This window comes from Leptodactylus fuscus, chromosome 7 (assembly GCF_031893055.1).
Source record: "Leptodactylus fuscus isolate aLepFus1 chromosome 7, aLepFus1.hap2, whole genome shotgun sequence".
Classification (NCBI taxonomy): domain Eukaryota; kingdom Metazoa; phylum Chordata; class Amphibia; order Anura; family Leptodactylidae; genus Leptodactylus; species Leptodactylus fuscus.
Window position 1 is genome coordinate 26,014,764 of NC_134271.1, and position 269,633 is coordinate 26,284,396.

The window sequence follows — 269,633 nt, forward strand, 5'->3', positions numbered from 1 at the left end:
ACACCAGCAACAAATGTGTGCACCTCATAGCCTACAATATCTGAGCATGCATGATGAGCACCTACGTAACATATTACGTAATGAAATCCTGACCTCTGAGCATAGGGAGCAGCGTCTCTTATCATATACAATATGGTTACACTCTGTACCCCATGTACTTTGCCCAGTGTACCGTACATTCCCCACATTTTCGGCTTCCTCTCATTAATCCCCCACTGATCGCAGTGATACTTTAACTCTGCTGGACTCTGACTCTATATAATCCAGGACCTTGAGTCACAAATACCTGTGTTGGCTGTGACTTGCCGGAGCTTTGCAAGTGCTCAAGTGAACTGAATGGGCTGTAGAACAAATCTAGAGAGGTTCTTCAATTGATCTTGATTTAATACGTCCCTCTCCTACTCCTAGGAATCTGTCGCCTTGTGGAGGCTCCGTGATTTTCTTTGGACTTCTGATTGAACATTTCAAGTAAGATTTTTTATTGTCATTGAAGCCGAGGATAAAGATTTCCTTTTGTTCTGTTCTCACCATTGTGCACGAGAACTTTCAGCGAAGTATGGCAGATAGTGTTGTACTCTGATCCACTTACCATTCTATATTTTATAGATCTGTCCTATAGCTTGTCCATCCAATGTGTAGAATTAGAAGGAAATTCCCACTATTGGCTACATCAAATGCAAACATCAAATCCAATCTATATTTATATTTAATTTTGCTTTATCTTATTTTTTAAGTTTTTTCCACTGTATATGATGTAAAATCTATTGCTACTGGATACGATCTATAACCTTAGTATGGTCGCAATGCGGTTTGGCTCCATAGGGCACCAGCATATCTAAATGAACACATTGAAATGAATGCAGGTGCCATAACATACGTGATAGGTAGATGTGTGAATAGGGCCTTAAAGGGGTTTTCCTATGAACATAACCAATTAATATTGAAACCAATAAACACATCATGGCTGGGTTTCTGACAAGTGCTGGACTAGTCATATCAAGACAACAGATGGTTAGAGAAAATCTTTACAAAAATTTTGGCAACATTTTTAATAATTTATATTTGCAAACATGTTTAAAATCTGCCTAAAAAGCTGAATATGGTTATGTTCTTGGAAAGACCCCTTTAAACCTTGACAAGTATAGGTGCATCCTCAGGAGGTGTTTCCTGCAAGTTTTTCTAAATCCAGCTGTGGATCATAATGGTAGAGAATGTTTAAGGGATTTGATGATGATACGTTTTCTCTTTTTGTCAAACCATTCATTGTCTTGGCTCGAATTGGGCCAAAGCTATACTGCAACTTTTTTACGCCATCATATTCCACAGCCCTTTACAGGCATTGTCCCATATATAGGGCTCACAATCTACATTCCCTATCAGTATGTCTTTGGAGTGTGGGAGGAAACCCACGCAAACACAGGCAGAATGTACAAACTCCTTGCAGATGTTGCCCTTGGCAGGATTCGATTCCAGGACTCCAGCGCAGCAAGGCTTCAGTGCGAAACACGGAGCCACCATCCTCAGCAACTAGCTTTTTCACCAATGTCATGTTCGCTGAGCCCGCTATATTTCATACGTATACATTTTTTGTGCTGTAGCTCAATATTTAGTCAATCAGCAGCGCTACAAAGTTGCAGTCTAGTCCTGGCAATAGCGTGCAATTGAAAAGATCAACAACAAAAAGGTCGTAAAGATAAAATGCACAGATAATATACAGCCAATATCAGGCAATGTTTACCATATTTGTTCTGTTAGTGAGAGAAAACACTATTTGGTCCTATTGATCTGTGCCTGCCCTGACTATAGTGGCATGTGTATTCCCACAATGGTAACCACAGCAAGGTTGAACGTGTCCAATATTTACATAGGTTAAGGCATGTGATGTGGGGCACACACTCCTGCTCATGTCCCCTATAACCCCACACAATCCTACCCAGTATTCCCATACAGTACCGCTGTCCTAATCTGTGTATTATAGTAATGAAGCCTCCTTAGTGCCCCCATACAGTATAATGCCCCCTTAGTGCCCGCACACACAACAATTTCATAAAAGTTCCACCACACTGTAGGATGCCATTTAGTGGCCATTCTAAAATTCTATGGATTGCACACCCTAAATTGAAAACGTCCTCATGGTGGGTCCGATTTATCAGGATGGGAAATTTTTAATGTCACTTTTCTGACTTATACAAAAAAAATTCTTTGTGACAAAGTTATGAAAATGTTTCCTACTGGATTATCAGTTTGCTGCAATTCTTTAGGGAAAGGGCGTTAGAATTTAGTAAGATTTTATTGGGGGGGTGCATTTCCTAAGCCAAGTTACCAGTGCAATTTTGCTAATTTTTTTACTAAAATTGTAAGAAATAAATTAGGCTTAAACCTATGCACCATGTATACTATGCCCACGGTGCTAGGTAGGTTTGAAAAAAGCGCAATAGTTGCAAAACACTACGCAAAAAAGTGGGAAAAACCACAGCAGCAACACATCACAGTTCTTCCCATAGCACTTTAGAGTAAAGTACGCAGAGGTTTCCCCTGCAGACTCTCTGTTATAATTATATTATCGGGAAACCGCCAGCATTTCCGTAGGTATAATTACCATGATGCGATTTCAAAGCCAAGAAGGTTTTGGAAATTGCGGCGTGTCGCTAGAATCCCATCCATTTTGCACTGACTGTAAAATGTTGAGATTTTTCCCAAACTTAAAAATGCCACAGAGTCATAATACATTTGGTGCAATGACCACAATTCAGGTGCAAATGGTCTCCATTATTTCAATCTTCTGCCATAGAATTAAAGAAATCCCAAATTTGAGGAAGTTCAAGGGAACCTGCCATGTTATAATGAACTCCTATCTGTGAGCAGTATGTTATAGAGCAGGAGGAGCTGAGCAGATCAACATATATATATATATATATATATATACTGTATATACTGTGTGTATATATATATATATATATATATATATATATATATATATATATATATATATATTTATTTTTATTTTTTTTTCAATATAACTTGTAATTTTATGCAAGGTGTTATGATGTGTTCAAGAGTCTTAAAGGAAACTTATCGTCATCAAAATGCAAGCGGTATCTTATAGAGCAGGAGGAGCTGAGCAGATTGATATATAGTTTTGTGAATAAAGTCCAGTGGGCGGTCCAGTGCACAGTTATACTGGGAAGGGTATTACTAGGACCGCCCACTGGACTCTTAAACATAGAATAAGTCAGCATTTCCCTGAATGGTTTGGTAAGAAAAGGTGTAGTAGAACTTGTAATGTAGACATCAATCTGCTCAGCTCCTCCTGCTCTATAACATGCCATCTTCACATCAGACACCATTTTCCAAGTCACAAGTTCCCTTTAAATGATTTCTATAAGAAAGAAGAAATTTTTTTTAAAGCAAAATAATTCTAGAGCCGCATCACTTCCTTAATAATGATATGTACTCTTCTAGGAACCAGAGAAAGCGAATCCGAAGCGATCCGTAAATTTGGATATTTCCATTAAAATCTAAAGGAAAGAGGAGAATTGTTAATGAACCGGCAGTAATTATCTGAGGTTTTCAATACCGAAAGACTAAAGAACATAATTCCGATCAAGAACAGGGGATTGTATTCTAATCCTGTCTAAGAATGCCTTTGGAAGGGTTGGCATGAGCCGTTGACAAAACCGAATACAGAACTCAGAAATTTCTTGTGGAATTGTTTTATGTCATGTTGTGGAAAAGTTTTTATTGAATCTAAATTTCCAAAGCAAAATAACTTATCTACTTTAAGAACTCGATCTGCTTCCATATTTGGCTGGTGAATGTGCATAGGAAGGTCAAGTTGAGTCATCCATCATGGGGTTTGCTGATCTGTTGGAGAGGACTGGAGGAATGGGGAAGTTTCAGGTCACGCATGTTATGTTGCTGTGTATTCCAATATTACTGATGGCAAGTCATAACCTTCTACAGAACTTCACAGCTGCAATCCCAAACCACTGGTGCAAAATAAATGATACAGGGAACAGCAGTGAGGAGGGCTGGGTGAGCTTGCTCAGCCCATTGGATGAAAAAGGGAATCCAGAGTCATGTCTTGAATTTGTTGAAATACAATGGAGACCAGTAGATTCCAATATGTCCTCCCATAATAGTTCTGATGCAGAGACGAGATCCTGTACAATGGGTTGGGAATATGATAGAGAAGATTTCACTTCTACCATCATCACTGAGGTAAGTCTGTACGTAATATAATAGGTAAAAAATATGCAAATCTATTCTCCAGGACGTAATTAGGAGAACAGTGCCTCTGTATGCTGCCTTCTAGGGACAGCCCCCTTAACATCATGCATGAGTCAGTTAATAAGCCTACTGACATGATGCGGGGTTTATTGCCAAATTAGTATTTCTATTCCAAAAGGAACAGATACCCAGCTATGGACAGCGCTGTTTCGGTCTTTTGGACCTCCTCAGCATAGCGCAGGGATACTAATTTGGCAGAGTGAGAGACTATAAACCAGGGTCAGGGGATAATCATACATATTAGGGAGAGTGTGTGCCTACATAGTTGTATGGAGACTTACAAGTCATTCCTGCTCCGCTAGGGATTCTGGAACAGTGCCTCTGTATGCTGCCCTCTAATGTGTATGATTATCCCCTGACCCTCGTCTATAGTCTCTCACTCTGCCAAACTAGTATCCCTGCGCTATGCTGAGGAGGTCCAAAAGACCGAAACAGCGCTATCCATAGCTGGGAATCTGTTCCTTTTGGAATAGAAATACTAATTTGGCAATAAACCCTGCATCATGTCAGTAGGCTTATTAACTGAGTCATGCATGATGTTAAGGGGGCTGTCCCTAGAGGGCAGCATACACAGGCACTGTTCTCCTAATTACATCCTGGAGAATAGATTTGCATACTTTTTACCCAGAATCCCTAGCGGAGCAGGAATGACTTGTAAGTCTCCGTACACCTATGTAGGCACACACTCTCCCTAATGTATATGATTATCCCCTGACCCCGTATTATAATACTAAATGTGATCAAAACACTGCACAATGCCAAAAACCATGGTTCTGCTAGTCTTCTGGTTGGGCTTCGAAATATCAATTCAATCTACTAGCTATTTGGAAGAAAATAAAGAAGACAAAATATTTTTGACACTTGAGGCCCCCTTTTAGGTCTTTATGATGAAGGTATTCCTGCGATGTGGGGATAGGAAACGACAACATGGGTGACGTTAATGCAGAAATATCATTTAACGTTAATGGAACAACCGGGCGTAACTACCGGGGTAGCAGCAGGAAGGGCTGCCACAGGGGCCTGGGACACTACAGAACCCGGCGGCAGCTGCTACTGCTACAGATTTTTTTTTTCTCAATAGGCCGTTACCGGCTGGAGTAACTACAGCCAGTAATGGGCCCTATTTACTTACCGATCCTGGATCCGGCTGCCGGTACTTCCTCTTCTGCAGAGGCGGCCATGAGTAGGAGCTGGGATTGGTAAGTGAGGTCGCGGGTCCACGAATCCCACAAATACCACTATCATTATACCCAGGGATCTTTTCAGACCCCAAAGTATAATGATGAGAGGGCCAGGAGAGGTAAGGGAACATAAAAAACACTGTTACCTACCTCTCCTGGACACCGGAAGGCTTTAGGCCTACTTGGTGATGTCACAGATGTCACGTGAGCCGGGCTTGGAGGGAAGGGGGGCCATGTTAAATGTTTGCCATGGGGCCCCGCCATTCCTAGTTACGCCACTGCCTTTAATATTAATATATCAGAGTTTTCAGGGTTGACTTTACTGTGATGTAATAACAACCATTGATATAGGGATCCCCCACAAACCTTGTGTAAAGCTGGCCATATAATTTAGATGACATCCAACATCTATGCCTTACGTGCTCGGTAAACATATTGAATGGAGAAGAGGGAGAAAGTCGCAGATCTCTGGTGGAGTTTTATCTCCCATGAGATCAAAAAGATTGGCATGTGGACACCCGACAGCCCAATTCTTCTGTCCCCCAGCATCTGCCATTGGGTGAAACTCTGGGCACTCCTATATATGTTAGAAGTTTGGCCAGTCCCACCAAAATCAGCATGTTTGCCTGACATTAATCTAATGTCTATAGCCAGCTTTATACGTACAGGGATACAGGAAGATAAGATTTTGGGTGCTGTTTGCAGATATTCAATCAAAGGAGACAATGGTACATGGAAGATAGTAGAAAGGTTTACTCCATAGAGTCATAGTAGCAAAGTTTAACATTACAGTTAATGATAAGTCGACACGTGAATGGATTTCCCAGACTAAACAATTGATGACCTATGCTTAGGATAGGTCATCAATTAAAAGTCGGCAGGAGTCACCTGACCAATGGCCATTCGGCTATTTGATGGGGTGTCAGTCTCTTCACTACATACATTTGCGGTATCGCAACTCAGCCCATTCACTTGAAAAGGATCAGGCCACGTAACCAATGACAGTGACATCACGTGGCCTGTGAAGCAGAAGTGGTGTTCAAGTAGCACCATCCCACGTCAAACAGCACCGGGGTTCTTGGTGTTGTACTCTAAGGAAAAGCCATCAATTAAAAAGTCCTGAAAAACGCCATTAAACTTGACTTTTTCAATGGCTTTTGCTGTGAGTTCACACTGTAGAGTGTTATCAGATTCAAGATAAAAGAGTGCTACATCTGTAGTTTCCTTCTATTATCTTATCTCATCTTCCAAGAAGTTGGAATAAATGACTTCGGCTAAAGATCATATCTACAGAATGCAATGCACCAGATGCACTCATGAGTCCATTGCTGTTCTTAAACAAAATTATAGATGTGCAAAGCAGAAAAAGAGCCATATTCAGCATATCAGTGCGGCAGGGTTATGATTTGTTAACCAAGGAAAAAAAATCCCGTTTTCCGACTCCCAAGACTCCTTGTTCTGTAGGTTGGAAGAATCCTTTGCTGTACACACTCTATGGTATGATAAAGTGGCCAAGATGGCTACTGCTCTCTGACGTAACTATAGGGCTGGTTGTAGCTGTGACTGGGCCCAGAACCCTACAGTCCAGTTAACATATAGTTTTCTCTTATAGTGGGATTTGGTATGTGGACAGAAGACCAGAAGACAACTGGCTCAGTCACTATATATGGCTGGTGTCCTTGTAGGAGCCATCATCCTCGGAGGACTGTCAGACAAGTAAGAAATACTCCCAGGATCGGATTCTTTACCATTTACACCTATTATACGTACATATTGTATTGTCATGTTCCCAAGTAACTGTAATAATATAACAATTCCAAATATTCCTAGGTATGGACGAAGAGCATTGCTGATCTGGTCCTACTTACAGATGGCTGTCAGTGGAATCTGTACGGCCTTTTCCCCAAATTATCTCTCCTATTGTGTGTTCCGGTTCCTTGGGGGAATGGCTCTGTCTGGAATAGGACTCAACACTACGGCACTAAGTACGTAAAGTTAGTTTGTAAGAATATAGAAGAAAATGATAATGTACATAGGTAGTTCTTGAATCAACAACTGTCCTATATAGGACTAGAATAAGAGTATATGGTTGTGAATGTGTTAGGACACATTGGGCATGGACGGGATAAACCTTCTCGGAGCCCATAGCCGGGTCTTTAATCTGGCCATTAATATCTACCTTATCAGATGTACCTACCTCTCCTCAGTCTCCGCAAGGTGTGGATGGGATTCGCTAAAATCCCATCCACCATGATGTGACTGTAAAACGCAGCATTTTTTTCCGTGTAGGACCCCGACCTTAATATGGTTTATTATTGTCTGCTAAAATGTGACAGTAAATGCAATTCACATGAATTTTATGAACAAGGATTCTGGTGGCCAAGAGAAAACACTGCAGTGACCGACCCCATCAATGTCACCATGTTTCTGGGACATTGCAAAGAAACAACCAACAAGATGCAAACGTCTAGTGCAGTTTCCCTGAAGCAGTCCTGGATACTAGCACTGGAAATCTGCAGCTTCAAGTGACTATTTCCGAGAACTCAGACTCTTGATGCACACAGATAAAGTGAAATAATAGGAAAATGATCCATTTAACCAATTTACTGCATCTGGCACCCAAGAGAAATTAAGTAGTGACTGAGGAGTCTGCACAGGCTTAGTGTTAAATAGATGGCCATTTTCTGTTTCCTACATGATGACTTTAGATATAAGAGAGTCAAATAATACTGCTAAAAAATGCAAGAAATAAGAGAGGAAAGCATGACCTGTCCTATAAAGAAACGCGCTACGCTACATCCCGGCCTGCAGACTTTCTCTATCTAATATGTTTAAGAATCGACTGCTTCTATAAATTCACAGTTCTTGGGTTTCCAGGATTATTAATGGATGACCTATTTTTAAGATAGGTCATCCATTGAGGATCAGCAAGGATACAACCGCCGGAACCCTCGCCATGCGACTGTATGAATAGACCATAGTACTCAGGTGAGTGCTGTGGCCTCTTCACACAGTGTTATACATTTGTATCGTGGCTGTGCTTGGTATCGCAGCTCAGTCCATTCACTGTTCGGAAAAACAGACAGTTCTTACTGGAGATACAGTCCTGTGATGGTTAATCCACACACAAGGGTCTTAACAAAGAAAAGGCAAGGGAAGAAGGTTCATAAATGGCAACGAGCGTGTGCAGAAAGCTGTGTGCTGTCACATAAAGCTGTGTGCATATGGTTATACAAACTAGACAGCAGAGGAGGAAGAAGGTTTATGAATGGCAATGAGAGTGTGCAGAAAGCTGTGTGCTGTCACATAAAACTGTGTGCATATGATTATACAAATTAATAGAGGAGGAAGAAGAGAGGAGGAGAGCTGAGCTGGAGCTGTGCAGGTGAATTGAAAGCTGAGAAGAGATCACATACTAGTGCTAGGAAACATCCCAGTCTGTATAAGTTGTAAATGTACAAGAATTGATATTATAGACACTTATGTCATCTGTGTACTGTAGCATTACATCAGAATATAGAGAACAAACATGTTGCGATATGTTAACCTAGTAATTATCTTGTGTCATGTTATTACTTTATCTTAGCTGATATTTTGTTATTTTATAGCTTGCTTTATCAGTACACTATTGTTAATGACACCTACACCTCTTATACTACACAGCTATTCTTCATGCTCGATCATGTTGGCACGCCTTATGCTTGGCATCGTAATAATATAATGTAACACTAGTTTTACTAAAGCTTCTACTTCTAGGGAGCTGAGAGCATAGGTCCGATTAATAATAAAAATATCACAATAAATTCATAATGGAGCAACACGGTGGCTCAGTGGTTAGCACTGCAGCCTTGCAGTCCTGGGCTCGAATCCTGCCAAGGACAACATCTCCAAGGAGTTTGTATGTTCTCCCCACCTTTGCGTGGATCTCCTTCCATACTCCGAAGACATACTGATAGGTAAAAAATGTACATTGGGAACCCCATATGGGGCTCACAATCTGTATTTAAAATAAATAAATTCATAATACATAGTTAATATACCCGGCCTGGCCTTCCGATTCTTACACCCCTCTAGGTGCTTCCATTCATTTCTATGGGAGCGTGCTGTTCGGAACCGCTGATCCGAACAGTGTTCGCTCATCTCTAATGGTGTGCATAAAGTTGTCTAAGAAGATGGCGACTGCTACAGAAGTGAAGGGATACAGGGAATCGGGAACTGCAGAGAATTAGTAAGACTGAGGGCACCAGATATTTTAACTATTCATCGTATATTTACTGTGAAATTTCTATTGTGAAGTGGAAGGTTGTTAGAAGCCAGCTCAGAACACAAAAGGAGCGAATACATGATTTATAGCATCGATCCTTTTTTTATTGACCCAGTGGTTCAATGTTAATAATGTAACTGTATAAGCAACAGGAAAGTTAGAATTTCACCAACCTTGTGCCTGCAGCTATAGCTTTGTAGCCAATCCATATGATCAAGCATTCTGACATAGAAATGATTATTATTATCATCAATTTCAGGTCATTTCTAGTTTTATAATACAGGATGATTATAAAAGAACGACGCAAAATTGTAGCCTCAAACTCCTAACCGAAAGAATATAACACAAATATATTTATATATAAGTCACACTATCTATCCAAGGTTTATCTATACGCTCCACATGTTCAATCTGATTTCCATTGGTGACACAACAGATGTCTAGGCGGTCGTCCAGCTCTGTCGGGACACAAGCCAACACGTCCTCGGATATGGATTCCACTATATCAGTGATGTGTTGTCTCAGGTCGGTCAGATTTGTTTGGGGGCTTATACATTGCGCTCTTGATGTAGCCTCACAGGAAGAAGTTGTAGGGTGTTAGGTCTTACAATAATGGAGGTCATCGCACCATTGGTGACTCAGTGTTTCCCGCATTGTCTACCCAACGTTCCAAATGGGAATATGGAGGTCACCCTCTTGCTGATAGGCTAATTTGTAGTGTATAGATAATACATGGATATAAAGTTGATGATATACTCTCTCAGGACTACCAGGGCTATCATTTTACACTATTCTTTTTGAATCCTCCTGTATATCCGGCTCTCATGTTGCCAGTAAGAGAAAAATGAAGCTACAATATTTCCAAATATAGTTGAGTATATACAGAATGTATGACATGGAGGACAGAGAAGAGAGTAGTTGAGGCTTGGAACGAAACTCCAACAGATGTGGTTGGGAAATTTATGGTAAATTAATGTGGACATGCCTGGGATAAACACAAGTCTATCCTAAGATAAAATTTGGTCTCGAGAAGACTATCCTAAGATAAAATTTGGTCTCGAGAAGACTATCCTAAAATAAAATTTGGTCTCGAGAAGACTATCCTAAAATAAAATTTGGTCTCGAGAAGACTATCCTAAGATAAAATTTGGTCTCGAGAAGACTATCCTAAGATAAAATTTGGCCTCAAGAAGACTATCCTCAGATAAAATTTGGTCTCGAGAAGACTATCCTAAGATAAAATGGCAGACTAGATAAGACTATCCTAAGATAAAATGTGATCTCGATAAGACTATGCTAAGATAAAATGGCAGACTAGATGGGTCATGGGGTCTTTTTCTCTTGTCATTCATCTCTGTTTCTACATTAGTACTTTTAAAGGGGTTTCTAAGATGAATGGCCTATCCTTAGGATTGAAGTCTATGGGATAGTGCCGTAGAACCTACACTCCTTCTTCTCCTACGGTTTGTACGTTGAGTAGGCACTGCCTTGGTACCGGTGATCCCACACCAGGGACCCCATATGTCCTATTCTATGGATACGCCATCAATCTTACAAACCATATAACCCATTTAGCAGGCATCAAATTTGTCAGCAGCCAGTTGATACATTTGGCTAATGCTGGTCACACAGTTCATATATCTTCCATGTGTTCATCTTGGTCAAGTGTACATGTGTTCTGAATGGGAGAGAAGAAAACCGCTCCCACACAGCTATGGCGGCTGCTAATATTCCTGAGGACACAGAATTGGGCATGTTGAAATCCAACTGTCCAATTCTTCTTTCCCTAGACATCTGTTACTGGGGACAGTCAGCAGGACCCCATTCACATTAGATGGTCAGTAAAGGAGTGGGTTTGTCTGACTTTAATCTCATTTATCTATACACCTTTAGGCTAAATCGAACCCTCGGTATAACTCCAAAGCCCTGTCCACTTATTCCCAAACTTTCACAAATAAAACTGTTGATAATACTTGTGTAACCTTTAGTTTTTTTGTGTAATTTACATCTTGGTTGTAATGTTTTGTTTTATCAGTCGTAGAATGGGTTCCAACCAAGGTTCGCACCATCACTGGCACTTTGGCAGGATATTCATACACTGTTGGGCAGCTTGTCTTGGCAGGTTTAGCATATGGAATACGAGATTGGCGATGGCTACAACTCTGCGTCTCACTTCCATTTTTGATATTCTTTCTTTATTCCTGGTGAGTAGATCGTGTACGAAGTAGGTGATAAGGATAGTTGTATATTCTATATTACCATGTTCCGAAAATGAGAGTCTTCAAATAAAAGAGTAAGATAGTATGTGGCTGGGAGGCAGGAATGACGAGTATCATAGGTTATTATTGGAGTCCATCAGGCGGTTTAAACCAGCCTACACACAAACCAACTCAGTCATGTGAATGCTGGGTACGGCTAGGTTCACACTTGCACCTAAACGGCAGGGGGACCCAAGCGATGGAGAGTCCATCCACTAAAACAGCGGCTACCTGTGGACACCCGCTGGACTCCATAGACTATAATACTGAAGCCGGTGGAGAGGAAAGTCCTCTGTGCAGACGTGAACCTAGCCTAAAGCTGCTTATCCAGCGCCTTAGCCTTAAAGGGATTAAAGCCTTAAAGTAACCCATTACTGTATGTCCTTCATGACTGTGGCTAAAAAAACTGCAGCAAAATCGCTGCATTTCCGCAATGTGTGGCCTTAGCCTAAAGGGGTCTCTCATCTCAGGATTTCCCTTCCCCTCCTGTCTCCTCTCACTTTCACTTCCTGGTTTTCAGCTCAGTCCAGCTCCAAGTTCCTGCTTGTTGTAAAGGGCGCAGTTATTTTTGGATTTACATAGACAGATAACAGAATATACCTAAGAAACTTATTTAACCCTTATCAGGGCTCAAACATGGAAAGCAATATGCAGAGAGAGGGAAGGAAGAGAATATGTACGCCATAGGGTAGGGACTGAACCTCAATCTGACCTTGGAACAGGTATGTGACCTAGGCCACCGGCTGTGAATACCAAGGAGAGAAATTTAGCTGTATCTAAAGTAATGTATTAGGTACAATGTTTCATTTAACTTAAGGCCTGGTTCACATCTGCATCAGTAATGTGTTCAGGGAGTCCGCATGGGTACCCCCTCCAAAAGGACTACCGAACGCATTGGCAAGCGGTCTGCAGTGAAAGCTCATCGATCCTATACACTATAATGGGGTCCGTGTGCTTTCCGCACAGTGTCCGCACGAGCCCTGCGAACAGGAAAGTAGATTGTGAAGTACTTTTCTGTCCACATGTTCCGTGGAAAGCACACGGACTCCATTATAGTCTATGGGGTCCGTGTGCTTTCATTGCAAACCTCTTGCCAATGCATTCGGTAATCCGTTTGGGGGGTCTTCATGCGGACTCCCCGAACAGATTAAACGAGGTCTAAGCTACAAGTCTGAATATGATCCTTGAGATCGGAATACCCCTTTAAATAAATCTTTGACAAGTGTTTTTTTTACATTTTTAACTAAGTGGCCAACCCCTTTAAGTAAGTCATCATAGAGAAAATCACTAGACTCCCGAATAAGAGAGAGGGGTAGAAAACAGAGGGAGTAGAATATTAGGGTTATCTACACCCCTAATACAATATGTATGTTTTTGAGGGAAATAGATGTCAATATTAATACGTAAATTGTTTTATCAGCATCGGGTTGCCTTTAACGTTTCGTTATTTGCATGAGCCAAATTCCGTGCAGTAGCGAAAAAAAATCATCATGACCATTGAAGCCAGCGAAAAACATTAAAAAAAAAACCTGCTAATCATTTTAAGTAAAAAGGATAGATGTGGCAATAGGCGGAATTGTTATCCGAAATTTACGCAAACACATCACTTTCTAGAGGCTTTGTGCCGCCTAAGAGAAAGAGCTCACGCAAATGAGGCCTTCTCTACAAAGGGCCCAGCTGGATTCTGCTCTGCTTGCTCTTTGCACATCAAAGGAAATCTGTTCCAATGAATGTGCATTGTTTCTCTTCAGGCAAAACGAAAACCTTGATGTGAAATGTTATCACCTTAACGTGTTTTATCGCCAACGTACAGATAATGCAGAAAGAAACGCCGGATGCAAAAAGACATAAATGTCACTGTCTATTTGATGATTAAACAGTAATATAGTCCAATACAATCTCCCATAATACGAGTGTTTACTGGTTTATGCATATATTACTCAATGCGGGCTACGTTCATTACATCGAACATCCTTCATTACTATCTAATATCTCATCTGGGCTGTGCATTAGCCGTTCTGGGTAAAGCAAAAGTTAGACTTTTTTGTGCCACTGGGCCTGTTCGGACCCCAACAAAAAAAAGCAATTGTAACCAGTGGTGTAACTAAAGTCTTGCAATCTTTTGTTAAGGGCCCCCTGCCTCATCTCTACAGTGAATTCTTGATAGTGATGGTTATGGGTACTAAGGAGTTTAATCCACCTTAGTGTGGTTAGGGGAATCTGTGGGTCTCCTTGGATAATGGGCCAGATGGAAGCTGCAATCTCATTACTGATGCCAGTGCTTATGGGCCCCCCTAAGGCTCTGGGGCCCTGGAGTGACTGCACCCTCTGCACCCCCTCAAGTTACGCACATGATTGCAACCTCTGTACCTCCTAAAGTCAAGCCCCCGAGCAACAAGGAAGCAAGAATTATTCCTGTCTACGTACTAGCTAACTGTGTCTATACTACATCCTTGTGCAATAGAAGGGAAGGAATATTACAATATACTGCAATACTGTAGTTATGTAGTATATTGTATGAATGATCATCTCCCCTAGCATTCAAGTTCTTTAGGTGGTTTAAAAATAGAAATTAAAAAATACAAAAAAAAAAAACATTTTAAAAATAAAAAACTAAGATATTCAAAAATTCCACCACTTTCTCTCCATTGCCTATAAAAAGAAACAAAAATTGCGGGAGATTTGTCGAGCCAGAAAATTAACGTAGAGGGATGCTATTGTGGCGCACATTTGGGGCAAGGCCATATTTTGCCCCAAATGTTTGCCACAACCCCCTTTCTGTGCATGGCTCACCACTTGTAAGTGCGAATATAAGTAGAGTGGTGAAGGAGCAGTGACATTTGTATATACATGGTAATGTAGGATGGAAGGGACCACCAGAGTAGAATTGATGTATTGGTGGGTGTTTTAAATGGCACCATTATTTTTATTTTTTTTTATACCATTCTTACACATCTTCTTAAATCTTGGACAGCCTTTTTAAGAATCGTTCCCACTTAACTCCAGGCCTGTGTTGTTTTGTTGTAATGTATATGTGTTCAGACTTGGTGGACCTTTCACCCACCTCCACCATCTCCATCTCTTTGCCCCCGTTAAATAGATGCCAATCCACTGATTCTGATGCAGTTGGATTTTTTTTTTTTCCATAGCCCTTACTGTTCCTGAGCAATTGGTTCTCTTAATTTCAGCACCCAATATGGTCTCTACTGTCCGGTGGGTGGTCCTGGTCTGAAGAGAGTCTCAGACCACCCAATTATCAGTAGAGAGACTACTTGGTATATTGGGTGTTGAAAATAACTGTTTTGTAGGGTTAACTGTAGGGTTAGAGAAATAATTGGATATTCTACATCGGGATCAATGGAGTGGCACCCATTGAAGGATGCCAAGAGCTGGAATTAGTGGAGGTGGCGAAAGGTCTTCCTTAAACTTCGATACAGGTCACTCTAGGTCCAACATTCTTCGCTGAATTATTTCATAGTATATCTCCATTCAAGATAATTCAATGGGAATTGTTCAAATCTATATGTTACTTAAGAACCTTTCCTACATGGAAACTTCAGCTAGTCTTCTGGCGAGAGAAGAAGGAATTCGGCTCTGGGCCCGCTCACACCATGATCACATTTGTTCTTAGGTTCTCTTTTGTTTCTCTCATCCCTCCACATATAAACCACAGTCAAGGCCCGAGAACAAAGTAAAACCCTGAAAATGATGTTGAAACAAAGGGTGTGATACTGTAGAAACAATATGTGCATCATTACTTTTGATGGACACCATGGTTGATCTTCTCGTTCGTAGGTGGTTCCCAGAATCTGCCAGGTGGCTTGTTCTCTCAGGTAGACCATCAAAGGCTGTTAGTGAAATGAAGAGAGTAGCCAAGTTCAATGGGAAGTTGGAGGAGGCCGACAAGATAACACTAGAGGTTTGTGACAAATTCTTCTACGCATATCGCACTTCTATAGTCACCTGCTGCTCCATTATACTTAGATTGACAGTCAGTGAGTTACTTATCCAGGATGTACTTGAAGAAAATTTCCTCTTTGTTATTAAATTTGTTTTTTTTTTTGCTTTCTGACACTTTTAACTTTTAAATTCATCGCCATTATCCTTCATAGTATTCTATGTGGGTGACCAGGTCACTGACCTAGAGACTCCATACTATATCGTGTATGGCCTTTGTTCTCACTGAGGTGGCCAACTAGCCATATCACCCCATAACTGTAGGCTGCTCCGAACATGGTCTGAAAAGCCCAATAATATATCTTATGTATAGGCGCTGTCACCTTGAGCTTTTTTATGGTTTAGTTTATCTGTTCAGCTATTCCAAAGATATAAGCCTTGTTAGTGTTGATACAAGTTACGTTATACTAGCCAAGTGAGCAGTAGGAATGTGGTTCCCCTGGGGGATGTGGTCTCTGTGTTACTCTATCAGTCAGTGTTTCTTCCGCTTGGCTACTAGACACTAGTTTGCATAAACACTAACAGGACTAATATCTTTGGAATAGCTGAACAGATTTGAAAAGAACAAAGTATAAAAATGCTAAGGGTGATAGAAGGTAATAAGGGCAAAGGACCAGTAAGTCCAACCTACAATCCTAGATGCATTTGTCTTATTAGTATAAGCGTGAGGTTCTGTTCTGTATTACAGATCTTACAGATGTGATCTAGAGCATTGTTATATCTACTAATAGTCTTATTCATTCTCACAATAGTCGCTGAAGGCTGACATGACAAAAGAGGTAGCTTGCGGCAACTCTACCTATACAGTTTTCGATTTGGTTCGAACAAGCACAGTGCGGAGAATTTCTTTTGCTGTGAGCTTTGTATGGTAAGTAGACATTACCCGGGGTCTGTATCATGATGAACGACTGTGGAAATTCTACTTTACTTATCAATCGTGAGTGCTGACTAAAATGAAGTGACATTCTAATATTGTTAGAAATTCCTTTAAAAATAAAGTTTTATATTTTGGAAAATTTGGGGAGTTTTTTTTAACTTGTACAAAGAACTACAAACAGGTCACAGAGCATACCTAGAAGAGTCTTCCATAGAAATCAATAGGGTCTACTCCAGACCATTGTGTCGTAAACCCATGGCCTATCACGTATCAGTAGAAGGAAGTAATATTGGCTTCGGACATACATATATTATATTATTGTTGGCCAAACCCACCTATTTCAGCAGGAATAGCCAACCATCTGGCCAAGTGTATGAGATCCTACCAACTCTCCCACTACGACAGATGTCGGGAACGAGAATAATCGGGCTGTTTTATTTCAGCATGCTTCATCCTCTTGTTCCCGGGAAGATAAGTCACTGACAGAGTAGTCTGGAGGCAGCTTACCCCCCATTGAATATACAAAAACCATGCACATGATGTGTATGGGGAAGGTCAGGAGAGAACTTGTGATGGTGCACTTTGTAGGCAAAACCGTGGTGGATACATATGGAAACCCTTGTCTTTGGAACAAGAGAATTTGTCCCATTCTTGCCCATCATTGACCAAAAAGAAGAAGCTCAGATTTGTCAATAACAGTTTTTGGACCTTTGAGAAAGAAGTACAGATGGGTGAACTGACTGTACCACGTTGGGTTTGACCCGAATATTCCAAGGTGTTTGCTATTTTACAAGACCAGACAAATGAAGATTTGTCCCTGGCAAACTATAATGGTAACCACATTTTACCCTGGGGTCTCTACAGACATCAAAGTATAATAGGTGGAGGTCCATGGGAAGTGATAAAATAATACAATATTCATGCTCACCTTCCCTTACCTCTTTTGAACCTACTTGCAACTTCAGGCACTCTCCTAGTGATGCCATGTGCCTTGGGTCACTGCTGAGGCTTGTGATTGGACATGGGAACACCGAGCGTCATGACATCATGAGCCTAGACATACCCATGTTAGTATTACTGCTCAATTCAAGGCCTCAGCAGACGCACCACCTCCCTGAGGAGGTGGATAAAGTGCGACAGACAACGCAGGGAGGCCCAAAAGAGATAATAGAGGATGAGTATGAATGTTTTAGTATTTTTGTTACACCTCCCCTGAGCCTTCAGCTATTATACTCTGAGGTCTGTAGAGGCTCCTGAATATAATAGTCACTTTTCACTTTGACATAACGCGGCTGTGTTTACCTAGAGAGCTAGAGAGTTAGAAATTGGATAGATAGGTTCCTGGGAACCCTAAGAGTATTCTACACTATGTTTTATAGATACAGTAGGTTCCTAGGAGTCCTGACAGTGTTCTACACTATGTTTTATAGCTAGGGTTCCTAGGAGCCCTGACAGTGTTATACACTATGTTTTATAGATAGGTTCCTAGAAGTCCTGACAGTGTTCTACACTATGTTTTATAGCTAGGTTCCTGGGAGCCCTAAGAGTATTCTACACTATGTTTTATAGCTAGGGTTCCTAGGAGTCCCAGCAGTGTTCTACACTATGTTTTATAGATAGGTTCGTGGGAACCCTCAGAGTATTCTACACTATGTTTTATAGATAGGTTCCTAGGAGCCCTGACAGTGTTATACACTATGTTTTATAGATAGGTTACTAGGAGCCCTGACAGTGTTATACACTGTTTTATAGCTAGGTTCCTAGGAGCCCTGACAGTGTGCTACACTATGTTTTATAGATAGGTACCTAGGAGTCCTGATAGTGTTCTACACTATGTTTTAAACCATTTTAAGGTGTGGTTCATACCAAACTTGTTCGACCTCAAACAAATCTTGAACCTGAACCACAGAGAGTGTTAAAATTTTTCTAAAAAAACCACAAAAACCTTCAATCCCTTTAATACAGTTTATACAGTATAATACAACATTATCTTTTCTTGATGTTCTGCTTTTATCCAGGTTCTCCACAAGTTTTGCCTATTATGGTTTGGCTATGGACCTTCAAAAATTTGGAGTCAGCATATATCTCATTCAAGTCATCTTTGGAGCTGTAGATTTTCCAGCCAAACTAATTTCCACCACAGCCATGATCTACATTGGGCGAAGAGTCACCCAGTTCTTTTCCCTTGTCCTTGGTGGTCTGGCAATAATAGCAAACATTTTTGTACCAAATGGTAAGAAAACCACAAAACTCTCTCCTCAGAACTAATCTCTCTATATTGCTAGAACTGTTCAATGACACTGAATAGGGTGATCTACATTTTTGGGAACATTCCTTTAAAGAACGATTGTGGATGAAAGAGCGTTCACCTGTCTACTGCTTTTCAGTTGATGATGGTCTGTCATTGGTGGGCTTAAAAGATTGCTGCTAAATTTTACCAAATGAGCATTTTCTATGGTTAAAATCATTCATTTTCATCAACTTCAGTCTGATGTGTATGGACACCTCTAATGATGATATCTTTTCAGAGCTTCAGGTAGTGAGGACCAGCTTGGCAGTGTTTGGAAAGGGATGTCTGGCCGCATCATTTAGTTGTGTTTTTCTTTACACCACAGAATTGTATCCTACAGTGATCAGGTAGGTGTTTACTATCTATCCTACTCTATCTATCTATCTATCTATCTATCTATCTATCTATCTACCTATCTATCAATCTATCGCATGTCTACATCACAAATTGTACTTCTCCACTAGGGAGTGTTGCAGCTACATCTGCAATCATAAAATGTACAGGACCAGTCACTTATACAGTATCACACTATTGTAGACTATGGATTATTCTTCCTTCCAATGCACCTTGTCTGAAACTAATGTAACAGATTATTGGTTTCTATAAGGGCTCGTTCACATCTGCACCCAGGACTCCGTTCTGCAGGTTTCCGTTTCCTGCACAAAACAGGCCAGGAGACAGAAACCTGCCGGCATCTTTCAAACCCATTCATTTGAATGGGTTTGAAAAGTGTCCGGCCGTGAGCGCCGGTGAGCGTTTTATACTCTCCGCGCTCCGCGGCGAAACCATTTTTTTTTTAACCGGACACAGAGTCGGACATGCAGTACTCTGTGTCCGGTTTTAAAAAAAGGTTTCGCCGCGGAGAGCTCAAAACGCTCACCGGCGCTCATGGCCGGATTCAGCATTACAGGTTTCCATCTTCTGCCGGCAGAAGACGGAAACCTAATATGGAGTGCCGAACGCTAGTGTGAACCCAGCGCAACATGTTTTAGTGACTCAGTACGATTGTGGAACTATTTTTTTTATTTATTCAAGGACTGCAAACCTGGTACTACTGTTACTACAGATACATTCACTTTTAATAATAATGTAAAAAAAATATATAAAATGCTAATAATCCTACTAATATTATAAATGTGAAAGTTTGTGTTTGGATGTATAAGTTTGTAGACCAAGTTTGTAGACTAGGGGGTTCTCACTTGCAATCATTTTATTGTAAGTCCCATAGACTGCAATAGAAGTGTATTGCTTTCTATGGGAGATTCTGTACATTAGTATTGAGGCTGGTCATAGACCAGCCATAATAGTAATATGACTATGACTTTGTTCCTGTGGTCTGGTATCAGACCGGTAGGGACCAGCCCCAGGGGATATTTTCACACTTTGGGGTGTGTGGATGGGGCATGGGCATTAGATCTGGGCCTCTGCTGTATGTTACAGTGGAGACCTTGTTGTTCTGCAGCAGAGCGGCCACCATCATTTTTACAGACCCAGCACCCGCTGTAGTAGCACAACATATACCAGAATGGGTTTGCTCAGACCCCCCTTTCTCTCAGCCTAGGGCCCGCACATTGTCTCTCTCCTGCTGCTGCAGGAAGCCAGTGGCGGCAGGAGTGAGACGATGCTGCGATCCTGCTCCTCCACACCCCCATCCCCCAGCCAAAACCGTCCACATTTGGACTATAAGACGGACCCCCATTTTCTTCCCAAATTCGGGGGGGAAAAAGTGTGTGTTATAGTTCTGAAAATACGGTATGTGCGGTGCACTAATGTAACCATCGGACTGTATATGTCCAGATACTGGGTGCTTTAAATAGGAAAAACTTGAATGGCACTCAATAGACCCTATTGACTATAATGGGGTCCCTGGGGTTTTCCTCACGTTGTCCTGGATTTTAATTCAAAGGGGTTTTCCATGACCATAACCATATTTAAACATTTTAGAGAAAAAAAATTGCAAGAGATCTCAATATTATACATTAATCTATGAAAAATGACAAAAATGAGCACAAGGCTCTTAGTATGCGCCCACTAACTGCTTCACGGCATGATAACCTGTCCACCATATGGAAATCATTGCTGGGCTTCTGACAAGTCCCAGACCATAGAAAGTTCCTGCATTGATGTTCGTATCATGTTCATGTCACCACTCAGATATTTAGAGAAAATTTTTGAAACTCAGCAAAATTTTTAATAATTTGCATTTCCAAAAATGTTCCATTTTTAATTCTCTACAAAATTAAAATATGGCGATGTTCATGGGACATCCCTTTAAAGGCATCCTGTTTCTGTAGGTGCTCATGTGTATGGATAGTTACACTCAATGGACGTCCTCACATGCTAGTTTCCATACACAGGGTAAATACAGATTTCGGAAAGTTGCTTTAGATATTACCGTGTAATTATATAGAATTATAAGTGATATAGTTATGTAAGTAATCAAAGCAACATCTTCATCAAAATCAGATCGACTTCATTCTCAGGGCCTTGTGATTGAAGAGCTTTGCGTTCCTTGCAGAGACACATCCTTAACCCCTAAGACACCAGTTCTTGTTCACCTCTGTGTCGGAGTTTCCATTTGGAGTCTGATTAAAATCACAGATGACAAGGTCTTATAAGCTAATTTTTTTCAAACAGCGGTGTCCGGGAGAAAACGGACACGTGATGTACCCAATTATAGTCAAAGGGGTCCCCTGTACGTCATATAGGGATCTGTCTTTATGATATATATATATATATATATATATATATATATATATATAATATATATATATAAGGTGTGTCCAAACTTTTGGTCTGTACTATATATATATATATATATATATATATATATATATATATATATATATAGTACAGACCAAAAGTTTGGACACACCTTCTCATTCAAAGAGTTTTCTGTATTTTCATGACTATGAAAATTGTAGATTCACACTGAAGGCATCAAAACTATGAAGTAACACATGTGGAATTATAGACTTAACAAAAAGTGTGGCATTCTGTTGATGAGCTTCAAGAGGTAGTCACCGGAAATGGTTTTCACTTCACAGGTGTGCCCTGTCAGGTGTAATAAGTGGGATTTCTTGCCTTACAAATGGGGTTGGGACCATCAGTTGTGCAGAAGTCAGGTGGATACACAGCCGATAGTCCTACTGAATAGACTGTTAGAATTTGTATTATGGCAAGAAAAAAGCAGCTAAGTAAAGAAAAACGAGTGGCCATCATTACTTTAAGAAATGATGGTCATTCAGTCCGAAAAATTGGGAAAACTTTGAAAATGTCCCCAAGTGCAGTTGCAAAACCATCAAGCGCTACAAAGAAACTGGCTCACATGAGGACTTCCCCAGGAAAGGAAGACCAAGAGTCACCTCTGCTGCGGAGGATAAGTTCATCCAAGTCACCAGCCTCAGAAATTGCAGGTTAACAGCAGCTCAGATTAGAGATCAGGTCAATGCCACGTACAGTTCTAGCAGCAGACACATCTCTACAACTGTTAAGAGGAGACTTTGTGCAGCCTCAGGCCTTCATGGTAAAATAGCTGCTAGAAAACCACTGCTAAGGACAGGCAACAAGCAGAAGAGACTTGTTTGGGCTAAAGAATACAAGGAATGGACATTAGACCAGTGGAAATCTGTGCTTTGGTCTGATAAATCCAAATTTGAGATCTTTGGTTCCAACCACCGTGTCTTTGTGCGACGCAGAAAAGGTGAACAGATGGACTCTATATGCCTGGTTCCCACCGTGAAGCATGGAGGAGGAGGTGTAATGGTATGGAGGTGCTTTGCTGGTGACACTGTTGGGGATTTATTCAAAATTGAAGGCATACTGAACCAGTATGGCTACCACAGCATCTTGCATCGGCATGCTATTCCATCCAGTTTGCATTTAGTAGGACCATCATTTATTTTTCAACAGGACAATGACCCCAAACACTTCCAGGCTGTGTAAGGGCTATTTGACCAAGAAGGAGAGAGATGGGGTGCTACGCCAGATGACCTGGCCTCCACAGTCACCAGACCTGAACCCAATCCAGATGGTTTGGGGTGAGCTGGACTTAGAGTGAAGGAAAAAGGGCCAACAAGTGCTAAGCATCTCGGAGAACTCCTTCAAGACTGTTGGAAGACCATTTCCAGTGACTACCTCTTGAAGCTCATCAAGAGAATGCCAAGAGTGTGCAAAGCAGTAATCAAAGCAAAAGGTGGCTACTTTGAAGAACCGAGAATATAAAACAGATTATCAGTTGTTTCACACTATAATTCCACATGTGTTACTTCATAGTTTAAATGTCTTCAGTGTGAATCTACAATTGTCATAGACATGAAAATACAGAAAACTCTTTGAATGAGAAGGTGTGTCCAAACTTTTGGTCTGTACTGTATATACAGATAGATAGATAGATAGATAGATAGATAGATAGATAGATAGATAGATAGATAGGTAGCATTGCCTAGGAAATATATGTGTTTATACTATACATATATGATCTGTATACATATAGATTATATGTACCCAAAGAGTAGACAATATAAGATACTATAGTTTCTCGCAGTTGATTTCAAGTTGATGGCACAAAATAATTACAATAATAAAACAATATATAATCTAATAAACCAATAGTTTTTGTAAATATATGGGATTGTCACTAGGACATACATTAAGAATTCCTCCCCCATACGGTACAGTAACAGCGGTCTAAATTAAAAAGACATTCAGACTGCTATACAAAGTATAGTCCTGCATAAATCTACATAAAAGCAAACTAAACAGAATCCGATCTAAATGGAAACCTCATTACATTTACATAGGGAATACATCTAGTTTCTTAAAGGTTTAATCGTATGTTCCATGTAAGGGTGTAACTAGAAGTGCTGGGCCCAAAGCCAACATTTTGTATGGGACCCACCCCCATAGAATAACATAGAGCTTAAAGATAGTTTACAAGATTACAAGTTGTCTAAAAAAAAAAAATTACAAATAACGAGTGAATAGTCTGGTCGATAAAAAATGAATGTGTATGAAGATATATACTTACTAAGTCATATTTAATAAAAAAAAAAAAAAAAAAGCACAACCAATCGTAATACTGTACAATGTCCACATATATGGTTATAAGTCTCCTTATAGAAAAATCAATAAATCAGCCAGGCAACAAGCAAGACAACGAAAGAAGCCGTATCTTGACAGTGTACAGCTTTCGGCCAATCAACGCTGGTTCTGCAGCAGGGTCTTCTTTGCTAGTCGGGAGAGTTGGCAGCTTGCGTTATGCGGGAGCTGACTTTTTCTCATAGGAATGCATTGATCAGCGTTGATTGGCCGAATGCTATACAGTGTACAGCATTCGGCCAATCAACGCTGGTTCTGCCAGAGGCTCATCTGTGAGGAGGCGGAGTCTAAGATCGGACCACAGCAGTCTCCATTGTGGTCCGATCTTAGACTCCACCTCATCACAGACGAGCCTCTGGCAGAACCAGCGTTGATTGGCCGAATGCTGTACACTGTATAGCATTCAGCCAATCAATGCTGGTTCTAAATCGAATCTTTACTGTGAATAGGAGTATTATTTGAATGAGTACGAGTATTTCGAATACTGAGTATTTCGAATAGTATTCTATCGAATACCTACTTGATTGAATACTACTCGCTCATCTCTAATAATGATGTATCCAAGTCTAACATGACTTTTAACATGTAAAGTTTTACAGAGAATTAGAGGAGAAAACTGCTAAAACTGCAGAAGTCAAGAAGTCTAAATATATCGAATTATGCAAAGGTGGTTGAAAGTTATGTATGCTAAACACAAAGAAAATATAACAAAATATTAATATCTGAAAATAATAATCTGAATAACTGACACATATATTACCCCTCTTCTTACATATGTCCATAGCTTATTGCTTTTTCATAATTATAGATACAGATTTCTCTTAAAAGTGACTTAGGTCTGGTTCACATCTGCGTTCGGTATTTCGTTTGGGGAGTCTGCCTAGGGACCCCCAAATGGAAACCTACACATGGTTAGCTAAGAAACCATAGACTATAATGGGGTTCATGTGGTTTCCGCGTGATGTCCGCACGAATCATACAGAGACAAGTGCTGCTTGCCTCATAATTCGTGTGGATACCGTGCGGAAAACACATGGACCCCATTATAGTCTATGGGGTCCATGTGGTTTCTCAGCTAACCGCTTTTTAATGCGTCTAGATTTCCATTCGGGGGTGCCTTAGCGGACTCCCCTAATGGAATACCAAACGCAGATGTGAACCAGGCCTGAGAACATACACATGATAATTCACCCATGAAAAGAGGGAACAGGTGCAGCATTCCTCTATAGGACTGTCTGGACGGTACAGGCATAGCAGAAGCCAAGGCTTAGTATTATCATGACTTACAGGGTTAATAATAACCTAGAGATACAGTATATGTATAAATGCAGCAAATACATTAGGAAACATTTGCATGGATTTTTTTTAGAAAGTCGCCACTCACTACATATATTATAGGATCCGTTCTGCTATTCTACCACTGAGCGCACATGAACCATGTGTTTATAAGTCAGCAGACCTCCAGCAACTGCATCCCTAGTGTTGGCAATCTCTACCCCGGGGGTTCCCCAGACATCTGTGCAGTAACAGCTAGCCCTGTGACAGTCCCACAGCCCCTGTATTCTAGGTTTTATGAAATAATGCTTTATATTAGATGATATTTTTGATGCTATCATCAGTATGATGAATTAAATAGATACATGTATATATAATATAATTTGTATCGCTATCAGCAAGGCAGCACTCCGAAATGATAAGTGTATATAGTGTAGTTTAACAAGTATGATTGTGTTTTTTTGTTTTTTTTTCACCTGTATGAACCTCCTGGAAAAAAATCTGTAATTCCTGGACAACCCCTTTAATTATATAATTGGCACTTTGGTATAGTGATTATAATTAGCAATGCTATATATATCTTGTTTATGTACCACTGAATTGCTTGAGAGCGACTTATATACTGTGTATGGACGGAAAACATCACTTTGGGTTAATAGTACCCACAATTTTTTTTTACTTATCTTTTTGAAGTGATGCCTCGTTCCTATAGACAGATGTATAGGGAAAGCTTCCTATTAGGGTTGAGCTGATATTGACTTTTCAGGATCGATTTTAAAATCCGATTTCCGATCATTTTTCATTCGAACCCGATCTTGATCCCAATTCCGATCCCAATGCAAGTCAATGGGATTTTTTTAATTAATCGGAGATCGGATTTTAAAAGCAATCCTATTCACTATACAGCATGGAATCTCAATTGAACGCTTTAATTGTTAGAATCCACGCTGTGTAGTGAATCTCTAAGTAGCCAGAGGATTTTTTTTTAATCCTCTGGATACTTAGTCCCCCCTGGTGTCCACTTACCTCCAGAGATGGCTGCTCCGCTGCTTCTCCTTCTTCACCTCACTGCCGCTCCACGCTGCTCTTCTCGCCTCACTGCCCCCTGCCTCCCAGGTTAGGAGAGTGTGGGCGGGTACTGGGAGGGGAGACGTTGTGTCTCCCCACCCTGTACCCGCCCACACTCTCCTAAGCCACAAGCCCTGCCTTCCTAGCTCTTTAAACACTAACCTGGGAGGTGGGGCAGTGAGGCGAGAAGAGCAGCATGGCGCGGCAGCGAGGCGAAGCAGAATACCGGAGCAGCCATCTCTGGAGGTAAGTAGCTACTAGAGATGTCATGTTAGTTTAGTCTCCCATTAGAATGAATGGAGGCAACCGGCGCGCAGGGGGTTAAGGCTGTGTGCCGGCTGCTTCCATTCATTCCTATGGAACCGCAGCGGAGCCTTCACACTGAGTATACACTATATACTTAGTGTGAAGGCTAAGCAAAGCATTGTGGGAAATACTAACGATCTCGATCCAACCTAAAAAGATCGTGTTTGGAATTCCGATCGCGATCGTGAAATTTTCTCGATCGCCGATCGGAATCCGATTTTTTTCCGAACACGATCGCTCAACCCTACTCCCTATAGATAAGAACCAAAGTCAGTGATGGATTTAACATAAGGGAAATGTCTAAGTGCATATTTTCCATTCCTTTTCAAGCCTCTCCTGACTTTGGGTCAAAAAACCGAAGCAAAATCTGCAACAAAAAACGCTGCATTTCCGAAATGTAGAGCCTTAGCCTAAATCTAAAGGGAAAACATGAGCATTTCTGCAGATAAAATGACCAAGTGCTGCAAACCGACTGCACTAACCACTGAGCCACTGTGTCAGTAACATAGATAAGATCGGGATGGGGGGGGGGGGGGTTAAAATTCAGATTGGGATAGGTTCACATCTGACCGGCTCCCTTTAATACATAAGGATGTTAGGATCAGTGAGAAGCGTAAAATCACTTCTTCCATCCTTCATTGAGTCCTGATATTAGATAACCGAGAAATATAAACATGTCCTATGGCTTAGAGCCAGGTAGAAACAGATTTTGTAGCACAGTACTGAGTTTGACCAAACTGTCCGGTTCTTTCTCCATATAAGGGTTATAAATGGCTCTCCTGTTCAGATGTCTTCTGGTAGAAATTAGATTTGGATCAGGAATGTTTTGTATTTCGCTCAGATCTGGACGTATTGTGAGCATTATGCCGTCCTGTTGTGACACGCATGCAGTTACTTACAAGTCATTCAGATTGTATTTTAAGATGAAGGTTCCCAAGAAGAACATAATACATGGTGTGTGACTCTAATGTCTTCTTCTATTTCCAGACAGAGCGGTCTTGGTTTGGGTAGCACCATGGCGCGTTTAGGTGGCATTGTGGCTCCTCTGGTGAAAATGTTAGGGGAATTTTATCCTTTCTTGCCTCTGCTCATATATGGAGGTTCTCCAATATTATCCGGGCTACTTGTCTACTTTTTGCCTGAGACGGTCAATAAACCCCTGCCTGACACCATAGAAGAGGTCGAAATTGGGTAAGTTACATAATGCAACTCTATCGGTTTTAGCATTTCAGATAATAAGGTAGAAACAAAGCAAGGACTTCTCTGTTCACATGGAGAAATTTGGAACTGATTTTGAAGCAGATTCCACCTCCAAAATTTGACCTTATTTTGTGTCCCATATTTGCAATGCTTTGAAAAGCATCATTCTTCTTGATCTTTCCATGGATTCCATTCCTGCAAGGATTTAGCCACAGGGTCAATGGAGTGAGGCTCAGGCAGATTAGACCCATTGTGTCTGATATTAATCAGTGCGTACATTCATGGGTAGGGCTAAAAAGTGGAGAATAATCTGAGGTATGAATGGACCCTTAGGTCAGTTTGAAGATCCCTCATGAGCCTCACCACCACTACTTATCCTTAGAATAGGTCAACAATATTAGATTAGGTACCCAGCACCCTCACCGATCAGCAGTGTGAAGAGGCCATAGTGTTCACTGCTTACTAAGCTTTTTCAGTGTATAGACGTGCTTGGTCCCATTCACTAAACTGAGCTACAAACGGGCCATGTGACCAGTGATTGCGATGTTAGATGTCTGGTGACGCAAAGGCGGTAATAAACTGAGCACTGTTGTGGTATCGAACAGCTTATTTGGAAGGATACCTGGTGTTGGATACCCCCAATCTAATATTGAAGACCTATCCCTTGGATAGGACATCAATATCGAATTCCCAAAAAACCTTTTAACTAACTATTGTACTATATTCTGTCTATATATCAGCAATTCTGTATATTATAGTGAGCTAAAGCCTAAATGATCAATAAATAATAGATCCTTTCATTTTTGTTCAAAAGGAATAAAAAGACACCAGAAAAAGAACAGAAGAAAGAAATCGTACCTCTACAGTCAGTAACCACAAACCCTGTACGCATGGCCTTGTAGCATTGGTGGGGCCAGTGAAGAATGACAAAAAGATCACTAATGTTGCCAAAATTTTTTCCTTGGCATACCTATGGGTGCTTCTGAGACATGCTCATTAAAGGATGCCATGGAGAGCCAGAGAGAGTACTCACTAAGAAGGGACTGGGCCTCCTTAAAACACCAAAATGTGCCAAGGCTTCCATACTGGTGGTACAGTGCCAATGCAGCATTGGCCAAATGACCTGTCCAAGTAAATGAAAACATCGACCAACTCCAGTATATTTTTTTTCTGATCCTAAGTACAATACCATCCTGTATTTATCAATCAAGTAAGAAGGCTACATCTCCTAGGAAAATAAATCGTGATTTACTAAGATTAAAAAAAGAGACAAGTCCAAAACCCATGAACATAATAACATACATGGATCTAGATTGTGACCAGGATGGACTATAGATCAATTAATAGTTTAATATGGCAGCTGCTAATGCCTCTCTCTCAACCCTGGACACATGGAAGCTGAACTGAGCATGCATGTGTATAATGTGACTGCATAGGATAAGCTTATGGTAAAATTTACTAAACTAAATACACTAGTGAAGTATGTCACATACTTTTTAAATATTATTTTATTTATTTATTCAAATAATTTGGGATGACTCTTTTTTTTCAAGGTCCTTGGGAAGGTCCATGGTTATTGGCTCCTCCCAGCCTACCAATAGCAGGGGGTAACAATCAATTTACATGGTCGGGGTCTGCTGATACCCAGCTCTTCTCAGTACCCCTGGTTTGTTGGCTACCTGAGTAATAGTGAAAGGGTTACAGTGTTAGCCATAGCCTTACTAATGGAAAGCTAGCTTCTTCCTTACCATCTTGATGTTCTGCTTGTGTCCAATGTCTGTGAGGCTGCCACTACTAGTACTATTTGCTTGAGAATTTTGCCCCAATCAATCAATGACTTGATCATACATACAAGTCATACATAATCCTGACACCAAAGTCATGCCAACTAAGCCCAAGTGCCAGATTTGGAGCAAATTAAGCCAAAAATGGAGCAAATACATGATAAAAGTGTCTAACAGCACTAAAGCATCTAAAATGTTGCATATAACTACAGTTTCCTGATAAAGTGGCAAATATATTCCAAATGGCAGGAGGGAGAAGATGAATATGCTCATACATGTGAGGTCTCAGTGGGACCAGCTGATCATGTAATGCATATGAGATGTTTGACCGCCATTAGTATGGAATATGTCAGGAGGAAAACAGGATCAGGTATGTTGTATTTCAACATGTCCGATCCTTTATTTTCAGGGGAGATAAGCTGCGAGAGGTGCATGGCATCTGCTTATTCCAGTCTCCCAATTAAAAACACTTGCTTGTTTGGTCAAACTGAGCTTGCATATACATGGGGAGTTTGTTAGTAATAGCTGTAAGCCATAAAACCTTACAGTCAATAGTTGCTAAAAGTATATGGCCAGTTTTTGTGCTAGGCTCGCGATAAGCAACAAAAAATTGTAAATGCGGTAGGCCTGTACTAAAACGTTGGTTCAGTCTATTTCAGATATTCAGATTTGTGCTGAGAACTATCCATGTATCTCAGAACAATAACCACATTATATTCACAGTCTTATAGTATGTAAAAAGAGGTTGTGGTTGTAGATATGATTTTATAATGTGCACTGGGGCAGGTAAACTAATGAAAATATACCAGAATTCTGGTGTAATTTGTGCAATTGGCATATATACACCTCATTTTCTATGCGTTTTAGACCCTTTCTAATAGTTTCTGCACCTTGTCTGATGGGTGTTGAGAAGAAGGGGCCTAATATGCAAAACTCTGCATGATACAATAGGCCAAAATTGTGAACGTTTGCTCAAAAATAAACCTAAGCCGACTAATAAGTGGTGTAAAGTTAGACTAATGTTTGTTCTCGTAGACTAGACATAGACTAGTCTAAACGGATGGCGGATTGTCAAACAGTGTTAGAGACTTAGGAAAATCTCGTGCAGTGTACGACAGTGTAGTCCCGGGATGGCTAACCTGTTGAGCACCAAAAATTCCTTTTGCGTGCCAAAATTTTTTTTTTTTTTTTTTTAAAAACCCTATCTTAACTCGGGTGATGTGTCTTTTTATGGCCTCTTCACGGTATCTGATCCATTTTTACGGCCCACACACAGTATATAAACCCTTTTTATGGCCCCCATACAATATATGACCCCCTTTCTTACCCTCCCACATAGCATTTGCTTCCTTATTTATGGCCCCCATACAGTTTATGACTCCCCTCCCACACAGTATATAAACCCCTTTTGTATACCTCCCACACCATATGCTACCCTCTTCCCCCCATCGCCCCAACACAGAGTAGAGGCCATTCATTTTTACTCACCTGTCTACGCTCCAGACCTGCACTGTTGCCTCCAAGTTGTGCTGTAGCCAATGCTGAAGAACACCGGGACGTAGCGTCCCAGCATTCTTCAGTATTGTGACGTAAGGATAGCGCCACCTATTGGATCGTCTCACAGAAGGTGCACCCCTTTAGCTGCCACCAAAATGGCGCATGTCATTGTTTCGCCATCACTGGTCTAGTCTAACTTGTACTGTCTAGTTACTCAGCATTAGTTTATTTGCCCCTGTATGTTTTGGATGCCGATAGAATAATAACAACTATATACGTAGAACAGCAGAATATAATCTTGTAAGATACAACTCCACTTCTGCTTTTTTTTAATTTTTTTTTTAGTTCACTTGAAAACAGATGTACGTATAATGTAACTAATAGAATAAGTGAATAAATAAATGATCTGGAATATTCGAGTGTGGTTTTTGTCAAAAGGTTCTTAAAAGGGCAGTCCTGTGTACATGGTCAATGTGAAATGAAATAACTGTATCTTCCATTGTCATTATATTACCTATATGATAATGTCACTGGTTTTGTGTATTGGAAGAGGACCGGTCACCAGGTCTCAAAAGCCAAATGACATACACGATCCTCCAAATCCATTCAGCTATTCCAAATTTGACACTAGTTAAGTGGGCGTTAAGACTGTGGTGGCTCTCAGGCAGGGTGTAACGAACATGGTTGCAGGGAGTGCAACCGGGCTCAGCAAGGAACGGGGCCCACGGCCAGCTGGAGATGGCTGGAGCCCTGTACAACTATGGGGAAAGCCCTGTCGGGGAAAACCTGGCTCCCCGATTACTATACTAGCCCAGGGGAGGTGAATAAATAGTTATACTCACCTCTCCTGGGCTCAGTGTCCTCTCCGGCTTTCATTCCATTGTGATTAGGCCCCAGCGGTCACATGGGGCGCAGCAACGTAATGACGTCAGTGCGCCCCCATGTGGCCACTGAGGACCAATTACAGACCTCTGCAGGGATGTTGTGAAGATGGCTGAAGATGTTGAAGACAGCCGGAGCCAGGATGCTAGGAAAGGTGAGGCAAGGTCAGTATTAGTGTTTGTTATTTTTATTCACCTTCCCTGGGCCTCCGATTATTATACTCTGGGATCTGAGGAGCAGAGGGGGGCTGTTGGGAGCATATAATACTGGGGGGGGGCACTGCTGGGCTTATAATACTGTGGTGTAGGGGAGCAGGGGTGAACTTACCTTTTTTGCCGACAGAAAGCCGCCTTCCCCCCCGGGAGGAGGGGGCGGAGCGGAGGGGACAGGGCGGAGGGGAGTGGGGCGAAGTGGAGGGGGCGGGGCGAAGGGGGCGGGGAGGAGTGGCGTTAGCAGGCAGGGAGAAGACCTGCTCTCTGCCTGAGCGTGAGGGGAGGCCCCTGGAGCAGCGCTGCGTCCAAAGGGCCTCCCCAATCCACCGCTCGCTTCCCGTGTCGGGCTACCGAGATGGTGACACTAAGCCAGTCCAGGACAGTTTGTCCTGGACTGGCTTAGATAAGCAAAAATATCATATCATCACAAGGTGGGCCCCTGGTGGAGAACAACCATTACCAACATCTATACTGCCGGACCCCCCTCATCAATGCACCAGCCCTGAGGGGTGCGGAGGCCCTGGTGTAGACAATTATAGTCACCGTGACAAGCTAAAACCACTAAGGACCACTACTCCCATCCTCGCCTCATTCCCTACTGGCTTGCTTCATATCAGGTTATTGGTCACATATTTTGTGAGAAGAGTTGGGATTTAATGTGTAATAATTGTAATACAGAAACAAATTAACACATTAAATGTAATACAGGATAGCATGGCCGAGGTCATTTTATCAATCAGTAATGCATTCGCCCCTGATAGGGACCAGTGGAAATTTACTGGAATGATAACAAGTTTTCTTCTATTCTCTTACTATGTTATATTCCACTTATCTTACCAATAGACCATATCGAGGATGGAATTCATAACTGATACATAAACCGCTTCAGTTCTGCATGTTCCAGTACCATTCAAGCAACATACCCTAGTCCGCAGGCTACAGATGACACAAGGGCAATTCTCCAAAATGTTTGTATCTGCAACATTACACTTTGCTACTATCGGCACACCTAATATAATCCAAGGTGAATACTATGTCATGGAGTCCTAGTATATTGGTTACGTACTCGCATCACACTAAAACCAAGCAGATGGCACATTAAAGGGCAAAGTTAGAATCACTGTCATAATCATCATGGATCTGGTTACTAAATAACCTGGATATTTACTAAACTGGCAATGAATCCAGACTTCATTGAGCAAAGAACATGAACATGTGGGGCCATGACCAATGTTTCCAAACCTGGTTGAGTTCAATGGGTTATAACACATTAACAACTTGGATAGGTGATGTGTCTGATTGTTGGGGGCTGACTGATGGGACAATCATGAGAACCCACCGAGCAAAGGTTGTTGGGCTGAAAAAGATAGTATAGACCTAAGGGGTCCAGTGGTGGGATTACGAAAAGATAAAATAATCTTTTAACAGTCCCACCATGGGGATATTCAGTGTGTTATAGCAGCATGGATAATTCAGTAATATATTACAAGAAAGAACACATACAAGCTCATAGCAGATAGAAAAGATAATAGGAGAAGAAAAAGAAAGACTTCAGGATCATTTAGTTCTCTGTGCAGAGTGATCTCCACTTTGCCTGATGTTGATTATTCAGCCTGACTGCGGTTGGGTGGAAGGAAATTGCTTTGATGACAATTCCCCAGTAGCTGCTGGAAACCCTGGAGAAAGGAGCACAAGAGACAGTGAGCCCTAAGCTGAAGCTCCCCACTGTCCCTTCCTCTTGCCGGTCCTATCATAGGTAAAAGGTGCCAACTTGGAGACGATCCCTTCCTATATACGTGAAACACAAAACGCAGACAAGACAAACAACAACAAAGGGAGGTCAGCTAGCCGAGGGTCCAGTAACAGTCGAGCAACGCAAGTGTCAAAATCGAAATCCAAAAGAATAGTCAATAGGGAAAGCCAGAGGTCAAGAATCAGAATACAAGTAATAACAGCAAGAGAAAACCAGCAAGCACGAGGCAATAACAGGCACCAGTGTGAATGTGAGCCAAGACTAAATAGGGGAGGATGAACCCGCCCTGGACCTGACAGGAAGACAGGCTGTCAATCACAGGGCAAGACCAAATTTAACTACTTCATGGACAGAGGCAGACAAGGGCAGAAGACGGGTGTGGTGCAAATTCAATTAAAGAACTAGAGCTGTGTTCACACAGTGCAACCAAAAACTCGAAGCAAGGTACTAAACTGTACATGCCTCCTGCACCGCCACATGCGAGCAGAGGGTGGCGCAGTGACCTGAACAGGCAGAGATGTTACAAAGGATCTCCGCTAACGCTCATACCCAACAATCGGGCACATCTATACTATATATAGTACATTTATGAAACTAAAATATTTAGAATACAAGAGCACCAAGTTCAATGCAGTACAAAATACTGCCAATGATGCCCAAATCATACCACTATTCAATGCCCTACTCGTAACTACAAAAAGTAATAAAATTACTATATACTGTAGTGATCACATAAAACTACCATACTAAAATAAGACTAAGTTCACACAGTGGAATTATTGCAGTTGGATACACTTTAAAAATTCCACCTCCCATTGAAATGAATTTCCACCCACACCACCCATCAAAGTGAGTGGGAATAGGAAATAGGAAATCTTTCTACCATGAAACTCCTGGTGTATGTGAGCCATCGGTTTCTCTGTCCAGCACTTGTCGGTCTCTATCTCCCAGTTTGGGGGGTCTGCCGACTCGGGCACATTCTGACAATTACCGTTCCCGTTCCACTTCGTAATCACATAGACCACTGTCGATTTTGGGCAATTCAGTTCGCCTGCTATGTCCCTTAAGGAACGACCATTTTAGTGGTACCCCACAATTACCCCTTTCTCGAAATCGCCACAACTCTGCACTTCGTGGCACCTTGCATGTGACTAATACCAATGCTGTTTCCAATATAACAGCGGAAGGCGCAACGTACATCACGACCGCAGATATCTTCATTTGAATGGGTGTCCAAATACTTATTGGTAGACAGTGTATGAGATGGATAGTAGAGCCCAGGAAGGTTAACAAAAACACCCCCACAGCAATTTTCTCTAATTTTTTACATCGTGAAAATTACGATTTACGATACGATTTGATAAATGGGGCATCGGAGATGAATAAGACTTGCAAGACATCTCATTATATTGTCCATTATATTTACTTTTATACATTGTGAGCTTAGGTTACTTTCCATGAACCCATATGTCCATATGTCCATTCCTCCTCAGTCCTCAGTTTCTCAGGTTTGGTGGTGACGCTATTTGCCTATAAAAGTTACATCTTATTTAAAAATAAAATAGTGCCCTGGGCAAAAAATCCTAGTCAAAGCCCGATAAAGTTATCAATCCTAATGCCAGCCGGCCAGCTCTACCATCACACTTTGGTGCACCCTGGCATTGTGATAGATGATTCTAGACTCAGTTGCTGTCTGCGCATTTGTCGCATAGTTTTACTTTTACATACTAAAGGTGTTTAAAAAGTATTTTAAAGGAACAACATAGGGGTAAATACAAGTCATGCTCTATGTTTGTCAATTTTCATGGATCCCTCCGTTCACTGTGATGTAGGCGAAATCTGTGAAAGTGGTCGCCCCTCTTTGTAAAATGGCCATGAAATATTGATGTTTTTCATGGCTGTTTTGCACCATGGGTGTGTGAATGTAGACTTATACTAAAGACAGAAAAAGACACAAAAATGCAAAACATATTCCCCTTCATTGCTTCCTTTCCATTGGTCTTTGATGATATTATGTTTTTTTCTATGGATTGGCCACTAGTGGCTGCTATTGTACAGTTGCACTTTTAATCCTCACCACTAGTGGCTGCTGTTTTACACTGCTGCAATTGTGTTGCACTTTTATTCCTCACCACTAGAGGCTGCTTGTTTGCCCTTTAACATGCCCTTAACAAAGATAGCCAATGTTGTATTTTATGGAAACAATCTTGCTTCCTGACATTGTGGTTAATCCCTTACCTCCCTGCCTTTTTTCACTGTAGAATTTCTACAATGCAACAGGATTGTGCGGAAAATTTTGCAGACTGACAAACAGTGAGGACACTTATATTTCTGGTTTCGTTTTAGCATCCATTTATACGTTTATCGATCCCTTAACACAGCTTTTTCCTTTGCATTTCAGCGCGGAATTCAGTATATAATTGTCCTGTAACGTATATAAGCTCTATAGGCCCTACAACTTAACTCCACTGCATTTCCCACCAGTCCTCTGACAATGTTGGCCTCTGTGCAGGGTTATAGCCAGAGCATTTGCTTCCATGCCCTGGACCATGAGGGGGCCCTAAAGGACCATCTGCTGCATACAATATACCACTATGCTAAATGGCACAAGTTCGGTAGAGACCCCATTACAGATTGTATATCTGTTCCCAGAAGATTCAAGTTACGCCTCTGTCTCTGCATCGGTGCCCGGCTATACAGAAGCCATCATTCCACCTTCTCCAATGTGACATAAACAAGTCACTTCATTAGCGGTGATGAATAATTACTCTTACCATTGGTACAGAATCATTGGAATAAATAATAGATTGCGCTATGTACTATGTATCATTTCCCACACGAGACCTGCAGGATGAAGTCTGGCTGATTACTAATTATGTCCTGAGAAGTCAATGAGGATGTTTATCAGCTAATTAATAAAGTAGAAGTCGCTGAAATCCATCATTAAAAGGCTACAAAATGACTTTACAGGAAGAAGAGAGATGTAATCCCATTGGTTCAACTGTCCTTATGTCTGAACCAAAGTGTACGGTGACTTTGTCTCTGCAGTTTGTGAGATTTTCTGGTCTTGTGCTGTCCACGGCCGATTCAGTTCTCACGTTGGTGAAAAACGGATGACTTTTTTTCGTGACATTTCTTGTACTAATCCATTGTCTGTGTATACACGAAAAACGGAGACCTCACGGATGGATTCCATGTATAGTTGGTGAAAATGCACAGACCATAGACTGTAATGGAGCTTTGTGGTCTACAAAATGGACCATAATGGACCAAAATGGAGCATGTCTATGTTGCTTTTATGTGGAATAGACATCTATATGCACCCATTAAAACAAATGGTTCTGCATGCAGTCCACTAAGTCTATGGGCATTACACGTCCTCAAAATATGGACGTCTGAATAAGGCCCAGCGCCGCACCTCCCATGAGGCGACTTGAAGCGACCGCTTCAGGCGGCGCTATGCCAGGGCCCCAGGGAGGGCGGCATTTTTGCTTACCTAAGCCAGCCCAGGACAAGCTGTCCTGGACTGGCTTAGCACCAAGCGGCGGATTGGGGAGGCCACTGAAGCAGCGCTGCTCCAGCGGCCTCCTCTCACGCTCAGGCAGCGAGCATGTCCTCTCCCGCAGCTAAGACCCGCCCCTTTGCTTCGTCCCACCCCCTTCGCGCTCCACCACGCCCCCTCCGCTCCACCCACTCCGCCCCCTCCTCCGGGGGAGGGGGTTTTCTGTCGTTCGCCTCGGGCGGCCCTGATAAGGCCCGAACGCTCTATCAATCAAATAACCTCCCTCCCATGACCGTGGTGTCTCGTCTCTTAACCCCTTACTGATCAGCCTATGTTGGCCTTTTTTTGGTTTTTCACACACCTACTACCAGGGGCAAAAATCTTTTTGATTTTCCATCAATGCAACTCTTGTTTGTTGCAAGACCATTTTGGGGAATACATAGCTTATTGATGAATCCACTGTCTACCAATAAGTATATGGACACTCATGCAAATGAAGATATCTGCGGTCGTGATGGACGTCACGCCTTCCACCGTTAAATAGGAAACAGCATTGGCATTAGTCACATGCAAGATCCCGCGAGGTGCAGAGTTGTCCGATTTCGAGAAAGGGGTAATTGTGGGGCACCACAGAAATGGTCGATTCTTAAGGGACATAGCAAGCGAACTGAATTACTTAAAATTGACAGTGGCCTATGTGATTACACAGTGGAAGGTGAATGTCGGAATGTGCCCCGAGTCGGCAGACCCCCAAAACTGGGAGATAGAGAGCGACGAGTGCTGGCCAGAGAAACCGCGCCCAACCGATGGCTCACATACACCAGGAGTATCACCAGGCATCTGGGAGTATTGTGTCCATCAATACCATCTGTAAGGAAGCATCTGCTGGGGTCTACCAACTATTGGATAGTAATAAATGTTGTTTCTTATTCTACCAGAGGTGTCCAAATACTTATTGGTAGACAGTGTATTTATCATCTATTACTGGGAGGGAACACAACAGCAACTTTCCAACACATTAGTATTGCAGTGCATTGTATTAATGTCAGAATATGGCGACACGATTTTTAATCTGCAAAGTTTTAGATTTTTTTAAGGGGTTAAAAGCATAAGAAAAACTAATATAAATTTGGTATAATAATAATAATAATAATAATAATAATAAAAAAGCCTATAAGAAACTCACACAAACACAGTTTTTCTCTAATTCCACCCCGTTCTGATTTTTTTCCAGCTTCCCACTACATAGTATGGAATATTAAATGGTACCATAGCGAAATACAGTTTGACCTGCAAAAAGAAAGCTCTCCTATGGCTCTGTGAATGGTAAAAAATAAAAAGATATATGGTATCTATATTATCTATAATTTGCAAAATATTTTGGGTGGAGAGAAATATTTTTTTTATTTTCTCTAACAACTTTTTTTTTAATAAAACATTATTTATCGTTTTTACATTATTATTATTATTATTATTATTATTTTATGATTATTTATATATTACATTGTACTAGTTATGTAGTGCAATGTATTATGTTGTTAGTGTAAAACCGATAACCTTTGGCAGTCCTTTACCAACATAGGTTTTGCCGTCACGTAAACCACTTTTGCGCCATAACTAACGATAAATATGGCACGTATGATGGCTCCACCCTCATTATGCTCCAGGTCACTCCCACTTTAGGGAAACTGTCAAGGCTGGAACAAAAACACATTCAACTCGTTGTTGATCGGAAAATTGGAAAAGCTAATGTATAACTAAATGAGCCATAATATTGTGTGAAGGAAAGTGACTTGTACGAACTGAGCAGGAGGCATTCACCTTGATAGGAACATTATACTATATGGGTAGTGGGCAGCCAGATGGTTTGGGATTTTATAGTGTGTTTTATGCTGTGTATCCTGTTTGATGGAAATAAAAACCGTGAATGATAATTAAACCTAAAATGTTGTTGGTGACTGAGTTTGATTTCCTGAGGTCGCCTACAAATCCTATTAAAAAAATGAAAATATCCCTATATACCTGCAAGCTGATATGCTGCACACCAGACCTGAGGCATAAATCCTAGAGTACAAGCTGCCTGTTCTAGCCCTATAGCCCTAGATCGTGGTCCAAATATATATATATATATATATATATATATATATATATATATATATTTCTTTGCAATTGTAAGGGCAGCCCTGGTGTAAGCTTGTCATTCCAATGAGGCTCTTCTAGTCATATATCCTCAGTGGTGTACAGTACAGCTTCTGCTGTATCCTCAGTGAAAGGAGTATGTAATTTGTTTATTAACGAATTAGAAATTATTAGAGATGAGCGAGTAGTAGTATTCAATCAAATACTACGGTATTCGAAATACTCGTACTCGATCGAGTAGCACTCGCTATTCGAATGTAAAAGTTCGTTGCAGAACCAGCATTGATTGGCCGAATGCTATACAGTCGGCCAATCAACGCTGGTTCTTCTTCTACCTTTAGAAGTCCTCTCCGTGCAGCTTCCCCGCGGCGTCTTCCGGCTCTTCATTCACTCTGCCGAGCCGACTGCGCATGTCTGCTTGTAGTGCGGGCATGCGCAGTCGGCTCTGCCCAGGCCTGATGCCTGGCAGAGTGTATGAAGAGCCAGAAGACTCCACGGGGACACTGCAAGGAGAAAGCTGCTTGTAGGATCCAGCCCGACCCTCACTCGTGGACTTGGTAAGTATAATTAGATCGAACGTTGCCTACCCCTGAAACGAGCATTTTTCCCCCATAGACTATAATAGGGTTTGATTCAATTTGAGTAGTCGAATATTGAGGGGCTACTCGAAACGTATATCGAATCTCGAACATTTTACAGTTCGCTCATCTCTAGAAATTATGTATGTTATCTCAGAGAGAACGCCCAACATTTATAACAAAAAAGGAGACATCCTGACAAAGACTAAGCAGTGAAGAGATGGGAAAAAGTAATCAGATAAAGAAAACTCTGCAGACATTCTACGGAAAACAAACGCAATGTATTTCTGCCGTGGTTTTTGTTTCGCTATGTGGGGCCTTTGGGAGCATTCACACAATGTTACGCTCCGCTCATTCTGAACGTAAAATTTGTTCAGAATGAGCACGTAAGAAGCAGCTCCCATTTATTTGAATGGGTGCCAGCATACACGCATATTACATTGAAAGCAATAGGGAAAAAAGCCTCCCATTGATTTTAATGGGTAGTGCGCATATGCCGGCACCCATTCAAATAAATGGGAGCTGCTTCTTACGTGCTCATTCTGAACGAATTTTACGTTCAGAATGAGCGGAGCGTAACATTGTGTGAACGCTTTAGTCTTAACTTGTTTAGTATTACCCACTGACTTTAGACATCAGGCGATGCAGGGTAACACTTTTGGTATCACTGTAGTTAATTCTCCTGCCATCTAGCAGAAACTGGTCAGGTCTCCGGCTGTCAAAGTAAAGTGTCATCACACTTCATTCACATAGTGGGAGATATCAAAGCACATACACACAAATAAGAAAAAAATACTAAAAAACTTAAGACAAAAATGCCCCCATCAAAGCAAACTGTGGTATGACTAACCCACCCTTCCAAGACTATACAAATAATATATCATAACATCTTTATTATATTAGAGTACCCATTGTAATATACTATTTCAGTGTCCACTTGTCAATTTAAAAAATAATATATATTTTTTGAACTTTTGGTACAATTTACCCTCAATAAAACTAAGGGGGCATTCACATGGAGTAAAGTGGCGCTGATTCTGGCATGATAACTCGTGGCAGAGTCAGGTTCTTCTACACAGTCGTTTGAATAAGACCTAAGGTTAGGTTCAGACAGAGTTTTTTGGTCAGAATTTTGAGGCCGTATCCACCTCAAAATCCTGACAAAAAAGACCGCTCCCATTGAAATCAATGGGAGCCGCTCAGGAGTTTTTTCCGGGAGCCGTTTCTTCTGGCTCCTGGAAAAAAGAAGCGAGATGCTCATTCTCCAGGCAGAGTCGCGTCGCGATTCAGCCTGAAGACACTCCCTCCTCCGGACCAGGCCCATTCATTTGGCCTAATCCAAAGCAGAATGCGCAGCTGGATGCCGATGCAGTGCACCGGCTTTTAGACGCGGCTACCCGGCTTTTGGACCGGAACCTGAGGCGGCCTCCGCTTCAGGTTCCGGTCCAAAACCCCCCCGTGTAAACTTAACCTAATAATTTGTCCTCTGGAGCTGATCTTACTTCTGCTGTCCTTCATATTAGTCCACACACTGGTTACATCTGTGTTCGGAGGTCCCATTAGGGCTTTTTAGGTTTTTTTTGATGGGATGAAGGGTTCAGTCTACACTTGGACTTCACAGACTTTATTGAAGTCAAATGAGCTCCATCTATGTCCTCTTGGATCTATCCGATAATGTATGTGAATAGTAGCTTAAAATGTCAACTTGTGGGCAAGCAGGAAAATGCTACACAGATTATTAACAGATATTAACAGACAAGCAACATGGTGTTAATGGTGAACTTTGAGTCACAAAGAACTTTCCGACAAAAAAATTCTATGCACATACTGTGGTGTCCATAGGTTTCTATGGGGCAGAATTTTTTTCTGGAAAGTTTCTGGCTACTTTTTTATTTTAATTCACATTTTTATTAGAACTTTTTGGTTGTTTTAGCAGATAGTAGAACAAATATTACATCACATACGGAATGTGTACCTAGAACAGGGGTCAGTAAGGATAAAGTGTATTGGGGTGAAAGGTTTTTGACTGTATAGGAATTCAAAAAGATTCCAATGGGGTAAGTTCACATGGAGTTTTTTGGTCAGGTCGTATCCGCCTGAAAATCCTGAAAATCCCATTGAAATCAATGGGAGCCGGTCAGTTCTTTTTTTCCGGGAGCCAGTTTGTTCCGGCTCCTGGAATAAGAAGCGAGGTGCTCATTCTTCAAGCCATTTCGCCTCGCGATTTGACCTGAAGACACTCCCTCCTCCCAACTAGGTCCATTCATTGGGCCTAATCTGGAGCCGAGTTAGCAACTGGATGCCGGTGCAGTGCACCCGCATTCAGTCGTGGCTTCCCGTTTTTTGGCCGCCTCAGGTTCCGGAACAAAAAAACCCCTGTGAACTTACCCTTATTAGGTCTGGGATTTCGTACACCAGTTCTAATAAAGGTCCCATCAGGCACAAAGTCCGACTGATTTATTAAGGGGTTCCAGCCATGTGCCAGAATAGTGGACTATGCTAGTTAGGAACTGGATTAGATTTCCCACGTAACCGGTTTGCATTATAATAAAAATGTCGGGCTAAAGCGCCCTTACCCCATCCTGCCCGACTCTGACCTCATATGTAGAAAGTGGTGCGTTAGGTGCAGGAATGTGGCCTGGATAAGGATTATGGTGGAACAAAACTGTGACCCAATGTGTCAGGATTTCATCATGGTTTCCACCACCAGTTATGGCAATATCCACAGGTCACATCAAATTTGGGGCAAAATCTAAAACCTGGAAATAAACTTTTGATAAGTCACCAAGCTAAAGTTTTTCGAGCTATGGATCTTTCTAGTTAAAAATGAAAAAATATTCTTATTATACAGTAGAATTTTATTTTTCATTTGCAACATTTTATTGCCTTGAATATAATTAACATCAATCTAAAGTACAAAAACATATTTGGGTTTGATGTTCTGCTAAATTACCAAAAAAATTGAAAAAAAAAAGTATTTTGTCAAGATAGGAAAATTGGAGTCAAAGGGTCAAACACGGTAATTACATGCAACTGCAGTGCGAGGCGTCGTACGGTTTTCATGACACTGGAATTTTTGAGTAAGTGGGTGACATTAGTGTAGCTATTTTTAATGTAACTTATGTTTTAAACATGACGTTATAAATAAAGATGTTATTTCCTTATTTATATTCCAAATCTATGTTGGCGTCTTTTTGTGATGGTGCGGATGAGCGTCTCGTATCTCTTAATGAAGCGAACATATCAGCACAGCAAGGTATGCGGCCACACAGCGTATTAGAATACGGCCTGACTAATCAGATGGATGACTCATTTATTGAAAATAAACAGTCGTACGCATTAGCATATTTCCTCATGGGAAGCATTCTTGATTCATTAAAGGGGAATCATATCCTAGGAATACATTAAATTTAATTATCATTTTAAATTGTATTTATTCCGCAGTCGTTTTGATGTACAAATTTCATCCACAAATTTGCAAACCTATATTTATGAGTTGCTGTGCCAAGCAGGGATTGCCATTTTCATTTGAGACTGGTAATATAGTACTGGAAGTCCAATAATAATAGGTATTAGAAAAACTTTTTTTTTTCCCCAAGATTTTTACTGAAACGATTTTGAATTTTTTTTTTTTTTTTTTGCAGTCACATTGAACATAGTCTCTAATCTGTAGGCAGCATACCAGTACTACAGAGCAGGAGGAGATGAGCAGATTGATACATGGCTTTGTGGGAAAAGTTCTGATATGACTTGGGATTTAATGCAGGACTAGACTTTAAGAAATGTGGACTCCTTTGTGTGAAATCCTATACTTCTTTATTCTTTCCCTTGTTTGTCTTGAGAGCTGAGATCTATACAATGTTTCCCACTGGATTACAGGTGCATGGCTCTGGTATATGCAGGGAAGCTAAGGCTTGGGGCTAATTTCATTTAAATCTAGGGCACTATGAGGCTGAGTTCACACTGGGTTTTTTGGTCAGGATTTTGACGCAGACGTCAAAATCCACAACATAAAAAACACCTCCCAATGAAATCAATGGGAGCCGACATGCCCTTTCTTCAGGCGGATTCTGCGGACGCCTGAAGACACTCCATCCCGACTAGGCCCATTCATTTGGGCCTAATCCTGAGCGGAGTGTCGCGACTGGATGCCAGTGCACTCCAGAATGAAATTTCGGACCAAAAACCCCGTCTGAACTCAGCCTAAAAGTCAGAACACACAATTTCTATTTTAAGGGTAGCATATTTAGCTTATGTCTTCCCTTAACCTCACTGATTTAGGTCCGGTGTAGCCCAGGAGAGATTCCCTGGATCACTGAATACCGTTGGCGTGGCGTTAGTCCAGTAACCTTGGGCTAGGTGGTCTGGGGGTTTCCCTTATTTAGAGGGTGCACACACATCTTTGGGACCACTCAGTGTTGGTTTACTGACATATCTGTAATGTCAGGGAGGTAGGGATTAGCGAGAGTGGAAGTTCTTGATAGACATCTGTCCTCTCCAGCTCCTTAGTCCCTATCCCCTGTTACTGGACATATGGAACAACTACATATGTGATATGCTTTAAGTATTTCCAGGGTTGAAGTCCTTTATTGAGTGTGACACATTGTGACCTCTCTTATTTTTGTTTTTATATAGTGGATATTGTTAATGGTTACACAATAAAAGTGGAGTCAGTGAAAGTCAGAACAGTGGTTCTGGTGTCATGTGGAGCTGGCTTCTTAAGCCTCCTTGACGAGGAGACTCTCTGCAGCTGAGTCGCTGCCGGAACATCCCCAAAGTGTGGACTGGACTGGAGGGGGGTGGAATGACAGGTCCCACTACCAATCCTACCTGTCATAACTAATAAATACAGCCCAGTACTGAGGATTTACCAAAATGCTCAGCAGACGAAAGTTGTCTGCTGAGAACAAACATTCCTGGAGTTTTCTCATCTCACCCACCTGAGTAGTCTGGGTGAGATGTACACCCCCTCCATTACCAGACCAGCCATCGGCTTACAATATATACATACATATATATATATATATGTATATATATATATAGATATGTATGTATATATATATATATATATATATCCATCATATATATTCACCTTTGTAACAACGGAAGATAAAGTCTTGCATGGACGACCATCATGTCCGTTTACATTAGTGTCAATTTGAACGGACTCTATGACAGTTTAATGTCCGTTGCTGTTGTTCTATGGCAGAAGACAGCAACAGACATTACCAACGGTAGCGTGGACACCATGCTTGTTTTTTGGTTGTATTAAAATCCTTAATAAAAATTGACAATAATATTGGAATATGAATTTTAAAGTTTGGAATAATTTGGGAGTCTTATGTGGATTAAATGGGTTTTCCTTAGAAAATGAATATCATCTGAGATCTCTGTTGAGACAATCTCCTCCCAGTATCATTAAAGGGATTCTACCATTTAAAGCTTTTTTTCTAGTTGACACATCAGAATAGCCTTAAGAAAGGCTATTCTTCTCCTACCTTTAGATGTCTTCTTAGCCACGATGTTCGGTTAAAAATCCATTTTCCGTCGGTATGCAAATGAGAGAGGCCATTGCTGACGAAGATGGAGGCAGTACTGGAGAGAGTTCTCTCGTAGCACTGGGGGCGGGCCCCAGTGCTCAAACAGCACAGGGGGCGTCCCCAATGCTGCAAAACAACCCTCCATCTTCGTCAGCAATGGCCTCTTCATCTTCTTCTTCCAGCGCTGGGGTCACACTTGTACGCCTGCATAGTCGGCTCTGCCAAGAGCCAAGTGCACATGCCGGCAGCCATTTCTTTTGTGGCCGCTTACGCGAGCATGCACAGTATGCTCCTGTAGTTCTATGGAGTAGAATCCCTTTAAAATATAATAAGAATATTTTGAAAAATGTTGATTTTGGCAACCCCAAAAAGCTTTATCCAAAGCCTATAAACTACGCTCTATCAAAACTGGAGTGTCCCTAAAACTATAATTCCTTCCAATTGTGCATTGTACAAGATGGTGGCAGATTAATGGCCCACGTATTATACTCATATTTACTGAACTATTTGTGAAGTTAAATTTGAGAACAACACAGCGTTCACACCTCTGCATTTCAGAAATTATTAGGAAATTGCTTTGATATGATGGACCGTTCTAATTATTCTACACATGGCGGTGGAGATACTAAAATTCCCAGCGGCTTCCCTGCCGATCTGTCAGCAATCTACATCCAATTTTATTGCAGTTCGTATTCCATGAAATCTACAAATGATATTACAAGTAATTGTGTACTATTAATTTACAATTTACGAGCCTTGCTTTTATTCCCAGTGATAATGGCTCTTTTCAACATGTTTTTCCTAAAGTGTGAAAAATCTAGAACCTAAGTTAATAGGTTATTTGTATGTTTTGTAACTTGCCCTATAATAGTCATTAAGCATTGCCCTTTATCTCAATTTCTGAGGAATTTTTGGTCTTTTCTCCCCAAGTTAATGCTTCTATATACCAGTAAAAGTTTAACACACAGTTAGTCGGTATTAATCTTTCCGCCTACTTAGTACAATGTCCCGCGCTCTTATATAGGACTGCAGCCCAGTCTCTCCATGCGCCATCCCCTGACTTTGTACATGGTCATGTTATCTCCATCAAAACTTCAATGTTCCTAGTCATTTATTCGGAAATTGAGAACTACGTGACCAACCATGGCGTTTCAAGAGATCTTAGAGAGAATTGGTGGCATGGGACGATATCAGATAATCCATGTCATTCTGTTGTCCCTGCCGGTGTTCATGTTGGCTAGCCACAATCTCATGCAGAACTTTACTGCTGCCATACCAAAGCATCGATGTAAGCTCAATGAATCCTGGGAAGAAGGTAATTTCACTGGGTTTTGGTTACATGCTCATATTCCGGTGGCATCTAATGGAAAATTCTCCAGCTGCTTAAGATATACAAACCCCCAACTCAGTTTACTAAATTATAGTTCTACGAGCAATACCAGTGACTTCCAGACTGAGATCTGCACTGATGGCTACATGTACGATGACACCGAATATTCTTCAACTATTATAAACCAGGTAAGAAAAATTTTTGTGAATTCTCTATATCGATTCCGTTGTCTACTTTATCTTGAAAGAATTCTTACTAGTAAATTGCTCTTTGAACTGTTTAGTGAACCATAAGCAGGGACAGAACCTTACCCTCTCATGGGCCCCTTACTTAGCAATAAGGCGAGGGGTACTCAATAGGGAGAAGGAAACAAGACCCCTCCAATAGTCTGACCTCTCGTGAGAACAAAGGAAACTGAAGAGGATGCTTAATATTTCCATCCACCAACAACTACCATAAGGGGGAGAACCTAACACCCATTCATTGTCAGACTGACCCACCAGTACCAGAGGAGCCTCCATTACACTGACTGCCGGTTGGAGTCGGGAAGGAATTTTTTCCCCTGAAATGGGGCAATTGGCATAATTCTCAATGGGTTTTTTGCCTTCCTTTGGATCAACACTGTAGGGGACTGTAGATTTATAGGTTGGACTTGATGGACTGATGTCTTCATCCAACCTAAACTACTATGTAACTATGAACCTAGGCTCTAACATGTTGATGGTTCAGCAGGAGGCCCACAAATTTGAAGAGTACTATGGTCTATTTCTTAGGGCTTGTTGAACTGTCTCAATCATTTTGCCTGGTATGGCCAAGAAACCAGACAAAGAGTCCAACAGTATACCCAATTGATAGAGACATCTGTGCAGATGTTGAGTAACTCTTAAGTATTGCACCATGATATGCAATTCTATCTGAATAGCATGATGCTCAAATGGTAAAAATAAAAGCAGCTAGCTATGGAACTTTCTGGATGTTAACATTTCCCAGACTGTAGAAGAATTATGATAACAGGTCAAAGAAACAAATTAATTATTACACACATATATGCAAGGTTGGTGGAGGACCCTTGTTAAAACAATAAGAGGGGCCCTTTGGAATAACTAGATCAAAAACAGGCTATAGATAAAAACTACAAATAATGCAGCTAAAATTTATTAAATGTTACAAATTATAGCATCGTCACAATAAAAGTCTTTAAAAAACTGCAAAAAATATACACATACTGTAACACAACAATAGGTAATCCACATAATAACACCATGTAGTGCACGGGACAATGTCAGTATAACGCACATATAACAAAACTATAATGCCTAAATAGTAATGTAATACCATATCCTAATAAAACGTCTATACAACGTCTACATACATAATTGACATTGCTATCCAATACCCAGAAAACAATGTCTCTCGGTACTTTACTGAGCACTGTCTAATAGATTCCAGATGTCCCCCTTTCTCCCAGTCTCCATGTGGCATGAAATAGTCCTTTTGTTGCTAAAAAGTTGTATATGTGGCACTAAACATGTAATGTATGTATTCATTATATGTCATGACAATTCTGATTGGCAGCGATGCTAAAAAGCCATTATTCCCATTGGATGGAATGGAGTTTTGAATTGTAAGGCCTATAACAATAGACAAATTTCTGTGAATCCATTCAGGCCTGTGTCTGTTGTCTTGTTCGGCCCGCATTTCCCTTTCCTCCAAACTTAAGAACTGGAAGGTTACAGACAATGAGGTGAAATCCATACTTTGGAGTCCATAAGCAATTCTACCACAATAAAATTCAGGCAATTTTCAGAGACTTGTAATTTCTGTAATCGTGATGGGGTAGAGAACTCTAAATGGCAGAGGTGACAGGATATTTGCCCTTCTTTTTCCTCTCTATATTATTGCCCTGCATGTAGGTCTGGAAGGAAAGAATATGGAATTGTATTTGAAATAAAATCTAGAATGTGCCATGTCTTCTTCTTATCATGTCTGACAGTGTGTAAGATAAGAACTGAAGGGCATTTCCAATTGTACAGACTATATGACTCAAGGCATACAAGAAGATTTTGTTTTCTCCAAATTTAGTTTTTACGTATCCCAGAGCAGGAGCAGAAGTGGACCCCATCCTATGCTCTAATAGGATATATGGACAGACAGTGTGTTTTTGATATAGGGTATGCCCACTACTAGGATATATGGGTAAATTTGTGTGGTTTATCTTAAATATGTTAAAGTTGGTTCTGTAGTATCTAACTTGTTAGCAAAAAAAAATAAATTGAAAGTTATGAGGTTATTTCATAGAGCTGGAAGCAATGTTTGATGCCATTACATCTTTTTTTGTTTTCGCGCAGTGGGATTTGGTCTGTAATCAGAGGCGATTGAGGCAGCTCGCTCAATCCATCTACATGGCAGGAGTGCTAGTTGGATCAGTTATATTTGGCGGCCTATCAGACAAGTAAGATTTACGTTAATAAAAAGCAAGACTTAGACTTCCAATGACAAGTATCTTCCACTATGTATTTTCTGATTACTTTTCTAATGCGAAAGATTTTACACCGAAGAAATTTTAATGAAAAAAAAAACAAAATTACATTCTTAAATTATAGAAACAGAATTTTTTTTTCTTATTTTTGTTATTCGGTAGAACTATACTTCCACCTTCGGATGATTGTAAGACAGGAGAGGCCGCGTCGTTGGCGCTGGAGCCGTTCTCAACATTAGGATAATTTATTCATAAAGTGCCTACATAATCCTGAGAACTATCAGAAATAGAAACAAAGCTAAACAACGGATAGTTTAGGAAAAGTGTGTCTAATAATCAGCAGCGCAAAAAGTTGTGAAAGAAAATAAGGAAATGTAAATTTTATACCAAAAACTTTTCAATATATGTCACAAAATGTGAATATTCGGTGAGAAAATCTGTGTTGTTTAGTAGAGATGAGCAAACAGTAAAGTGTTCGAGGTTCGATATTCGTTTCGAGTAGCCCCTCAATATTCGACTACTTGAATCGAATATCGAACCCTATTATAGTCTATGGGGGAAAATGCTCGTTTCAGGGGTAGGCAACGTTCGATCAAATTACACTTACCAAGTCCATGAGTGAGGTTCGGGCTGGATCCCCCGAGAAGTCTTCTCCTTGCAGCGTCCCCGCAGCGTCTTCCGGCTCTTCATTCACTCTGCTAGGCATCGGGCCTGGGCAGAGCCTACTGCGCATGCCCACACTACAAGAAAATGGCCGCTTACAGTTAAAGCGGCCATTTTCTTGTAGCACGGGCTTGCGCAGTCGGCTCTGCCCAGGCCTGGTAGAGTGAATTCAAAGCCAGAAGACGCCGCGGGGACGCTGCGCGGAGAAGACTTCTAAAGATAGGAGAAGAACCAGCGTTGATTGGCCGACTGTATAGCATTCGGCCAATCAACGCTGGTTCCGCATCGAATTTTTCCATTCGAATAGCGAGTGGTACTCGATCGAGTATGAGTATTTTGAATACTGTAGTATTCGATGGAATACCTACTCGATCGAATACTACTCGCTCATCTCTAATATGGATATGAAGTAGGTTATCAAATTATACTTACCAAGTCCACGAGTGAGGGTCGGGCTGGATCCTCCGAGAAGTCTTCTCCGTGCAGCGTCCCCGTGGCATCTTCCGGCTCTGAATTCACTCTGCCAGGCATTGGGCCTGGGTAGAGCCGACTGCGCATGCCCGCACTACAAGCGGACATGCGCAGTCGGCTCTGCCTAGGCCTGATGCCTGGCAGAGTGAATGAAGAGCCGGAAGACACTGCGGGGAAGCTGCACGGAGAAGACTTCTAAAGGTAGGAGAAGAACCAGCGTTGATTGGCCGACTGTATAGCATTCTGCCAATCAATGCTGGTTCTGCATCGAACTTTTACATTCAAACAGCGAGTGCTACTCGATCGAGTACGAGTATTTCGAATACCGTAGTATTTGATCAAATACCTACTCGATCGAGTACTACTTGCTCATCTCTATTGTTTAGCAGAAAGGGGAGTATTTCACCCCAAAGGGGGTATGGTCAAACCAAAAAGGGAATGGTCATATCCAAAAGAGCTACAAAATTTAGCTAATGTAGTCAGGCGATCTGCGTCGCTTTACAATAGCCAATTATCAAAAACAACCATTCTTAGAAACGGAAATTCACAATAGTTGGCCAGTTTTTGGGACAGTATAAGGCTAAGTTTACACGGGGTATTTTGGACCAGAATCGGACACAGAGGCTGCCTCAGGTTCTGGTCAAAAATACGGGTAGCTGCGACTGGATGCCAGTGCAGTGCATCAACATCCAGTCGTGCACCCCACTCCAGATTAGGCTCAAATGAATGGGCCTAGTCGGGAGGAGGGAGTGTCTTCAAGGCTGAGTTCACACGGATATTTTGGTCAGAATTTTGAGGCCGGATCCGCCTCAAAATCCTAACCAAAAAGACGAAATCAATGGGAGTCAGTCAGTTCTTTTTTTCTGGGAACTGTTTCTTCCGACTCCCGGAAAAAAGAAGCAACATGCTCATTCTTCAGGCAGATTTGAACCGGAACCTGAGGCGGCCTCCGCGTCAAATTCCGGTCCAAAATATCCCATGTGAACTCAGCCAAAGAATAAGGCCCCATGCAGCAAAAAAGCGGGAATACCATTCTATACCACCATTATAATTCTGAATGTGGACTATGTATATAACTGGTAGTCTAAGAAACATATCTATATGACCATAAATCAGAATATAATCACCAAAATGCAGCTATTCTGAAATATTATCCCTATTTATTATTCAAGGTTTGGGCGCCGACCGTTGAATATTTGGTCCAACCTTCAGATGTGTATAGCTGGAATATGCGCAGCTTTTGCTCCTAACTACATTGTGTACTGTGTCTTTCGTTTCCTGACTGGGGCGGCTCTCTCTGGGATTGTTCTCAATTCCTACTCCTTAAGCAAGTATAAAATCCAATAATCCAAGACTCAATGAATAAGAAAATGAGGAAATGAATAATGAAATCAGTTATGAATCGCTCAATGAAAGAATGAAAGAAGTGACTGCTTAAGTATTATATGGCAATATAAAGCAGATATACCTAGTAGATACAGGTGGGTTCACCCTTACCTTAGATAGAATTTAGAAGGACTCCAATTTTTCTTTCAACTAAGTCAGTGCAATATCCCAAGAGACTAGCCAAACCTTTACAGGATGTAATCCACAACCCAACCACAGAGTGGCTGCACATAGACAGACATCTTGTGATACAACATCAAAAAAACATGTTTTTTGAAAAGCTGGTCATCTTGCACCACATCTTAGGATGTGTTGAGTCAAGGGAAAAGGTAAGAATGGATCTATATATAGATGTCGAGACATACCTTGGGGGAAGATACATGACCACAGCCAGAAGCATAACTTGGGTCCCAATGCAAAATCTCTAATGGGGTCCCTATCTACTTTATTCCATTTACAATAGTAGTATATTTTAACTGCTGCCAACCCAAGCTATGATGATCCAAGATGATCCAACATTGTGATTATAATCCCATGTGGATCCCTCCATGACATAAATGCTATGGTAAAGTACTGCCCTGGATGGTTTCTGCTTGTAGAGTCTGTGATTCCAATGATGACATTATATGAGGACACTGCCGATAATTCCATGATATAATATCTAGAGCTTCATGGTGAAGGAATTGCAGGATATTAAATGCCTTCTATACTTATTATCTGCTTTGTCTATAGTCGTGGAATGGATTCCCACTGAAACGCGGGCTTTCACCGTTACAGCCACCGGGTATTGTTACACAATAGGCCAGCTGGTACTGGTGCTCCTGGCGTATCTCATACAAGAATGGCGTATGTTGCAGTTGGCTGCATCCCTTCCCTTCTTCATCTACTTTGTATATTCATGGTATTGTACACGTTTTTTTTACTTTAGATTTCAATATTATTACCATGACACTCCAACAAAGGTTGTCAGCTTTTCTGGTCTCTAAATGGTAAATACAGTGTTGTGCAAAAGTTGTAGGCAGTCAAGGAAGCATGCTGCAAAGTAAGAATGCCTTCAGCGGTAGTAGTGTTAAGAGTTTAATTTTGCCCCATCACTATTAGGCTTGACCACTCTATGCCTTCCATCAGTTACACTTGCAGGCTAAGGCCCTACGTTGCAGCTTTTTGTGTGGCAGATTTTGTTGCGATTTTTTGAGCCAAAGCCAGGAGTGGATTGAGCAGAAGGTAGAAGCATAAGAACGATATATGCTGTATATCTCCTAATCCTCTTGTGGCCATTCTTGGCTTTGGCTCAAAAAAAACGCAGCAAAATCTGCAACTAAAAAAGCTTTATTTCCGCAACGTAGGGCCTTAGCTGCAGATAGTTTTTGGAAACTCAGCAGGAAGGTTGTTCCAAACATCTTGGAGAACTGAGCATTGTTCTTCTGTGGGTGTTGGCTTGCTTCAATCCTTCTGTATTTTAGGCTGAGGCCCCACATTGTGGAAACGCAGCTTTTTTTGTTGCAGATTTTGCTGCGGATTTTTGAGCTAAACTCAGGAGTGGATTTAACAGAAAAGAAATGCCTAAGAGCTTCCTTTATATTTTCCATTCCTTTCCAATCCACTCCTAGCTTTGGCTCAAAAAACCGCAGCAAAATCTATCCGCGATGTCGAACTTCAGCTTTAAGCAAAATTCGGAGTGATCCTCATACCATACATGCTATATAGTAACTTTTCAATGCGCTACAGTAGATATAATTGATATTCTCATGGTTTGTCGACCACAGGTGGCTCCCTGAGTCCAGTCGCTGGCTTGTCCTTAGCGGGAAATATGAACAAGCCATCAAAGACCTGAAGAAAGTCGCCAGAATTAATGGGAAGGTGGAGGAGGGTGAAAAACTTTCACAGGAGGTAACTTATACACAGTGGCCTTGTGGAGGTCAATCCAAAGAAGAAAATGGCAACTTTTTTTGGTTCTTCTCTATTACCCAAAAGGGGCATGGGGGTACTAATAAAGGACCTTAATTATGAAGATACCTAATTATTACCTCCATATGTCCCACATATCAATAACTCTTATGTGAGGCACACAGGGGGTTAATGTGAGGGACATGATGGGGTTAACTGCTATTACTATGAGGCACATGGAGTTACTAAGCTGTAATGCACATGACCAGACTTTATCTGCAATGGTGGATCCCCCCCGGCTTATACTCGAGTCAATAAGTTTTCCCAGTTTTCTGTGGTAAAATTAGGGGCCTCGGCTTATATTTGGGTCGGCTTAGGCTTATACTCGAGTATATACAGTATATAAAAAAGTTCAAAAGAAAAGGTTGAAGATTGAACAAAGTCGAAGGTTGTGCTGCCATTCCAAAGGAAAGAAGAAGCAGTTGCAGCTTTCTGCAGGCAAATCTGCCAAAATGGGCCCCTTCCAATTGAAGACCAATTTGGATATCCATAAAATTCAGATTTTTTTTTTCTGCATTGCTTCATTACATTGGCCAAAAAGATGTGTTTCTGCTCCTATTAAATGCATTTTAGACCTGACAGATTCCCTTTAGGAATAACCCTACTTTTCCCCTGGACTTTGCTTTCCTGGAGGACAACCTGTCAGAACCTTTTATTCTTATATGGTGCGGCTTGTTTTATGGAAGTTTTTTAGAATTTATCAGTAAAGTGGTCAAGGAAACTTTATTTAAAAAAATAAATAAAAATAAATGCCCTTGGAAATGAGATATTGAGTTCACTTGTTTGACTATTTTTTTTGTTTTTTAATAAAGAAGTCATATAAAAGTAGCTCGATCCAATAATGCTGCTTTAGATTTAAAAATACACCTTAAGGCGGCAAGTTTTCTCCCATTTTTTATTGCACTGTATATACCGAAAATTAATTCTGTTCTCAGAAAGCTTAAATCCGATTTTGAGGCCTTGATGGTAGAAATAACTTCATATATTTTATTTACTTTTCTTATTTTATATTTTATATATATACATATTTTTGTTTTGTTTTTTACTCTATCCTAACCTATAACGTATCCTAACCTTTTTACTCTATCCTATCCTATCAACCTCCTTCATGTCCATATCCATACTTGAAGGGCATGTTGTAAAATAATATGTGATTGGTTTGTTACTTCATTGACTCTCTCATTGCCCCTTCATTGACTCTCGTTGACCCTCCATTGACTCTCTTGTTGACCCTTCATTGATTCTCATTGACTCTCTCATTGACTCTCGCTGACTCTCTCATTGACTCTCTCTTCCTTCTAGACAATTAAATATGATATGAAAAGAGAAATAAATGCTTCTCGTGGAAGTAATTATTCAGCATTGGATCTGATAAAGACGCCCGTGGTGCGTCGGATCACTTTATGTATATGTTGTACTTGGTAAGTCTGAAGATTAATTGAATCAATCTAACTAACAATATTGTAATAGAAATTGCTGTTCCGATCATTCACAGTTTTATACATAACCTGTCATACACATGATAAAAGTTGGCCAAAATAAGTAATTTTTGGCCACTTTGGCCGATGATTGGATGATTGGATAAAATAAAAGTTTGCAATGGCCAATAGCTGACAGCAGATTTCTGTCTGCCAAGAAACTGACCCATTGTGTTTTCAATTTTTGGCCAAAAATATAAGAGGACGACATGATCGGTCACATTTAGTGGGTCATTTGCTAATTTGGGCAGGCTTTTTTTTATGGTCGACAGCTGGCCCCTAGATGATCACTTATGGCACCCATTCAGTTCACAATATGGGGCCGGAAGTAGAAAGCTCCATCTTCTGTATAGCGGCCTGGCAACTTCAGAGCAGCTCAGCCCTCATGGACAGCGAAGGTGCCCAGCCACTTTACAGTGGACGGACCTTTCTGCTTCTGTCTCCATATTGTTTACAGGCTCTGAACAGAGGATCGGCTCTGGGGCCCCTACTGATCATATATTTATGGCCTATCCTGAAAAAGAAAAGCCTGGACAACCCCTTTTTGGTGGCATCATTCATACAAATGATTCCACCATTGACTGATTTGCAGTCTCAGAGCCAATTTTAAGCTCATATGTAGGGCCAGCTTTAGGACCCTTCAATATTTTATATATCATGGTCTTTTTGTTTGCTTTCACCTTCAGGTTCTCCACCAGCTTTGCCTACTATGGTCTTGCCATGGACCTTCAGAAGTTTGGGTTGAGCATCTATATTGTTCAGATTATCTTTGGATCGGTTGATATTCCCGCCAAGTTTTTTTCCTATTTTGTGATGACCTACCTAGGACGTCGTGTCTTGCAGGCTGCAAGTTTGATTCTAGCTGGGATTGCAATTTTAGTGAATATCTTTATTCCTGAAGGTAATCCACTAATCATACTTCTTCTGTTTGTTACATTACCTATAGACAGGACAGTGTCACATCTATACACCATGATCGTAACCTGGAGTGGAGATTAGAGATGAGCGAACACTGTTCGGATCAGCCGTTCCGAACAGCACGCTCCCATAGATATGAATGGAAGCACCTGGCACGTACACTTTGCCGGCGGCCGGTCGCCGTGCCAGGCGCTTCCATTCATTTCTATGGGAGTGTGCTGTTCGGAACGGCTGATCCGAACAGTGTTCGCTCATCTCTAGTGGAGATCATAATGGTTTCTTTCAAGGACTACCATTGTATAGACATTTTCTAATATTCTGTGTGATATTGAGTGGTTGCATTTGTTAATAAAACTTTTTATCTTCACCAAGCATGAAACATATCAGGTGAGTCTTAGGTACTGGGCAAGTATAGCAAGCAAAATTATGGTCTACAACAGTGGTCCCCAATCTTTTTTGCACCAGGGACTAGAGTCAAGCAAGATCATTTTTCCATTGCCCAGCGGGATGGGGGTGGGGCATGAGCGGGCTTTGGTCATATGGGGCGAGGTTATAGGCGGGCTCCACCGTGTGGACAGGAAGATGCTTTGCGGGGCAGGATAGCATGACATGAGCATCTGAGTGGACGTGGCGAATCGCTAGACACCGAGGAAGGATACTTCACGCTATGCTGTATATATAGTGGGATACAGTATGTTATGATCAATTTGTACATTACATGGTATGGGACTCAGAATTACTTTTAACATTTTTAAATTTATTTTTTTTAGAGTCTCAAACTGTGCGAACAGCGATAACTGTTCTTGGGAAGGGATGTCTGGCAGCGTCTTTCAACTGCGTGTATCTATATACAGGTGAATTGTACCCAACTGTGATCAGGTGAGAAACCAGTCAAAGAAAGAAAGAGAATTCGAGAGATCTATAGATTCAATTTGATGACCAATCACCTATCACTTTTATTACAGGCAGTCTGGTATGGGAGTAGGCACCATGATGGCTCGGCTTGGGGGAATAGTTGCTCCACTTATTCAGATGACGGCCGAGTATTATCTCCACTTACCGCTTATTATTTATAGTCTTTGTCCTATACTTTCTGGTGTTGCTGCATGTTTTCTTCCAGAGACACTCGGTGTGCCCCTACCTGAGACCATACAAGAAGTAGAGAGGTTGGTATTATTGTATTATAGTTCTCTATCTTATCCTATAAAGATTTCCTTATTGTCATATTATTGTCATATTATCTTGGTTGATAACTTACCCCATGTACGTTAGCAGGAAGAGCCATATAGAAGTGTCTAATATATTTGAAGATTATTGATTCTGATAACCGACCCACAAAATAGGTCATCAATATCTACTCAGTTGACACCCAGACCCCATGCTGGTCAGCTGTTTCAACTGTCCAGAAGCCTTATATGAGGTATACAGCTGGAATTAGCTCTGTTCCTATACAAGTGAATGGGAACAGGGCTGCATTTCAAGAAGCCACCACTACAGTGTATCGAACTCCATACACTGTATACAACATCTAGCTCTGTACACTGTATACATCTAGCTCTGTACACTGTATACAACAGTCAGTTCTGTACACTGTATACAACATCCAGCTCTGTACACTGTATACAACATTTAGCTCTGTACACTGTATACAACATCCAGCTCTGTACACTGTATACAACATCTAGCTCTGTACACTGTATACAGTATCTAGCTCTGTACACTATATACAACATTCAGCTCTGTACAATGTATACAACATCCAACTCTGTACACTGTATACAACATCTAGCTCTGCACACTATACACAACATCCAGCTCTGTACACTCTATACAACATTCAGCTCTGTACACTGTATACAACATCTAGCTCTGCACACTATACACAATATCCAGCTCTGTACACTGTATACAACATCCAGCTCTGTACACTGTATTCAACAACCAGCTCTGTACACTGTATACAACATCCAGCTCTGTACACTGTAGCAGCGGTGTCTGTAACTGCAGTTTCATTTCAGTTTACTTGAATAGGAGCAGAGTTACATCTGGCTGTATACCTAGCATGTGGCATCCAGGGGCCGAAACACCTGATCGGGACAGGATTCAGGTGTCAGACCCTAACCGCTCTGATACTGATGGCCTTAGATAGATTCAAGCGAGACCATTTTTCCAGGACCCAGCGGGATGGGGGTGGGGCATGGGCTGGTTTTGGTCATATGGGGATAACATGTTCAAGAGCTAACTCTGCAAGTGTGTACAGGTACATTCTTGCAGAGTTAACTGCAGACCACCAGGATGTGTGCGGTCAGCGAGCAGTTAAACTTGCATTATGTTAAACCCCTGCTGCAGAAAGTCAGGGGAGAGAAGAAAGTCAGAGCTGTAGAAACATCTTTGTCTTATCTCTCAAGACAAAGCTCTTTACATAGATTTTCATGTAAGAAAGAGCTGTACACATAGCCGTGATTCCTCTCTGTATCTTCTCTCTGAACTTAACCAGATTGTTTCCTAAGGAGGATAAATATTTTATGTGATAACACTTTTAGCTTAATGTTAGTATACAATCCCTTTAAGGCATTGGCAATGTTCTCTGAGCTATCAGTAAATGAGACAGTTTGGGCAGATGTATCCAAACCTCATATACTGGCCCCAGTCTTATACAGGCAGCAAGATAACTCCTACTGGCAATGCCAGTGTTTCCATGAATGGAACCAGAGTATTGCCATAAAGCGAAGCCCAACAAGCATGTGGCACTCTGGATACGAGTAGTCTGGGTGCTTAAAGGGATTCTACCATTAAAGCAACTTTTTTTCTAATTACCACGTCAGAATAGCCTTAAGAAAGGCTACTCGTCTCCTACCTTTAGATGTGGTCTCCGTCGCGCCGTTCCTTAGAAATACCGGTACTTACCGGTATGCTAATGAGGTCTCGGCAGCAATGGGGGCATCCTTCTTCTTCATCTGCCTCCTCCCCTTGTCTGTCATCTTCTTTCTTTGTCATGTCTGACGCTTGCGCAGTTGGCTCTGAGACTCTGTTAGAGCCGACTGCGCATGCTCAGTAAGGTCTGTACAGCCCTCAGACGCCTGGATGAGTTCACTCGCGCCTCAGAGGGCTGTACAGACCTTACTGAGCATGCGCAGTCGGCTCTAACAGGGTCTCGCTGTCAGAGCCGACTGCGCAGGCGACAGACATGACGCAGAAAGAAGACGACAGACAAGGGGAGGAGGCAGATGAAGAAGAAGGACGCCCCCATGGCTGCTGAGACCTCATTAGCATACCGGTAGAGATGAGCGAGTACTGTTCGGATCAGCCGATCCGAACAACACGCACGCATTGAAATGAATGGACGTTGCCGGCACACGAGGGGTTAAAAGCGGCCGGCGTCAAAGCGGAAGTACCAGGTGCATCCATTTATTTCAATGCGTGCGTGCTGTTCGGATCGGCTGATCCGAACAGTACTCGCTCATTTCTACATACCGATAAGTACCGGTATTTCTACGGAACGGCGCGATGGAGACCACATCTAAAGCTAGGAGACAAATAGCCTTTCTTAAGGCTATTCCGACGTGGTAATTAGAAAAAAAAGTTGCTTTAATGGTAGAATCCCTTTAAGGTAGGATCCCAACCGTTCCCAACTCCAAAGAATCTCCTTGCAGTGCTGAAGTTTATCTACCATCTTCTTTTGCTACTGAACACCCTTGACTGTCCGCCCAGAATCGAGGAGCTTTTCCTCTTTTTGGACAAAGACACAAAGAAGTACAAGCACAAATATCTAATCTAATAGCAGTTCACTATAGAAGATTTACTAGAAAATGTAATACGTCTTCCCAGAAATACGGCTCTGCCCATTGTGACAAATCCCTTGGTATTCCCATGCCATGCTTTATAAATGCAATAGTCTTGTGACGGTTTTCTAAGCCTTGCCCTGGCGACTACGGGCTAACATTTTATTATTTTACAGCCCTTCACATACGAAGAACGTTTCCAAGTACAAGGAAGAGATATCTTTAAAAGATGGAATTTAATCCCATGAAACCAAGTCTCAATATTGTTGAATTTCCATCAATTCCACAATTCCAAAAACAGTGGCATGAGAAACTGGGAATGTAATCCAGAGGTCTGTCCATTGTGGTCATTGTCATACCCTGAACCGAATCCTGCACCATCGCATTACCACGAGTCCGGTTATCAAACACTTTTTATTGCCGTAAAATGATTTTACATTTTCAGAAATAAACTTTACACTCTTTTTAACTTGTTGTTTCTTCACTTACTGTTAGGACTAAATTGTGTAGCTGCACGTATGATGTTATCTATAGGATTGATGGTAGACCACCAAAAATATGGCACTTATCACAAAAAGCCAGGAAACTAGATAATTGCCAAGGTCCAAGTGGTCTCCTACATCAAAAATGTCCCAACGGAAAACGTGGGCTCGTGATCTTGGATCTTAAAGATGTGTTCCTGGCTTCAAAAGTCTACAGCAGTGGTGGCCAAAGAGTGGACTATGATCTACAGGAGGACCTGAGAATGAGACGGGTATAGCTGAAGATGTCGAATGGAGGGGCAGGGGGCTTATACAACTTATGATATTCCAGGGGGTTCCAAGAAGCTGGAAGAGACGAGTAGCAAATATCATTGTTAAGCCATCAGGTGTTTTTTTGCGCCAACACAAAGATGGGAAAACCTTCTGCTCATGGTTTGTGTGTCAGTGTGCCCATTTCTAGTGGAAGGCTCTTTGACGTATCACATGACCACCTCTTATAGCTGATGTGGACCTCATACACTTTCTCATAATAGGAAGGAATAACATTGTCATGTACAAAGTAGACATGGCTGTAGAGCAAGTGAAGTTAGTGCAGCACCCCAGAGCAATGCTGCTATATGTTCAGGGTTTGTGCCATGTACCCCATGGTTGTCTTGTCTGTGTGTGTGTTTATGGTGAAGCACAATATGTCCACCATTGTACTGTACATATGCACTTATCTTTGCAACTTTCGCTGTTTGTATGATGCATACTACCTCATGACCAATCACAGGCAGCAGGGCGGGGCTTAAGGAAAGGGTATATAGTCTCTAGCAGCCATAGCAAAGTTAGTCCAGCGGTTAGTAGTCGAGTCCAGTGGTTAGTAGACCAGTCCAGTGGTACAGAAGTATAGAATTTCAGATCTAGTTGCCCCATTTCAGCACCAGACCCCTTGCTGAGTAAGACAGGAGGAGAACTCATCCTGGAAGCCAAAGATAAAAGCCATCTTATTCCAAGGTACAACCGGAGCAATAAGTTAGTGAGAGAACTTTGGTTGTTCCCGAGAGACATTGTTGTCCGTGCCTTTAGGAGCTACAGAGGAACCTTGGAGGATCAGGACCCAAAGCCCCTTACAGTCCCCTATCTGTTAAGTTAGGGAGTGGTAGAGAGGAGGAGAGGAGCAGAGTACGTTAAGTACGGCAGTGTCTATATTACCGTGGCTAAACTCTTTAAGTCTTGGACTTTGTGTACTGAACTGTATCCTGTAACCATCTTGCAAAGCCGCTGGAGCATCTGTTGGCGTTGTTCAATAAAAGTTATTTGGTTTACCCCTACAACTGCTGGACTCCTGAGTCGTTGCCTGCATCACCATCAATGCCTCCTGAACTACATCCACACGGCTCAGTATTGAGAGGTCCCCCCTACTACAAGGAGTGCCCCGGGGAGAGACAAGAACTTCAGGTACCCGTTTACTGCACAACCTTGTGGAGGGTTTGGAGTGTGTGAGTAGAGCGCCAGGCCTATCAGGCGGCACAGCCCTTGTCATCGTATTCCACACGCTCTGACCCCCCTCCACCGAGTTGCTGCATTAGCAGGTGTCACTATGATGGAGACTGGGCCGCTCAGCCATATACAAAAATATCATGAGAAAACTTTGGTGCAGCCCAGTTTGCATGCTTCTTCTCACATGGTCCTATGGTACTATAGGCATCAGACCTTATTCATCTTCATTTTGTTGGTCAACATTTTTTGTGCCATATTATTGGAGCACATAAAACATATGTGACCAGCTATCACTAGGTTCACACTATCATTGCACTCTCCATTGCTTAGGTCTGCTGGGAGACCCCAACGATGGAGAGCCGGACTGCTAAAATATGGACATCGGCAGACCCCAATGACTAAAAGTGCAGGACTTGTCTCTCCACCAGTTTTCAGCTGTTCTTGCGATGGAGTCTCCAGCCGAGACTTTGGCCCAGATGTGAACCCAGCCTTACACTAGATCAGACCTGGCACTCAACGTGCAGGAAATTTGGTAAAGGGAGAAATGGGTATGATGTGACTTATTATACTTCATCTGTTTCGCTCGTTTAAGGGAATTTACCACCACCAAAACCTCTTGCTGTTGTAGAGGCAGTTAACGGCAGACAAAAAATTTACACATTTCCCAATTTGGTCAAATTAGTAATAAAATAACTTTAAAAATCTCGCTGCTGAGGGCCTTCAAAACCTGTCTGCAAGTGTACATAGAAGAATTGATGGAACGTAAAGTGCGGTCACATACTATATATTCATGGATTCATGGGATTTAGTTATCTCTTTGGTTCATTCACTTCATTCACACAGTGGAAGACATAGTTGGTCATGGAGTGTGTGATCCTGGGAGTGACTTGAGATCTACTGAAACTATGAATATAACCAAGTATGGCAGTGGTTGTAGAGAGTGGGAGAACTTTATCCCCATCCAAATAGTATGACAGCCAATATAGTTGGAAATATACAGCCGTAATGGGAAATGGCCATTGTAACCTGTAGCCGAAACCTGTCTCTAAAGTTTTGTCACTGTTTTCTTGAGCTGACCCCTCTCTCAGGAGAAGTCAGTAGTAATGACTTTGTTTACATGTGTCGGGGTTTTTAGAGATGGGTGACCTTCACAAGATTCGTTTCGGTGATTATTTCTTGGTTCAGCCCCCTGTTTGGAATCAGGATGAACTTGTTTGTCGCAAACTAAACATGCTATTATTATACAATGGAGTATCTTTAGACCCAAGTCTACAATAGGTGGAGGCTCAGGGGAGGTGCGAAAACATAATAAACACTTATAGTCACCTTGCCTCACCCAGGGGTGAACCTTCCCCTCTCGCCGCCCGAGGCGAACTACAGAAAGCCCCCCTGGGAGGAGGGGGCGTGGCCGAGTGGAGGTGGCGTGGCCGAGCGGAGGGGCGGAGCTTAGCGCCGTTCGCAGGCAGAGAGCAGGCACGGAGATGACCTGCGCTATGCCTGAGCATGAGGGGAGGCTGCTGGAGCAGCGCTGCTCCAGTGGCCTCCCCAAACCACCGCTCAGTGCTAAGCCAGTCCAGGACAGCTTGTCCTGGACTGGCTTAGGGAAGCAAAAATGCCGCCCTCCCTGAGGCCTCACCTCTCCTGTGCTTCCTCGTGTCCGGCAATCCCTCTGGGTCCTCTTGTGGCCTCCTGTCTGATGTTACACACCCCAGAAGACCATTGAGGCCTGGAATTGGGACTCCGCACTCACATGGGATATGCCAGCGCCATGTGGCTTTGATACGTTATTATGTTTCACCATCTCTCTGTGCCTCCACTTACTATACTCCGGGGTCTGAAAACAGCCCAAGGTAAAATAGTGGTTTGTGGATAATAAACCACAAAAGTTTCGGGTTTGCGTTGAACCAGAAACTTTGGGAAAATTTAGGTTGAATCCAGTTCATTCATCTCTAGTGGTATTGGTGCCTTCTACTTAACTTTCATGGTAGAAGTCAGACATTACAACAGATCTGCTACATATGAATATACATTAATAGAGCAACCAATACAAACCGCCATATAGTGCACAGGTCACGATTTCCTTTTGAATAAACTATTTACAGAAATTCCCTGAGCATTATACAGATATTTAACTTCTCCATCTTATTGTATGTTTTCAATGTTGTAAGTGTCTTGAGTCATCAGAATGTAAGGAGGTTATCGGTGGTGTCTGCCAACTAGAAGTAAGCAAATGCTGATCTTATATGGTTTAGGTAAGAGTATAATAAACAGAATATTCTGTTCTAATTGTTTTACACTTTGTACGGAACCAAACGTCACCGGCCTTACCCTTGCTATTTTGGATTTTTCAGTGGATGAGCCCTTTAAAATCCAGAAGAAAGTGGGAGAAAAGTTAAATTAGAATGAAAATCAAGAAGTAGAACATGACAGGCGCAGACTTTCGACTCTTTGGTGCTGAGTCACAGTGAGTCCTTAGATAGGAAGATAGGAAAGGGAAGTGCTGAGCGTGAAACCAAAACGGCATCTCGTACCTCTCATGTCATTATATACAGTAGCCTCTCCACACCCCTACCCAAATCATTACATACAGTAGCCTGCCATCACTCCTACCCAAATCATTACATACAGTAGCCTCTCCACACCCCTACCCAAATTATTACATACCGTAGCTGCTCCGCACCCCTACCCAAATCATAAACATACAGTAGCCTGCCATCACTCCTACCCAAATCATTACATGCAATAGCCTGCCATCACCCCTACGAAATCATAAACATACAGTAGCCTCTCCGCACCCCTAAGCAAATCATTACATACAGTAGCCTCTCCACACCCCTACCCAAATCATTACATACAGTAGCCTCTCTGCACCAATACCCATATCATTACACACAGTAGCCTCTCCGCACCCCTACCCAAATCATTACCTACAGTAGCCTCTCCGCACCCCTACCCAAATCATTACACACAGTAGCCTCTCTGCACCCCTACCCAAATCATTACCTACAGTAGCCTCTCTGCACCCCTACCCAAATCATTACCTACAGTAGCCTCTCTGCACCCCTACCCAAATCATTACCTACAGTAGCCTCTCCGCACCCCTACCGAAATCATTACACACAGTAGCCTCTCCGCACCCCTACCCAAATCATTACCTACAGTAGCCTCTCTGCACCCCTACCCAAATCATTACCTACAGTAGCCTCTCCGCACCCCTACCAAAATCATTACACACAGTAGCCTCTCCGCACCCCTACCCAAATCATTACATACAGTAGCCTCTCTGCACCCCTACCCAAATCATTGCACACAGTAGCCTCTCCGCACCCCTACCCCAAGCATTATATAAGCATGTACTCTATTTTGATCGGAAGCTATATAATTCACATATTTGTTGAAATTGTCTTTATATCATACCTAATATCACCCTAGCCCATCCGTCATAGAGAAGAGGCCCAGGGGAGGAAAGTAAAAATAACAAAGACTTATACACACCTCTCCTATTCTTGCAGATTTGGACGTTCCTCTGCATCCTCTACAAGCCTCTTCCAACAAGGTGAGTATAACTATTTGTTATTTTACTCACCTCCCCTGGGACTCCACTTATTATACTGTAGAGTATGAGAAGATTTGGTGAATCTTAGGCCCATGATGGCACATCTCATCTCCTGGGGCGAGGATGTCTCAGTCCATCAGATTCACTATTACTGATAGCTGGCATGGTGTAACATCCTTGCCCATTCAGACTTCTGCACTATCCTCTGGCCACATTTTTTGGCGCAGGAGGCGTGTCCAATTATCATCTCCTGCTCAGGGGCCTCTCGTTGTAATCTGTTTTAGTACAGCTGGGACTTGTGACATTATATCAGTCCAGCCAGTACTCTAAGTTCCCTCTGGTCTGTGAAGAGTTAATCTTAGTTGCTCTATGGCTGACATCTTACCTTCCCATCACATCTGGGGAGGATTCCGGGTTTCCCACATATATCCCATTAATCCACACGTGGGTGCTTGCTTTTGGCTCCATAAGAGTGTGCTAGAATATTACTTTCTCTCTGATATTCTGTACTTTGACCTTGCTTTGACCTCTTGACTATTCTTCCGGATTTCGATTTTGTACTTAGTTGTTTATCTGCTTCCGACCCCTTGGCTAGTTTGACCTTTCATTCTTGTTGTTTGTCTTGTCTGCATTCTGTGTTTCACTTGTCATAGGAAGGGACTGTCGTCCAGTTGTCCACTGCCGCTAGGATAGTCATGGCAAGCAGGTAGGGACATGGGGGGGGGGCCTACTATCAGGGCTCACTGTCTCCATCTTTCCCCCTCCTCCCAGCTTCTGGGGACTTACTTAACTGGCAATTCCCTAACACATGGGTAGAGTTCCAAAAAACCTCCTGAAGTATAAGACCCTCTTGATAATTCTGGAGCATCTAGTGCCTGTTAAGGAACGGATTAAGACTAGTATAAGAAACCTTATAAATGTCTTAATAAATTTCCCCCAATAGCTATATTTATATCATGTGGACCAATTTTCCAACTTTTTTATAGGATGTTATTTGATTTTTTGACTCCTTTTCCTTAGGCTTCTGTGTTATATCTCATCCGCTCCTCACACAACCGTCTCCAAGATTTCTCCCATGCATCCCCCATACTCTGGAACTCCTTACCAAGACACATAAGACTGACCCCCACAATCACAGGCTTCAAGAAGGCCCTGAAGACTCACCTATTCAGGAAGGCCTACAACCTCCAATAACACTATCACCGCACTGCCATCTGTACAGTCTCCCCCTCATCTTCTGTCTCTATCCCCCTTCCCTCATTGTGCCAGTCGGTCATTGCTAGTATTATATCCACCTGTATATTTTGTGTATTGTTGTGGGCACCGGACCATTTTAGGAGGATGCCAGGGACTGCGATGGTGGGGGTGTTTTAATTATTGTTTTTCCCTTCCCCTTCCTTTTCTAGGCATATACATGTTTCTCTTCCTCTTATATTTCTCCTCGTCATTAAATTATCTTTTACTTCTAACCTTTGCTCTTCTTCTTCCTTTCTTTGGGCTTAGCCTGCCTGTTCTCTTCCATCTCTCCTTTACCTATCCCCCCCTCAGTTTTCGGGGCGGGGCTCCTATTGGTATGCCCCGTCCTACTATATTGCAGCGCAGCCTACTGGACTTCCTTTCCGGCTGCCTGTACAACCGCAAGAGCTCCCCACCCTCCCTCCCCTTGGTTGGTTTATATAAAACAAAAACAAAAAAAACAAAAAAAAACAGTGTGGATTTGAGGGATGTGCTCTGAAGGGCGAGAATTTATAAAAAAAAAAAAAAAAAAAGGGAATAAGAGAGATAATTGGTGTTTTACGTGGTTGTGCTATGTGTTCGTTGTGTTTGTTGTCGTTGAGAATCTTCTTTTCTTGGTTTCGTTTTACTTCCTGGGCGATGCCCTGATTTCGTTGTGTTGTTTTGCGTGTTTTAATTTTGGTTTCTTTTTTAGTTAATCCCAGGGTTTTGTTGCAAAGTCACAGCTGGCGTGCGGTTTTCCAGAGGAAATAGTCGGTCGGACGGGAAGTGGGAGTGGCCTCCCTGAAGTGAAGGGGCCGGGCGTCCGCCTTTCCGTCCCACGTTGGTTAATTTTGTTATGGTTATGCAAATACAAGTTCAAAGGTTAACCGGAAATAAATGCTGTGGCCGACCTCCAGCCCAACAAAGGTTTATCTGTTGTCACGTGTCATTATTTTATGGGGTTTTATCCAATATGGAAGGGGACGGTATTTGGTTGTATACATCCTCGCAGTCTATGTAACCCCCAAATGTAAAGCACCATGGGATTAATGGCTCTATATAAACAAACAATAATAATAATCTATCCTCCAGGCTTTCCCCTCCATAGCCATAGCTTTACGAAATCTCTCCTCGGCCTCATTCAGACCGTAATAGTGACTTTCCTCTTTATATGCAGAGCATTACATGGCCTTCTCCTTTCCCCCATTCACAGTATTACATAGCCTTTCCTCTTTACATGCAGAGCCTTGCATGACCTCTCCTCACCCACATTCAGAGCACTGCAGAGCCTTTCCACTTCACACGCTGCAGAGCATTACACAACCCCATTTCTTCCTTATGCGGATTACACAGCCGTTCCACTTCGCATGCAGAGCATTACAATACGTTCCATTTTACACATCTTTAACTTCTTTCTTTATGGAAACAATTGCATAGCCCGTATATATTTACACATGCAGAGCATTGCGGAGATTTATAATTCATAGACCCATACCTGCAAATTACGTATCCTGCTACTATACAGTATATTATATGGGTTTTATGTTATTGTTTCAACCTTTCTTCCTGCCGTATGCGACAAAATACAATACCAGGGAAAAAATATATTGTATTATAATCACTAGGCACAATTCGCACAATGGTTTGTGACTTCGGGGCTACTGAGTAAAGTCAAGTACATGGAACAAATACACCACAGGACCACTAAGGCTGGAGCAGTATCGAGCCCAACATTCAATTCAAGTGATATTACAGAATTAACACTGATTATAAATATAGGCTGAATATATAGCAGGGTCCAGATTGTAATACGGTACCAAGGGTCAATGCCTCGGCCTTACCACACAGTTAGGGGTCACCTCGTAGATAGAAATTTCCTTCCGAGCAGTTCAGAAAATTACTATGTTATTACATTACGTTTGTCTTTTTTTTTTTTTATTAAAATTTTTTTACCGTTCAGCTTTAAAACCTTGCCTGATTTCTAATACATTGCAAGCTGCAGGATGCCACTTACTAGCAAATCTATTAGTTTAGCTGTTTCCTCGTCCAATTTCTCGTCTCCAAAACAACCTGCCAAGCTGACAACTTTGTCTAAAAAAATACTAAAAAAAAATGAGTAATTATAAAAAAAATATGAGGCCAGATTCACATCTGCACCAGACTCTTCATTGAAGACTCCACCGCAGAAACTGCAGAAAATTGGCAGAGAGAAGAGTCCCGCACAATTTAGACAGTCTAATACTAGGTTCACATCTGCTTTGGGGTTTCTGTTTTTCAGGTCCGCTTGTGGATCCAAAATATGGAAACCCAGTATGCTTAAAAAGCAGAGACTAAAATGAGGTCCCCTGGGTTTCCGCTCAGTTTTAGGCTGAAAAATGAATTTTTAGGGACAATACACATGGAGGAAAATGGCGCTTTGTTTGGCGCTGAATTTTCAGCACTGAAAAAAAGTCTCCCATTGATTTCAGTAGGTTTTGCTAGCTTTTTTTTCCCACTAGCGGAATTTTCCGCTAGCTAGTATGACTGGTACTCAATAACCAGTATTAGTATGACTTGTACCCAATGGCCAGTACTAGTATGACCAGTACCAGATAACCAGTACTAGTATGACCAGTAGCAGATGACCAGTACTAGTATGACCTGTACCAAATCACCAGTACTAGTATGACCAGTACCAGATGACCAGTACTAGTATGACCAGTACCAGATGACCAGTACTAGTATGACCAGTACCTGATGACCAGTACTAGTATGACGAGTACCAGATGATCAGTACTAGTATGACCAGTACCAGATGACCAGTACTAATATGACCAGTACCAGATGACCAGTACTAGATGACCAGTATTAGTATGACCAGTACCAGATGACCAGTACTAGTATGACCAGTACCTTATGACCAGTACTAGTATGACGATTACTAGTATGACCAGTACCAGATGATCAGTACTAGTATGACCAGTACCAGATGACCAGTACTAATATGACCAGTACCAGATGACCAGTACTAGATGACCAGTACTAGTATGACCAGTACCAAATCACCAGTACTAGTATGACCAGTACCAGACGACTAGTACTAGTATGACCAGGACCAGATGACCAGTACTAGCATGACCAGCACCAGATAACCAGTACTAGTATGACCAGTACCAAATGATCAGTACTTGTATGACTGGTACCCAATGACCAGTACTATAATGACAGTACCATATGACCAGTATTAGTATGACCAGTATCAGATCACCAGTAATAGCATGAATAATACCAGATCACCATTTGTAGTATGACCAGTACCAGATCACCAGTACTAGATGACCAGTATCCGATGACTAGTACAGATGACATACTGAATTTTGTCATGGGTAGTTATCCTGGAAAAGTCAGGATTTTTCTCTTCGCATTATTTGAGCAGAAATTTACAGTCTATGGGGTCAGCGGGTTTCTGTGGTTAACTGCTTTTTAAGCCGAGTGGGTTTCTGTTTTTCAGGTCCCCAAGCGGAGCCGAAGAATGGAAACCCTATCACAGATGTGAACCTAGAGTAAGTCTAAAATGTAGGTGACAGAAAATTCCTGAATTAGCACGCTGCCCTCTGGGAATATGAGGAGTAAAATAAGTGACACTGCCGCCCAATTCATGGTTTTTACACATTACTCATTCTCCTTGGTAAGATAAGTCGCCATGAAACATCCGGAAACACCCGGAAGGTATTAAAACAAAAATAGTACATTTCATGCATCTGTCTCTCATATAATCTTATAATCTGTTATAATCCAGGTCAAGACCCTCTTTCATGAGAGAGCAGAAACCAGAAGGAGGACTTTGTTGACATGTAGAGTGTCCTCCACTGCCCGTGTTTACTGTGAGTGGACGCCAGGAAGACTGGTCAAGCCCTACACCCAATTTCTAAGTGATAGCTCCCCTTGATGCCCATTTATTGACAGAAACTGGGAACCATTATATTTACGGTACTTCACCAAGTTCTATTGATCACTATCATCGCTATTGTTCACCACGCCTTGTACATACTGTAGTACAGTAATCCTTTAATAATGTACGACTGCCATTAGTTCACTTAGTTACTATGTACAACTGAGACCATAAGCCTGTAAACAAGCCGCTGACACCATGTGAGTTACAGCACCTTGGGGCCGATGACATCCATGCTGTTTGTTTCCTGGTAAATATGATTTTTAATCTGATAGCGGGAGCCCGTCCCATCTGTGCACTTACATATGGGTTATATACTAACTAGGTAATAACCATTAGAATATTAGTTTTCATTGCTTTACTTGACACTTACAGCCATAAGATATACAAAGCGCACTCTCTTTAAATTCTCCGGATAATATCAAAAATTCAGTTCCTTAGAAGATCCTAAATACATCCTCAGATAAGCGATAACGCCGTATCATTATTTATTTAAGTCTTTTACAACTATGTAACTACTGTATATAACAAAAAGTAGGGCAGTATGCACAAGCAGTGTGTGAGAAATGAAGAACCCCTTTAACTGTTTCATAGGAAAGTAAGTAGCAGCCAGGTGAGAGAAAAAAATAAGCAGATGGTACCATATCTAGAAAAGACTTTCCCTAGTTTGCTGATCTGGAGCATCCAAGCATGTATCAAAGAGGAAAGATATCAGCAATGATCTTAGAGAAGCAATTGTTGCTGCCCATCGATCATGGTCTTTGCCAAACAATTTGAAGTCCACCTTTCTACAGTGAGAAAGATTATTCAGAAATAGAAAATATTCAAGACCAATGACAGTCTTCCCAGGAGCGCATGTCCGAACAAATTCACTCCAAAGACAGATTGTGCTCAGAGAAATTGCGCAAATACCAAGAGCTACATCTCAGGCTCTACAGTACATGACAGTACAATAAGAGGAAGACTGAACAGGTAGGGCTTGTTTGGAAGGGTTGCCAGGAGAAAGGCTCTTCTTTCTAAAAAGAATGTGGCAGCGCGACTTAAAGGGATTGTCCAGTTACAGACCAATATTGAAAGACAAATGTTATTGATTGTGTGATGAGAAGATGTACAACTGTCCAATTTCCAATTTGTATCAATTCTTCACGGTTTTCTAGATATCTGCTTGCCGTCATTCTTTGTTTACTTCCAGCAGATAAAAATCAGTCCATGGTCATATGATAGGCAGTCCATGGTCATGTGATGAGTACACAGGTCACATGACCATGGACTGTATGTCACATGACTATGGAATGAGTTTTATCCACTAGGAGTAAAGAATGAATGACAGCAAGCAGAGATCTAGAATTTTGAGGAATTTTCTCAGGACTTTATTTCACATCTACGTCCGAGCCTCCATCGCAGAACACGCCTAAATTCACCAGATGAAAAAAAAAAAAGCCCTGCAGGACTTTTTCGGCCCCCTCTTTCAGTTAAAAAGAACAGACATCCAACAGACCCCATTATAATAAAAGGGTTCCATTGGTCTCCATTCGTGTCTGTGACTGTAGTGTTCTATTTGTCCATTGTTCTGGTCCTCTCACAGACCAGACCATTGGACACCCAGTGCTAATGCGAGTCCAGCATCAAAAGTCCCTTGACCATAAGCAAATCACATACTGTCCTCCTGTTAAGACTCCAGAATTAAATGGTGGTATATAGTATCTGGCACAGCAGCGCCCCTTCAAAGGAATAGGTTGTTTGCAGGGGCATATCTTCAGGTGCTGCACCTGGACCCAGGGGTGTTGGGGGGGCTCTTAAGGGGTCTCTTTCCAATAAGAGGAGACTAGTACTATAAACAAAGATTATTGATGGGGGTGGCCTTGTTCACATTTTACATTGGGAGCTTCATGTTACACTACTAGTTGCCTGGACAAGACCAGGGGAGAAATTTGAAGGGGTGCAGAGGGTGCAGTCACACTGGGGCCCAGGAGCCTTAGGGGGGCCATAAGCACTGGCATCAGTATTACGATTGCAGCTTCCATCTGGCCCATAAACCAAGGAGACTCACAGATTACCCGAACCGCACTAAGGTGGATTAAACTCCTTAGCCCCTATAACCATCACTATCAAGAATTCGCTGTAGGGACGAGGTAGGGGGCCCCAGACAAAAGATTGCATCGGGGCCCACAAGACTAGTTATGCCACTTGAAAAGACACATCTGCAAGAGCAAAAGACGCTCCTTGTAAAAGACGTCCAACGTATGAGGATCTCGAAAAGTCTCTAATAAGATATATGAGAAGAAGTTTCCTAAACTAGTCAACTCTTTCACCATAGTCTACACCCATTGAGTGGTCACATATAGGGATATAGAGAAATGAATGTGGCTGAGATATATGGCCGCTATCCTGCAGATACCTTGTAAATAAATCATAAGAGCTATTTACAAGCCAATTGTCTTCTGCTCTACAGGAGGGATTCTTTACCTTTACATGCACTTTCTACTGTCTTAAAATTTTAATAATATCAGAACTTACAGGTTCTCCGTAAAGTAACCTTACTAGTTAACCCACACAGCATAGATAAAGGATCTTACTGCGGTGCTTTCTCAGATCTGGAGCGCTCTTATGTTTCTTCTTCTTAGAATATCCTTATTCAGCTGCAGGGCAGAATACGGAAGGCACCTTACTGTATAGTTCCCAATAGGAAAAACAATACTAAATTCCAAATAATATAGCAATATGGCAACAGCGCCATTGAAATATAATGGGGAAAATTTATGAAGACTGGCATTGCTTGTGCCCCGTAGCCGGCAGAGGGTGCACGTTATTTATGAAAAGGCACCGGGGCCCAGGAGCCTTAGGGGGGCCCATAAGCACTGGCAACAGTATTGAGACTGGCCTATAAACCAAGGAGACCCACAGATTATCCTAACCACACTAAGGTGGATTAACAATCCCGTAACTATCACTATCAAGAATTCGGTGCAGGGATGAGGTAGGGGGCCCCGGACAAAAGATTGCACCGGGGCCCACAAGACTTTAGTTACGCCACTGGATACAGACGCATTTTTCCTTTGTCTTTAGATCCTCTTTGCCAATTGTAATGTACAATGGCCATATCATCCATAGTGATCATTTCCAGCTAAAAATGTTCCCCAAATTACAAATCTATCCTCATTACGTGAGTACGGACATATTGGATCATCTACTAAAAATGAGGAGTCTATCCAATAAATCTCAAAGTGAATTATCATCAAATACATGTCATGGCTACATGAGTGTGATAAATGGCTTTGCTAAAACATGTCCAATAAAGGCTAAGTGCCTACATAGCAGAAAAATCACTATAGAAATAGCATGAAAATCCTCCATAATTTATAGGCCTACAGGCAATATCCATGCCGGCAATCCACTGTGGATTTTTTTCCTCAACATGGATGGGATTTTCTTTTGTACTGATAATAATGACCTCCTCTTGTATTGCTCAAATTCATCCAAATTTTCCAAATTTTGAAAATTAAAACATTTTCTGCCGTTTTATGTCTACAGCTCCTATGCAGACCTATGTAAAACTATGTGTGGACTGAGACCCGGTTCACATCTGTGTTGGGGTTTCCGTCCAGGGAGTCCGCTTGGGGACCCCCCGAATGGAAACCTATAAAAGCGGTAACCTGGGAAACATGTGGACCCCATAGACTATAATGGGGTCCATGTGGTTTCTGCTCAGATTCCGCACGAAATCAACCAGCACTTTTCTCTCCACATGATTTGTGTGGAAACCGAGCAGAAACCACAGGGACCCCATTATAGTCTATGGGGTCCAGGGCCGGATTTACCAATAGGCTAACTAGGCTTCAGCCTAGGGCCTCAAGATCAAGAGGGGCCTACATTCAAATTGTTAGCAAAATTAAAATTACACTATTCTAAAAACAGTGAACACTAAAACACAGCCAAAAACAAGGAGTGGCCCCTGCACACAGTATTATCCCCCATAGTGGCCCCTGCACACAGTATTATCCCCCATAGTGGCCCCTGCACACAGTATTATCCCCCATAGTGGCCCCTGCACACAGTATTATGTCCCATAGTGACCCTTGCACACAGTATTATGTCCCATAGTGGCCCCTGCACACAGTATTATGTCCCATAGTGGCCCCTGCACACAGTATTATGCCCCATAGTGGCCCCAGTACAGTATTATGTCCCATAGTGGCCCCTGCACACAGTATTATCCCCCATAGTGGCCCCTGCACACAGTATTATCCCCCATAGTGGCCCCTGCACACAGTATTATCCCCCATAGTGGCCCCTGCACACAGTATTATCCCCCATAGTGGCCCCTGCACACAGTATTATCCCCCATAGTGGCCCCTGCACACAGTATTATGTCCCATAGTGACCCTTGCACACAGTATTATGTCCCATAGTGGCCCCTGCACACAGTATTATGCCCCATAGTGGCCCCTGCACACAGTATTATGCCCCATAGTGGCCCCAGTACAGTATTATGTCCCATAGTGGCCCCTGCACACAGTATTATCCCCCATAGTGGCCCCTGCACACAGTATTATCCCCCATAGTGGCCCCTGCACACAGTATTATGTCCCATAGTGACCCTTGCACACAGTATTATGTCCCATAGTGGCCCCTGCACACAGTATTATCCCCCATAGTGGCCCCTGCACACAGTATTATGTCCCATAGTGGCCCCTGCACACAGTATTATGCCCCATAGTGGCCCCTGCACACAGTATTATGTCCCATAGTGGCCCCTTCACACAGTATTATGCCCCATAGTGGCCCCTGCACACAGTATTATGCTCCACTGTGGACACCCATAACAATTATTATACTTGGGTTCTTTTCAGACCCCAGAGTATAATAATCGGAGACCCGAGGGGGAATAAAAACATAAAAAAGTGCTATTATTTACCTGTCTCCCAGCTCCTACGCTGTCGGCCTCTGCCGTCGGCATTCTTCAATGACGTCGGACGTCACATGACCAGGGACGCAGGCGCAGTACATTTGGTATATAGGTTTTATCAATCTTTACTCATTTAATTTCTGTCGGTGGATCTGTTATTACTATTTACCTTGTCGATCGTTCTTTTAATAAAGTTTCACTGGTTTTGTATTAGAGCATGCACAATAGACTACAACGGTGGCCATGTTTTTGTAGTAGTAAAGATCTCTAGTGATAGAACGGTCCGGGTATGCTCAGTAGCATTTTTGTCGGCCATTTTATTTGGAGGCTTTCTGGCATTGGCAATACAACTATAGAAATGAAATAATGGTGACTGCACCTGTGGTAAGTTCTCTATGAATGACTGAGCTATAGAAAGTCCTTGTGTCCATCAGTGTCCCCGCATAGATATCACAGGAATGATGGATTGTATTATCTCTCATGTCATGTACAAACTTAAAAATGGGAGGTGAAAGGGCCTCAGAAGTGGCAGAGCCGAGGGCGTCTCTTCATCTAAATCCGGCCCTGGCAGCAGCACATCGCGGTTCTTCCCTCAGCGCTTTCAACAGAAATTTCACTGAGTTTTCCTCTGCAGACTTTCAGTTACAATTATTTCTGTGGGGAAACCGCCTGCATTTCCGTTGGTATAATTCACATGCTGCGATTTCCAAAACCGCGACGTGTCTGTACTCCGGTTTTTACCGCAAAGTGGGCATGGGGTTTGCTAGAATCCCACCCACTTTGCACTTACTGCAAAACGCCGCGATTCCAGGCAAATCGCAGCGTTTTCGTCCCATGGGGCCTCAGCCTAAAGGTTGACAACAATGGACCTCATTGACTATACTATATTGTATATAAATTGTCTCTTAACCACTTCAGTACCGGGCCAATTTGTGCTCCAGGACCAGACACATTTTGGGGTTTTTTGTATGTGCGGTTTTGAGGTCTGTAACATTTTTCTCGTATGTCTCAGTCAACTAATTTTTGCGTCTTTTTTTCGGGGACACATAGGGCTTTATTTTTATGTTGTTTTTATTTTCAAATGTGTTTTAATTTTTTTTTATATGCAGGAAAATATAAACAAAATAGGAGGGAAATTGTGTCTGGTTTTCAATTTATTTATTTTTTTATTTAATAACACAAAGTGTCACTGAAAAACTTTATAATATAATTTTTATTTTGTATGGTGTCGTCGGGGGTGGGGCTATAACCTTTAATAACAGCGTTTTATTAGCGTATTATTAATTTTTTTAAATTTTATTTACTTTTTTTTTAACTTTTTTATTATATTTTTTATTTTTTTTCAGATTGTGTCCCCATAAGGTCATAAGAGATCTTTGGGGACATCTGATCACTTTTTTTTTTGTACTGGAGACTGATTTTTCCTATAACTGGGGCTGCTACATTTAACCTCAGATACAGGAGGAATCCAGCCTCCTGCACGCTGTATACACAGTATGCAGAGCTAATCTAGGTCCTCTACGACCCAGCAGCTCTTGCAAGACGCTGCTCCCGGCGGTGACTCCCGGGTCAGAGGGCAGCTGAATTATGGCAGCGTCCATAGCTGTGTATACAGTGCTTATTGAGCGCTGTATACACAGCGATCGAGATAGCAGGGGAGGTAATAAATCTTCCCTGTCATCTCTCTGGGAGCTCCAGCTGAAGTTACAGCCGGCTCCCAGCTTCAGTAGCTGCACGATCTCTGTGCAGCTACTGTGTTCTGACTGGACGTACAGGTACGTCCTGTCAGAACTAGGCAACCACTATCCGGACGTATAAAGTCTATGGGCGGTCCGGAAGTGGTTAAGCTATTTTTTATGGAATTTCAGACAGACTGTGCAGACACTGATGCAGATCAGAACATAGTCTACTACAACATTGCACAATTTTGTTCTTGCAGTGGGGCAACATGGTGGCTCAGTGGTTAGCATTGCAGCGCTGGAGTCCTGGGTTCGAATCCCGCCAGGAATAACATCTGCAAGGAGTTTGTATGTTCTCCCCGTGTTTGTGTGAATTTCCTTCCATTTTACAAAGAGATACTGATAGGAAAAGTGTACTTTGTGATCCCTGTATGGGGCTCACAATCTACCATATATACTCAAGTATAAGTCGAATTTTTCAGCACAGTATTTGTGCTGAAAAAGCTCCCCTCGGCTTATACTCAACTCCATCAGAAATTTTTTTTTTTTTTTTTTTTTTTTTTTTTGGGGGGGGGGGTCTATGACCAGCCGCAATAGTAATGTATAGAATCTCCCATAAAATAGTGAAAAAAAAGAAGCTTTAATAAAATATAATAAAAAAATAAAGCAAATAAAAGTTGTAAATCCCTCCTTTCCCTAGAATACATATAAAAGTAGAAAATGACTGTGAAACACATACACATTAGGTCTCCCTGTGTCTGACAGTGCCTGGTCTACTGAATATAGGGGATCTGCAGTGCTCCTGTTCCGTCGGGAAGGGGTTAATAGGAGCACTGCAGATCCCCTATATACAGCCAGGCTGAATTCCACGAGGGGGGAAAAAAACAGTCCTCAAGCTCAGGGAAAGGGCAGACAGACAACCAAAACACCCCCTCCCCTTCTCCAGCATCTACTGCACCCAAAAACTCTGACCATTTTAATTTTTGAAATTTTCCAGTAGCTGCTGCATTTCCTCCCCTCGGCTTATACTCGAGTCAGTAAGTTTTCCCAGTTTTTTTTATTATTATTTTGTTTACTTTTTTTTTTTTCGTTTTATTAGCATATTATTAATTTTTTTTATTATTTTATTTACTTTTCTTTGTTTTGTTTTCCCAGTTTTTTGTGGTAAAATTAGGGGCCTCGGCTTATATTCGGGTCGGCTTATACTCGAGTATATACGGTACATAAAAAAAAAATAATTCTTGCAGATATTTTGTACCCTTCACCCTGTTCACATCCTGCAATCTATAACTTGTTGCCTATGAATAACTGCAACGCTTAGGGTACATTCACACATGGCAGATTTGTTGCATTGGGTTTTCCTATTCATGGCATTGGGTTGACAAAAATTCATCGGCTGCTGAATAACACCCCCATAATGTAATGGATTTTTAAGAGTAATTCTGCAAACCTATTGTAAAATGGAACCCTATATATAGAGAGAAAGAAGAAAAAAAATAAAAATAAAAATATATATATATATATATATATATGAAATAGAAGGAGAAGTATATGGTGATTGTATTGTCCTATAATATGACCTGGTCCTAAATATTCAGTAACATACGTGACAAAGCTTCTCTATCACGGCCAGACCTCTAGGAAACGCTACAATAACGAGTGCAACTTTTCTGCTCTGAAGCCTGCAGTTCTTCTTTGCTCCACAGGAGGGCGGATCAGTCTATGGCTCGTGTGTTGTGTGAGTCTTGGAAAGTCGCTGTCACTGTATATAGGGCATGCAGCAGGAGCACATCACGATCCTATATATCCAGGAACACGGAGCAGACGGCTATAGATGCACAGCCATACCCTGCTCTAGAGCTATTCTAGAGGCAGAGCCTTACCCTGCTCTAGAGCTATTGGAATACCTGCAGCAATGGGATTATAACTCTGGAGAACTCTGCTCCATACTGCTGAAGGTGAGTGCTGCTAACCTTTACCTTCAGGACAGCCCTGATGTCTTTGCTGCCACTTAGATTTCTCCATAGTCTGACTATTGACACTTGTTATCCAGGACCTATTAGAGTAGGGGGATTATATATCCTGTATCTAATAGCCTTGTCCTTTCCCATAACCCGTACAAGGCTGCAGACATAGCAGAGAGGTGTTAGTATCTAGTTATCATATGTCGGATCGTGCTAAGTCACTAAATAACTTCGTATATTGTATCTAGATCAGATTCGTAAATAGTGTAAGACCCCCCCCCAAAAAAAAAAAAAAAAAAAAATTGGTACCTTAATGTAAACCCTATAAAGGGAGATATATAATACATATATATAATGACATTTTCACTGACCACTATAACATGATCATCTTAGAACAAAATATGTGGTGCTAAAGAAAAAATGGCGTACGCGTCCAAATTGACTTTTCATAGTATTTGGCGTGAGTTTCGTAACCGGCGCCATATTGTGTTGCGTACGGCACCAACAAAAGGGGCAGCTTTATGGGTTCGCATGAGAAATGGTATTGGGCATAATGTGAGGGTATAACGGTAGGGGGGCAGGTGGGGCGTCAAGGGGTTAAGGCAGAAAACGGAATCTTTGCCTCTAGGAAAGTAAATCCTGCTGTAGATACGACTTGGTGTATTTGAGATCTTGTTGCCCGGAGAACCTTGAAGACACAAGGAGCCTTGACGGATGATGTGACAGGTGTCAGGTGATGGTCGCCCATATACCTGAGTGCTATACCGTGCGGTATAGGGGTAGTAGCCAGAATCCATTACTATAGTCTGGGATACATTCCTGATATGGCAAAGTAATAAGAGTGGTGGGCTGTGTAAGGAAGGGCTGCGAGCGGTGACAGATGGGTGTGGTAGGTCAGATCACTAGATGAGGGTGTTCGAGGGGATATGAGGATGCTGCGGCACAGCTGTGCTTAGTAGGGGGTGTCAGAGTAGGAATAGTGTACATGACTATTAGGGTGAGAGCCATAATACAGGGACCGGGACTGATTCACAGGTTAAGAGTCACTGAAGACATGACAGTATAAGGGCAGAATTTCTCATTGCCTTGTTCAGTAATTTAGTCATCTCTGCTATGTCTAACAAACTCAGCACTGCTACATCTGTATCAGCAAGGAGGGGCTCGGTTTCTATTTTCCTTTGTGGGTTCGGGTGTTTATACTAGACGGTGTCACAGTAATAAACTTGTGCGCACATCCATCTTAGGAACACAAATATTGACCTGTGTAGACAGGCTCTTAAAGGTGTCAAAGTCATAGCCAAAATTATGGAGAACACGGCTTATCGGTAAAGGGTGCCGTGATTGACAGCTGTAATTGGGTCAGGAGTCAGCGCCATGATCGATACAGGGTGATGGGAGCAGTGAGGGGCACCTGAGGAGATGGTGCTCATAAAATCCTGCGAGCGATGGAATGGAATGGGTGTAAGGGAAAAATACGAGAGCGGAGCGGTACACAATTATGGCATGGAATGCAAGTTCATGAGTAGTAGAGGACATGCCGAATATCAGGCTGTTCATGGGTCTATATGCAGGCAGCGGAGGAGACAGCGCACAGATCCTGGAGGTGCTGCCGGGTCACAGCAGGTGCACTTGGAAGGGCTGAGCCAAAGGCACATTTATTTTTTTCCACTTTACAACTGGGAAATTTACTTGCAGCCGTCCACCTGTTCACTTTCAATGGGAAGCCGAGAAAACCTCCATTTATAGATAAAACTCAATATTCCCCTGCACTATAAAAAGCAATAGCCATGGCAGCGATCACAAGCAGCCGAGTGTAGGGTCCCTGGATGCAGATAAAAATACGGCCCCTCCGAGACTGGCTGAATATTGGAGGATTCACTGGGGGGGGTATACGGGGAAGCCGCGTCAGGAATAATCTCATGTACGAGGACGTGATACATAAGTGGGGTCTATTAGCCTCGTATTCGTAAATTGGTCCTTAAATGTAAGAAAACGTATAAGAAGCCAAGTCCGCTGCCTGCGCCTTGTAATGATATGGCTGGGGTAGCATTCATTGGATGGGACTGAGTCAGGATGTAGATATAGTCACACAACTTTCCAAAGATACTGAGAAATGCTGACACTTTATCGGGCGGAGGAAATTTAAAGGAGTTGTCCAGTTTTAGTAAATAAATATTAATGTTTGTATAATGAAATGTTATACAGTTTTCTAATATACTTTCTGTTTCAATTCTTCAAGGTTTTCTAGATCTCTGCTTGGTATCATTCATTCTGCTTACTGCCAGTGGATAAAAATCAGTCCACGGTCATGTGATATACGGTCCATGGTCATGTGATGTACAGTCCTTTGTCATGTGATTTACAGTCCACGGTCATGTGATGTACAGTCCTTTGTCATGTGATGTACAGTCCATTGTCATGTGATGTACAGTCCATTGTCATGTGATGTACAGTCCATGGTCATGTGATATACAGTCCATGGTCATGTGATGTACAGTCCATGGTCATGTGATGTACAGTCCATGGTCATGTGATATACAGTCCATGGTCATGTGATGCACAGTCCACGGTCATGTGATGTACAGTCCATTGTCATGTGACGTACAGTCCATGGTCATGTGACGTACAGTCCATGGTCATGTGACGTACAGTCCATGGTCATGTGATATACAGCCCATGGTCATGTGATGAGCACACAGGTGTACAGCTTGTTACAGTCACTGCACAGTAATCAGACATCTGCCTAGTAACAAACTGTGCACCTGTGTGTTCATCACATGACCATGGACTGTATGTCACATGACCATGGACTGTTTTTTTCCCCCACTGGATGACAGCAAACAGAGATCTAGAAAACCATGAGGATTTGATACAAAAAGTATGTTAGAAAATTGTAGACCTGTTCATTATACATAGAGTAATGTTTGCTGAAACCAGATAACCCCTTTAAGGCTCGGGCCCCACATAGTGGGCTGCGGAATAAAATGCAGCGGAAACGTATCACAGTTTTATTGGCAGCGCTTTTCATATAAAGTCTGCAGAGTTTACTTTTGTTGACTTTCTGCTTCTATTATACCTATGGGGAAACTGTCAGCATTTCCATAGGTATAATTGACATGCTGTGACTTACAAGACCGCGACGGTTTTGAAAATTGTAGGATTTCCACCGTGTATTTTTCTGCAATGTGTGGATGGGATTCACTAGAATCCACTTGGCAGGGGACGTAAAACGCTGTGTTTTTTGCCGCATTTATGTCACATGAAACCTGGCCTAAGGCTTGGTTCGTATCTGCGCTCAGTCTCCATATGGGCATTCCATTCACCTCTCCATATTTTTCACCCTTTTTGGGCAGAAACTGAACAGAAACCACGCAGACTTCATTATGGTCTATGGGGTCCACAGGTTTCCTAAGGCAACCGCTTTTTTTTTATCAGATTAGGTTTCTGTTCGGGGAGTTCAGATTCCTTCTGTAGACATTCTTGACTTTGGCTCCATAAATTACAACAAAATCTTCAACAAAAAAGCTGCGTTTCCGCAACGTGGGTCCTTAGCCTATTATCTTATGAACAGAATGTCGATTTACTGACAATGCAGCTCCAATGTCAACTAACAGAGATATATTTGGAAACTCTAGAACCACCTCCACAAGGTGCCCCAAGATTACATAAGACCCCAGATGAGAATCAAACCTTAGGTCAGAACCCTAAATTAATTCTCACTCAAGACCCCAAAAAAATTATTTCAAAGCCTTGACTTGACAATAATTCAGACCTCAGATCAGACCCCTCAGAGGAAGCCAGTGTCAGAGCTCAGAATCATGCCCCCTTGTCTGCTTTTGGCACCAAAACTCACTGCACTGATTCATCGGAAACTGTGAGTGCTAGAGGAAAAAAATCCAGAATTAGGGGGCGTTCACATGGAGGAATTTGATGCTGATTTGGGAAATTCCTCTTCATTTTCGGACCACGTGAGTCCGGGTCTGAGTTGGGCGGAGTCTATAAAATGACACCACGATCTGGAGTTGGTGGAGGTGGTGAAAGGTCCTAGAAGGGCTGTGCAGATGAAAGCTAGAAGCGGAATATTTGGGATATGTCTACTGGGTGATGTGGCTATAAGTGGGACATTTTGGCTACTTATTGTTTATGATGTCAATACTAGCCCAAAAATAATGCTATATTAATTATTCATATTAGTAGAATATTCTAGAGAGTAATACCTTAAGACAATGGACCCCTGCCTAAGACTCTACACAAGTGTTAGACAGTCGGTTCCCGACGGAACTTAAAGCTCTGGGCAAAATCTGTAATAGGGCCCCTGTAATGGTGCCATTTACAATAGTGATATATCTTATATGGCACAGGGACCTTTGGGGCACCCTCTATAGCTACGACTGGTGCTAGGACGGTACTAGTTAATCATTGTGGTCTTGCAACTTTTATGCAGTGTATCTTGCATCAGAATATTCAGCAGGGGGCGCACCTGTCATAGGGGTAATTTTTGTGTTTGGTCTGAAAAGTGCATTTTTCAGTGTTTTTATGTCAATGTTCTGGTATAAGTGAATGGATGTATCTGCCCCGTGCATTATTATTGTATATATTCATCTCCATATCCCTGGGTATCTTGCACTAGATTTCTACCTTATGCATGGCTATGGATTTCTGGTCGAGGTTGGCAGTAATTCATGAGCCGGCAGGGATATAATGAGCATTGACTGGTCACATGGTGTTTGCTGGCATCACCGCGGCATCATTTTGTTGTCACTTGCTAATTAATTGTGTGACACCCCCAGATTATACAGTGGCATCTCGAGGACTGGTATTTCCAGAGGCGAGGGAACAAATCGATTATTGTGATATGTCAAGTTGGAGTATGGCCAGATTGTAGCTACTGCATCCAAAAAATCTCCGTGAATCATAGGCTAGAGGGGGTATAAATATCAAGGACCTCGCACATTCTGTGTCAAGTGCTCAGCAAAACAAATATACAGTGTATTCTGCTTTATAGTAGAGAAGGCAACCAGCCTAAACCTTAAAGGTAGAGTCACCAGAACCCAGCATATCAATCTAGCCCTGCAGATAGGTTATGGTCACCACAACCCAGCATATCAACCTAACCCTGCAGATAGGTTATGGTCACCAGAACCCAGCATATAAATCTAGCCCTGCAGATAGATAGGTTATTGTCACCAGAACCCAGCATATCAACCTAGCCCTGCAGATAATAATAATAATAAATTTTATTTATATAGCGCCAACATATTCCGCAGCGCTGTACAATTTGTAGGGTTCAGATACAGACAGATACAAAACAAAGAACGTCATTTCACACAATGGGACTGAGGGCCCTGCTCACAAGAGCTTACAATCTATGAGGTAGAGGGGGTGACACAAGAGGTAGGAGGGGCGGCATTGCTTATACAGTGTTCAGACAATTTTGTAATAGAGGTTGCAGCCATTACACAAACAAAGCTTTATGGGCCGTCACAAGTAGTGTCCTTTAACATGTGGATAGAGCATGGACAAATATGTTAGGCTGAAAAGGCATCAAGAAGGGTTTGCATTAGGAATTGTGATAGGCCTGTCTGAAAAAATGCGTCTTTAGTTTGCGTTTGAAACTGTAGAAATTGGGAGTTAATCTGATTGTCCGGGGTAGAGCATTCCAGAGAAGTGGTGCAGCTCGGGAGAAGTCTTGTATACGAGCGTGGGAGGTTCTGATAATAGAGGATGTAAGTGTTAGGTCATTGAGTGAGCGGAGAGCACGGGTTGGGCGGTAGACAGAGATGAGGGTGGAAATGTATGGAGGTGCGGCATTATGGAGAGCCTTGTGGATGAGAGTGATAACTTTATATTTTATTCTATAATGAATAGGCAGCCAATGTAGCGACTGGCACAGACCGGAGGCATCGCTGTAGCGTCTAGCCTGATAGATGAGCCTGGCCGCTGCATTCAGAATAGATTGTAGAGGAGAGAGTTTAGTGAGGGGAAGACCGATTAGTAAGGAGTTACAGTAGTCAAGGCGAGAATGAATCAGAGAGACAATAAGTGTCTTTAGTGTATCTCTGGTAAGGAAAGGACGTATTCTGGAGATATTTTTGAGGTGGAGGTGAGCAGATAGATAGGTTATGGTCACCAGAACCCAGCATATCAACCTAGACTTGCAGATAGATAGGTTATGGTCACCAGAACCCAGCATATGAACCTAGCCTGAAGACAGATAGGTTATGGTCACCAGAACCCAGCATATGAACCTAGCCTGAAGACAGATAGGTTATGGTCACCAGAACCCAGCTTTTCAACCTAGCCCCGCAGATAGGTAGGTTATGGTCACCAAAACCCAGCGTATCAAGCTAGCCCTACAGATAGATGGTGTTGTCCTCTTGTGAATCGCTGCCTCTATTGCTGAAATATCACTATTTTTGTCAATATGTAAATGAGCTCTTTGAAGCAATGTCAACACTGTCCCATACAAGGCTTACAATCTACATTCCCTATCGTTGGAGTGTAGGAGGAAAATGATAGTAGAACCTACAAACTCCTTGCAGATGTTGTCTTGGTTGGATTTGGACCCAGCAGTGCTGACCACTGAGTCACCAGTGGCCTCGCCCATGCCACCTGCTTCACCACACCCTTTTTAGGAACTTGAAGAGTGCTTTGTAAAAACGCCACTTGCAACAACTTTTTCTCAGAAGTGGCGTTTGAACATTCACACACCCAAAGGTTACATCATTTTACGCCACAAAAGTGATGTAAAACAATAATAAATGTGCCCAATTATTCTTAATAAAATAGAACTCGGCTTCTGCAGAACCTCTTTTTGAAAAGGATGTTAAAAAAAAAAAGTGGAACAAAAAAAAAAAAATCATTGTCTCGGTAATATGGGGCTTCAGCCTTACAGTGCCAGTCAGGGTGCGTCTTTTATGCACTGACAGTACTGTCCCACGTACTGTCACCCAGAAATGTCACCCACCGCGTTCTCCTAATAAAGTGCCAGCCACACTGCGCCACTCTTGCCACATTTTTTGTACTAGCGGGACATGGCGGTGTTTGTGCGTTTTATTATGTCATTGCTGTAATATTCTACATAGTGGAAGTGAAGCGAGAAGAGCGTCCTGTCACCGAGAGCATACACAGTACAGTATAGGGACATAGGTATTACAAGAATTTGCCAGTTACAGTCATTTCCTTTGACCCCTTCCCTCCTGAACAATTTTTGCACTTAAAACGGATTACCCCGACCATCCCTGTTTAATGTGCAGCCATGGCGTTGGCGCGTGTCTAGAAGAGTCCTGTGGCATTTGCAGGAGGTGCAGTCACTGTGTATTGTGAGAAATGAAGTAAGGATTAATCCAGATTGTTGTACTGTTGAGGAGCGTTGCGCTGGCTTGGTTACAATGTGTCACTGCCGGGATTTGATTCCATAAACAACGGACGATGCTGAACATACTTGACCCTATTTGCTGCTAAGGTACATATGAGTCCTGCCAGTACCTAGGAATGTAGGGGCATGTGCCCACCCTGCCTGGGGAGAGCGGGATGCAGTGTTAACATAAGCCTGCACTACAAGCGCCTGACAGATGTACAAGGCTTTGTATTAACAGTATGCTCGCCGCAGCAAAATATTTGCCTGGAGATACAGACAAAAAAGTGAATTGATGAATCTTCCTCCGTCCAGTGGTTTACATTATTAAGACGTGTATATACTGCACTTTTGTGGGGTTCCTTTAAGTCCAGGATCTATATAGAAGGATACCCCGGCTGCTGCAGCTACTGTGTATACACTAATTCTAATTATAAGTGCTTTGTGATCATTAGTATACATGAAGTCATGTCTATGACAGTCATGTGTATATGTTAAAGGGAACCTGTCACATGGAAAATGCAGGTCAATCGGTAGGCGGCATGTTATGGAGCAGGAGGAGCTGAACAGATTGATATATAGGTTTTATGGGAAAAGATTCAGTATAACTTATTTAGTCACTGAAATCTCTGAGAAGTCTGGGAGGCGGAGCTATCTGTGTATATCTGTCAATCACTGATTGCTCCGCCTCCTAGACTTCTCAGCCTACAAAGAGCAAAGATATCAATGGTTCAATGACAAGTTATATTGAATCTTTACCAACAAACCTATATATCAATCTGCTCAGCTCATCCTGCTCTATAACATGCCGTCTGCAAATTGCACTGTATTGTCTATGTGACAAATTCCCTTTAAAGGGATTCTACCATTAAAAAACTTTTTTTTCTAGGTAACACGTCGGAATAGCCTTTAGAAAGGCTATTCGTCTCCTACCTTTGGAAGTGCTCTCCGCTGCGCCGTTTGTTCGAAATACCGGTTTGTACTGGTATGCTAATTAGTTCTCTCGCAGCGATGGGGGCGTCCCCCAGCGCAGGAGATGCGATGGGGGCGTCCCCATTGCTGCTCGGAAACCGACTCCAGCGCCGCCTCTGTCTTTTTCTGCATCCTCCCCTTCCTTCTTCGGTTTGACGTCGGACGCCTTCGCAGTACGCTCTGTTCGGCGAACTTGCGGTGTCGGCACTATGGCCGCGGGCATGCGCAGTACGTTCGGCAAAGTTCGCCGAACAGAGCGTACTGTGAAGGCGTCCGACGTCAAGCCGAAAAAGTTAGGGGAGGATGCAGAAGAAGATAGAGGCGGCGCTGGAGTCGGTTTTCGAGCAGCAATGGGGATGCCCCCATCGCATCTCCTGCGCTGGGGGACGCCCCCATCGCTGCGAGAGAACTAATTAGCATACCGCTACAAACCGGTATTTTGAACGAACGGCGCGGCGATCACTTCCAAAGGTAGGAGACAAATAGCCTTTCTAAAGGCTATTCCGACGTGTTACCTAGAAAAAAAAGTTTTTTAATGGTAGAATCCCTTTAAGGGGGCATTCACACGGAGTAACGCCGGGTGTGTATCACAGCCGTACACGCCAGCGTTATGGCAGACTGCCGAACACTTCCCATTCACTTCAATGGGAGCGCTCGTAACTAAATAATATCCTGCGGAGCCCACTGGGCTCTGAACTGCAGGGCGCACTGGTGTGTGAACAAGGCCCGACAGTTAACTTCACTGGCGGGCTACACCACAAATGGAGTTCTCCATGTTACCTCACAGGGCAGCTGCCACTGCAGTACAAAGCAGCCGCTTAAATGAACTAGAAAATCTTGCAGTTACTGCACTGCAAGACTAACAAATCTGACCCACAAATCTGACTAGGAAAAGGAGTACCCACAATTTTAACCCATAAAGGGGAATTCTCCCTACCTGCCTAACTAAGGCAGTATTCTGCCAACTAAGGCTTGCACTGCCGTGCACACAATAGAGGTTTGAGGCTAGAGTGCAGGGCGTCCAAACCAGTCTCCTTAAATAGAGGCCTGTTTCCAGTGCCGCAGTTCTCCTGTGCATGGCCGGCAGGAGTTTGGTTTCTCAGACCCCTTCTGTTTCCTAATCCCTTCCCTAAAGTGGATGATATCTGTAGTCTAACAAGTATTCTCCATCCGAGATGTCAGCGACCTTGTGTCTGGTAAGGTCACCTTTGACAAAAATTTCAAACGTCTCGTAGGAGGGAAGGTTTGATCTGGGAATCTTCACAATATGAAGTTCAGGCCGTCTTGTCTGGGGCCTGGACCCCAAACCTTGCAATGCAGTGGATTGAGTTGTCTATGGTGGTTATAGCTAATCCTAATTTACGTAGTATTTTAGGATTCAGTGTTTGTGTTGCTGCTAAGGATTAGCAATTCCAAAAATGACAGATTCCACTTGAATTCCAAGTTAAAAAGTAAAAGAAACATTAAGAAGCTGTAAAATGGTGCAGACGTACACCTTAAATAGAGTTGCTTAGAAGGAAGGGGAGGGATTCAGCCGCTGTTCACACTGCCCGTGCGGTTTGGCAGTGGTGTGGCTTCAGCACAGTCGTACATTACGTAGGTCACTCTAAGTTGTTTTTACTCAGGATGTATTGCATATTTCACCATGTTTGTCTATGTCTTGCACTGTGTGACGTATTAGTGTATTAGTGCGTGTCGCTATGACTGGGGCAGGTCATCACATGGTCATTGTTTAAGGAAGTTCTGGAAACCAGATCCTACAATGGCTCTAAATAGGCAGAACAGATTTGTACCTAAGAGTTGAACCTTGGAAAAAGTTATGTGTTGCTCTTCTAAGGTGCAGCCCATTGACGTCACAGGTTGCCCATGGCAGAAAGGGGAACGCTATTTAAGGGCCCTCTCCCATAGACTGGAGGAATAGACTGTAAAACTTTGTAGAGAGGAGTGGTGGCTTGCTGCTTGGAGATTGCACTTGCCTAGTTGTCCTCCTTGCCTAGTTGGGATGAGGAGACACATCAGTCACCCTCAGGCTTCAGCTGGTTCCCCGAACTAGAGGTACCAACCACACCCTACTTAGTGGTGACCGAAGTTGGTAAGAGGTTTGCATCACATCCTTTGTGCTAGTGGAAGTGTCGCTTGGATTCAGAGAACCGCTTGCTACTACATCCATCAAGTTCTACTTCTTCGCTGGTGGATTGCCTTGTCCACTGTGGTGAGAACATCTGCTTCGTAGTAAAGAACATTTCAATGAAATCTATGTCCTCCTGCCAGTAAAGAGCTCCAGTAGGTGTCCTGCAAGGAAGGGTAAGGTAGTGTGGTTGGGCATCTGCCAACCAGGCAAGAGGTACACTGGTTGGTGAAGACTGTGCCACTGGTTGCAACCAAGTGAGTGCCATGTGAATGATCCTACTAGTCCAGTGGGAAACATAGCGAAATCTTAACCCTGCTGAAATCCACTTCCTGACCCCTCTTGACCTGAAGGAACAGACTGTACAGCCAATCACTGGTTTCATCCATGACCAGCCTCAGCCAATGGGTAACTGAGCAGTATTTCAGGAATATTCAGAGGAACCAGGATTCAGAGAACAGCGATGGACCCGGGAAGTATTGGAACGTCAGCTGCGGGAGATTGGTGAGTTGAGTAATTCTGTAATTCTTCTTTTATTTTAATAACCTATTTTGCCCATTTAGAAATAAAAAATATATATGATAAGATAATCCTTTAATAGTCCGACCATGCGGAAATTCAGTGTGTTACAGCAGCATGGATAACACAGTAATATATTACAAGAAAGAACACATACAAGCTCAGAATAGCAGATAGAAAAGATACTAGGAGTCATAGCAACTAAAAGAAAGAAGACTTCAGGATCATTTAGTTCTCTGTGCCGAGTGATCTTCGCTTAGCCTGATGTTGATTATACAGCCTTGGAAGGAAGGATCTGCGATATCGCTCCTTCTCACACTTGGGGTGAAGCAGTCGGTCACTGACAGTACTGCCCAGAGCCGTCACAGACCTCCAATAGCGCTCCTGATGGACAACCCCTTTAAGGAACTAAAATGACAATAATTTACAAATCAATAGTTTTTCAAAATCTAATAATTTATCTTTATTCCCATTGAGTCCTTTATGTCTTTAGAAGTCGCGATACAATTGTGAGCACTAGTACGGAAATACATATATAGTATATTCCAATTACATTTTCTTTCCATATTTTTGTTCCATAAAATGGAGTTCCGATAAGGACACTGCACAAGGAAGACAAATCGATTTTCAGGCTCGGTTTGAATAATATATCTAAAAAACCCCAGAAATGAGTAAGATGTATTTTTTTGGAACCTTCCCTTAGGGTCTACTTAATATGTCAAATAACATGGACATATTCATTTTATATTCTAACCAGAAAGTCACTAAAATACCATGCATTTAAAATAGGAACGTTCCCTCCAAAAGCTGGATCGCTGAGAGGAAGATTCCTGCCTTTGCCAGATTAGTCTCTGAAAATGTTGTATGTTAATATTAGAATTATGTTGAAGCCACGCATCCGTGAATATGTGACATGCAACACGTATTCATGAAATGTATCTATGGACTCTACATAATTTCTCCTATTTCTTTATGCGACTTTGGATATGACTTTACCTGTCCATTGGGCATAAGGCACTACGATGGTTAATAGGTCAGAGCATACCCCAGGGGGCAACGGTGGAGCACATAAGTGTCTGGAAGCTGCAGTGACAGAAAGCAGTGACTGTCATGTCGTACGCTCTGTCATTATATCTTTTGCTGGAAGCTCAGTCTCGGTCTGACACGGAGCCTAGGCTTGTACTAGCTTTCCGTCAAAAAAATGATTTTTCTGCTGAAAAAAATTGCCATTGTTCTAGTGGAGGCAGCTAAAGGGTCAGAACATGTGACATTCAACTGTTCCTTACCATATCACTAGGGGCATCAACTAGTGCAGGACCAGGCTAACATTAATCATCACCATATCAGCCCCTTTCCCATTTCTGACACAGTACCCTAATAGCCATAGTGGACATTTTTAGATGTAGTTGCATCTATGTCTTTATGCTACACACAATGCAGCACAGGTCTGTGAATGTCATTCTATTGAGTCTCTGTTAGTTATGCATGTCCAGTGGGATACAGTACAACTTCTGCTGTATCTTCACGGAAAGAAGCGAGGATATCATTTAGTCTTGGTAGGCTTCAGAGAAAACTGAACATGGACCGCAGCATATACACTGCCTGGCCAAAAAAAAAGTTGCGTTGTGCAACAAGGTACCGTTCCACCCCTGATATAATTATGAACTGTTCATGACAGGAATTTGCATATATTCTTGAATATATATAATTGAGCCTGTGAAGTGCAGATCATAATTAAAGGTGTGCAGCGATGTCTACCAACACCAGAGGAAGAGATGTTAGTGCCTTCCAGAAGGGGCAAGTCATTGGATTGCATCAGGCCAACAAATCGACCAAGGAGATAGCCGAAGTAAATAGTATCGGACAGAGAACTGTTCAGCGTATCATACGAGCATGGCGAGATGGTGGAGAACCCCCCTCCAACCGTGGAAAGTGTGGGCGTAAGACTATGCTCGAAACTCAAGGTCGTAGATCCCTAAAGCGACTGGTGAGGAATAACCACCGGAAAAGCCCCTTTGAGCTCACACAGATGTTCAACTCGACGGAGCGACACATTTCGGAGCGAACAATGCGACGAGAACTCAAAGGAATGGGTCTCAACAGTTGTGTCGCCACATGAAAGCCATTGGTGACAGAGACCAACAGACGTCGGCGCCTGTCATTTGCAAGAAACCACAAGGATTGGACCCTAGAACAGTGGAGAATGGTCATGTGGTCAGATGAAACACGTTTCACGTTGTTCAAGAGTGATGGTCATGTCCGTGTGCGACGAGAAGCACACGAAACACTGGAATGTGATGGAAAGGAACCTGCGCTGTCACTCACCACCCCCCACCAAATCTGTGTAACCTGGGCTCCCTGATACTCGAGAATTGGATCAAAATCCCTGAGTCTACGATACAGAACATTATAGACTCCATGTCGAGACGGATGCGTGCTGTTATTCGTGCTCATGGTGGCCCAACTAAATGTTAACACTTGCGACTTTTTTGGGGCACACGCAGTGTATAATAGTAGAAGGTAGACGTCCTGATAACAGACTCTAAGCAGTTAGTGATAAGCCATTAGATACAAACTTCACCACTTTTTGCTGCTCTCCTTCTTATCAGGAACACAGGGTAGAATGGTCAGAATGGAGCAACAAGGGGTGGTTATGTGCTTCACGTAGAGTGTGTATTGGGACACCTATCTTTTAATATTATAAATGCTGCTGCCCATACTGCTTTCTCTCTGAGAAGTATAATAAAGCCTGTGTCCAGCCTAAAAGATTCCTCGGCCACTAAGGATACAGCAGAAGCTGTACTGTATTAAATTGGACAAGCAAACCCTCATTAGATTGACATGCAGCCACAAATGTATAGTGAGATTACTTTATTGATGTCACAGTCTCTTTTATAGGTTATCAGGACTTTGGAGGGAACCTCTCACTTGAAAAAACTGTTCAACATGATATATAGTAGGAGAAGCTGAGCAAATTGTCTTTGATCCATTGAAATCTCTGCTCTTTCCATGAAGTCAAGGAGGCGGTCCTATCAGTGATTGACAGCTATCTTTGTAAGCTCAAAATTTAAAGAGTGAAGATTTCAATGGATAAGTGACTAGTCATATGGAATCTTTTACCGTATATCTATACATCAATCTGCTCAGATCTCCATACTCTATAACAGACTACCTGCTTAGGATAGTGGTTCTGGTGTCATATGAAAGATGAGATTCTCTTGTAACACCAAGATTACAGTTTTACCTTTATGATTTCCAGTTGCTCCCAATCCCGACATGATGATGATACCTCTGGAAATAAGGCAGGTAGAACTGCAGTCTGAGAACCTCTAAGAATTTTTCTTCTTTCATATGACACCAGAACCAATGTTCAAAGTCTTATAATGCCACAAATATAACTGTTTGAAGTGACTTCCCCTCCAGCTTCAGCTTCCCTGCATTATACTAGTCTTCACCTCTCAGTATTCCTAGTAAAAATCGGGGAGCAGAGAAAGTAGTTGGGTCCACATAAGATTAGATGGTGCGCAACATGAACCTTTGTAAGGATGCTTTGAGTTAAGCATATTGCAGATCATAGTTACATAGTAACAACCAGAAGATCCAGCACATAAGCCAATCCATCGCCTAATAATGGTGCCAACAAATAGAGGACCTTGTTTACTAGTAACATTTTAGGGGCAAGTCTCAGAGTATCAAACCACGGGGCCCAGAACCCAACATCATCTGTTATCGAAGAGTCAGGAGGACCCATACCCTGCCAAAATCTTCAGTTTCAGGTAACGTTCCTCTTCTGTGTATAGGGGCTGGGGGTCCTTAGTGCTTTCAGAGAATTAGACATCCATTGTGGGATAGAGGACCTTATATCCTTCAGCTGTAAAAGGAACCAACATATAGAAAAAGTGCCTTGTGTAGAATTGACAGAAGTTCCTTCGAGATCATGGTCTGATTCAGCGGAAAATGATGCAAAACCAAGAGCGTTTTCAACAGAAATAAATGTCTCACTGGTGAAATACGGTAGTCATGTATTATTAGGATGGCGGTATTTGAAGTGACATTTGGGTCTTTCCGCCATGCCTCTTTTCAAGTGGCCAGAAATTTTTTAGATGAGTATTAACTCATTATTGTGAAGTAATTCTAAGATCCAAGAAGATGGAAAAGAACTTATTGTATAGGCACACATATAACAAAAAAAACTACAGGTGCAGGCGGTATAATACACTGTTTCCAGCCCTAAAGGTGAATATGACTGAAACAGCATTAACTTTACTTTCTACCCGACAATAACACAATTGTCAGCCATTCTGAAGGCCATAGACAAGTGGTCAACTAGGTTGTATTAAAATCTCTTCATTCCCCACCATTATTCTTATCCTATATGTGTTAGTTCCATATTCATACCGCTATATTAAGGCTATGTACGGATCACATTTTGGCCATTCGTTTTACCAGATCTGTTGAACAGATCCACCAAACCGGTTGCATACAGAATAGTACATGAATAGTACAGGTGAATATAGGAAACTTTGTAATATATATTAAGGAAAGATTTTTCCTACCCCATCTATTAAACTGCTCTCCTACTCTTTATCTTCATTTAGACTGTTGGTTTACATAGAGTCCTTATCTGTATCCAGCTCATGCACAGAACTCTATGGAGAGGGGAAGGGGGGATGAGGAGGCTGATAATTGATCTAGTGCCTTATTTTGTGCAGTGATAGAGTCTCATCTTGAAGATACAGAACTGCCAGGAGGGTTTGCTTTCTTCTAGAGTGTAGAAGCTGCCTTTTTCATTAGTTTTTTTTTTTTTTTTTTTTTTTTTTTGGGGGGGGGGGCGGTTGTGGAGAAATAAAAAAACACCTAAATGAAAGCATCTTAAAATTACATTTCTCTGCAAAAGTATAAGGCAAGTGTGGAAAGAATGCTGCAGAGTAAGGCTAGGTTCACAAAGGTTTCGTTGTTCTGGTCCATTGAAGGAACACGGCAACAGAAAAATCGAACGCTAAAATCACAGATACAAATGGACCCTGATGGACCCCATTGACTATAAGGAGGTCCATCAGGTGAGTGTCCTTTTAATCTGTGGATGTGGACTTGCTCCTATTCCTTCTTTCTCTAACCCCTCGTTCACATCTGCGTTAGTATTCTGTCCGGAGGAGTCCGCATGGGGACCCCCCCCATATGAAATACCAAACGCAATTGCAAGCGCTGTGCAGTAAAAGCACATGGACCTCATAGACTATAATGGGGTCTGTATGCTTGCCGGGCACTGCCCGTATGAATCATGCGGACAGGAAAGTAGATTGTGAAATACTTTCCTGTCCACATGATCCCTGCGGAGATCTGGCAGTCATCACACAGACCCCATTATAGTCTATGGCAGTGGTTCTTAACCTTGTTTGAGGTACCGAACTCACCAGTTTCATATGCACATTCGACGAACCCTTCTTTAGTGATAAATCAAATATGATCTTTTTTCCAAATTCAAGACATAGTTATATGTTTTTTTACTGGTACACAAAATGAACTGTGCATATGGCCTAGAGTTCGATCAAACCCTGGTTAAGAACCAATGGTCTATGTGGTCCGTGTGCTTTCACTGGCACACCTCTTGCAGTTGCATTCGGTATTCTGTTCAGGGGGGGTCCTCATGCAGATGTCCCTGGACGGAATCCAAACGCAGAAGTGAACGAGGCCTTACTGTAATCCGAGACAGACTGGATGATGGTGAGATCAGGGCTCTGCGGGGGCCGTGTCATCACTTCCAGGACTCCTCCTCCTCCAAAGGGAAACGGTCACGCCAATTATTGATGGGATTTATATTTCTTATTCCTTCATTCACTACATTTTATTAACCCTTCTATTTCTGAAAGTTTCTTACTTGGCAGCATTCATTCCATACGTGCCTAAAACTTTACGCAGTACTGTATGTGCCCAAAAAAAGCCACAAAAAGTGTGCAGGCAGTCTAAAGGCAGTCTAAAGCACAAGAAAAACATATGGCGGCCCAGTCAAAAATTTCAGATGTTTTCAGTGAGTTTTGATTAATTTTAGATTATCGTAACTGTTAAGACGTAGAACGTAAAATACTAGATGATTCTAGGAAGCCCCGAGCGCAGACAGCGGCGGTGATATTTCACAGAAGTGCCTTTCTCTGTTTGTGGAATAGAGATTAATCTGTATATCCTATTTATACTATAGGATTTTCCTCCATTCTGTTTTATGCAAAAATAATCCTCAATCCCAAACAGAAACACGACACATTAAATTACACTTATGGGATCAGCCCTGAACCAGGTCACAATACTTCAGAGATCGTCGCCAATGACTTCCTGAGGGATCCGTTTATAGGGCAGCCATATACAGATGGACCAGACCTCCCCTCCTATACATAATGTTTTATGAGAATGTAATTCTGCTTGGCTGCTTTGCTTACAGGGGAAAATTAGAAGCATTTGAAGTGTGAACAGAGCTCTTAACTCCTTCAGTATCCAGGCGTAAAAAAGGATTAAAGGGAAATTTTTGGGGAAGGGGGTGACAGCCTGCGATGTCCTTTCCGAGACTGGTCCTTGTAAATGGTAATCAGCATCCCCCGCACAGACACACAGAGACTGAGATCATATGTAATTATACTGTAAGGGAACGACTCCAGAGAGTGCGGGGGAGGCAGCAGACACCTGCAGCAATATATATACTGTATACATGTATGTCCTAATGTACACGCATGCCTATGGAGACCTGCAAACCTTTTACCTCGGTTGATTTCTATGGGAATATCTTGGGTTATTAATAGGCTTTAAGGTGGTGTCTGGCGCTATAATTTTTTTTTACAAAATGGGAAAATTTAAAAAAAAATTAAAAAAAATATTTATCTCACCCTATGATATAGTCCCTGTCCTGATACCCTGCTGGTCTCTACCTACTAAGCAGGTAATACCATTCAGGCTGTATGCACATTTGCGTTGAAGTCTCCATAGAGAAAAGCCCTGTAAGGAGAGGAAACCAGGCAGAAACCTGGCAGAACCAATTATAGTCACATGTAACTGATTTTAAGGGGACAGAGTCTCCATCTTTTGGGTTCACATGCCAACCTGAAGGACGAAAACCCAGGGGTGTAACGATCATGGTCGCAGGGAGTACAACTGCAACCAGGCCCGGCAAGGTACCACTATGACAGCGGTCGGGGAAAGCCTGGTTTTCCAACCACTATATATATATATATATATATATATATATATATATATATTGTAAATGAATAGGGGCCCCAGCATGTCACCTCTTTTCAGTAGATAGTAGCCAGGGGAGGTGATTTAATATAATAAACACATATACTCACCTCTCCTGGGCTCAGCGTCCTCTGTGGCATTTTCCGTCATGTGACTGAGGCCTGTGATTAAGCCCCCAACAATCACATGGGACGCAGCAACGTAATGACGTCAGTGCGCCCCCATGTGACCACTGAGGACCAATCGCAGACCTCAACTGAGATGTCGAGAAGATGGCCGAAGATGCTGAAAACAGCCGGAGCCAGGATGGCCAGGAAAGGTGAGGCAAGGTGAGTATTCTTGTTAATTTTATTCACCTTCCCTGAGCCTCTGATTATTGTACTCTACGTTCACGTTCACATCTGCTCCAGATTCTCTGCTGGAATTGCTCATAAAATTGGTGGAGCAATTCTTGCATGGAGGACTTTTTCCTCCGCTGGTTTCAAATGAAAAACAACAGACACTTGACGGACCCATTATAGTCAAAGGGGTCTGCGGGACCCATGTGTGACTGCTGTCTAGAGGTCCCGATCTGGATTGTTTGGGTCCCCAGATGGACCTGAGTGATGAAAATGCAATCCTAGAGCAACCCATTTTGCCCCTTTTTTTAAAAAAAAAAAATTAAGAAATTATATTCTGCAGAACAGCCTGTTTAATGTGCATGTGATATAGTGCAATTTTATATCAACTAGATAAGAGATTTCCAAAATAAAAAAATAGTTGCACAACTTTTCTTTCCTTAAAGGGGTGCTCCAACATTTTAAAATGGATGTCCTGTTGAATAGTTGAATATCGGAGATCTGCTTGGGTTCAGATCAGCTGTTTCCCTGTGCTGATGCAAACTGCAGTGCGCCATATTTTTAATAGTGGCCATAGTGAGTACTGCAGCGGTCACCTGTGGATCACTATGACTGCTATTAAATGGGGTTAAGGGGATATCGTCACTCCTTAGGGAGAGACCACCATATAGATGTATGGAGACTTATTAAGCCTTTAGCACTCCACTTTGCAAGGGACCATGGGAAGAATATGCAAATCTGTCTTGCATGATGTAATTAGGAAGTCAGGTGCCTCAGTGTTGCAAACCAATAGAGCATGATGTTAAAGGGAGCAGCCTTTACTGGACCATATCACTGAGATTCTGTCTTCCTAATTACATCAGGGAAGACAGGCTTGCACATTCCAGTGAGCGCCCTCTATTGGTTTGCAACACTGAGGCACCTGACTTCCTAATTACATCATGGAAGACAGATTTGCATATTCTTTCCATGCTATTAAATGCACAACAAGTGAGCACTGAAGCCTGCAGCGCACAGGGAAACAACTACTCTGTTGGTGTTTCGGCAAGTAGATCAATGTATCCTATAGTCAGGACGTGAGTTTTTTAAAGCTAAAAATCCCTTTAACATCAAACGTGATTTTCAGATATTTCCATAAACTTTGTCTACGGGGAAACCATCACAGTATTTACCCAATGGCTAAGGCCTCACTTTGCGGAAACGCAGCTTTTTTTGAACCAAAGCCAGGAGTGTATTGAACAGACGGTCGAAGTATAAGAACTTCCTATATATCTCCCATTCCTTTTGTAGCCATTCTTGGCTTTGGCTCAAAAACACGCAGCAAAATCTGCCACAATAAAAGCTGCGTTTCCGTAACGTGGGACCTCAGCCTTACATAGTGCCTGTCATGCAGGGTGAGGGCACATGAGAGGTTTCTTCAACATCTGCAAAAATGAGTGAACATACATCTTAATGATATCATGTACGTGGCAGGGTTTCCAAGAATTTAATATAGCATGGCATGGGTAAGGTGACACTAGCTTCTGGAAGGAGAACAGATGAAGTGGCTGATCCTTGAACATATACAATAGAATAGCTAGAAGGAGGTGAGAGTCTGTTCCTGAGATCTCCACATGACGGGAGGGAGTAGATACTTGTACTCCATCCAACCGGCCTCGGATATTTCACACATTCCCTGCCACTGACTCTGGAGAACAAGTGTCTTCTTCTAATAAAATATTCATTTGAACCCTGGTTGCCTGGTGTACAGATATGTACAAGTCCGTCACGTGGACCGGTTGAGTGAGGTTACATCATTATGGCTTTACGTATGGCCCTGAAATTAGATCAGAAATAATTCAATCTATTCCAAAGGTTCATCCGACATGTGATCAGACAAATGGGGTAATGTCGTTGGTCAAGCATCTGAAGAAGTCACATCGCTGTGAGAAGACTTAGAAAGGGCTTCAGGTCATCAGTATGTGATTTGTGGGGGTCCGACACCCATTACCCACACAGATCAGATGTTTCGGCGGTCTCCAGGTACCAGAGACTGCTAGTGAATGAGCAGCATTATACAAGTAATAGGAGCAGCATTCAGTTCCCCAGAAGCACCACTATACGGTGTACTATGTTGTATAGGAGCTGCAATGCATGCACTGCCCGTCCTCTAGCAGCTTCCAGCACATACTGGTGACCTGTCCTATGGATTTGGGGTTATCATGTAAACCATTTAAATATCACATTTCCCCCTTGATGCTGTTAAAGATGGACTCTGGACAGAATCAGTATCCATCCCCCTCAGGCAGCTGAAAGTATTTGCCCTTATTGCTATCCCTATTGAAGCTATACTGCCATGCTGCTGCTCCTTCCCTGACTAGCAGCTAAGTAGTGACCTGGCTGTAGGAGAGTGACTGAGCATGTGCGTCCACCAACATTCAGCTCATTAGGTGGACATGCACAATGCTATGCATGTTGAACACCAGGTGGCACTATACTATATATGTTAATGCTTAACACCACACTGTATATTTTTTAAAACCATTGTTCATTATCCTGATCTATACAATATTTATTGGTGAGACCCCCACCCCCAAGATTCCCCATGGTCACCCTCTCAATGTTCTCAAGAGAAGTGACCGATCCCCTTTAACGCCAGGTTCAACCTGGAGTTCAGATTTAGGTTCTTCAGGTTTGCTTCGGGACCCGAAAAACAGAAAACCTATCCACTCAGAGACCCGCGGACCTTATAGGCTACAATGTGGTCTGCCAGGTTTCTGCATATTTTAAGCAGAAAGGGGGCGGAGTCCCACAATCGGTCACCCAACACAGCTGTGACCGCAGCTTAAGTGTCAGTTACAACAGGATATGCAGGAACCGAATTTGTTTATAAACATCCGTCTAGGAACTTCCATTGACTTACATCTAGAAAAACAAGAGTTGGCGAGATAGGAATTTAAAGGGCTTGTTCATGAATGGGAAAAAAAATGGCTGCTTTGTAACAAAATAGTGCCACGCCTGTCCATAGGTTGTGTACGCCACAAATCTCATTTGAAGTGAGAAGAACTGAGCGGCCGCAGATACATGAATACCTGGTTGGGGTCAGCATGCCTGTGTTTTGCATGGGGAGAGGTCCTGCTAAAGTTGCCATTGCTAATATGTATACATTTGGCAGACGTTCTATCCTCGTGGTGGACACTTTGTAAAACCATGATACGTATATTAGAGTATTATGTATCCGACTGTCTATGTCTGCGCATATATTACACAGGGATGAAGCCAAGAATGTGCGCAGTGACGTTTCCAACTCTAACAATAGACAATAAAGTCTCCCTTCTTAATATTGTTATTAATAGGAATATAATTAGTGTTATTATTCATAACAAGCGCGTAGCACATGTTCCTATTTATCTGCCCAGACAAAGCCCTCGCTGTTACTGATGCTCTGTAATGTGTAGCTCTCCAGGGCAGGAGTTTTATTAGATAGCAAGCTCTGCGGGGCAGGAGGCGCGCACATATGGGACGGCGCTGTTGAAATGTAGATTTGTTTTTTCTCAATTATATTGTGTTGACTCATCAATATTGGGGGGGGGGGGGGGGAACTACTGGGCATATAATAGTGTGGGGGGAGGGGGGGGCTCCGGACAAAAGTTTGCACAAGACACTTGTTACGCCACTGACTATGTCCAATGAGAATATTCCCGGAATGCTACTTTATGATACCGCAGCCTTGAAGCAGTGCACATATGGATTGGATAGTTGACTACCAGTGACCTTGACTTGTCGTAAGACAACGAGTAGATTCTTATCAGGGACATAAACATCTATGATATCAGTATGGAATATACAGTGGTAGTAAATAATAATAATTCAGAATTGTTATCTCTTAGGCTGTGTTCTCTTTCAGAGATTTGGAATACTACCTTGTGTAAGGTGTAAGGTTTCCATGAGCTGACCTCACTCTAAAAGGGAATCCGGTGACGCCGAAAAGGCGTTTGACCAGATCCTCTGGGGTTTCTTGAGGGCGTCTTTAGAGCAGGTTGGTGTCGGTCGAGTGTTCTTTCACAGGGTACGGGGACTCCTCTGCCAGGGTGCGTGCTAACGGTGTACTTGCATAGCCTTTCTCTGTTCGCAACGGCACCCGTCAGGGTTGCGTTCTTTCCCCCCTCCTTTATGCCCTGGTGATGGAGCACCTGGCCGTGGCCATACGCTCCCATCCAGATATTGTAGGTTTCTCGGTGGCCGACTCCCAGGTCAAAGCAGCTCGGTATGTAGACGATCTGTTACTTTATGTTGCCCAACCTGACCGCTCTTTCCCTGCCATCCTTGACAAATTCCGCCGCTTTGGGGAGGTCTCTAACTTTAAGGTTAACCTCTACAAGAGCGAGGCCCTTAACATCTCCCTCCCGCTTTCTGATGTTGCCAGTCTAGCCGCTCAGTTTCCGTTTCGTTGGTGACCCTGCTCCCTTAAATACCTGGGGATTCAGATTGCCCCTGACCCAAAGGACCTGGTGGACCTTAACTACTTTCCCCTTCTGGAGCAGACCACCTCCGACTTGAGCTCCTGTGGTCCTCTTGGACTTTCTTCGTTTGGCCGTATAAACGCTCTGAAAATGGACGTTGTCCCCCGTTTCCTCTACCTTTTTCAGGCCCTTCCGATACCTGTCCCCGGGCATTTTTCTCCGCACTTAGATCTCTCTTTGGCCGGTTTGTCTGGAGCCCCTCCCGTAGTAGACTCAGTTTTAGGACCCTTACCAGGCGCAAAACTGCCGGGGGTGCTGGCTTGCCGGATCCCCTTCTTTACTATCATGCAGCGTTTCTCCTCCATTTGATTGACTGGTGCTACCACTCCCGCGACAAACAGTGGTTCTCCTTGGAGGCGTCACTGACCACGTCTTTCCTCCCTTCTCTCCCCTGGATTCCTTCGCACTTTTGTCCGGTCTCGGTCCGTTCTTCTCCACTAGCCTCTCACTTCCTTTCAACTTGGGACACCCTGTGTAAATCCGCTGCCCTGGCCAGAGTGCCCGGCCCCTTAACCCCGTTGTTCGGGAACTCTATGTTCCCACCGGGTGTCTCCGTTCGTCGCTTCTTGGTTTGGCATGCGCTTGGGAATACTAGACTCGGCGCTATCCCCGAATCTTCTGCCTCCCTACCCTCCTTTACCCACTTCCAATCTGCCTATCTGGACATTACACTCTCCTGGCTGGAATATCATCAGTTATCTGCCTTCTGCCGCAAATATTCTGTACAGTCCTTCCTCTCCCCTCCCCTCACGGAGTTAGAGGCCTTGTTGAGAGGAACCGGTTCCCTCCGCACGCCCTCTCTCTTCTATACGATATATTACTGAAAGCTGCTACCCCGGGTCCCCCCATCTCCCCTTTGTTAGTTCGTGGGAATCTGATTTGGGGTTTAGCCTCTCTGCTGCTGATTGGGATAGTTTTCTCCTCTCACATAAGCTGCCTTTACCTTGTAGTGCCCAGGAAAAGAACTTTAAATCGCTGTCCCGATGGTATCGCTGCCCTACCCTCCTCCACAGGATCTATCCCTCGGTCTCTGATTGATGTTGGCGCTATGGTTCTGCGGAGGGTTCTCTCCTGCATATATGGTGGGAATGTGCGGAGATTAAGCCATTTTGGTTGGCTGTGTTCTCATTGTATGGAAAGGTTACTGGCCGCTCTCTTACTCCCTCTCCGCAACTGGCCCTCCTCTCCCTTGTCCCTGGGAAGATCTCTAGGGTTAAGGGCGACCTTCTGCATCACTTCCTCACGGCTGCCAGGACGGTCATCCCCCGCCATTGGCGTTGTACTACCTCTCCTTCTCTCCTGGAGTAGCTGCAGGAGTTTCTCCTCATCCGCAGAATGGAGTTCTTGGTGACGGAGGATGTGCCTGACTCCTTCAAATTTCTCGCCCTCTGGCAGCCATGGGTGGTGTTCCAGGAGTCGTCAGACTTCACTGCCCTTTTCGCATGATCTCCTAGCTTCCTGTGCGATCTGTTGCTCCGGGCCTTGCACCCTTTCTGAGTCCATCCTCCTTTAATTCTTTCTGTTTTCATTGCACCTTTTGCCCGTCCTATTTTCCCCTTGTGTCTTGTGTCTTCGTCCTTTCCCCCCCTAGCCTTGTCTTTCTTGTTACTGACTTTCTATTTTGGTTCATGCCCATTATGTTGGGGTTTTCCCCATGTTTTCCATTGCCTGCTTTTTTGGCCCTGCGAGGTCACATTACTTGCATATAAGTCTTGTTCCCCCCTTCCCTATGGTTCCATTATTTTGTGTATCTGTTTCACCCCTTATTGCAAAAAATTTCAATAAAATCTGATTACACCTAAAAGGGAATCTGGAAACGTAATATAAACCCCCCACAAACTGGTGCTATCTGTGTGTACACACAAGGTCATGCTTTCCTATGTTGCATCCCATGGGGATAAGTGCAGAAATAGCGAAGGGAACCAGAAGGGAAATTACTTGGAAATGCATGTTTCCTGCTGGTCTGGGATCTGCACACCACCTATGTATTCTGAATAGAGATGGTGACATCCTCGGCCACTATATTACATCATCACCTCATATAGGCAGCACAAGTGAACAATACACCATACTTATATACTCAGGAGGGTATGGTGTCCTAACAATACGCTGATATTCTCAGGGCTTCACTTATGCAGCAAAGGAAATTTGTGCTTTCATGACATACAAGGTGCCTTTAGGGAGTCCAGATTATATCGAATGTGTATCAAATATTATATCAAATGTGTATCAAATATTATATCAAATGTGTATCAAATATTATATCGAATGTGTATCAAATATTATATTGAATGTGATTTGTAACAATTCTTATTGAGGGGGCAAATAGTGTTACTTCTGGAGAGGATGCATGTTCTAAAACAGATATATGTGTATTATAGTTGTCATGGGAAGGAAACCAAATCTAAACTTATCAATTATGCTCAAGATAGAGAAGTGTCTCTGTTTGGAGAGAGTCTGCCACCTTTCACGACAAATGGGGTCTTCATCCCACATGAATGGTATGAATAAATGAGTGACGTGCTATATGTATGTAATATGTGAGTGATATATACTGTGTGCATGTAATATAAGTGCGGCATGCATGTAATATGTGAATAATATATGCTAGGGTGTGTAATATGTGAGTGATATATATTGTATGCATGCAATATGTGAGTGATGGAGGCTGTATGTATGTAATATGAGAGTGATGTGTACTATGGTGTGTAATATGTGAGTGATATATGTTACATGCATGTGATATATGAGTGACATGTGCTGCATATATACAATATGAGAGTCACATATGCGGTATGTACGTAATATGAGTGATGTGCACTATGGTGTTTAATGTGTCTACTGCATGTAATATATGAGTGACATATGCAGTATGTATGTATGTTTGTTACTCAATCACGTAAAAGCGGCTGAATGGATTTGGATGAAATTTGGCACATAGATAGTTTGTAACCTGGATTAACACAATAGGCTACTTTTTATCCCGGTAGATGACATGGCTTCACGACTGTCATGAATTTATGTTCACATACTACAGTATATTATACTGCTGCTGCCAGCAGGACTCTCTCAGCTAATTGCAGTTTGCTGATAAAGCCTGGTCTGTTATCTGTCTATGTAAACACACAGATAACACAGAAGCTGCTCAGACACTGAGATAGGAAAACCCCTTTCATACAAATTGCCAGATGTTGCAGAGCTGGGTATGCACAGATCTAGCACAGCTGGGTATGCTGTGCCATGTAGAGATGTAGTAGAGCTGGATATGCAGACATGTAGCAGTGCTGGGTATGCTTTGCATATGCAGAGATGTTGCATGTAATATGAGTAGCGTGTGCTGCATGCATGTAATATATGAGTCACGTGCGGTATGTATGCAATATGCAAGTAATGTTTTTCTTTTTTTTTTTGGTAGAGTTGGTAGAATGTGTACTATGGTGTGTAATATGTGAGTGAAATATGCATGCATGTAATATATAAGTGACATGTATGATAAGCATGTAATATGAGTGATGTGTGCTGCATTCATGTAGTACAGTGGGGCAAAAAAGTATTTAGTCAGTCACCAATAGTGCAAGTTCCACCACTTAAAAAGATGAGAGGTGTCTGTAATTTACATCATAGGTAGACCTCAACTATGAGAGACAAAATGAGAAAACAAATCCAGAAAATCACATTGTCTGATTTTGTAAGAATTTATTTTCAAATTATGGTGGAAAATAAGTATTTGGTCACCTACAAACAATCAAGATTTCTGGCTCTCACAGACCTGTAACTTCTTCTTTAAGAGTCTCCTCTTTCCTCCACTCATTACCTGTAGTAATGGCACCTGTTTAAACTTGTTATCAGTATAAAAAGACACCTGTGCACACCCTCAAACAGTCAGACTCCAAACTCCACTATGGTGAAGACCAAAGAGCTGTCAAAGGACACCAGAAACAAAATTGTAGCCCTGCACCAGGCTGGGAAGACTGAATCTGCAATAGGCAACCAGCTTGGAATGAAGAAATCAACTGTGGGAGCAATAATTAGAAAATGGAAGACATACAAGACCACTGATAATCTCCCTCCATCTGGGGCTCCACGCAAAATCTCACCCCATGGGGTCAAAATGATCACAAGAACGGTGAGCAAAAATCCCAGAACCACGCGGGGGGACCTAGTGAATGAACTGCAGAGAGCTGGGACCAATGTAACAAAGCCTACCATCAGTAACACACTACGCCGCCAGGGACTCAGATCCTGCAGTGCCAGACGTGTCCCACTGCTTAAGCCAGTACATGTCCGGGCCAGTCTGAAGTTTGCTAGAGAGCATTTGGATGATCCAGAAGAGTATTGGGAGAATGTCCTATGGTCTGATGAAACCAAACTGGAACTGTTTGGTAGAAACACAACTTTTCGTGTTTGGAGGAAAAAGAATACTGAGTTGCATCCATCAAACACCATACCTACTGTAAAGCATGGGGGTGGAAACATCATGCTTTGGGGCTGTTTCTCTGCAAAGGGGCCAGGACGACTGATCCGGGTACATGAAAGAATGAATGGGGCCATGTATCGTGAGATTTTGAGTGCAAACCTCCTTCCATCAGCAAGGGCATTGAAGATGAAATGTGGCTGGGTCTTTCAACATAACAATGGTCCAAAGCACACCGCCAGGGCAACGAAGGAGTGGCTTTGTAAGAAGCATTTCAAGGTCCTGGAGTGGCCTAGCCAGTCTCCAGATCTCAACCCTATCGAAAACCTTTGGAGGGAGTTGAAAGTCCGTGTTGCCAAGCGACAGCCCCAAAACATCACTGCTCTAGAGGAGATCTGCATGGAGGAATGGGCCAACATACCAACAACAGTGTGTGCCAACCTTGTGAAGACTTACAGAAAACGTTTGACCTCTGTCATTGCCAACAAAGGAGATAGAACAAAGTATTGAGATGAAATTTTGTTACTGACCAAATACTTATTTTCCACCATAATTTGAAAATAAATTCTTACAAAATCAGACAATGTGATTTTCTGGATTTGTTTTCTCATTTTGTCTCTCATAGTTGAGGTCTACCTATGATGTAAATTACAGACGCCCCTCATCTTTGTAAGTGGTGGAACTTGCACTATTGGTGACTGACTAAATACTTTTTTGCCCCACTGTATATGAGTGGCCTGTGCCATCACAAGGGGGCTTTATTAAATCTGCCTTTTTCCTCCGACATTCATAATGCATTCCCCTTACTGGTGCAAGATGTGCCAGGATTAAGAGACAAGTGGGACGTGTCTATGTGAGTGTTGTGTATACATCATGTGTCTAATGTGTCAGCATACGTGTATGCATCATGTGCCCAGTATGAAATATATTGTATATTTGAGCAGCTTTGTTGTTGTTGAAGGGGGGAGGGGGGGGATACAAACTTCCTAACAGAGGTCAAGGCTTCCTTTTGTGGTCAGTGTCCAGCCCTGATATCATAACATATCTAAATGTCTACGCATTGCTATGTATATACACCAGCTATGTATATACACCATGGCAATGGAATTCCAGTGTAGTCACTCACTAACTGGAGTGCATGTAGCTAGGCAGCACCAGACACCCTTCAGCAAACACAACACGTGGCCTCCATGCTCAGTAATTACGTTGGTAGTCTGGGTTTTACAAGATGCTTACAACTTGTACCCTTCATGTCAGCGTATTCCACATTCACATAGCCATGAATTACAGACAGTTTATCCGACCACTTTCCAGAGACAGAAATATTTCCGGAATGAAACCAGTCAAGTATTGATAATGTCACCATGATGTAAATTCCTGGCCATACCGCACGTATAACCTGCGTCTTATTTATTACGGTTTACATTGCAGGTCTCCCGCTTGTCCTGAGGAAGAGGTGATTCATGACATTGGCGTTCTTGCGCGTAGTTCAGGGTCGCGTTTATGTTTTCAGCTGCCTCATATTACGCGGTAAGTGGTAATGTTATTGGGGAGGTCTGGAAAGTAAATTGATGTCATTTCTGTACTATACAACATGGTGCGCAGTAATGTCACTTGTGTCACAAGATTCCTCATCCCGACATAGTCCTGCAAGTCATGTCTCCAGTTCTGAGAGGAGAAAGCGTTTCTGCACATGTTGGCAGTCTTATAAAGGAACGCTTCTGAGCTGAAATGTTTGTGTTATGGGCTGTAACAATAAAAATAGATATCCTGAAAGGGAAATGCTCTGTAACAAAACACAGCCTCACCTGATGTGGCTTAACACTGTAATACACAAGGATAACAAATCGTCTCCCCAAGAGGGACACCGTTGGGTTATTTACATCCCTGTGGCCGTGAATGTGGATCTCAGGACAAGCAACGTACGTTGATCTCTGTGTCGCCAGCCCATCCTGAGCTACGTACACGGATGCTTGTATTTACAGAAGCACAGGCACGTCAACCCTGAACTCTGTATACTGTATGGGGTCTGTTTATTGTATTCCCTGATTGTTGAAGGTCCCCGACCGATCCTGAGAACAGGGACTCCATGTCTCCCAAATCCATCACAGTTATCACCGGTGGGGTCACAGCTGGGCCCAGAAACCCCACAGGTCACTCAATACACTAGGGCTGGATAAACTTCATTGATATCTTTTCTGAGCATCATAAATGGATTGCCCCTGCCCTCTGGTGAGCTGGAGTGAGAAGATTTATGATGCACTGCCTTCCACTGTCCAAATGGAGAAAATGACACCTTCCATGGCAAAAATAATTGTCCAGCAACGTATAGTCAAGGAGGGAGGCTGTGGCTAAAAGGGGGCATGATCACTATGGGGAGGGGGCACCAACAAGGCATTGGAATAATGGACAGATATGTTGTGAATAAGTCTTCATGGTGGTCAAGACCCAGATAGAGAAGGAAATGGAAAAGTAAATGTTGCTAAAAATGGACAGGTAGGACATGGCTGATGGTTGTATGGAGAAATTGCTCAGTGGGCCAGGGTTGAGTTTTTGCACCCTACCCCGTGATCCTTTAGTTTTACATGAAGGACTTTTTCCTCCATCAGAAAAGCAAAAAACATGAAGGAAGAAGCTTTTGTTATGGTTGGACAACAAATGGAAGGTGCACCGTCTGCATCAGTCACTTAATGTCCGTTGCTCTCATCCTGTGATAGTGTGAACCTACCCTTATCTTGTGGATTGTTGTGGTGAGATTGTTGTGATATCATTCTCCTAGCTCTACCTATGATCTATCGTTTTGGTAGGTCTCAGATTTTTTTGTCATACTACATAGTCACAGTTTGGACCCCTCTCCCTGGTGAGTATTTCAATGGAGACCATTGAATTATATTGGTGAAATAGACAAATACAATTTTCTTCTGCCTCTGACAATAAGACACTTGTACGTTAGAGGAATGGGGTGGAGTGGCCCACCAATTGTCTTCTTCTTCAGACCAATTTTCTTCTTCTTCACATGATTCTGACATTTGAGCCTTCAACAACCCCCTAGGAAATTGAATACTACAAATTTGTGTCTTCTGCTTATTGTGTCAAAGCCTGGGATCTGCTGGTACTCTGGTGGGCCATACCAATAATAATTGGCATCATAGGCAAAATAGGAACCAGTGCTGATGGTTCAAGTAATAGACGGGAAGATAGCTCTTGGACAAATGAGACATCAGCTTCTTCTGCCAGGGCTGGACTGGCAATTTGACAGTTTCTCAATTTACCAGAAAGACCAGTATGCCTGAGATTATTATTGGGCTTACTGTGCACTGAGCCATACTGAGTATTTTAATGGATAATATGAACACCATAGTATCTTAAGCTGGCAATACACATTATATTAATGTTGGCTAAACCTGCCAATTTCAGTGACTCAATGTAAAAGCAGGCTGTGGACCCATTGTGCCACCCAACTGGTTTAGATATGGGCTATTCCTGAGGGCAATGTGTAAGTGTTGTGACACAACCAGGTCATAGTCTCTTGGAGTTGTCCCAGTATTGCTGACAGGGCAGGGCACCGAAAGGGTCAGACAGAGGCAGAATCTGAATACTGGCAAGGCCAGGGCTGGCATCGTACGTGCAAGGTCAGACGATTGGGTGGAGGTTAGGACTGGCAGCGCAGGGGATATAGTGGTCAGTAACAGGCAGGGACAAAGTCAGGTAATAAACAGATGTCAAACACAGTAAAGCAAACAGGTACACAGAAACAATTTGACTGAGTTCTAGCAAGCTAGGGACCTAGTTGCTCATGTAGGGTGTGTCAAGTGTAGCAGACTTTTACCTTAGACTGACAAATGTGGGGGGAAGTATACTGGCAGAAGTATACTGGGAAGTATACCAGCAGAAGCCACATCAGTAAGTGTAAGTGCACGGCTACATAGAAGTAGGGAAGACTACTAAAGAGAAGGTAACTTGGTAGTCATCTGCTATTAAAATTGGATATATTCTTTAAATAAAAGTGTATTTTGCCTTTAAGAGCATACTTACAATTATACACGTATACAATTGCACGCTTAGCATCATTTACGAGAAAAGGCTCACACTTCTACGTAGTCAGGGACTATGCACGACGTCTATAGATCTATAATTTGCAGATGATGTATGTTCGATGGCTGCTCAGGACTTGTATAGATTATGTAACAGCTAATCTGTAACACTTAGAGAAAATATTAATCGCCTTCAGTTCTCTTACAGGACAGCTGGGCTACAAGGCTAAAGAAAAATAGTCATTATTTTCCGGGTTTCTAGACAGCAACTTCATTTATCCCATGTACTTGTATATAGGTCCTGTCACCTATGCTGTGCAGACGTGTTATCCATGTCATCCCTAAAAGCGTGATTTAATCCAGGGATTGTAATCCTTAATTCCTGAAAAGTTTGCTAAAAATCAAGACAAAAACACACAGTGTGACAGCTAGGAATGTTTTACAAAGTCATCCACCACTAAGCTGTGTACAGATATCACAGGGTTATAGCAGGAAATCTCTCCTGTAAGAACGTCATCAGACCCCAGAGTATAATAATCGGAGACCCGGGGGAATAAAAACATAAAAAAGCACTGTTACTTACCTGTCCCCCGGCTCCTACACTGTCTTCTCTGCTGCCGTCCTTCTTCTATGACGTCGGACGTCACATGACCCGGGACGCAGGTCGGGTTCATGTGATGTCAGAGACGTCAGAAAGGACGTCAGGAAGGAGGCCTGGCAGGATCGTGGAGAGGTAAGTAACAGTGTTTTTCATGTTTCTTACATCTCCCGGGCCGCCAATCATTATACTCGGGGATCCGAAAAGACCCCCGAGAGTAATGATAGCAGCAGTAGCGGCTGTCACCGGGCCCCTTCTGTCCCGGGCCCTGTGGCAGCTGCCTCTGCTGCTATGGCGGTAGTTACGCCACTGATAAGGAGTTCCCTTTTAGGATGTGTTTCTGGACCAAAATGTAAAACATTTAGGTAAAAATGTTTCTGCATTCTGATTGAAAAACCTCTGTAAAGTTCCTGCCACTAGGTGTTTCCAGTCTAGCTAATTTGAAGCTTACTCCCTGTTACTAGGGAAAGCCTGTCCATAGATACCTTTGAAAAGCAAGATGTCCTCACAGTAATTGGAGGGGGAGTTGTTCTCTCTGCACTTAAAGAATACAGAGCAATGGGGTTGTATTCCTTACAGCCTACACATGTCTGCAAACTGCTTTCACCATGCACTGGACTGAACACTGTGCACATTTCACAGCTTGCAATGTAAGAAAAGTCTTCTATGTACTTATATCTACTACTGGCTGTTTGTGTTATTACAGATGGGATTTTATTCACAGACAGTCCAATACTCTCCTGACTGTGCTCATAAATTGCACTTTCCATGTGTCAGGGATCTTTTTATCTGCATAATGCCTACATATACTTGCCCTGTATTTACAGTGATCCTGGATCAACTCTATTATGCTCACCCGGGCTTTTCAATTATTTGTTTGTTGTTGTACAGTTACTCCTGGAAGAAATACTTGTAAACAAACCAAACTAGTTATAATAGATAGGAGAGAGGTGCAGGCTGCTCTTTATTGTACTCACAGCCTCAGAGGCCAAAGCAAAATATACTGTGACCATAATTGAGATATTGCCAAGAACAATGGATGGCAGTAGGAAAGACAGGCGTACGGATATTAAGATTCCTAACAGCCAGGGCATAGAATATTTAGAACTAAAAACAGAAGGATCAGACATATTGAACTCCAGCAGCCTGATCAGGATTAGAGATGGCCAAACCTAGATTGGGTCCCAGATTTGTTTCAGGTTCAACAAGTTTGGATAGAACCAGAAGTGAAATTATTATACTGTGAGGCGGTGGCGTAACTAGGAATGGCAGGGCCCCGTGGCGAACCGTTGACATGGGCCCCCCCCTCCAAAGACCCTGACCGACCGCCCCTTTCCCGCCCCCGCGTTCCTGCAGGCACTATTATGCCCCATAGTGGCCCCTGTACACAGTATTATACCCTATAGTGGCCCCTGTACGCAGTATTATACCCTATAGTGGCCCCTGTATATTATACCCTATAGTGGCTCCTGTATACAGTATTAAACCCTATAGTGGCTCCTGTATACAGTATTATACCCTATAGTGGCCCCTGCACACAGTATTATGCCCTATAGTGGCCCATGCACACAGTATTATGCCCTATAGTGGCCCCTGCACACAGTATTATGCCCTATAGTGGCCCATGCACACAGTATTATGCCCTATAGTGGCCCCTGTAGCACAGTATTATACCCTATAGTGGCCCCTGTAGCACAGTATTATACCCTATAGTGGTCCCTGTATACAGTATTGTACCCTATAGTGGCCCCTGTATACAGTATTGTACCCTATAGTGGCCCCTGTATATTATACTCTATAGTGGCTCCTGTATACAGTATTAAACCCTATAGTGGCTCCTGTATGCAGCATTATACCCTATAGTAGCCCCTGCATAAAGTATTATACCCTATAGTAGCCCCTGCATAAAGTATTATGCCCCATAGTGGCCCCTGTACACAGTATTATACCCTATAGTGGCCCCTGTAGCCCAGTATTATGTACTGTAATAACCCCTTCATCCCTAGGCAGCAGGCAGCTGTCAGCACAGTACTGTGTGCTGACAGCCAGCCCTGCACACATGGGTTAAACTCACCAGTCTGCACTCACTCTCCATAAGTACTCAGCGCTGCTCACTCCATCCCCCGGCTCTATCTTCTTCCTACATGATGTCTCCACCCCTTCCCCACTGTTAAGACACACGCTTCTGAGGCTCTCCACCATCTGGAACCCGACACCTCAGGTGGCCTCGGGCCTCAAAAAGTTAAATTTATTGTTTATTTAATTTTTTGGCATATTAACTAGTGAGGGGCCCGGGCCCCATAAGGTGTTGGGTCCTGTGGCAGCTGCTAACACTGCTACCGTGGTAGTTACGCCACTGCTCTGAGGTCTCTTCAGACCCATGGGAGATGTAAAAATTTTTTAAAAAAGCATTCATACTCACCTCTTTTGGTCTCCTCATGGCGCCTGGCGCTCTATTGGTCTCTTTGGCATCATGCTCGTGGGGTCATCTCTGAAGGGCACATTGTGACATTTTAGTTTGTCCCCAATTTCTGGTTTTGTTGAAAAACTAACCCGGTAGAATATTTGGGACAAACCCGTCTCGGAACAAATCGATTCACCCTTCTCCAGTACGGACAGATCCATACCTACATAGCCATAGATTTTTTTGCTCGACCCTGCCGGAATTAGCAAATTTGGCCAACATGAATCTAAAGTATTTGGTCATCTCAAGTTACTTGCCTACAGAGAATCCAAGTGTTATTGGGTCGTTCAAAGTAAGATTGTTGGGAATTTTCTGCAACTTCAGTTCTCACAGTAAACTTTTTATGTCGGTAGATCATAAACTGGAAAATGTACAAATTGCTGGAAGGGCAATAAATCTTTCATTCTAATACTGTACCATCCATGGGGATATATACACTGTGTAGACTCTTTATCAAAGATTTCAGAAGCCCCACAAGGTAAAAAATCGATATCCATAACAATAGTCTTCCCGTATCAGGTGGGTCTAGATCATATTTTGCTCTTTGGCTTCCATTCACATTCTTCTCATACTGTACATGTTTCCTTATATGTGCTCAGTATCCCCAGACCTGTCCTGCACTTTGTCTACTAGTCTATAGGTCTAAATAGGAATAACTCTTGTGTCCTCTAATATGTTCTCGGCTCTTACACACTAATTTATTTTCTACGTGCTATTTTTTTGGTGCATCGCAGTAGACGTAGATGGTCAGACAATGTCTAAATATAAGTGTTGAGATTATTGTTCCACAAGCACGGAAGATCAACAGTTCTATAGGATGGCCCACTCTTTATAGGCTCAATGGTTATATGGTTAGGTTAGGACACGTATACGTGATTTTGCAGCTCTTATATCACATCCTATGTATTATTTTATTTCGGAGTTTGGTCCAAATTTACCAAAATTGACAGTCCATAATTTCAGCAAATTTTCCTTGTCCCAATCAGAAAGGGGTATGGCATACAAAAGACAAACCAAAGGCCTGGGCAATCCCGGGCAATTCAGAGGTGATCCCAATTAAATTATAGGCATCAATAGGGGCCAAGGGTGGTGCATGGCTTTGGATCTGTGTTCCTGCCGTCCAACTTGTGAGATCCTCCTGTTAAGTATCAAAATGGGTCTGCCATTTTGGTGACTGGTTTTGTAAAAAGTATTTGTGGACATATTGAAGTTTTGTCATTGCTGTGGCATATTGGGACACAAATGGGGTAGACCACAAGCCTACAGTACATATTGGCTACATCTCCGAAATTGATATGAGCCACAAAAAATATGTAGAAAATATAGCAAAAAAACTATGTGGCCATTTATCCCCTGGCTGGACTTTGTTTTATTCTAGCCATCAGTAGGGTACGTCTAAGACCTTCACAAATTTTTGTTTTAATTTTCTGTCCAAATTTCAAAGTCAAGAAAAAAAAATTAAAATCTGTTAATCCATTGCAAGTCATTTATTGGCTATCATCTCATACCTCAAGATCCCACTGTAGTCCGTAAACTGTGCTCTCTCTTTCAACTCATTGTTATGGACTAGATTGTGTGACCAAATGCCATTAATGGGCACCATTTGCAATTGTTCTTCACCTAATTGGCACCATTTGCAATTGTTATTTACTTAATGGGCACCATTTGCAATGGCTATTTACTTAATGAGCACCATTTGCAATTGTTCTTCACCTAATGGGCACCATTTGCAACTGTTCTTCACCTAATGGGCACCATTTGCAATGGTTATTTACTTAATGGGCACCATCTGCAATTGTTCTTCACATAATGAGCACCATCTTTAATTGTTATTCACTTAATAGGCACCATTTGCAAATGTTCTTAACTTAATGGGCACCATCTTCAATTGCTATTTACTTAACGGGCACCATCTGCAATTGTTATTCACTTAATGGGCACCATTTGCAATTATTCTTCACTTAATGGGCACAATTTGCAATGGTTATTTACTTAATGGGCACCATTTGCAATTGTTCTTCATCTAATGGGCACCATTTGCAATTGTTCTTCACCTAATGGGCACCATTTGCAATGGTTAATCACTTAATAGGCACCATTAGCAAATGGTCTTAACTTAATGGGCACCATTTGCAACTGTTCTTCACTTAATGGGCACCATTTGCAACTGTTCTTCACTTAATGGGCACCATTTGCAATTGATATTTACTTAATGGGCACCATTTGCAATTGTTCTTAACTTAATGGGCACTATTTGCAATTGTTCTTAACTTAATGAGCACCATCTTCAATTGCTGTTTACTTAACGGGCACCATTTGCAATTATTCTTCACTTAATGGGCACCATTTGCAATTGGTCTTCTCTCTGGACATTGGTGGTCAGATAACTCACACCAGTCATGAATGAATGAATAGTCCAGGGTTGTCTATTTCCTGAGCATTATATAGACCCCCAAATGTTTGGCATGTCTTGTATCTGAATCTGCAGCCATAGTTATCTCCCTTGTAGTTGTAATTAAAGGAAGGATCACTTTAAGGACCTGAATTTTTTAGGACTGTGCTGCAGAAACATTGTGTTGACAGCTATGATATAATGCAGTTATAAGTGTTCTAGAAGTCACATTCTCCGGGTAAAACTTACCGTGGTGCAGTGAAGCTGTCAGCAAATTTAGAGCCTATGAGTAATAGAGATATATTTTAATGTTACCCTCAGTATATGTAGACCAGATACTAATTGTGACATACTATGGTTGTCTCAGTATGGAGCTAGTTATACTGAAGCTGGATTGCTATATATTGTACATACCTAGGGTATGCCAATGTATGAGACACATCAAAGGACAAGAAGGGTAATTTTCATACAGATGTGCCCTTCCTCACTTTCCTCTTGGCTCGACATATATCTGAAAATAAAAAAAAAACAAAACCATGATTTTGCGTTAGTCTGTCAGGAACCGTGTACGCAATATGTGTCTGTATGGGGTAACCCAGTGGTTGTAATGTGAATTACATCCTGTTTAGCTACCATGCTGCCATGTATTGCATTTATTTAAATTGTTAAAAACCTGTGAAGGAACATAAAATGTTACCAAGAGACTAAGACTGAGGCCCCACGTTGTCAGATTATGTTGAAGTTTTTTGAGCCAAAGCCAGGAGTGGGTTGAGCAGAAAGTAGAAGTATAAGAGTTTCCCATATACTTCCCATTCCTTTTACAACCAGTCTTGGCTTTGGCAAAAAAAAAAAAAGCAAAAAAAATCTGCAACAAAAAAAGCCGCGTTTCCGCAATGTGGGGCCTAAGGCAGTGTTCTCAGAACTGTTTGTCTTTACTTGGTCTTAATCCTCTATAAATGTGTCTTCTTCACCTCTCCTCTTGGCTACACACGTCTAGATATTAGCTTCTTTAGATTACCAGCTTTTGGAAACAACATGATTTTGGGTACTTTGTCACAAGATGTACATCCTATATAGATGTGTTCTTCTTCAGCTTTCCTCTTGACTAGACATGTCCAGATATTAGCTTCTTTAGATTACCAGCTTTTCAAAACAACATGATTTTTGGGTACTTTGTCACAAGATATATATCCTATACATGCTTGTACAGTATATAGATGTGTTCTTCTTCAGCTTTCCTCTTGACTAGACATGTCCGGATATTAGCTTCGTTACATGACCAACTTTTCAAAACAACACAATTTTAGGATACTTTGTCACAAGATATCTACATGTCTGTGTGTGGCCATCCAGTGGTTGCACAGTGTTCTGCATCCTGTCAAGGCTTTCTGTAGAATGTGACAATATTGTATTGAAATGAGAAATTGAAGCCCTTAACCCAAATTTAAGCTAAGATATGGGCGAACACATTTGTATGTTTTGATTTTGTGTTATAATTTATTAGAATCATTTTGTATCCATTCAGTGATCTAGAAATCTTTGTATGGACTCGGTCTCAATTAACATTTCTGCTTTTGAAGCATGAAAAATGTGTTATTAGTAATAATGATTGTAAAATCTCACGGATAGTTAACAGGCATCGTCCCGTCTATGGCCGACTTTAGACTGTGGCGTACTTTAATTAAAATACAATTTGTTCTGGCATTACTCGCTCCCGCGTGCAGGAAAAGTCCCAATGGCTATATTACTCAGGGTTCACCAAATGGTCAGAAATGTTCTACGTGAAAGTAAAAGTATTAGATGTTTAGGAAGTATGACATATTTGTTCTTGTATTCATTATTTTATATACCTGAATAAAGCTGTAGCTATAGAAAATGGTTACAATTAGAGATGAGCGAACAGTAAAATGTTCGAGGTTCGATATTCATTTCGAGTAGCCCCTCAATATTCGACTACTCGAATCGAATATCGAACCCTATTATAGTCTATGGGGGGAAAATGCTCGTTTCAGGGGTAGGCAATGTTTGATCAAATTATACTTACCAAGTCCACGCGTGAGGGTCGGGCTGGATCCTCCAAGCAGTCTTCTTCTTGCAGCGTCCCCGCGGCATCTTCTGGCTCTGAATTCACTCTGCCAGGCATCGGGCCTGGGCAGAGCCGACTGCGCATGCCCGCACTACAAGCTGACATGCGCAGTCGGCTCTGCCCAGGCCCGATGCCTGGCAGAGTGAATGAAGAGCCGGAAGACTTCTAAAGGTAGGAGAAGAACCAGCGTTGATTGGCCGACTGTATAGCATTCAGCCAATCAATGCTGGTTCTGCATTGAACTTTTACATTCAAACAGCGAGTGGTACTCGTAGTATTTGATCGAACACCTACTCGATCGAGTACTACTCGCTCATCTCTAGTTACAATGTATGAGACTCTAACATAAACATGTGTGCTATAGTGAAGGGCAGACTCTATGTAAAAGTGGGGCCCAAATTACCAGCTGTGAACTGCAATATTTGTTACTTTTTTATATATATTTTGGGTTTTTTGGGGGGAGGTTTTGGTTTTGTTTTGGGTTTTTTTGTTTGTTTGTTTTTTTGTTTTTTTAAGAGGATATTATTTAGCCATGCTGGTGAAAGGTAACACCACACCCCTAAAAAATGTTTCCTCTCTCCCTTGCATGGTGATCCGATTTTCCATTTCTGTGTTTTTGAGGATACAGGAGAGCCAATCCCTCAAATATATTGTTAGGCTAAGGCCCCACGGGACGTCCTGCAGCAATAAACCACTGCGGGTAAAACCGCGGCGGGAACACATGACGGTTCTTCCAGCAGCACTTTAATCAGAAAGTTTTCCTTCGTGGACTTTCTGTTGCAATTATACCTATGGGGAAACCACTGTCATTTCTGTAAGTATAATTAACATGCTGTGATTTCCAAAACCGCGCCAGTTGTGTCCGCACGGTGGTTTTTACAGCACAGTAGGCAGGGGATTCGCTAGAATCCCTTCCACTTTGCCTGTACTGTAAAATGCGGTGTTTCCGTCCCATGGGGCCCCGACCTAAAAGGGAGATGGGAAAGTAAATAGGAGAATTAACATACCCCTTGCAGATGACTGTATGACTGGTCAGTGTGTATAGGGGTTTTTCCCAGATAGCACATTGACCCATTCATTTCTATGGGCCCGTACACATGACTGTGAATTACACGGTGCCATGTGCAGGCCGACAGTCTGGGCCGCAAAATATGGAACAGGTCTTATTCCTGTCCAATTTTGTGGCCCTGCTGCCATGTCTCCTGTTCATTCACAGAGGCTGGTTAGCACTTGGTCGTGTGCGACCGGCTTAAGGCAAATATAACTTAATGGTATTTGCAATAGGGTAACTTGACCCTGATGTAACATGGGCCAAATAATGACTCAGTCGGCAAAGGGGTCTTCACAGGAAAGGAGTGTGAATAAAGGCGCATGGCTTAAATGTGACAAAATGTATCAAACTGCACATAAATGTTGATGTAAAAATTTGATCAAGATAGACCAATTAATAGGTGGTATCAGGGGTGTAACTTGAGGGGGTGAAGTTGCACTGGGTCCAGGAGCCTTAGGGGGCCCATAAACACTGGCATCAGTATTGAGATTGCAGCTTCCATCTGGCCCATAAGCCAAGGAGACCCACAGATTCCCCTAACCACACTAAGGTGGATTAAACTCAGCACCCGTAACCATCACTATCCAGAATTCGTTGTAGGGATGAGGTAGGGGGCCCCGGACATAAGATTGCATTGAGGACTACAAGACTTTAGTTATGCCACTGGGTGATATAATCTTAGTAGATAATCTACACCTGAACCAGATCCAGCATCAGCCACAGTCACAAATCTAGCGTATTTCAGGGACCACCAGAGTGCCGGTGCCGGAGCCGCGCGGGATCAAACATTTGTATTTTTTATTTTATCACATATTTCCGGCCACTTCTTTCTCTAATCCCGCACAACCCCTGTTTAACTTGATTGATGAAGTGTCGTCCCCATTGTGGCTGGCATTTTGTGAATACTACATATCACAGTTTATCCCCTCCTTGTAATCTCTCGGCTCTTCTTTCTCTCCCAGACATTTCCAGGACAATCCTTCCGCGGCTCTTACTTTCTCTAAGACGCTGTCATGAATTATGCACATTCTCCTTTTCAATAAATCCCCTTCTGATGGCTTCCATATCATTCCACCACGTTCATCCCATATTTAGCGCGTTTCGCGGTCCGATATCTGCTCGTCTTCCAACTCTCCTGCTTTCTTGTAAACTATAGAGTTAATGAAGTAAAGTGGCTAAAACATAAGCAGAAGAGAGCGAGGAGAATATTGCCTTCCATTGCCAGGAGGGATGTTGAGATGAATTATAAGGCTATCAACCTTTCACACATCCACTTGTTGCTGATCCAGAAGAAACAAAGCGAATTAAGGATTTTAGATTTTGCCTTAATATAGGAATCTTCTGAATGTTCCTTGGATGAACTTTCTACTGTTACTTTATGGAGTCCTTCAAGTCTTCTTATCTCATTAGGCTTTTCAACACAATCTGCTGTGTTGTCTACTAAAATCTCCCCTGATATTAAATTCCACTCTTGGCTATGATCAACTTTCAGTTGTCATAGGTGACATCTCCTTCCCCCTAACCTCGAAGCGCGACCTTCCCTCTTATAGGCATCTATGGTAATGGCAATGTTCCGGAATGTTCTTTGTATTGAACGTGAATATATTTATGTAACGTTATCATATTCCCCTGTAGACTCCTTTTCCCCTGAATAAATAAACTTAGCTTTTCCTCCTAGAAAATCTTCCATCCCGTTTATTAATTTCGTTGTACCGCTCTGAACTCTTTCCAGTACCGTAAAGGCTGTTTTTTTTTTGTTTGTTTTTACATCCAGAACTTTAGAGCATGAATCACACCACGATCCTGGACGCCAACCAAACATTTATTATTAAAGCGTTGTCCAGCGAATCCCAATAAAACTGAGCTACTAAAATATATAGGAATCGATTGATCTATTTACAATGGACTGCGCAAATTGACAAGTATCATTTCTGAAAATCTTTCCTTATTGACCTTCTGTAGTCCTATTCATGTCCAATGGTCTATTAAAAGGTCCTCATATTGCGCGTACAATGCCAAGACTTTCCAAGATCAATAAGATGGATCAATCAAACGGATTTTCAGGTTATCAAAAAACTTCATCTGGTTTCATCAAGAACCGTTCTTACCCTCCAGTAACCAAAACTTCTGTATAGTTGGAAAAGGGGTTTGAGTGTCCTATGGAACCCTCACTTTTTGGAAACTAGTAGTGATTCGAGGTTACAATCTCTATAGCTAAGTAAATGGTTAACAATATCTTCAATATCAGTTAATTTCATGTGAATTTTTTCCCCATACCATTAAAAGGTTTTATAAGACTATATATATGCTTAGAATAGGTCATCAATATCGGATTTGCGGAAATCTGAGACTTGGCACCCCTACTGATCAGCTGTTTTGAGTTGCAGCTCAAATAAGTGAGACTGAGTTGCGACAACCATTATACAATGAAAGCTGCTGTGCTAGAAGTGAAGAAGCCCCTTTTCTGAACACTACAGCCACTTCAAACTGGTGATCTCCTTCTGAAAAGGCTGAGGATCTCTGCTGTAGAAAGACCTCTGCTGTAGAAGGACTTCTGCTGTAGAAGGACTTCTGCTGTAGAAGGACCTCTGCTGTAGAAGGACCTCTGCTGTAGAAGGACCACTTCTGTAGAATGATCTCTGCTGTAGAAGGACCTCTTTTGTAGTAAGACCTCTGTTGTAGAAGGACATCTGCTGTAGAAAGACCTTTGCTATAGAAGGACCTATGCTATAGAAGGACCTCTGCTGTAGACAGACCTCTGCTGTAGAAGGATCTCTGCTGTAGACAGACCTCTGCTGTAGAAGGATCTCTGCTGTAAAAAGACCTCTGCTGTAGAAGGACCTCTGGTGTAGTAGGACCTCTGTTGTAGAAGGACCTCTGCTGTAGAAAGACCTCTGCTGTAGAGGGACCTCTGCTGTAGAACAACCTCTGCTGTAGAACAACCTTTGCTATAGAAGGACCTTTGCTTTAGAATGACCTCTGCTGTACAAGGACCTCTGTTGTAGAAGGACCTCTGCTGTAGAAAGACTTTTGCTATAGAAGGACCTATGCGGTAGAATAACCTCTGCTGTAGTAGGACTGCTGCTGTAGAAAGAACTCTGCTGTAGAAGGACCTCTGCTGTAGAAGGACCTCTGCTGTAGTAGGACCTCTGTTGTAGAAGGACCTCTTCTGTAGAAAAACGTCTGCTGTGGAACGACCTTTGCTATAGAAGAACCTTTGCTTTAGAAGGACCTCTGCTGTAGAATAACCTGTGCTGTAGAAGGACCTCTGCTGTAGAAGGACCTCTGCTGTAGAAGGACCTCTGCTGTAGAAGGACCTCTGCTGTAGAAGGACCTCTGCTGTAGAAGGACCTCTGCTGTAGAAGGACCTCGGCTGTAGAAAGAACTCTGTTGAGGAAGAACCTCTGCTGTAGTAGGACCTCTGTTGTAGAAGGACCTTTGCTTTAGAAAGACCTCTGCTGTAGAACGACCTTTGCTATAGAAGAACCTTTGCTTTAGAAGGACCTCTGCTGTGGAATAACCTGTGCTGCAGCCTTGCAGCGCTGGAGTCCTGGGTTTGATTCCCGTTAGGAACAACATCTGCAAGGAGTTTGTTTGTTCTCCATGTAATAGGAAAAAAAAAAGAAAGACCCCCTGCATGACAAAATTATAGAAACATGCTTATGCTTATATATTAAAAATGAAACGTATATTAAAAACTTAAATACTATATATTAAACTATATATTAAAAACGTTCATTATTTTCTGAACAATAAGTCACAAAATTAACATTGATTTGATTAAATTAATAATGTTGCACATTTTGCGTTAATATAATGTAGCAATTTTTTTTGTGGGGAGGGGGTTGCATGATATATTGGACTATGCGCCCTGTTATACAGGATCTGAGCTGTGATTGGCAGAGAAGCCTGTCAGTCAATTTGAACCTATAAAAGGCTACCAGGTGAGCTAGAAGCTGAGTGGGTGAAATGTATGATGGGTGGATATGGCAGGCAGTGTAGGGGGCAGTATTATAAGGGAAAGATATATCTGTATCACAACAGCAATCTGCAATACTAGTGAGTCATATGCTATATACTTCACTGTCATGGCCGCACTACTGACAGGTGCTGTAGTCCATAGCCTTTTATTTTGGACTTCAGCTCTCTACTATAGAGGCTTGGAGCACATTATATCTAAACTGGCCCCCATGCTGTCTATAGGTGTATATTGTGCGGCTCTCAGCTGCACTAATAGTCTGGGGGTTGCTGGCTATACTATAGCAAAGCTCCAGCAGTAACATCTGATCTAAACATGGCACCAGCTCTAAACACCTACCTGAGGCTAAGGACCCACGTTGCAGAAACGCAGCTTTTTTTGTTGCAGATTTTGTTGCGGTTTTTTGAGACAAAGCCAAGAGTGGATTGAGCGGAAGGTAGAAGTATAAGAACTTTATATATATCTCCCATTCCACTTGTAGCCACCCCTGGCTTTGGCTCAGGAAAATGCAACAAAATCTGCAACAAAAAAAAGCTGTGCTTCTGCAACATGGGGCCTCAGTCCGAAACTGATAATCTGGGGTAAGAGCCGAAATTCACATTTTTCTCCCATTATGTTCCATTAAAGTCTGAGAGAGAATGTTGTATTTTCCTGCACTGCCACCTTCCTTTTATATCATATTTTAATTTATTTATGACTCTTTTCATTCCCTCTCCCATATATATATATATATATATATATATATATATATATGAATGACATGTTTTGGGTGGTGTACACCAGAGGAATATTATACCTGAATATAATTCACATTGTCCCGACGCTTATTTCTGCAATCATTCCTAAAATGTTCCTGTTTTGTTTTAGAAAACCCATTCTCATTTACCCTATAGGGGGAGTCACTGGGTTAACACTGAGGGATAGCCCATGCAGGACGCATATCTGTTGAAGTGCTAAGTGTCTATAAAGTAAGTCTCACCTGGCCTGTCCGGGCGTTATTTAGACCATTGATTGATTTTAGAGGAGTTGTAATACTTTCTTTGCCCTGTGGGGGAGCTGCAGGGAAATTGAATGCTTGCTGCTGGGTCTCCTATCTACCAGTCTGTCGTGACATATTTTGAAGCTTGAATAAAAGGTATCCCTTATCCATAGGTTAGGGAATAATTGATCGATGGGGATCCAACCACTGCATTTGAAGGGAGCCGTGGTCTCATGTGCAGGCTATAGCACCATTTATGTCTATGAGAATGGCTAGCTCTGCACTTGGAAGGCCCATAACGTTGAATGGAATGGCAGTGTACTTGTGCAGTCCCCCACTCCTTGTGACTCACAATCTTGTGATCAGTGGAGACCCTATTGACCATCCAGTTATTTCTATGCTGGAGCTAGAGAATCACTTTCCTTCAGGCTACAATCCCTTTAAGCGTTCCATAATTCACTTTCCTCTGGTACAGTTCGGCTTGGCAGTAGCCTGCGGCCGAGCGTCTGCCTTTATATTCCGCATGCTATAAATATCTGATATTACTCATCATTGTTTCCCTGTAAATCTTTATTGTGTGCGTGTGGACTGGCGTATACTACAGGTGTCAATGTTTACTAGGTCGGCCATATACTTCGGCTTGCTTTCTATTTGCTTTAAACATAAAAGTTGGTTCATTGGCTGGTGCACACCCTTGGATGACAAAAAGTGAGAGATGAATAAGAAAATACGTGAAGATCTCCTTATATATCATCCAAGATGGCATCCAAGATGGGTAAAAACACCTAGAAAGGTCATTTTTCTGCTGCAACTTCTTTGGTTTCTTCCTACCTAAAAAAAATCTACCTATGCTATTTTTATTCCCAATACAGTAGCTTTAGTACATGACATGCAATAGACCCTATATGGCAGTACGTGGAGAGTTCAATATAATAGACCCTGTGTGGCGGCATGTGAAGAGTTCAGTATAACAGACATTATATGGCGGTACATGGAGAGTTCAGTATAACAGACACTATATGGCAGCATGTAGAGAGTTCAGTATAATAGACCCTGTGTGGCGGCATGTGAAGAGTTCAGTATAACAGACATTATATGGCGGTACATGGAGAGTTCAGTATAACAGACACTATATGGCGGCATGTGGAGAATTCAGTATAACAGACACTATATGGCGGCATGTGGAGAATTCAGTATAACAGACACTATATGGCGGAACGTGGACAGTTCAGTATAACAGACACTATATGGCGGCATGTGGAGAATTCAGTATAACAGACACTATATGGCGGAACGTGGACAGTTCAGTATAACAGACACTATATGGCAGCATGTAGAGAGTTCAGTATAATAGACCCTGTGTGGCGGCATGTGAAGAGTTCAGTATAACAGACACTATATGGCGGAACGTGGACAGTTCAGTATAACAGACACTATATGGCGGCATGTGGAGAATTCAGTATAATAGACCCTGTATGGCGGCACGTGGAGAGTTCAGTATAAAAGACCCGCTGCCATATTCCATAATATTCATCCAGACAACTCCCTTAAATTACAGAATTATGAATCTAAAAATATGAGGTATGTCCTGAAATACAATGTCGCATGGAGCCGTAAAAGGGCACGTTTACGGATATTTTCCAATGTAATACTCACTATGCAATGTGTACTGTCATATTACATATATAATAAAAGGGTCTTTTCAGACCCCAGAGTATAATAATAATGAGCATATAATTATATAATAATAATGTAATGAGCAAGACCGAAATAAGTAGATTTTTTTGTCACCTTCAAGGCCGACATGAAACATGAGCGTGTTCTTAGGGGTAAATTTTCATGGACGTAATAGAAGAGATAAAGCACAATAGGGACTTATATAATATGTCGGCTTATACATAGAATTGCTACGAGAATTAATCTAGCAGACAATAATGGAGCGCGCAATAAGAAAGTAAATAATAAAGTGACGGTTTATTCTATCCAAGTTCTATAGATGGCAAAATGGTGAAGTTTTGGATTGAAAAAAAACATGGCGGCGGGGGTGAATATAATAGGATGCATTGTATTTCGGTATAGGACACGTCATTGTTATCAGAATATACGTTATATGTACCAGATCTATGCCACATTTAACTTATAGTATGTATTAATATATAGTATGTCCTCTTGTGTATTACTCTAACATCATGATTGATAGTTGTCCTCCATATCTAATGTCCAGGGCAGTAGTGATAGCTTTGGAATAAGGGATATCTTGAAACTTAAAGGGATTGTCCACTTTCAGACAATGGGAAACTGTCAGTGACTAAGCAGCAGCCTAGAGCTATGTGAAGTATATGGCCAGTCTTAGTGCGCACTAGACTTGCCCCTCTGTTTCTAGTGTATATGAATTATGGACTTCTCCTTTATGATCTCTGTGTCTCATACTGTAATAGTTTTCTCCGTCATGCCCGGCATTCCGCTCTGTCCTGCACAGTCTCAGCTCGCTGTATATTTCCACCAAATCTTCCCCGTGCAGAACATTGAGGCCCTGGATATCTGAGGTGGAATCATATCTGTTCTTTCTAATACTTATTGAGCCCCGTCCTTATTTTAGAAAGTGCAAAAAAGTTAAATAATACGGAATACACCATAGAGTGTAAACCAAGTATAGCATGCGTCATATAAGGGACCTTAGAGAACGTAGCTTATTTTGTACTTCTTAACATTGCAATAAATGCCACATAATAGATACTTAATAGAAATTAATTAGGTAATTGTCATTTATGACCACACGTATGTCATAGATGAGTTGAGCATGCCCACTAACCACTCCTCATAAGCATGCCCACAAACCACTCTTCATGAGCATACCCACTAACCACGCCTCAAGAGCATACTCACAAGCCACTCCTCCTGAGCATGCCCGCAAGCCACGTCTCATGAGCATGCCCACAAGCCACTCCTCATGAGCATGCCCACAAACCACTCCTCAGGAGCATGACCACTAACCTCTCCTCATGAGCATGCCCATAAACAATTCCTCATGAGGATGCCCACTAACCACTCCTCATGAGCATGCCCACAAACCACTCCTCATGAGCATGCCACCAACCACTCCTCCTGAGCATGCCCACCAACCACTCCTCCTGAGCATGCCCACCAACCACTCCTCATGAGCATGCCCACAAGCCACTCCTCATGAGCATGCCCACAAACCAGTCCTCATTTGCAGCTATTTTGCACCTCGGTCATATAAATGTAGCCTTAGAGTGCTCTAGACATTGGAGAGTTACGGTATATCAATGTTTTCATCCATGTAAGGGGCGTTTCATTAGTGAAGTTATTAATGTATGCGAACAGAGGGAGAGACAGCAAAGAGATTGGGAACTGCAGAAAAATGCTGTTTAACCCCGTAATTCCTGCAAGTTCTCAAACACATTGCATAACAGGCTGGCATCCTAGTGGTTAATGGGTGCAGAGAGGAGGTAGGAGGGGATTTTGTGAGCAAACTGAGCTGTTTACCCTCAGCAAATACCAGGCCATTAAGTCTTCCCTTGTCTGTCACTCTGTTATCCCTGGGACAAAGAGTCCGTGAGTGTCACTCAGCGACAGAAAGGGGACTGTCCCCAGTCCGAGCAGTTTCCGAACCACCCAGTCATAGCTGTGGCTAGTAATTGTTTTGGTGGTAATTGCCTCTCACGCAGATAACATGTGGGTAGATAGGCCACGCACTGTAACCTGATGGCCGATTTGTCACTTACAAGGGCGTACGGATCTCTAGGAAACAAAACCTATTACAAGTAAACACAGCCACTAGGTTCCTACCTTACATAGTTCACAATCCATCCAACGAAACTTAGAACGTGGACGTCCTGCATAGTTTAGTTCAAGGCTTCTCAAGTGTTTCTACTGGGACATCGCCATGAAAGTCTGATGCCATGTCTCATCTCTGCACACACACTCTCTATACTCACGTTACCTATGATGCATGCCTAAGTGCTAATAATACCTCTCGCCTTGTGGTGTTCACCGCACTAGAGCCCAATTTTGTGCCATTTAAAGTAATAGCGCCCCATGGTAATAATCCCCCTCTCTGCACCCTTCACAGCACTAGTGCCCCTACAGTAATTCCTCCATTGGACCCCCACAAAATTATTCTCCTTTGTTCTTCCCCAAACAATAATCTCATTATTGCCCCCATAAAGTATTAGTTGTCTTTGTGCTTTACATAGGGTAACCCTCTTACCCTTTCCTTCTCTTTAATATGTGCATGTGTTCTCTTCCTTCTCTTTCCGCCATTGCTGTCCCACTTGCAGCCCAGTCAACAATGCTTAGTTTGTCGGGGGGTCTGTGGGTCTCACCAGTGACGTAACTAGGAATGGTGGGGCCCCATGGCAAACTATTGACATCCGAAGCGGCTACCGCCGGGCCCTTTAATTTCCCAGGCCCACTAGTTGTAGTAGCCCACTGGTAGTTACACCCCTGGGGCTTAAGGGCCTGGTTGCGACTCTAACCATTCAAACTCCTATAGCTACACTGCAGGCCCACCAGTGGTTGAAGTTTGTACCAAAATTAGATATCACTATATATTTCATCTTTATCTTGGACCCGAATAACGTGACAAGACAAAAAAGTCCTGGCACTTTAAGAAGTTGGTACATTTTATACACCTACACATTAAGTCACATCACCGATTGCCTGAAATTGCCTCTGCCGCGTTGGCCAAATAAATGAATGGCAGACCACGTAATACCTGGACTGGTCGGGTCTTCCAGTGCGGAGTTACTCTTTGTTAATGGTGATTCATGCCAACGAAAAGAGGGGTTGTCATCCAGATTCGGCTTCACAGAGTGTGTATATTGCTAAAGAGAAGGGAATAAGCCTTTGCCAAATACCAGCTTGCCCCTTCTGAGAACAGGATTGGGTATGTAGAAATCCAGCAACTCCAATCTTTTCCCCAACATCTACTGTTAAAGGAATATTGGGGGACACCAATACACGTTAGATATTGTATCCTTCTGGTTGGTAAAATCTGGGTTTGCAAATAACTACATAACAAATAATGACTTCACAGTCATAAGGTAACTCCCTATAAACCCATATCCGACTTTCAGGAGTCCTCGTGATATGACTTGGGCTATTCCAAACCAGAAAGTCTCTACCAGAAGGAAAATATACCCATCCAGTGTCTTCTAATTTGGGGTTCTTGCTCCTCTTCAGAGTGAGAGGTTACTGACATGGGTCAGTCTTATTGAAGACTAGGAAGACTAGAGAGCCCACTAGTGTCCCACCATTGCCAGCCACTGGGCTTCCAACTGGCATTCTTCAGTGTCCACACAGAGCAAGGATCTCCTGGGAATGTCTCCACTAGATCGCAACACTTCCTGTTGTCAGATTTATTGAGCACTTATGGGACCACCTTTTTACTGTGCAACATTTGTGGTCAAGTGCACTGCAGGAATCCACGTGGTACCTGTACGCCTCCATGCTGAAATATCTTTTTCCCCAATAAACCTCTCCTTTCATCATCACAAGTATCCTTCCATTCCAATAACTCCTCCTTGGCGCATTATCTCTGCGTTAAGCTGCGTTTACGCAACGTGGGGTCTTGACCTCAAGGGGTTTCCAGTGAATTAAAAACATATATCACAGGGATAAGAATGGGTTTTCTTAGTATAAAAATTGACACCCACTCACGCTCATACGTTGTTGATCTCTCAACATGGAGGAGATGCCAGCTTATCTAATCATCGGGTGCCGCAATGACCAGCTTTACTCTAGGTTCACACTAGCATCGCCTTACTGTTTTTTTTGGGACCCGAACAATGGAGAGGCGAGCCACTAAAACAGCAGCAACAAACTGAACCCATCGGACCCCATTGACTATAATGAGGTCCGTCGGAGGTCTCTCTTTTCCCTCTGCCGGTTTCAATTGAAAAAGGTCCTCCATGCAGGACCTTTTTCCTCCACTGATTTTCTATGGACACTTTGTGAACATAGCCTTAGCCAGTGACTGACGGAGCGGGATTTACAGGAATTCCTGTATGTTGAAAGACACCAAGAAGTCCTGACAAATGGGGAATGGGGCTGATGGATTGATCTTCTAAGCTTCATGACCAATTGAAATTTCACTTCATCTGTGGATAGTGGACACCGGTATATATGCTAGTAGTGGAAATGCCCTTTAAATTATTGCACCCCTTTTTATATGGCTTTAAAGGAAACCTGTTGCCTTTACGGTAGGGCTGTAGCCTAATATGTTAATAGACTGACTTGAATGTTAGAAAGTACGGCCATTGTGATTGTCGGGATTTGACAGAACAATTAACTATCTTTCCCCTTCATAGCTGAACCAGACAAAGGGAAGGAAAATTCACACAAAAGCTTATTAAGTGCTGAATAAAGCGGAACTGTGGGATCTGTTCTCCAATAAAGGGGTCATGCACCTTTTTGTTCAGCAATGACTGATCAGTTGTTTTTAGCAAGGGAAGCTGCTGGTATGTCCTTTACTGCATAGTAAATGTACTGCTATACGGAGTCCATGGGAATGCAATAGGCTACCATTTAGTATGTGGTCTGAATAGGAGGTGGTCTTCGTCTTTGACCTAGTGATGCACGTATATATAGGAGAAGGATATATATATATATATATATATATATATATATATTATAGCTACTTACTTCTAGAAACTGCACCTCATCTGTCCATATTTATGCTCAGTTCCATTTACAGTGTGTGAGACTGATCTGCAATAACACACAACCTACCAAATGGCAAAGTGCAGCCAGTTTTTGTTATCATGTACAAGCCCCTTTAAAGAGGACATTTCACCACCTCCCAACAAGACCAGCTCTTTAGATCATTTAACAGTCACAGCTCCACTGATTCTGGCACCATTGGAATTTTCTCTCTAGCCCCCACCATTCCTGAGCAATCACTGCTGTTAGTTTTGGTGCCCAATGTACTATTTAAGCTTTATACTGTCAGGCAGGAGCAGACAAGGGGTGTGGTTCTGAGCTCTGACACTGGCTGCCTCTGATTGGACCTCTGAATCACGCCCTCTGCCTGACACCACCCTTCTAACATTACAGAGCTTAAACAGCACATCAGGCACCAAAACTAACAGCAGTGATTGCTCAGGAATGGTGGGGGCTAGAGAGAAAATTCCAATGGTGCCAGAATCAGTGGAGCTGTGACTGTTAAATGATGTAAAGAGCCGGTCTTGTTGGGAGGTGGTGAAAACTACCTGTGATGGGGCCACACGGTGACTCAGTGGTTAGCACTGCAGCCTTGCAGCGCTGGAGTTCTGGTGTTCAAATCCCGCCAAGGGCAAAAAAACATCTGCAAGGAGTTTGTATGTTCTTCCCATGTTTGCATGGATTTCCATCCCATATTCCAAAAAGACATAGTGATATGGAAAAAAGTACAAAAAAGAAAACTACCTGTGATTATTGCTAAGGAATGGTGGGGACTAGAGAGAAAATTCCAACTGTGCTGAAATCAGTGGAGCGGCAACTATTAATGGATGCTTGAATTGGTGGAGGAGGTGAAATGACCTTTTAAGTATGATCCACTGGGGAAAGTATGATCCACTGGAAGCCTAGACCCAGATTTACAATGTATGGTTTACCCCCCTCCCCACCACCACCATAGAGTGTGGTGTAAAGCGTACACTACTGAACAATTCTGAAAGGGGCATAAAACAACAAAAATTTAAATTAGCAGTGGTGACACTTAAAGGGATTATCCAGCAACAAAACTGAATGCCTTCAGTAGAAAAAAAAGCCACTAACCCCTGCAACTCCGGCACCAATGCTTCCTTGGGGTCCATGCCCACACTGTCCGTGTACCAGCCATGTTTTTCATGGCTAGCAGACTGACCCATTATATTGTAATGACCCCATACACACCCCCCAGGGGTCCTTGTATGAGGTCATGAACCCTGGGCGAAATTCAGAACAGATCCTATACCTGTCCATTTTGTTGCCCTGTCTCACTGAAGAAAGTTAATGGAGACAAGGGCGGCCTAATACACAAAAAGTCACCCCTCAACCAGTCACTGGATCGGTAGGGGATTTGGGAAGGTTCTCACCTTTTTACATTTTTGTAACAGCAAGACATCCCTTTAAGACATTCAGAACAAGTTCCTTTATTAGTGATGCAGTTCCTCCAGATTACTGATATAACAGTATTATTTATCCTGCCATGTGCGTCTTCTCAACACCACTAAAGAGAAAATTGAAGATTACATATAAAAGATATATTCTCAATGTAAAAACGTGCTCGAAACTGAGACGTCTGCATATTTGATGTCACGAAGAACGGGAATGGTTAACATCTTTGAGAAACAGGCTGAAAAACAGTAGCTGGGGAGGTCCCAGATTGTTAGAGAACACGGGGCGGAAGTGCGAGGCCAAGGGTGTAGGATATGGCATTACTCCAGAGACTCTGAATTTGTAGGGTCCTGCGTTACTGTTGCATCTGACAGTGAAAAAGAGGAGCGGCGACGTAGTAATGTGTACTCAATGGCAATGACAAAGGGGGCACCGACAGCCTGTCACTGGCCATTTATTACCTCTTTTTTGTAGTGCCAAGTCCGATTTTTAAAGGGACTTTGGTAGGGTGTCATAACCCATTGGGTGTAATAGCCCTGGCGCCCATGCTCTCTCTCCCCTCTCATTTTTTTGGCAGGCAGCATGCCCAGTGAGACGAGGGCTGATATTCTTCTCTGTGTGTATATATATGTATATATACGCTGATAAATGAGAACAGCGGCTTCTGTTTATTCTCAGTTCCCCGGGGCCTTTGGAGCTTTGGCAATCAGACACACAGAAGATCTTAACCCCTTCCTGCCGCAAGTCCTCAAGACACCCTTACATTTACTGTCTTCGCTCACTATATAAGAAAGGCTGAGCCCGATTTAAGGTCATTTTATGACTTCTGGAACTACAAAGCCTATTGTTCGCTCTGGTCGCAGAATAATACTAAGAATCATTCCAACACTTGTAATTTGTACTCACAGCTCGGAAGAGGAAATATTTCATCTTGTACAAATATTAGTCAATAAACCGACTTGTGTTTCAGCGTGAACCCGTACAAAGTGGAATTGTCATCTTAAAGGGTCTATAATACATCTGTAGTGCCTCCTTAATGTGTTCCATACATGATTTTTGGCACGGGAAGAATGCATGACGAAGACGGCCATAGCCAAAAATCCTACTTTATCCCATGATATTTCTTTATAAGACTTCAGTTTAAGAATCAAAGTTCCGTAAAGGGCATCTGTAGTAGTGAAGATACCTTTTGACTACAATAATGGTGATTACATACACAGTATGAGCCGGTTTAATACTAGCCAGGGTTCTTTCATAGAAGGGGCACAATTTTTGGCGCACGTCAATTTGTAGCAAAAAATTAATTTTAAAAAAATTAGTTTTTCTATTGTTGGGACAGGTGGATGGAGTAGGGTGGGGATTAGTTAAGTCTATTTAGTTGCAATACCTAAACCCACCACTACACTTTGTATGATGAGTGAGCAATGGGATTTCGGCCATATAAACATTAGTGGGAGCCACATTGTCCTATTGAATAATAAATTTTAAAAAAACCCTTCACTTCAGGCACAAAATGATCAAAACAAATGTGAAACAAAATCCTGCTCGTCCGAGCTCTTACTTAAACAGTAACAATAAATTAACTATACCTGTGGCTTGCTATCAGCCACACAAACAAACACAATAGCACGCTACAGTCTCACCAGATTCAAAGTATCAGGACAGAACCAGGTCCCTCCTCTCCCTCCCTGGATCTGCCCTGAAGTGCAGGCTCTTCAGCCTTTTCTGGCTTAGAAATGATCACAGTACCCACAGCTGGAGCTGAGGCCTATTCCAGACCTGTCCTGGACCATATGTATGTTAGAAACCTGGGGTTGATATAGCAGGACTCCAGCACTCTGCCTGCCACGTTCTCACAAATTGAATTCAAGGGGTTGAGCTTGGGGGCACATGGATTAGGCGACCCGTGAGTCCAACAAATTCTAAAATCAGGAGGCAAGAATAGTCAGGGCAGATTGGGTCAAACACATAAGTATAAACTGGGCTATAATCCAGTAGACAAGGGTCAGGCAAGGCATTGATGCAGGAAGTCAGCAAATATCACATAGATAAGACACCAGATGTACAATACAAATACATACAAATGTAACATCGAGAGTGATCATTTTTTAGTGTGGCTTCTCCAGGTAACTCATATCAGCAAAACCGTACACATTAGACAGAAGTAGCTGATAGCTGAACAACCATTGTCTAAGCGATCATCTGGTGCGACTCGTACACAAAAAAACCCCCTTCACTTCAGACACAAAATGAGCAAAACAAAATACAGCCTTAACTTCAAGCACAAAAAACGAAGTGAAACAAAATCCTGCTCGTCCGAGCCCATACTGAAACAGTAACAATAAATTACTCCATATTGGCCATACATGTTCAATGACACGTGCAAAGATTGAGTGATCATTCATGGAAAGATCATTCGTTGTCTATTGGCCAAAATGTTCTAACCATGACGAATTCTTTCCAGACAGTGACCAGTCCGCTAAAATAACCTTCTGACGAAGCTTCAGATGAATACGCACCATTGTACCCTTTGGTAAAAGCAACAAAATGGTCGGAGATTATTTCCCCTACAAAAAAAAAAAAAAATCACCAGTATATAAGTCTTTGGTTTGTCCTCGCCTATCAAGATAAGGGTAAGTTCACACATGGTTTTTTGGTCAGGAATTTGAGGCGGAATCCGCTTCAAAATACTCAGAGTCAGAAGATACAGTGTGGCCATGACTACAGCTCCCAAGTGTACCAATCTAATGAATGGTTGCCGTGTTGTATGGTGCCTATGCTGGACTGAAAAAGTTTATATATTCCCGGCTTCGGCAGAGAATGCGCCTGAAATCTACGCCCCTTCCCACCAGTTTTTCAATGCCACCTTTTTTCTTTGTTGTAGGTAATTTTTATATAGTAGCGTGCTTGTATACATTTAGCGGAGGTGTGGATTCGCCAGGAAGTTATTACGCCTAAAGTTAGCATTCTGAGCACGTCATATTGAAATAGGCAAATTTAAAAGCAAATAAATCCTCATGACTTCTCCTGTAAGAATCCATTATCATTCATCATTATTATATTCACATTTACTAAGTAAGGTATGAAATGTGTTCTGGGCCAGATGGTGCATATGGAAGGAGGCAGCTTGTACTTTCAGACCCCTGTAAATGGGGGGGTCTCCAGTAATGGAATATTAATTTGTACATAATATATTATCACTAATATAGGAGTTTCAATGTCTATTTTCTCCAAAGTGGTGTGACCCTCAAAAAAAAATTTAAAATAAAAAAAAAATTAAAAACGGAAACTGATGTGCACCAAGAATTGTGCTACCATCATAACAGAAGTCTGTATGGTCAGTAATAAATCTGTCCGCCAGGGGGGACTTTAAACCATCTATGCTAGATTCCCCAATGGAACAAGGCAAGAACATCTCGGTCAGGGGCATAACTATCGGGGTAGCAGCAGTAGCGATAACTCCAGCCGGTAACAGGCCCTATTTACTTACCTGTCCTGGTTCTGGGCAGGCCTCAGGCCTACTTGTGTGACGTCCCTGACATCACATGGCCAGGGCCTGCATCCTTATGCGTCATGATGCAGGACCAGGTCAAGTGATGCCCCATACGTCATTGAAGATGGCCGACATCAGCAGGGACCGCACCAGAGACAGGGAGAGGTAAGTAACAGTGTTTTTTATGTTTGTATCTTCCACTGGGTCTCTGATTATTATAAAAGACCCCCGAGTATAAGAATTGTTCGTGGGTGTCCACAATGAGGCATAATACTGTGTGCAGGGGCCACTATGGGGCATAATACTGTGTGCAGTGGCCACTATGAGACATAATAGTTCATGTAGGAATGTGGAGGTGGGGTTGGTTGGTTGGAGTTTTTGGAGTTGGTCGGACAGGGGGCATTGAAAAAATTCTTCACGGGGCCCCGCCATTCCTAGTTATGCCTATGATCTCGGTCCAACCAATTTTCCATTGCTCATGTCAGAAATCTGATGTGAGTTCTACTCGTTCCAGATCAGTGGAGATTTCAATGTGTCTAATCCGTATATGGGAACTTGGCTTTGTGTCTGTATTAAATTGTATACAGCAAACATGGCTATTGTGAATTTTTCATTAGATCACCTGGACATCTGCATTTTCTCCATAGTTTGCATGTCTTTAGCATGTCCTAAAGCATATATACGCATCGGGTCAGCTGAGGCCTAAGCATCTTGTTAGACACCATAGAAAGCCAATATAAGACCCTTCCCACCAATAAACCATATTTACGCAGAAATTATCAAGAATCGCAAATTCTATCCAATATTTATTCTGCAAAAAATTTTGCAAAAATTTAAATTTCCTGAAAAATTTCGAAGCCACTGCCCCTCCGGCAGTATCACATAAACATCAGTTCTCTTTGCCATGTAGTCTGAACGGGAGGAATTCTTCTGTGACATGTTTAAGGGTTTTAGCATAGACAACCTGCCTGAAATCCTTCCTCAAGCGTTTTATCTGGATTTAGTCCTGGCCTGGATCTGACCTTGCCAGGGAAAGGAATTTTACTTTTTGTGCTCCCCTGTGGTTCGTTTCCCAGAATATCTGAATCGTTGTCTGGTTGCGAGACCCAAAACATTGCACAATGATGGAACTGCTTTACATTCTGTTCAGCTGCTGTTTGGTAGACTCTCAATTTAGAAAATGAGGCAGCGACGAGAAGGTTTTTATGGCGTGAAACGTTCACAAAGTCTTAAACCACAAAATGTTTTTTACAAATGAGGTTTCCGATTCACGTTTCCAACAATAAAGACAAAAACCTGTAGAGCAGAACGATTTAACCCTGACACAGCAAATCCGGTGAAGTCGGCCAAACTCCCTCTAGATGTAATAAATCAAATACTGTATGATAGGTGCAACCTCAGCTGCTTAAAGTGATACTCCAGAATCTTCAGTCAAGCTTAAAGGGGTCTTCTAGGCAAACTGGAAACCTAGTGGTGGACAGTGGCGGATCCAGGGTTTGCGGGGCCCTGGGCAATTGACTTTGGCGGGGCCCTACGCGCAGCGCGCCGCAGCAAATTAGGCCCCACCCACTTTTATGTTGACTCCGCCCATTCTCATTCATTTTTCATGTGATTCCACACAGTATAATCCTCCTACAGTCACCCGTAAATTATATGTCCCCCCTCCATCTCTCCCCATTTTCATATACACCCTTCATCTACCCCTAGTTTCATGTCCCCCCCCCTCTATCTCTGTCCCCAGTTTCATGCCATTCTCCCCCTTTATCTGCTCACAGTTTCATGTCCCCCCCCGTCTCTGCCCCAGTGTCATGCCGTTCTCCCCCCTTCATCTGCCCCAATGTCATGCCATTCTCCCCCTCTTCATCTGCCCCAGTGTCATGCCATTCTGTCCCCCTTCATCTGCCCCAGTGTCATGACATCCCCCCCTTCATCTGCCCCAGTATCATGCCATTCTCCCCCCTTCATCTGCCTCAGTGTCATGCCGTTCTCCCCCCCTTCATTTGCCCCAGTGTCATGCCGTTCTCCCCCCTTCATTTGCCCCAGTGTCATGCCGTTCTCTCCCCCTTCATTTGCCCCACTGTCATGCCGTTCTCGCCCCTCCATCCACCCCAGTGTCATGCTGTTCTCCCCCCTCCATCCACCCCAGTGTCATGCTATTCTCTCCCCTTCATCTGCCCCAATGTCATGCCATTCTCCCCCCCTTCATCTGCCCCAGTGTCATGCCATTCTGCCCCCCTTCATCTGCCCCAGTGTCATGCCATCCCCCCCTTCATCTGCCCCAGTATCATGCCATTCTCCCTCCTTCATCTGTCTGTGTCATGCCATTCTCCCCCCCTTCATTTGCCCCAGTGTCATGCCATCCCCCCCTTCATCTGCCCCAGTATCATACCATTCTCCCCCCTTCATCTGCCTCAGTGTCATGCCGTTCTCCCCCCCTTCATTTGCCCCAGTGTCATGCTGTTCTCTCCCCTTCATTTGCCCCAGTGTCATGCCATTCTCGCCCCTTCATCTGCCCCAGTGTCATGCTGTTCTCCCCCTCCATCCACCCCAGTGTCATGCTATTCTCCCCCCTTCATCTGCCTCAGTGTCATGCTGTTCTCCCCCCCCTTCATCTGCCCCAGTGTCATGCCGTTCTCCCCCCCCTTCATCTGCCCCAGTGTCATGCCGTTCTCCCCCCCCTTCATCTGCCCCAGTGTCATGCCGTTTTCCCCCCCTTCATCTGCACCAGTGTCATGCTGTTCTCCCCCTCCATCTGCCCCAGTGTCATGCCGTTCTCCCCCCTCCATCTGCCCCAGTGTCATGCTGTTCTCCCCCCCTCCATCTGCCCCAGTGTCATGCCGTTCTCCCCCCTTCATCTGCCCCAGTGTCATGCTGTTCTCCCCCCTTCATCTGCCCCAGTGTCATGCTGTTCTCCCCCCCTCCATCTGCCCCAGTGTCATGCTGTTCCCCCCTCCCCTTCATTTGCCCCCCTGTTTCTTTGGGCCCCCTCCATCTTTGTCCCCAGTTTCATGCCGTTCTCTCCCCACCCCCTTCATCTTCCCCAGTGTCATGCCGTTCCCCCCCTCCCCTTCATTTGCCCCCCAGTTTCATGGGCTCCCTTCATTATGTTCCACCTTAATATTTAATACAAAACAAACACTTACACTCACCTTCCATCACTCACCTTCCATCGTTCCCCCGACGCTCCTCTCTCTCACTCCAGTCACATACGCGATGCAGGAGCTGTGACCTCAGCTCCTGCTTAGCTGCGGCCCGGCTTGCGTGTGTAAGCGTGATGACGTCATCGCGCCTACACACGCAAGCCGGGCCGGAGCTTTAAAGCAGGAGCTGATCTCACAGCTCCTGCATCGCGTATGTATTCAGCTCATCGGCGGACGGGCGCCGATGAGCTGAAATCGTGACAGGCAAGTGCCGGGGGGCCCCCAGAGGCTCTGTGGGCCCCGGCACTTGCCCGACTATGCCGAGGCTAAGCGCTTGCCCGGCTCGCCCGGCCCTGGATCCGCCCTGGACTACAATAAAAAAAAAAATGCCATACTCATCTACTCCCAGTCCTCCATACCGGTGTCACGTCCCCAGTCCTGACACTGGCTTGGCCTACAGTAAAGGAGCTTAGGGGATCACTGCGGCCAGTCAGTGGCCTCAGCTGGCACATGTTGGGTACTGGTGACGTCACATCTAATACATTATCCAGAGATTGATTTCAGTAGTCACATGGGCCACTTCACTTCTACCTGAGCCAGTGTCAGTACCTACTGCCGTAATGGAGGAATAGGGTAAATCCCTTTTCAGATCATGTTGTACCACTATAAGATCACAGATTGCAATTGGAAATACAAAAAGTCATAAAAATTTTAGTTTCCAAGGCACAATAGAGGAGCAAAACAGAGACAAATAACCCTAGTGGTGAGATATTGTGAACCACCTGCTTCACACAAGAGTGGGGCCGATAAACTAATACTGGTCTAAGGCCTCTTGCAGACGAACATGGAAGTGATCAGTGTGCTACCCATTTTTTTCCGAGTTAGCACACTAATCCATTCATTTCGATGGGCCCATACACATGACTGCGAATTACACAGTCACCTGTGCAGGCTGATAGTGTGAACTGTAAAATATGGAACAGGTCTTGTCCTGTCCTGTCCTTCTTGTCCTATTTTGCAGCCTGTTCTTCCGTGAAAGAGGACATGGAAACACAGGCGTCACACAGAAGACTTCCGTGTGTCCCACGTGCGTCGCCCGAGTCTTTATTCATGGCCATGTTCGTCTTATACCAGCCTAAGGCAGGTTTAACACAACCTTGTGCTAGCCGCCATCCGTGAACAAATGGTACTGCCGGTGCATATGCGGCACATGGATGTCACCCGTGCACCAGCCATGTTTCTGTGGCCCCATTCATTAAATGAATAGGGGCTGCAGAAACATGGCCGCAAAATCAGACAGGAATAGGACCTGTTCTATATTTTGCGGCCCAGACTGTTGGCCCGCACATGTGACTGTGTAATTCACAGTTATGTGCACAGAAATGAATGGGCCAGTGTGTTATCCGGGAAAAACCCACATAGCACACTGACCCACACCACGGTCATGTGCAAGGGGCTTTAATGCTGCACCAGATTTATCACAGTGACTTTGGTTAGATGATAAATAAGGTCTCGGATTGTTCTCAATTTTCTGACCCTCCGGCAAAGCTTTGGATTTAGCTGCCACGGCTGAATGAGGATGAGCCACTTTGTGTCTCATACCATGGGGTCTGCAGTAAGATCGAGTAGGACACTTATTTTTTCACCAATGTGACAGAATCAGGATGGAATTTAACACTGTTTTTGAGGCTCCGAATTCCATCATGAGAACATACCGTCATACTTCTCGCTGAATCCATTCCTGACTTTGGCTCAAAGGCACCAAAATCCATCACAAACTCAACGTATATCCACAGCCTTAGACTGTCTAGTAGTAGGATTAGTAAGTATTAGTTGGCTTAGTTTCTGATCAAAATTTTAGCACAAAAAGTCATGCCTTAAGCCCTACCCATTTTGGCAAATACATTCCTATTCTGCTAAGCTCCACCCCTTTGTCAGACAAGGCGCAGAAAATGTCTAGAAGGGTTAAAAAAATGTGGTGTCATCTACGTCAGACTTTTGGTGCCCGGTTCATGTGGTCTAACTCGAGTTTTCCATCTTTTTGAGCCACCTGAGTATTCAAAATCAATAACCTTGTAAATAAAATAGTAGAATTTGAAAATATGCGCATAAATTACCGAATCACCAAAGAAGTCAGAGGTTCAAATAAAAAAAAAATCTTTAAAAATTTTGTATTACGTAGAGAAAATACTTCCGATAATTCCCAACGTAATTAAAAGGCTTTATTTATAATTGAAATTATATGATTAATAATTTACTACATTATTTATAATTAAAAAAGGAAGTTAACCATTTCTTCTCAATTATTAAAGGAAGATCCAAGTCTCTGGGGGAGAAACAAGCATAAATAAAGGCACGGTCATGTGATTGTAAACTAGGAATGAACTGGCTGAAAAACCTCATAAAAACATCACTAATCTACTGGAAAAAACATTTGCACTAAATTTGCGAATTGAAAACTGGAGTCTACTCATTCATAAACATAAAGGGCAATGTCTTATCTTTTCCAAGGTTTTTTTTTTGTGTGCATTCATTTTCTTATCTTTCGCACATGTTATATGGCGCATTTGTTGCAGGGAGATTTACTTTTAGCCTGACTTTGACTCCACTTCCGTCAAGTAAATTTTTCTGCCAAACCACAGATCATTGGCAAGGTGTCCTCGTGTTCACATTTTCCTTAAAGAGGTTGTCCAGGAAAACCTGTTTTTTTTGCAAGGGGAAGATAAAAAAAACAACAAAAAAAACATCCTCAGCTGTCCCCGATGTTCCAATGTTTCCCACCGCGGTCCGGTCCTGCTGCTCCAGGGTCTTGATCCGGCTGAAGTCTACACCCCACGTGATCGCTGAGGTCACTCAGAAGCCTCAGCAGCCTAAAGAAACGTCACCTGTGACATCCTGTGTCCTATGTGAGTGACGTCTCGATTCCTTTACTCAGGCCGCTGATTGGCCTCAGCAGTCAGATGAGGTGGGGACTTCCACCAATTTTGCTACAATTTGGAAAACTTAGGCAAAAAAATATTCTTTTTTTTTTTCTTTTTTTTTTAATGTAGATTGTGAGCCCCATATAGGGATGTTTTTTTTCTCATTTAGGTATGTCTTTGTAGAATGGGAGGAAATCCATTCAAACACGGGGAGAACATACAAACTCCTTGCAGATGTTGTTCATGGCAGGATTCGAACCCAGGACACAAGTGCTGCAAGGCTGCAGCACTAACCACTGAGCCACCGTGTTGCCCCCTGGCAAAAAAATACTCTAACCACTGAGCCACCGTGTTGCCTCCTTTGTAGAATGGGAGGAAATCCACGCAAACATGGGGAGAACATACAAACTCCTTTCAGATGTTGCTCATAGCGGGATTCGAACCCAGGACACTAACCACTGAGCCACTGTGTTACCCCCTAACAAAAAAATACTCTGATATATAAAAGAATGAGATGATACTTACACTAGATTCTCACCTGTGTTCTGGTCTCCTTTGTTAGGGTCTGCTTGGGGACCCGAAAACCAGAAACCCAATCCGATTTAAAAAGCAGTTAACTGTGGAAACCCCTTGGATTTCCACCTTTTTTCCGCTCAAAAAATGCAGAACTTTTCTCTGTGCATTTTTCAAGCAGATTGGGGGTCAGAATCTTTGACCAGTCACCCAACGCAGACGTGAACCTAGCCTTAAGCAGAAGAAAACATTAGATTGGCATCTTCAACAAGTAAAGACATAAAGGGATGAAGATGTTAAATTGATCAACCAATTTTGGTGTTTGTTCGTAACGCACCATCAGTTTAGAAAATTTGCCAAATTTTGAAATTTAAAAAAAAATTCAAAGCCTTGTCCCAGATTGTTCTTCAAACCTTAGAGGCGGCTTCTTGGCTGAGAGCAGACTCCCATATATCCATATATTGACGTCTAATTGGGAAATCTTCAAGAGAACTAGAAAAAAATCAATAAATCACAGATCTAAGTCCGGCCTGCAGGTTTGTCAACAGTTACTTTTTACTATATCTTTATTAACATTTAATAGCACAAAAGTTATAATTTTGAAATAAAATTTGGGAACAATAAACTAGATAAGCCATTTAAGAGTGCCATGAAAATAAAATATTTATGGTTGACTTTACGTTCGGTTCGAAACGCCGCAAAAGTTTGATATCGGAATAAGGAATTCTCAGTCAGAACACTGAGGTGGACAAGAGGATGGGAGGGCCCATCTTCTTATTCGAGCTTAAGAAAAGGAGGTAGTCCTTCAAAAATGTCTTATTGAGGTGCTGTCTAGCTTGGGAGACTGGAGCAGCCCTTGGTATGCTCCCCAACTTGGTGGTCAAGTTAGATAAAGTGGGGCAATCCCTCAATAGGTTGTACCGACCTGTAGCCAAGCTCAATGTTTTGGTGGTCAAGCTCAAAAAAGTGGGCTTGTCCCTTCAAAATGTTGCGTCTGTGTAAGGTGACCCCCTTGTCCTCCTCCACTGGTGTCCTTGGACTGGATGAACGCTCAACATACTATTGGAAAGTCGATTTGGCCATGAAAACGTTTCTGTACTGTGGGTAAAGAGTTGACTTTGTACACTGTATATACCTCTATATAAGTGAGGTGACTGCTAGGAATTTCTTGGTCGGTGCACATTTGTTTACAGTGTTCTTCGGGAGGAAGGAGAGATCCTCTGGCATGTGGCACTTCCTAGCGGGATCAGAAAACTTTCGGCTTGAAGCTATATTTATCTGAAATAAACCATTTGTCACGGTCTATACTTATAGATATAGTTTTGAGTTTTAATGTATCCAACTCGGGTTTGTATGTGGCCCCCACCAGCCAGAATATAATGATGTGTGAGCCAAATGGGCCAAGTCTGTGCCAAACTAATGACCCAAAAGTCAAGGAAAATATAAAAATAAAACAAAATGAATAATTTATCTAACCAGACCAAAGACCAGATAGCTTCATCTAGTCAGTGGGATGCCCGGATGACCTTACGTTACCTAAACCCAAGTCACATTGAAAGTTTTTTGGATGGTTTTCCCCCAAAGTTTAGTGCTTGCCAGTCAAGCATTTATACATTTATTAAAATGACAAACACAATGTAGTGTATTGGCTACAACCAAAGTCTAATAAAATTTAATAGGCATCTCTAAAATCATAAAAAAATATCCAAAAAGGAGATAATTGCATAAAATAACAAGGGAACCACTGCTTGCCTGTTAAATCCCCAGTCGATACAGCACTGCCACTTGGGGACCCCCCCGGACGTACACAATGGAGTCCGTGTGGCTTCCCCTTGGTTTACACACGAAAAATACGTAGAGAAAAGTGCTGCTTGAAGGAGAGAGAGTTGAACAGAATCCCCATACTGGGTCTTAGAATGGTGGTAAATTTTATGTAGCGTTAGCAGAGGAACCTTTGGGCAGGGACTACCAGTGAGGAGGTGGCGCAAGAGCAGGTAGAAATATATATATATATATATATATATATATATATATATATATATTTAATGTGGGGAAGGTAGCTTGGCAACCAGTCAGAGATGGACAAAATCTTGCAGCAAAGCAGTTTTTTTAAGAAAAACAGCAAAATAAATAAACCTTCAGGCACAAAAATGAGCAATCTAAAATACAGCCTTAACTTCAGGAAAAATAAGTCAAACAAAATCCTGCTCGTCCGAGCACTAACTAAACAGAAAATACTAACTGTACGTATGGCTTACTACCAGCCACACGAATCGACCAAAAAAAACCCACTGCATTGTATCACAAGGCTCTAAGTGTCAGGACAGACCTAGTCACTTCCTCTCCTCCCAGGATCTGCTCTGAAGTGCAGACTCTGCAGGCTTTTTTTGGGCCTGTAACGAGCCTCAGGACCTACACCTGGGCTGAAACGTATTCCAGATCCGCACTGGACCTGGGTCTTATATAGTGGGACTCCAGCACCTTCTCACAGTGTGTATATGTAATATATATATATATATATATATATATATATATATATATATATATATATACATAACTTATACATCACACCATGAAGTTTTAGATACTTCTTATTTTTGTATATTATTTGGCACCAGTGTACTTGTCTCTTTCCCTTCTACATATACCACGCTGCAGGTGCTTTGCCTTTGGCGATGTCTGATGTTATGACATTTACTGCATAGGTGACATCTTTATTCACTCTTTGGCACATACGTTGGGTTTCTGACACGCTATGGCCTCTTCTTCAGTCCTACTCAGGCACATAACCAGAATAAAGTGTCTCTGGTGACTGTTCTTAGTTATTCTCTCCTCTAAAGAACCTCTTGGCTTTTTTTGACTTATTGCCAGAACTTTTATTGCCTCTGCGCTCTCGGTGACTAATGTGGGGGCTGAAGATATGACTAGAACATTGATGGATGTTTCAACTTTGTGAACTCTGAATTTTGATGCACTGCCTTCGTGATCTACTATTTTTGTAATAGGCTTATTTTTGTTATATTTTTGTAGTCCTTTCCTCCCTCCTGGTTACCCACTGTCATTCTCCGGACTCTAAGGGCTCATTCACATGACAGGAGGCCCTGTAGACTTTAATGTCTCTATTCGCTCAACCATTGTGTTATTTGACCATGTGAACACTTAGAGAAGAATAGAACGTGCTATTTCTTGGTCCGATTTCACGGATCCCTCAATGTCAATGAGCGATCTGTGAAAATGGATTACCCTCGGGTGTACGATGGGCAGTGTTGTGCGAATGTAGCCTTACGTCATTATTTCGGACTTTGCTCTTGTGGGTTTTTCAATGGTGTGTTTTTGTTGGTGTGTTGACCATCCTAAATATGGACTTTATAATTTGTGTAACTTCTATTGAGGCTTTCAGACCTTTAACCCTTGTCTAGATATTCTTCAAAATGGACAATATAACTGTGAAAATTCAATAAAATACATTCATTGACCCAAAAAAGGAGTCACGTGCGCGATTACAATATTAGAGGGAAAGGATAAGTTTATTGGGGATAGCTATTGAGTAGAGGCTCGGGTACTCTTCTGGTCCACATCTAGCCTGGATAAAAGATGATACAGTTGGGTTCTGCACGTATCCCGCATACCCCATAAATGCTCCGTTTTTCAGTTTTTGACCTGCACATATCTCTGAGCTATTAGTGTCCTTTGTATCACTAGTAGGGATGACTGTGACAGGTCCCCAGATGGTCATACTAGCAGTTGGAGCAATGGGTCACTCCACCAGTAAAGCAGCTTTGAAGTGCTCACCACAAAACCTCCAAACGCGAAACAGAACTGGATTTGTCGCTAAAGACAATATGGTTCCAGTCCAGGTTTCTCGCTCACGTCACCATTGCAAACAAAGATGATGGTGACTAGCTGCCAATGGCAGGATACGTAAGGGGCACCAAATGTTCTTCCGCTAAAAGTGCCTAAATATGGTCCAGGCAGGATCAGGGATTTGTAATGAAACTGTCGGAGTCCTCTCTACTGGTGGTCTTTCTGGGCCATCCAGAGTCTGCTTGATTTTTTTGTGCAGGCCCTCATGTAACCATCAGTACCTACATCTCCTATTTGTTGAAATGACCATCCTGCTTCTCTCAGTCCAATGATGTGCCCCCTCTCTGGCAACTTTGCAAAATGTCTAGCAGTCAACAATCTTTCATCTAAAGGTACACTACAAAAAAGTAGCCTCTGAGAGACTTTTTATAGGGCAGTAAAAGAAGTAAGACGTTGTGTCTGATCAGACCAAACCGGTACTCCTTTACATCAGGGGTGGGCACTCTACAAACTACAACTCCCAGCATGCATACTTGCTCTGCTGATCTTGGAACTCCCATGGAAGTGACTGGAGCATGATGGGAGTTGTAGTTCCATAGCAGCTGGCGTGCCGAAGATTGCAGACCCCTGCCTGAGATATAACTACATGCAGCGTTCTGCCGCAATCTGACATTATATCTGGGTGCGTTATTTATTTACTAATGATTAACGTGCAGAATAAATTTCTAATTTTTTGGTAAATTTGACTGAATTCTGGTGTAATTCTTAGTTTATATTTTCACCATATAAAGAAGGGGTTAAGATCTCAAATGTACGTACTGCTTCATAGAGGTCTGATGTTTTGTATTCATTGTTTTATGTGACATTTTTTTTACCAAGCTTGAATGGAGATAAATATATGCAAATATGCAAATGAGGCACACTCCGGTACACATCCTCTTACGATGTAGGGCACACTGGTACTTTTAGAGACGCATGGGTTCACCCGGAAGGACAAGCAGAGGATTGTTTTCCAGGAGAAAGATTCCATCGACTGCAAATCTACAAACAAGACGTGCATGCATGTCGAAATATAGCCGACACCCTATATATGCTGGAACAAAAGTATGCCGTGCATGGGCTGTGGCCTTATCGGATTGTCGAATCTATCATCGGACTACAATGACAATTGTGTTCAATGGAAACCACTGGTGGAACACAATGTAGTTCTTTATCTAGCACGGGCAAGAAATTCTGTTATGCTTGGAACCGGACAGACCAATACGTATATAAGCTGGAATCGGAAAATAGTATGAGAATTAGAGGTAACGCCGTCGCTGGAAAATAGGGGCGACTTCCTGACCAGGAATATTTAATAGGAGCTTTTCCATTAATCTGCAGGCGCACGTAGATCCGGATATAAGAGGAGGCTTAGGATCCAGTTCTAGTCGCAACGTGGGAAATTTCGTGCGATGTATAGTCAGCTGAAGAAATGATATTTGCATAAAATTATACCTCGCTCGGTGCTGTATTTTTGGAATGAATTTTAATGCTAGGAAAGTTGTCTGGGATCTGTATTATTTCACGGTGGAGAGCTTGGTTGAGTCAACAATCTGTTAATAGCGTCGAAGCGCTCTGCCCAATTACAAAGCTGCCACATTAGGCAGACTTATTTATTATTGTTATCACAGTGCACACAATTTTACACCGCGGTGAACACAGAAATTTTTTTTCTTTTTTTTTGCAATAGTTTTGACCCTAAGGCTAAATTAGCTCGCCATGCACATCGACAGCGAGCTACGCTAACTCTCCCTGCTGCTGCTTTCCACATTAGCCAAGGTCGCCCTCACACGCCGCCGTACCTCGCAGTGACTCATGTCTCGCATATAATGAAGTTGATCTCCTGATGGTCAGTATACATATAAGTTCACTGGGCGGTATAATATTTATTTGCACACAGAAGAAGCTCTTACATCTGAAGAGAGGCTAGTTACTAGTTCTGGTTTTCTCATGCTAGGGCTGAGGCCACACGTTGCATAATAGATGCGTTTTTTTGGGGTTTTTTGGGGGGGGGGGGGGGTGGTTCAGATTTTGCTATGTTTTTTTGAGCCAAAGCCAGGAGTGGATTTAGCAGAAGGGAGTGGTATAAGTGCTGCTTATATTTCTTGTTCTATAAGGCGATGGAGGATCCATCGCAGAAACCGTCAAAAATTGGTGGGGAACTTTTTTCTCCAGTATATGGCGCTATATATAGTATATAAGTATACACTATAGTTAGGGTGTCCTGTGTAGCCCAGATAAGCTGTATAGATGGTGTCCTGAAGTTAGGACACCCCAGCAGTCCATTCAGACTTCCTCACAGAGGTGTAACTTGAGGCGGTGCAGAGAGTGCAGTCACATAGGGCCCAGGGGGGCCTTAGGGGGGCCCATAAGCTCTGGCATCAGTATTGAGATTGCAGTTTCCATCTGGCCCATAAACCAAGGAGACCCACAGGTGGATTAGACTCCTTAGCACCCGTAACCATCCCTATCAAGAATTCACTGTAGGGGTGAGGTCGGTGCCCCGGACAAAAGATTGCACCGGGGCCCACAAGACTTTAGTTACGTCACTGCTTCCTCACCTTATCAGTGTGTTATCCACAACTTGACTCTGTAGAAACATGACCTCTGCCTTGTCATAACATAGTCTGCTATGGGTAGCCGCTTCCTGGTAGACGTGTGGTCAGACTTGTGGTCTAGCTCCAGCACTAACCTAGTTCTGTTTGTCAGTTTGCCAATTTTATTTTACTGGAAAGAAAAAATATTTTAAAGGGGTTGTACCAGGAAAAGAAATACATATATGCACTGTCCCAGAAACAGCGCCACACCTGTCCATGGGTTGTGTGTGGCATTGCAGCTCAGCTCCATTGAAGTGAATTGAGACTTGTTTCCCTTATCCTGGTGCGACCTTTCTAATAATAGGTGATGTTGTCACCCCTTATAAATATAGGCATTTGCTAATATTAATAAATATCCCTTGGTTTGTAATATAGTAAGTTGGCTATTGTCATTGAAATGTTTGAACCATTGTATACAGTTTAAGGGGTTTAACCAAAATTAAAAAACATGGCTGCTTTACTTCTACTTCTCAGGAAGTGATGTCACGTCCAGTAGTCATATGGTCATACTGTGACACAGCGGCATAACTAGGAATGGCGGGGCCCATGGCGAACTTTTGACATGCTTCCCCCCCACGACCAACTCCGAAGACCCCTACCGACTCCCCCTTCGCATTTTTGCACGCACTATTAAGCCCCATAGTGGCCACTGCGCACAGTATTATGTCCCAAAGTGGCCCCTGCACACAGTATTATGCCCGATAGTGGCCCCTGCACACAGTATTATGCCCGATAGTGGCCCCTGCACACAGTATTATGCCACATAGTGGCCCCTGCACACAGTATTATGCCTGATAGTGGCCCCTGCACACACTATTATGCCACATAGTGGCCCCTGCACACAGTATTATGCCCCATTGTGGACACCCATGAACAATAAGTATGTGTATAATAATTGGAGACCCAGGGGAGGATACAAACATAAAAAAACCCCTGTTACTTACCTATCCCTGGCTCCAGTGCGGTCCCTGCTGATGTCGGCCATCTTCAATGACATATGGGACGTCACTTGACCCAGGCCCCGGCCATGTGACATCAGGGACGTCACCCAAGTAGGTCTGAAGCCTGCCCAGAGCTAGGAGAGGTAAGTAACACAGCTTTTTATGTTCCTTCACCTCCCATGGACCTCCAATCATTACACTCGGGGGTCTGAAAAGACCCCCAAGTATAATAATAGTGTTTGTGGGACCTGCAGCCTTACTTACCGATCCTGACTCATACTCACAGCGGCCTCCGCAGAAGAAAAAGCGCAGGTGGCCATGGGCAGAAGCCAGGATCGGTAAGTAAATGGGGCCTATTACCTGTTAGAGTTACTCCAGCCGGGCCCCCTAATGTCCCGGGTCCTGTGGCAGCCACTACCACTGCTATCCCGCTGTTAGAAGAGGAAATGGAGCTGAAGGAAAGCAGCCATGTTTTCTCATGCTTGAATAACCCCTCTAAATGTATGACTTTGTCACGAGACTTAAGCAATGTAGTAGCCAGGGAATATTATACAAGTCACTGGCATAGTTATACATGTCCCAGTGCTTCCAGTCACAATCGGGCCCCTAAACCCCAACTCGACACTGTCCAACTGTCTCCTCCTGTGCTGGGCCCGCCAACGCCCAACCATGGGCACAAGATCCTCACAAACTTGTTGACCGTTCAAAGACTGGGCGCCGCTGTTGTACGCTATTCTAACCTGCCAACGCTTAGTGGAGATGTGATATAACACTTGTCTTAATTTGCATAAAAGTACAATTAGGGGCGAAGTGATTGACAGTTTCTGGAGACAACTTTGACTGTTTTTAGATACATTCTCAAGGCACCGAAGAAACGTCAATATTCTTCCGCAATTACGGCTCCAAACCTTCTGCCAAAATTGGATGGAAAATCAACACATCATTGTTAGAAATCACAACCACAACCGAAAAAAATATGAGAACCGTCTCCTGCCATTGAGCCTCAGAAAAGACATCTCAAAAATATAACTATCAAGCCGTATGTTCATGTTATCATCACCTCCAAATAAACTGCTGAGAACTGAAGGCATCTCGGAGAGGCAGGACCTAGAATAAAATTCTCCGAAAATACACAACCATTATATTAGATGTTGTACAATACATTTATATTACCTACTGAATGTAAAAAATTCTATAATGGAAGTGAATTTTAGGATTGCTTGAAGATCCTTAGTCCAAAAGCAAAATATGAGCTAGGGTCTTTGAAACATCATGGCGTTCGAAATACCATGTGCCATTTATTATACTGATGTCTACTCATAGTTTAGGCTGGACCGGGCCCTGTTTTTGATACTCAGGATAGGTCATCAGTATGATATTGTTGGGAATCTCACAACTGGAACCCACACAGATCAGCAGTTCCATGCAGCCTATGGTGCAGAACCTATACAGTGGATGAGCTGGAGTACTGTATAGAGGCCATGTCAAAGCACACCCTCCAGCACAGCCACTATACACTGGATGGAGCCTGGAGCTGGGCATTGCTGTGGGGTCTGGAGATTGAACCCCCACGGATCAAAATGATTCCTGTCCTGAAAAAACTCTTATCTCATGGCAGTAAATTATAGGAAATCTCCCAACCTTTGCAAAAAATATCTTGGGGCCTTGACAAGTTGAATTTTTATTTTTTCCCAAAAATTCGGGACGATCTCAGCAAAATTGGGCATTCCCAAGAGGAATGGGGGTAGCCCCGAAAATATTGCTGGCTGGAGTCATATTGGAAACAGCAGTTTTACTAAGAAAGAACCTGGCCCGGCAACCTAGCACATGGATGGCCATATTTGAATTGACACCATCAATGACGAATTGGGGTTCGTTGGGGTTACTAAATGAAATGATTCTGAGGCCCCATCCGCAAACAACCCCTAAGAAACGGACCATCCTACCATCCAAATTTGGTTGCCTTCTGCGGGACCATTGTTGTGCTAGAGCTTGGGCCTACTGGGGGATCCTCTCCTACTCTGGTGGGCCAATCGGACACCATCTCCAGGAAGCACAGTATATGGCAGTATATTTTTTGTGTGGTTCTCCCAGTTAGACTATTACAAGCATGAATGAGTTTTTTCCTGTCTCACATTATCACATATTCTTTAAATATCTAATATCCCCTGCGAGTACACACAAGACTCTTCAGATTCTGAAAATGCACGAGCTGCCTCTTACTTAAGAGATGCACCAGAGACATTGGCAAGACACTGTGTATGATCAAAGGCCTTTCATATGTACCACATCTCATATCCAGATGGCTGTTTTATTATGCAACCATAACGTTGAAGGCATGCATGTACCATCAAGGGAACGGCTCCAGCCAATCGTCTTGTTCTGAAAATTTCCTCTGCTCTTTTTCAGGATTTGATTGTTTGTCTATTGAGAATCTGTTCAATCGATGATCGGAAACATGATGTAAAAATATATTCAAAAAATTACTCAATCTACATCTTCGGTGTCATGTACAGAGAACAAACGGAACTGCGAGTCTTAAAGGGAAACTACACCTAAAAATCTATGCTAAAAGTAAACAGAAAATCTAGACACCCTCACGGTTTGCCAATCTGTAGCATTTTATGCGTTGTCCTGTAGATCAGTCCTGTAGAGATCCTGCAGAAAACCAAAGGAGTTAATCTCCTGACATTCAATTCCATCTTCAGATCATAGCTGGCTACAGGAGGTAAGGAATAGCAAAGGAGTTAGGCTTAAAGGGGTTGTCCAGAAATTACGGGTTTCAGATGCTCCGCTATGCCCCACCAAGGTTTGGTCCAGCGGCTCCCCGGGACTTATGCTGGCAGAAGTCCTCGCTGTACGTGGCTGGCCTGAGTGTTCCAGCAAATTTGGAAACCAATGACCTTTCCATAAGAAAGGTCATCAGTATTGGATCAGTGGGGTCCGACACCTGACCTCTCATGGTTCTGTCCACTAGAAGCCATGTACGAGGTGTATGGATGGGAACAGTCTATTCACTATAGATCCTATTAATATTATAAAGGTGAATGTTTGTGGGTTTGGATGTTCGGATGGGTACTATTCCGTTATCGGGCCAGCAGCAGCGCAGTTCAGCAGCAGCTTTCGGGACAGCAGTTCAGCAGCGGGAATTACAATGACATCCGAGGACTGCTGGCCCGATGCTTGTGCCCAGTAACCAGTACATCGATGACCCCCCTCCCCCATCCTTCTCCTCCTGCCAGTGCTGCCCCCCAGCTCTCCTTACATCTTCCCCGTACCCTCTCCCCGCCACATGACTAGGCCTCACCTCAGCGCTAGTACCGAGACCGAAAGGAAAGACACCGGGGCTCAATCCAGGCCCTGACAAGAAACACGCCGACTATAGGAACGGTGAGCTACAGCGAGCCGGAGGGACAAACTTTCTGCAGCGTCCGGCGGCTATCTAGTAGCATTCATTGCTCAAGATTTACGGTGAGGCCTATTACAGGGAGAGGGTACGGGGCAGATGTAAGAAGAGCTGGGGGGCAGCACTGGAAGGAAGAGGAGGATGAGGGCATCGATCGATGTACTGCCTACTACACACAAGCACAGCCTCTATCATCGGGCCAGCATCGGCTTAGTCATGTGGCGGGGAGAGGGTACGGGGTAGATGTAAGGAGAGCTGGGGGGCAGCACTGGAAGGAGGAGGAGATGGAGGGGGGTCATTGATGTACTGGCTACTGGGCACAAGCATCGGGCCAGCAGTCCTCGGATGTCATTGTAATTCCCGCTGCTGAACTGAACTGCTGTCCCGAAAGCTGGTGCTGAAATGCGCTGCTGCTGGCCCGATAACGGAATAGTACCTTCGGATGTTTGTTCCTCAATCACAGCCAAACGGCTGAACGGATTTTGGGGAAATTTCACACACACCTACATATTTCCCACGAAAGTGCAATAGGCTACTTTAAATGTGGGTCACTCACCCCAAATCGCCACCGTCACCCTCCAAACACCCCTCCGGGCTCGGCTGTAGAAGCTGGCATTCTGCTCTGTCCACGCTCCTCCTATTGGTGCATGGCAGGCTGTGGGCAGGTTATAGAGCCAGGACTGCGGCACCATAGGTTGGGGGTTCAATGTGGGCGTGCCAATTCACCAGGGACACAGTGAGGAAGATGGCGGCCGCCCACAGGGTCCCGGAGCCTTAGCTATACCACGCTGCCTACACACAACGCGGAGGAGGCTGCTGCACCCCACACTACACATACAGGTCAGTGCAGCGGGGGAAGGGGGTGTCCCGGGGGGGAGTGGTTCCGGGGAGGGGTGTCCCAGGGGGGAGGAGGTGTCCCCAGCTTCAGTTCCCCCCGCTGCTGTCTGTGTCCTGTATGAAGCACAGCGAGCTCCGACATCGGGTTGCTATGACGCCGGGCCTGCTCTGCTACATAAACGCCACAGGGAGCAGCACAAGAAGTGTGTGCAGGCAGCCAGCAGAGGGAGCAGAGGAGAGAGACAAAGGTGAGAGCTACTACACGGGGGACAATGTAGGGGGTGGGGCAGGGATGGGGGAACATTAGACTGGGGGGCAGAGATGGGGGGGTAAGACACTGGGGGCACATGAAGTGAACTGGGGGCAGAGAAGGGGGGACATGAAGCTGGGGGTGAAGAAACTGGGAGCAGAGATGGGGGGACAAGATACTGGGGGCAGAGATGGGGGGGACAAGATACTGGAGGCAGAGATGGGGGGACATGAATCTGGGGGAAGAGATGGGGGGACATGAATCTGGGGGCAGAGATTGGGGGAGAAGAAACTGGGGGAAGAGATGGGAGGGAAGAAACTGGGGGCAGAGATGGAGGGACAAGATACTGGGGGCAGAGATGGGGGGGCAAGATACTGGGGGCAGAGATGGGGGGACATGAATCTGGGGGAAGAGATGGGGGGACATGAATCTGGGGGAAGAGATGGGGGGACATGAATCTGGGGGCAGAGATTGGGGAGAAGAAACTGGGGGTAGAGATGGGAGGGAAGAAACTGGGGGCAGAGATGGAGGGGACATGAAGCTGGGGGCAGAGATGGGGGGGACAAGATACTGGGGGCAGGCCCGCTCTGGCCACAAGTAGAGGGGCATTGAGGCCCACAGCCCGCGCTGCAGGTGGTTTTCGCAGGCATCAGGGGGCCGCCGACGAAGTCGCGGGTTATAGCTAGTACAATATAAACTTATCACCCTCATCCACAAGGCTCTCCATAATGCTGCACATCCATCTCTCCAACCGTGACCGTCGCCTACACTGACTGCAGAGTTTGACCTCTGCCCTGACGTAGGCGCAATGACATAACTGATCAGCTCCTGCAGTCAGAAGAAGTAGGACGCACGGCAGCTCTTCATGGATAAGTATAATACTGTGTGTGTGTGTGTGTGTGGGTGGGGGGTTACTGAGGAGCATATAATACTGAGTGTAGCGGGTGTACTGAGGAGCATATAATACTGAGTGTGGAGAGGCTGTACTGAGGAGCATATAATACTGTGTGGGGTGGCGTACTGTGGAGTGTATAATACTGTGGGGGGAGCTACTGTGGAACATATAATCTTACTTTTTTTTAAACTATATTTTGGCCCTCCAATGGTCTGAGGGACAATGAACTGGCCCCCTGTTTAAAAAATCTGAGGACCCCTGATATAGAGAATTATATACAAAGACAAACTCCTTGGCAAAGGGAGGAATAAAAGGGGTTGTCCAGGATTGTAAAAACATGGCTGACTTCTCCTAGGAATAGCTCCACTTCACTTCATCTACATTGAGGTGTATGGGACTGAACTGCAATACCAGGCACAACCTGTAGACAAGTGTGATGCTGTTTTTGGAAGAAAGAGGCCATGTCTTTGTAATCTTACACAATCCCTTTAAGCCAGTTTTCATTATGAAGATCTTCAGTAAGATTGTAGCATGTGCCTAAATCAGTTTATCTCACTTGTAATCCACCCAGATCAAGCAGGCTACATTCCAGGAATCCCATAAGAACGCGTCTTCCCAGCCGGCTTTAGACTGGCTTTACATTTTTGCTTGTAACTTCTTTCTGGCATCCCTCAAGTATGGGAGGGGGAAGGGGGTAAAACATATTTTTGGTTAAATTTTGGTATTAAAGTAAATAAAGTCGGAATATCTTGTAACCCTCCCAACCCACTGCAGTATAAATTGTAATTTCGTATTTACAGTATATATGATAAAAACATCCGCTCTCTCATACCGGTAGGCAGTGAATATTGTTTGAGACTCCTTGTCCAAATAATTGAATGTCTAGAATGATTTTATTACTTTATGTCAAATACAACCAGACCTGACAGGGAGAAGCAGCCTTGTCTCCTTCCAGCGAGAGCGAGGACAGAGGATTATTAAAGACATCAAAAAAGCAAAAACTTATGATGTCATCGGCAATAAACAATGTGGTTAGCGGCATAATCCAGTTTATAGTAAATGGGATTGGCTGCTTAGTGATATGGCTGTTGATATATAGGTGTTGATCTCTTCTATTAACTTACTTACTGTCTTATCTGTGCTGTAAGTCAGGTGGCTGCTGCAAAGAAGACCCCTATAGATTTTTCAAGTTCCTATTTATTATTAGGCTTGGTGGCTGAGTGAAAATTGCAGGATAGTGACATGGAAAAATTTTTTAAAAATGGGTTGGAAACGGCAATGTATACATATTTCTTTATCCTTCTTACAAGTGTAAGGACAATTTTTTACATTGTGGTTTACCAGCCCCTTCTCCAAAGACCACATGGTACTGTCTTCCTGAGCATGAACACCCATGGGGGGGGGAAGGGGGGGCGCACACGCAACAAACTATACATCTAATTAATTGTACAAAATTGATAATTGTATAAAGTAATGAACCATATTATTTTGTTGCAGTTGGCGATCGGAAACTTTTTTTCTGACTCCAACTCCACAGCGGTGATAGTATCCCTTTACTGTGATATCACTGTGTATATTATCCCTTTACTGTGACATCACTGTGTGTATTATCCCTGTACTGTGACATCACTGTGTGTATTATCTCTGTACTGTGACATCACTGTGTGTATTATCCCTGTGCTGGGACATTTTGCTATGGAACCTTTTGGTTATTTATTATGTCCCTGTTCAGAATTGTCATGTTTACAAATTTACAAGTATTTACTAAACAAGACATTAGAGGGATGGCGGCGTATGGGACTGAACCGTGACATTACCGTAAAATCAATAGCTTTACTATGACAAATATTTTAGTGTGACATTTAGGCAAGGCAACAGATATCACAAGAACTCTTTGAAGCAAACAGAGGAATTATTTAGAGATAGTAAGTTACAGACTGAACAGAAGCGAGTGCTGTGTGTCTAATGGTGAGCGGCCGATCTCTGGTGGCACCTACTTTTTTACAGTAAATGAAAACATGTCTAAACATATACAGCGCTGTATAACAGAAACTTCCAGAAGCTCTTACCATCTCATTTCATGACAAACCTCCATATTCTGCGGCTCGTATACAGACACGTCATGGCAATATTCTCAAGTTGAAAAATTCTTGCTTCATGTATTCCTCCTTTGGAAGGACAGATCCTATTATTAAGCGATCCCTTTGCCGCAGGTTCTCCTTCAATATCTGATGTATTTGTACTAATAAGTATATATTGCAGGAGATTTCACATGCCAAGCGTCTTGTGTACGGACATGGAGCAGAACTGAAGTTACATTGTGTCATCCAAGGCAAAGGTTCAGCTCACTGCCCTTACTCTGTATCTTAAATAGAAGTGGCTTGTTGCGGACCCTCCACCAGCCAGCACCCGTGCCCATACCCCAGCTGTCCCCCCCCGGCTATGCCCATGCATGCAGAAAAGTTTATTATTATAGGACTACCATGTCTAATCTGATATCAACTATAAAGATTGGGAGTCTTCATTAGTTGATACCTTCTTAATGGCTAACAAAAATGATGACAGATTGCAAGCTTTCAAGACTACTAGGCCTCTTCATCAGGCTGGTATAACGCAATTTATGAAGGATGCATATTTATACACCATGCCTGATGAAGAGACCTAGTAGCCTCGTAAGCTTGCAATCTGTCATCATTAGGGTTGAGCCGATCTTGACTTTTCAGGATCTATTTTGAAATCCGATTTCTGATCATTTTTCATTCGAACCCGATCTCGATCCCAATTCCGATCCCAATGCAAGTCAATGGGATTTTTTTTACTAATCAGAGATCGGATTTTAAAAACATCCTATTCACTATACAGCATGGAATCTAACAATGGAACGCTTTAATTGTTAGAATCCACGCTGTGTAGTTTTTTTAATCACTAAGTAGCCAGAGGATTTTTTTTTTTAATCCTCTGGCTACTTAGTCCCCCCTGGTGTCCACTTACCTGCAGAGATGGCTGGTCCGGTGCCCGGTGTTCTCGTTCTTCTTCGCCTCGCTGCCCCCTCTCTCCCAGGTTAGGAGAGTGTGGGCGGGTACTGGCAAGGGAGACGTCACGTCTCCCCGCCCTGTACCCACCCACACTCTCCTAAGCCACAAGCCCTGCCTTCTTCCTAGCTCTTTAACACTAACCTGGGAGGTGGGGGCAGCGAGACAAAGAAGAACGAGAACACCGGGCACCGGACCAGCCATCTCTGCAGGTAAGTAGCTACTAGAGATGTTAGCTAGTCTCTCATTAGAATGAATGGACGCAGCCGGCGCGCAGGGGGTTAAGGCTGTGTGCCGGCTGCTTCCATTCATTTCTATGGATCTGCAGCGGAGCCTTCACACTGAGTATACACTCAGAATGAGCAGAGCGTATACTCAGTGTGAAGGCTAACATTGTTAGCTTTTCCCATAATGCTTGGCCAGTAGCAAAGCATTGTGAGAGATAATCACCGATCTCGATCCCACCTAAAAAGATTGTGTTCGGAATTCCAATCGCGATCGTGAAATTTTCTCAATCGCCGATCGGAATCCGATCTTTTCCGAATACATTCGCTCAACCCTAGTCATCATTTTTGTTAGCCATTAAAAAGATATCAAGTACTGAAGACTCTCAATCTTTATATTTCATATCTACTGGCTAATACAGTACAAAGATGTATTTTCCTATATCTGATAGGGCAGCTAATGCATGGGTACAGCGATATTGCTGGTACAGTATTTGGCCATATTCACATGACAGTGCCATTGTACACAACCTAACATCTATGAAATATGGCTGTGGCGGTCCATCGGCATACACACCGATTAGTCATATATACTATGGGGTAACAAAGCGTGAGCCTTGTGCTGCGATTCAGCCTTGGAAATCGCGGAAATATCAAGAATCCAACACTGAATCATTGAAAACGATGTGATTCCTGGTGGAATTTCGAGCTGATCATGGGATCATAAAGCTAACCGTACTTCTATCCGTCCCACTGAAATCGATCGCACAATTATTAATCTAACATATATGGTCACCTTAAGCCCAGCACAGGCTCACCCTGATGGTGTATCCAGCGAGGACACAAGTAAATAATCCAGCAGTGAGAAAATGAGGACGAGACGATAATTTTCACCCTATAATGAGCTGCGACTTCTGCTTTTTAAGTCTTAGTCCACATAAATCATATAGTAAATTGCAGTTTTTCTGGTTTTGCTATTTATGGAAGTTGGTTAAATGAGTTGTTCTCGAAGCATGAAAATAAGACACAATTTACCGCCTCTCAGATCTTCTGTTTCATGGTATAATAGTCACACTGACTGTCGCCTGTATTATACCAAAATGTAATCATAGAAAACAGGAACCCGAGTAAATAGATAACATAGTTATTAAATTATCATGACACCCTCGCACCTCGCCCTCCATAATTCTGCCAGCAGTCATATACAGAGAGAGATGATAGATATGATGGATAGGACAGAATGGATGGGATGAGATGGGATATTATAGAATGGATGGGTTTAGATAGGATAGAATAGATGGGATGGGATAGGATAGAATGGATGGGATAGAATAGATGGGTTGAGATAGGATAGGAAAGGATGGGATGAGATTGGATAGGATAAAATGGATGGGATGGGATGGAATGAGGTGGGATAGGACAGAATGGATGGGTTGAGATTGGATAGGATAGAATGGATGGGATGGGATAGAATAGATGGGATAGGATAGGATAAAATGGATGGGATGAGATTGGATAGGATAGAATGGATGGGATGGGATAGAATAGATGGGATAGGATAGGATAAAATGGATGGGATGAGATTGGATAGGATAGAATGGATGGGATGGGATAGAATAGATGGGATAGGATAGGATAAAATGGATGGGATGAGATTGGATAGGATAGAATGGATGGGATGGGATAGAATAGATGGGTTGAGATAGGATAGGAAAGGATGGAATGGATGGGATGAGATTGGATAGGATAGAATGGATTTGATTGGATAGAATAGATGGGATAGGATAAAATGGATGGGATGGGATAGGATAGAATGGATGGGATTGGATAGAATAGATGGGATAGGATAGGATAAAATGGATGGGATAGGATAGGATAGAATAGAATGGATGGCATAGGATTGGATAGGAAAGGATAGATTGGATTGGATAGAATGTATTGGATTGGATAGAATGGATGGGATGGGATAGGAGAGAATGGATAGGATATAGATGGGTATATAGAATCATCTGTTCATATTAATCCATTTCAGTTTCTGTGTCTACTTCACATCTGAACACTGCCCACACTTATAAGGTCACAGTATTATTCCGGCTTCATGAGTTCGGAGGGGCCCTGTTACAGACTTTACATTGGCCTCCTGTATGTTACACTTCTCCTCCGCATGTATATTATATCTTTTTAGCGCACATTTACTGGTTAAAGTTGGTATTCCTTTTATATTAACTGTATTCTGAAGTGGAGTCAATAAGGTTTTACAATCCAACTAGATTTTCTGTAAAAAAAAAAAATATATATATATATATATATATATATATATATATATATATATATATACGGAACTGTTTACACTCCATTTATAACATCCGTTTTATGTACAAGCATTAATCAGAAGCTTTCCATAGATTCCTTACAGTGGCATCTATTCCCCAGTGGGTCCCAATGTGTATATATATATATATATATATATATATATATATATATATATATATATATATTCTAGTGTAGTAAATGTATATCATCCCATTTAATATATACTGTTTTATGTTATGTTTTAGAACATAATTTACTATGTTTTTTAGCAATATAGCAACCAGAGGCCTAAAGGACTCTCTTCTATAGACTCCTAGTACGTAGGTCGGGAGCTTTCCCAATGTAGAGGCTAAACCTATGGTGCTAATACAATGTGAACGCAGCCTAGGTGGTATAAGTTTTATTACAATGGAATTACAGATATAAGCTGCCATGTAAACACCGTAGTACTGGCCTGGGGCATATGTTCAACTGCAGTCTTAGTGTAGTGTGAACAACGCCTAAATTCCAGGACAGATGACAATGAAGCTATTGAAATCTTCTGGAAAGGGTTAGAAAGCTGTAGTCTCCATATCTCTATATGGAGAAGACTTGGACCTGTGGTGAATGTCCCCAAGACTGACTGGACTGTGTTCAATGTAGTAATAAGTTAAAAGCCTATGAGTTTCCTCAGGTTCCCGAAGTCTAACATTACATTGTCTTCAGTGATCAGAATCCGATGAGTCGAACAATAGACAGTAATAAGGAGCATCTGGAAACACTTTATCTCAGCGCTGGATCTCATTTCTTCATAGGTCAATAATGGAAAATCTGTTACCGATACGTTATTGAAACCAGAAAGATTCTGTTCATTCTGGCGGGAGAGTCCATGTCATTGGCATAGGGCACCATTCATCTATCCAGTCCGAAATGCGTGGCAAAGTGCGTGCCATTTTGGAAGCCTCATACTCAGTTCTTCATATTTATCAATAGAAGTCTGGCACTTTTCTCTCTACATGTGCTCCAAAAATGATGTTGCATGGCATGGCCGACATATTTATGGACCGCGTGCACCAGAAAGGACTGAAACTACGACAGGTTTGACACTTTTCAAAAATGGGCCTCAGAATGGCCCTGGTAAAGTAAGAACATGGCATAGATTTTCTTGTGCAAAGTAAACCAAGTTTAAAATGGAAACTTAGCTGAAGATTCAATCGAGACAGATATTTTGGTGAGACACAATATTGGTGCATCAGACAGTGAGCCAGAATTTATATATAAATATGTGTCCCCCACTTTCTACATTCTAGCTGATCCATCTTGATCTCCCAAGACGGATTGTTGTCTCACAAGTATCAGATTACAGTTACCCATAGAAGTCTATGCAAAGGGCAATGGGAGGAGAAAGGGGAACTGAGGGAGAGAAAAGCAAATACAAAGGCATAGACATGTTGCTGCTACACAGCGCCGCACCTCTCATGAGGTGACCTGAAGTGACTACTTCAGGCGGCGCTATGCCAGGGCCCCGGGGAGGGGCGGCATTTTTGCTGACCTAAGCTTAGCATCACCGTCTCGGCAGCCCGGCACGGGAAGCAAGCGGTGGATTGGGGAGGCCCTGTGGATGCAGCCCTGCTCCAGCGGCGTCCCCTCATGCTTAGTAGAGAGCAGGTTCTCTCCCTGCCTGCTTTCTGTCGTCCGCCTCAGGCGGAAAAAAGCTAGGTTCATCCCTGCTGCTACATATAATAAGTTTCTATTACAGCCCAAGTACTATATTCACACAAACACTGTATAATAATCTGTATGGTGGTGGTGTTGCTTCTGCATGAGTCAGAAAGAGCTACGAAGCAGAATCTCCTGTTTTCTCCATCATAGGAGCTAATCTCCAACCACTATCTCTGGGACAAATCAGAATTATGCAGATCCTATAAGAGAGAGAAATCGTATTACACCTCAGTTTATCTTGCACAGTCATCCGAAAGCTTAGGTACACCTTCATTTTTCTCGCTTTATTGTACAAGCAGTAATTTCTCAAAATAACTGTGTGTCAGTAAGGCCATTCTCTCTGTCCGTAACGCTGTTACTCAGGATTTCTGCACTGCTGAGCTGATATTCACAGGGCACGGGAGCAGCATTGTATACATATATTTTATAATTTACTGTGCGGTGTATTACGATGCTGCGAGACTAGGGACAGACTGAAATTCCAGCAGTTTTACAAGGTTTACTTTCTGCGGTGTTATCCTCTTTCCCCTGTCTGCACAGTTAAACAGTGGTGCGGAGAAGAGATTTACTCCCTTCTGTAATGTGCACAAGACCGTCTTATAGTGGAAAGACCTTTATTAAATCAAGATTAGTGTAGCAAAAAATGTCTGGTTTACTTGACGCTGGGTGAGATAAATCTTGCGCGGAATATCTTCTTCTCGATCGTGTAAATATACTTGTATTTCAGTGCCGGGGTGACGTTAAAAGCAGCTTGCAGAATATCGCTATTCCCTTAAGGAGCGGACACTCGAATTGTAGAACCTTAGCAATAATATCCTGCACTCTACAACAATGCACAAAGTAGACCTGTGTACTTCAGATGGTACACAGTCCTAAGCTGGAAGTCGCTGTGACGTTGTTTGTTTTCTCTGGTCCCTGTCCAATTCTCCTAAGTGTGGAACCCGGCTCGGAACAGAACCTGAGAGCTTTAGAAGAGACACTTCAGGACATAGACAAAGAGCAAAGAGCTTACAATCCATTGGAGAGCTGTAAACGAATATATGGGACGTGTTTATATTACCTGAAGATGTTACTTAGAATTGGAGAAAAGATCAGAGAGACAGAAAAACCAAAAAGTAATCAAGCGTAAAATCAGGTTTGTTCATTCTCTCTAGGGAACAGTTCACACCAATATATTGGGAGAGATGGATCAAGGCTGGCATTTTCTACACCAGTCTTGATTTCCCCTGCGCTGGAGTCGTATGTGCCCAATAGTTTAAGAAGATTTTTTTCTTTTCTGTTGGAACAGCTTTTGGTTTTAGCAATTACTTATTTACATTTACGAGTCTTCCCGTGAAAGACATTCACGCCATACCCAATGCAGCACATTTCTAAAACCAACACCTCAGGTTCTGTCCCCCAGGTCATACCCTACAGTCACCTTGCATGATAGTAAAGTCTTTTATGGTAAGGCTTTAGAGAACCCACATAGCTTCGAGCTACACTGTTTCCATAACTCCCATAGAAGTGTATAAAAGTTATGGAAACTGCGTAGTTTACTGTCCTATATTGTTCTATACTCCCGCAGGTTCTGTCCTTTGGCTACTACCTAGACCTCACTGATAGTCCTCAATGCTCAGTCTTCATGGAAACAAATCTGGGCTGTTCTGTTTCTGTAACTCTTTTTTATGTCAGATTTGTTTCCATGAAGACTGACCATCAAGAACCATCAGCAACGTCCAGGCCAGGCAGTAGCTAAAGGACAGAACCCTCGGGGTTCTCTTTAAGGACAGCCGCCCAGAGGTGGGACTCACATCTATCAGACATTTTTGGCATATGCTATATGAATATTCTTCATGGGAAAAGCCCTTTAAGGAGCAGCCATCTTGGAACCACATATTTGAGGGGGGTCGGGGGGTTACTTGATCAAATACTTGAATGTCAAGTAACTCGGTTACTTTTTTGTATGTGAGAATCTACCAAGCCGCCTTATAAACTCGCTTTCAGTGCTCCTGTCCGGTACGTCCGCCATCTGCACAGTGAAGCTGGGATGTACGTCCACGACTTCACTGAAACACCAGTGATGAGTCCGATAAGGGAAGTCTAAGGGTGTATTTTTTAAAATGTGGGCACGAATGGATATAAAACAGGGCAATTTGGGGCATATTTGGTGATTGGCAATTTTAATGTCCCAAATTAACCAGGGAATTTCGATATTGATGACCTATCCTTAGAATATGCCATAAAAAAGATGATGGCTGGAGTTGTAATGATGTTGGGACCAATGAGCAGGTACCATAGATGAGTCCATTTGGATTCTTTCACTGATAACGCCATGCAAGGAACATTCTGGCCACAGACTGTATGAGACGTTCCATGATTTTCCTTGTGCCCTCTATGGGTCCTCTTATGGTAATAGGTTCTAGAATATGACATTGGTCATCATGTCTTTCTCACCTTTATTAATAGTTTGTTTCCAAAGCCAATACCTCTATTTATTTTTCACACAACTTCAACATAGGCGGGCCATGCGGGAAGGCCATAGAGTGCAAGTTTTTCTTTGCACTTTCCAGTCATCTTCCATAGGACTGAACAATAGGTTCGTTTTCGCATACTCAAGTAATAGAAAAAGGTGTTTCTAGTAAGTGTGCTCACCATTGTATAAGTTTATATAATGTATTGTTCATGGAAAAGAACAATAATATAATCCGTATCTGCCGTTTAATGGTGCATAGGAACTATTCAACCTTACACGTGACGAAGAAGAGAATAAAATATCATATGTGTAACGTTGTACATTCATTACATTAATAGGGAGCAGCGACTAATGAAAAGGAGTTTGCCTATAGCAACAGACTACACTGGGTTTATGTGTAGTCTATAACCATGGAGACACAGGTTTTCACAGGAATACTAGGAAAGAAACAGTACTCCAGGAAATCCAATAAAGGGGCATGAATTGTGCCCCTACTGTGATGTGCCCAGCATATAAAGTGCCCATGTCACATATAATATGAACCGGAGTTTGGCGGACATCGGAGCATTCCAACAGTGCCAAGAGATTAGTCCGCTCTTCCGGGGAGGCCGCCATTTTTTTTCAGATGTTTTGGGAGAGTTGGCAAATATACTTGCACAGCACTTACCATATATACTCGAGTATAAGCCGACCCGAATATAAGCCAAGGCCCCTAATTTTACCACAAAAAACTGGGAAAACTTATTGACTCGAGTATAAGCCGAGGGGGGGAAATGCAGCAGCAACTGGAAAATGTCAAAAATTAAAATGGTCAGAGTTTTTGGGTGCAGTAGGTGCTGGGGAAGGGGAGGAGGTGTTTTGGTTGTCTGTCTGCCCCTTCCCTGAGCTTGAGGACTGAGGTTTTTTCCCCCACTTGGAATTCAGCCTGGCTGTATATAGGGTATCTGCAGTGCTCCTATTAACCCCTTCCTGATGGAACAGGAGCACTGCAGATCCCCTATATTCAGTAGACCGGGCACTCTCAGACACAGGGATACCTAATGTGTATGTGTGTCACAGTCATTTTCTACTTTTATATGTATTCTAGGGAAAGGACTGATTTTTTAATTTTTTTTAAATCTTCTGAGATTCTATACATTGATATTGCGGCTGGTCATAGCACCTTCCCCCCTCCTAAAAAAATTATATATATATATATATATTATTTATTTATTTATTTTTTTATTTTTTTTCTTGCTGACTCGAGTATAAGCCGAGGGGGGCTTTTTCAGCTCAAAAACTGGGCTGAAAAATTCAGCTTATACTCGAGTATATAGCCAGTACTGTGCATGTGGCAGAAGCCGTGATAAGTCCATCAATATATGTGACTGTATACGAGGTCCCCTGTTCCACCATGAAAGTTACAAATCAAGAAGAGACACCCAGTTTTTAAGACAGTCTATGAGTAATGCAATTTATGACATCTACTGTAATATACATACTTAAAACTGGACTACCCCTTTAATAGGTTACCCCACCTCGAACGGCCTGACCAACCTCAGGATAATGCAAAAGATAAATTTTTATACTAGAAAATATTAATAATCTAAAATAAGTCAATAAACAATGGGGAAGGAACATGTAGTGAGATAAGTAACATCCACATAGATGAGATACATACAAAAATCCTGGTGGATATATCTAAGCAAGCCAACAGTATGCCCATCGCACCCCAGGTAAAGTGAGCATTGTGCATAGCGATGTGTACAATCCTGAGGTGATGATGGTCGTGCAGTAGAGATGAGTAATATTGCCCGCTTTCCTCCTTTATACTGCCATCTCATTCACCTGACTCATTGGCAGTGATTTATATGGCTGGCTTGCACAGTAGCGCGTTGCGATTCCCTCTCGGCAGTCTCCATCTGTTGAAAATAATCTCCTTATTATTATTATCCGGACGCTCAGTAACAAGATGAGTTTATAAGATTGTTATCTGTGTGACTGGGTCACCGCGTGCGGATACAGAGAGCAGAAACCGAGTATATATACACAACAATATGCACCTGTTCTGCGTGTTCCAAGCCCCTGTATATAGCTTTGCAAAGTTATACATTGCATTAAAGTGTACAGATATCTCTACTGAGAAGTACAATTCACTTGAATGGGACTGGACTGCAATACCAGGCAAAGCCTGTGGGCGTACATGGTGCTGTTTCTGGGAGAACCAATGTATTGTGGCAGAATTGCTAATATTAGACGGTGTAAATTTAGACTAGACAATCTGAAAACGCATTAGGTTTAGAATCTACAATGCCGATGCTTGTGGAGACTGAACTACCCCCTGCACCAAGATGGTGGGAATCATTTGGTTGCGATGGCACCTGAGAACCTTCTGATGTCTGCCATTGTGAAGTTCCTATTATACCCTGCATCATACTGGGTTTTATAGGAACTTTGCCATGTTGCCATAGACTACAATACTAGGTCGTACAGTCCAATCCCTTGGGGACAATAAGAAAAAGCTTCTTGGTTTGGAGGACCACAAACACGCGGCCTACAAGCTCGCAGCATCTTGAGTGTAGATTCTTACCTCCATGCTTCCCGACATCTCCGCTCTCCTGTGATATATTTGCGCCTGGAGTAGGAGAAGAGAGTGGGCCTGGGAATATGGGATGGAAATCCATGCAAACACAGGGAGAACATACAAACTTTGGATGTTTTTTTGCCCTTGGCGGGATTTGAACACCAGGACTCCAGCGCTGCAAGGCGGCCCTCGTGACAGTGTACTTATGACCAATGCCACACATACATGACATGTGAATAAGGCCTAAGGCTGACTATCACATATTAGGACCGCCCACTGGACTCCTAAGCCCAGTAGGACCAGAGATGTTAAATAAATGGCAATTTATACAGAATCTTTTCCCACAATCCTATATATCAATCTGCTCAGCTCCTCCTGCTCTATAACATGCCGCCTTGGACGACATTGAACACATGATCTAGTATTTAGTACGTAAACTTTGTCCCGTAATAGACAAGAATTACTGAATGATTCATTTCAGAAACAAAAAGCCATAAATCAGAATGGACTGGATTGCATGTCTCCCCCGAAGCCTCCCATCCTGACTATTGTTATAACCAATTTCACAGCAGTCTATAATGGGCTGTATTTGTTAGTAAATTGCCAAAAACTGAAGCCAGCAGTCTGTCGCCTGGGAGAGGGGCAATACAGAACAACTGAAATTCTTAGTTTTGCATGCAATCGCCTAAAAACTATGGAAAAATGTGCCCCGGTGCAAAAAAACCCCACACCGAGTGGCCAAGATATGGCCTTATATAGCTCCCGTTACTACATAGTTGTGGCGCCGAGGGAGTCCCGAACATCTTTGGCTTCCAAATCTTATCCCTCATTAATAAAACTCCTCATTAGTCGTCTCTATTTCTAATATGATAATAAGCTTGTTTGCTCGGTTTTCCTATATTTGCACACGAGTGCGGTTTATTTATAGGAATATTTCGACATTTCCGTGCCGCACACAATGAATTATGTGGAAGGTGCTTTGTCAAGTGCGCCACAATGCCAAAAACCGCTCAGTGATATTCTTCATCTCTGTCGGTGGCTTTTAGGATCTGCAAATTCCATATAAAGGAAGTCATGTCACACAACACGTAGTGACATCATCCTTTATATATAGACAAGCCATGGTTTGTAAATCCTTATTACAAGAAGAAATGTGTATTGCACCGGCGCGTCCCGCCCGGGTTATAAACACTGAAATTGTGCAATCTGAGAAACGGCAAAAAATATCGCTCGAGCGGAAAGTTTTCAGGCCAATCCTAGAACTGGGTTTCCTGTCCTGGCTAATCTTGCATGAACAAGATTAACTTCTGGCAACCTGTAATGTATTAGTAAAGCCATTGCATTATCTTGGTCGGGCGCTCGGTGCCGTTTCACTCTTCACTTAAGGTACCAGAATAGTCGTGATAAGAATTGAGGCCACACACAATGTATGCGCCAGCCATTACGAAGCCACCATACAAAGAACAGGCGAACGAAAATAAAGTTTTACGTCTCTAATTTCCATTAATTGTAATGGCCAATACGTGATCGGGTAATGAAGTCAGCACTTAAGACATGCGCCAGGTACTGAAGGACTTGTCTGAGGCTCCGAGGCTTCCTGAGCTTAGATCTGTTTGCATTGGCGTAATGTGTTTACTTAGTATTTGTGCTGTACGTTCTGGTGCGGATGTGCAGGAACTGGTGGATTGTCTTTGGATCCCAAATCCTGTCCTCGCTGATTTTGCAACAACTCTGAACAATTCTCTTTGTTGTTTTTATTGTGTAATACCTGTCACACACCGACTGGGTTATTCATCTCTTAAAGGGGTTGTACTGGATTTTAGAAAAAATTACTATTATTATTATTCTCCAGCGGTCCCGCTCAGGTGGTCCCACTGGTCTTTGTTCCAGGAGGGGGGTTTGATAGTTACAATACTGAGCTAAAATTGTAGGTTGGTGGGGAAAATATTCTGCAACGTGTAAATGCTTTCAAATATAGTCCCACATGGGGACCCAAAGACGAGAGCCCATCCATTAAAAAAGCCATTACCCATGGAACCCATAGACTATAATGGATGATCAGCGCCGCACCTCCCATGAGGCGACCTGAAGGGACCGCTTCAGGCGGCGCTATGCCAGAGCCCCGGGGAGGGCGGCATTTTTGCTTACCTAAGCCAGTCCAGGACAAGCTGTCCTGGACTGGCTTAGCGTCACCGTCACCGAGCGGTGGGTTGGGGAGGCCACTGGAGCAGCGGCCTCCCCTCACGCTCAGGCAGAGAGCAGGTCCTCTCCCTGCATGCTAACGCCGCTCCGCCACGCCCCCTTCGCTCCGCCCCCTCCTCCTGTGTGGGGGGGGGCGGCATTCTGTCGTCCGCCTCGGGCAGCGAAAAAGGCAGGTTCACCCCTGTGGATGATTATGTAGATAATCTGTTTCCCTTAGTCCCAACAGCGGCACAATATGGGCCTTGTGCCGCTGGTGGGACGACAGGGAATGGGGTGCATCAGGTTTTCACCAGTATATACTGAAACCAGCGGAGAGAAATGGATAACTTTTAGATGAAATCTGCAATGGAGGCTCCAATGCAGCTGTGACCCAGGCCTTATTCACACAACATTGTAAAACAGCCATGTCATGGCTCTCAACAGCAGTCACACGGCTGCAATAAATTCAATATATGTGACTGGGGCAACTCACATGACCGTTTTTTGAAGGGCCATCAAAAATAGGTCATGTCCTATTTCAATAGACTTGAATCTAAAAAAACTTGCAGGAACGTGCAGGAACCCAGCCTTAGGGTCCGTTCACATGATGTAACGCGGCGTTGATTCTGACACGATAAGTCGTGGGTTCTGTTTAGCACATGTAACACATTGAAGTCAATGGGATTCTGTTTTGCAACGCTGAGTCTGACATGATTTATCGTGTTAGAATCAACGCCGCGTTACATTGTGCGAACGGACCCTTACTTTGCAGCATTTTTCCCATTCCTGCCTGAAAATTTTGCACCCTATTGTACATATTGATGACATTTCTTAAGGAAAGGTCACTAATATCTGATTGGTTGGGGTCTAACACCTTAGACCCCCACAGATCAGCACCTGATTGATCCAGGAACCTGCTTCGAAAATCTCTGGTGTCACAGTCATTCATCATGTGGGGTATTTGTGGAATGGGGCTGAGCTGCCCAATACCTAGCACAATTTTAGGATTTATAACGCTGTGCTTGGTATTCAGTGAAGAGGTCGAAATGCTCACCTGAATACTGTGGTCGTATAAAACAGCTAATTTGTTTGGCCCCACCGGTCAGATATGCTAGGGATCAGGGGCGTAACGTGAAGGGGTTAAGAGGGTGCAGTCGCACTGGGGCCCAGGAGCCTTAGGGGGCCCATAAGCACTGGCATCAGTATTGAGATTGCAGCTTCCATCTGGCCCATAAACACTAAGGTGGATTAATCTCCTTAGCACCCGTAACCATCACTATCAATAATCCGCTGTAGGGATGAGGTCGGGGGCCCACAAGACTTGCTAGGGATAGGTCATCAGTATGGAAACTCCATTAACTGCCCTGCAATTGGGTATTCTGACCATAAACAAGTAACCACAGCAGTCACCATAAAGCAGCCGTGTGCTGTCAGTGCGCCTAGTAGTCGGCTGCGGTGGTCATGTATGTTTGGTCATTGGTAACAGTAGTAGCAAGGAGACATGAGATATGCCATGTGCTATCCTGCAGGTCTCCGACTTTAGATTTACCTTAAAGGTGACATATATATATATATATATATATATATATATATATATATATATACTGTATATAACTAGTACACAGTGAATATGGGCTCCTAGAGAAGTACAATCTCTGAGTGTTGCAAGAAATATTACGATGATGGTATATACCTAATGAATAGACCGGTACAGTCTTGTAATGTGTAGGTGTATTTACACCCAACAGACTATGTAAACTAGAGTTTGTGATGCCAAGAAAGAGCTTTCGTTTTTCCTGTTCTCTGAAGCTGCGCACCTCCAGACCAGGCAGCGGCGGCTGGATCCCATTCAAAGCTTAGGTCTTGTGCCCTGAGCATAACCCTGCAAGGAGAACAGCCCCATTCAGGAAGGTGTATCTCCTGGGGACAATGTTTTTTTTATGTCTTTGTACAAGATAATTACCCTATAAAGTGCTGATTCTTCTTTATGAGTTTATACAAGACGTATTGTGTCAGGCCAGAGGACGGGACCAGATAAGCAATGGACCACAATGGAGGGTAGTAAGATGTAGCTGGAAGTAGAAGAACATAGATCTCAAGGTGAGAAGCAACATGAACACTTGAAGAAACATTTCAGTAAGCCTCCGGTACCTACAATAGGTGACCGTTATCTTCAGTGGGTGTTGGAGGTCCTCATCATTTAGGCTAGATTCACAGAGGTGTCAAATAAAGCTCCTATAATGGGCCCCCACGTACCATATGCTATGTATAATACTACTGTCGTCTTATGTTCTGGAGAGGCCTTTGGGACCCCTGAAGCTCCAAGGCCTGATAGCAATTGCAATCTCTGCACCTCCTACAGCTATACTCCTTGTTCACACCAAGAGATTTGGAGAGATTCTGCCTCAAAATCAGTTCCAAAAGCCATCCAGAATCTCCCTCCAATTATTTTCAATGGGACCGAGTTACTGATGCCTCATTTTTTTTCAGCCACAAAGACCTTGGCCTGAGGATGGCGCTGATCTTCCCCATCGTATCGAAGACTATTCTTCTTGGAAACCCCTTGCAAAAAGTTAACTCTCCTTTGACTTTCGGTCATGGGTTCCACAGGGCCGGTATTTGGAGAGGAGCCTGCCCTACAGTCACACACGACTTAGCTCTTGCCTTTGAATAATAGAGTAACATGCCACCACTCCCACCCCATTAGCCCAACATATCCTTTTCTAACCATATTAGTATATGTCTAATAGAGTACATTGTATATCACTAACGTAATAAGGATTATAGAGATTGGCATCTTGTAATATCATTTTCCCCTTGCTCTGGCTATGGAGGTAGACCACGGGTGGGCAATTAATTTTCCCATGGGGCCACATGAGAAATTGTAACGGTTCTAGAGGGCCATGCGAGTTGTGGCACATTTAGCTCCACCCACCTCTGCTGACTCCGCCCATTCTCAATCATTTTTCTATGTGCCCCACAAAGTAAAATCCTCCTACAGTCACCTTAACATTATACACCCCCACATTATAACGTTTTCCTCCCAATGTCCCACAGTATTAAGTCCCTCTCCTGGTGCCCCAGTATAAACCAGCAGAAACTGGAGGGGACATTAAACTGGGGCAGCTGGAGGGGGACATTAAACTGGTGGCAACTAGAGGCAGACATGTCCCCCTCCAGCTACCCCCCATGGTTTAATATCCTCCTCCATCTGCCCCTTAATGTCCCCTCTCCATGTGCATTCAGTGTAACTGCCCCCCTACATCTGCCCCTAGTTCCCCCCTCTTGCTCACACATGCTGTCTCTTCTTTATCATCCAGCAGCCTCCATTGCTGGCAGCTTACAGCAAGCACATAGTCCCGTGTGGCTCCGCCCACTAACGAGTCATAGCCTATCCTGGTGATAGGCTGTGATGACATCATCACAGGTCCTTCAAAAACCTTCCACTAGGTATGCGGGCCAGATAGAAGCAGTCAGAGGGCCGGATGTGGCCCGCGGGCCGGGCATTTGCCCAGGTCTGAGCTAGATACTGGTCAGGGCACTCACTGGGGCCTACTCCTAGAAGCCAAGTAGGCTTCCTTTTATAGTCTCCTTTGCCTTGGACCTATTTTGTCTTATATTGCTGAAAAACATGTAAGGAAATCTTCTGAATGTGTCCCAGGTGTTCAGACATCTCCACCTTCTCACAGTTCTTTGCGCGGATGGAAGACAACTGGCTGGAGCAGGAGCCTCCCTACTGTGCCCTGTCTGCAGTACCACATATGACCTCTTGGCTAAGCCTCACTGCTCAGTTGGTCTTCAATTGAAGATGGAGTAGAGCAGCAAGTGGTTAACCCCGTGTTATCTGCAGGCTTTCCATACGTATCTTTTTGTCAGTATTATTCAAGGACAAACGTATTTCTTGTTCCCCGTTATCATTCATTTCTAGGTTTAGGATTTCTTTAAGCGATTAGTTTTTGCGCATGCGCATTCACTTTTCTGGCAGCAACGGGGCATCCCCTTACTTGAGATTACTGGGGGGTCTCAAGGCCGTAACCCACCGTTCTACACTTTATGAAATTTCCTAAAGCTAAGTGGAGCTCCTTTACTTGGATTTTGTACTCGCAGCATTACATCATTTTTCAAGTAAATTAAAACAAGCACTAGATTCAGTGTAAACACGGCCGAGATTTATGGGAGCATTAAACAAACACAAGTGGAGGAGCAATCATTAATTTTTTTCCTTTTATTTTTTATTTTCTAATCTAAGTGAAATAAAGGGGTCACTGCGTCCGAACGCTGAAGAGCCAGTCTGGAATATTTTATAGCTGTCCTTCGTGGTTTTATACGCAGTCGGCTGTGGAACTAGTGCTGAATTTTTAATATTATAGAAACAAAGGGCAATGTATAGTGTTAATATAGCGGTGCTTTAAGCTTACCCTCATGCCTTGCTTTTACCAGTCGGCATTTGTCACTTTTTGGTCTTGGTTTCATCTTTACGAGTAGTCAGCGACTGAGCCATATTAGCAGCCTTGGTGGTTTGAGACCAGCTTGGGCAGTGGCCCTTTTTGCCAATCCCTATGAACACTGACCCTGTGGTTTGATGGAACGTTATACATTTAGGGCATGAGAAGATGGGGCAGGTTTACTAAGAATGGCATTAATAAAGTCCCCAATATGTTCAAGGTGTGACTCTTAAGAAGCCTCTTAGGCTGAGTTCACACTGAGTTTTTGGTCAAAATTTTGAGGCCGAATTTGCCAGACCAAAAAGATGGCTCCCATTGAAATCAATTGTTTGTTCCGGCTCCCGGAAAAAAGAAAGGACATGTTCATTCTTCAGGCTGATTCGCTCGTAGATCGGACTGAAGACACTCCCCCCTCCCGACTAGGCCAATTCATTGGGCCTAATCCGGAGCGGTCTCTGCCTCAGGTTCCGGACCAAAAAACCCTGTGTGAACCCTGCCCAGTTTCATGTCCCCCATCTCTGCCCACAGTTTCATGTCCCCCCATCTCTTCCCCCAGTTTCATGCCGTTCTCCCCTCCCCTCCCCCCCCCCCCGTCCTCTTCATCTGCCTCAGTTTCATGCCATTCTTCCCCTTCCTTCATCTGCCCCCAGTTTCATGGGCCCTCTTCATTATGTTCCACCTCAATGTTTAACACAAAAAAACACTTATACTCACCTTCCAACGCTCCCCCACAGCTCTCTCCGCAGTCTCACTCACAGATTTGTAGGCGCGATGTGACGTCATCACATCGCGCCTACACATCCACTAGCCAGAGCGCAGCGGTAAAGCAAGTGCTGAGCTGTGACAGCTCCTGCTTTACTCGCCTCATCTCCGGATGCAGATGAGTTGAAACCAGGACATACCACCCGCCGACCGGGACCGTGGGACAGGACAACAAATCCGTAAATGTCCCGCGGAATCCGGGATGCTTGGGAGGTATGCTAGCGTGTTAGGTTAGTGTGAAAGTAGAGTTTCCCTTTGGGGTCAAATGTATATGTGTGGAGATTAAGGTGGACGGATTATCTATAGAACTGGTATACAGCAAGTTGGATATATCTTATGTGCGAGCCTAGTCCCTGACAGTCATTTTATGAAATGTGGGAACAATATAAGAATATCCTACAATGTTTTAGTGTATGGGGCACAAACATGGGTCAAACCCGAAACTTTTGTAAAATTTAAGGTCAAATCTGGTAAACTGTTTCACTCTTCTGGTGCGAGGCCTAGGGTAGGGCTCCTGCAACGACATATTATCTGAACTATTCTAGAAATTATTTGACTTCCACTACACAAAAGTTTTATAGAGGAGTCTGGAGCGGGTGATGGGATATCCGAGGTTGTAATAAAGTAAACTGTAGTTTTACACCTTATAAAAATAAACATTTTATAGACTTTCAAAAAATAAAATTATTGCGTAAATCTGTAAAAATCTTCTGATTTACAGTACAAGCGAGCTGGCGTAGTGTGATAAATAAACATGTTGGCATATTTATATAAAAGAAATAAAATGGGACTATATTTTATGAGATGTCATGTACCCTCAGCTATTGTACGTCATCCACCACCCAACTCCCTGTATACAGCTCAACTCTATTCAAAACTGAAAACTGAGGTGTGACTTCAGCTAATCGCCATATCCCTCTGATGTAGCACTTAGACGCTGAGATATTGGGAGATGTTTGATGGGATTCAGATACCGTATTCAGGGGAATAGCAGTAGACGGTTAGTTGTGGGGTCACGATGTGGCACATTCTGACCTTGGTGTCCATAAGGCCTCTCTGCCACATACCACAAGATGGACATGGACATTGGCAGACGATAACTGGCTGCAGCAGTGGCGTATCTAAAGTTTGATGGGCCCCGGTGCAATCTTTTGTCTGGGCCCCCTACCTCATCCCTACAGTGAATTCTTGATAGTGATGGTTATGGGGGCTAAGGAGTTTAAAACACCTTATTGTGGTTAGGGGAATCTGTGGGTCTCCTTGGCTTATGAGCCAGATGGAAGCTGCAATCTCAATACTGACGCCAGTGCTTATGGGCCCCCTAAGGCTCCTGGGCCCAGATGCGTCTGCACTTTCTGCACCTCCTCAAGTTACGCCCCTGGGGTGCAGCAATTATATGTCTATATTGGAGTGTCATTGCTGGAGAAAGTAGTAGTCAGGTCAAAGAGAACAAAGTTGGATCGTATGGCTTACACAGTATTGTAAGCGGCCATTTTCTTGTGGTCGGTGGGCATGCACAATCAGCTTTGCCCTAGAAGTTTGAAGCCAACCCCCGTAAGAAGACGCGTGAAGAGCCTGTTCCTGAAGAAGATGGAGGCGGCGCTGGAGAGTTCTTTCACAGCATTGGAGACGCCCCCAGTGCTGTTTGAGCACTGGGCCCCGCCCCAGTGCTCATTTGCATATCGGCAAAAAATGGGATTTCTAACGGTAGGAGACAAATAGCCTTTCTTAAGGCTATTTCTACGAATTAGCGAGAAAAAAAAATCGATTTTCATGGTAGAATCCGTTTAAGAATTTTTGGCCATGTTTTTATATATCTATCTTTTAGAAACTCCTGCAATTCCTTCTCTTGCCACTAAGCCTAAAATAATTTGTATCTTCCTGTCTCCTTGACCGTAAACTGGATCAAACCTTATTGCTTTCTATAGGAGAGTTTTCTAGACATGATCTGTGACCTCTGCAGAGGTCATTGCACAGAGGTGGAGGAGATAAGCCGTGAAATCCTCTATTGTGATTGTTGGATTCTTATCTACAAGTACATTATAGCTGTGCTGGTAAATGAGGTGACTGCTGTAAAGAATTTTTACACAAAACAGGAGGTCTCAGCATATTATTTGGCTTAGTGGTCAGAACTGCAAGCATTTTTTTAAAATATAGATATTAACATGGAAACATTTAATAAAACTTGATAAACCAGGTCATTTTCTGGAGACACATTAATGGGAATCTGTCAGGGAGATTTGGGACACAATCACCCACAGGCCATTTACGGACCGAGGTTTAATATAGCGTATTACAGTTTTCACAGTATCTGAGCTTCATGGACATCTCAGTTACACCTGAGGCGATAAATGGTTAACCAGGCCGGTTTGCTATTCCACTAGTACCCTGGTGGTATTTTGGCTGGTACCCATATTGCTTCCCTCCTATGCTAAGCTCGGCAGTCTCATAAAACAGATTCTGCCAGTGCTGACTTTATAAGGACGTCACCGCTCAGAAAGCGTAGTTGATAAACAGCGCAGCTGAAGGGTGCGTCTCAGAGGCCTGCCGAGCTTTCTATTACTTCATCATTCATTGCTCCATGTGTATAAATACACCCATTATGTCACCATTTACTCCACGTAACCCCTCCCCATTACTGAAAAGCACAGTCTATGGATGACTCAGTACCCAAATCAAAAATGGAGTCGGGCCCACGCGTCCTATACCAGGTTCAGTCCAGTACGGTATAACCAGGAGTGTCTTTTTAGGATTAGTATCATGGCGTCTACTATAAGGAATCAATAAATCGTTAAATTACTGAATCTGAAATATGATTTTCCGAAGTTTTTTGCTGACGTTGCGCGTTGCGACGGCACTGCTCTTAATGCGCGAGCACTCTGAGTATCAGGAGCGGTGGAAGGGAATTGATCCATTTAATTGAAGACGTCTTAATGGGATAATTTAGCGATAACATGTTGGCAGTTATAGCTTTATGGTATATGGGCCAGGCGGACGGTTATTCATACTAAGGCGGGGGATGGGCAGGAGGGTAACAGAAGTTCGTCCTAATCCCATTATCTGAAGTGGAGCAGATTTGGGGACATATGTTGATGGAGTCATGAGACTGAATACATTTCTAGATAGCCATAAGAGCCATACAGAGGAGCGGACTCCAGAACTCCTCGATGACGCATCTAAATGTGAACCTGCTTAGACATTAGAATGTATGGAGAGAGTTAAAGGGGTTGCGCAAGACTTCAAAAACATGGCTGCTTTCTGGTCGGAGCCCCTAGAGCAGTGATGCTCAACTGGCAGTCTTGGCCATCCGGTGTCTGTCTCCAGGTCAAACCAAATAGCGCCCCTGCCTCCCCCATGAGAATGATCACAAGGCATAAAGAATGTGTTGTACGGGTTATTACGGATATTGGGATACCAAATGTGTCTATCACTGCTCTTACCGTAAAGAATCTGCTTATGTTGCTGGTGAGGAGATCCCCTTGTCACTTTCACGCGCCTAGGAATAAAAATATCAATTGGTCTTTATTAGAGATGAGCGAACACTGTTCGGATCAGCCAATCCGAACAGCACGCACCCATAGAAATGAATGGAAGCACCTGTGACGCAGACTTTGCCGGCGGCCGGTGTCACAGGCGCTTCCATTCATTTCTATGGGTGCGTGCTGTTCGGATCGGCTGATCCGAACAGTGTTCGCTCATCTCTAGTCTTTATACTTCATATACTGTTACATTGTGATTAGCTCTCCCCATAGACCCGCTGTTCTCCAATCCACCCATTCCCCTAATAATCTTGGTCACCCTTCTCAGTCTATAGTTGAGTTCTGTCCTCATACAATGGGGCCAAAATCATGCGCTATAGTCTGTATGTGGCCATGCTAGTGATTTGTATACTATGGTACTTGTCCTAAGCAGCTAGGCCTCTTGATGAATCCCACCATGACGAATCCAGCAACAACGTGTATATGCATCACTTACCTGGGAAAGGAGACGTATGCTACCTGCCGCAGTCCTGCCAAGGTTTTCGGGGTTGGCTATAATCCATCATCATCAACCAAGATAAATATAGAAAAAAGACAATTGGCTTCTTTAGAGTGAGCTTGAGGGATTTTGGATTCCAACATTGTGTAACTATAGTGTGAAGTGATGTATGGAGAATTATTATTATTAGTTTTTAGATTACCATTCCTTCCAGGGTTCTGTGCGTGTGAACAGGGTTTAAGAAGTGATAAAAGTACAAGTGCTTTTCTTAACCTCTTCCAGACTGCACATAGATTCATAGATTATATACGTCCGGGCAATCCACCTGTAAGGCTGAGTTCACACGTAGCTTTTTGGTCAGAATTTTAAGGCCGAATTTTCCTCAAAATCCTGACCAAAAAGACGACTCCCATTGAAATCAATGGGAGCCGGTCAGTTCTTTTCTTCAGGAGCTGTTTGTTCCGAATCCCGGAAAAAAGAAGCGAGATGCTCATTCTTCAGGCGGAATCGCCACGCAAATCCACTTGAAGACACTCCCTCCCATTCATTGGGTCTGGTCCGGAGCGGAGTGCGTGACTGGATGCTGGTGCACTGCACTGGCATCAAGTCGCAGCCACCCTTTTTTTTGTACGGAAACTGAGGCAGCCTCCACCTCAGTTTCTGGACCAAAAGACCCCATGTGAACCCGGCCTAGCTCTGCAAGGAGCTCTGGAGAAGGCAAGGATGATGGATGTGGCTTCCCTCTGACCTGATGGTCACGTGACCGCTGGGGAGACAGGAACTCCAAGATCACAAAAATGCCCCCGCCCCTGGCCTAATATCTATTATGACCATAAGTAGGGGCACAATGAGTTAAAAAAAATAATTATAATTATAATAAAAGTACAAAAAATTTTTAAAAAAGTAAACCCTACCGCCACTTCCACGCTCGTCACAAGTTCTAGCATCCCGCCCCCAGCAACAAAACAAGTAAAAAAGACTAGGGGCTCATTCACATCTGCGCCCGGTCTCCGTTCTGCAGGTTTCTGTTTCCTGCACAAAACTGGGCAGCAGACGGAAACCTGCCGCCATCTTTCAAACCCATTCAAATGAAAGTGTCCGGTGGTGAGTGTTTTATACTCTCCACGGCAAAACCGTTTTTTTTTTTTAAATCGGACACAGAGTCGGACATGCAGTATTCTGTGTCTGGTTTAAAAAAAAACGGTTTCGCGGCGGAGAGCATAAAACGCTCACCAGCGCTCACGGCCGGACTCAGCATGACAGGTTTCCGTCTGAGAACGGACTGCCGAACGCTGGTGTGAACCCAGCGTCACAGAGAGGGAAAACTACTTAATTTCTTTTTTTTTTTTTGTAACACATGGGGAAAAAAAAAAAAAGAAAAACAAGACATTCCCCTCCTTTTTCGCTTACATTTTCTCGGATATTAAACAAAAAAGATGGAAAAATAAAAACAGAAAACTCTAGCCCTATTTACCACTGAAAAAGATGCAAAAATTATTTGAGTAAATAAAGGAAAGAAATATTACAGCCCTCAACCACATGTACGATAAAATCCAAAAATCACCTGGTCCTGAATCAGGGAAAATCACCCGGCACAGAAGTGGTTAATATCACAGGTCTGCTTGGAGCGAGAAGATTCATTTGGACGGGACAGCTCATAAAAGTCTTGTTTATACAATATTCTTTTATAGAATGAAGTGCACCTATTAGTCAAGACAAGTTTTACCACCATTTCACTACATCACACCCAACACCAATCGGTGGCTATTAGGGGGACGTCGACCTGGAAATGCAACCAAGACGTCCTTTCCTCTGTCTTACATCCCAATTTTTTAGATTGTCAAAGAGGGAGACCTAAAAGTATAGTTCACTGGGTAAAAGGTTAAAATTTTTTGCTATTTGCTTGAGTAGGATTTGTTAAAATTTTAGCACGAACAATATCTGCATATAGACACTTTAAAGGGATTATCTAGTCCTTTAGAATAAGACCATCAATTGACCTAGGACCCCTGCAGATCAGCTGTAAAATGCAAGAGAAAATGCAGCATCCAATATTGTTTACATTCCAGGAACCACGTTGTTTACTCACCGTACAAACTGCAGTGGTGGATTTTGGTACTGCAGTGATGTCCCATTGATGTCAATAGGACAGTGCTGCAGTACCTAGACTCGACGATCTCTCTCAGTGCAGCTGATCTGTGGGGGTCCCAGATGTTGGAATAATCAGCAGGTGTAGAAACCAGATAATGCCTTTAAGGTCTTAAATGCACCAAAGTATGCCGTATTGTATACGTTAGGGTCTAATATACAGTTGGGGACCAGAGAGTTTGTTTCTAGAACACTACACTTAAATTTCTCCATGTACATCTATTTCCAACATCAAAACGAGGGACTTTGTTCAAAAGTGGGGACTGCCTCTCTCAAAAGAGAAGGTATTCCACACAGGGTTAAGAAAGAAGAAAAGGCAAATATAAGGCATTGCTAGTCCCCAAATAGCACAACCAGCCATAAAATCCTCATAATGCAGTCATCCTTAGTAACCTCCATAGCAGTCAGATCCACTATTTGTAAAATTTTGGTTAAAAATAAGGATTCTCCCTCCAAAAGAGGAATAATTAGAAGGTATGCTACCCAGGGGTTAAGTAAGAAGGGGCAAATTCAGGCAATTGCTAGTCCCCCAACAGCACAACCAGCCATAAAATCCTCATATTGCACTCATTCCTAGTAACCTCCATAGCAGTCAGATCCTCTATTTGTAGTATTTTAATTAAATGTGGGGACTGTCCCTCCAAAAGAGAAGAACCTGGAATGTATGCCACCCACGGGTTAAGTATGAAGAAGGGGAAATTTCAGGGCATTGCTAATCCCCCAATAGCACAACCAGCCATAAAATCCTCCTAACACAGCCATCTCTAGTAACCTCCATAGCAGTCAGATCCACTATTTGTAATATTTTGGTTAAAAGTTGGGACTCTTCCTCCAAAAGAGGAACACTTAGAAGGTATGCCATCCAGGGGTTAAGTAAAAAGGGGCAAATTCAGGGCATTGCTAGTCCCCAATAGCACAACCAGCCATAAAATCCCCCTAAGGCCCCATTCCCTCGGAGTAACGCGCCGCTCATTTAGATGCGTATACACGTGTCAGAGCGAGGCGTTTCAAAACAGATCCCATTGACTTCAATGGGTGCCGGCTTACTTGCGCTACACATTGAAATCAATGGGAGGCTTTATATCCCATTGATTTCAATGTGTAGCGCGCGTAAGACCGGCACCCATTGAAGTCAATGGGATCTGTTTTGAAGCATGTATACGTGTCTAAATGAGCGGTGCGTTACTCCGTGGGAATGGAGCCTAACACAGCCATCCTTAGTAACCGCCATAGCAGTCAGACTCACTTTTTGTAATATACTTTTAATGTTTAGTTTTAAAAGCGCTATAAAAGTTCTTTATATTTTCTGTATTTAGAGCATTGACTGCATGCAAACATCCCGAGCTATTGTGCCTTGCGGTATACATATGGATATGACATTGAATTCACTATTGTAATAAATCATGTCTGCAATGGATGTATCAGTAATAAAATCCTGCCGACACATAAATATGACTCACGAAGGTCTATCTTATTGAAGTAAAATGTAGAATAACCAAGGTTAAAGGAAGCCGAAGCACAACATGTGCAGGATCTTTTCTGAAGTTAGGAGAATGTGAATAACATGTTTTATGAAAAGGTTTAGAATAATACTGAACATACAATGTGATGTACAGAAATACGAAAAATGATGCAAAAGTGAGTTTTCTTCTTTATTTCAGCCTCGGAGTATTGAATACATTAAACCTAGAATATTAGAATAGAGTGTCCCTATACAATCTCTATGGAGGTTATGTCCTTGCAGATGGGAGTACAAGAGACCCTGTTCTTGTGAATAGATAAGATGTAACCTTGACAAACCTCTATAAAGGGGTACTCCAACCAGAAACACTCTGAAATGAAGATGGTGGGAGTAAAAACGGCTTAGCTGCACTGCTCATGTGTGTCCTCTTCTCATAAGGGCAGATGTATTAAGCCCCTTTATCCAAAATGTGGCATAAAAAAGTCGCAAGCATCAACTAAGTGTGACCCGCCCCAGAGGAGGTGCCTGGTTCATGATGAGACTGGCCTCAGAGGAGGTGCCTGATATATGAGACCCGCACCAGAAACGAGGTGCCTGATTTATGATGAGACCCGCCCCCGAGGAGGTGCCTTATTCATGATGAGACTCACCCCAGAGGAGGTACATGATTCATAAGACCCACCCCAGAGGAGGTGCCTGATTCATGATGAGACCCACCCCAGAGGAGGTGCCTGATTCATGATGAGACCCACCCCAGAGGAGGTGCCTGATTCATGATGAAACCTGCCCCAGAGGAGGTGCCTGATTCATGATGAGACTCACCCCCCGAGGAGGTGCCTGATTCATGATGAAACCTGCCCCAGAGGAGGTGCCTGATTTATGATGAGACTCACCCCCCGAGGAGGTGCCTGATTCATGATGAGACCCGCTCCAGAGGAGGTGCCTGATTCATGATGAGACCCACCCCAGAGGAGGTGCCTGATTCATGATGAGACCCGCTCCAGAGGAGGTGCCTGATTCATGATGAAATCTGCCTCAGAGGAGGTGCCTGATTTATGAGGAGACCTCCCCCAGAAGAGGTACAGAAGAGGTACCTGATTTATGATGAGACGCACCCCAGAGAAGGTACCTGATTCACGATGAGACTCGCCCCAGAGGAGGTACCTGATTCATGATGAAACCAGCATCTCAACATAAGTTAGGCATATCCTGCTGCGGTGTAGGGATTATAACAAATGGCGGTCTTGATAAATCCCCCTATAGAGTGTGACTACAACAGCGATAAAAACGCCTGACCATTCATCTTCTTGCCACTGCCAAGTGGCTGGAGGGGGCAGATGAGGGTCCTCTAGATCAGACTCCTACCAATCTAATATTTATCAGCTATCTAGTGAATCTAGGGGCAGACATACACCTATAATACAAAATGAGCGAGAAAAAATGAGAAAAATACAATGTAAGGCAATCAAAAGAGAGCCATAAAGATGTTATCTAATAGTAAATGTGTCTGCCCTAATACATGAAGGGGTTAATGGCATATCCAGCAGAAACATGTATTGTACTAAAAAACAATTACATTTTCCCGTTGTGGAAAAGAAAAAAGGACAAAAAAATAATGCCGCCATGTTTCACACCAAACAAAAATGCCCATTATGTCAGTAACAAAAGTAGTGAGGGTGGCAAAGTCTCAATAGTCCATAGTTGTACTCCGGGGGCTTAGAAATACAGAGTAACGGCGCCTCTAGGGATAAACACCTATTCAAGCAGGCACGGAAACTTCTCGCTTGGCACTTCCCAGGAAATATTGCTCTGTAAATGGGCACAGTGACAAAGAGCCTGGCACCATCCTCTGTATATTAGCATGGAAAGACAACAATTTCTAACATTTTACTGCCGGATTGACTGCTCTATGAGAGCTTATAAAACATCTGTATATGGCTGGAGGAGACCTATAGGAAGCCTATAAATACCACCGCTTGTGGAAGTGACAGCTACTATGAATGTTAACCCTTCTCCTTCCAATTTCAAGGAAAAAAAAAAACATTTAGAGGTCAAGATCATACACCGCAAGGACACTTATAATTCCAAAGTTTCTCCAAGTAATACATAAAGTTTGACCCCTGGGCCCAATGTCCATATACTTGAAATATCTTTCCAAAAAACATACTTGCTCACTGCACATCTTGATGCACTTCTGCTTTCCGTAAGAGAACCCAAAGATCTGTGCTGGCCTGATATAGTGCAGATGCCATCATGCCACCAAGACATCCATCGAGACACTAATATACTATTCTATTACTAGCATTTGGCAAAGGGGATATCGTCACTCCATAGGGAGAGAACCACCATTTAGATGTGCAAAGGAACATGGGAAGAATATGCAAATCTGACTTCCATGACTTCCTGTCTAAGCCTCTCACCTCTGCCACATCAGTCCTCTCTGCGCCAAGCTGATGAGATGCAAATACATTGAAACAGCTGTCCTTGGCTGAGAGACTGTATCTGGTAAAATCCCAACATCATTGCAAACAAAGGCCTCTGAGAAGGTCGGCATGATGTTAAAGGGAGCGCCCTCTATTGGTTTGCTTGACTGAGACTCTGTCTTCCTAATTACATCATGGAAGATAGACTTGCACATTCTCAGTGAGCGCCCTCTATTGGTGTGCATACTTGAGGCACTGGCATCCTAATTACATCATGGAAGTCAGATTTGCATATTCTTCCCATAGCATTTGGCACTTAGACTGGGGTTGAGCCACTCTTGAGATTTCAGGATCGATTTTAAAATCCGATTTCCGATGATTTTCCAGCCTATCAGGATCCAATCTTTCCCGATCGCTCAACCCTATTAATGATATATACATGAATAGGGTTGAGCCGATCTTGAGATAACCTCTGACCTCGAAAAGATCAAGATCGGAATTCTGATCGTGAAATTTACTCGATCGCCGATCGGAATCCGATCCCAATCGCTCAACCCTAACTAAGACCTAGCGGCGTGCATCTGGGCCCTGTTCCTTAGATGCCCCATTTGTTATATCTCTCCAATATCAGGAGACTCGTACTATATATGATACATTATAGTTGGGGGTCTGGTACAGATTTTGCATACATTTTAATGAAACCCTATTCAAGCATATCATAGATCTACAAAGAAATTTTAAGATTTTCTAAGGTGTCCCTCTTTGACAGCCCAAAAAAGTTGGAAGGTGATTTTATCATGATCCTCAAGCCATTCTTCCGTAGTATGGCAAGACACAATGTCCTGCTCAAAGAAACCCTTTTACACCTCGTACATCCATCACTACCCTATAGCCATACAATCCAGACCTCCTAGTGGCTATCTGGGCGTACATTGCGTCTTTTATGATAGTTTACAGGACAAGCACAACCTCATTACCCAGTAAATTCTACTTTACGGTTCATTTATGGGATTATAATCCTTTATGGGACTGTAAATCGTGATTATAAACAGTTGACATTTATGTTACAGTTTAGGTGCCAATACAAACCCAGACACATCCTTGTTCCATCATTACTTGTATTACTTTATATGGCACCATTGCTTTGAATGATGTCTCACAATGTGGTAGAAAATAATGGAGGTGTAGGATTGGGGTGGTAGAAATTTGTAGGGTAGTCTGGGGTGTATTTTCAGGTTGTAGTTTAGGTCTTAGGTTGTGTTAGGATTCCTTACCCCTGTTGCTTTGGTTTGTTAGGATTAACTGTACTGTGTGCAGCGCCGCACTTCTCATCAGGTGACCTGAAGCGACCATTTTTGCTGTCCTAAGCTATTCCAGGACAAGCTGTCCTGGACTGGCTTAGCGTCACCGTCATCAAGCGGTGGATTGGGGCGGCCCTGTGGACGCAGTGCTGCTCCAGCGGCCTCCCTTCACGCTTAGCGAAGAGCAGATCTGCCTGCTGCTCTCTGCCTGCTAACGCCACCCGCTCCGCCCTCTCCGCTCCGGGGAGGGGCGGCTTTCTGACGTCCGTCTCAGGCAGCACAAAGACTAGGTTCACCCCTGATTGTGCAGATCCTGATTGTGACCCACTTCACTTACTATAGCCAAGAGATGTGGAACAAGAACAGGCCGGCCCAGATTATTAACTTAGAAACCTACAATGAAGTATACAAAAATAATTTTGTTTTATACACTAGACTAGACTAGGGGTTGTCCAGGATATTTTAGCACTGGGGCAGGAGGCCGGGGAAGGTGAAACCTAAACAAAACAAAAAATCATACTCAAGTGTCCCCGATACTCTGATGTCCCTTGCCGCTGTCCAGTCCAGTGGCGCCCTGAGGCTTGCTCCGGCAGAAGTCCTTGCCGCACACGACCACTGAGGACAACCAGTGGCCCCAGCAGTCACAGGAAAGGACCTCGGACATCACCGTTGATGTATGCGAGTGATGTACCAGGTCCTCTTCTGTTCACCTTCCCCGGCCTCCTGCCCCAGAACTAAAATATCCTATAGGCCAGTATAGGTAGCATGAGAGTCAGAGGACCGCTATTCTTGATATAGGTGTGAGCCATAGAGGTGATACCCACATCTATAAGGTGATACCCACATCTACAAGGTGATACCCACATCTATAAAGTGATACCGACATCTACATAGAGTTGTCCCAGGAATCTGCGCTTCTCTTTATTAGGACGTTTTGAGCTCTTTACACTTCAGCTTCAGTGCGCATGCGCTAGACCTCAGGACCATTGCGCAGTTGTACTTCCCTGGCTTCAGTGAAGAACTACACAGATGTCGGGAGAATCATAAGGTAACTCTAAAGTTTTTTTTAAAGTTTCAGTGTGACCATGGAAATAGGACAGGGCTAGTTAGGACAGTAAGCCACTAGTCTATAAGGACCTGTAAGTGGTTTAGTGTCTCAAAGAGATCTGACGGGTTCCCGTTAGAAGAAAATATTGGCCATGTCCATTTGATGGAGAGATTTATTGAATCGACTGTATTACCTTATTATCTATCCCTGTATGTGCGGCATGGTTTCCTAAGAGCTTAGACATAGGGCGGTGCAGAGGTCGCAGTTACCACAAAGAAGACACCAGTATTAGAAATGGCACATGGTGGCAGGGGGGCCTGATGTTGCATCAGGGCACAGGATTATCAAGTACCACGCCTGTGTTCTTTGAGTACGTCACAGGTTTCCATTCACACTGTGAGGAGTAAAATTTTTCCTCTTTCTAATATAGACATGGACGTACAATACACATTATGTACCACCCCAAGGCAATACGACTTGAGATTGGAAAGATTACACTTCTACACACAAGTTTCTGTAATAAAGCTCGATATGGCGTTTTAATCATCTTTTCACTATATGATCATTCTATACAGGTTCTTCCAGCTCTTTATGTTTCTTCTGGGTGTTCTTAGTTCTTCTTCTTATTATTTTTTTTCACATGCAAAAATTATTTCCAAGGAAAATGAAAACGGATTGTTTGTGTAGTTAGCGGAATATAATAAGGGAATGTTGCGCCATTATTCACTTCATCTCTTATAATCGGATTTCTCAACAAGGGACCTTGAAAGCTTAGCAACCATTAGAGAAGCCTATGCATTGGGTTCATCCTTTCATCACACATATATAATATATATATATATATATATACACAACAGGTTGGTTCAGTTTAGGTCCTATGTATAAGAGATGCCAGTGAAGGGTGGGGGGCACCATCGGCACATTTACATGAATACAAGGTGGTTGTTCCTGTTTGTCTTGCTGCAGAAATCTTCCCAAAGCTTCCACTGCTTCTTATACCTCAATTACTTGCGGCTCCTATTGCCTATAGACAATACATCCGGATTCTTAAACTGGCCATAAACATTAGATCTTAGGCCCAGGTCACATCTGCGTTCGGTATTCCGTTTAGGGAATCTGCATGGGGACCCCCTGAACAGAATACCAAACACATTTACAAGCACACAGACCCCATAGACTATAATGGGGTCCGTGTATTTTCCACGTGGTGTCTGCACGAGTCATGCAGAGAGGAAAGTAGTTCATGAAGTATTTTCCTCTCCGCATGACTCTTGCGGACAGCGTACGGAAAACACACGGACCTATTATAATCTATGGGGTCTGTGTGCTTTCATAAGCTCACCACTTGTCAATGCGTTTGGTATTCCGAATTGGGGGGTCTATAACAGAATACCAAATGCAGGTGTGAACCAACACTGACAGGTAGGACACCTAGGCTGCTGTGACACAGTGATGGATGTGGTAACATAACATCCTATGGCAGCCAATGGCCGGTACAGTCATGTGACATCACTACTATGTAACATCATGGGGTCACATTAAAAAAAAAAAATATATATATATATATGTGTGTGTATTATGCCATATTATTCAACATATCAGCACTTTGTGGATGCATGATGCCTGTAATACCCACGGACCCATAGACTTGTGCTAATGAAATGCTTCAGTGAAAATTTTACATTTTTTACATTTTTTTTATGGACCTATGATCCATTAAATGAATAAATACATTAAAATGAATGGATACATATCCGCAAAAAAAATTCCGATGTGTGAATGAGGTCTTACACTGGCAGCTTTTGTAACCTTTGACATATCATTTAGGCTGAGGCCCCACAGTGCAGAAACGCAGCTTTTTTTGTTGCAGATTTTGCTGCGTTTTTTTGAGCCAAAGCCAAAAACGGCTACAAAGGAATATGAAATATATAGGAATTTCTTATTCTGAACCCACTCCTGGCTTTAGCTCAAAAAAACACAACAAAATCTGCAACAAAAAAAAGCTGCGTTTCAGCAAAGTGTTGCTTTTAGTAAATATTCCCAATGACACTACAGCAGCTTTTCTGCATTGTACAATTCCTCTGTTATTCCCCCTAGAAATGAATGAATTGACAGCTGGGTGTTACCCATTGGGGGCGTGTCCTTTAAATCTGTAACGCCCAGTTGTCAATTCGGTCCTACATTTTTAGGTGGAGATCTTCTCTTGTTATATACTACTGTACCATCTATGAAACTGTATCACTGAAATTTCCCCATTGTGGGACTATTAAAGGATTATCTTATCTTATCTAACAAACGCCGATGTAGAATTGTTATTCCATGGAGAATACAAGTATGTACTAAGGCAGACCGGTCCGGACTGATGACAGCCCCTCTGTGACATACACATAACACGACATCTGGTGACTTTTGTGACCTTTTTGTGTAACGTGAGTGTTAGTTTGTCCCGATCCTGCCTCCATTGTATTGTCGGAGAGCCCCTTTGAATATATTGCACCCGTGTCCAGATCTGACTAGATGCAGACTATGTAACGTTGCAATGCTACATATGTGACACTGTTTACACTATACAAGTTATTAGGTCTTTGCCGGGCACGCCGTATTAGGAATTATGCAGCAGACAAAGTATTTAGATCCCCTTTGTTTTCTCCCTCGGAGGAGGCATCTGCAGCAGCCAAGACATTTCACTTTTCTTTGTTTAATTGAAATTTTTGGCAATCGACATTTTTGAAATATTTTTTATTCCTGCTCCTGGCATACAGTAGTTTTATTCCAATGGACATCACTTTATTTTTAACTTGTACCTCTTAATAAACCCCATAACAGGGATTTGTCCATTGCCAGGTTTCAATGGAAAAAAACCCAAAAAAAACCTGCATCTAACTGGTGTGAACACAGACCAAAGGGTTCTTTTGAAAAAGTTCAGAATTTCGGATACAAGTTTTTATTATCAGAATCGGTTCTGACAGAGCTATTTATTGCTCAGGGGTAGAGGTTATAGCTCACACTTACTACTGACAATATGATATTTGCTGCAAAAAAAGTCAGAAATGGGATGTGGGACATAAAAAATCCAAACGTCTCGCATCAATCATCAGGTAAGAAAAGTGACAAGAAAAGTGAGCTAAATCTCTATAACAGCTTCAAGTGTAAGTACTGTATATGGAGATTTAAGCTTTCATATATCAATAGTGCAAGTGAAGGGAACAAAATTTTCAATATACATCACTAAAGAAAAGTGTTTTTAAGTTTTACTACTTCCCCCCCCCCCTTATCTGACTCATTTTGATCCTTTGTTTACAATGAAGTCTATGGAGAGGGGCGGAGGAGGTGAGACAGAGATAAGAGGCTGCCTACAGCGTTAAATGAGACATTTCTGTCAAGAAAGGGCCAGATAGTAATTCCTAATAACTCCGGGCGCCCGGTCTCCGCTTTCGGGTTTTTGTATTCTGCCGAGAGAAACTGGACAGGAGACGGAAACTCGGTGGTCAGTTTTCAAACCCATTCACTTAAATGGGTTTGCAAAGTGACCACCTGTCAGCGTCTTCTGCCGTCCGTGGCGAAACCATTTTTTTTAACCGGACGCAAAGTCCTGCATGTCCAAATTTGTGTCCGGTTAAAAAAAAAACGGAGGCAGAGGATGCACACGGGTGATGACTTTGCAAACCCATTCAAGTGAATGCGTTTGAAAACTGACCGCCGAGTTTCCGTCTCCTGTCCAGTTTCTCTCGGCAGAAGACAGAAACCTGAAAGCGGAGACCGGGCGCTGGTGTGAACCTGCCCTCAGCTGTGTTGTGGAAGAGAACTGTCTCTCTATAATGCAGATGTCTCTCTGCTTTTGGGTCCAGAAAACCCCTTTAAGGCTGAAGCCCCACGTTGTGGAAACTGAGCTTTTTTTGTTGCAGCTTTTGCTGCATTTTTTTGAGCCAAAGCCAGGGGTGGACTGAGCAGAAGGGAGAAGTCTAAGAACTTCCTAAATATTCCCCACTCGTTTTGTAGCCATTCTTGGCTTTGGCTCAAAAAACCGCAACAAAAAAAAGCTCAGTTTCCGCAACGTGAGGCCTCAGCCCTAAGTAGAATTTATTAAAGTAATACGTTCATATATATTTGTATTGTTTTACCCATAGGCACTGGACATCTTGTAACCTGCAATATGAGGGGACTGCAGAACTGGTGCTTCTTCTTTGTAATATGATGGTCCTTTGATGGATCATGTGATCAGCAATCCGACTCATAGACTTGCATAGAGTAATTGCATCCAGTCCACACAGCGCATTCTGGGTGAAATGGCAATATAGCCTGCTGATCAAATAACCCAACAGGGAACTGAGTCTGTATTACAAAGAGGAAGCACCGGGTGACCAGAGTCGCCATACTGTACAAGATGCAAAGTAGTAATGGGCAAAGTAGTATAAGATGTTGCTTTAATACCTGTTACTTAATCTATGTTTCCTTTGAGATCGCAATTACATTTATTTGAATGACTGCAGCCAGTGGAGGTCCCAGCAGTCAGACCCCTACCTGTCTACTATGTGTCACCACGCGTTTGGCGCCACGCCTGATAATAGGATTGTGAGCTACTATTTAGAGGGGAAATTTCCTTTATTGGGTACAAGAGGCGTAACCCGAAGTTCCTAGGCCCCAGTGCATCTGTAATGGGGACCCCGTCTACTTTGCATCACTTAGAATAGTTGTATATTGCATGGGGCAACGGGATTTTGGGATTCCAATTGCTACTTCTGCACCCCCTATAGCAACACCCATGTAAATGGGTACAACTGCTAAAGAGATATCTGAAGGCCATATTGTACTTCTATGGAAGCAAAGATAGACATTGACAACTAAGGGCCCCATGAATGCACGGTATGGGCCCCTGGATTATAATCTGTTAGCCATAGACCACTTCAGTCATGGGTCTCAAGAAAATCCTTCATGGATGGGCCAAATCACAAAAAATCTTGCAAAATGTGTCTAATTGTAATAGACAGTGACTAGCATTTATTTTTTATGGTAGCAGTGCCCCCACCCCTATTGCTTGTAGGGCAGCTATGTAGCGGCATTGGTTGTGTACCCCTGTGTGGATCTATATGGAAATAGCTTTGGCAGATGAATTATGAATGTTTATATGGCCTCTATTCACTTGTGGATACTATAACATGCAGAATATATAGCGGAGAACCGCTTGTGCTGCCCAAGGTTTATAACCTACATAAATCAGCTCTTATCCTAAATGAGTGGGGGTCTAGAAGGCTAAAGCCCCATGTTGTGAATTACTGTGTTTTTCCTGCTGTGGAATCGCCGCTGTGAATCCCATTCCCACTTTGAGGTAAAAACCGCGGTGCGGACATGCCACGATTTCCAAAACCTGCGCGGCTTAGGAAATCACAGCATGTCAATTATACCTACAGAAATTGGCGTTTTCCCCATAGGTATAATTGTAACAAAAAATCCATGGAGGAAAACTCTACAAACTCTCTGTTTAAAGCGCTGAGGGAAGAACTGCGATGCGTTGCTGCCACGCTTTATTGCTGCCGGACGTTCCCTGGGGCCTTAGCTTTACAACACCTGCAAAGTGAATGGGATTCTGGCTAATCCCTGTTTTCGAAAGTCACTTACGGAAACACTAGCATTTTCCTTATAGGTATAATAAGTAGAGATGAGCGAACAGTGAAATATTCGAGATTCGATATTCGTTTCGAGTAGAGTCTCAGTATTCGACTACTCGATCGAATATCGAATCCCATTATAGTCTATGAGAAAAAATGCTCGTTTCAGGGGAAACCACTATTCGACTAAAGGAGAGTCACCAAGTCCATGAGTAGCAGGAGGAGAGTGTTTAGGAGGAGCGCTGTGCAGTTAAAGCGCATGGACCCCATTATAGTCTATGGGGTCCGTGCGCTTTAACTGCACAGCGCTTGCAGTTGCGCTGATAAAAAGTAAGCTCCCTCGTAACAGCAAGCGGCCAGCTCTTCCGGCTAGCAAAGACAAGCCTGCAGCAAATCAATGCTGATTCTGCAGCAGGCTCGTCCTTGCTAGTCAGGAGAGCTGGCAGCTTGCTGTTACGAGGGAGCTTACTTTTTCTCATAGGAATGAATTTACCAGTGTTGATTGGCCAGTGTACAGCATTCGGCCAATCAACGCTGGTTCTGACGGAGGCTCGTCTGTGAGGAGGCGGAATCTAAAATAGGACCACAATGGAGACTGCTGTAGTCCAATCTTAGACTCCGCCTCCTCACAGACGAGCCTCCGGCAGAACCAACATTGATTGGCCGAATGCTGTACACTGGCCAATCAAAGCTGGTCAATTCATTCCTATGAGAAAAAGTAAGCTTCCTTGTAACAGCAAGCTGCCAGCTCTCCTGACTAGCAAGGATGAGCCTGCTGCAGAATCAGCATTGATTTGCCAAATGCTATACACTGTATAGCATTCGGCCAATCAACACTGGCTCTGAATCGAATATTTAATGCGAATAGCTAGTAGTATTTGATCGAGTATGAATATTTAGAATACCGTAGTATTCGATCGAATACCTACTCGATCGAATACTACTCGCTCATCTCTAATAATACGGGCAAAAAGGTCATAGAGGAAACCTCTAAAATAAAAATACTAACGCGTTTCTACCACTTTTTTTTCTTTAAGTTTTCTACAACTCTTGTAGCCGGGGCTCCCACAATACATGTTATTAGTCTCAGTCTAGTAAAGACGTATAGCATATTTCTATTTTTGTCCATTTTTTTTTTTATAACAATAACACCTTAGTTTTGTAAAAAGAAAAAAAATTCGTATTCTCCCATCTCGGCCTTGAATTATGAAAGAGCCATTAGGATGCTAGGCTAGCTGTTGCATGGCCGAGTGATCTCGGAGAGCGCTGATAAGCGTGTTAAGTCGCTGCTTAGCATATAGCGTCTGGAAAGAACAAAGTTATTACACAGTGCAGCTGAGCGGAGGCTGATACAAACTGAAATCTTCATTAATAAGTTATAGATAGAGTTGGTGTGGTAAGAGAAATGGATTAACCCTTGTGGTATGGGCCAGAGAGTCCATGATCTGAAGGGTGGGATGTGCCTGCAAGACGGTATCGGACTCGCGTCACGGGATACGGCCATGGGAAGTCTGGGGAATATTCTGTGGTCAGTCCGTCCTGTAGAACAGGTGACATCATGGGCCGGTCCCTTCATGGGCCGTGATAGGCAGAAAGATGCTGGGAACATTCCTCCCACCGCTGGGTCACACGGGCGCCGTCCCTCTCCCCCCTGTGTGGATCTCTTATTGGAGCTGACATGGGTTGTCATGTAAAACAAGATACGCTCTGGCAGAATTGTGTCACGGTGTGAAACAGAGCATCACTTAACCCTTCTCGTCTTTGGCCGATTTAACCCTTCGCTTCAATTGGATAAAACGTTAAATTCACCTAAGTCATGTGGGCACCGTACCCCCCCCCCCCCCCCCCCCGATCATGTCTCGCGTCGACTGCAGAGCATCTTTCCGAAGTTCACGTCTGTGGGCTACCGCTTAACCCCTATGGAGCCGCCATCCATCACTATCACTCAGCCCGCCATTAACCATTGCGCCGCACAGTGCGGTTTAACACCTACGAGACTCCAGACTGCAACATATCAGCTTTAAAACATTGACCCTATTTCTTTGAGGATGATGGATGAATAATTTAACCAGCCAGGACTCTCCGAGGTTTTACAGCTCACCCAGGAATAGTTTCATGAAACAGAAACGCGTTTTCTTGATCTCGTACAGAAGACTTATACGTCGGAAACATTTCCATACATGGCTTCTGTGTTAATTCTCTGGATGGCATAAAGTGCATAATCGATGGTCATTATTGGCGGCCAGATCTTTATAGTCTTGACGTATGGGAGCAGGTCGAGGAGTCTATATGGGTTCTATAGAGATCCACCATTGGACACATGGCTGCTTTTATAGGATATTCATGGTTTCCTGATTCTATTCTTCCCCATATTACTCTGACACAGATCTGCTTTTAGAACATCCGAAGCTGTGCTCATAGAAGTGATAGGGGTTGCAGCAGGTCGAGCTGCGAGCGATGAAGATCTGGAAGGCTTGTGGCACGATAAGGGTTAATTCCCCGGCTCCTTAAGGGTTAAGTTATGCAATGCTTTCTAGATTGGAGTGTTGTAGTTACAGGGTGTTTGCGTGCCTGTCCTGTGTACACCTGTCTCGTATCGCTGTTTGCCCCAAGATCACCTGTTTACCCACAGACCTGAAGGGGGAGGACGGGGAGTGGAGAATTAACAAGAACTTCGCCGAGCACTTCCTAACCCTTTCCTTCCCAGGATGACTTGGAAACCAATAGAGGCGTCACCTGAGCTCACTGGAAGAGGAGGAATTGTTCCATCAAGGTACTCGGTGAAGTGAGTTCAGCTTACGTACAGGAACAGATGGCCTTGATAGAAATGAATAATCACTGCAGTGGCCACCTCATCCCTTTAAAGGGAGCTTGTCACTGGGTTTGGGGCCTGTAAACCATCAGCATGATGTGATGCAACTGGAGTGTAGGATCCCAAGCCTGTCTAAACGCTTTAGAATATGAAGTGAGAGCGGGACTCGCGTCCAGCACCTTTGGGCGCATGCACAGTAAATCCAAGGGTATTGTCCTCAGCTTAATCTGTGCATGCGCCTGAACATCAGTCCTAGACTCTTCTTCAAAAACTTTGATCTACATTTTCTAAAGTACGCGGTTTTGATTTTTGGCGGGTTTAGGATCCTAAACCTCCGCTGCATAATATGTTGATGGTTTACAGCTTCACAAAGAATACTCCGGATACCTGAAAATATCAAGACATCATGTTAGACAATACAGATTTACGGGCCTCACCTTGTAATCCATGGAAACGTTTTAGCTCAGCCAGATTATGTTGCATCGTTTTTTTTGGGGGGGTTAATACAACTTAGGCTTCTTTAAGTAGAACTATAGTCAGGAAATCGGGTATTATCCTTGGTCCTCAGAAGTCGTAGACCATGCTGTGCCATTCAGAGCGTCCAGCAGAGAGGTTTTCTTCATTCAATGGCTTCTGCTGGCATAAACCAGTAAGATAATGGCAATGGGAAGTAATGGCCTATGTTTTTTTAATGTCTTGCATTATCTATAGGAGTTTGTCCTGAGACATATCTCATCCTGATTGTTTTCTTTTTACTATATATTGTAGAAATCTAACACTATTGAATCTAAGTTAGTTTAGCAAAATGGAGTCAATCCAGATAGATTGAATCTAATGCGACTTGAATGGGTTGCAATACCAGACAAATCCCACGGATGAAGGGGGGTGTTATTTCTGCACTATCCTCTCACTAGTATAGTTGTCTGCTCAATGTCTTTCTTGATCCTGGTTTCATAGATCACAGCCTGACCTGTTTTTTTTCTAGCATGGGTTGCTGTGTAGACTGGTCGTCTCCCTCTGCTGCCTGCCTGAGAACTACTATGTGACCTTATATTCATCATACCTACCTCTTTTGTCATAATGCCTCCATGTTCCTCCTCTGCCCCTCACATCCCCTATCTGCCACTTTCTTTGCCCCTCACATCCATCTGCCCCTGTCCTTCTTTTACTTACCACCCATAATATTCTCTCTCCCGCGGCCAGGCCCTATTACCTTTCCCAGTGTTATCGGCAAAAGTTGGTGCAGCTTTACAAGAACCTTCCAGGACCTTTGGTGACATCAATCAAAGGTCCATTTTAGAATGTTTGTTTGTGTACAACCCATCTCATCCACATACTGTGAAAAAAAATTTCCATAGAAAATCTGACCCGCAGTGCCGATTCTAAATTCACAGCATATTTTTGTGGATTTTTACCATGCATTAAAGCCTTTGCTTTTCTAATCTTTTTAACATCCTTAAAAAGGACCTTTAACCAACTCCATTTCTTTGTATCCTTTAAAAGATGCTGCTCCATTGTTTCTGGGAATTTTTTCTATAGCCCCCACCATTCCAGAGCAATATGTGCAGTTAGTTTTGGTGTCTGATATTCTAATTAGGCATTGCACTTTGGATAGTCTTGGACCAGAGCAGACAAGGGGATGTGACTCAGTACTCTGATACTGATGGCCTCTGATTGGACAGTATTAGAGACCTCATAATCACGCCCCTTGTCTGCTCCTGCCTCACAATGCAGAGCTAAAATAGTCTATCAGGCACCAAAACTACCTGCACTGATTGTTCAGGAATGGAGTGAGCTAGAGAAAATTCCAACTGTACTGGAATCAGTGGAGCTGTGTCAAAGAACAGGGGTTGGTGAAGATGGCAAAAAGTCCTCTTTAGGCTAAGGCCCCACGGGACGCATCGCAGTTCTTCCCGCAGTGCTTTGAAAAGAAAGTTGGAGGAGTTTTCCTCCACGGACTTTCTGTTACAATTATTTCTATGGGAAAGCCGCCGGCGTTTCTGTAGATAGAATTGATGCCGCGATTTCCATAAACCGCGCCGGTTTTGGAAATCGCAGCATGTCCGCGCTGTGGTTTTAAATGCAAAGTGGGCATGGGATTCGCATGAATCCCATCCATTTCGCAGTTACTGTAAAATGGCGTGATTTTTCCTGTGGCGTTTCCACCGCGGGCAAATCGCGGAGTTTCCGGCCTCAAAGGGTAAATTATGTTCAGGCATAATCAAATATTGGTGTCTAATATGATCTGAGGACAGCATGTATATCTTAAACGGCAAGGACATGAAAACTGTGCGATCATCTCAAAATGGTCTTCTATATGGCGGTCTTCTGAATGAAGATGGTCATAATATACAAAATCCTTCAGAGGATATCTGGTATGGACAAGAGGGAGGTCGTCTTCATTGTGGAATGAGAATTTCAAGTGAAACCATAAATCTAGATTTTTAAGGGATGTTCTAGGATTAGGGCGGGTTCACACCTGCGCCCGGTCTCCGCTTTTGGGTTTCTGTCTTCTGCCCCGCAAAACTGGACAAGAGATGGAAACTACGCGGCAATACAGTTTTGTTTTTTTGCTAACTGGACACAGTCGTGCATGTCCGACTTTGTGTTCAGTTAAAAAAAAAACTTTTCGCCACATGGAGGCAGAAGATGCTCATGGGCAGTCACTTTGCAAATCCAATCAGGTGTATAGGTTTGAAAACTGACCACCGGGTTTCCGTCTCCTGTCCAGTTTTGCGGGGCACAAGACAGAAACCCAAAAGCGGAGACCGGGCGCAGGTGTGAACCCACCCTTAGAAAAACATGGCTGCTTTTTTTCTTTTTCAAAAACAGTGACACCATTTTTCACAGGTTGTGTGTGGTATGACAGCTCAGTGGAAGCAGAAAAGAATTGTACAACGTCTCAACATCCACATGGTGCAACCTAGCAGTCAAACATCCACCAATAAGACATGTATTGCCTATATTATGGGCATGCTATAAACATAGTGGTGTGAACACCGTCCAAGAAGGGAATGGTTGTATACCATTGTATCATTATTTCTAACCTCCGTTTATAGCTGTTCTGTTTACTGGGCGATATCTCTCATGATGTCACCAGTCTATAGTCTTATATTATTACTATATTATTCTTTTTGATGTGGTATTTTTAGGTAACACTTATAAAAGTTTTATCCCTCTGTCATAACCATTGTTGTCTATGTGGCGCCATAAGAATTTGGTGTGCGGTCAACCTGTGTTGTGGTTTCCGTTATAATAAAAAAACCACAATACAGATGTGAACAGAGCCTTACAGTTCGGAGAATGATGCGGTATGAAAGAGAATAATGATGGCGATAAATAGAATGAGACGGGAATAGTTATCTACAATGTAAACAGAGCAGAGGCCAGAAATGTGGTGCAGAATAGAAGGATTAGGGCAACGGAACAGTAGGTAAAGTCATAAAGTATAAGGAATGGGTTACAGAGGAGAATAGATGGAGCAGCACATAGAGAGTTGGACTCCAGCTGTAGCTAGAGGAGGTGTTACACGAGGCGAGCGGGTGTTTTGGTAACATATGGCTCATTCTAAAATGTTTCCTTCCAGTAATCGCTTCTCTTTCTTTCACTTCCTCCTACTTTTAATCATTTTTACTTGTGAAAACTAAACCTGTCCAACCACTTCTCCTCCGTCCCTTACTTTAAGTAATACAAGGGGGAGGGGGGGGTCCCTCCTTCAGCAACGCAACGTCTTCCTCCAGCGATCAACAATAGAGATCATAAATCCGGTTTTGTTTAGCTACAGATTAGAAACACACGTAGAAGAGGAGGCGGGCGAGGAACTAGGAACGAAAGAATAATAAAAACAAAATTTAGAAGGAGACGTACAGTAAGAGGTACGGGCGCAACACCTTGGTGAAGTGTCAGGTGCAACAGGTGGTAGCTTTCTACGTGCCTGGATCTGTACTATTGAGCTGTTATCAAGTGTTTTTTTTTAAAGGGACCTGTTCTATTGAAAATGCAGTGTGATCTCATAGGGCAGATTGGTATTTGGCTATGTATGAAAAGAAAGGAAGAACTTATTTATCGATCTAAGTCTCTGATCATTCTGGGTTTAGGAGTCCAGTGGGCGGTCCCATCCAGTGATTGGCAACTAGCCCTGTAGGCATATGTAGGCATATGTACTATATACAGGGAAATTTGCCAATATTGAGTGACACCTACGAGACCCAAGTCCAGCATGGGCACAGGTTTAGGCTGCTTTCACACAACGCAGTTTCATGTGTGTCGTATGTACCAGCCTGAGCTCTATATGGGGCGATGGACTCCTAGTAATATAGGAGTCCATCTCCACGCAAAATATTATCCCATAGCAAGAGTAGTATGTGGCGAGGCATTGACTTCTAGCATCATAGATAGCTATCGTGCTAGGACGTCTTCTCCCTACATAGTGTCCAGGCCGGTAAACCCGGCACACATATGCGAAAACGGCCTTACGACCAATAAATCCATGTTCCAAATAGTCACTTTCTACAAAACTACATATCTGTCCAGCTCCTCTTCTGCCTTTGTACTGACCATTATTGTCTTTCCGCCACTGATTCTTATTTTTCTTGTACTTGCAGGTTACAGTGGATAAAGGGTTAACATACCTTGGTTCTAGGGGACCATACCCCAGCTGCCCCGAAGGATTTCATGTTAGCCCTGCATCAGAATGCTGGGCAAGAATCGATGACCGACTGGCTTCCAACCATGAACAATTCCACTATTGACCCGCTGACCCCTAATGCTACGGAGCATCCATACCGTGACCCCTTTGGTGGCCACGCTGTGTGGGAAGTGGTGCTTATCGTCCTGACCACAGGAATCCTTTCCTTTATTACTATAATTGGGAATATCCTGGTTCTCTTGGCCTTCAAAGTCAACAGCGACCTAAAGACTGTCAACAACTACTTCTTACTTAGCTTAGCATGTGCCGATGTCATCATTGGAGCCGTGTCCATGAACTTGTACACAACCTACATTATAATGGGACGTTGGGCACTTGGCACTCTTTCCTGTGACCTGTGGTTGGCGCTAGACTACGTCACAAGTAACGCTTCTGTGATGAATCTGCTGATTATAAGCTTTGACCGCTATTTTTCAGTTACTCGGCCATTGACATACAGGGCGAAGAGAACACCAAAAAGAGCAGCTATTATGATTGGGTTGGCATGGGTGATATCTTTAGTATTATGGGCACCTGCTATACTGTGCTGGCAGTATATTGTCGGTGAAAGGACTGTAGAACCTGACGAATGCTACATCCAGTTCTTCTCACAGCCTATTATTACATTTGGCACTGCCATTGCTGCCTTTTACTTGCCAGTAACCATCATGAGCATACTGTACTGGAGGATTTACCGAGAAACTGAGAACAGAAGTAAAGAACTGGCTGGCTTGCAAGGCTCGGAGACAGAAAACATTGTTCGTCCCTTGGGGAGTGTCAGAAGTGGGAGCAGCAGTGGCATGGGAGAATCGGTAAGGTTGTCCAGACCACAAGTAGCAGTGCCAAGGTTCAAGAAGCCATGCTGTTTTCCAGGTAAACTTTCTGCCAGTCCTTCGCTCCGAAACTATCCTCAACACCGAAGTAATGGGAGCTGGAATACTATGGAAGACGCCGCTTCTGCAGACTCTCTCTCCTCTTCTTCCGAGGGAGATGAACATCCATATGAGATGAAAAGCATCTGCTCAGCAGTCATTCGGCTACCAATGGTCAGCACTGTCGTTGCCACACCAACTGCCTCTCATGGGTCCAATGACACCCTTGGACAGGGGACTTTAGAGAACGAAGTCAATGGAGGAAAGCGGGAGGTGTCTAGGAAATCATCCCGAACCCTGGCCGTAGCTTTGCCCTCAACAGTTATTAAAGCTAAAGTGGAAAAAACCCGACATGGAAAGAGAAAAAGCAACTCGCTTATCAAAGAAAAGAAAGCCGCGAGGACTCTAAGTGCTATATTGCTTGCGTTTATTTTGACATGGACTCCTTACAATATCATGGTGCTAGTGTCCACGTTCTGTAAGGGCTGTATTCCCAACACGTTGTGGGAGCTGGGTTACTGGTTATGCTATGTTAACAGTACTGTCAACCCCATGTGTTATGCACTCTGCAACCGCTCATTCAGGCGCACCTTCAAAATGCTTCTTCTATGTCGATGGGACAAGCGGAAATGGAGGACTCATAGGCACACAGCAGCTTTCTTCAGGACCCCATCACAGTGAATGGGTGGGTGACAAGAGTAAAGTCTGTGAGCGCTATAGTTACTTTTATATGACGATGAAAATGGCCATTTATTTTTCAGGTTTTCATAAAATACCATTTTTTTTTACTGATAGTGGTATATGGAGCTCTCTTCTTATTATAGCTTTCTGCTTTCGGAACCAAATGCAGAAGGACTTTGCTAAAATGAAGTAAAGAGCTCTCAGCATTATGTTCACGTAAGGGGCGAGCAGAGCAGGAAGTCTGTGTATTACAGCTTTAGCCAATAGCTGCAGGGCAGGAAGTTTGTGTATGACAACTTTAGTCAATAGCTGCAGAGCAGGAAGTCTGTGTATGACAGCTTTAGCCAATAGCTGCAGAGCAGGAAGTCTGTGTATGACAGCTTCAGCCAATAGCTGCAGAACAGGAAGTCTGTATTACAAATTCAGCCAATAGCTGCAGCGCAGGAAGTCTGTGTATGATAGCTTTAGCCAATAGCTGCAGAGCAGGAAGTCTGTGTATGACAGCTTTAGCCAATAGCTGCAGAGCAGGAAGTCTGTGTATGACAGCTTTAGCCAATAGCTGCAGAGCAGGAAGTCTGTGTATGACAGCTTCAGCCAATAGCTGCAGAACAGGAAGTCTGTATTACAAATTCAGCCAATAGCTGCAGAGCAGGAAGTCTGTGTATGATAGCTTTAGCCAATAGCTGCAGAGCAGGAAGTCTGTGTATGACAGCTTCAGCCAATAGCTGCAGAACAGGAAGTCTGTATTACAAATTCAGCCAATAGCTGCAGAGCAGGAAGTCTGTGTATGATAGCTTTAGCCAATAGCTGCAGAGCAGGAAGTCTGTGTATGACAGCTTCAGCCAATAGCTGCAGAACAGGAAGTCTGTATTACAAATTCAGCCAATAGCTGCAGAACAGGAAGTCTGTATTACAAATTCAGCCAATAGCTGCAGAGCAGGAAGTCTGTGTATGATAGCTTTAGCCAATAGCTGCAGAGCAGGAAGTCTGTGTATGACAGCTTTAGCCAATAGCTGCCGAGCAGGAAGTCTGTGTATGACAGCTTTAGCCAATAGCTGCAGAGCAGGAAGTCTGTGTATGACAGCTTCAGCCAATAGCTGCAGAACAGGAAGTCTGTATTACAAATTCAGCCAATAGCTGCAGAGCAGGAAGTCTGTGTATGATAGCTTTAGCCAATAGCTGCAGAGCAGGAAGTCTGTGTATGACAGCTTTAGCCAATAGCTGCAGAGCAGGAAGTCTGTGTATGACAGCTTCAGCCAATAGCTGCAGAACAGGAAGTCTGTATTACAAATTCAGCCAATAGCTGCAGAGCAGGAAGTCTGTGTATGATAGCTTTAGCCAATAGCTGCAGAGCAGGAAGTCTGTGTATGACAGCTTTAGCCAATAGCTGCAGAGCAGGAAGTTTGTGTATGACAGCTTTAACCAATAGCTGCAGAGCAGGAAGTCTGTGTATGACAGCTTTAGCCAATAGCTGCAGAGCAGGAAGTCTGTGTATGACAGCTTCAGCCAATAGCTGCAGAACAGGAAGTCTGTATTACAAATTCAGCCAATAGCTGCAGAGCAGGAAGTCTGTGTATGATAGCTTTAGCCAATAGCTGCAGAGCAGGAAGTCTGTGTATGACAGCTTCAGCCAATAGCTGCAGAACAGGAAGTCTGTATTACAAATTCAGCCAATAGCTGCAGAGCAGGAAGTCTGTGTATGATAGCTTTAGCCAATAGCTGCAGAGCAGGAAGTCTGTGTATGACAGCTTTAGCCAATAGCTGCAGAGCAGGAAGTCTGTGTATGACAGCTTTAGCCAATAGCTGCAGAGCAGGAAGTCTGTGTATGACAGCTTTAGCCAATAGCTGCAGAGCAGGAAGTCTGTGTATGACAGCTTCAGCCAATAGCTGCAGAACAGGAAGTCTGTATTACAAATTCAGCCAATAGCTGCAGCGCAGGAAGTCTGTGTATGACAGATTCAGCCAATAGCTGCAGAGCAGGAAGTCTGTGTATGACAGCTTTAGCCAATAGCTGCAGAGCAGGAAGTCTGTGTATGACAGCTTTAGCCAATAGCTGCAGAGCAGGAAGTCTGTGTATGACAGCTTTAGCCAATAGCTGCAGAGCAGGAAGTCTGTGTATGACAGCTTTAGCCAATAGCTGCAGAGCAGGAAGTCTGTGTATGACAGCTTTAGCCAATAGCTGCAGAGCAGGAAGTCTGTGTATGACAGCTTTAGCCAATAGCTGCAGAGCAGGAAGTCTGTGTATGACAGCTTTAGCCAATAGCTGCAGAGCAGGAAGTCTGTGTATGACAGCTTCAGCCAATAGCTGCAGAGCAGGAAGTCTGTGTATGACAGCTTCAGCCAATAGCTGCAGAACAGGAAGTCTGTATTACAAATTCAGCCAATAGCTGCAGCGCAGGAAGTCTGTGTATTACAGATTCAGCCAATAGCTGCAGAGCAGGAAGTCTGTGTATGACAGCTTTAGCCAATAGCTGCAGAGCAGGAAGTCTGTGTATGACAGATTCAGCCAATAGCTGCAGAGCAGGAAGTCTGTGTATGACAGCTTCAGCCCATAGCTGCAGAGCAGGAAGTCTGTGTATGACAGCTTCAGCCCATAGCTGCAGAACAGGAAATGATGTAAAAGAAGGGGCACTAACTAATAGCATCGAAAATTTGGAATTTCGCTTAAAAGGGAAATTCCCAACTGGGCCCCTTTTGGCATATCCATGGATACACCATGAATTTCCAGTAGATATCTAAAATGGGAACACCCCTTGATCAAAGTAAATCCATTCTACTAAATATTCTAAACTTGCCTCTTGGATCTGCACTTATCTAAGTATTGGAATCCCCCAACCTTTGTGTTGTGGGCATTGTGTAGAGAAGTGATCACACATGCACATTTCTCTATATACACTTCTGTAGCTATTGTTGGAACTCTCGCAGAAGTGAGTATCCACCTTAACCCTCCCACATATATCATAAGAAACTGGAATCCCTAAGGCCCTGTTCACATCAGCTTTTGGGTTACCGTTCGGGGAGTCCGCTTAAGAAACCACATGAACCCCATACACTATAATGAGGTCCGTGTGGCTTCCGCACGAAACATGCGGAGAGAAAAGTACTGCAAGTGGCACTTTTCTCTCCACGTGTTTCGTGCAGAAGCCACATGGACCACATTATAGTCTATAGGGTCCACAGGTTTCCTGAAGGTAACTGCTTTTTAATGTGTATAGGTTTCCAGTTGGGGAGTCCCCAAGTAGACTCCCCGAACAGAATACCGAATGCAGATGTGAATCGGGCCTGACAATATATCTTTTGTTACAGTCATTCCAAGACATATATAGCATAAACAACACCCAAGAACAAGTGATTATGAAGATAATCTTGTTTCCCTGTCGTCCCTACCAGCGGCACAATGTGGGGTATTTCGTGCCCCTGTGTGCTGGTAGGACAGGCGGAATTTTAATTAGCCATGTATTAATTTCACATGGCTTGTTCCCTTTAAGAGGGCACAGATACCTCCCCCCTGTGCGTTTTTTTCTGTCCTGTGTAAAGGATCGGACAGGTGGGGAGGACTCTGTGTCCTCCTAAAGAGAAAGAGTAAGAAGAAGTTTCAGGTACTTACCTGCTCAGACCTGTTCAGGTGTCTTCAATCATGCACTCTGCCCCTTTGGACTTCTGTCGGTCCTGCAAAGAGAATAGGTAAGATTAAAGTTACCTATTTTGCCCACCTCCCTCACGCAATCCTACCTCCTGTTCCCCGGCATCCAGTCTTGCTGGGCTTCGGGAGCCGCGCGCAGCCAGCCGGCGTGTTCGCGCGGCTCCATGAGGGGAACTTCCGGTTTCGCGGAACCTTTCCTCTGCGTAGGAGGGTTCCGGCCGGTCGTTTAGAAGTGTAACACCGGCAACTTCCGGTTTTTCGGCATTCGCCGTTCCGGGACCACGCGAACAGCAGCGTTGGACACTGGAGGTCCTCAGGAGATTGAGGTACGTGCCAATGTAGTTGGCTCAAGGGGGGAGCGTGACTTGAAGGGCTAGGAGTGTTATGAAGGGCAAAGGAACGGAGCTTTTGACTAAGGCCACGCCCCTTCCGGATATGGGGCTGTAAAAAAGGGGGCAGGTTGCATCCCTCATTGCCTGCTAGTCTAATCCCTAGCTGGTTTCTGCGCTGTGGCTTGTGGTTACCGCTTCAAACTGCATTTATTCTACTGCAAACTCTGCTGAAGGTTGGTAAGTGGTCTGCAGAAGCTGGGTGAGTCTCCTCATATGGTTCCTTGAATGTACTCCTCTGATGTTTCATATTCCATGCTTAGGTATCGCTGAAAGCTAGCTTCTTTTTGTCATGTCTTCCTCTTCTACCCCTCCCGGGGATCAAGTAAGACGGAAGAAGTCTTCTAAAAGGAGACACCTGGCTTGCATTGATTGTGACGTTCCACTACCTGATGGTAGGTGCGGTTTTTTCGTCTGCTAATTCTCCCAATGGTGGGAGTATCCTGAATGTCATTGTTTTGCCTTTAGGCTATGACTGGTCACGCTGCCAGCAATGCAGGGGACCTCTGCGGGAGGAACCCGTTACCAGTGATATGGTTGCATGGGTCAAGGAGTACATGGTGAGTACGGTTGCCGCAAAGAGGGGAAGGGTCCCCTCCGGCTTCTAAGTATCCTTGTGTTTTTTGCAGGATGATTCTTTAAAGGATATCCGTACTTCACTGGCTCAGCTCACCAAGAAGCAGCGCGTGGAAAGGCGTTCTGCTTCACTGCCCTCCCTGGAGCGCCTCCAGGTGGAGGAGGTGTCCATATCATCGGACGATCAGTCCTCCTGTACCAGCAGACCAATTTTCCATCGGGAAAAGACTAATAAACTGCTGAAGGCCATCCGGTCGTGGGACCAGGTTGGCGAGGGGGAAGCCTCTGCGTCCACCTCTGGGAAGCGGAGGGTTTTCCAAGTGGACGCCTCCATGGCCAGCCTAATGGAACAAGAATGGAAGCAGCCGGAGAAGGCTTACGTCACCACCAGAGCTTTCAAAGCAGTGTATCCGATTGATCCCTCCCAGCTGGATCGCTGGGGTCCGCCACCCAAGGTGGATTTAGCCATCTCTAAGCTTTCCCGTCGCACTGTCGTGCCCATCGATGACGGGTCAAATCTTCAGGATTTGCTCGATAGAAGAGTGGATTCAACGCTCAAGAAGGCGTATTCGTCTGCTTCAGCCCAGGTGACGGTGGGCATCGCCTCAACGGAAGTAGCTGATAAGCTTCAAGCCCGGCTGGACCGCCTGGAACGGGATATCGACTCCGGGGTTAACAGGGACGACATCCTGGCATCCATGGGGGAGATCCGTCTCGCTACGGATTTCCTGAGAGAATCGGCAAGACAGCAGGTGAAGCTGGCTTCCAAAGCCATGGCCCTCAATACCGCCGCCAGGAGGCCCTTGTGGCTCAAACCTTGGCGGGCTGATGTCGCCTCCAAGTTTTCTTTGTGTTCCCTCCCCTTTCAACCTGGGAAGGTTTTCGGCCAAGGGCTGGACGATCTGATGGAGGGATTGGCTGATGGTAGAGGGAGATCACTACCACAAGCAACCAGAGGAGGAAGGCCTCCCCCTTCTAGGGGTCGAGGCTCCACGTCTCAATACAGGCCTCAACAAGGAAGCCAGAGACGCCCCAGATACCGTCCGAAAGGGGCGGGTCGCGGGATCCCCAAGGAGGACCCTAAGAAGAAGGGGTTTTGAGGGGACGCCGCTCTCTGTGACCAGCTCTCCCGTAGGAGGGCGCCTTTCGAATTTCCTTGTGGCATGGCATCTTCACATTCTGGACCCATGGGTCTTTCAAGTTGTTCAGCGAGGATACGCAATAGAGTTCTCCCATCCTCCGGTGGATCGTTTCATCACTACGCGGGTCTTACCAGCCCTACAACAAGACTGCCTGGAGGCTTCCGTCGCAGAATATCTCTTAAAGGGGGCCCTGGAAAGGGTCCCTCCTCCCGAAGTGGGTCAAGGAGTTTATTCACCCGTGTTCTTGGTTCCAAAGTCCACAGGAGGGTGGCGGATGATTATAGATCTTCGGTTCCTCAACCTCTTCATAAAGGAAAAACCTTTCAGGATGGAGTCCATAGACTCAGTAACCAGTTTCCTATTGCGCAACGAGGTCATGGTCACCCTGGACCTGAAGGATGCCTACTTACATATCCCCATCTTCCCGCCACACAGGAAATATCTACGTATAGCCGTTCTTATGGCTGGTCACAGAGAGCACCTACAGTTCACTGCTCTGCCATTCGGCATATCGTCAGCTCCGTATGTATTCACCAAGATGGTCGCACCAGTTGCCGCCGCTCTCAGACTTCAAGGCCTCTTCGTGGTTCCCTACCTCGACGACTGGCTTATAAAAGCTCAGTCTACTTCAATTCTCCATCACCACCTCCAGATAGCCATCGCCTTCCTCCAGGAGTTAGGTTGGCTGATCAATTGGGAGAAGTCAGAAATAGTGCCATCCACCCGGAAGAAATTCCTAGGGTTTGTTCTGGATTCCCAGAGCATGCAGTTTTTCCTATCTCGTCCAAGGCGAGCAAAAATAGAAGCTTCGGTTCGGGGCCTCCTCAGGTCCCGATGGATCACCATTCGCACCGCCATGCGGGTCCTAGGCCTGATGTCTTCTTCAGCCAAGGCGGTCCCTTGGGCTTTATGGCACTTGCGTCCCCTTCAGATGGAAGTGTTGAGAGCCTGGAACGGATCTCCACGGGGACTGCACAGGAAGATCTGCCTTTCTCCCGGTACCCGTCTTTCCCTCAGATGGTGGAGACACCTGAAAGACGGAAGGTCCTCGGTTCAACCTCGTTGGACCCTGTTGACAACAGATGCGTCCCATTCGGGATGGGGAGCCCACCTGGACGGCAGGACTGTCCAGGGTCTGTGGAGGAATCCAGAGGTAGGAACCTCCAACCTGAAGGAGCTAAAAGCAGTGTATCTGGCGCTGAAGTACTTCGCCCCCTTTCTCGAAGGGAAGGCAGTCAAGGTCCGGTCAGACAATATGACGACGGTAATATACTTGAACAAACAGGGCGGCACCAGGGTTCCAGCCCTACTGAGAGAGGCGAACTTGATCTTCACGTGGGCAGAGAAGAATCTGACCCACCTATCCGCTGTTCACATCAAGGGCTCCCTGAACATAGTAGCGGATCAGTTGAGTCGGGGTATCCCTGTATCAGGAGAATGGTCTCTCAATCAAGACATATTCCATCAGATTGTCCAAATATGGGGCCTTCCGGATGTCGACCTCATGGCAACCCGACTCAACGCCAAGGTGGAAACCTTCTGCTCTCTGTACCAGGAGGACAATGCCTTGGCAGTGGATGCCCTGTCCATCCCATGGAGGTTCAGGCTGATATACATTTTCCCTCCAGTTTCCATCATACCCAAGGTATTGATGAAAATCAGACAGGACCAAGTCTCGGGAATTGCCATAATCCCGTTCTGGCCGAAAAGGACTTGGTTTGCCCAGCTCATGTGGATGAGTCAAGGCAGGTATTGGAGGCTTCCCCCCCTCCCAGATCTGGTGACACAAGGAGAGCTGAGACACCACGATCTGAGGAGATTCAATCTGACAGCCTGGAGGTTGACCAGTCCCTATTAAGGAATAGAGGACTGTCTCAAGGCGTCCTAAGGACTTTAGCCAGCGCCAGAGCCACCTCGACCAATAAGAATTACCGTAGGATCGGTAATATTTTCCAGGCCTGGTGCACGGAACACGAAGTGGACTCCTCCGATCCCCCTGTGAGGGCGATCCTGGATTTCCTTCAGGACGGCCTAGACAGAGGGCTTGCAGCTTCTACCCTGAAGGTACATGTAGCCGCTTTGTCCGCCTATCTGGGGAGGCGGTTGTCTCAGGATCCTTTAGTGAGCACCTTTATCAAAGGGGCAACTAGGCTGAGACCAGCAGTTTCTGCTCCTGTCCACCAATGGGACCTCAGCAAGGTCCTAACGGCACTTTGTGTTGCTCCATTTGAACCTCTGGAGGAGGTGGATCTAAAGTGGCTGACCTATAAGGTATCTTTTCTCCTCGCTATCACCTCGGCAAAAAGAGTAGGGGAGCTTCAAGCACTCTCATCGGAAGCTCCTTACATTGCCTTCTTTGAAGACCGTGTTCAGTTGAGATTTCTGCCAGGATTCAGGCCGAAAGTTTCTTCTAGGGCGAATATGAGTCAGCTCATTTGCTTGCCAACCTTTTTTCCCGTGCCCACTTCCCCTGAGGAGGAGAAGTGGCATACCCTAGATTTAGTCCGGAACCTGCAGATTTACCTTCAGCGCACACGCGCTTTCAGGAGATCTGAGAACTTGTTAATAAATTTTGTAGGGGGCCATAAAGGCCGCAAGGCTTCTAAGGCCACCATCTCTCGCTGGGTGAAGGAAGCAATCAAGTTGGCGTTTGTGAGTCAGAACTTACCTCCGCCGACCGTCCTAAGGGCCCATTCGACGCGGGCAGTATCGACCTCTTGGGCAGAGGTCAAGGCTCTCACCTTGGACCAGATTTGTGCAGCAGCATCCTGGTCTTCAGAATTAACCTTTGTGAAGCACTACCGACTTGATCGGTATGGCTCAGAAGCTACTGCCTTCGGGCGTACTGTATTACATTCTGCTTGTGTTTAATCTCCCACCCTTATGGGGATTACTTGCTATTTCCCCACATTGTGCCGCTGGTAGGGACGACAGGGAACAAAGGATTATGTAGATAATCTTGTTTCCCTTAGTCCTAACAGCGGCACAAGGATTCCCCCCCTATTGTTGTTTATTTTGGAATGTATGTATTATTACTTGTTATTTACGCACAGGGGGGAGGTATCTGTGCCCTCTTAAAGGGAACAAGCCATGTGAAATTAATACATGGCTAATTAAAATTCCGCCTGTCCTACCAGCACACAGGGGCACGAAATACCCCACATTGTGCCGCTGTTAGGACTAAGGGAAACAAGATTATCTACATAATCCTTTGTTGTCTTAGTCCTAACAGTGGCACAACTGGGGTATTTTTTGCCCGTGTGCTGATAGGACAGGCAGATTTTTAATTAGCTAGTATTAATTTCATAGGATCCCTTAAAAGGACACAGCTTCCTCCCCCAAAACGTGTACATACCAGAGTAATATCAGGTAATATAACAAAATCAAGCATAAGCATATAACACATTGTGTGGTTTCCCCCCCCCCCTTTTAAAAAAAAAAAAAAATAGGGTGGGAAGTCTTGAGCCGCTGTTAGGACTAAGGGAAACAAGATTGTCTTCATAATCACTTGTTCCCTGCCATCCCTACCAGCGGCACAACTGGGGAGATACCAAGTAATCCCTTCAGGGCGGGAGTTGACTGCAGACCGAGCTTAAGACAGCTCACCCAAAGGCAGTAGATTCGGTAGAGCGAGAGCTCAGATGGTAGTGGCTTATGAACGTGGTCTCCGAAGACCAGGAAGCAGCTGTGCAAATCTGGTCCAGAGATAGCGCCCTATTCTGTGCCCAGGAAGTAGCCACAGCCCTGGTTGAATGAGCCCTGAGAAGGGCAGGAGGCGGTAACCCTAGGGCTGTAAATAAAGCTTTTATGGCTTCTCTTACTCAGCGTGCTATAGACTATTTTGATGCCTTGAGGCCTTTCTGGCTACCAAGGTAGTTGATCAGAAGGTTTTCAGACCTTCTGAAGGGGTGAGTGCGCTGCAAATAAATTTGAAGGCATCTGACCACATCTAAGGTGTGAAACTTCTCCTCTTCCGGAGAGGAGGGAGATGGGTAAAAGACAGGCACACAAATTAGCTGATTTATGTTTGTACTTGATGGCACTTTGGGCTTAAACCCCGGGAGGAACTGGAGTTGCAACCGGTCCTTGAAGAACGAGGTGTAGGGTGGTTCTGAAGAAAGTGCCTGGAGCCCACTCACTCTCTTTGCAGATGTTATTGCGAGGAGAAATTGAAAGGCCGACATGACTCCAAAGCAAGGTAAGCGGCCGTAGGTCTGCTGGGAGCCTTTTAGAAAACAATCTTAATAATTTTTGCTGGAAGCATGTCGCAAGGAAGCTGTGGAAACAAACACCGGGCCAGGTAACTGTTCAGACCTGATCCCTTAGGAGGACACAACATCTTCTCCACCTGTCCTGGTCCACACAGGACAGAAAAAAAAAACACGTTTTGGGGGAGGAAGCTGTGTCCTTTTAAGGGATCCTAGCCATGTGAAATTAATACTGGCTAATTAAAAATCCGCCTGTCCTACCAGCACACAGGGGCAGAAAATACCCCAGTTGTGCCGCTGGTAGGACGACAGGGAAACAAATTTTTTAAAATTTATTCATATTGGGATTTCTTCAGTCTGCGATAGAGATGGGCAAACCTTGTGAGTTTAATTACATGAATATTCACAAGATTCTCCCACATGTTGCATTTTAAACCAGAGAATATCAGAGGCCCAGGGCAGGTGCTTAAGAAAATAAACCCTCATACTCACCTTCCCTCACCTCTCCTAGGATCCCTTGTAGTGTCTGGTATTTCTTTCCCAGGCATCTTCCAGGTTCCTGGACTATATCAGCTGCCTTGGGTCACACTACGTCCCTTGACTGAGTCTCAGCAGTCATGTAGGAAGCTTCGATGTCAGGACACTTCGAAGACGTCCAGGAAAGAGCACCAGCCAAATCCAAAATTTTTGGAAAATTTGTAAAGAACCCAGCTCACTGCAAACCAATTTGCTCAACTTTAGTCAAAAAGTAAGATAAGACTAATTGGCATACAATGCACACAGCGAGTACAGGAGAATCTGCTGTATCTCTCTCACTCAAAACTAGCCCCAGGACCATGCAGGACATATATAGAGAAGCACTAACATACTGACATCAATAAAGTACAAAATTCGGCTACTAGCACTCTCTTTCTACCCTTTCCATTGACTTGTATAGATTTGTGTATTCTGACTCAGGACAGATAACAGAATTTTTAGAGTGAAAGTCAGTTTAGCAGAGGAATGGATAAGCCTGATAATAGCAAAAACAAGCATTTCTCTCTGATAAGATATATTACTTTATTTCTTACAAATATGTCTTATTATGAGATTATCCTAATATTTTTTTCCCCTCTCAGGACACAGATGATCCTGTCAGACACAAGTTCTGCTAAAAGGACCTAAGACGACATGGAGTCCCCTGCATGTGTGGCTAAGTGGGACTACAAAGAACACGCTATCCCTGTGATGGAAATAGGGACAGAGACGGAAAAAGCGATGGAGTAAGGCCTTCTACGGGGACTCTAGAACTGATCCATTTCAAACTTTTCCTACATGAAGTCTGGCTGTCTTGGGCTTTAACACGTCTTGTACATGTTATTCTGAACTAAGGGAAGGAGGGGGATTTAGGGAAGGCCGGTCTACACGTTCCGGGGATAATATTCCATTTACATACTCGTGGGATATCCCTGCTGTGCCAAACCAAACAAAAAGACAGGCCAAAGAACATGGTAAGGTTTTCTATTGTTTACAAACAGAGTTTTAAGGGGGAAGGGCTGTGTATTTATTCTGATTTCAAGTCAATAAAAAAAACCAGATACTACAAAAGGTGTACGTTACGGCCACGCAATTTCTTCTACCGATAATGGTTCATGGCGACTTGGAGCTTTGATCGTTTTTATCTAGATCTCTAAATTCCTTCATTTAGTAGCGTCTCCGTTCTGTGTGTGGCGTCTGCACTGGTTACGTGCCGACATTTCTTGTCTCATCTAGATGCCCAGAATGTTTCGGTCTTTCGGTGCCTGTATTATGGGGTTCCTGTGCTTCAATGAGAGATTGGCATCGAACCTTAACTCAATTAATTTTAACCATCGACGGGGAGGGGCATTGGTGATAGAAGACACCTCTGGTGGTGGCTTATCCAGCCAAAAACAAAAGGATTGGACATGTTGAAATCCATAAGGAACTCCCGATTCACGACTGGACACTTTCACATTTTTTCGTACATGAAGTTTTGGTGACTCTAAAAATTTTTTATTAAAATACTTTTTTTTTGGCGATAAATAGGACCTTGTTTTTATATTTGCATGTTTTTTTTTCTTTATTTTAATATCCTAGAAAATATAAAACAAAAAAGAGCCTGTGTTTTTCACATTTTAAGTTATTTTTTTATAACTTTAAAAAAAAAAAAAAAAAAAAGTTGATTGTATTCCCTCTCCTTTACATTAATTTATACAGAAGTGACGTGTTGCGTTGCTGGGGGTGGGGCTGGAATCTGTGGTAGAAGTGATTTTTTAAATTTATTATATTATCTTTTTATTTTTTATACAATGCACCGCCATATGGTTATAATAGACCTTTGGGGATATTTTAACATTACATCTCTTTTTTTTTTCTGCTGATTTCCCCTGTAACTGATCTGATATATTAACCCCAATTACAAGAGGAATACAGCTTCCTTCGGACCCAGAAGTTCATACAGTTCCCATACCCCATCAGTCACGTGACGGCGATTGGGAAGGCAGGGACGGTAATAAACCTCCATTCCTTCTCTAAGGGAGATCTGGCTGTCGTAACATAGGCCTTGTACTCCTGTAGCCATACAATTTCATTCAACTGCTTAACACAATAAGAACGTATTGGTATGAGGGTTAAGAGTGGACCGCCCAGATGTATACAGTCAATGAGCAGTCTGGTATCGGTTCATTTTATGTGTATGCCAAGCTTGCAAATTGCTGATCTATCTTATTATAACAAACTAGTCATTCATACTGAGAGAGAAATCTGTTCTACCATTCTAAAATGTATCACATGGTGGGAATGTTGACTTGAGGCCATCATGAGAAGCAGGTTGTACATGCCCATGTGGCTACTATAAGACACTGCCCTAGTGGGTTTCCTCCCTTTCGAATCATAAGAACCTGTGCAGGATTTCTTTTTATTCTAAAAACGAATTGCCACGCGATGACCCTACATGTTGAATGAAACTAGGCCGATGGATGAACAAATCATCTGGTGAAAGACCATTTCAAGGATGCAGTCTTACACATTGTAGGCCATATTGGTTTTACAGTCCTTCATACTGACCTTACATGGCCAATGACACTGGACAAAGGATGGAAGATCTTTCTGGGAACAATCTTCATGGACTAGCGACTATCCAACAATTGTATATATGGCCGACTTCTTTCCCTGCAGGGCAACAAAAAATATCGCTATAGGTAAGAGCTTCATTACAGATTTTGTACTGGGGCCCAGATGCTTCCAATTCTGCCTCGGCATCCGACATGATTGTTTTGGTTGAAATTCTCCATTTTGGTGAAGTGATTAGAAAAAGATGGTAAGAAATTGGCCAACAAACACCAGGTCCAGTGACAAAAACCAGCTGCACAATGGGGCACAAAATTTGAGCTTTGCCCCATCTTCTACAGGTATATAAATCACTGGAATCTTGGAATAGATTAATGGTCCAATAAATTTCCAATTGAAAAGCAACAAAAAATTGTTAAAAACTGAATTTTTGTTGTTGTTGTGAAGCCATAAAAAGATGTCTGTACATTGCTCAGAGGATCAGCCTGACTCCAAAAAAATAGACAACTTTTATAGGGCTGGGAAACCAGATTTCAACCGTTACAAGTTTTTACTATCATGTGTAATTCATAATGGTATTATAGTGATAAAATATGCATAAAAAACACAAACGCTCAGATTTAGTATCACAGTGAAATTGATGTATATTTCATCTTCTGAAGTCAGAGATTGTTGCTCATTTTCTTTATCGCAGGAAGACTTACTCATCCAACTCATGCACTTCCCATTTGTTATAATGAACCAGACAAAAACATCTCCAACGTACTATGTCACCGTCATTGAGACGAGTAGAATTGGGCTGTATTCACATGCAGAAGATCAGTTCTGTGCCTCCTAATAAGGAAGGTCTGAAACCTGTACATGGAGAGGCGTGGAGTCAAAGGAAAATGCTCTTGTCTAATGTATGCTCCTCTCCTGCCTGGCAAACTGCTCATTTCACTGAGGGAGTGAGCGTTACAGATGTGACTAAAGCTCTAGTGAGAGATACCGTATTTTAATCTGCTTTAGGATGCTTCTCACTCGCTCCTCTTCCTGCTCCCCCTCCATAGAGTTCTATGCAGTCTGTTTTAATTGAAGACAGATCTCTCAGTGAATTCAGCAGTTTAGCAGGCAGGAGAGGAGCCGATGATAGCAGATAGGAGCACTTTCCTCTGGTAAGATACACTACATAGTTTCTTTTACTCACCTAAATTGTTCATTTACAAAAGAATTACTTGAAACAAGTTGTAGACTTTAACTTAAAATCTGGTTGATTTTGGACTATTTGTCGTTAGCGCTTATATGATAATGCAGAAAACTGCCCAATAATGAGGAAAATCCCATAATCATTCACTTATAGGGGTTCTCCAGTTAAAGAAACTAATCCACCGGATATGGGATAAGTATCACATCGCCGGGGCTCTGACCACTGGCCCCCAGTGACCAGGAGAATTAGGCCTAAAAGTTTCTCTGCATCCTCCCTGTGGGTGAAGCGCCATTGCGTTTGGGTAATTGGTGCTACATTGAATGCTTTGGGGTCCCCAGACTGTGATCTCTGTCTGCCTAGAAAACCCCATAGCAGTGAATGGAATTCCCTAAAGGCAAGCGATCTGGCACATAGGAGAATAGGAGACCGAAAGTCCCCAATGCCCTCTCTGATTGCTGTGGGACTCAGTGGTCAGAACCACAGCGATGTTGATAGGGGATTAGTATCTTTAATGGGACAACTCCTTTAAGTGAAAGCACCAACAGCCCAGCCATGTGTCAATCCAATCCATACCAAACGTCAATTGGTTACACTCTTATAGGGACCATATACATAGTTGTAGATTTTGCGGCTGTGTCCGAGTCGAATTAAATAGCCGGTCCTATACTTGTACGTAATCGTGACTGTCAATTCATGTGAATGTAAGGGTCAGTCAAAACCATGGATAATACAAGGTTCCCAATCCATGTGTCAATCGAATCCATAGCAGACGTCAATTGGTTACACTCTAAGGACTGATGATTGGGGAAAATATCAGGTGTGAATATTTGTAGGACCACCTGACCCATGTGAGGACTCATGCACACGACCGCATGAAGCCTTACATGGGTCAGGTGGTCCTACAAATGGTCACTCCTGATATTTTCCCCAATCATCAGTCCTTAGAGTGTAACCAATTGACATCTGCTATGGATTGGATTGACACATGGATTGGAAACCTTGTGTTATCCATGATTCTGACCGACCCTTACATTCACATGAATTGACAGCCACAATTATGTACAAGTATAGGACCGGCTATTTAATTTGATTTAAATCTACAGCTCTGTATATGGGCCCATTGTAATATATGGGTACCTACTTTAATACGTTGGTGTCGTGAGGTCTAAATGTACTGATGATCACGTGACAATTTTTTCCCTTGTAACACACAAAAGACCTTTGATGCTGAAGATCATTGCATTACTGGCATGGATATTAAACATGTAAAGAACCAGTGAAGTGAAAGCATTAATATATGATGAAATGTATTGGTCAACATACTAATGCATACACAGTCATGGCGTATAAGGTCTCATTTATCATGAAGATGTCCACCGCCACTACAGTGGAGTAACCGAGCAGTGGAATGAGGACGACTGAGGTCCTTGTACAGCGAGTATCCTTGTCATATTCCTTGGAATCTTCCGATGTTAGTATAACATGAGGTACGAGAGGCAATATCCACAAGACAGGGATCTACACGATAGCTAACTAAATATGCTGAAATGCTTCTTAACTCTACAGCAATATCGCTCTAGTCCACGGATAATCCGTACAAGATTGAGCTGCGAGATAGCTACAGCTTAATATGGGTATCATTAAAAAATCCAATTGCTAAAAGTTACGTCCACAATTTTACAATGTATGTATATATAGCATTAACCTACGTAAAATGTGGAGTTCCTTTGTGAATACTTTACTCCATTTCTTTTAATCTGATCCCAAAATCCCGAGTGGAATATAGTTTTGATGGTTGTCATTGTAATGTGTCAGCAACAACTCCACACCCTTAACAGCTTGGCTGGGCTTCAATGCTGCAGGGGAATAGTTAGTTTTCCCTTACTCAACAATTGGTGTCTATACTACATGTCTAAGACTGCAACTCACCAGAAAGACGACATGTACACACATTCACCCAGCAGGAGATATCTGAAGATTTCAAGGAAGTCTATCACAAGAACCCAGCATATCAACCAGTGCCTCCTATACTGAGATCTTGGGGTCTGTCAATATACAAATGAACTCTTTAGAGCAACAAGGACATTGCCATTTCTCCAAAGGTGCAAACAGCAACACCTCGTTGCCCCAAAGAATTAGATCCAGGGATGTAACTTGAGGAGGGTGCAGAGGTTGGGATCACACTGGGGCCCAGGAGCCTTAGGGGGGGCCCATAAGCACTGGCATCAGTATTGAGACTACAGCTTCTATCTGGCCCATAAGCCAAGGTGACCCACAGATTCCCCTAACCACACTAAGATGGATTAAACGCTTTCTCACCTGTAACCATCACTATCAAGAATTCGTTGTAGGGATGAGGTAGGGGGCCCAGACATAACATTACACCGGGGCCCACAAGAATTTCATTATGCCACTGATTGGATCTGCAAGGGTCCAATAGCTGAGGACCCCACTAATCTGCTGATCAGGGACAGTGCAGCTCCCAGTAATGTTTTCGCTATATATGTACTACTCACTCGCCTTACAAAGTATAGCAATGCATTGTGGTTTGCAGCACTGCCCAATAAACTTCAATGACTCAGCTCTGCAAAACCAAAACTCTGCAAGACTGTACAAATTGTATAGTAAGTGACCAGCATGACTCCCGACATGTAAACATCACCCACACTGTCCCCAAAAAGCAGATCTGCAGGGGATTCGGCTGCTGGACGCTCATCCAAGAATAGGCCACCAATATTAGAAACTAGATAACCCCGTCAATCCTAAAGGAAACTGTAAAATGAAAATCTGGAACCCTAACAGGGGCAGACCTAAAATACGTAGCCCTTCAGGTATCCATCATTTTGGCAGCTCTCCATGATTTTTGATGTAGTCTGCAATGAAGGCTTCTAAGAGAAACCACAGATGCAGATGTGATCATAGCTATCAAGGGATTTTCTGGGACTGGAGTACTGATGGCCAATCCCTCTGATGCCACTTTTTGATGCCCCTTCAAATTTGCTTTAAATCCCACCCCCAACCACTGTAAGGGTGCATTCACACTGAGTAAACGCTAGCTTATTTTGTAAAGTAAAATTACACTTGTAAATTTTGCTATCCCATTGACTTCAATGACATTTTACAGGCGTATTTTTACAGGCGTATTTTTACAGGCGTATTTTTTACAGGCGTATTTTTACACTTGTAAAAAAATATCATTGAAGTCAATGGGATAGCAAAATTTACAAGTGTAATTTTACTCTACAAAATAAGCTAGCGTTTACTCAGTGTGAATGCACCCTAATAGTTGAGGTCCAACCAGTTATCAGTACAGATAAAGGTAACTCTGAACTGGGATGAGCTAAAACACTCGATAGATGCTGCAGCCACGTCTCTGTGTGTGTCTCCACAAGGTCCTCGGAGCTGAATATCCATCTCTTCTCTCAACACATAAAAGTTAGTAGCACTGATTTTGCTTTACTTTTCTTTAGAGATTTTTAATGATCTTGAGATCTTTTCAATGATTTCTTTATACTGAGCCATGACAAGGGGTATCTTCTAAGGTTTTACCATAGTCATAAGTTGGGGGCTGGGGCTTCTTTACAGTAAGTAACTGCCCAGGATGACTGATAACTTGTACAGGTTTAAGAGGGACCTGGATGACTTTCTTGGAAGCAAAAATATCATAGGTTACGACAGCTAGAAATTCTTGGGATAGGATGATAATGATTCAGGGATTTAGTCCAGTTGCCATATTTAGAGATGAGGATGGGGCAATTGGGGTCTGCTTTGTAGGGGCTTTTGTCTTCGTTGGGTTGTGTCCTTATCCAACCTTATACACTTGATCACCGTGTTACAACTTTCTCTAGGATCACACCTGCCATTGGGTTTCCATTCCTTGGATTCATTTGGGGAGCCTATTCCGCTGTTCCCTAATCCACATAAATCAGACCGACTGAGGTTTTTCTTAACACATCGGCACTTCAGATGCGTCCTCAGGTTTACATCTAAATTAAACTCAAAAATTCTTCAGCTCTATTGAAAAACAAAATGTTCCCCAGTTAGACGGCAAATACGTCCAACGTGTACAGAGTAACCGTGACCTTCTGCCTACAATCTGACAACTCTGCTTAAAAACTGTCACCGAGCGGAACGATAAGTGACATTGTACATACAGTTCTTCAAGACGCCATATCATAATCATGAGATGTTTTTAGACTATACGGCACATGGTATAGCACTGAGGACTTGGATATTAACACGAACTCTTCAACAATGCTGGAATGTGAAATTCTGGAATTGAACGCTCCTAAGAAAAGGTTGTGGAAGATATTACCGGTACCTAAATCTTAGGCCTAGATGAAAGAGGGTCCATCATTTAGGGCCTATCGCAAAGAGCACCCCTACTCTTTTGGACCCAGATAACCATTATGACCACTATGTAATATCACCTTACCTGGACTCTCGCAGCTTTGTCAAGGGGCTATCCTCGCTTTTGGCACAGTTTGACAAGGACCCTCCAGCACCTTTGGTGAAATTATCCTCACAGTCTAAAGTCCTGGAAAGTATATTTTAGTATTAGCTCTGAAACATTTTGTACAAACAGGAACTAAACATGGGTACAGGTGGTGGTGTGTCTGGAAGAAAGCAACCATACTTGTCTAGTCCTGTACAACCCCTTTAAGTCTGTACAAAAATAAATTAAAAAATGACTCATGACCCACATTATACAGAACTCCAATTACGACTAGATGTGTCATGTAGAAGGCCCTAGGTATTAAATGGATTTTGCTTTTCACATGTTTCTCAGGGTTCCCGAATAGGACAATTTAATCATTTCTACCCAAAATGGGAAACTACGACCCTATTCATGCAGTCCCTAGAAAAGTTCTTGCAGGAAACTGGTCAACGGGAAAAAATGTCAATAGAATATATTGCCCTTTGGAATACCAATACTGGAAGATGGATTCAGTTTTTTGTCTCCTTGAAGAAACAAAGCTGGAGAGGATCCAACAAGACCAAAAAATTGGATGGGAAGACGCCCTTCCAAGGCAGCCATTATGTTATATAGGGCAACTGTCTCCAGTACAGTTATACATTAGGCTTGTGGTTCTCTTCGTGGCCTCTTATTTATTCCTGCATCGCCTATAGAGTATTGTAAATGTTGGACGTGTATTCAGGTCTATTATATACGACTGGTTAATAATCTGAGACTGCCCAATGTAGATAAATGAGGAGTTGTCATAGTCCTAACTAATGCATTCCCATAGGACACGCAGAATCTCTGCAACTCTGCACCGAGTTCAAGATTTCCTGACAAGCGGCCAGAGACATAAACATAGGGGACATGAAGGTTGTAGTTACATCTGGGCCATATGAGGTATCAGGCAGATTGTAACAGAACCCGGGGATAATAAAAGGGTCCAACAGTCTGATATGTCTGTGATATGTGAGGTCACTATGTTATTATCGGTGACATCACAGTTCACACAACAATCTAACAATATGAAACAATATCCCTTTCCTATGACATCACAGTATTTTCTATCCCTGCACTGAGACATCTCTGATCTATGACATCACTCTTCTCCCTGTCATTGTGTAAGAATTATTCATGCGCAGTGACATCACATGACCATGGACTGCTATGACGGCAAGCAGAGATCTAGAATACTGGGAAGAATTGATACAGAAAGTGTATTGGAAAGTTGTACAACTTTTCATTATACAAACAATAACATTTGTTGCTCAATATTGGTCTGAAACTGGACAATCCCTTTAACACTACAAGCTATACTTGGAGGATTTGACCATAGAAACTAGTTTGTATTAGTCGCTATGGTAAACACTACTATATACACTCACCGACCACTTTATTAGGTACACCATGCTAGTAACGGGTTGGACCCCCTTTTGCCTTCAGAACTGCCTCAATTCTTTGTGGCATAGATTCAACAAGGTGCTGGAAGCATTCCTCAGAGATTTTGGTCCATATTGACATGATGGCATCACACAGTTGCCGCAGATTTGTCGGCTGCACATCCATGATGCGAATCTCCCGTTCCACCACATCCCAAAGATGCTCTATTGGATTGAGATCTGGTGACTGTGGAGGCCATTGGAGTACAGTGAACTCATTGTCATGTTCAAGAAACCAGTCTGAGATGATTCCAGCTTTATGATATGGCGCATTATCCTGCTGAAAGTAGCCATCAGATGTTGGGTACATTGTGGTCATAAAGGGATGAACATGGTCAGCAACAATACTCAGGTAAGCTTTGGCGTTGCAACAATGCTCAATTGGTACCAAGGGGCCCAAAGAGTGCCAAGAAAATATTCCCCACACCATGACACCACCACCACCAGCCTGAACCGTTGATACAAGGCAGGATGGATCCATGCTTTCATGTTGTTGACGCCAAATTCTGACCCTACCATCCGAATGTCGCAGCAGAAATCGAGACTCATCAGACCAGGCAACGTTTTTCCAATCTTCAATTGTCCAATTTCGATGAGCTTGTGTAAATTGTAGCCTCAGTTTCCTGTTCTTAGCTGAAAGGAGTGGCACCCGGTGTGGTCTTCTGCTGCTGTAGCCCATCTGCCTCAAAGTTTGACGTACTGTGCGGCGTTCAGAGATGCTCTTCTGGCTACCTTGGTTGTAATGGGTGGCTATTTGAGTCACTGTTGCCTTTCTATCAGCTCGAACCAGTCTGGCTATTCTCCTCCTACCTCTGGCATCAACAACGCATTTCCGCCCACAGAACTGCCGCTCACTGGATGTTTTTTCTTTTTCGGACCATTCTCTGTAAACCCTAGAGATGGTTGTGCGTGAAAATCCCAGTAGATCAGCAGTTTCTGAAATACTCAGACCAGCCCTTCTGGCACCAACAACCATGCCACGTTCAAAGGCACTCAAATCACCTTTCTTCCCCATACTGATGCTCGGTTTGAACTGCAGGAGATTGTCTTGACCATGTCTACATGCCTAAATGCACTGAGTTGCCGCCATGTGATTGGCTGATTAGAAATTAAGTGTTAACGAGCAGTTGGACAGGTCTACCTAATAAAGTGGCCGGTGAGTGTATATCCATGTGTTACATATTTTACCAGATTTAGAGTTCTTAGATTCTTCTCTCCACCACTAGGGGCAGTACAGCTCCTTACCATTATCTTAAGGTGACACAGTCATCTCCTTACTCCTTAGTGTTGTCGCCTTCTTGATTCACTTTGCAAACAGCAGGCAGGAGGTGGTGTCGGGAAACAGAGTTTTCACACGGGACAAGGGACTGAGTGTTTGCTCACGGATCTGTGCATGTTTGAGTGCGTGTTTATTTGTGTGTAACTAAGGCCATGAACAAGGCTTGTATAGACTGGGTAAGATGCATATATACACCTTAGTCATGGCTGAGGTTGACAACCTTGTACATTGATAGTGTGTAAAATGGTCATCGTGGTGCAAATGTATAATATGGGAACGACTCTATAGAAATCTAACTATACATGTATCGTCAACATACCTGGTGTCCTTTGTACTTTCCAAGCTGCCTCCATTACTCTTTTCTGGTCAGCCTGTGAAAACCTTTCAAGATGGCCACAAACCGATCGCCCCCCCCCCCCCCCCCCCCTCAGCCACTGCTGCCCCCAAATGGACGCCGTGCACACAATAAAATACACTATGGAATGTATAATGACCTGAACAACGGAGAGCCCAAGTGTGAACCTCGCCTAAGTTGCCATATCAAAAGCCAACATACAATGTAAGGCCGGGTTCACATCTGTATTCGGGTTTCCGTTTCCGAATGGAAACCTATATGCATTAAAATACAGTTAACTAAAGAAACCACACGGACCCCGTAGACTATAATGGGGTCCGCGTGGTTTTGGCACGAATTGTGCGGAGAGAAAAGTGCTGCTTGTAAGACTTTTCTCTCCATGTTTCACGTGGAAGCCACATGGACCCCATTATAGTCTATGGCAGGGGTAGGGAACGTACGGCTCTCCAGCTGTTGCAAAACTACAACTCGCAGCATGCATACTTACTCTGCTGTTCTGGGAACTCCCATGGAAGTGAATGGAGCATGCTGGGAGTGTAGTTTCACAGCAGCTGGAGAGCCAAAGGTTCCCTACCCCTGGTCTATGGGGTCTGCGGGTTTTCCAGGTAACCGCTTTTTAATGCATTTAGGTTTCCATTTGGGGGGTCTCCAAGCAGACTCCCCGAACACAGATGCAAATAGAGCCTAAGACGCTGTGCTTGGTAAGTGGTGAAGAGGCCTTGACTGCAGTCGCTTCATCCCACTAAAGATCTGTGGGGTCTACGGGTTTCAGACCTCCACCGATCTGACATTATTGACCTATTCTAAGGACGAGTGATCAATATCAAAGACCTTTAAATTGTGCCAAGCATCTAGAACACTAGGGCTACTACGTAACGTCTGAAGCTTGGTGTAGGGCGATGGAGAAGTCAAACACTTCGCAAGTGGCTGTAGAAAGAACAATCTACACCCAGAGAAGACCAGGACATTACACTGCGGTCTATGTGGACATGTCATATGTGATTTGTTCCCTCCAACCAAAAATCCAGCAGGCTTAATGGAGGTTTGGTGACAGTCCCAGTGACAATTCGTTGTGAGCTGCAACGCAACGGCATTGCAATGTGACATTATACTCTTCATCTCACAGGTAACCATAACCTTACTCAACCCGCAGACTCTAATATACTTATGCTACTGTGGTTACATCCAGGCTAGTAATCTGATGCATGGAGTAGCCTTCCATTCCTAAATGAGAATAAGATGTCTTTCTTGAGAAAACCAATTGCTTTAAGCCGCTTTTTAACCCCAAACTGAACGGTAGAAACACTAGTGCCCGGCCTCCATTGCCACCCGAGGAAAGCCAATTATTCTGCTTTACCGAATAGAATAATAGATTTCTGCTGTGATAAAACAATTACAAAGGTTCCTCGGATTTCCAGTTTACATTGAAACACAATTGAGACATCAGCGAAGATAATCTGTTATTGTGACACCGGAGCAATGGCCTGAATGCGGCTAATAAATTATAGAGCGGCCATGACACACAGTCGGCAGTATGTAATATAGGATTTCTGTGCCGGGATCCGGAATAGTGGAGAATCACGAGACAGACTGAAAATATCCGGCATGGGAAAACTGTTCGACTGACACGAACACTCATGGCCAAGCAGCTAGTGTTGTAATGTAATGTCTATGGCCAGCCCATAAACTTACACTGGGCTCACACTGGCGTTCGACTCTCTGTTTGGGTTCTCATGGACCCCTAGACTATTATGGGGACTGCAGAGTTTTCTTTGGGTAGGACTTTTCTCTCTGCTGATTTTCAGATGTGAACCTAGCCTTATAGTAGACCAGATAGGAAGAAACAGCCCCAAATTTCTGATGCCATCGCCCATTCCAATATACAGGTTTTATCTTGCTAGACATGTCAGGCCCAGGTCACATATGGGTTCATTGTCTCTCCCCCAGATTCATGTCCCCCCTCCATCTCTGCCCCCAGATTCATGTCCCCCCTCCATCTCTGCCCCCAGATTCATGTTCCCTCCATCTCTGCCCCCAGATTCATGTTCCCTCCATCTCTGCCCCCAGATTCATGTTCCCTCCATCTCTGCCCCCAGATTCATGTCCCTCCATCTCTGCCCCCAGATTCATGTTCCCTCCATCTCTGCCCCCAGATTCATGTTCCCTCCATCTCTGCCCCAGATTCATGTCCCCTCCATCTCTGCCCCCAGTGTCATGCCATCCTCTCCTTCATCTGCCCCCAGTTTCACGTTCCACCTCCACATTACACTTACCTTCTCGCTCCCCTGCCGCTCTCTGCACGCCTCTCTCTCTCTCTCGAGCGCACAGTTGTAGACGCAATGTGACGTCATCACATCGCGTCTACACAGCCAGTAGGTGGCGTTCAGCGGCGAAGCAAGGAGCTGACCTGTGTCAGCTCCTCGCTTCAGCCGCGTATGTATTCAACTCAGATCTGCGTCCTCTGGACGCAGATCTGAGTTGAAATCGGGACATACCTCCCTCCAACCGGGACATGTCACCGGAATCGTGAATATCCTGTGGAAATCGGGATGGTTGAGAGGTATGGTTACTGATATGGTGCTGACACATTCCACCGCCCTGTACACAGACTGTAATTTCCTATTATTTGTATATTATGGCCCAGTAACAGTGTATGAATGCAGTCTGCATGTCCATATTCACACCTAGGCGGCCCAGTGCGACAAGTGCTGTATGAATATTAATCATATAGCAAGTAATAGACCATGTACCGTATATACTCGAGTATATACGGTATATTAGTATAATATCTATAATACCTTAATCACAAACATCTATTGCTGCCTGTAATAACAGAACAGATTGAGGATTCCTTCGCCTGGCACCGGATCAGCCCTCACCGACCAATAAAATTACATAAATGCTAATAATTACCTGTCATCTAATCGTTGCGAGAACTTGGCAAACACAATGCAGAGGGCAGGCAGTGCATGACCTCTACTGGCGGATTTCTGCATTGCAGTACAGAAATATAGGCTGAATGCCAGGGCTATCCATTGTGGCCTATATGCTCCAAAGTCCAAAAGGGGAACCTAGAATAATAAGAAACATATGTATAACCCTAGTCATCGTGTGATACAATAATAGTAAAGGATTCTGTAGATTCAAGATGTTTATATAGTTAATGTTTCGGCACAGAAGAGGATATTCTATTCTTTCCGGTTTCCAAATTTGGCCTGCAGGCGAATTTCAACTCTGCAACCTCACGCAAGGAGTATGAATGAGGACTACACTGTGCCAAAGTAAACTGCACCTTAGCGGAAACATCAGTCAAATTTAAGGATATGATCTCTTCTCTGGTCGCAACGTGATCACACAGATAGGCAATCACTAGATGCCATGTCAGAGTATAACGTTACGGGTTCCGGACCAAAAGCCAGGTAGCCGTGACTGAAAGCCGTTGCAATGTACTGGCATCCAGCCGCGCACTCCGCTCCGGATTAGACCCAATGAATGGTCTAGTCTGGAGGAGAGTGTGCCTTCAGGCCGAATCGTGAAGAATCAGCATCTCGCTTCTTTTTTCTGGGAGCCGCAAGAAACGGCTCCCAGATAAAACTCCTGGGCGGCTCCCATTGATTTCAATCGGAGCCGTCTTTTTGGTCAAGATTTTGAGGCAGATATGGCCTCAAAATCCTGACCAAAAAACTCTGTGTGAACTTATCCTTAGGGTTCTCTTAGATGGTGCTCTGGCTACACTACAACCACAGTCCCAGTGCTGGGACGGTCAATGCTAATGACAGCCCGTAACCTGCAAAACCATGCCGCCACTAATCTATACTATAGCCTGAAATTTTGGCCACTAAACTTAATAATATACTTACACTTGTCAATTCTGTAGAGATTTTCTTCACAGCCGTCACCTCATTTACATCTCAAATAGTATTACAATGGAAGATAACGTCCCTACCGATAACAGCACTGTGGATGTCGCATTGTATCTACTCCTCCTCCCTACACAGAGCATGCCTAGTAGAGATGAGCGAACAGTGTTCTATCGAACACATGTTCGATCGGATATCAGGGTGTTCGCCATGTTCGAATCGAACACCGCGTGGTAAAGTGCGCCAAAATTCGATTCCCCTCCCACCTTCCCTGGCGCCTTTTTTGCACCAATAACAGCGCAGGGGAGGTGGGACAGGAACTACGACACTGGGGTCATTGAAAAAAATTGGAAAAAGTCATTGGCTGCCGAAATCAGGTGACCTCCATTTTAGACGAATAGTGGATTTCAAATCCGGGTCATATGAGAATGTGAACTTTGTGACTATGAGACAGGGATAGCTGTACAGGCAGGGATAGCTAGGGATAACCTTTATTTAGGGGGGAATGTTATTAAAAATAACTTTTTGGGGCTCTATCGGGTGTGTAATTGTGATTTTTGTGAGATAAACTTTTTCCCATAGGGATGCATTGGCCAGCGCTGATTGGCCGAATTCCGTACTCTGGCCAATCAGTGCTGGCCAATGCATTCTATTAGCTTGATGAAGCAGAGTGTGCACAAGGGTTCAAGCGCACCCTCGGCTCTGATGTAGGAGAGAGTGAGCGGCTGTTCGAATCGAATTTCGAACCTCGAACATTTTAGTGTTCGCTCATCTCTAATGCCTAGTACACCTATGTAGGCACACACTCTCTCTAATGTGTATGATTATCCCCTGACCCTGGTCTATAGTCTCTCACTGCCAAACTAGTATTCCTGCGCTATGCTGAGGAGGTCCAAAAGACCGAAACAGCGCTATCCATAGCTGGGAATCTGTTCCTTTTGGAATAGAAATACAAATTTGGCAATAAACCCTGCATCGTGTCAGTAGGCTTATTAACTGAGTCATGCATGATGTTAAGGGGGCTGTCCCTAGAGGGCAGCATACAGAGGCACTGTTCTCCTAATTACATCCTGGAGAATAGATTTGCATTTTTTTTTTTTACCTAGAAAACTCTCAGAACTCAATGATTCAGCTACAGATGATAGGTAACAATGGGCACGAAAGTGCTGTAAAGCAGGTCACTAAATGCTGTTAATGCAGTGAAGCTGACAAGATGGTCATTCCATAATCATGTACTGAATATAATATATATATATATATATATATATATATATATATATATTAAAGTCTTAATATTTTATTATAAAAAAAAAATAAATTGGTGACTTTCCCTTTAAGTGAAAGTACCAGCCATTCCAGTAGACTGCGGCTGTGATGAAGCCAGAACGTGGCGCCATAGCACCCTAAAAACCGATGCCAACGCACAATGATCAATGTGCTATATATTGTCAATTGTCAGCCCCTGCATTAGACAGTGTGAACACTCGCTTACTGCTATAGTCAATAGTCTTGTGAGTTTTAATCATTCCCTTGATCAGATTTCTATATTCTGCTTAATCCACATGAATCGATACAAGCGGTGACCGGACCGCCACTGATCTTTATACTATATCGATTTAGACATTGGGTTGTACCATTGGGAATCACCCCTAATAGACTATTCCTCTATACAAACACGACTGTACATAGAATGGGCGTAAAATCCATGGTTTCTAGGTTTAGCTTCGAAGCTCTAATTCTTGTATAAACCGAAATACAAACATTGTACAATAGCATAAAACACCGTATAGCGGGAGGCAAAGAAAAATGTCATCTCCGACTTAAATCTGGCACTTGACGTGACAAAACCTTTTACTCTGCATAATGTTTACAGTGTAATAAAAAAAAAACCTCATCTTCCCAAGACAGGAAATTAAAATTTATATCGCTACAAGAGAAGCGCGGAAAGCCAGCGATGCCAAAAACACAAAAGCAACAAAAATGGCACAGTCGCCGAATCCGGAAAGATCTTCATGATATAAATAAATACAACTACAAAGACAGAACAAGCAACAAAAAGGCGGCAAAAGAGGTCATTTGGGTTTGTTTTTTTTAACCAATGCCACTAAATGTCATATACCTTCCCTGGTCAGTTGTAAAAACTGGTGGGGCTAACAAAAAACTGAACCTACCCCACAGGTTCAGACTAAAGATGGCGACAAGTCCTTGTGCACATTTTAGTATAAAACTAGCGGAAACCCAACAAACCTCACAGGTATTTTGGATCCACATGTGGACCCGAACAATGGAGAGACTAATGATAGCGTGCCCCTAGCGTCAGGCACAAAGATCCAAGTGGATCAGGTTTAAGAAATTAGAAAGATGTGATTCTCCTCCAGATACAGCGCCTCTCCCAATTCATAGGTTGTGTCTGGAATTGCAGCTCTGCTATATTGATTTTTTCATACCAATCTACCCCCAGGAAAAGATCATCAGTATGAAATCTGTGGGGATCTAATACTCAGGGCCCACACAGATCAGCTCTTCTGGCAGCTTCCAGGTGCAGACAACTTGTGCAGTGAATATGGGGGGGGGGGGGCACAGTGTTCCTATTTCAGTAATAGGACCAATAACACGACAGTCAGTCCAATGTTTGGCAGTGGTTCCAGGAAACTGCAGCACTGTTCCTATAACTTGAATAGGAGTAGCTGTGCATGCTCCCCATCACTGCACTAGCTTCTGCAGAACAGCTGATCTGTGCGGGGTCCAGGGGGTTGGACCACACAGATCACATACTGATTACCTATTGTGAACAGATTTTCATCCATTGAGAACAGGTAGAATGAATGAAAGCAAGCAGAAATCTAGAAAACCGGAGAATTGATACAGAAAGTATATTGGAAAATTGTATAACTTTTCATAATACAAACATGTGTCCAGTGGACTCCATGATGGCCCCAGGGGTTTCGGCCTGGCTCCGAACCCTAGGTCAAGTCATTGGAACCACCCCCACCTGGGCTATGGGGGCTGGCCGACTGTAAAGTTTGGGTGTTATATAATGTAATATGTACTCCATATAATTCCCTCTGCAAACATTAGGGAAGTTTTCCTGAGGTCAGGAGCGGACTCTGATTGCCCCTAAATTAGAACTCTTGGGTCCATTGTGAAGAATCTACTGGATGAATTGAGTTAAACTCCCCAGACAATTCCTTTAAGGGATTACAGTTGCCCAGGCAGCAATGGATGCAGTGATCCTCGATCATGCTTATAGTTTTCTTCTTTTAATTTACCCATTAGTTACATATATAACGCAGCTCTGTTTGCGATACAATGCGGCTACACGATCCTTCAGTCAAGTCTATTCTTTTTGGATACCACTGATGTCTACAATTGCAACCATTAGGGCAATCGAGGGGAATGTAGTAACCCTATTTATAAAAGGCTCACCTCTAAATTTTTAGAGTCCCAGTACAAGTATTCTACATCTGGTGACACCCCCCTCCCCCCCAGAGGTTAAACTGAGTATACGCTACTTTACTTTAAGCAATGAAAGGGTTAAACACGTGGCCAGTAGCCTTCATTTAATCATTTTTAGGCATTATAGCCTTAAAATAGCACTTTGTTACCGTTGACGTCCGCAAATAGCGGCTTCAGCAATGATTTAGATCCAGAGATTTTGCACACATTTTCCCTTGGCCACTTCCTTCCATATTAAGTAATACAGATAAATCCACCTAAGATTAATTTTTCATTTTGGGATTTGATACCGGCAGCCATTGGAAAAAAGATAGAAAACCCGGCACAGAACATTAAATTCTTAATAAAGTAAAGCCACAAGAGATTAGAAGTGCCCCGAATCCTGTAACTTAATAACGCAAAGAAGTTACATGTCAGTCACATAAGCCAGGAAGGATTGGACCGCCAGGCCCCCCCCACCCAACGTGCTGCCATGTTTAGGCCTCAGTCCTTGCGGCCAGATCCTTGTCCTGGCTTCCAAAACAGAAAACCAATACTATTTTTTGTCTCGTCTTCAGGCCTTATTCATTGCCTATTTTACTATACACTACATTGTAAAGGCAAATTCTCTAGAGAAGACGACGCCGACCAGGTGGCGGAAGACTCCAAGGAATATGGGCAGTTTTTATAGCTGGGGCATCTAAAGTGGTGACCCAGGAAAGGGTTTTCTTCTCCAGAAGCCAAGGGCTTGTTGTGGCAGAAGTCCCCACCGCATGAAACCACTGAAGCCCAACAGGACATGGGGCGTCACTTGTGACATCCCGCAGGAGCATATGGCAGCCAGGGTCAATTGGAGCACTGAAGTCAACTCCCCTGCCCAACCCATTTAAAGGGGGCCATCAGAAGCACACCATGTAAGTAGATAGGTTAGGGTCACCTGAATCAAATTGTAACTTCCCCTTGTGAATTGGGGCCTCCATTGCATTTTGTCTGTCAATAGGCAAAGTTTCTTTGGAGCATTGACAACCTTATTACTACAAAGATTGATTCAGGTGGCCTTAACCCATGTACGGGGCAGGGCTGATATGCTCAGATCTGGTATTGCCTAGAGATGAGCAAATAGTTTCAAATACCTCTGGCTCCCATAGGAATGCATGTAAGCGGCCGAACACCGAGGGGTTAAGCGCCGGCCGCTAACACGCATTCCTATGGGAGCGACGCATTCACATCTACTATCCGCTCAGCACTAGTAATGACTCCTTTTAAGCATCAGTTGACAAAAAGCTGAGCATGCATGTGTTTAAGGAAGTCGGGAGGAACGGCTGTAGGCCAGGAGTGTTTGAGTACGTGTGTGAAGGAGACAGAAGCCTCATGTGGCAGCGGGCACAGTACTGGGGCCATTGCATGTTTTCCATCTTCAAAAGCAACCATGGGAGACCTTCTTTTAGTTTTTTTTCTTGCCAAGAATAAAAAGGTAATGGGGAAATAACAACCCAACCATCGTGTGAATGATTGCCACACAGATCCAGTGTTTACCACGAAGATGAGAACTTCTAGAGAACTTGGGCCTGTGGTAGCCAAGGCATCACCCTGACTAGACAAAGTCCATTAAAAAAGGAAAACCTTGACCCCCATTTTTTTTCTCACTTTGTCTTAACCAAGCCCCCCCTCCTCCCTTCATGTTCTGTATTTAGATGTAAGACAACTGGCTGAGGTAGGGGCCTCCCTGCTGTGCCCTTAAGCCCGATCCTTCCCACAAATAAGAGTCTTCAGGTAAAGACAATGCATATCAGCAGATTAATCCCAGAAAAGAATGGGTCTGTGTGCTCTCTGTGAAATACAGATAGCCCACAGCATGGTCAAGATCATGCAGAGTATGCTGCAGACTGATATGAGGACAACCATTTCCTATTTACACCCTTCAGGCTCTGTTCCCACAGAGTACCACACCGCTCATTGTGACACGTAAACACGTGTCAGAGTGAGCACAGTAAAACAGAATCCCATGGACTTCAATGGGTTCAGTCTTACGCACGCTAACTATTGAACTCAATGGGAGGGTTTTTTACCTATTGCTTTCAATGTGATTCGCGCGTATCACATTGAAAGGGATAGGTTAAAAAAAAAAAAAAAAAAAGCCTCTCGAGTTCAATGGTTAGTGCGCGCAAGACCAAACCCATTGTCTGTTTTACTGTGCTCACTCTGACACATGATTACGTGTCAGAATGAGCGGCGCATTACTCCGTGGGCACGGAGCCTCAAGTGTACAGCTTCCTTTCTCAGTAGCGCACGTCTCGTGCTGCATTATTCTACCTCCTCAAGTGAAAGTCAGCAAAAACACACTGGAATGCAATTTAGGTTAAGAAAAAAAAAAAAGTTTAGGCCAAAAATCAAAGAAGAAACAAGATGTGAACACTAAAGCAGACTGACGTTCCAAAGACTACTCATCGCTTTCACAATAGATTCCCTTTATTTCCATGGAGTTGGGTGAAAGGTCTAATGTGACACTTGCCCGCTAAGAGTCCACAATCTTGTGCTCGATGCCACTTATTCCGGTGAACATGCAACACGAAGAGACAAATTCTCAGACATTTTGACAAGAGTACAATTTTATAAACGTGTTCACCAAGAGAAGAAGAAGAAAAAAAACCAAAATGATAAAGATATCTAGTTTACTAAATACAAGGATTACTTTATTTTTTTTTAAGTTAAAATTTCCTATGCTATACTGATAACTGGATATCGAAATGGGACTATAGATCTAAACGCCCATCAGCCGCTTCCCCTTTAATCCAGGTATTTAAAAAAATATATATGTATACTCTAGAAAAATAATGAATATTGCAACTTCTTCCAATGTCAAAAGCATTTTAGTGAGCGGTAGAAGTATATAAGTTTCCAGGCCCGGGAGACGCAGCAGATATGGCACTGGAAGGCTGTACTTTTCGGGAAGAGGCTGACAGCTTTTGATAGTACTGATAAATTAGTTGCAAATAGTCATATACAAGTTTCCCCATTTACACCGGCAGGGAAGGAAAACACCATACGGTATGTGTTGAAGTACCCATAAACGTCTGCGGTGAGGATCTATATACTGGATGTACCGGCATGTCACACCTCTAAATAACTATACTAGGAACCTGGGATCACCACCTCAACTTAAACTCGAAAAGATCGTATCTTATGCTTCCCAGCACATAAGACTAAGAATATTTTCGGTCTACTGATAACCCAAAGAATGGTGACACTGTGCATAGTTATGTGTGGCCACACATACATATACACAATTGGTGGATAAAAGTATTTTTTATAAATCGGTTTTATTCCATAAAGGGGTGAACGATCAGATCCACACGCTCCGTAGTGCTCCTCGCCCTCTATTGGGGGGAATATGTCAGGAGTTTTGGTTCTGATAAATAGAGGCTTTGTCTTTAAGAAGAGCCAGGCACAAGTGACAACTCCAGCTTCCTAAGAGACAAAGGAAAGCAAGGGTTAATGAGAACGCAAGCGATCGCTATAAGGATGTATGTATAGGGATAGCCAGAGATAGCATGGCGTGTACTTACCCTCGGGAGGCTCCGCCATAGGAGGCGACAGACAGTACATGTGATATCCTCTATCGCAGTCATCACAGAACAGCAACTGGTCCTATGAAGAGAAGAGGCTCAGAACACATGGAGGCCATCACATAAAACTAATCGGCAAACAAGGATGATAGCGAGAAACAAAAGCAGATAAATCCCCCAGAGAGACTATAAAAAGGTGGAGGTGGTCGTTTTACTCACATCATTTTCCGAAGTCCCACAAATGTTGCAGCACTTGCACTCAATGCATTGCCAGCGGTACGTCTTCACTGCCGCCATCATCACCGGTGTAAACTGCAAACAGGAGGGGTGCCCTATGACCGCAAGAAAAACGGGGCTCAGAGTAGGGTCCAAAATATTTGCTTAAATGTGCGCATAATACTTCACTGTCTCGCCATTTTTTTGCCAGTGTAGCTGGAGGAGATGATCATATAATGCAAACAGGACAGGAATAAGCCCTAAACAGTTAGTGACTAGCCTTCAGCGGAAGCTGCGGTGGCCCAACCATGCAGAATGGTGACTATACAAGATATCCATGGCCATCATACCCTATACAGGACAGCTTCCCCCCCATGGTCTCGTGCTCTCTGACCACTGTAATGCAGTTCAGTGAATTTTTTATGTACAATGGCCATACTGGCGTGAAATGAAATAAAAGTCGTAACTGCAGCCTCACCGATCGTGACCAAACCAACCTTATTGGAGTTTTCCCACTACCACCACCTGTGGATTGCTAAGGGTCCATCTACAGGACCTTCAGCAAGGACCAGAATGAGGGTCCCTGGTTCAAACCCCCCACCCCCCGTTGTGAGAATGAAGTAGTGGCATGCATGTACAACTCCATTCACTTCTATCGGACTGAGGTTGATTCAGTGAATGGGGCGGTGGGCATGCATGCGCTTTGCCTCTCCATTCCCACAGAGCACTTTGGGACCTCCATTCCCCGCGATCATACATTTATCCTTCTTTAAAGTCAATGTCCTCCTCCTAACACAATGTCATGTGCTCCTGAACGGGAGTCTGTCACAAGAACTCCGCATATAAACCCAACCCCACAGACAGATGGATTTCCTTCTTGTGAGCTGGGGCCACAGCTGCAAAGAGACAGCTCAGTTTATGGCAATATCACCAAATAGCCAATTTACCTACTGACAAAAACCGTGATCTCTGGCGGTGCCGATTCACAAGAGAAAACAGTGTGATTCTGCCCTAACCTATCTATCGGAGGGGCTGGGCTCTGGTGACAGACTCCCTTTACTATAGCTGTATAGTACACAGAGCTCCTGCATAAACATACATGAAATGTAACATTCTGCTTGCCTGCAGCCACCACTAGAGGGAGCTCACATGTTGCATCTTATTATTCAGCTCATTGTATAGCAGTAAGTTCCTAAGCCCATGGGACCAACACGTAAGTAGAATTATCTCTATGCATAAGATCAGTCATACCAAAGCACTAACCATTATAAATAAATATTAAAGGGGAACTTTATTATTCAATACTACTGGTGAGGGGCCCTTCAACATAAATCAGTACACTCCTCTCGATCTATATACAGGACCTGTTTGTGCCAAGTGACTGCTCCAGCCAAGCTCAAGCCTCAGCGGTCACAGAAGTCATGTGACATTTGTGAAGGACACCACTGAAGCCTACAAATGGGTGCAGCGGTCCCCTAAAATAAATGAGAGGTCAATGGTGACATCGGCCAGGTGACCTGTATACTGACAGAGCTGTCAGTGCCGGCTTGTTAGGTTTAAGGGACCCTTAGCAGCCATCTTAAATAAAATGAGGGGACAGCACAAAAGTGAATAAGAGGACGACATGGACTTAAACATATCCCACGTAAAGTAGATTACTTATAGGGTCACTCCACACCTACAGTCCAGCAAGACTGACAGTAGGCAAGGAGAGATGCAAATGCAAGCTGTACCCAGCAGGTATCATTCACGGACCCATCATCAGAATCGGGACCATGCATGATACTCACTGGACATCAAGTAGCACCCCGCATGCCGTTACATCTCTCCAGACCCCATGCCAGCGGAGGTGGAGCGTACACTTGGAGAAACTTTAAGCTCTGACCGCTACCAGCATATGCATTAAAGGTGTTGTGTACATCTATAACAAAATAAGCCTACACCGATGATGGCCATGCCATTACACAGTTTATTAAGCCTAAACTGGGACACGAACGCTAGATCGAATCCGACAGCAATGCAAAATCTGAAGTAACCCATCTTTTCCCAAAGTGCATATAGTGTCAGTTTTCAGCAAATTCTCCTTCAGCGAGAGCGGACTTTGGTTGCAAAACATTAACCCACACAGATTTCTTTGTAGGCAGACGGCTCCGTCTGTTGCATTGAATCCACATTTATTTGCATAGTTATATTAGATTGCATTTCATTATAAAGCACAATGACATCTGGCATCTTTAATAATTTAATTACATTATTACAGGTTACTTTATTGCACCACAATTAAAGTCTATCTAGTTCTTTCTTCCAACTGTCCAACTAGCAACGTGGAGAGGCAATAGAAGAAGCACTAATTTATCTCTCTTTTTGGGGGGACGCCCAACACACATCGGAAACTGGGGCAGGACATGCATTTTGACCAAAACTGGTACATTTTCCCATAATGTAAACTTTCAGTCACTATACCACCCAGCCATCTTGACAACCAGGTAAGTGTTGAGCTCCCAACACTGCTCATTGTATCACCCGCTTTACCCTGCCTCTCATACCCGAGCGCCCGCAGTCTGAGCAAGAGACCAGCTCTTCTGGCTGGTTCGTTTTCTTGTTGATCTTCGAGTCTCCGAGGCAAAAGTCACAGTAGTTGTTGGGCAGCGCAAGACCGTCCGGGCCCTTCTTGGCTACAGTGAAGAAAGAGACAACAGAAGGAAGTATCAGTTTACATTTTCCACGTATGTATGAAACACTATGGCACCCAAGTGATTGTCAGTGGTTGTTAGATCCACACAGGTCTCCTCTACCTGGTCACGCGCCCATTGGTAGATGAAGGCGGTCACCATTGCGGACAGGTACTAAATGGGTATAGACCTGGACCAGAGAACAAGGGGGACCTGCTATGTGCTGAAAAAGGAGCAGCGGGGGATTGGTGGGGTGAGTCAGCACAGTATTCGTTTTTAATCCATTCTGCACCCAAGGGGAAAAAAAATACACATTGGTAAAAACCCATAAAATGCTAATTCTCCTATGCAAGCTGTCAACACCACCGAGAAGCCCAAGGCGATGTTCACGTCTGACTGAGGCTTCATTAACAGCCTTCTTTGCAGATTTCACCAGTTTCTAAAAGGGGTTGTGCAGACCCCAAAAGGATTTTTCATACTGATCACAGAATGTGATTGTGGGGGTCTGAGGCCTGGACCCCACACAGACCAGCTGTACTGGCAGCCTTCAGAAGTTACAGCAATGGATAGGAAGGGTGTGCAGCTGCAAAAGGATGTAATAACAATACTGTAGCCATGTCTACTGTTTCCAGAAACAGCATTGCCACTCCCATTACTCAGAATAGTAGGATCAGCACCCACTTCCTGTCCACAGATGACAGGATAGGTCATCGGTATGAAAAATCCTTTTGGGAGTCAGACAACCAGTACTGGGCGCAACGTCAGCCGAATCATGGATCTGACACTGCATCTTTAGTGACAAATCACAATACAAATGTGAACACAGCGTGTGAGAGGTGATCAATCCCCACTTTACACCATAAAGGAAACCCTCCCACCCCACTGAATACAGCAGCTGTGATAAGATCTAGAAACCTAGAGAATAATTCCATGACTTATAGCAAGTGGAGCCCTGCAAGAGGTGAAAGGCAAAAATATCTACTAATGACAAAGACACTAAACAAAATAGGCATATAAAGTGAGAAATGAAATGATGGTGGGATGACGTACTTGACTTACTCTTTTGCTCCTCCGGTCTATGCATTATGGGTGTGGGCGGCTGAGAATCTTCTTTGTCCTCCGCTCCAGCCCCCTCTTCGTCCACTAAATGGGAGTGCGCATAGTGATAGCTCAAACCAGGCCGGTTTTTGTAACGCTTTCCGCAGACTATGAGAAAAACAGATAAAGGAGTAGTAAAGTGAGAGAACGTGGAAGAATGAATTAGCAAAATGCATCAAAAGAGTGAGCTTTAAATCAGCGGAAAGTGAGAGAGACGGACAGACACCCAAAATGGATCCAGCAGTCGAGAGATTAATACAAAATTGCAAAGCTTGGGTGGACGGGCAGAGAAGATGCGAGGTTAGGTCTACGACCACCATACCAGGGCATTTTACACCATAAATCACACCGACCACAGAGTTGGCTTTACTAACCACATTATACCAGGTAATGGGGTACAGCGGTGGGGCCAGGAAATCTGCCAAGGTAGGAGAAGATTATAATCTACAGTAAACTCTTCTCAATGTGCATGAGCGCCTCAGTAGGGGACACCGTACCCAATTCTTATTGTAATTCCACATTAACTAGGTTTTGCAGGTGCCCTTGTGGTTGTATGTAAAGGCTTCTTCTAATAGGTCACAAACCGTGAGGAGATGAAAACTGTGAAGCTGGATCTCAGGCCGCAACCGGTTTCTAAAATGAAGGAACATTTGCCTGAATAGCGCTGCAGTACCATCTAAGGCCACTAGGCAATGTACAGAGCTGTCCCTGTACTGCAGCATCACAGCAGACCCCTGGTAGCCGGACTATGCTGACTTGATATCTTAAGGCTAGGTCATTTATCGTCAAAGCCCTGTAAACCCTGAGGCCGTGTTCACACCGGCATAATGAATTCAGTGCAATTTGCATTTTGCAATTGCCATGGCATAACTTTGATAAACTGAAAGGGTCGCATTGTCATGGGATGGAAAGGTTTCCATTGGGTTAGGCTTCGATTGTTCTACAAGGATATTACTGTGTGCTCCTATCCTTGACGTTGAAAGTGACAGATCCCCAATGCAGTGTGAACACGGCCTGACATGATCAAACCCCTTTGGTACTGCTCTGAGTGTGATGGCAGATTCTCAGCACAAGACTTCGCCAATGTATCTTCTCCCAGGTAGCTACAAGGCTCAGTTCACACCACTTTTTGGGCGCGGTTCAGGGAGAAGAAGTTTTTACTTCCTACTGAATATGTATACGGCTACAATGGGCTGCAACTGTATGACTGAAGAGTTGGGTTTTAACTTCCATTGTAAGCCAAATAAATAAAGAAGTCAATGGCAAGAAGATCCAGCGGTATAGGCCTATATAGACATGTACAGCAATATACATTTTACCAGTAGGCAATAAAAACACGCATGTGTGAACTGTATTGCGGAAACTTGATGTGAACCGAGCCTAAGAATTTTTATTGGTTTCCTTTAAATGACACCATTATTTTACCATATAGTGAGGCGGCCTGTGTATGTGTCTGACAACCTACATTCAACAAAGCAGCCATTGGTAAACCACATACATTGGCAACACAGAATGACACTGTGCAGTATGTAGGAGACCAGAACAGGAGACAAAATTAGCTTTGAATGCCCCTCAGTCATGGCCCGACCCAAACGTAGGACCCCACAAAGAAATATGGGCAATAGTATCAGTAAGGACAAGATAAGTGGTCAGAATCTTGTACTCAACAGCAAATCCAAAATACATACATGATCCACATGTCAGATGTGCAGAATTGCCTCCATTGTGATGTTACAACTATGGGGGGGGGGGGGGGGGGGTAACACTTCTATCTGCTTTACAGAAATGTAATTCTACCCCAGTAGAGGGCACAGTGTCTGAAGCATATTGCTGCCTCCTGAGCTGGAGAGGAAAACTGAGGAACAGGGACAGACGGACCACAAAAAAGCGCCCCCTGGTCCACCACTATATTATCTTAGGATAGACACGCGGGTATCCGTGACCTCCTGAACATTATTTATATCTAACATATTAAAGCTTTTGCTCATGTCCTCCTTTACTCAAGCCTAGACAGATTAGAGGGGTTGTGTGGTTGTGGATAGAGGATAAGTGTCCGATGGCTTGGACCCCCGGTGATCAGGGTGACAGCGAACCAAGAGCCCACCTAAGGAATACAGCACCAGTGAGCTTGTGCGACCGATGATTTGTTCACTTCTATGGGACTGCCAGGTGTGTGAATGGCGCGCCGGTCATACAAGCACACTGGTGCTCCATTCACAAGGAGGCCTTAGGGAGACTCTGGATCCCGTGTCCTCCTGATCACTGGGAAGCCAGACGATCAGACACTTCTTTCCTGTCTTTTGGATAGGACAACCCCCGATCAGTTTTATGCTGCAGACCTGCCAATGTTTTTGTAGCCCTTATAGCTAGGCATGTTCTCCTGGACACTATACTCCAGGTATGGGCTCACCAATGCTATATACAGCAGGATCACAATCTTTTCCTACAGGTAGTAGGCCGAGCTGTATAGATTTGCTTTTCCCGGCTGCCTGCCACACCGCCATTCCTGTCTCTGCCCCTTATTAGTAAATGTGGTCATACACGTGACAAGAGGCAGAACAATGAACGAGCATTTGGTCATTGCAGACGTTCACCTTACTCCATATTGGCCACTGCAGTTATTCATACCATCCATACAGTCAATGACACCGGGCAGGAGGAGCAGTCTATAGAGGTGTTCATAATAGGAAAGTGTTTTTTTTTTTTTTTTTTGTTTTTTTTTTTTTTTTTGGGGGGGGGGGGGGTGTCATTAACTGGAGCTCAGCCCCACAGATAGAAAGGTTTGGGTCACTGCCTCCACCAATTAGGGCGTTACCAATTACCATTTCAGGCAGCAACAATACAAGTCTAGTGTAATGTGTATGGTCACCATTAGACTGGGGAAGGAGACAGAACCTCTTGGGGATTGGGCAACTATAGACAGAGATTTGTCTCTATAGGTAACGTGTCTGACGGCTCAGCAGAAAACATGTGCTCCAGACATATGGTGGGGTAAGCTTGACGTCATGGCGCCATTGCCCCAACTATCAGTATCCAGGCAAACATCCTGTAACTTTACAGCGGCATTCACAGAGTATAAGAACTAGGACCACAGATGGTGAAACCAGGGCTGTGGATTCAGTAGCCGCCATGGTCAGACAGAAGTGGTAAAGCTTCTCTATAATAGCCAAAAAAAGTGATTGATTCCTATGAAAGTAAATAAGTAACAAACTCTCCATCTAAATCATAAGACACTATTAATAGCTTCAAAATAGAATATGATTTTTAATTAGGAGTCAGTAACTTTACTCCAACTCCACAGCCTTTGGTGACACCTCGTCAGTCAGTGACAGCCTTAGGGAAGTTGTCCGTGCAATCCTTTACTTGCCTGCCCAGGGTTACTGTAGAGGATGGACCCAGGGGTTCTGGCTATTGTCACAAACCCTAGTTCATGCATTCGGACTCCTAGGTACTATAGTCCCTTCCTCGTAGGTACTTTGCCATCTTGGCCATCCCCAATAGCATAGGTAGTTACCTGTGAGATTCATGGAGGAACACACGGAGCAACCCAAGAGGCTGAACGGCACTTCTGATCATATGTAGTTACCCATGCTGTGGGCGCTGGCTGTACTACAGCTATAGCATATGTAACGGCAAGATCAAGGAAGGGGTTGGAATGACTCAACAGGGTGAATGCCATTTAAGGTCACATGACCAGGATGGGGTGAGACAACGGCTGGAACCCCTGAAATAACCTGTGACAGGTAGGTAAAGTACCAATCCCTGGACAGTCTGCCTAAGTAACACTGAACCTTTTCTACAACTATATAACATCCTGCCAGCCGACCACCACATGTACAACATGACAGGCTCTAGTCACATTTCCATTGGGAGCCTCAGTCCGGATATTCCAGGAATAGAGAGCTTTAAGGCCTCACTGCAGCGACTGGCATTTTGTCAGGAAGAATAACAGACCCTATTATGGGGTCTGCCGGGCGCCACAGGTCTCTCTCGTATCACCAATTTGCCGCTCCGGTGAGGCTTCATGTACACGACTGTGCTCAGTATACAAGTCAGTAAAGACAGAATGGATCGGTATCAATGTGTCGTCCATGAATGGACTGAACGGCTCCATATTTTGCAACTCTTTCCTATGACCCCGGACACACATCCATAAAACTTACAGATGTAGAAATGAATGGCTCCCCATATTATTCACAATTATGGACCAGTCATTGTCGTGTGCATGGGGCCTTGCTGAAATCAGAAGAGGGTCTAAACAGTTTTTTTGGTTGTGGTCAAGGGGTATATACACACATGATACATCCAGCTTAGCATAGAAGGTGGAGCCATTTTGGTTTATGTGAACCACAGAACAGATAATTGGTAATAAAGTGTAAAACAGACATGCATTTCTAGGCGGCAGTGTTCATCTGGTCCAACCACTTTATTCCCGGGCTACAGGTATAGGATATTGCAATACGGAATACATAGGGCGGTACATCAGCAGAGCAGGCGTTACTCGGCCTTGCTAGACATTGTCACCACTAGGAACATTTCTGACAAAACTTTGTGGGCCGCCGTTGTCACGGCCGAAAAAGCAGCCATTATGCTGGTGTATGGCAACAGAAGGTTAAAAAAGGGAAATGCAGACCAGGCTTACAAAGCGGGATTGCAAAAGAAACGCGAGCCGGGTTTCATATTGATCAGCGCAAAGTGGCAATGCAGGGGAAACCCAAGAAATATAGCAAGGACTTACCATGACATATTTCTACTACAAAAGCGGAAGCACAGTGCCCACCCCAATGTTACAAGGAGTCAATGTGCCAAGACAGAAGCAGACTAAAACAAAAAGAAAACAAGATGGGGTATGAAAGACAAATGGGCACGAGTTTACAGACACCACCATAATGGCGACTAGCATGGCTGAGAAGAGACAAAGCATGCTAAGCTGCAAACGCCAAGGAAGACGGGCAAGATAGGGAAAGATAGAAAAACTAGCGCCACAAGCGAGCAATTTTTTTTATATATATATATATTTAACTACCTCTTTCGGAGAATTTCGAAGTTTGCTTTAGTTTGTAACTGTCTGAAACAAGGAAAGAAAGAAATAGAGAGAAAGGGGTGAGTACGCTACCTACACAAATAGCAGAAAGAGCAACTCAAGCAAAGAAATTTATTTTAATTGGTTTAAAAGGAGGAGGAGCCACAAATGTAATATAAAAAGGCACCAAATATAAAATACCAAGTGATATGGGGGGCACTGAACACCGAGAATTGTGACCAACGCAAAAATGCTCATCCCTGTAGAGCTTGTATTTGGGGGGCCCATTCACACAGTGGAATTTGGTGAATTCCCACTCAAGTTTGGCACCACATTCTGCCTCCCATTGTTTTTAATAGGAAGCAGAGACTGAAGCAGGATGCTAACAAATGCAAGGGCTAGTTCACATGGGGGCAAGGAGGCGGATTTTGACAGCCGATGTCGCCTCAAAGTCCGCCTCCATACAATGGTGGTCTATGGAGACAACTAGCGTTCTTTATAACGCTAGTGGCATGTTGCTGATAGTAGGGAATAAAAAAAAAAAAAAAAAAGTAGCGAGCTGCCCTTTCTTCAGGCAGATTCCACCTGGCGGCAGCAACCTCCGGGGTTGGCCCATTCATTTGAGTCGAATCCGGAGGGAGAAGCCGCGATCACAACGGTCGTGGCAGGCAGGTTGGTTTTGACCCGAGAGGGATGCAGCTCCTCGTGTCACTCTCGGTGCCAATATCCACCCCCCGTGTGATTGAGCCCTAAGAGTCCTGCTCCATCCTGCCGTGGATTCCATAACCAATTTGGCTGCATAACACTCGGTATGAGCCAGAGAGGTGGATATAGAAGAGGAATTTGAGGCGGAGGTCCCAAATCCCTCTTCGGTTTCCACCGTGTGAACGTTCCCTTTGCTCCCAAACTGGAATGAAAACAAGAGTTTTGATATTTAGCAGATCTGAAATGGGTTTCCCAGTAGATAAAAGTTCTCAAACGGCTCAAAACAGGTTAAGAGTGAAAATAACTCACTTAGGCAGAGTTCACACAAGGCCGTATCCACCTCAAAATCCTGACCAATACGACGGCTCCCATTGAAATCAATGGGAGCTGGTCGGTTCTTTTTTTTCCCAGCAGTTTGTTCTGGCTCCCGGAAAAAAGAACAGAGTCTCATTCTTCAGGTGGATTCGGACTCTGACTGAAGACACCCCCTCCTGACTAAACTCATTCATTTGGGCCTAATCCGGAGCGGAGTGTGTGACAGCACAGCATCCAGTCACAGCTACCCAAATTTTGGACCAGAACCTGTGGCAGCCTCCGCCTCAGGTTCTGGACCAGAAAACCCTGTGTGAACCAGACCATAAAACAATCCTGCTTCTCCCCATTTCCTGACCCTCTGCGGCATTACAGGCCAAGGCTGCAGAGCTCGGCCCCAGGGGATCACTGGAAGTGAATGAGAGCGCTGGGCCAAGGCAGAGGATTGCGGAGGAGATTGTGAATTCTTTTACTTTACTCATTCTGAGCAGTTTACACAAACATTTACCTGCTAGAAAACCCCTTAAAGCCAAACCCAGTGAGTTACACGAGAGCAAAAAGAGCACTGGAGTCACATGTTCAGTCTCTGAAGCCAAACAAGGATGATGGACACAAAGGAGATTTCCAAGAAATTCATTTATACTTTCTATGGATTCACTTCTGGCAATGGCTCAAAATCTGCAGCTTTGATGCCAGCAGAGATGGACGCTATAATAGTCAGAATACAGATTGTAGAGCCACCGGTTTGGCTAATAAAGAAAATTTATTCAATGCAGAATGGCCTTTAAGAAAATCTGTCACAAGGAGAAAACTGAGTTAGGTTGAAATCACACATGCAGTTTGTGGTGCAGGATCTGATACAGGAGAGAAATATAAAGGAGGGATTTATATTACACCTCCCTACATGTGCGATTTCAGCCTTGTACAGAGGTGGTTTGTCCTCCAGTGTCAGGGAGAAATCCATGTCTTTCCATCATTACAACTCCCAATGAGGTCGTAAGGGTGTGTGTGGGGGGGTAAATGGTCTGCCCCGATTAATGGCAGTCCCATGTCATTTCATTTGAAGGAGATGGCGTTTGCATGGGGCTGCTGTACGCCGCTTCGCTTGAAGCGTTACCTCCAGGTATGAACAACTTTGTAATATACCTTATTAAAGAAATAAGTTTATCACTTTTTCTACATATTAGTCTATGGAGAGGAGAGAAGAACCTGCTAGAAAAGACACTCAAGTAATTGCTGTTCATAAACCACTGTTGCTCTGAGCTCTTTTAAACACCACTAGGTTGTAGATAAGAAGCTACCAGAGCACATGAGGCAGCAAATCAATTACCCAGCCGGCAGGAGCCTCCTATACTCCATAGAGCTCTATCTATCTAAGGGTGACTATCAGTCAGACCGAAAATAAGTAGCAGAAGAACAGCTTAACTGCTGGAAACAGAAATAGACCTCCTTAACTGGAGGGACACTTTAAATGGGACTTTTGTCCAACTCCACCTACCCTCTTGCATCCTTGACTAGGTGTTGCTTCCTGGATTTTAGCACAGCTGTTTGTTTTTTCTGCCCCACTGTCCCCAAGCAATTTAAGTAGCCTCTCTACTATCAGGAGGGCAGTGGAGCCTTGGACTACCCACCTGACCATAGACTAAATACCATATCCCAACTGCGTCAGAATCAATGGAGCGGCACCTGGAACTGGAGTTGGTGGAATGGGTGAAAGGTTCTCGTAAAAAAAAAAACACTGCCCTATACAAATGGGGGCCATTAGTCTTATGAACGAGTTGGTCCCAGCAGTCAGACCCCCACCAGATATGGTCACCCCTCCGGTGGTGAAGCATGATGGGAGGACAGGCCTTTCATAGTAACAGAAGTTGTTCTCCTGTGACAGATTCTCTGAGGCACAGCAACCTCATACATAGATTATCCACTTCTATAAGGACAAACAAGCTTAGCATTGCAAATTGGCATTAGATATGTATTCCTATTAGTGCTAACCAATTATTATAAATTAAAAGTCACAATGCTTTATACATAGCTCACTCCTACATATCTACAACCAGGTGCACATGAGAGTCAACATGGAGGCTTTTCTTGAGGCTCCCAAACTACAAACAGGGGGTTGGCTGCTGCAAAGAAATCTCCTACAGAAAACAGGAAGTCTGTGTTTTATATGGTCTAGTGGACAAAGTCAGAACTGCAGAATTTTTAGTTTTTTTTTTTTAAACAAGGATATGGAAAAAGTTTAAAAACTTTACCAAAAATGCTACAAAAACCAAGTTTAACGTAAGACTTAAGATTAAAAGATAGCAACATTGTTTTATCATCTTACTTGGCTGGATACAGCTAAATAAGTTTCCTCAGTGTTTACAGCTGGTTGCCTCTTCTCAGTCAGGGCAAGTTCACACGGAGTATTTTGGTCCAGAATCTAAGGCAGCCTCCGCCTCAGGTTCCGGACAAAAAGCCAAGTGGCCGTGACAGAAAGCCGGTACACTGCACCAGCATCCAGCCACGCACTCCGCTCCAGATTAGGCTCAATGAATGGGCGTAGTCCGGAGGAGGGTGTGTCTTCAGGTCAAATCGCAAGGCGACTTGGCCTGAAGAAGGAGCATGTCACTTCATTTTTCTCAGAGCCAGAAGAATCGGCTCCCGGAAAAAAGGCCTGGCAGCTCCCATTGTTTCAATGGGAGCTGACTGATGTGGATACAGCCTCAAAATCCTGACCAAAAATCTGTGAACTTAGCCTTACTGAGACTTGACAAGTGGTAGAACATTACTTGATCCGTGTTTCTGTCATCTCTGGATATTAATAGTATCAGTACTGTTTACAAGCATGCTCCTGGATTGAACTGAAAACTAGGAAGTGAAGGGGAGAGGAGACAGGAGGGCAGGTGAAACCCTGAGAATGGAAAACTATTTTGAAACCAAAGTCAAGAGTCTCCCTTCTGCTAGGATCCGCTTTTGAACCACAGCCTTTTCTGCAACCTGTGGTCTCAATCTGAATGGGGTTTTCCAAAGACAAAACATTACCTAGCTGGAGGTTAGGGATAAAGTGTCTTATCCTGGGAAGATGGGGAGAGGGGGAATGTCCCCTGTGTGAATAGAGCAGCAGTGTGCGTGTGTGATAAGTCATCCACTTCTATGAGAAAGCCAAGTAAGGTGGCTCCATCCGTCCCAAACAAGTGAAAATCCCCTATTTTGGCGTTATGGGAAAACCCTTCAATTCTATCTGTGCAGGTGAACATGAACTTTATAATACAGCTCATTAAGGAAAGGATTTGTGCTCCACTTATCAGGTTAAGCTTCTTTTAACATAGAAGTCTATGAAGGGAGAGTGGAGGCTGCTGCACAGAAAGAAAAGCAGCAGCTGCCCTCTGCTAGTCTGGGAGTCCGGCCGCTCTTCTGACACTGTGGTACCTTAACGATATCACTACTGTGCAGAAAGAGGCAATAACTCCATTCACAAGCCCCTCCTCCCCTCTCCATACACTTCTATATAAGTAGGAGAATGCAATTACCTTGGAGATCTGAGTGAAGATAAGGAGGGGGCAGCCAAACAAGTGGAGAAGGAAACAGATTTTTTTAATAAGATACAGTAAATACAGATAAAGTTTCTTATATTCACCTGCACAAGTCATTCGTGAACAGTTTTATAATTGGAGGTATACTTTAAGGCTGGATTCACACATGACTTTTGCAACAAATTATCACAGCTTTTTTAGTCATACTTAATGGTCATACACTGTAGCCTAGTTACATTAAAGGTTATAGGGAAAAATAAAACACACTACAAAGTGTTTGACGTATACACAGAGTAAGTCATCAATTTATTTAAAGGCAACTTATCAGGTGGATTTTACCCCCTAAACTTGCCCCAGCATGGAACGGCCTATCCTATGGCGCCCCTCACTAGGGTGTGTGTTGCTCAAAACTTACGTTCTAGGCCTTTTAAAGCTTAAATCTTCCTATAAGAAATCTGAAGTAGTCCCGGGGGTTGGGCAGCTCCTCAGCTATCCTAGAAGGTGTGACTGACAGGTCCATCGCTCTCCGATATCACCAGACCCCTTTCCTACCTGCTGACCGAATCTTATGCAAGTGGGGTGGAGCCGCTACTGCCTCAGTGAAGAGAGAAAAACACCACTTACTCTAAATTGGCAGGAGCAGATAGCAGGACTGTCACCGTTTACTGTCCCCAGCTCTGATTTTTATCACAGGATAGGTCATCAGTATGTGATCTATGGGAGTCTAGTACCTGGACTCTGTTGCAGCGGCTGCTAGTAATAAAAGTGGTGCAGCAGCGCCACCACTGTATAGTGGTGGTTCCAGAGAATTGCAGCACCATTCTGCAACAGTTGTTCTGGGGGGGGGGACCGGAAAACTCCTTTTATTTAACCCCTTTAACACAATCAGACCGACTACTGCATCTCCTTGTCTGCAGAAATTCTGCATAATACTCCTGTATCCAAGTGTGTGCTCTTTCCATATACATGGTAACACGACTGCAGCGTTAACTTCGCCTCCTGGTACATTACTCCAACGAGGATCCAAACACGAATGACATATGGCGTGAATAATAAAGTTGAGTCTTTCATATTTGGAATGGATCAAACCGGCGCGAGAGCTAAAATTTAGTCAATCCCCACTGCTTCTATTTTAATTTGTGTATTCATTTGTAGACCTCAGCAGGAAGTCAGAATTTTAGTAATTTGGAGACCACAGAACAGACCGTACAAGCACGCTGAGAAGGCATGTCATTGCGTCTTTGTGTTTGGCAATTTGCAGTCTTCTTGCAATTCGGTGTGACAGATTTTTATACAGCTGCATGCGGTAACACAGATGGTGCCCTCTGTTTCGCAGCTGTTGTATGTATGTCGGTTTCTGGATGTCTGAGCACAAACAGGAGCTATCCTTCCAAACCAGAGGGACACCTTGTTCACCTTCCATGTCCTAGTATACAACCGAGAAATGAGGAGAAACAAAATGCTAGTAAAAGCAAATCCATGGCTTACAGGTCACACAAGAGAGGGGTGAGCCTCTCGTATAGAGCGACTTCTAAGCAGTAACAGGTCAGATGACAGGAACGTAAAGGGCCTTTCAAACAGAAGCGGACAAGCTACAGTACAGACACGGCAAGCAACGCTTTCTGTAGGGTGGCTGCCTAAAAGTCGTATCCTCTAATGTATGACCAGCTCAGGATTAGGACTACACAGCAACTTGTGGCCGTGCGACATTAAAGGGATCCTATCATTAGGACTCAATTTTTTGTCCTTAACACATAGGGACAAAAGATGTCTTCTCCGCACCTCCGTTCGGTAGAAATCCCGGTTTGTCGGTATGCAAATGAGTTCTCTTGCAGCACTGGCGGCGTCCTCAATGCTGCGAGAGAAATCTCCAGCGCCACCTCCATCTTCTTCAGGAACGGCCTTTCAGCGCATCTTCTTCCGAGGGTTGGCCTCAAACTTCTAGGACTCGGGCAGAGCCAACTGCGCATGCTTGCCAGCCACAAGGAAATGGCCACTTACAGGCAGGCATGAACAGTCGGCTGCCCAAGGCCTAGAAGTTTGAAGCCACCGCCGGAAGAAGATGCGAAGAGAGGCCCTTTCCTGACGAAGATTGAGGCGGCTCTGGGATTTCTCTCACAGCATTGGGGACGCCCCATTGCTGTTTGAGCGCTGAGGACCGCCCCCAGTGCTGCGAGAGAACTCCTTTGCATACAAAAACCAGGATGTCTACCGAACACCAGCGCAGAGAAGACATCTAAAGTAGGAGAAGAATGGCCTTTAAGGCTATTCCTACGTGTTAGGGACCAAAATAAATAAATAAATAAATATTGAGTTGTAAAGATAGGATCCCTTTAAGATCATGAACGTCACAGTGAACGGCAATGAATGTGGCTGTGCAGAAACAGTAGGTTTGCATTTTTTATTCCCTTACCACAGTTGCGGTAACTTGTGCGTTGCAGCATGATCACATTCAGTCTCACTAGTTGTCATGTAGCAGGGTGACAATGTGATCTTAGGTCACACGACCAAAAGATATCATTTAACCTGAGCAAAACGTAGCAGCAGGAAGGTGACAGATCACAACCCTAACTATTATACCGGGCAAGATGGAAGATGCAGACAGAGGTAATAAAAGCAGAGATGCTGAGCCATGGAAAGTCTCTGAAGCTGCTGCACTTCCCCCTTGGAGTTTATGTCAAGAGGGCAACAGACCTCCCGGCCCACCTAACTACACTTCCCATCATCCCCTGGTTGTGTGCCAGCTGGTCCATTTCTGATGAGACTAAGGCAAAAGCAAGCGGGGGAGGGGAATTTAACCACTTTCCTTTTGTTTCCTGTAATGAATAGAAGGAGGGGAACTTTACTCTGAAGACAATATTGTAACTACATACGCTGCATCTACTCTGAATGTAATAGAGCAACACTGCCATTAGCCATTGCATTTTTCATAGGGACGCTGCGTCTTTAAAAAGGAGACCCAACAAGCCGCACATTTTATATTTAATACACTAGAATAAATGAATGAACTTGTGCACAAACATTAGTCATCTGCCTGCATCCTATATAAATGATTCATATAACATACAACATTAACAGATCCCCGGAGAGTCCGTCACATTGTTATAAAATAGGACACAGGCAGATACGGCTAACGCCCCCCACAGGACAAAGCCTCTGTGAAAATCACAATCGTGCCAGGCGATATCCAATGCTGGGGTAGGAGTGATTTAAAGGAAATTTGTTATCAGAAAACATCCTACTGCTTAGTCATCATTTTGAAAGAATCTTTGGTGACTTTACATAATGGGATTGTGTCGTGAATAGGAATGATCCTTTAGCCATAATGTTGTACTTTGGTTATCTCCAGTACTATTGTAGTGGATGGGACACTGGCTGTAGTCAGGCTGAATGTACAGCGAAGGGGAAGGATCCCCTGCTCTTAGGTCTGTGGGCGCCTCAGTGGTCAGTGGGGTATTTATCCTCTATGTTATGGCTAGAGGAGAAGTTCTTTTCATGGCATAACCCCTTTAGGCTGAGGCCCGACGATACAGACACGCAACTTTTTTTTTTTTTTTTTTTTTTGACACAAAGCCAAGAATGGTTACAAAAGGAATGGTAAATATCTAGGAAGTTCTTATACTTCTTCCTTCTGCTTAATCCACTTTTGGCTTTGGCTCAAAAAAAAAAAATAAAATGCAACAAAATCTGCAATCAAAAATAAAAGCTGCGTTTCTGCAAGATGGGGCCTCAGCCTTAAACTATTTATAAAAATCCTAAAATCCTGATAAAGACGCTGATGCTTCTTGCTTGGTATACCTCTTTGAAATTTAAGAATAAATTGACAACTGGGTGTTAGCATTCCCTTGTCAAAAAGTGCACTGACTGAGACAGCGACAACCCCATATGGGTGCATTCACACGGGGCAAGAGGGGGATGGATTTTGGCACTGAATCCTCCCCCTCACAATAGAAGTCTATGTAGACCGCTAGATCCCCCCCCCCCCGATTCCACGGCTGATTCAGCTCCGGAGTCCGCCTCGCAGCCACACCCTCCGGACTAGGCCCATTCATTTAGGCCTACTCCGGAGCGGGAAGCCTCGACTGTCGGAAGCCACGACAGTCGTATTTTGGTGCTATTCTGATGCGGCTTCTCGCGTCAAAATCAGGACCAATACGCAGTCCCGGGCCCTGTGTGAACGAGGTCTATCTGGTAACAGCCAATATGAAAAGACAATCCAGTATGACTGCCCGTGTGTGGATTTACTTTTTTCCCTCCTCTCTTTCCCCTATAGGGTATACATTTATTTATGAAAATTGGCATGTCAGAGGCGACATCTGCTTTAGATCGAGGACAAGCAGGGCATCGTAACTGAGTAAGCTGCATCGACTCCTGTGCACACAGCCCAGTTCAGTACAGCTCCTAGCACCTAGACACAGACCTTTTCTTATGGACGGGACTGTCGTGTGCAAGGGCCTTTGCATTGCTGGATTTGAACTCACAGATTTTGCAGTTATTGCCGTGGCTTGCGGCTTACATCCTATGCACTGCAAAAGGTAACGGGGCACTCACACGAATAATGTGGCGCTGATTCTGCCATGATAACTCGCAGCACAATCAGCGCTGATAAAAAGACTCCCATTGAGTTCAATGGGTACCGCGTGGAACACATTGAAATCAATAGGAGGCTTTTTAACACATTGATTCCGCGGAAGACTGAACCCATTAAACTCAATGGGAGCCTTTATCAGCGCTGATTCTGCCGCGAGTTAGCGTAGCAGAATCAGCTCCACTTTAGTCTGTGTGAATGCCCCCTAAAAAGCCAGGACAGCTGCTGAAAACCAATCACTACAGGCTGGTTCAGCTATGGAAATGCCACTGCAGATCTGTCCTATAAGGGTTTAGTCTAAAACAGCCAATTCTGGCATAAAACAGTTCAGAAGTAAGCTGCGGTGCACAGAATACAAGGGAGCTTTCACATATCATTGGTTCATGGAAAAATTATTGCACTATTTTATACCAAAGTACAAACGCATGAAAAAACGCCAGTGTTGTAAATGTAAGTTTAATTTAATATATATTTGTGTGACCCTGGACTACAATACTTTTTAGATCTTAAAAGGAGCTGGGTCCTCATGACCTCCCCTGTCTGTAGGCACCACTGGGGAGTCACCAAACCATATTATAGAGCCTTTGTGATCTGCAGCTCTCACTACGCTCCAGGTATATACATGTATCACATGAATGACAGGCGTGTAAAGATATATTCCCCTTACAAGAGCAATGCAATGTAACTTCACACAGAGATAACAACTGATCACCGGGGTTATCAAACTGGACTTGATGTGATCAGCTGATCAACGGACTGGCTGCGATGTGGGACTTGCCGTGTTCAGAAATCCCCTTTAATTTGCAAAAAAGGTTTTTCTTCTCCTTTCTGGAGAAAACAAAGTTCTAAAATTCTAACTAGTCTAATGCAAGTGTAAAGCCAGCTACGTTATATCCTTACTCCATAGTGCCCCCTAATGGCCACTAATGGACTAGTAATGGACTTTCTAAATATTCTGAAATAAGAGTTCTTGAATCTACAAAGGGTAGCAAACTGTGCAATATTATAGTGTGCGGAGTATACGGACACACCCCGACCTAGTGGGTGCCTAAGGATGCCATTTTGCCATACAGAGAATGCACTGGGGTCTAGGACACATTGGCAATGACTTCTGACCTATAACGCCAACTTGGGCCTCAAGCACGTGACTGTAGGTTTTATCTGTAATTACAAGTGCAGTCCCATTCATTTCTATGGCCTCATTTTCTGGGTCCTCGTGTCATATTAGAGTACCGCAAGTTATAAGCACGTCCTATTTTTTGCCACAGACCAGTGTAGGAAATAACGTAAAAGTATGAGGCTGCAGATGACATACTGATGCAATGTGGACATTTTTTTTTCCCAGATTGCAGATCAGTATTTGCAGACAGTAACTCCACTCCGGTCGTGTACAGAGGCCTTAGCCAAAAAGATGAAAGTGAACAAAGCCTAAAGCAACCACAGAGTCTCCACATTGAAAGGTCATCACTATTACTTATTAATCTAGCCTTCCAAGATTTGGCCCTACTGCTGCTATATGGATTTTGACAATCGTACAGGCACGTGCACAAATGCTTTAAATAAAAGGGATGAATGATACAGGGATCACATATAGAAACGGGTTATACCTGGATTAGTATATCCCAAAATCTGAGCTCAAATACAATCGCTGAGAATTGGAAGTGAAATAAAAGTGCACATATAACGCTCTCAAAGATCGATCACAGACTAACAAAACCTTTGTTTTTACCATTTAGCCTTCGTGCAAGTGATCTAGACAACCCCTTTAGAAAACAGAAAGCTCAAAGGAGAATTAAGGCAAAGATAGATGGCCTTATAAAAGCAGGTTTTCCCATCAAAGGATGTCCTGAATAATAAACAGTGAAAAACAACACAGGATGGAACTGAATTACTTCATCAAAAAAAAAGCACAGGAAATCTGACTCACTGTCACAGGCATATGGCTTATCCCTGTCGTCCAAAGCTGCGGCATCGAGCTTCTTCCTGGCACTGCCCAAACCTTTCCCCTAGAAATGAAAGATAAATTCCTCGCAGATAAGTACATGACAGACATGGGCCCGTATAGATACAATTGATCTCTAATTATTTTATAATAGCCAAGACTCCGGTATATACATTTTCAGTATATAGGAAACCATGATCTATCCTTAGGATCAGCTAATATAAAGAGCCAAGACTGCCAAAGCTAGCACGGTGTATGGAGCCAAAAGCAGACAGCGCCACACAATGTAGTGGTCGCTCCTGCTTACTGCAGCTCAAGAGAATGGGAGATTAGCTGAAACAAACCAGCATGGCCACTGCAGAGTCTACAAAGCAGTCCATATACTCTGTACATCAAGTATAGGCCACTTTTGATATTACCAGGTATGCAGGGTATTAGATGCAAACCTTACATCTCATGACTTATTCTAAGAATAGATAAAGCATCTCTAAACACCATAAAACCCTTTCATTATTCTATCCCTCCTTCTGTTAAAAGACAAACATGTAGATGAAAACTAAGCACACACAAAGCTAATTTTTCACCTTAGCTTTGCCCTTTCCGCGCCTTTTGGGTGTATCCTCTTCATAATCTTCATCATCGAGGTCATCCAAAAAATCATCAGGATCCAGTATGCGCTATGGGATTAATAAACAGACATATCTGGGTGAATAACATGCGGCCATCATTTGCCAAAAAAAAAAAAAAGAGAGAAAACACTTGACGCCATGCACTTCTCTCCTGGGGTTACAGTTAAAAATCATGGATGTAATATATATACATATATGAGGTATACACACTGATGTCACAACCTTCCTCCGCACATCCTTGATATCCCTCTTATACATGTTACTGGCTACGTATCAAAATTCTGTTCCCCATGTGAGGCAGGGTCTCAGAGGTTCAGCAGATGTGATGTGGACTGGAAAAAGCCTTCATTCTCACATGAGCGTGTGATTTCTCAAGGGGTTATGTGAAGCTTCTCCAGCAAGGTTACAGAGCTCTCGTGAAAATGAAATCAAGCAAGATTTACCCAATAATGCCGATACAGCTTAAATGGATTGGACAAACTAGGCCCGCCACTGATACTGCAGTCAGTGCAAAGCTGCTGTTAGAAGGGTAGCATTAACTATAAACTGATCAAAATGTGCCCTCTCCCACACTGTAGGCCTTTTTTTTTGCAGACGAGTTGACATTTCATTGGTACATATGACTGATGGCTATACAGTTTCATGGGGGAGGCAGAAAAATAAAAAATTTCTCAAGTGTCTGCTTTATGTATCAAATCCTTGAAGATGTTGTTTCTGTCAGGATTCGAATCCAGGACTCCAGCGCTGCAAGGCTAACCACTGAGCCACCATGTTGCCTCAATTTTTTTTTTTGGAACTGTCAAACCCCTTTGATGCCACAGTCACACATCCAGGAATAGCTGTGGAGTTAGTCAGTAGGCCAAACACCAACTACATAAATGGCTGCCAGCCCTGGTCAGTCAAGAGCAGTAAACCTCCTCTAAAACTAAGGATTGCATTCCTATTAAAGTAAATATTTAAATTATACAATATTAATAACCATATTATTAAAAATAATCTTTTGGTTTTGAAGCCAGACACCCCGAGTCTGCAGACCTGGCTCCTGAGAGGCGACTGCACTATCTTTTCACATACTAATGGCAGGTGGAGTGTAGGATGTGAAAAGGCAGCGAAGATCGCAGAAGCGGCTGAATATTGAGGAATGATCAATCTGTCCTGAAAAGTCTGTTACATAGATGTACATACAATCCCAATATATAACTGCTGATGGACACAGCAGGTGCCTCATATGCCTCTGAGCTGTCGTCTCCCTGACTTTACCGTGATCATTCCGCTCGCTATGTAACGCTGCCTCCCGTTGTAGGCCTGTACCTTCCGTGCTCGGCCAGCAACAGACGGGAACTCTGTGAGGCTGTCGTCATCTCGAGGGTCAGGGATAATTCTCTTCTCAATAGGGTCTGACCGCAGAAGAGCTTCTAGGCTGCTGCCATCTTGTGGTATGAAGCCTTCTTTCTTCAGAAGCTGTTCAGGGTCTACAATACAATACACAATGTCATCACAATTTATTTGGACATTATCGACCATAAATAATGAATAAGACATGACTTCAGTGAATGGGCACCAAGTCTACAAAGCCTTAGAAAAATGTGTAGCTGCATTACTTTAGAAGGGTTATACTTCTCAGCATATATATGGCATTTTCTCAGGATATTCTATAAAAGTCTGAGATGCGTTTCCCTTTTTCTGGGACCCACATCCATGTGAAAAACACTGGTCAGGGTGATAGCCATATCAAAGGCGGAAAGAATGGAGAGGTAGCTGCATAGAAGATACAGAGAGAGCGGAGCACAGTAGTATCATGGTCTCCGTAACGCCCATAGAGAGTCTCAAACTTAAAGAGCCTCCTTTCCATTCATATTACACCTGGATATGGAGGGCGCTCTGACTCCTGTTCACCATAATGAGACACAAATCTATCAGATACTTCAGATAGGCCATAAAAATGTAATTGCTGAGGGGCCAACAGTTTACGGCTTTGTGCTGTATATAGCACAGGTATCAGAAGGGGCTCCATACAGGTGATCCATACCGGGTGTCAGCCCTTCACCAATCACATTGTGGACAGGCCATGAAAAAAAAATAAAAAAAATTTCTGGATAACCCCTTTAAGCTCCTGCAACAGTGTTGGGCATCTCCAATGCGGCCTATATCATTTGCATGAGCCAACCAGTTTTTTTTTTTTTAAATCAGATAATTTTTATTAACAAATTTTTCTTAACATAAAATCAAACAATCAACAAAACAACAGCAACACAATAACAATTCAAAGTAAATATGGAGACACAATCAGAAATCGCATTCAGACCAACATTGCAGCCTCTTCATTACTTACTAAGCACATGACCTTATACAGCAGCTATGCTAGGCACTGCAGCTCAGCCCAATTCACACGGAGGAAGATGAGGCGGATTTTGTTGCAGAATCCTCCTCAAAATCCGTCCCCTCACAATAGAGGTCTATGTAGACCGCTAGCGTTCTTTTTTCCGCTAGAGGTTTGCTCCCGCTCACAGAAAAAAGAAGAGAGCTTCCCTTTATTCAGGCGGATTCCGCGGCCGATTCAGCCACGGTGTCCACCTCGCGACAGAACCCTCCGGACTGGGCCCATTCATTTGGGCCTAATCTGGAGTTGAAAGCCGCGCACTGCACTGGCATTTCGTCGCAACAGCAGCGACGGAATGTGCACATGCAGAATCCCTGTGTGAACTAACCCTAATGGGACTGAGCTGCAAAAAGGCCATGTGACAGCTGCAGTCATCAGCCAGTCACATCACAACATGAGAGCAGCAGGACCAGTCTGTGCTGGGAGGCACTGGAGACAGAACAGTATAATTTAATATTTTAGTTTTTTTGTCACTTCCCCTGGCCTATTTAAAAAAAAAATAAATATTTTTTTTTGCCTGGACAAACTGTTAAAGGTTACAGACTCATTGGGAGAAAAAAAAAGAAAAAAAAAAAAAGTTACCTGGCTTCAGAGAGGGGAATGCAAGTCTAGGATCTTCAGGAGGATGTGCCCTCCTCCTTTTGCGCCAGCGTCGAGAGGGATATGTATACAGCTGCCCTGGTGCTGAACCTAGAGAAGAAAAAAAAATAAAAATAATAATAATAATAATTGTTAATAAAATTAAGATTACATTTACCTTCTTAAAACTGATCACACATCAGCCCACAGATCATTCATGAAAATTACATTTCTCTTTGAAAGGGTCTGGTGACTTTACAGGTAAGTTGTACAGAATGTAAATGGTGCATGTATGGTAACTAAGCCAAGCAGCGGCAGTGAGTGATGCCATCCATATGCCATCCTTACACCAGCCATTCCTCCGTGCCCCTTTCATTTAATGAATAGGAATCGTGGAATCAAGGCCGCAAAATCGGACAGGAATAGGACCTGTTCCATATTTTGCGGCTCAGACCCATAGAAATAAATAGGTCATTGTTCTATCCGTAAATACCCAGATAGCACACTGACTATTCCTATGGTCATGTGCACAGGGGCTTACTAATATCTGTTATTATAGCTGTTTCCTATTGTCTTCAGTACTGAAGCCACGTGCCCTACTCTTAGGCAACCTCCTGCCCCCTCTGAGTAGCACTAGATAAGATGACTATGGATGTAGAAACGAGTGACTGTATAAGTCATTATACTGCCCATTAATACTAGAATTGTGGACACTGACATAAGGAGCAATGTTTCACAATGCAGGAGATAGAATGACGTGATCGATCCCATGCTCCTCCATGTACAGTCATCTTATGGATGGGAGCAACATCAGGAGAAGGGGACCTGTCCTTGTGGGGGGCCGGGTTGGTGGTTTTGATAATGAAATGAAAACTACTGCACTAAAAGTAAACACTAGCTGTGCTTCTCATTAGCTTATATGGTTCCATTCACGGCAGCGTGTTACTACAGACATGTATGCATAGGCAGCCTAGGTTCAATGCCCAAAATGGATGGCGACGTGCAGATACGTTCATGTGCATGTAGCCTCAGTAGCATAAACCTGCTATTTACACATTTAGGGTTGGGTCATGACCTAAATCAAAACCACTATTAATTGAACATTTTAGCTCCCCATTTATAGGTCAATCCTGGTGACATATCCTCGGGACAATGTTAGTGTGACAGGATGGCACGGACGCAAATTAAATAATGGCTATGAGAACGTTCACAATGATTAATGGAGAAGACTTTCGGTCTCTTATTACTGTGATTAATTGCCCAACCCTGGCACACATATGAATGAACCCTCTATAAAAGGGGTTGTCCAGTTTCTGCTATTGATGACCTATTTTCAGGCAGTGGGCGGAGCGGGAGCAGCCCTGTCCTCCAGATGTACTAAAACTGCCATTAGTTATATACAAACGGATTTGTAATCAGTTTGTGGCCAGAGCTTCTCTGTAAGGGTCCGTTCACACGGATGAAAGCGGCGCTGATTCTGGCACGATAACTCGCGTAAGAATCAGTGCTGGAAATTTTTTTTTTTTTTTTTTTTTTTAAAAGACACCCATTGACATCAATGTGTTCCGCACAGAAAACATTGGAGTCAATGGGAGTCTTTTTCAGCGCTGATTCTTACGCACGTTATCGTGCCAGAATCAGCACCACTTTACTCCGTGTGAATAGACCCTAATTCAGGGAAGACGTACGTCTGTTGGAGAGCCCATTGAGTCACATAAAAGTCTTATTAAATCTCCCGCCATCGTATTAGAGACTAATCACGCACATAAAACTGATGCAGTGGGGCCACACGGTGGCTCAGTGGCTAGCACTGCAGCGCTGAAGTCCTTGGTTCGAATCCTGCCAAGAGCAAAAAAAAAAAACATCTGCAAGGAGTTTGCATGTTCTCCTCGTGTTTGCGTGGATTTCCATCCCATATTCCAAAAGATATTGATAGGAAAAAAAGGAACATTGTGAGCTCCGTGTAGAGCTCACAATCTACATTAATAATAAATGAAACAATGGCTTGGATGCTACTTTCTAACAGAGGTTCAACAGGGTCAGTTTTTGTAGACCACCTGATATTCTTCCTCTGAACTGAACTTATTCTTTCCCAATAACAATCTGGCCGTGTCATACCTGGGCCCCGGTGTCTTTTCTCCATCCATATATAACAGTTGCTCTGGGCTACACCCGTCTGGGAATCCAAGAATGGCATACGAACGCTGCGTTCTGCACATAAGCGTGCATTGTAATTGTGACACTGCTCCATTGCATCCTTATAGTACTGCTCTCCCAGTCTAGACGAAGAGAACAAGGGTGAGACATCAGCAAACATCAGATATCCAATATATTAACACTGTAAACAAGGCTTAAACTTTATATCAGCAGGGAGTGAAACCAGGAGTTACAGAAGAGAAAGATGGATAACATACAAAGGTAAAAAACTAACCGGGTATACAGTGGGAGCTATAGTGCCACCCTGCCATTATACAGGACCTTTCACGCCCACTGACATTGGCAGCGTCATATACTACTAGAAAGCTGACAAACCTGCTGAATTCAATGCACTGTCAGGTGTCCCGGCGCGCACCCTGGTGGCAGAGGACCAGCCTTACCACTCAGCGGCATCTCAGTACAAGGGGTGAGCTATTTGCTCCTGCTGACAATGCAAGGAATACTGATGCCGAAACTAATGGCACCACTATCTCTGGCACATAACGGCATGGAATTCAGCGCAGTCAGCTTTATAGCCGTATACAAGAACATTAAAGGTCCTCTTTACAGCCTCATGCACACGACCATGCCATATCACACAGACCTGACATTTGTGGAAAAACAAACGTTTAAGACCTTACCCATAAATGTCTGTGGGTCATTTCAAGTGACCAGACCCAAAGACAATCATGGGTTTTCAAAACTGTCGGACAATTGTGTGAATAAGGCCTAAGACTTTCAGAAGCTGCCATGAAGGAGCATTATGGCAAAGTGGCATCATGGCCGACTAATCCCCAGAGTAAAGAAGCTCAGCAAATAAAGCGCTGTCACTGCTTTACAGATTTTTCTTGCACAGCATTGCCCAAGTGAAGAAACTAAAGCTGGCCCTATACATTAGATGTATTTGGCATTGGCCAAACCTGCCAATTTCAATGGTTGGGGGAGATAAGATCAAACAGATTTCAGCTGTTCTATCCAGTTATTTTTGGGTCATAAGCCCCTGACAGGATTCTAGCAGCTGCTTTTTTCAAACCCCCCCCCCCCATGCACTGGTTGGCTGAGACAAGCCAATGTCACGTGAGATAGCCATCAGCCCAAATGAAGATTTAGACCAAAACCTAGGTAAGTGTAAGTATTGCTTATGGGTGGATGTACATGGCAGACATTACTGCAACTCACTAAGCAGGGCAATCACAGGGATGACTGAAAGCTTCATTCAGATGAATGGAATAGCTGGAGAAATTACCCAAATTAAATCTGCAGCCCGTCACCCCAGCCTAAGCAGGGAAATGCAATACAGATCCATTCAGTGATAACAAGTGAGCAGGGCTCTGTTCACACTGCTGTCATCAAAAAAAAAATATGCAATGCTGCACACAGCCCAATTTTTCCTGTCACAGTGATAAAACATGGAACCTGCTATAAATCACTGTATATTTTGTGCAGTGGTGCCGGCAGAGTGAGGGGGTCCAAAATTTCAAAACTCAGTCTAAGGCCCTGTTCACACGGAGCAAGAGGGGGCAAATTTTGGAGTGGAATCCACGTCATAATCCACCCCCTCACAATGGAGGTCTATGTAGACCGCTAGCAGCATGTTGCCGCTAGCAGAAAAAAGAAAACCTGCCCTTTCTTTGGGTGGATTCTGCAGCTGACTCAGCCTCGCGGCAGCACCCTCCACACTAGGCCCATTCATTTGGGCCTACGCCGAACCGGAGTGCTGCGAATGGCCCATTTAATATAAAGTGTAATGCCAGCTTAACCATTTCAGGACCAGACATTTTTGAGATTTTTGTCACCGGTTTTAAGGGCTATAACATTTTCTTTCCTTTTGGTTACTAAATGTATTTTTGAGCCATAACTCTGATAAATATTGCTTTACTTTTGTGTTTTTTATTTTTCCATAGTTTTTTGTTTATTTTAACCAATAAAATATATATATATATATATATATATATATATATATTTTTTTTTTTTTTTTTTTTTTTTTTAAAAAGGAGAATTGTTTTGACACTTACCGGTAATTTATTTATTTTTTTATAGTGCTACAAAAAAAATGAAATTATATTTTTCTCTCTCCATTAAGTCATTTTTATGATGGTAACACCTACTGTTGTGTCATTGTGGACAGGGTTAGACGCTGTGATGTGTGCATGGCTTTTTTTGCGGTCTTCTCCTTTACCAGAGACTGATACATTAGCCCCAGTTACAGAAGATGCCCCCTCCTAAAGTATACTGTGATATACTGATCCGGGACCCAAGAGCTCACACTTCGCAGCCCCCAGATGTCATGTGACTGCCAGGTCAGAGGGGAGCCCATCTATGGCAGCTCTCATAGCTGTGCATATATCAAATGGGAAGGCAGGGCTGGGTCTTAGGAGGTCCAGCTGTAAGAATAGCTGCCCCCCCTCCCCTACATAGGTGCACAAGTCTAACCTTGCAAGGACATGTGGGTATGTCCATGCAGGGTTAGAAGTGAACCAACTGGTTGTATATAGTCTATGGAAGGTTCGGAGCTAGTTAACGTGTAACTATGTTTTATTAACAGCAGTGAGCTCTCAATAGAGAAATAAGGGAAAGAACAAAGAGGCGCAGGATTCCACAGAAAGGAGATATTACGAAATGTGTCATCTCAAATGCCGCCACAAATATCAAAAGTTGTCTCTAAGTGCAAATAAGGGACTGTGTGTAATGGGGGGGGGGTTTCCTTTCCTTTTGAGGGTCCCAGGAGCCCGATGAGAGCATTCAGAGGTCTCCTTATCTCCTGCTCAATCTGTAGGATTTATTTATGTTCCAATAAGGGAAACCAGTGAGATGTGATCAGGCCCAGACTTCAGAAGAGGACACAGATAATGTCTGAACTCACCAGTGACTCAAAACGAAATAACTGTGACTGCAAACCAGACACTGCAAACCAATATCACTGCGGATGCCCACGGCTCTAAAGGGCTCGGCCATAGTAAGAAGCACCGCAACTTGCTTACATTGTTCTGTGTGAAGTGCCAGATCCCATTATTAGGGTCAATGCAGATGGAGGTTTTTGACGCTGAATCCGCGTCAGTCTGCCTCACCATAGAGTTCTATGTATTCCGCTCGCTTTTTTTTTTTTTCACTAGCGGATTTTTTTCCGCTAGTTTGAAAAATAAAAGCAGCATGACCTTTCTTCAATATTAAAAAAAAAAAACAAAAAAACAAACACACTCACACCAGGAGTCAATGGCGGGCTGAAAAACCACTAGCGGTTTTTGATGCCATTTTGGCAAAAAACACCAGCGGTTTTTTCAAGGTCCATACACTGTGCTGGAGAAAAAAAAAAAAAACCTAACGGCTCAAAAACGCTCCAAAAACCACTTCAAAAAACCCATTTTCTGGAGTGGATTTTTTCCTCTCCAAAATCCTCGACACAAAACTCAATGTGCATTGACCCCAAGTATGACCTGCTCCTCTGACTGTTCGGCAGTTCATTTCCAAGATGGCTGTTGATAGAGGGTCATGTGACTTAGCCTGTGCTCTGCAAGGGAGATAGTACACGAGGGGCACACACATTTAATAGCCGTTTGTGAAACACTTAATTGACAAACCTGTTCCTCTGGATCTCATACACGTGCTCAGCTGAGAATTTATGTATTATGAATGAGGAGAGGGGCAAAAGCTGCTGCCAGAAACCTCTGGGTAGAGAATGATAAAATTCAACATGCCCGATCCTTTTCTCTCCCAGGATCATTTGACGTCTACTTAAAGAGGACCTTTAATTGTTTGGGCACAGGCAGTTCTATATACTGCTGGAAAGCCAACAGTGCGCTGAATTCAGCCCCTCTGTGCCCCGGGTAAAGAGCCATCGGTGCCGGTACCGTAGCTCTTTACAGTCAGAAGGGCATTTCTGACACTCTGTCAGGAACGTCCTTCTCCACAGCAGCGCCTATCGCGCTGTACAGTGTGAGCGGGGAGGAACGCCCCCTCCCCTCCTGATAATACTCGTCTATGGACAAGCACTGTGAGCCGAGGGAGGGGGCGATCCTCCCCGCTCACACTGTACAGCGCGACAGGCACTGCTGTGGAGGACGTTCCTGACAGACTGTCAGGAACGCCCTTCTGACTGTAAAGAGCTACGGTACCGGGACCGCTAGCTCTTTACCTGGGGCACAGATCGGGAAAGCCGACAGTGTGCTGAATTCAGAGCACTGTCGGCTCTCCAGCAGTATATAGAACTGCCTGTGCCCCAAACCATGAAAGGTCCTCTTTAAAGAATATATAATTGCTGCAGTGATACTTCACCCCAGAGGACATGAAATAGCAATATTTACAAAGATAGGGGGCGTTCACACTACCGTCGGTGTCCGACATGTAGTGTCCGCTCCTAGTGTCCGCTCAAAATCTGTCGCGGACACTAGATGTGTCCGTGACACCTGTCATTCACTTTAATGGGCATCGGGTGCGTTCTTTTGCACTCCGTGCCTGTCCTTTCCTGTCCGCAAGAGAAGATGTCCGACTTCTCAAGCGGACAGAAAAACCCTGCATGCACCCGATGCCCATTAAAGTGAATGACAGGTGTCACGGACACATCTAGTGTCCGCGACAGATTTTGAGCAGACACTAGGAGCGGACACTACATGTCGGACACCGACGGTAGTGTGAACGCTCCCTTAGAGATAATTATATATATATATATATATATATATATATATATATATATATATATATATATATATATATATATATTTTTTTTTTTTTACTCCCCACACACACTTAGAAATGTATTGGTGCAGTGATGTTTCTCAGCTCTGGCTAGAACAGTAGCAGACAGCACATAGAATGCTATACATATTTATAATATTATTGTTTATATAGTACCATTAAGAACAAACATATATACTAGTAGATTATTGGTGCAGTGATGGCTTCCAACCCCCGCTATAACAATAGCAGAGAGGCCATTATACATATACACGCACATACGGAACATGTAAACACCACACGTATATACTAGTAGAGTATTGGTGCAGAGATGGCTCCCAGCCCCCGCTATAACAGCAGCAGAGAGGACATTATGTATACACACACATCTATATACTAGTAGTGTATAGGTGCAGTTACGGCCCCCACTATAACAATAGCAGAGAGGCCATTATACATACACACACATACATATAATATTTCTATACACATATACATTAGTAGTGTATTGGTGCAGTGATGGCCCCCAGCCCCCACCATAACAATAGCAGCCCCCCTCAGGACATATACACGTCCCCTGCCCCGCACACATCTGCCATGTCCAGCTCTCCACACGCCGTCCACATCCTGCCCGCTGCCTCCTGTGTTCTCCCCTCTCCGCAGCCACTTTCCCCCGTACTTTACCCTCCTCCCTCTCTCCCCTCACACAATGAGGAGTCATTCCTCCGTTTACTCTTTAGCTAACGCTTCTTCCTCCTTCTTTCGCCATTACCACACTTAGTCACTCCCGTTCTCCTCACTTACATCTTTTCCACAGCCGCCGCCATCTTCTCGGTCTCTCCCGCGACACAAGCGCTGGAGGACTGCGCCTGCGCACTGTCTTCTGACATCATTTCGGGGCATGCGCACTTGGAGCTCCGTGCACGCTTCCCATCCAGTTTTACGGAAAACTTTCTAGGCCTGATATATAGAATCCCGTCCCGTCCTGAGGCGCAGCAGCAGCCAATCAGAATGCAGCTCTTAGTTTTGTTAGACAGGCTGGAAAATGAGAGACGTAACCTGATTGGTTGTTATTGTTACAGTTTGCTCTTGAGGATCTTTCTTGTATGTTGATGTCCCAGTATTCTCTCTATATGTCGACTTTCCACGAGAACTATTCATTCCTTCTACTGAAACTTCATTGGATTATAGCAATGGACGCCATATGGACGGATACAAATGGAAGACTTTGTGCTTGTCACCATTGACTGCAAAGTTAAAGGGACTCATATTCAGAAAACACATTTTTCGTTAACCCCATACCTCCCAACTTTCAAAAGATAGAAAGGCGGACATTATGTGCAGCTTGTCAAATTTAGTTCCGCCCAATTCTACGCTGACTCCACCCATTTTCTTAAATTTTTCCTCTATGGAGGGGGGACCAGTTATTGTGTTTTAAAGGGGTTGTCCCATCACAAGGATCCTATCTATACTGTTTGCTAATGTGAATGTAAAAATTTTCCTAAATACACTGCTTCAGAAAAACTGCTTTGTTTGTCCACTATCTTACTTTATTCATTTTTTTTTTTTGACACATCCCTTGACTTATCTGGTCATAAGTCAAGGGATGTATCAGGGGGGAGGGAGGAGGGGCTATGTGCACAGGAGCGAGCCTGGAGGGGGGGGGTAGTTTACCCTTTGGGGGGAAGGGGCCGCCAATACAGTCCCGGCATCCGCTGTAATAAAGAGGGATAGAGATGCCGGGGACGGTTAGACACCGGCACAGGTGAAGCCAGCAACATCGCTATGCTCCTGCCCTGCATGAAGCCAGCAGCGGCAGGAGCGATGCTGCTATTCCGGGGGAAGGGGGGGGGGGGGGTGGAGGAGCGGAATAACAGCATCGCTTTTGCTGCTGCTGGCTTCATGCAGGGCAGGAGCATAGCGCTGTTGCATGCATCTGTACCGGCGTCTACACTCCCCGGCATCCTCCTCTCTATTACTGCGGATGCCGGGTCTGTATTCACATATGCAAAGCCAAGCAGCGAGATGCCGCTGGCCCTGCGTGCATGCTCATAAACCAGTCTAGCCTTCACAATGCGAATACAGACCCGGCATCCGCTGTAATAGAGAGAGGCGGATGCCGGGTCTGTATTCGTATTGTGAAGGCTAGACTGGTCTATGAGCGGGCACGCAGGGCCGCTTGGCTTTGCATATGTAACCCCACCCACCAATGACGCAACAAAGCCGGAAGAAAGAAGAATTTACAGCAACGAAGACTGGTGAGTATGCGACTTGGGAATACCCCTTTAATTAGCTACAATAAAAGTTATGTTTTAGCCTTCATTCAGTTTCATAGGGGTACCCTTTCTGTCTCTAACTACAAATTTATAGGTACCACTAACCCAGTGTGTCACAGTATAATCCCTTCACTTCAGTTGCCTTTACAGAATAATGTCCCCCTCCTGCAGTCCCTACATTATAATGTTCCACAACTGGTGCCCACACAGTAAATACAGCACACTGTTTCCTCCTGATGTTCCCACAATATAATGGATCAAAAAAAAAAAAAACTCAAAAAACATTAATTTTAACCTTGTCCTGTTTGCCTGCAGTCCTCCACTGTCTTGGCTCCCTGAGGCTTCAGGCACAAGGTAAGTGACATTACTGCATCACGGCCAGTGCTCGCAAAACACAAGGAGCAGAAACAGCGGCTGAATGGAGAAGCAGGGAGGGGACGCAGGGTCAGCTCCAGGTTTGTGTGGGCCCCTGTTTGGAGTAACTCATGTACACTGCAGCAAAAAAATTAAAATAAATAACAATCGACCCCCCCCCCCACACACACACACACACACACACACACACACACAAATGAACGAATCTAACCAGTGAAGAGGCTCAAGCTGCAGCCTCCGAATCAACCTCAGAATCTGTGACAAGATCCTGTAGGACACTTTTTTTTCCCCAGCTTCAATTACTTTCAATAGGAGGCATAATGACGAAGAAATCTGCTACTGATTTAGGTGCGAAATTTGCTGCAAAATCAGTTCCAGATTCCATTGTGTGAACAAGGCCTGATACTGTTAGTGGTGCCACTATACAGTGGCCCCCAGACAGCATTATGTGCTCCGCAGTGGCCCACACACAGTAGTATATGCTCCGCAGTGGCCCATACACAGTAGTACTGCAAATGCTCCGCAGTGGCCCACACACAGTAGTATATGCTCCGCAGTGGCCCACACACAGTATTATATGCTCCGCCGTGGCCCACACACAGTAGTATATGCTCCGCAGTGGCCCACACACAGTATTATATGCTCCGCCGTGGCCCACACACAGTAGTATATGCTCCGCCGTGGCCCACACACAGTAGTAAATGCTTTGAAGAGCCCCACCCTGCCCCTCCCCTATAACTGGTGCTATTATTATACTCTGGGGTCACCTCAGACCCCAGAGTATAATAATCAGAGGCCCAAGGGAAGTGATTAAAAATAACAAACATTATACTCACCTTACCTTTATACCCTAGCTCTTTCTTCAGTCCTCTTTTGCATTGCGACTAAGATCCTATTCCCCAGACGTCACTGCTGGGACCTGTGTTTGGGACTCAGCGGTCACAATGACGTAATTATGCTGGCATGCCCCACGTGACCACTGGGGCCCAGTCACAGGGCCCTGCATGAAAGCCTGGGGAGCAAGACCTCTGTGACTACCTGGAAGAGCTCTGCAGTGGATGCTGAGCCCAGCACAGGTGAGTTTAAGTAGTTTTTTTATTTTTAGTCACCTCCCTTGGGCTGGCATCTATTAGAAAGGGGTTGGGCGATCGCTAGGCTCCTTCCCATTAGCATTATGTATAGCCATGTCCTGCTGGCCGCGAGCCCCATACACTACGCCACTGCCGAATGGGCCCATTCAGGAGCTTGGGGCCCTGGCACTTGTACGGATAATCCGGGTGCTGATAGCGGCCCCGAGTGGACGGTACCCTGCTTCACCATTGTTTTTGATTTTTTTTGTGTCATCCAGATACAGATACCTTCTGCCGACAGCAAACAATATCCGGGACTGTCCCACTGAATCTAGGACAGTTGGGAGGCAAAATATTAAATCTGTGATGGTCCAATAGTCAAGACTAGAGATGAGCGAGTACTGTTCGGATCAGCCGATCCGAACAGCACGCTCCATAGAAATGAATGGATGCACCTGGTACTTCCGCTTTGACGGCGGCTGGCCGCTTAA

At 43.5% G+C, this 269,633-nt stretch overlaps 4 protein-coding genes across 7 annotated transcripts; 3 read left to right on the top strand and 1 right to left on the bottom strand.

Annotated features, from left to right (window-relative positions):
* Positions 1-449: 449 nt before the first annotated feature.
* LOC142213191 (solute carrier family 22 member 6-A-like) lies at positions 450-29,251 on the top strand. The gene is made up of 11 exons (XM_075281438.1): positions 450-468; positions 3,463-4,221; positions 7,084-7,187; positions 7,302-7,456; positions 11,771-11,939; positions 15,789-15,912; positions 16,703-16,818; positions 18,846-19,060; positions 19,356-19,464; positions 27,854-28,057; positions 28,881-29,251. Exons 2-11 carry the CDS (start codon positions 3,850-3,852, stop codon positions 28,966-28,968), a joined length of 1,656 nt encoding a protein of 551 aa, XP_075137539.1. The 5' UTR covers positions 450-468; positions 3,463-3,849; the 3' UTR covers positions 28,969-29,251.
* Positions 29,252-47,096: 17,845 nt separating this feature from the next.
* On the top strand, positions 47,097-60,647 carry LOC142212546 (solute carrier family 22 member 6-B-like). The gene is made up of 10 exons (XM_075280506.1): positions 47,097-47,471; positions 49,632-49,735; positions 52,069-52,223; positions 53,015-53,183; positions 54,049-54,172; positions 55,532-55,650; positions 56,394-56,608; positions 57,396-57,504; positions 57,591-57,791; positions 60,584-60,647. Exons 1-10 carry the CDS (start codon positions 47,097-47,099, stop codon positions 60,645-60,647), a joined length of 1,635 nt encoding a protein of 544 aa, XP_075136607.1.
* Positions 60,648-79,453: 18,806 nt separating this feature from the next.
* CHRM1 (cholinergic receptor muscarinic 1) lies at positions 79,454-213,811 on the top strand. The gene is made up of 4 exons (XM_075281440.1): positions 79,454-79,619; positions 108,508-108,606; positions 200,654-202,293; positions 213,366-213,811. The coding sequence occupies exon 3, from the start codon at positions 200,724-200,726 to the stop codon at positions 202,287-202,289; it is 1,566 nt and encodes a 521-aa protein (XP_075137541.1). The 5' UTR covers positions 79,454-79,619; positions 108,508-108,606; positions 200,654-200,723; the 3' UTR covers positions 202,290-202,293; positions 213,366-213,811.
* Positions 213,812-233,718: 19,907 nt separating this feature from the next.
* On the bottom strand, positions 233,719-266,288 carry DPF2 (double PHD fingers 2). 4 transcript variants are annotated; one of them, XM_075281446.1, is made up of 12 exons: positions 266,226-266,288; positions 260,673-260,833; positions 258,558-258,665; positions 256,907-257,067; positions 255,551-255,643; positions 254,952-255,030; positions 243,908-243,949; positions 238,843-238,989; positions 237,658-237,786; positions 235,115-235,227; positions 234,896-234,977; positions 233,719-234,797 (listed from the first exon to the last, which is right to left on the bottom strand). In XM_075281446.1, exons 1-12 carry the CDS (start codon positions 266,246-266,248, stop codon positions 234,724-234,726), a joined length of 1,212 nt encoding a protein of 403 aa, XP_075137547.1. In that variant the 5' UTR covers positions 266,249-266,288; the 3' UTR covers positions 233,719-234,723. The 4 variants fall into 4 exon arrangements, with proteins under 4 accessions (XP_075137547.1, XP_075137546.1, XP_075137549.1 ...); XM_075281445.1 differs by having other exon boundaries at positions 238,834-238,989; XM_075281448.1 differs by lacking the exon at positions 243,908-243,949.
* Positions 266,289-269,633: the final 3,345 nt, after the last annotated feature.

What these genes read in the sequence shown, in the direction of transcription:
- LOC142212546 (XM_075280506.1), top strand. Translation starts at nt 47,097, where the DNA reads ATGGCGTTTCAAGAGATCTTAGAGAGAATTGGTGGCATGGGACGATAT. An exon ending in ATCTACTTTGTATATTCATG is followed by an intron (nt 53,184 to 54,048) that starts GTATTGTACACG and finishes TGTCGACCACAG; the next exon opens with GTGGCTCCCTGAGTCCAGTC. An exon ending in GTGAAAAACTTTCACAGGAG is followed by an intron (nt 54,173 to 55,531) that starts GTAACTTATACA and finishes TCTTCCTTCTAG; the next exon opens with ACAATTAAATATGATATGAA.
- DPF2 (XM_075281445.1), bottom strand. Translation starts at nt 266,248, where the DNA reads ATGGCGGCGGCTGTGGAAAAGAT. An exon ending in TTGCTGGCCGAGCACGGAAG is followed by an intron (nt 255,644 to 256,906) that starts GTACAGGCCTAC and finishes TTAATCCCATAG; the next exon opens with CGCATACTGGATCCTGATGA. An exon ending in GCGGAAAGGGCAAAGCTAAG is followed by an intron (nt 255,031 to 255,550) that starts GTGAAAAATTAG and finishes TTTCATTTCTAG; the next exon opens with GGGAAAGGTTTGGGCAGTGC.
- LOC142213191 (XM_075281438.1), top strand. Translation starts at nt 3,850, where the DNA reads ATGGGGTTTGCTGATCTGTTGGAGAGGACTGGAGGAATGGGGAAGTTT. An exon ending in TTTGCTGTGAGCTTTGTATG is followed by an intron (nt 16,819 to 18,845) that starts GTAAGTAGACAT and finishes GCTTTTATCCAG; the next exon opens with GTTCTCCACAAGTTTTGCCT. An exon ending in TTGTATCCTACAGTGATCAG is followed by an intron (nt 19,465 to 27,853) that starts GTAGGTGTTTAC and finishes TTCTATTTCCAG; the next exon opens with ACAGAGCGGTCTTGGTTTGG.
- CHRM1 (XM_075281440.1), top strand. Translation starts at nt 200,724, where the DNA reads ATGTTAGCCCTGCATCAGAATGCTGGGCAAGAATCGATGACCGACTGG.